The following is a 288,358-nucleotide window of genomic DNA, read 5'->3' on the forward strand; positions in this document are numbered from 1 at the left end:
GCACTCAGAGTTCATCAGTTCTATTCCTGCAGATGAATAGCATTTTCAATATGAGTCCCTCATAATGGTCTTGGATGATTGTATTGATCAGAGTAGCTAAGTCATTCAAAGTTGATCATCCTTACGATATTGCTGTTACTGTGTTCGATGTTCTACCAGCTCTTCTCACTTCATTTTGCATCAGTTCATATAAGTCTTGCTAGGTTTTTCTGAAACCATCCCCTTCATCATTTCTTATAACACAATAGTATTTCATCACAATCACACATCACAGCTGGCTCAGTCATTCCTAACTGATAGTTGGAAACTACTGAAAACAATTGAACAAGAATAAAAAGAAGGTGCTGGGGAGACCACAGGGGTGGGGGGAGCAAGGAAAGCCAAAGAGGAACCCACGTGCTCCATCCAATAGCTTACTATTTTATCTACTTATTCTTATACACACTAAGCTCAGTGGTTTCTAAGCTCCTAAAGAACTGTAATAGCAGTCAGTACCTTCTAAATTTTAGCACCCAGGAGCAAAGTCTCAATCACACTGCCCTGGTTACAGATTTATTCTTCCCTATCCTTGATTTACAATAAGTTGGACATGGGTAAAGTTGGGTTAAAAGAAACAAAGAGGAAGAAGAAGAACCTCATTGCTTCATTTTCATGCTCCTCACATTAACGAAAAATTAAGACTCACACTTGGTTAACTCTAATTTAAGAATTTTTAAAAGTCCACGCAAACTCCAGAAATGATTGTCATGCTTTAGCACTTAAGTATGTATTGTCTGTACATTATTAATTTGATTTTGTGCATGTATGCCTGGGTTCCATCACTCATTTATCCACAAAGCCACAGTCAGACTCCTTGAGGACAAGAGTTGAATTTTCCCTTCCCCTTAAAGTCCATGAAATACCTTAAAGTGTCTTAGGATTTAGAGCTAGAAGAGATCACAGAGACCTAGCCCATCCAACTCATTTTACAAGGAGGAAACTGAGACTCAGAAAAGGGAGTGATTTCTCGGCAATCACACATGTAGAAAGTGACAAAGCCAGGTTTTGAACCCAGCCCCATCCCCAACCCCCAATTCTGAGGTCCCTTCATGCTACGGATTTTTATTTCTATGATCCTGTAACCATATCTGGTACTCCATACCCAGAAGTTACAGACTGACAGTCTCACCGTCAGAGGAGCACCATATGTTTCTACCTAAGCCACGGAATTAAGTATTAGAGGGCAAAGAAAGGAAAATGTGATAAGAACATAAGACCCCAGATTCCACTTTAATTTCAAATTTCTTCTTTTTCATCGATTTGCGCCACAACCTAAATGCACATCTTTTGTAGTTATCAGAATGATGAATCAAAATGTCTCAAGGGGAAGGTATTTTTATGTATGAGATTTTATCAACCTGTTCTGGTCAATAATCTAAACACTGCCCAGTATAATGATACATGTCCCCAAAATGTAATGGAAAAAAACCTTCTACTCTTCATTCATGGGTTCAGATGGTTACAAGGCACCAACACAACTTAACATGATTCAACTGAACCAATGTTTTGTTGATGAACAGGGAAAGATATGGGATTACTCACCCATGGTTGATGGCTCGTTTGAAAGGGAGCACCACCCCATCATCATGTTAATTATCAGGGATGTGTCAATTATCAGAACCTGAACTAGATTGTGTTATAAAGAGAGAAGAGACTTATTAGGAGCCCTCTCCCTGAAGAAATCCATGAAAGCATCATTGTAGTGGTATTTGACCTCCCTTTCAAACATATATGGTAAAATTATAGATTGTCGGAGTTGAAAGGGACCTCAGACATGATCTGGTCCAACCCCTTTGGTTGACAGATTTGGGGAAAAATCATTCTGGAGAGAGGAAGTGATTTGCTTAGAGTCCAAGTCCACAGATGAAAATTCTTTCCACCTTCTGGCTCAATATAACAGCCTGGGCCTCTGTCCATCACCTGAGTCCTGATTATTAGATACAGAGCTGAGAGGCAGAGGGAACCAGCACTTAGCGATAGATTCAGAATCAGCAATCAGCCAAAATTAATTCCCAGAGAATAACAAGATGTCTCCTAAATAATGATTTCCACTTAACAAATGAACTTCAACTCTTTGAAGTGGATCTCAACACTCCCATCTGATGAATATCATGTCCATAAGCTCTATCTTATGGGTAAGAAAACTAAGGTACCACAGCAAAGAGGATCAAATGAGTACTGTTTGACAGTCTCAGGAGGAGTTAGGAAATAGAGCCCGTGGCATGTCATTCCCAGGGTGTGCAACTCTGTGGGATTAGCTCAGAGATGACTAAAGTCCAGGTTATGGATAACTTAGGAATTTTCAAATAAAAAAATCATCAATAAAATAAGAATATGTAATAACTAGTATTATCAATCAGAATTTCTTTAAATTAGGTACCTTTACTCAATCAATCTTGATATGTAATAAGCAGTAGCAACTTTGTGAAAGAAACTTTGTAGTACTGAAGATAATATAAATCTAGCAGAAGGCTGCTACAAGGTAAGCTAAAAAAAATAAGGTCTTAAAATTCACTATTTTAAAAATTCTCTTTTTTCTAATTGGGGAATTCTATCAAAACCTTATTAGGTTAACAGTTAAATACCCTCAACATACCATCAATTGTCAAATCCTGTTGAATTTACCTTTGCACTGTCCCCCTAGTGCAACCTTTACCACCTCTTGCCTTTACAGAAAAACCCTCCTCATTGGTCAACCTACCTCCAGGCCCTCTCCTCTTCACTGCATCCTCCACACAGCTGTCTAAGATACAAATATGACCGTTGTGCTCCATTTCTCAAAAATTGAGCTGGGAGTGGGAGGGGTGACAGGATTGGACCTTTGCTTTTAAAAAATCACTTTTGTTCCCAATTGCCTCTAGGATGAAAAATGAACGTCCCAATTTGGCATTGAAGGCTTCCCACAATCTGTCTCCAGCCCATTTTTCTACCTTGATTCACATTCTTCTCTTTCTTAACCTCAGTTAAGAAACTGGACCACCAGCTACTATGCTCAATATTCCATCTCCTGCCTCCACACATCTACAGAAGCTGTCTCCCCAACCCGTACTCCATGTCTAGAATGTATTCCTTGGTACAAATGGCCTCCGAGGTTTCTTACAGGTCTAAAACTGTCCAAGCAAATTATGATTTGTGATTCTGATTCCCTCCTCTCAGCCTTTCAGAATCCTTACTTTTCAGAGAAGTCTTCCTTTATCCCTCCTCTGGCTAATACTCTCTCCTTCCTCAAATTAACTTGTACTTTTTAACTTATACCTGTGAGCAGGCCATATCTCCTCCACAGAATATAATCTTCTTGAAAATACTGACTTTTCTTTGTCTTCGTATCTCCTAACCTGTGCCTAACACAGCATCTCCCCTCTCCAACCCAACCTCCATTTGGCCACCAAAGTGAGTTTCCAAAAGTCTGACCAAGTCTGACCATGCCATCCCCCTACTCAGGAAACTCCATTGGCTCCCTATCACCTCCAGGATCAAATACAAATCCTCCATTTACATTCAAAACCCTTCATAACCTGACCCCCTCCCACCTTTCCCATGTTCTTACACCTTAGTCTCTACCGCATTCCCCTTAATCCAGTGACATTGGCCTACTAGGTCACACTCTATCCCTTTGTTCTGGACGTTCTTTCTGACTGTCCCCCATCTCTAGAATTCTCTCCTTCTTCCTCTCCAACTACTGACCTCCATGGTTTCCTTTAAGTCCCAACTAAAATCCCACCTGTACTTCCAGTGATTGTACTTTGCCCACGTGATCTTCAAGAAGCGTGGCTCATCTGCATGGCCCAAGGAGGCATTGCATTAGAACTGGAGTAGAAGAGTGGTTTCCAAGGTAGCAGTCAATCCCCTTGGGTGGGGGGGGGGGGGGTTGGCATAGAGTCAGGACCTGGCCCCACCTCAAGGTATGTGTATGGTCAGCCAATCAGAAAGTGGCAAGATGGGGCCCAGCCAATCCTGATTGTGATAGCCAATCCTTGGTTTTGTATCCAACCACATTTCCCCACCTTATCACCCAAAACTATCTCTCCACTCGCTCTGCTGTGCAAAGTCCCAACATATGGCCAGTGGTTGGCCTCTCAGAGCAGTTGTAACCTAAACTAACCCTGTACCCACAACAACTGTGCAGGTTCAACCAGGAATATTCCAGACTCCCTGCCCCTAGGCCGCTTCATGGCTATTTTAGGTACACCTCAGAGGGAGGGCTCTGCTCTTGAGGACAGTGACTGGTGAATAAAAATCCCTGCCTCCCCCTTTTTTCATTTTGAGTTGAAACAATATCAATTACCCAGGACACAATAGACATGAATAAATTGTGATCTGAATCCAGGGATCCTTGCTGTATGACCCTGGGCAAGTCGCTTTAGGCAATCTTCTAAGATTATAAATGGAAGAGAAGGTGCTGACCTACATCAGAAGAGACAATGAATCTCTCTACAATAATGAAATCACAGGTCCAGTCTCTATCCCTAGTAGTGTGTATATGATTAATAAGCAAATATACATCTATGAGAGATGTATGCTCACAAATTTTTTTACTGATAAACCACATGATCAAAAAGGTTTAAAGACCACTGAGACTTAACATGATTGCCAAATAATTTATTACTTTAAACTTTGCAGTCAAGCCTGAAATACTCTGATAAGGATTTTGTCCATTCATAATCTTTCTTTTTCACTCTAAGAAATTTTTCCCCTATACCCTGGCCCCCTCATCTTCCTTGTCAACAGGGCGCAAGTTACTAAGCATTCCTTCCTCCTGAGGTTTTAGTAATAACCAATAAGAAAGCACTTTATAAATAGAAAGAAATATAAACAAGCTTCTTAATGCTAACAATCTACTACAAGGCATTTGAAATGCTACTGTGAATTGCAAATAAGATTTGGATTATCTCCAGTTAAATAACAAAATAAAAAATTGCAAAAACACACATGAGATAAAATTGCCCTTTAAACAACAAATTCCCTTGTCTTTTCCCTGGCATTCGAATGTTAGAAGACAGTTCCTGTATCTCCACATACTGTGCATCAACACTTAAAACTCGGAGGGGAGTGAAGGGAGAAACAGCAGACATTCAAGACACGAGGTTCTTCGGCTACGAAAACTGTGACATTCTTTTAGTTTAGAAAACCTACCTTCTAATTAACATAAGTTTGGGTAACATTTTTCAAGAGTTTTTTTTTATCGCTACCTATTTTTGAGGTCTCAAGGGTGATCACTAATCAGGAAAGCTGTCATTTAAAGGAAGAGAACGGACGGGGAACAATATAGCAGAGAATGGATGGGGCACAATATAGCAGGGCAGAATTTTCTTGAGTTAGAATTTCCTAAAATTTAAATTTGTTACTTCATTTCCCGACTTCTTACTTTGTAGAATCTATGACTCAACTCTGGGTCTTCTTTGTATAAATAATTGTTATCGGTTATTTTACCCACCAGTGGGTCATCAAGACTAGAAGTCACAAGAAAGTATTAAAAATTTGATCATAACCAAGGTCAAATATTACTTAGGTCAATATCTTTTAACCAAGGAAAAGAAAAAAGGAAATGAAAGGAAATGTATTGGGATGCTAAGGAAGCTAGTTAGCTGGGAGCAGTGTCAGCTTCTGAGGGTGCAGATTTGGCTCATATAGCTATTCAGAAGGGTTTGGAATGCATAGCCGAGCAACAGTATTCTGTGGCATGTGGATATAGTCTGACTGCATGAGGAAGTTGATCTGGAAAAGTCCCTGGGTATATGCTATGTGCAACATTTGTGGGGTAGAACATAGCTTTTCATTGTGCCACGTGCAGCTAGGTAATACAGAGGATGCCATGCCGAGTTTGGAGTCAGGAAGACCTGACTTCAAATCTGACCTCAAACACTTACTAGCTTGTGACCGTGGGCAATGGTTGTAACACAACCTCTGTCTGCCTCAGTTTCCTGATTTGTAAAATGGGGATAATAATAGTATATACATCCCAAGGTTGTTCTGAGGATAAAAATAAGATAATATTTGTACAGCACTTACCACAGTACCTTGCACATAATAGGCACTGTGTAAATGTTAACTATTATTGTTATTATAGGTAGGGAAACTGAGGTAAATGAAGGTTAAATGATTTGCCCAAGGTCACAGCTAGCTGTAAAGCACTTAGCACGGTGCCTGGCACATAGTAGGAACTATATAAATATGAGTTGTTATCAGCCGCTCCCTAAAAGAAACACAAACACAAAACACATCCCCTAGATTTCCAATCAAGCAGTCAGGACCCTTTAGAAACCAAAGAAACTCAGAGGAAAAAGGGAATCCAGGAATCTTTGTCATTACTGTTTATCATCTCAAAATGTACGCCCTTCAGCCCTAGGTCAAGCAGGGCCCAAAGCAGACCCCAAAGCTTCTGTTTGGTTGGCCAGAATCAGAAGTGGCAACTGTAAATGGGCTCCATGGAACAGCCCTCATTACAGTATACACTGATTGTCTTTTTTTTTTTTTTCAATTAACAAGCTTTTATTTTCTCTCTCCAACTCAACTAAATAATGCAAAAATAAAACGTTTGTAGCAAATATACTTAGTCAAACAAAGCAAATTCCTACATTTACAATGTCCAAAACTATATTCATTCTGAATCTTGATTTAATCGCCTCTCTGCCAAAAATAAAGTTTGAGTAATCCCACGGCTCAATCCTTTGCTCTTCCCAAGGGTTCTCAACATGGGGGTAGATTTCAGGCATCCCATGAATTTGGTAAAGAAAAAAAATTACATCTCTATTTTCATATAATTGGTTTTGTATTCCTAAGTATTTTAGTCTATATATTTAAAGCTATTATTCTAAGAAAGGGTCCATAGTTTTTACCAATCTGCCAAAAAATCAAGAACCAGTGTAATCTAGACCATCCTAACCATGCCTATGTAATGGGCTCTGACTGGCCTTTTAAAATGGTTCCAAAGTCCATTAAAGAAGCTCCTTCTTCAATGTAGGGTCAGCTGACTGGAACCAATTGCAAAATGTCTACACATGCTCCAGAGCCTCTCCCAACTTTTCCATATATATATATATATATATATATATATATATATATATATATATATCACAATTCTCCAACTACAAAGCCAAGCTCCCCAGCATCCTCCATATGGACAGAGTGCTTCAGCCAAGGAAGCTCATAGGTTCTGGGTATGTGCCAGAGCCCCATCACCCATGGATAAGCATAGGAAGCAATGGGAACATTTCTACCATGATCTGCCTGAACTTAACTTTAGAAGAATAAGATAAGTAAAAAGGAAATGAGAAATGTCCAAACAAAGGGATGTACAGGACTTAAGGAGATACTTTGGCAGCATAGCCTAGGAGAAGGAGCATGGCATGAAGGATAGGGCATTTGGCTTGGAGTGGAGAAGACCTGGGTTCCAATCCCACCTCTGAGAGTTATTCCCTCTATAATCTTGGACAAGTCATAACCTCCCCGGGCCTCAGTTTATCCATTTATAAAATGAGAAGGTTGATGACCTCTCAAGCTTAGATCAGGGTCTAGGATCCATGGTCCATTTCACCTGAGAAAAGTCAGGAAAACTTTCACAGGGAAGGAAGGAACAAGCATTCATTAAGCACCTACTGTGTGCCAGCCATCATACTAAGTAAGCACTTTACAAATGTCTGATTTGAACCTCACAGCAACAACTCTGGGAGGTAGGTGCTGTTATTAAATTCATTTTACAATTGAGGATACTCAGGCAGATGGAGATTTAAGTGACTTGCTCAGGGTCACACAGCTAGTAAGTATCTGACGCTGCATTCAAACTCTATCCCATGGCACTAAATGCTTCTTAGTTGGGTCTTGAAGAAAGGAACTTCAATCAATGGAAATGAAAGGTGAGAAGAAGAGGAAATAAGTCTTTCATTTAGCTCTCATAACAGCCTTGTAAATTAGATACCTACAACTGATCTATCAGGCAATTGTTACTGGACTAAGGCTCTGGGGAGAGGTTTGGGAAGAGGGGTCTGGATTTAAGTGTCATCTAGTAATTCAAGTCATGAGAGGATGAGTAAACCAAGAAGGAAGGGAAGAAAGGGGATAAGAAGGTACTAAGCACCTACTGTGTGCTAAGCACTTTACGAATACATCTCATTGGATCCTCACCACAACCCTGGGTAGTAGGTGCTGTTATAATCCCCATTGAGGAAATTTGAGCAGACAGAACTTGCCTAGGATCTAGAATGTGTCTGAGGCTGCATTTGCACTCAGGTATTCTTGACTCCTAAGGGCAGCTATGTGGCACAGTGGATGAAGTGTTCAGCCTGGAATCAGAAGATTCATTTTCATGAGTTTAAATCCAGTCTCAGACACTTACTAGCTGTGTGACCCTGGGCAAGTTGCTTAACCAACCCTTTTTGCCTCAGTTTCCTCATCTGTAAAATGAGCTGGAGAAGGAAATGGCAAACCATTCCAGTACCTTTGCCAAGAAAACCCCAAATGGGGTCACCAAGAGTTGGACAAGACTGAAATGAGTGAACCACAAAAAATAAAAAACTTCCTGAGCCCAGCTCCAGCACTTTTCCCACTGTACCACCTGGCTGCCAAGCTGTAGGCATCTCAAACTCAACACATCCAAAACAGAATTCATTATATTCCTCACCCCTTTCCTACCCCTCCTTTCTTCGTAACTTTTCTGTTACTGTCGAGGACACTGCCATCCTTCCAGTCACCCAGGCTCACAACCATTTAACGTGTTTAATATGTGTAATTTTATAAAATAGTAGGCAAAATTATAATGAATGCTCATGGAAGTAATATAGTTGAAACTCATCCAACCCGTTTTGAGTCTTCTGGTCCATGGTCTATCCAGACTACTCTACTGCTGAGGCTGATGACAGAAGCAAATTTTCCAGGTGCTGTGTTTGCAAAACTGGACTTGAGATAGATGGAGAATCCCTCGCATTTTCTTTTCACGTATCACTGTGTTTTCGTTTGCTAGTGCCATCCCAGATCTACAAGAAAAGCTCTCATAGAGATGCCTATTTAATAGGTTCGTGTGATTTAGAGTAAAAAGGGTTCTTTGAGATAACCTAACCCAACGTCTTCATCCTGTGTATGTAGTATGATCTGGAACATTCTCAGATCCCATCAGCTTGCTCAGCTGATACAACCTCCTCATGTGGAGGATGCTAGGGAGCTTGATTTCTGTAGAATCGTGACATATTATGGAAAATGCGTGGGAGAAACTGTAGAGGATGTGTAGACATCCTATGACCACATTGTGAATGGAAGGCTTTTTGATTGGCTGTGGAAGCATACAAAGTTCTTAATCAGCTTTCACCCTCACTTTTTACCTCTCTTCATTTCATTTGGTGTCTAGTGATAAACTATATTCTGATTGGAAAGGCCTTATGGCCGTCACTCTCTCTCAGGCCACATGGCCCCCCAAAATGGGCCTTGGTACTTGATCTTCTGATTTGGCATAGATATCCTAAAGTCAAACTCTAAGCTGGGTTTTGGGGCCAGTACAGTACTGATACTCTGAGAAGCAAGTAGTGATCTTCAGTAGCCCAGCCCACCTGGCAGGCATGTCATTTGGACATGAACTTGGTGGGGCCAATGCTGTGTGTGAACTGAGTTAAGTTCTGAGCCTGCTTCCCCAGAGGAATGGAGCAGTAGGGCGGCAAGTATGACCCTAGTGTTGGGGAAAATGTTTGTGCTTTATTCTGGCTATGCTTTAGAAGCAGATATCTCTTTGTAAAAGCTAGCTGGTATTAAAAGGCTATATGGAACCAAGGTGATGGTAATTGGACCCCAACAAGGGAATGAACACAGCTAGTCGGGGTTTGAACCAATCACAGTAGAGAAAAGACTCTGTGACCTCCCAGCATGACCCCTTGGGAACTCAGAGGGGTAGACACAGTAGCTTGATTGTGTTAGAATGAGCCAGAGTACCCACGCTACACAGATAACAGATTGAGGCTCAGAGAGATTAAATGAATTGACCCAGGATATAAATGTAGTAAAAGCAGGAAAGCTAGAATTCAGATCTACATTCTCTGACTCCACATCCAGTGCTCTTTCTCCCCCTTCCTCAGATCCATCCTTACTCTAATTTGATTAACATAGGAACAAACCTCAAGAAGACAAAAGGAATGTACCATGAACAGCGCCCACAAGGCAAAACCATGAAGGTGATTTGGAGAGAAAGGAAGTATCTTGCAGTAGTTGGACTCATTCACCCAAGAATATTCCTTATAGCCACATGCTATGTGGACAACACTGTGTGAGGATCTAGGATAGATACAAAGCATAACACACATCCCTGCCTTCGAGGAGTTTACAATCAGTTGGGAAGAAAATGTCTACAGAACTGCAAAGTAAATTAGCAGGAGAAAGCAACAGCACGAGGTGTCTCTGTAAGATCCCAAGAAGTGTTGTTTATGAAGCATCTTACATAAACATATCGCCCACCATTTTCTTCACTGAAAATAAATCCTTCCCCTTTAATTTCCTGGCATTTAGTAGTGCATTATGGTAGCCATAAATAGAGCAGAAGCAATAATACCTGCCAGAACAGATTGTGTATAATGTTCAGGAATACCTAATAGCTAAAAACACATCTGTAATGGAATCCCACCTGAGGTCTGCTTCACACCTTGATCAGGCAGAATGTCTGGGGTGGTTGTCTCTTGCTTGGCACTCAAAGGCCTCTTACATTTCTATAACTTGGGGGCTTATGCAGTTTTCAAGCATGTGAGTCTCCCCTCCCCAAAATACCAGAATCTAGACTTGGAAGAGCCGGGAGTTGGGAAACTAGGAAGGAGTCTGATGCCCTGAAAACTGGAGACTCAACTTTGTTCTCCATGACAGGTGTACGGGTTGGAGAAGGTGATTATTCCTCACTTCTCTGACTTGTGATTTAAACATTAATGCAGTAATTCTCACACGGAACTATTCTAATGCCATTTTAATCATGCACCAAGCAAATAACCAAACACAGAGAGATGAAATAGAATATTTGTGGCTGCAAAGACAGATATCATTATTCAAGGGTAGAAGGTTGGGAGAGGGGAAAGGGGTTTTAAAGGGATACTTCTTTGTTGTACTTAACACTGATAAATGACATACAAGTCTGTGTGACAGGATAACAGGGCAGAACTCCTGTCAGAGAGACAATGATAAATGTGGAGGCTGGGACAGAAAAGTCCACTAAAGAGAAATCTGTACATGACACCTTGCACATTGGATAGACTTGTCTGCCCAGCCTGACTAATCCACAAAGCAATCGTCTCCTCTCAAATTATGGTTCTGAGTCCATAATAGACGGGTGCTCAGGTTGGATTTGTTTTTCATGTTTACCCACTGCTTCAGGATGTGGGCAGAGAGGAAACTCTCTCATCGTCATCAACATCACGAGAAGCATCAAAGGGTAAAAAGCAATAAGACAACGGCTCAGTGCCAGAAGACAATGTCCTTGTTTTAAATGAGTTTGAGGCCACTTCAGCCACCCACTCCAAACAACAAGTTGTAGGGATCTCATTTCCTCCATTGTTAGAGCTTTCTCCCTCCTCCGTATTTAATTTATCTGAGTATATATTATATTCTCCCAATATAATGCAAGGGCAGGGATTGCTACCTTTTTGTCTTCATATTCCTGGCATCCAGCAGAGTGACTTGCACATTTTTTGGGACCAAACCCAAGATTTCAATTTGTGTTGGGAATTTCCCAGTATGGAAACTCCCTTCACCAATGAAGATCAGCAGCTCATTCGTAATTTGTAATCCCGGTACAATGAGAGATGAAATGACTTGCCTGTGATGGCACAGCTAGTATAGTTAGAAGCAGAACTTGATAAGTCCTCATGACTCCAAAGCTAGCCCTTCTAGCCATTAGGCCACACTCCTGTTGCCTTGTTTATAATAAATAATATAAATTGTTTTATATATGCTTATTCAAATTAATGCTTACTATATTCATACAAATCATCACATTCATTGTTGTTGTTCAGTCTTTTCAGTCATGTCCAACTCTGTGACCCATTTGGGGGTTTTCTTGGCAAAGGATACTGGAATGGTTTGCCATGTCCTTTTCCAACTCATTTTAAAGATGAAGAACTGAGGCAGCAGGGTTAGGTGACTTACCTAGGGTCACACAGCTAATAAGGGTCTGAGGCCAGATTTGAACTCAGGAAGATGATTCTTCCTGACTCCAGGTTTGGCATTCTATCCACTGCACCACCTTCATTCACCCATTACATTCATATAAAAGCTTATTCAAGTTGAATTTCTGCCGACTGAGGCCAAGACTTCATGGAGGCCAACAAGCAGACCTCCCACTGCCTGAATGACCAGTCTGGATCACAACCTAATTGACTTGGCAAATTTGGATGAATTGGATGGGTTTTTGAAGGACCACTACCCACCTCCTGAAAAATTTGACCAGTTATGGCTTCACATTCTCTGGTTATTTTCCAGGAACTGAAACTGACTGAGACCAATTAATGGTAATAAAACCTAACATTTATATAGGATTTTTAGGTTCACAAAGCACTCTCTCTCTCTCTCACTCTCTCTCTCTCTCTCTCTCTCTCTCTCTCTCTCTCTCTCTCTCCCCCCATATATGTATGTGTGTGTGTGTGCATGTACGTGTGTGTGTATAGAGAAAGAGAGAGATAAACAGAGAGAGACAGACACAGAGAAAGCGAAACAGAGAAAGAGAAAGAGAGACAGGGAGACAGAGAAAGAGAGACAGACAGAGGGAGATAGATATTATCTCATTCAAGTCTCATAACTCCATGTGGTAGAAGTTGTTTCCTTTTACAGATGAGAAAACTGTGGCACAGAGACCCTAGCTATGGGCAACTAGCCCAGCTAGTAAGTTGTCAGAGGTAGGATTCAAACCCAGACCCTCCTGACTTTAAGTTCAATGTGGGCTCTCCTTTACATGCTGCTGCCATATCTATTGGAAATTCCCAGAATGATCCCCACTAAAAAGAAAAATGGATGAACCCTAGCTCTGCTTTTGAAAAACTACATAACCTTACAAAAATTACTTAACTTTTCTGAGCCCCAAATTTCTCATCTGTATGATATAAAGGGTTGGACATGATGCTATGTCTAAGGTACCTTAAGCCTCTTAAATTCTATGGGTTTTTTTTAATGATTCATCCCTTGTAAACAAAACAGAGGTTCTGTGACTCTGATGCAGAAAAATAACCTCAATTCCATCTTACTCAAAATGTCACAAGCTTTTTATGTACCTTTGGTTCAAAGGAAAAAAGAAGAGGGACTGGAATCTCTCTCAAGAAAGGCATTCCCATCTTCAAGAAGCAATTCAGAGCCGTTCACAAAGGAAAATTCAAGAATCAAATCTGGAGAATACATTCATGCAATGCCCTGTGAACCTTCTCCTTCCCAGATGACTAATGTGGCTTCTTTCAGCAGGAAGACAAGCACAACAGAATAAATGGGCTCTCGGGTAAGACTGGAAATAAAGGTGAGGTCAGACAAGGTCAACAAGGTTAAGATGATCTAAGATGCTGGTGATTCCAGATGTGGTAGACGCAACTCTGAAGCAGAGCCCCCACTGAAAATAGATGTTCCAAGTCGGTACCCATTGATTGGCAAATGCTTGAACAATTGGAGGTTTATGAGTGTAATAGAATAGTATCTCCCTGTAAGAAACAATAACTATGAGGAATCCGGACAAACATGGGAAAACTCATATGAATGACTCAGAGTAAAGCAGAGACAGGAGGACAATAGAAACATTAATAATAATAATAACAGAAGCTAGCATTTATATGCTGTTTACTATGTGCCAGGCACTGTGCTAAGCCCTTTACTTTATCATTTTTGTCATTTGATCCTCACAACAATCCTGGGAGGTAGATGCTATCATTATCTCCCTTTTACAGATGAGGAAACTGAGGCAAAGAGGTTGTGTGACTTGCCCAGGGTCACACAGCTAGTCAATGTCTGAGGACAGATTTGAACTCAGATTTTCCTGACTCCAGGCCAGGCATTCCATCCACTGCACCATGTAGCTGCCCCATTGACTAAAATACTGTCAGTACAAACATAAAAAGACAGGCAAGCCCTGATTAACTGTAATGTCAATCTCAGAGAATCTGGAGAACAGGGGGAAGAATGCTAGATTTGGAGTCAAAAGACTTGGTTTCAAATTCTGGCTTTTCCATTTACTATTTATGGGACTTGGACAAGTGACTTAACCTTTATGACCATCAGTCTGAAATGAGACAGTTTGACCTAAACAGTCTCTAAGTTCCCTTCAGGTTCAAAATCTACAATATTACAAACTAATGATGAAATACACATCCATCCTCCCAGCAGAGATGCAGAGGACTCTGTAGGCATGTAGAATGACAGGGGCTTCTGAGTTTCAATGTTTTTCTTGGTTACAAGGGAGGATATGGGGTGAGGAGGAGGATAAGAGGAAAGGACAGTGTAAAAAGCACTATCATTTATACAGTGCTTTCAGATTTGCAGAGGGTTTTGCATATACTATCTACAGGCAAACAATTAAAAAGAAGTTATTTCAAAAAGGAAGTTCTTATTGTATTGTGATGTGTATACTAAGACATAACCATAGGGTTTGGTGGTACAGTGGATAGAGTGCTAGATTTGGAGGTGAGGAAGACCCGAGTTCAAATACCATCTCAGACATTTACTAGCTGTGTGACCCTAGACTAGTCATTCGACTTATCTCAGGTTCAGTTTCCTCGTCTGCAAAACGAAGATAATAATAATAGCACCCACCTCACAGGGTTGATGTGAGGACGAATGAGATAATAAATGTAAAGAGGTCTGCGTATCTTGTAGTTCTACATAAGTGTTAGCTATTATATGAGATAATGAAACTTTTCAAAAACAAACACAAGAGAATCTGCACCCCCAAGTGAGCAGAGGGAGACCCCTTGGGAGGCTAGACAATTAGTTCAATGATATGGTCATTGCTTAACATCTTTGGAATGGCCTTCAAGGCCCCATCATAAGCCACCCAAAAAATTCATTACTTAAAAGTCACTCCTCACTTGGTATAAAAATGTGATTATCCAACCTTATTTATCATTCACTTTATTCATCAAAGGTGGCTCCAGGTGATGTCTGACCATTTCCAAAAACCAAATGGACCTTCAGAGAAAGATCTAAGGATGTTAAAAAGAAAGTGCTATAGACTCTAAAGATTTCCCAAAAGGTTTTGAACTGTAACATCATTGGAATCAGTGTATGGTCTCCCATAGGGATTCTTGGAAGAGAACAGCATTGTCTTGGACAACAATGTTCTGGCGTCTTTTCCAAAACATAAGTCTCATTACCCTTTGGTCATACCTCATGTGTGTATGTGTGTGTGTGTGTGTGTGTGTGTGTGTATCTTACTGAGAATAATGTGGTTGAAATATGTTGCATGTGGTTTTTCACAAATAGACTCTGCACATGCTTAGTCCAGGACGTATTAATACGTAGGTATCTCAGGAGCTATCCCATAGGGCTTGTGGAGCCAGCAGAACAAATACAGCTAACAGAGCAGGAAGTCTATAAACAGCTATGGAAGAGATCAACAGTCAGCAGAGGAAGAACATGTACAGTCTAAATTATAGCACGCTTAGCTATGTAGCATGTAGAAACATCAGATGAGGTATTTCTCCAAGACATTCCTCCTTGTATCATTATAGAAGTAGGTTGACAGTCAGTCAACAAGCAATTATTAAGGATTTACTATGTCAGACACTAAGTAAGACCTGGAAATACAAAGGGAGGTAAAAACAGTCCCTGTCTTAAGGAGCTCATAATCTAAGGAGGGAGACAAAATGCAAATAATGGTATACATAGAAGATGACAGTGGTGGTGGTTGGTTGTTGTCCTTTATTCTGGAAGAAAACCAAAATGACATCATTATGTTAAGAGTCAAGTTTCAACGTGTCCAACTGTGGCTGATCAGACCAATACGAGCTCAGAATGCTCTATCACAGTCCGAGCACAAATAGTCTGTGTGAACATTGGGATGGATATTCTAGGTAGTGCAGTGGATAGAGTACTAGCCTTGGAGTCAGGAGGACCTGAGTTCAAATCCTGCCTCAGACCCTGGACAGGTCACTTAACCCAGATTGTCTCTCCTTCCCCAAAAAGAAGCTTTCTTAGGAGATAATGTATATATCACATAGAAGATATGCAATAGTCTCAGAGGGAAGGGACTAGGGGACTGGGAATTGAGGAAAGGATACTTGGCAAAGATGGGTTTTGAGCTGAGTCTGGAAGGAAGCCAGGAAAGTGAGGAGGAACATTCTAGACATGAGAGATGGCTGGTATGAATGCATAGAGTTAGCAGATGGATTGGAACATGTGAGGAACGGCAAGTCAGCCAATGTAGCTGAATCCTAAATGTGTGGAGGGCAGGAAAATATAAGACGACCAGAAAAGTAGGAAGGGGCCAGGTTGTAAAGGGCTTTGAGTTCCAAACAGAATATTTTTTATTTGATTCCAGAGATAAAGGAAGCCCAGTGCAGTTTACAGAGTAAGGGAGAGACGTGGTCAGAAAGGGATTTAATCAAATCACTTTGTTAGCTAAGAGGATGATGAAGAAGAGTAGGGAGAAGCTTAAGAAAAGGAGATCAATTAGAAGGTTCCTGTAATTGTCTAGGAAAGGAAAGGCAAGGGCTTGTTGAAGAGTGCTGCTTGTGTGAGTGGATAAAAGGGGACCTATATGTGAAAGATAGCATGAAGATAAAAACATAAGATTTGGTGATAGATTGAATACATGGAGGAAAAGCTGAAAATGACACCTAGGTTGTCAGCCTGGGTGTCTTCGAGGATGACCATGCCCTTGACCATAACAGAAAAGGAGAAAGGAGGGTTGGGGGGAATGGGGAAGATGATGAGATTGAGATGCCTACAGCTAGGCAGCCCAGTAGATAGAGTGCTAAGCCTGGAGTCAGAAAGATCAGAGTTCAAATCCAGCCTCAGACACTTACTAGCTATGTGATCCTGGGCAAGTCACTTAACCTTTGTTTGTTTCAGCTTCCTCAACTATAAAATTGGGATAATAATAGCACCTACTCTGCAAAGTTGTCATGGGAATCAAATGAGTTAATACTTACAAAAAGCACTTACTGCAGTGCCTGGCACTAAAAAAAAATGCTTGTTCCCTTCCCCCTTCCCTATAGGACATTTGGAGCTCAGGAGAGGGATAAGAGATGGAGATACATAGATATAGATATGTATACATGTGCATATGTGTATGCATATATATATAATCTATATATACATACATACACACATGTCTATGGAGAGAGACAGAGAGATGAATCATCTGAATTTTCACAATGTTATAACATTAAAATTTCTCAAATCAAAGATCTTTTGGGATCATCATGCCTCTTACTACACTCACATAAATTCATCATATCCCATTCATTGAAATGTATTGAAACTATTCAATCACATTTTACCTTTTTCCCCCTCAAACGAATAAGGCATTAGAATAGCCAGATGTCTGATCAGATTTGAACTAAGACATACATTTTTTGAGATGACAAATGTGGGAATTTATTTTGCTTGACTATACATATGTGTTATAAGGATTTGGTTTTGTTATCCAATGGGGAAGGGAGCTGGGAGGGAAAGAAAATAAGTGTTTATTAATTGAAAAAGAAAATGTTAAAGAATAGTCTGATATAAGAATGGCAGACCCCTTAGGAGTGCCCTTGCTATCAGTACTCATTCTTCATAGAGCACAAATTGAGAAACCAAAGGGCCCTTTGTGGTCATCTCATCCACCGAATGCCTTCATTTTATGGGTAAGAACTTCAAGGCCCAAAAGGTGAAGAGATTTGCCTGAGGTCATAGAGCTGGTAAGGGACAGAGCCAAGATGTGAACTCAGGGTCTTTTGATTCCAGATTCATTTACCACTACACCAAGTTACCTCCCAAGGTCACTGGTAAGGTTGCAAATTATCACATTGAGGAGAGTAAGGTGACTGTATTTTTTTTTAAGTTAGGGTTATTCCCACCCACTTGTTGGCTATCATCAGCTCCAGCAAGAAGACAGATTTCGGTTCAACTCGATAAAGTATCATTGAGGTATTAAGTACCTAGCATACAAAACACTAGACAAACTCCAGAGCAGATACAAAATTTAAATAAAGCTTCTCATGGAGTATGGTATCTGGATTTGACTATCATTATAATTGTGAACTTGGCCTTTAGTTTCTCTAAAAGACCTTAGCCTGTGTCTCAACTCCGTCTGGTAATGAAGACTCCTAAGACTAATTCAATTCCACAAATATCTATTGAACACCTACTTTGTGCCATGCATTGAAATAGATACAAAGTTGAAGACCACAGCATGAATTAAGCCAGGTCAGGAAGAGCTAGGTTCATTAAGACTACCATAACAATGGAATAAAGGGAGGAACAGATTGGAATCCCTCTCCAAGGAGCAACTTCTCAGGGAGCTAAGCATTTGCACTTTGACTCTATGGGGAGGGACTCCAATCCAACAATCCTCTCATATAAATGAAAACTCTAAAAAAGAGTTTAACACTGACAAGTTTTGATGACCCATTTTGGTCCCAGCAAACTGATCAAACACATTTCCCTTTTCTCATTAGAGAGGTGGGGGATCACCAGTGTGGAATGTGGTATATATTGTCAGAGATCATTGTTGAGTTAGTCTGGCCGATTTTGCCTAAGTGGTAGTGATGATGGTAGCGGTCTTGGTGGTGTTGGTGATGGTGGTGGTGGTATTATAAGGGAAGGTTCAACAAGGGGGTCATGGCATTGGTGGGGAATTAACTGGTATGCAAATCAAAGGAAGCACTAACACTTTTTAAAATGAGCTCCATTAAGGAGCCTACAATCTAGGAGGGGATCGATATGTCCACCCTTAAATAAGCTCAAGGTTATCTGTAAAATGGCTATGAGAATCTTTGGGAGATGACAGAAGAGTTACTTCATCTTCTAAAATTAGGTGCATCTCCCTAGGTCATACAATGCAAACATCTTAGTTGTTGTGAATGAATATTACTGCTCTAATGAAATTTTAGGCTACATACAGTTTTTCTACATACAGTATGTCCCTTTAACCCACTGTATCAATTCCTCTTGCACTCAAATAGGAAGCATTTCCCTGCTAATAGCTATGGAGAGAGAAAAAGGGAAAGAAAAGCAGCAAGTTATCACCCAGATGCCCCTCTCCAAACTAGTCTGTCACGGTTTGTCTAATGTGAGTAACATTAACACGTTGAAATAGAAACTGTTTCTGTATCATCAGAATCAAATATAGAAAGGAGACCAGATTCTCAGTTTGGGGAAATTTCTGAATTTGTCGGTAATAGTTTTCCTCATTAGTCACCCCAGATGGTATGTGACAAAGGAAAAACATACCTCATTTCCAGCGTTGCATTATTCAGTATTGATTGCCCCGAAGGTCACTCCAGTTCACTTTGATCATTTGTTTCAAGGGAGCCATGTGTATTTTTTTTAACTTTAGTTTCCAATATTTTCCACTTTATCTAATGTACTTCACAATTTACAAATGTCATTTAGAACCCAAGGAACAAGTGACAGGTATTAAAACCCATGTATGTACCTCCAACAATGCTATTAATTTTAATTGAATATTCAATCAGTCTGTGGGAATACTTTAGAGTTTAAATTCTGTTCTTTTTTGTGGCAGCTTTAATGCATTGATATTCATATCAAATTAGGAACTTTTAAGTTGTTAATCTGTATCACCTAAAACTGATAATAAAAATATATCTATATATTTCAGAGCAATTACAGTTTCAGTCAAGAGAATTCATTTTATGAAATACCTGCTTGCCAAAGACTACAATTTACTTTTTACAGTTCCATTTAATGATCTGACATTTGAGACATTTCCTAATTAATTCAAACTCTGTCTAAACCAGCTGTGATAAATATAACCTGTACAGAGAGGATTATAATGTCACTTCTGGCAAATCTGGAGAGTGGGCAAGGATGAGAGTTACACAGAAGGAAATTCATATCAGTCCAATGATTAGTATAGGGATAGGTCTTGCGATTCCGACCTGGTACACTGTATAAAGATTGTATAGCAAAATAAAATGCCAGAACTCCTCAGGCAGCCTCTTAATTTGAAATGAATTCTGTTGCACAGTGATAGATATGCCATGTATCAGAGACTGATAAAAGTTACTGTACCCAGCAAATCAAACTCTCTCTTTTATATTCTCCCAAGATGCTTGGTAGGTATATCTAAGCAGTCTTCAATGCAGAAAGATCTTAAAGGAACAGGCCTTTAAAAGAGTATCAGAAAAAGAGGGAGGACAGACTTCATTCTAGGATAAGCATATTTCACTCATTTGTTTGTTTGATTGTTTGTTTGTTCGTTTGTCATGTACTTCTATCCGGATGTTAGGAAAAGCCATCATCATTCTAGACTTTCTGATATCAAAGAGAGTCAAGATAATATAGATGTCAGGTTTGAAGAGGAGGTTGGCTGGGAGTGTGAATATTGTGAATTTTTTTTATTCTCCCCCTATGAATCATGTTTGGTTGAGGGTTTTCTTTTTGCTGTTGTTTTTTTATAACCACACAAAAGGCTAGGCATTTAAATTTAAAGAAGGCTTTTAGAGACAAGCCTTCAAAATGTGAAATCCCATTGTTGCCATCACACGCAGCACCTTCCAGTTTCAGACAATAAATCCTTGAAATATAAGATTGAAGTTAACAAAAGGGCCACATAAAACTAGGGTCTCCAATTGAAATGGATGCCATTTTCACAGGGGTGACTTTTTTTCCCTCTTTATTTGTAGGAAAGAGAGAGGCTCCTAGGATAGGCCCCAATGTTTAAAGAATTCATACATTGCAGGGTTCGGTTTTTTAGTCCTTTTGTGGGAATGGGGTAAAGGAGAGGCATTGTTATTACTGTCTCCTTTGCATTCTACCACATTTTTTAAAAAAAGTTCTATCCATACCTACAGATTTTTAGCTTTAATTCAGTAACAGTAAACATGGAGGTGACAGATATTTTTTTTGGTGCCACACACTCCAGTGCTACAGACATGTCAAAAGTGAAAGACTGAAACCTTGCTCCTCATGTCTTTTATAAGAAAACTAAAAATCCTTAGAAAGAAAATCAGCCTCATGAGCTGTCCACTTCAGCATTATTAACTAGTATATTAAAGAACTTCATTAAGAAATTATTAATGGCTAAAAGTCCAGATTAAGGAAACAGTCGTGTGTTTCCACCAATGATGCCAGTAAACAAGTTGAAGGCTGATTTTGAAATGCATGAACATGAAATTTCTTTCTGTCTTTCTCAAGCATCTAGAATAATCTGCCTTCCTAACTGCTTGGTGATAGGATTTAGACAGGCTTGACATTTTCTTCCTATTATTCCCTCTTATTTTGGAGGAAGGAGAAGAGGGAAAGGGTTATTGAATTATTTTAGCTGAAAAGCTCTGGAAATGATGGCCATGAATATTACTTTCCCCATTTCTCCAGGAAAACACAAATCATAATTTTTTAGGCAGGATTTAGCCAGATTACACGTGCATGGGATTCTCTGCATCTGAGTGAGTGGCAGAGGGGGGAAAATGAGGATTTTATGTTGTCCTAGAAGGTAGAACAATCTGGGGGGTTGTTTAAATGTTTTTTTTTATAATTTTAAATTTAAAAATCCATTTATTTACTTACAGATTCTAAGTGCAGCTCTTTATTACCTTGATCATTAATTGTATTTTTTGTAAATCCTTTGATGGGTTTTTCATTAGGTTATGGGGCTGGGAGGCAAATGCAAAACAAACCAAACTCCTCCTTCTGCTGGATCTCTCATTATTCCTGGTGAAAGAAATTCCTTTTCTTATTCTACCAAAGAGAAGATACCTACCAACTCCTCTCCCTCCAACTCATTTTGTTCCCAATTAAACTTAAACAGTCAAAGTAAAGCTGACTAATTTGCTCCATCTTTGTGTGTGTGTGTGTGTGTGTGTGTGTGATGTTTTCCAGTGGGTGTGGATAGCTTTTAGCACAGTCCTGTTTTCTTTTATGGAGGTGCCCTCCAGTGGTTTCAGAAAAAACTGCACAGTGAAAGTTCTAACATCACAACCTGTGGTACAGTAGGATTTGTACCCTGGAAACAGAATAATTTTTTAATTCCTGCTTTTAGTCACATTCTTTGATTAACATGAGAGCATTTGAACGTCTATGTGCGTGTGTGCGTGCACACACACACACACACACACACACACACACTTCTTTCAGGGTAGGAACTGTTTTACCTTTTCATTTGTATGTCCAGAATCCAGCATAGTACATAGCACACAGTAGGCACTTAAATGACTGTTGCTGGGGCAAAAACAATAGAACGCACAACACTGAAGGCTGTGAAATTATAATGACCAAGTTTGGGCCCATACAAGAGTTATGAGAAAGCCCTTCCTTCCCACTCTCACCTCATCTCTCCTCCTTTCCAGATATAGAACACTGTTGAGTATAGAATACTGCACACATAATGGGGATAAGCTAGAAGCATTTCCAGTAAGATCGGGAGTGAAACAAGGATGTCCATTATCACCATTGTTATTCAATATGGTATTAGAAACATTAGCTTTAGCAATAAGAGAAGAAAAAGAAATTGAAGGAATTAGAATAGGCAAAGAAGAAACAAAGCTATCACTCTTTGCAAATGATATGATGATATGCTTAGAGAATCCTAGAGAATCAAGTAAAAAAAACTACTTGAAATAACAAATAACTTTAGCAAAGTTGCGGAATATAAAATTAAACCCACATAAGTCGTCAGCATGTCTATATATTATTAACAAAGCCCAACAACAAGAGCTAGAAAGAGAAATTCCATTTAAAGTCACTGTAGACATTATAAAATATTTGGGAGTCTACCTGCCAAAATAAACCCAGGGCCTATATGAACACGATTACAAAGCACTTCTCACACAAATAAAGTCAGATCTAAATAAATGGAATAACACCAGTTGCTCATTGTTAGGCTGAGCTAATATAATAAAAATGACAATTCTACCTAAATCAACTTACTTATTCAGTTCCATACCAATCAAACTACCAAAAAATTACTTTATAGAGCTAGAAAAAAAAATAACAAAATTTATCTGGGAGAACGAAAGGGCAAGAATATCAAGGGAATTAATGAAAAGAAATGCCAGGGAAGGTGGCCTAGCCACACCAGATCTTAAATTGTATTACAAAGCAGCAATCATCAAAACTATTTGGTACTGGCTAAGAAATAGACTTCTGGATCAGTGGAGTAGGTTAGGTACACAAGACACAGTAGTTGATGATTATAGCAATTTACTGCTTGATAAACCCAAAGACTCCAGCTTCTGGGATAAGAACTCACTATTTGTGGAAAACTGCAGGGGAAACTGGAAATAGTATAGCAGAAATTAGGCATAGATCAACATCTTACACCATATACCAAAATAAAGTCAAAATGGGTACATGATTTAGATATAAAGGATGACACTATAAACAAACTGGGAGAGCAAGGAATAGTTTACCTCTCAGATTTATGGATAATGGAAGGATTTATGACCAAACAAAGGATAGAGAACATTATGAAATGCAAAATGGATAATTTTGATTACATTAAATTGAAAGGTTTTTTGCATAAACAAAGCCAATGCAACCAAGATTAAGAGGAAAGCAGAAAACTGGGAAAGAATTTTTACAACCAGTGTCTCTGATAAAGGCCTCATTTCCAAAATATGTAGAGAACTGAGTCAAATTTATAAGAATACAAGTCATTCTCCAATTGATAAATTGTCAAAGGATATGACAGGCAATTTTCAGAGGAAGAAATTAAAGCTATCTATAGTCATATAAAAAAATGCTCTAAATCACTGCTGATTAGAGAAATCCAAATCAAAACAGCTCTGAGGTACCATATCACACCTATCAGACTAGCTAACATGACAAAACAAGAAAATGATATATGTTGGAGAAGATGTGGGGAAATTGGAACACTAATGCATTATCAGTGGAGTTGTGAACTGATCCAGCCACTCTGGAGGACAAATTGGAACTATGCCCAAAGGGCTATAAAACTGTGCATACCCTTTGACCCAGAAATACTACTTCTAGGTCTATATCCCAATGAGATCATAAAAAAGGAAAAAGGACCCATATGTATAAAAATATTTATAGCAGTTCTTTTTGTGGTAGCAAAGAATTGGAAATTGAGGAGATATCCATCAATTAGGGAATGGCTGAACAAGTTGCAGTATATGAATGTAATGGAATACTATTGTGCTATAAGAAATGATGAGCAAGCAGACTTCAGAAAAATCTGGAAAGACTTATATGAACTGATGATGAAGTGAGCAGAACCAGGAGAACATTGTACACAGTAACAACCACACTGTGCAACGACTAACTTTGATAGACTTATTTCTTCTTAGCAATGCAAGGATCTGAGACAACTCCAAAGGACTCATGATGGAAAATGCTATCCACATCCAGAAAAAGAACTATGGAGTCTGAATGCAGATTGAAGCATATTATTTCTTCTCTCTCTCTTTTTTTGTTTATTTCTTCCTCCTCATGGTTTCTCCCATTGATTCTAATTCTTCTTTACAACATGACTAATGTGAAAATAGGTTTAATATGAATGTGTATGTAGAGCCTATATCAGATTGCAAGCCATCTTGGGGTGGGAGGGAGGGAGAGATGTGGAGAAATTTTAGAACTCAAAAATCTTATGGAAGTGAATGTTGAAAACTAGAAATAAATCAATAAAAAATTTTTAAAAAGAATACTGCATATAGTGTCAATCTTTTTTGATATGTTGCTTGGTTTTGTTGACTGGGTTTTTTCCCCTCCTCTTTATTCTTTGTTATAAGAGATTGGTCTCTAAGAAGGGAAGTGGGAGGGGGAGGGATACATTGGGAAGTGGAAGTGATAAACAAACAAAAGATATCAATAAAAAATATTTTTTAAAAGAGTATATTGGGGACTTTTTGTGAACTAACGAAAAATTAATTGTTGATTGTTTGATTCACTTGGACTTTTGTTTTAAGACTATTTTACAACTCTGACATTACAGGAATTCTCCATAAAACAGCTTTGGCCTTGTATTTTAAGTGGACAATTCATAGGGTCATAGATTTAGGGATAGATGGGAACTTCGAAGATATCTACTCAGTGGATAGAGCACCAAACCTGGAGTCAGGAAAACTCATCTTCGCTTGTTCAAATCCAGCCTCAGCCACTTATAGCTATGTGACCCTGGGCAAGTCACTTAACCTTGTTTGTCTCAGTTTCTTCATCTGTAAAATGAGCTAGAGACGGGAATGGCAAACTACTCCAGTATTTTTGTCAAGAAAACTTCAGGCAGGATTTAGCTAGATTCTATGTACATGGGGGCTCCCTGCACCTGAGGTGGTCAGGGGAAATGAAGATTCCATGTTATCCGAGAAGGTAGAACAAGTTAGGGAGTTGGTTTTGATGGCTGTAAATTTTTTTATTTTAAATAAAAATGCCCATGTATTTATTTACAGGTTCTGAGTATAGCTCTGTATTATCTTGATCATCAATTGTATTTTTGTAAATCCTTTGATGGGTCTTTTTCATTAGGCTATGGAATTGGGAGGTAAATGTGAAACAAACAAAACTTCTTTTGTTGGGTCTCTCACTATCCATGGTGAAAGAAATTTCTTTTCTTATTCTACCAAAGCTCCTCTTAGCCCTTCCTAAATCCTGCTCAACCAGACAGGACTGAAAAATGTCTGAACAGTGATAACATGGCCCAACTTGTGCCTCCCACACCCCTATTTTCAAATTGTGGGTACTGAAGCTTAAGAAGGTTGAGGGACTGACCCAAAGGCCCATGGGTTGTCAAAGGCAAAGCAAAGACTTGAGCCCAGGTTCTCTGACTCGAAATCCAGCACTCTTTACATAGTAAAGCATTACTTCCCCAGTCCTAAGAAAATGAATTTGACCTCTCCATGATCTCTCCATGAATTCCTAAGAGTAGCATGTGTTTCAAGGTAAGATAGGTTTGAGGGAACAGAGGGAGGAAGAATAAATTGTCTTGTGAACTGAGCACAGGAGAACAATTTGAAGAGTCTCCCCCAAGCCTACCCTTTCAACTTTCCATGTATCTGTCAGGTTAAGCAAAATCAATACCCTTGAAATCTCTTGTCTTCCAGTCTCCTTCTCTCACCCTCTCTACATCCTGCCGGGTCTTCCCAACTATCTGATGGGTTCGCCCATGCATTTCCCTGTCCCTATCCATTTAGAGTTCAATTACAGCTCTTAGTGAGGCTCAGGTCCCTCTTTGGGTTTTCAGTGTGCTTGGAGATGGGCTGAGTTTAGAGCTATTGTGTGTACAGAAGTATCAAAAACCTTCTGTCCAGCAAGCTCATTTATTTGCATTTTGGATTTTGCTTTCAAGTGGTTCCTAAAGCACAGTCTCATTCATAAATATTTTTTTCCATGAGGACTGAATCACAATAATAATAGCTCACACTCATACAGCACTTCACATGCATAGTTCTACGAAGGCAAGTGTTATTATCCAAACTACAGATGAGAAAAACCAAGGCTCGAAGGAGATCAGTTATCTAGCACATTGCATGAGTTACAGTCTGCTAACACTGCTAACAAGTCCCGGGGTCGGTATTTGAATACGGGGCTCTTGACTCCAGCTCCAGCACTTTCTCCTGTTACACTGTCTCTGGGTCATAAGCTATAATTCGAAGAATCCAGATTTTCTCCTCTCCTCATTTCTGATCCTGAGTCTCTGGGCATTTATCAAGCAGTCAGAGTACTATTCTGAGAAAGCCAAGGACACAGCCCCTTCTCACCCGAACCAATTAGTTCCTCTCTGATTCAAGTCGGCAGGACAATACCCTATTCCCAATCAAGTGTCTCAAAAACGTATTGGTCACAAGGATTGTGAGAGTATCATGGATTGACCAATGCAGCTCTATCGACACTACTGGGAAACGTAATTCGAAGTCCATGCTTTGTTGATGCTAGGTCAGTAGCCAGTAGCTCCCCGTTATTGACTAAATAAAGTCTCAAGTCCTTATCCTGGCATTGGAGACCCTCCACAGTCAGGTTGCGGTCTCTTTTCCTCCTCCTATCTCCCATTATTGTTTATACAACTGTCCGCTCTTGCCACAGTGAAAGAAATGCCCCCTATTTACAGCTATAGCATATCTTGGCTCCTGCAATACCTCCTGCCCATCTTTGAAAGGCCCAGCATGGAAGTTTCCATTGTCACTCGGTCAGGAGAGCTAGCTCCATTCCTCTTAACCCCCTCTTGCCTGAAGTGTCAAACACGTGGCCCACAAGTCACATGTAGCCCAAACCAGGTTAAAATGTAATTGGGAAATAGTTCAAAAAATAAAAATACAATAAAATCTTGATATGAATAATAATTTTAAATCAATGTGCAGTAGCAGGTATCCTTGGGTATGATTCTATGGACTTGTTACTACTTGAGTTTGATACCACTGATCCAGCCCAACTTATCCAACTTATAGATGATGAAACAAACACAGTGGATGGGAAAATGACCTGTCCATGGTCATACAGCTAGAAAATGGCAGAGTGGAGATTTGAACCCAGGTCTTCAGACTTCAAATCATCAATGATCTTTCTACTACAATACATTCATTCCCATAATTTATTATTTATTCCATTCATGTAGCAGTTATCACATATTGCTTTGGATTGATGCATATCTCTCATCTTTTCTACTAGACCATAAGCTCCCAGAAGGCCAAAGACTCTGTTTCTTATTCTTTTTTTTGTCTGCCATAATGCCTAGCACATAGTAGCTACTTATGAATATTTGTTGAATGAATGATGTTATCTTCAGGTGTGAAGTTCTATACTGGTCCAAATACACAGTGTCCCAAAAGTCTTAGCAATTAAAAGCTATTAAAGCTTAAAACTGTACTAAGATACCTTGAAGAGACCTTCCCTTTCCCCTTCCTCCCCAACCAAAAAAAAAAATCTAGCTTGTACAAAATCTGTCCTATGCTTGCCTTCTGACTGGCTTTTGTCAGATCCACCCCTAGCTAGCCTCCCCATAAGAGCATGTTGTAGGTCTTTTTTCCCTGCCACCCCTTTGTGTGTGTGCTTATTTAAGGATCTGCCCAACATGCCTACTTGGATGGCCTCTTCATGAAGGAGATTCACATTTACATGGTGCTTTAAGCTTCTCACCATTACATGTAGGTTCTAAGATGCCAGACAGTACAGCCTACCTCTCCTGTCCAATTGACCAACCATTATACCTAGCTTGTGTATTTTCTGAGTGCTGTAAGGTTTTTTTTCCAGTATATACCTATACTTTTTCTTCCTCTTAGAAAGATGTCATTTTAGGGGCACAGCCTATATTTCACAGGTCAACCTGCCAATATTCAAACCAATATGATATTCATACACAAGTTTGATTCCCAAAGGGCTAAACATGAGGTTCTTAAGACTGAGCCTACTCAAATGAGCATGGAACAGGGTATCTGATTCCCAGGGCCATTAATGACATGCAACTGGCAGAACCAGTACAATATAATCTCATTATTAAAAGGTACATTATTCTATAACTTTAGAGCCTCTCCTAAATGATATCTCCTGAAAACTGAAAACAGAACAGAATCCTAACAAAACACAGTTATCCTGTGAAGATGGTGCTCTACCTTTCTCTCAACAGAAGGAAAAAAGGAAGAAAGGAAGGAAGGAGGAAAGGAAGGAAGGAAGGAAGGAAGGAAGGGAAGGAAGGAAAGAGGGAAAGAAGGAGGTAAGAAGAGAGGGAAGGAAGGAAGGAGGGAGGGAGGGAGGAGGGAGAGAAGAAGGAAGAAGGAAGGGAAGGAAGAAGGAGGCAGGGAAGAAAGGAGGAAGGGAGGGAGGAAGGGAGGGAGGGAGGAAAGAAACACTGGGGATCCAAAAAGAGGCAAAAGACAGTCCCTGCCCTCAAGAAGCTTACAATCTAATGGAGTTAAGAACATTCAAACAAATACATACAAAGCAAGCAATATACAGGATAAAAAGGAATTAAAAGTGAAAGCACTGAAATTAAAAGGGGTTGGAGAAGGCTTCCTGGAGAAGATGGGGTTTTAGTTGTGACTTAAAGGAAACCAGGAAGGTCAGTAGTTGGAGAGGAGGAAGGAGAGCATTCCAGGCTAGGCAGCCAGAGAAAATGCCCAGAGTCAAGAGATGGAGTACTTTGTGTGTGAACAGCCAGGAGGCCATGCCAGTAGATGGAGGAGTACATGTCAAGGAGTAAGGTACAGGAAGACTGGAAAGGTAGGAGTGGGGTAGACTGTGAAGGGCTTTGAATGCCAAGCAGAGTATTTTGTAATTGCTCCTGGAAGGACTAGAGGTACGGGTAGAAACAGCAAGAATTAGCAACTGATTAGCTTTGTGGGGTGAGGGAGAGTGAGGAAGGAGGTAGTAAACATGGGAGACCAGAAGGATTGTGGCATCCTTGACAAAAATTTTGAAATGTCCAATAAGCAGTTGGTGATGCTGAACTGGATCTCAGGAGAGATGGACTGAACAGAGTAGCTAAATAAGTCAGAGAGATCAGAAGTCTGGGCCCTTTCTAACCCAACCAGTCTTCTTAGACACCATGGTGTTCCTCAGCATGTCTTACAGTTAAATGCATCTTTGATGGGCACATACAGCAGGAAAGCCTAAAACCTCAATTAAATGCAATGCTTAGGAAACTGGAATGGAATTTTCTGTTTAAGTCAAAATAACCAGAACCTCTCCCCATCCTCCTTTTTAAAGGCTGGTTGCAAATCCTTCCCAGTCAAGCTCCTTGAAGGCAGGGGCTATTTCTCTTGTGTTTATATGCCTCTTGATGATGACAATCCCTGCCACTTAGTAAGTTTCACGAAATCCTCATTCACTGGTGGATTGAATTTCCCTGAGCATAATGGAATATCTGGTGGTTTAAAAAAATCTTACCCCAGAGTCATTTCCATGATCTAGAACTGGGGTGTAGTTCCAGAGGGTGCAAAAGACTGGGCTGAACACTCATACTTAGTAATAAGAATACTTTATACTCGCTTTCCTCCAGGTTAGTTCAATGGGCTTTCTATTGTCTCTCACGATATGTAGGAGATGGGTAGGTATTGCTACCCTATTTGATACCTGGAGGAAAACTGAATTCAGCAAACATTTATTTAGCAACTACTGTGTGTACGGAACTGTGCTAGGGACACAAAGACCCAAAAGATGACATTGACTGTGCCCTCGAGGCAAAAATAAGAGAAGGTAGGGAGAGCTAGGGGCAAATGAGAAGCCCAGACAAAGAAAATGCTTGTGGAAAATATAAAATATTAGCTTAAATAAGGACCTGGGACCTGAGCTGAGCCTTAAAGGAAGATAAGGATTCTGAAAGGCCAAGATGAGGAGGGGGTATATTCTAGGAATGGGAGATGTTTAGTAAGAGTAAATGGAGGGAGAAGAAGGCCTGCTGTCTTCACAAAAGAGATAATAAATCAAATGGACCAAACATGAAGTATGTAAAAGAGTTCTGTAAAATAAGGCTGGAAAGGGAGAGTGGAGCCAGATTATGGGAGAACTTTAATGTCAAGGTCAGGAAATTTGCATTTTATCCTACAGGCAATAGGGAACTATAGAAGGCTTTTGAAGAGGAAGGTGACATGGCCCAACTCGTGCCTTAGAAAGATAATTTTGGCAGCTGTGAGAAAGTTCAATTGGAGAAGGGGGAGATAAAGAAAGGAAGCAAGTCAGGATGTCAAAATGAGAAATGATTTAGACCTGAAAGAGGGTGGTGGCCATGTCAGTGGAAAGAAAGTGATTGACACAAGAGTCTTGGGGAAGAAGAAGAATGCCAGGAACTTGACAAGGGATTCCTTTTGCAAGATGAGAAAGAGGAAAGAGGTAAAAATGCCTCAGAGGTTCTAAGCCCAGTGACCTGTTTCATGAGATGCCAGGGCCAAACAGTTTATCACCCAGTATCTCACGTTCTGGGGATGGTTCTTTCCCTATTTAGCAAGGCTGGGCTTCAGATAGTAAATCATCCTATGTCAACAACATCCTCAGAACTGTTCTAGGTTGGCAGAACTTGATGGTGCTTGAGCTCACCTGGCAAAGCCTTCAAGAATCCAGGCTCCCTTTCTCACCAGAACAAGACATCAGAGGTGAACGTAGGTGGAAGGACAATAGTCTCTCACATTTATACCATGCTTTAGGGTTCATGACATGAATCATGTGGATTTTCTCATTTGATGTTTACAACAATTCTGGGAGTTAGGTAGCATGCATATTATTTGAATGCATTCAATTATTGTTATACATAGAGACCCAAATAAGCGCCCAGGTGCTTTTATCTCCCTGATGCTACCCATGCTGGGCACACAGTAGGTGTTCAATAAAGATTTACTGAGACTTGATTTACAAGCCCAATTCAACCTAACCAGCATTTATTAAATGCCTACTATGCACTAGGTGTCCCATATACAAAAATAAAGCAAACAGTCCTTGCCCTCAAGGAGTTTAATTCTACTTAAAGAATATAACATGTCCTTGTATAGGTAATTTTAAGAGGAGGAAGAGCAGTAGCAGTCTTAGAAAGAGAACAGGAATCAGAGAAAGGCCCAGAAGTAGACATCTCTCTGAGCCTGGGCTTTGAAAGAAACTAAATGATCAAGCATTTTTGATGATCGTGACAATAATTTTCTATCTACTCAGGAAGAAAAATGAAGTGGGGTAGGTAGGTTCTGAAATAGAACAGTGGACCATATACATTAATGGTTAAGTTTTTGTTCAGTCATTTTTCAGTCATGTCTGACTCTTCATGACCCCATTTGGGACTTTCTTATCAGAGATACTGGAATAGTTTGCCATTTCCATCTCCAGCTCATTTTACAGATAAGAAAACTGAGCCAAACAGCATTAAGTGACTTGCCCAGGGTCACACAGCTAGTAAGTGTCTGAGCCCAGATTTTAACTCAAAGTAATATTGGGGAGTGGAGGGAGTCTAACAATTAGGGTTCAGGAAAGACCTCATGTAGGAGTTACTACTTTAATTAAACCTTAAAGAAAGCTACAAATTCCAAGAGCTATGAGGAGGGAGTGCATTGTAGGCAGAGGGAACAGCTTCTAGGAAGGCTCTTTGTCAAGCAGTCAGCAAATTTCTGGGCTACAGATCAAGACCTTGAAATTCCCATCCACCAATAACCTTAGGCAAGAAATAATCTTTCTAGGTCTCATTCTCTCCGATTCTAAAATTATCAGATCTAAAACAAAGTCACCATTGTTACCACATACACATCCACAAGGGATATGTACTTTCCTGGACCAAAGTGTCATTGAAAGCTTTTTTCTTAATGAAATACAACATACCACACCAATGGGCTTTCTTCCCCCCTGCTCTTCCCCCCACCAAAAAAAAAAAAAAAAGGAGAGAGAGGGAGAGAAAAGAGAAATCGTAAAGTGAGATGAAGATACACACATAGGGAAAATATTGATCCTTCTGGTTGAAGTAGGAAGTTAAGAAGGAGAAAGATTCAGTTCTCACTTCAACATCTTGATAATGAATATTTTCCTCCCAAATGCACATTGTCAATAAACATCAGCAAAAAGAAAATGTTAGAAGAATATAAAGAGAAAATACTATTTTATAACATTCTAATAAAATAGAGTTGTGAACATAGTATGCACTCAATAAATGCTCATTGACAGCTATGGGGTGAAAATGAGATCTAGAGTGGTGTCTAGGACAGTCCTCTCTCTAGTTATGCTAAAAAATCATAGGCATTTTCATATGTGGGATTCAAACATCTTTTCATTAGTATTTAACTCTTATTAATAATAAAATTAACTTGCCTGCCTTAATGTCATTTGCAAAAGTATGGTTCTGGTAGATTGATTTTTACAAATGGAAGCCTAAGATCTGAAGATTTGGTACACTGGCCTACGAGCTCAAATTTTCAGGGACTGGCATATTTCAAAATGTTTTGTCCCCATGTCCTAATAACTCCTTCAAGGACAGCTGATGAAATTATGGGCCCACTGAAGAAGAACCATGACTAGGAATTTTTGCACCAGGCCCAAAAGGCAAGAGACACAAATTCAGCCTCCACCCTGATCAAAGACAGGAGTGGAGCAGGGAAGAACTCACCTGCAGCCTGTCCTACAGGGGGAGACAACAATCAAGTTAACTGCCAACTTCCTATTTTAAATTATTCTTCCTGCTAACCAGTCAGCAAGCTCTGTTGTTTCTAGCTGTTGTTGGACTACAAGGACTTTCAGTGCTTTCTGTATTTAGTGGCCTGGGGAGTGTTCCAGTCACCCCACCCAACCCATAGTTATGTATTAATAACAGCTAACCTTTTTACAGCACTATGTGCCACACACTGTGCTAAATGCACATTATCTCATTTGATGATAAGGAAACATAAAGAAAGAGCATTTGTTCTTTTTCTCTGAAATTAGTCTATAAAATCGCTGAATCTTAGACTTGAATAAGATCTTTAGAGTCAATAAGCCAGCCTCCCACTAAGTAAAGAAATTAATAACAGCTAACCTTTTTACAGCACTATGTGCCACACACTGTGCTAAATGCACATATCTCATTTGATGATAAGGAAACATAAAGAAAGAGCATTTGTTCTTTTTCTCTGAAATTAGTCTATAAAATCGCTGAATCTTAGACTTGAATAAGATCTTTAGAGTCAATAAGCCAGCCTCCCACTAAGTAAAGAAATCCCTTCCTCAGTGATACTTGAACCCTGCCAGGGACAGGAAACTTTACCACTTTGATATGAACCCATTTAAATTGTCAGACAGTCCCAGTCATTAGAAAGGTCTTTTACATATTGGGCTATACCTGCCTCCCTGTAAGTTGTACTCCCTGGTCCAAGGTCTGCCCTGTGAAGAAATACATAATGAAGTCTATTCCCTTTCTATATGATAGCTAGCCCTTCAAATATTTTAAGATGGCAATCATGCCCACACTAAAGCTTCTCTTCTCCCAGTTAATCATCTCAGATTTCTTAATAGCTACAGTCAGTGCCGAAGAGTGGATAGAAAGCTGGTCTCAGAATCAGGAAGATGGTTCAAATCCAGCTGTTGGCCCATATTGACTGTGTGACCCTGAACAAGTCACTTGACCTCACAAGCCCAGACAATTCTCTGATTGGAAGTCACAGGGAAAGGCTGCCCCATATTGGAGGAGAGACTGTCCTCACTAAAAGTTCCCTAGACCAATGAAATCACAGAATGGGGAGAAGAGGAGGAGGAGGCAGGAACAGAGATCATTTCTTGATCACTAAAGTCTTCTGAAGGCACTCAAGTTTATCTATGACTTCTTTCCAGTGGGTCACCAACATAATATTCCCAATACTGTCAGACAATAAGGAATACAGTGGGACTAATTCTTACTCTGATCTAGATGTGTTAATTGTACAAATGGAACCTAAACAGCAACAGCTTTTTTGGCTTCTACATTTAAACCGATATGAGCCCTGCCTTTATCAATCTCTTCTATTGGTGGCCAGGGATGTCAGCATAGAAACAGAGCTCTATGAATTTATAACATTTGGAAAAACCAAAAGAATAGCCGGCAAGGGCAGACCAACCCTAAAATGAATTACTTTCCCTATGTGCCCTTCTTTAGAAGGGAGGGGGGAGGAGTGGGAGGGAATAAATCCAGCAGCTTTTCTTTCACCATCCCACCAGCCCCTCAGGTATTAATTCCCTGCTTCCCCACATATCAGTAGTTTCTTTCTTCAATATTTCAACAGAGTTGTGATCTCATTAATGAAATACAGTATTATTCATTTATTTATCAAATATTTATCGACACCTGCCTGCATAGGGCTGTGCTAGTCTCTGGGAGGAAGACGATAAAGAAGCAGAAGGTACAATCTCTGTCCTTAAATAGCTCAGGCTTTGATAAACCAGCCTTGGCTTTCACAGCCACCTCCATCCCACGCTCAAGCTCTTACTGCACAAATAGACACTCTTCCCACCCCTCTCTGGGGTCTTCCCCCACCAGAATATAAACTCCCTGAGGGCAGAGCCTGTGTTGCTTGCATTTGTATCACTAATGCTTAGTGCAGGGCCCAGCATATAGTAAGTGCTTAACAAATGCTATATCTATCTATTTCCACTTCTATATCTCTGCATCTCATTTGATCCTCAGGAAAATCCCTTGAGGTAGGTAGTACAAATATCACAAGCCTCATTTTACAGATTAGGAAACCGAGGTTTTATTACTCCCATTTTACAAAGGATGAAACAAAGAGATTAAGCAATTTATCCATAGTCACATAGCTTTTAAGTGGCCAAGCCAAGAATTCAACCCAAGTTCAGATATGGAGGGGTTTTTTTGGGGGGGGGGGAGGAGGGGTTGATTCTTTTTTTATTTCCACGACTGGTTTTCCCTCTTTACTTGAGAGTAACAATGCAAAGCAGCATCTGAGGGGTGCAGACAATAAGTTCTACAGGCTTTCAGAGGAAACTTGAGTGATCAGGGCAGAATTCACAAAAGGAGTGAGATGTGAATGGGAATTTAAAGGATGGTAGGTAAAGAGGAGGAGGAGGGCATTCCAGGTGGCGGGCACAGCTTGAGCAAAGATATTTTCTCCTACCCACTAACTGAGACAACTGAATGAATGTCGAAGGGGAAGTGAAGAGGACTGGAAAGCGAGATATTGGGCATTCTTTTTTTTTTTTTTGCATTTGACAAAGTGCTTTCCTGCATCTGTGCTTGGCCCCCTGTCTCATTTAGATGTTTCCTTTCAGCCTTTAGGGCAGGGATGGTGTCATTCTTTCAGCTGCTGAGAGTTCCCAGCTCACCATGGGTGTTCCCTAATTTGCTTTCTTAAATTGCAGCCTTTGTCTGAGGGTGGCCAGACGGTCCATTTTTGTGGGCTTAGCCTGCTTTTCAGTACAATAAAAACTCGATTAACCAGAGCCTAGTGAAACAGAACCCTCCAATGGTGGGAATGTTTTCAATGTTCACTTTTAGGAGAAAGAACTGAATCATAAGAAAGCAAGCAAATATCTCCATACCACATAGGCAGGCATCACTGCAAAGACAGCCCTGCTTCCCAGTCTTCTCAGCTCCATCACGACCCTTCCAGAAACCCTGGGAGCCCACTTTGGGCTCCCCTCCCTGTTTTCCCTCATGAGTTCAAGGATGGCAGGCAGACAGGCAGGCATCCATTTTGCAAAGGTTAATTGCTGATGGTTTTAACTGAGTAGTCCTCACATTACCCATGTCTAATTCGTTATAATATTATATGAACAACCTGATGAGCTGGCAACTGCATGAAGGTTTAATTAAGTTGAGAACAGGGCTAAGTTGAATACAATTTAAGATCTTGCTTCCCTGTGCCAATTGCAATCCTGAGGCAACATAATATGTAAGAACTATGGTGGCTGGCCAGTCTCACCATTTTTGGTCATTATTCAGAGGTTAAGATAGATTACAAGTGGAATGTGACCTCAAATGAACCAAAGAAACCTTTTCCTGAGACCAATATGGATGATCTTCAGAAACAGCAGCTTTATCCTTCAGACCACTGCTGAGACAGTGACCAGGAGTATGAGAGATTAATCCAAGACCTAGTATTTTATTGTCCATAATGAAATAACAGTGTCAGCACCATCAGACTTTGCTGGGGCCTTGCTGAGAATGAAAATATGTTAATAATAACTAACGTGTTTTGTCTGCTTGTTTTCCCTTATGTTTATGTAGTACCTGGGTGCCCCTAGAAAAGCTACCTTAGGTTCAGAATACTCGGCACATCAGCACCATAGCCCCCATCAATGGATTTATTCTTACCAACCAACCAGAAGACACTTGAGTTCAAAACAAAAAAGATTTAATCAAACAAATGCAGTAACAAGAAAAGAATCTCATTCATTCTAAAGTATATTCCCTCCTATCAAAGAAGAGAATACACATAAAGAACACATATTACCCAGGAGTGAACATGAGTCAAAGGGCAGGCACACACATAGACACATGTATAACCAGGGTATGTGCACAGCTGAAGCTGCTAACACTACAGAATTGCTGACATCACATTGCTGACATCCTAGTGATGTCGTTAGCCCACTCTTTGCTGTTCTCTGAGGAATGTTGCAGCCCTTCTGGGGACCCCTTGCCTATCACATCATCTCTACTGAGTATCTCTACTTTTGTCATGGTATCAAGCTGCTCATTACTTCATGCACTGACCATCCGCTGTTCTGCTCTTCCATCTACTGAAATGCAGTGGTTAAAAAGTCTGTCCTCCTCAGGGAGAGCTATGCACAATGAGTAAAGAGAATTAGCAACCAATGTTGCAGGTTAGAGAGGAAGGAAGAGAACCAAAGAGTAGTATCACAGAAGCCAAGAAAGAATATGAAGAAGGAAGGAAGTGGGATATGCCGGAGTGTCAAATGCTGCAAAAATGCTCAAAACTACAAAGTCCAGTTGAGAGGAGTTAAGCAGGCAAGTGAGGGTGAGGAAGTGAAGGCAGTAAGACTACTCTTTCTGGAAGTCGGAATAGAAGAGAAACAGGAAGATAGCTTGAGGGTGTGGCAAGATCAAGGAAAGGTTTCCAGGAAAGGGAAAAACCAAAGCAATTTTTAAGCTGAGGAGAAAGATCCAGTAAGTGGAAGATATTCAAGATGAATAAAGTGTGGATAAAAGATTGATGGACCTCCATTCCACAAGACAATGGAGTCAGGATCAAGGCACAAAGATGATCTTGGTAAAGAAGAGGGCTTCCTCATTCTCTGGAAACAAAGGAAAGGAGCAGAAGCTGATTGAAGACAGATTTCAATAAGGGATGTGAGGAAGTTCATATTATATGGCCTTGATCTTTGCAGTAATGTAAGCTATGAGATTCACTGTTAAGAATGACAAGGTAGGTAGGGGCAGCTAGGTGGCACAGTGAGTAGAGCACCAGCCCTGGACTCAGGAGGACCTGAGTTCAAATCTGACCTCAGACACTTAACATACTTACTAGCTGTGTGACTTCAGGCAAGTCACTTAACCCCGATTGCCCTGTCTTCTCACCTCCAAAAACAAAAAAACAACAAACCCAACAACAACAAAAAAAGAATGACCAGGTAGGATAGAGTTGGAAGCTTGAAGAGAAAGATTTGCAACACTTTAGGGGTGTGATACAGAGTCGGATGAAAGGGTTGCTGGACCCTTATAATCCTTCCACTGGACCATGTTGTTCTATCTAAGACCTTCCTGAATAAACTTTATTCAGATTTGAGGTGGATAAGAACATCTGAGTAGTACATTCTATCCCATTCCCTAGCCAGTGATATGGTATACAACCTGCCCATAGTGTCCCAGCCTAGAATCCAGTTTTCTACCCTTATATTGCTCTAAAAAAATCTATACTAGGAACCTGGTCCGTGGCCTTATAGAACATAGGATAGTAGTTATTCCAGGTTCATTTGGTGCCAAAAGCACTAGAATCTTAAATCTAAAGAGGAACTAAAAAACAACCGAGTCCAATACTCTCATTTTATAAATGAAGAAATTGAAATCCAGGAAGGTATAGTCCTCAAGGCCATATACATAGGTAGTTAGCAGTATAGTTGGAACTAATACAGAAGAAAATATGATTCTTTTTTTTCCCATTCTGCTTTCCAATGTGGTTTCAAACAATGCACTGAGGACAAAATGCACTGCTATGTAAGAGACATTTATTAAGTGCTTTAACGTTCCAAGCACTGTGCTGGGCACTGGGATCACAAAGATGAAAAACGACAAGGCCCCTACACTCAGAGAATTTACAACCTAATTGCCTATGACGTGTACATAGGTAGATATGATGTAAAGTAGAACGTGAGAGGAGCAAAGCCAACATACAGATAGAAAACCAGGAGAGATCAAGACCATGAAAACACCAGGAAGAGAGAGTGTCGAGGAAGATTAAGTGATGATGGTGACACAAAGACATGTCAAGAAGGATCAGCACCGAGAAAAGGCCCTGGATGTCACAATCACGAGACTTTGAAACTAATATCCTTGGCAAGAGATGATCCAGCCTTTACTTGAAGACCACCAGGTCTGGGGAGCCCATAACTTCCGACTACCTTGAAGATTCTCAAATTATGAGGACGTCTTCCTTCTACCAAACCTAGCAAGATCTTTTGAGACCCTGATTCTTGTCATTCCCCTAGATGGGAGTACAAAAAAAGAATTAATAAGATTATGTGTTATTCTCATTCTGAGTAAGGTATAGTCTCTGTCAGGCAACGTGCACCATAGTGGGAGAGAAAAGACCTAAGTATATAGAGGGAAAAGGAACAGGGAAATAAGAGGCAATATTGTCATGGCTTGATGGTGAGGAAAGGGATCAGAGCTCCTCTGCTTCATTTCATTCTCAGACAGGGAGATCATGAGAGCCTAGAGTTAGAGTCATCATCGCTCCAGTCTATCAGCTAATCTGAACCGAGTGGGGCGTAAGGGAAGAAGCTCAGTGAAACAGTGGCTGGAGAGCTAGGAGCGAGGCTCTGTGAGGGAGATAAAAAAGTGTAAGGTGGGTCCACTGGAGGATTTCGAAATGTCCAGGAGATTTCGACGGACAGTAGTGGGAGAGAGAAGACTCTCCAATACAGGAATTCCCTCCACCGAGTGATTATCACACAGTTGGTAAACGAATAGGTAATCTGAAAGACAGGCTTGGGGCAAAGAGAGGTTTAAATGACCGGCTCATGGTCACACAGCTAGTAAGGGTCAGAGGGAGATTGGAATCCACTTCTTCCTAACTCCAAAGCCCAGACTGTGTGTGATGTAAGATACAGAACACTGGCAACAGAAACTATGCATGGGATGAAAGGTAACTGGCATTACAATTCAGATAAAAAGGGATCACAGAGGATTGTGGGAAGGAAGATAAAGCAATAGAAGGCTTCAGAAAGGAGGTGGTACTTGGGTTGGGCCTTGAAGAATGGAGTTATTATGGATAGGTGAGGAAGGAAGACAGGAAAGTAGGAAGGCAGGAGAGGAGGAAGGAAAGGAGAAAAGAAGGAAGTGAGGGAGAGGGAGAGAAGGAGAGACACAACAACCTTGTGGTAGGCTCTACTCTAATCCTCATTTTACAGTTGAGAAAACTGAGGCAGACAGAAATTAAATGATATGCCCTGGGTCACAGCTAGTAAGTGTCTCAGACTGGATTTGAATTGGGCTCTTCCTGGCTCCAGGCCCAACACTTTATTACTGTACTACCTAGCTGCCTAAGGGGAGGGCTTTCCAGGCAGGGGACACAACTGAGCAAAGGCTCCTAGAGGGAGGAGAGTGAATGAGAATTCCAAAGCCTGTAAATCCCATCAGGTGACTCTGCATTTTGCCTCAGCATCTAAGCAGAGGGTGTCTGCAGAAAGGCCTTTGTATGGCTAGAATCTAGATTCAGGCAGCACTGAATCCAGGGAGAAGGCTTGCCAGAAAGACTGAGTGAACGCTCGAGTTCGTTCTTGGGTGAACGTCCTGCCTGTTACCATTGCGGATGGGGCATGGCGGGGAGGGGGTGTCTCTTCACACGTGCACAGCCCTGAGCTCCACACCTTCCCATTCAACATCCACCAAATGGCAGCTTCTCTCTCCCCCAAGGAGAAGGCAATAAACACTGGGTCGCACTAGTCAGTGCCTGAATGGTGATTCCAGCACAGCCCCGCCTGATAAGAGCTTGAAACATTTTCAGTAATCACCATTGTCATTTTTCCCTCTATTTCAATTACAGGCATCAAACTCCCAGTTCCTCACATCACATCTCACAGCTGCAGCACAATGGTGGGAAGGCTAACCTTTCCCTGGTGGGCTGGGTGCGAGCCAGGGTAGCCGGCTTCAATCCTGGGGGCTTTCAGAACCACGCGGAGCCGCCAGGACTAAAACGGACGTCATTGCCAGTCTGAAACGGGGATGCAGACCTTGTGGGGATTGCTTGTTATTGTAACGGTGCTATTATGTGGGGGACATGGGTCGAGGAGAAAATGAGAGCTTTGAGTCACGGGATCATAGACTTGAGCTGGAAGGCCTTCTAGAGGTCATTTTACAGATAGGGAAACTGAGGCTCAGCTCATACAGATGGTCAGGGGTAGAGCCAGGTGCTCTGATTTCAGACCGGGCACTGTTCCCACCACACCCTGCCCATTCTTAGCCCTTTCGATCATTGGTGTAATCAGGTCTGTGATCAGCTCATTCCTTTGGTTTCTGCCAACATATGGGGGTTGAACTAAACGATTGCGGTCAGTGTTTCCTCAAAGGGAGCAGGGAAGGTATTCACCTACCCCTTCACAGGAGACATCCATGCCATCCATCTACCTTCTGACAGAATTATCCATGTCAGGCCATGGACCAGACAGGCTGCTGGACCTTTGAGAAGAGGATTCATCTCAGGCTAGTCAAAAGGGACCACCCCACCCACTCCCTCAGTAACCTGACTCCATCTGCCCTGATCCTCTCTTTGACTAAAGGCTCCCACCTAACTCTGTTGATTCTTTACTTGGTTGCTTCACTGGCTCGTGAGATTTAGAGCTGGATAAGATTATAGAGTTCAGCTAGCCCAGCTCCCTCGTTTTACTAATGGAGGTATTTAAGACTAGACAGGTGTCAATGATTTGCACCGTCACAAAGCCAGTAACAGAAGCAGAAATCTCACCCATCTCCTCATTCCAAATCCGACTAAATTCCCCCCACAGCATCATCCAAGCTTGGTTTTAGTTTTGGTTTTTTTTTGTTGTTGTTGTTGTATTTTTTTTTTGCACACTTTGCTAAGCCAACCCACTCAAGCCCTTAGCTCTGTCTTAAGTTGACCTGCATCAGAGGGAGTGAGGTTTGCTTGGACAGTGTTTCTGGAGCCAGGGCACTCCTTGCTCAGCTGCAGGCCAACACCAGGCTGCTGCTGCCCTCTGCTGGCTTGCCTCAATCAGGCACCACCCCGGCTAACCCTGACTGTCCCCAAGCCCCACCTTGGCTTCCTGACTCCTTCAATATTTCAAGGATCCTGTCCCAGGTATTGGGGCACCTGCTGCTGACACAGATCCCTATTTTCATATACTTTAGCTTTCAAGCTTTGAGATCTACAATGCCCCACCCAAAAATATTCAACACCCCCCATCTTCCTTTGGGTAGCTAGCCTTCCCAAATTTAGCTATCCTGGTAGTTGGATGATGGGCACACACTCTATTGCCTGGCCCCTACTGAAAACCTTTCATCAAAGCCTTGGTAGCATGGAGCAGAGTATGCTTTCCAAAGGCATGGCCTCCATGCTCACCTCCGTGACCTGATGAAGAATTAGGAAAGGACTCCAGTGGAAGGGGTCCATGAAGGCTGAGGGTAAGCTCTCCTATTCCTGATTGTTCCAACTCAAATGATAATAATACATTTACTTAGCGCTTCATAGGCTTATAACACACTTTTCTCACAACAATGCTATGAGGAAAATAACATAAGTACTATCATTCCCATCTTATTGAAAAAGAATCCAAGGTTCAGAGAGGTCCTTTGCCATTTATTTATTACCCTAATAATAAGTATTAGCACCAGGATTCCAAGGTCAGCACTCCCCCCACCCCATTCCCCCCATGCCACCATACTTGATTTTTTTAGAAATCTTACTTCAAGCACTGAATACAGCATGGATATAAACCCCTAAATAGTCTTCTTTCAAAGATGAGATGAACCTAGACATCAGTGGGCCAAATTATAAATCAATAGTCCCTTTTTGACTATTTTTCTTCCCTGGAAAATAGAGAATAGCAGTAGCCTATGGCTCCAGTGCCCTAGCATTTTAAGAATTTGTCCAATGTACTCTGATCAAGGCTTCCTTCTCCATCTCAGGGCCCTTCACATGATATCCCAGTCCCTCAAATCCTCTTATAGTCTTCTGGAAGAAGAGAGACTCAAAAGACTTAGCCAAAACATTAAGTGAATCAGGTTATTTTCAAGACCAGAAGGCGGGGCTTCTCAAAAGAAACAGGTACATGACAGTCTACAGCAATGGTGTCAAATTCAAATAGAAACATAGGCCACTAAACTGTATATATAAGGATCCCTGCAGTCTGAATATATAATGACTTAGAAAACCAGATGTTTATGTATTTCTTTTTTACAACATCAATATATGAAAATCAGGTAGAACTATATATTATCATGGTCTGGGCCACAATCAGGAATGTCATGAGCAGCATGTTTGGCTTCTGGGTCTATAGGTTGTTAGATCAAAAGGCAAGTCATTCCAGCATATGTCCGTTCCAATATATAGACTATATGCAGACTATAAGCTCTTTGAGGGTAAGAACTATTTTTCATTTTGTCTTTGTATCAGTAGCACCTAACACAGTTCCTGGTACATGGTAGGTGCTTAATAAATGTTTGTTAAATTGAACTAACGCATTCATTTTGCAAGTATGTTTCCTGTTGTAGTTTAATCTATATCTACAAAACACATGCATGCTTTCTGAAATGGCAAAAAAACTGGAAATTAAAGGGGTACCCATCAATTAAGGAATGGGAAATGGCTGAATTAATTATGGTGTATGAATGTAAGGAATACTGTTGCTATTTAGTCATTTTCAGTTGTGTCCGACTCTTCTTCGTAAGCCTTTTGGGGTTTTCTTGGCAAAGGTACTAGAGTGGTTTGCCATTTCTTTCTGCAACTTATTTTACAGATGAGAAAGCTGAGGCAAACAGAGTTAAGTGACTTGCCCAGTATCACACAGCGAGCAAGTATCTGAGGTCATATTTGAACTCAGATCTTCCTAACTTCAGGCCCTGAATTCTATCCATTGAGCCACCTAGCTGCCCCTGAAAAGAGGGCATACATAAAGGAATTACTATGGTCCTGTAAGAAACAATGAAGGGCAGTTTCAAAGAAACTTGGGAAGTCTTATATGAACTGATAGATACTAAAGGCAGCAGAACCAGAAAAAATAAATTCTATTATCACAACTACCTCCCACAGGGCAAGTGAGCAAGCCTAGCTAGAGCAGCAAGGCACTGTAAGAGAGAGACAGGAGGCAGCATGTGTCAGATGGGTCAAACCACTGTCACCCCTTTGACCACCATCTCCCCTAAGACTCTGATGGAGAGAGGCCAGGACCCTGGTCCCAAGAGCCTTTCGGGGCAGAAGCGGGGTGGGGGGTGGTGGCAATGCTTCTAATCCAGTGCTTTCGTCCTGGGAAGCCACACCTATGCAGATACGGTCTGGCTACTTCTCCTACAGGTGCTACAACTACAGCTACCAAAGAAACATGAGAAGACTGAATTGATCCTGTACCATTTTCTTGTTGATCCGATTTACAATTTTGTCCTGTAACTGCTTAAGTCATAGCTTTTTGACTCTGAACTTGGCTCAGCAATTCAGCTGGTTTGTAATGGTTAATGTTTTAAAATCCAGCTCTCTTGCTAATCACTAATTTATTCTTGCCTCAAGGAATCAGCTGACCTTGGGAATGTGTGGGAACACGTGGGTGTGAGGTCTTTACATGAGGGTGTGAGCTATCCTTCAAAGGAGTCTGGTTTGCTATCCAAAAGTTTGGGCTGCTAGCTTGCACCTGGACTCAAACAATGACTACTTCTTAGTCTCAGGAGAAGAGGGGTCAGTGCTAGCCCCCATTACCAAACTTACAACCAATCATATTGTTCCCTGTCCCTCAGCTTTTTAACCAATCATGTTGCCCTCAACCCTATGATGTCACCTACCCTGTTCTGTACTCCCCAAAACCTTTAAAAGGGAATATGTCCATCTGCTCAGGGTCTTTGGCATAAATGAAGGCAAAACACTGACCCATTTATTTACAGGCAGCATGCTCCTAGTAATGTTATCTTGCTCAGAGAAACATGCCTCAGTTTACCTTTTTGTTAAATTTCACCTGTGACACACAGAAAGGAAAGTTCTTGCCACCAAAGTCCTTGCTACTGTCAAATTGTTCACCATCAGAAACTGATATGATTTTACCAGTGGAAATGATAGTAGAGATGAGACATTACTATCTGCTTTGCTCTCGTACCCTAAGGACCATGGAACTGTTCCATCTGACTTGCAGCTGAAACCTCCCATATGTATTGTTGCCTCCCTCACTGGAATGTGAGCTCCTTGAGATCAGGGAGGTCTTGCTTTTCTGTTTGTAGCACCATGCTTAGTACAATGCTTTGCACATAGTAAGCACTTAGCAGATGCTTTATTCATTCATTCAATATTATAAAAACAAACAACTTTGCAAACACTTAAGAACTCTGATCAACTCAATAATCAATCATGAGTCCAGAGGATGATGATGAGAAAAAATCCTCCCCACCACCTAACAAAGAGAATATGGACTTAAAAATGCACCATGAGATGTAACATTTATGCACATGGACAATGTGGGAATTAGTTTTGCTTGACTATGCATTTTTTTTCTTTTTTTTTCTTTTTTCCAGTTGTAGAGGGGATTATAATGAGAGAAAATCAATACTTACTAATTGAAAAAAAATTTTCAAAAGCACATGAGCATACACAGTGTGGTTGGGTAAAAACTCCATGAAATCAGATTTGGGTTATGTCTTTTTTTTTTCTTATCAAGGGAGGGAGTGATTAGTAAGAATGAATTGTGTAAGTGACCAGAAAGGTAATGGGACTAGAAACCACACAATGTGAGAATTAGTTGAAGGAATTGGGAATATTTAGCCTGAAAAAGAGATAACCATGTCAACATGATAAGTATCTTTAAATAGTTACAGGGTGGAAGAAGCATTTGACATGTTCTGCTTGACCCGGGAGAGTAGAACTAGAACCAGGGCATGGAAACTACAAACTTCCCATCATCTATAGGATAAAGTCCAAACCAAGGACCTTCACAATCAAGCTCCAAACTACCTGTCCAGCTTCATCTGCCTTTGCTCCTTTCACATGAACTACCAGCCACCCCCACCACATACTCCACAATCCTGTGACACTGGCCTCCTGGCTATTCTTCAAACAAGACACTCCATCATCCTATTCAGAGAATTTTCACTGGTGCCATCCTTCATGCCTGGTATAGTCTCCCTCCTCATCTCTACTTCCTGGCTTCTCTTCAATTTCAGCTAAAAGCCCACCTTCTACAGAAGATCCCTCTTTCCAGATCCCTCTTAATTCTAGTTTCTTCCTTCTGTTGATTATTTCCAATTTATTCTTTACATAGCTTATATGTCCATACTTGTTTGTGCACTGTCTCTCCCCATTAGATTATGAGCTCCTTGAGAACGGGGATTATCTTTTGCCTTTCTATGTATCCCTAACACTTAACACAGTGCCTGGCATATAGTAGATGCTTAAAAGATGTTTATTGACAGCCTTGGACAAAAGCATAGATGGCATGCTCATCAAATTCGCAGATGACACTAAGCTGGGAGGGATAATTAGCATCCTGAATGACAGAGTCATGATCCAAATTATATTGACAGGCTAGAGCATTGGGCGGAATTTAATAAACTGAAATTCAGTAGGGATAAATGTAAAGCCTTACATTTGGGTACAAAAATTAACCTTACAAGTACTAAATAAGGATACATGATTAGACAGTTTGTCTGAAAAAGATTTGGGGATTTTAGTGGATTGTAAGCTTAATATGAGTTATCAGCATGATGTAGCATCCCAAATTTTCAAGATGGTGGAATGAGTGGAAATAGAACAGTCCAACTCTCTCACAATAGCAAGGATTTGCAAGGGAAAAACTTTGTATGAAGAAATGATCAAGAAATCCAAGGAGAAACTATAGTTAAATGCATTTTTCCAGCCTAAGTTAGAAAAGAGAAGCCTTTGGACATTAGACAAAGGATCTAGACAAAAAAGCCCAAAGATGGTGGTTCACAGAAACCTTGCCAAACAGGGAGCATGGAAAAGCTAGAGATACCTAGAGCCTCAAGTTGCATACTAGGGGCAGACAGGAGCCCAGACAAATTTCTAGTCAAGGACACCTGGAGCCTGTAGGTGTGCACTCTGACCCTAACACAGGACTTGGAAGTTTTCAGGGCTCAGACTAGGAAGACAGTGATCTGGACAGAGTGGATCATACCATCCTGGCACAGACCACTCAGCATGAACTGCCTCAGCATGGCACAGTGAGCCACTTGTGGGGTTCTTAAAAAACATAGTACTCATCACACAGACCCTAGATAAGAGAAGTACTCAGAGGTACAAGTTCCCAATTAAGAATGTAAGGTTGGAAAATGAGTAAACAGAAGAAAACAACTATGAAGAAGAAATATTTTGGGATTTAGGAACACTCAGGACCCAACCACATAAGAAAAGAATTATTCCAAAACATCTATAAACAAAACATAAATCCATAATTGTAGCACGAACTCTACTGGAATTCTTGAATGAAATGTGATACGGGAGCCAAAAAAGATAATGTTATCTTGGGCTGAATTATGCAAGATACAGCTTCCAAGGATAAAGAGGTGATAGTCCCTTTATACTCTGTCCTTGATTAGGACTCATCTAAGGTACTATGTTCAGTTCTGGAATCCACAGTTTAAGAAGAAAGTTAATAAGCTGGAGAGAATCCAGAGGGCAGCAATCAGAATGATGAAGGGCTTCATATTTATGCCATATGAAAATCAAATGAAGCAACTAGATACATTTATCCTGAAGAAGAGAAGACTCAACTCAATGGGCACACAGTAACTATGTTCAAGTATTTGAAAAGGTGTCATGTGGAAGAAGGGTTAGATTAGTTCTGTTTAGCCCAAGAGGGCAAAACCAGATGCTCTGAGGCCCATAGTGCTTCGATTTGTGTGTATCATTTGGCCTAGCATAACAGTCACTAGAACTACTGAAGATCCAAAAAAGAAAGTTCTCACCAAAGTCATTGGCATGGTCAAATGGTTCAACAAAAGAAATTGATATAGTTTTATCAATGGAAATGACATTAGAGAAGATTTATTACCATTTGCTTTGCCACTGCAACCCTAAGGACCACAAGGCTTTGCATCAAACTTTCAGCTGAAAAATCCTTTATGTTTTGTCTCCCCCATTAGAATGAATTCCATGAGACCAGAGAATTTCTCTACTTTTTGTTTGTATCTTCAGTGATTTACATATAGCAACCATTTGATTAATGATTTTTCATTCATTCATTTATTCATTCATTCATCTAGTCAGCCTCTTCCATGCTTCCTATCCTTCCCCTGCCATCTTGCCATCCACCCTGCCTTCTATTCCAGCCTGTAGACCAATGCATCTCCAGAGACCTTGCTCTGGAAGACTTTATCCTGTCATTTCTAGAATTCTCACCCCGGGGACCACACCGTACTTAGTGGTGAATGTATCATTTGGCTCACTGTATCTAGCCAGCCTCTGCTGTGCTTCATATGCTACCCCAGCTAACTTCTTGCCATTCACCCTGCCTCCTCTCTCACTTTCAGTTTTCAAGCTCTGGACCAAATAAAATGAATCCTGCCGCTGCTACTGGCAATGATAACTTCATTATGGCTTCATTTAGCATGGTTATGACCTCCCAACGCAAAACCCCTCACACTGGCCACTACTCCCTTATATATGTTATTTTCCCCCATTGGAATATGGGGTCTTTGAAGGCAACGTGTATCTCACTTTTGTGTCTGTTTCCCTTTCACTTAGCACAGAGCTGGGCACATAGTAAGCACTTAACAATTTTTTCATTCGTTCAAATTGCATAAAAGAACATTTAGGCTTGAGTTAAGAAAAAACTTTCTAATAATTAGAGCTGTCAGAAATTGGAATAGGTTCTTTCAAGAGAGGAATAAGTTCCTTCTCCTTGGAGGTCTTCAAGCATAGGCTTAATGACCACTTCTTAGTTATGAGGTGCTAGGTAATCCTTGTGCCTAAGTTTTGATCTCAATGATTGCCAGGTCCTTCCAAATCTCAAAATGCTGTGATCTTGTGATTCTAATCCCTTGATCCTATGTGCTCTTTTGGTGGCCAAACAAGCCTATTCACTTTCCCAACTCTGTGTGGTACAATGGGGAAAGCACTGGTTCTAGAACCACAGGACCTTGGTTCAAACCCCGACCTGTGGCACACAGTACCTTGGGGAAATCCCTTCACCTCCCTCAGCCCCAATCTCCTCATTTATAAAATGAAGGTTTTATAAAAGATGGCCTCTCATGTCCCTTCCATTTCTAGATCTATGAACCTATTATTCTTCCCATCCACCCAGAATGGTACCCAAATCCAGGTTACTCTGAAAAACCAACTCAAATCCCATCTCTTTCATTTGTCCTCACTGACCGTTCTCTACCTAAAGCAAAAACCTCCCTTCTCTAAATGGTATTAGTGCCTACTGTCTAGGACTATAGCCATTTGCTATTAGTTGGGTATTGTCTCCTAACATTTCTCCCTCTGTTATCTTGAACATCTATTGAAACCTTGTATTCTTACCTTCTTAATCTGTATACCTTACCTCCCCAACTATATATATATATGTGTGTGTGTGTGTGTGTGTGTGTATGTATATATGTATATATATATTTTTTTAAGTAAACAAAGAAATTTATTAGTAAACCAATGGGAGGTTATAAATCCTAAATTCTTTCAGAAAGAAATGAAATATAAAGCTGAAAAAAGTCCCCCACTTAGCCCTCTCTTTAAAATGCAAAATAGTATTTCCAGTTCAATTTGACATCTGAAAACTTATGTATACAAATACATCTACATACAAACATACACAAGTAACCCCAACACAGCCACATCTTGCCAGTAGGTTTTAAGGATAACCAACACAACTAAAGATCTTTTCTATTAAAACAGTGCAGAAAATGCTAACTCTTGCATTCTCATACTGACTAGAGTTAAATACATTTTATTAAAACATCAATGCACCTAGAAGCGGGGAGGAAGGAGAGAAGTGAGATGAGCAAGTTGTCTTATTCATCCTAGACATTAATCTGGGGCCACAAAATTCTGAAACAATTTCACATCATACATCTCTCACAGCTTTTAGGCCAAAACATTTTATAACTATTGCTTAGTAACAATAGATTTAGCAAAGAGATATATCACACATTTGTCTAATAAGCCTTTTATCACACTGGGGCTCAAAAATCCCACATGTAGAGGCGTCATAGACATTCAAAGCTTGTTTTTACTATTTCCCAACTATATTTTTAATCTCCTTGAAGGTAATGACCTTGTCTTTTGTCTCTCCCAAAGCCAAGAACCATGGATATAATAAGAGCTGCATAAATGTTTGTTGATTTGATCTTATCTGATAATGGTGCCCAGGCAACTACATATTAAAGTAGCAAAAATACCTCTATCCTTCATCAGTTGGAAGGGAACTAAGAACAGGTGCATTGTCACTTAGGGAAACCTGTCCAAGGTGATTGTAGAGCTGAAAAGCTGACCTGCATTACACTGAAATTGATGCCTCTCTCCATCTCCCTCCACCAAACTCCTGACATAAGGATGATTGTGAGTGGTCCACCCATGCTTTGGTCTTTTGCCAACCTTTACTCCTATGCTCAGGTTCCCTCTCTGGTTTCTTCACAAAAGGCAGCTAGAAAGACTACATTTTACTAAACGTCAAACTTGACACCCTACTTTGCTTCACAATGTCTTCCATTTCCATCAGTCCAGAAGGTGTCTTTTCCATTTTGTGGCCCTAAGGGATAACGTGAGCACCTTGAGGGCAGGGACTGTCTTTTGCCTCTATTTGTACCCTCAGCACTTCTCCCAGTGCCTGGCACTTAATAAATGTTCATTGGTTGATTGATTGATAACTCACATTTCTATAGTGCCTTGAAGTTTACAAAGCTCTTCCCACAAAACCCTGTGAAGTAGGTGATAGAAGTGTTGATGGGAATTTGCAGTGGTTATAGTCTTATTTCTTAAGGGAATATTTAGTAATTTGCATGGCTTTACCCTCTGCTAAAGTACCCTCTACTTACTTAGGAAATTGAGTTAATCAGTTCTTCAACAAGGGTTTACTGGGCAACAACTATGTGCCCATTACTATTACTGTGTGAGACACTGTGGAAATGCAACAGAAGTCTGAGACCCAATACCTGCCCTCAGAGAGCTAACAATGTAGGTGCAGAAAAAATTAAACAATAGTATTGGAGTCAGAAGAGCTGAATTCAAATCTACATCTTTCCACTTAATACCTATGTGACCTTGGACAAGTCATTTCATTTTCATAGGTGTCGGTTTCCTAATTTGTAAAATAAAGTTGAACTGTCTTTGAAATCCCTCCAACTCTAAATCTATAAGCCTATCTATATTCAAGGGTGAAGTGATATGGACATTCAAAGATATTGGTTCTGATCTGAATCATCAGGAAAGTCAACAGAAAGCAGGTAAGACATGAGCTGGGCCATATTTGAACGGGCAGAGAGGAATGAGAAAGGCACTTCAAGGAGGGGAAATCAGCCCCTTTTATCATGGCCTATGAATCAGGGATTTTCCAAAGGGTCCCTTAATAAGTAACTCAAATTTTTTTGTAGCCCTTTATAGTTTGCAAAGCACCTTCACCACAGCAGCCCTGTGTGGTGGGTAGTGCAAACAGTATTATCTCCATCTTACAGAGGATCCCAAAAGATTAAATGATTCACCCAAAGTCATTGGGGGAATAATGGTTAGAGTCAAGATTCCAAGGAAGGTTTTTCGACTGCCAGACTACTAAGCTGCCTACCCAACCCTTCATCTCCTGTAGGTAACAGAGGCCTTATTTTCCCATTCAGGATTCAGGGTGTTTGGTTTGGGCTGCTCCTGCATTGATAGTCACACTTGTAGAGCCATTATAAAATTCTAAAAAGAGACTTCAAGTTCCCCATTGGGGAATCATCCCTTCAGGTCTGTCATAGAGGGAACACTGACCTAGTTGCCAGGAAATGTGGGTCTAGTCCAGGCTTTGCCAATAACTCCCTGTGAGATGAGTTTCAGTCCCTTCCCTTCTCTGGGCCTCAATCTCCTGATCTGTAAAATGAGGAGACAGGATCAAATTATGTCCCAGCTCTAAGATGCTATTATTCCATTATTCATGATGAGGGTGGAAGAACTTGAGTCACTGGGTACGCCTACGAATTCTTAAATTAAATGCCAAGTGTCTAGTGAAAAGTGAATTGACTCGATGTAACTCAACAAAGAGCATCTCCCTGCCTTATACACACCTTTTAGGCTAGAATGAAAAAAAAAAAGCCAAAGGGAGAAATATGAGCCTGAGGCCCCCACTCCCTGGATATCTCTCTCTCTCTCTCTCTCTCTCTCTCTCTCTCTCTCTCTCTCTCTCTATCTATCTTCAAGGTCTGCTAACTTCGCCTGCTGTAGATGACAGCCTTCCTGATGCTCTAAAGAAGTGGCTGGCAGACTAGAGCCCAAAGGCTGAATCTGGCTCACAGCCCACCAATATTAGTATCCTCGCTTGTGAGCTGTATAAAAATGGGCTGCAAGCCAGCTTTGGCCCTTGGGCAGTAATGTGCTGACCCCTAAGCAAATGGGACCTTCCCTCCAAATGCAGATGAATTCAAATGATCTTATTCATCACAAAAATATTCAACAAGCATTTCTTAACATGTATAAGCCACCAAGAGATGCAAAGGGGAATTACATTGTCCCTGCCCTTTGGGACAGGGATTTTTAAGCAAAGGGTTTGTACACTTGGATAAGAAGGGGGAAAAAAATCTTTATTTTCGCCAACCTCTAACTGAAATTTAGTACTTCCTTCCATTGTGAACATAGACAACAAATATGATTTTGAGACAAGGTCCACAGGCTTTACCCAACTACCAAAGGGGTTCACGAAACAAAAAGAGTTAACAACCCCTGCTTAGGAGTGCACAATCCCAGCAGGGGCAAACAACCCAGACTCCTCATCTTGGCATTGAAAGTCCTTCATTATCTACCCCGAGACTGCCTTTCCAGACATTTCACATGGTTTCCCTTCACTCCATCCATGTCACAGCACAACCAGCCTGCTTGTTATTCCCCAAACATGGTACTCCATATCCTGTCTACCTACTTTTTCTATGGCTATCCCCCATGCCTGACATGCCCTCATCTCTACCTCTTCACATCTCTAGTTTCCTTCAAGGCTCAAATCATGTTTTTTTGTTGTTTGGTCATTTTTCAGTTGTTTCCAACTCTTCATGACCTCATTTGGGGTTTTCTTGGAAAAGATACTGGCATGATTTGACATTTCCTTCTCCAGCTCAGTTTATAGGTGAGGAACTGAGGCAAACAAGGTTAAGTGACTTGTCCAAGGTCACACAGCTGGCTAGTATCTGAGACCATTTTTTTATGTTTTTCTGATTCAATTAATTTTTTTACATAATTTATTTTGAGGTCAGATCTGAAGATGAGTCTTCCTGACTTCACACTTGGCACTCTATCCACTGTACCACCTTGCTGCCCAGTATGGGCTGCTATAGCTTACAAGCCCCCATTGATATATTTGCTATTAGTAGTTAGCCAGAGGATAAAATTATCTCAAACAAAGACTTTTTCAGAAATGCAATGAGAAGAAGAGCAGCAGTACAAAACAACTCCCCCACATACATAGTGTTGATTGGAGGTGTATGGAGCAGACCACCAGAAGCCTGAGAGAAGCCAGGAACTGAGGAAGGAGTTGGCCTAATAAGTCTACTAATAACAACCCTCCCTATCCTGATCAGCAGCAGCAACAGGATCCAACTACAGAAGGAAGGGGACCAAACAAGACACATCCAACTCATCCAACAATGCTGGGGGGACCAACCTGAGCACCAAAAACCTGAATTCAAGAACTGAAGCTATCAATATGAGAAAACAGAAGAAAACATTGATTATGATGAAGGAACACTATGGATTGAGAGAAGCCTGAGAGGGAAGTCCAGGAGAGAATGGCCCCATCACAACCACAGGCTATCAGGAATAAAATTTTCTGGGCTCCAAAATAATGTGCATTTCTAAAACATTTAAAAGTTTTAAATTTTAAAGTTTTTTAAAAGTTTTCCTCTCCATGCCACCCTCTATGTTGTACTCTAGGCAGATGCCTACCTTATCTACCCCTAGTCACAGTCCTGTCCTAGGAGCACCAAGAATATTGGCTAAGGTAATAAGGAAAATTCACATAACCCTTACCAATAAATATTCTGGTTTTCTTAACAAAAATTCTTAAAAGTTCCTAACCTGGAGTCCTCAAATCTAGTTGGGTTTTTTTTAAATATTTTGATAACCATATTTCAATATGATTGGTCTCTTTGGTAATCCTATGCATTTTTTAAAGTATTTAAAAATGTTCTGAGAAGGGGCCCATAAGCTTCACGAGATTGCCAAAGTGGTCCATGATACAGAAAAGGTTAAGAACCCTATTTTTTAACTTAAAATGTTTATTATACTTAATATAATATTCTTATATTAATATAAATATATTTTCTTTTTCATTTCAAAATTTGTGTTTAAAATCTCAGTATCAGAGAATATGCTTGCTTTCATGAAAGGTTTCACTGATTGACTCATTTTGAAAATGTATCATCCATGCTTGAATGCACCCAGTTTATTCCCTGCATTGTGTAGACTTGGCCTCAGGGTCTCAGGAAGCCCTGAATCGATTAGCTGGTTTATCCCACGGGCATGACTAAGTGGGAACACTCTCCTCAGGTGTGACTTTTCTCTCTTTTGAGGCAGTTCTGAAAAAGCAGGCGCCAATCTTTGAGACCTGAGGCAGAGGGAGGCTTAGATTGAAGATTACTGCAGCTTTGTCACCGGGGAACCACAAGTCTGATTTTAGCTGTGGCAACCTGCAGCTGACTCACTGAACCATTAGAATGTGTAGACAGTGGATGCAATGCCTCAAGATAAAGCAGCAAAAGAATCCTCACTGGGCATCACAAATATCATCAGAGTATTTAAGATAGAATTGTTATTTGCAGAGCACCACTATAAAATATATATATATGTATATATATACATAAAGAATATATAACTATATTATATATACATATATAATGTGTATATATATGTACATATATAAAATATGCACACACACACACCCCTCTATATATCTACAGCTCTTAGATCATCCTGTTACTGAATTGGGATCGGGGCATAAAAATAACCCTATAGAATTAAGTTAAGTACCTCAGGCTGGCTCCCCTTTCTTCCTGAAATTTGTTCTGCACCTGCATTTTACAACTGGTTCTTGATTCTTAAAGAACCCAGATCCTTTGGGAGTGTTTTCCCACAGACTTTTTTTTTAAACATTCAACTAAACAACACTGGTTTTATTCAAACTCATGTAGCAGTTTTTTTAATAATATATCCATCAGTAGTAATAATATTCTCATTTCAATGATATGGAAATTGAGACTTAGAGAAATGAAGCACCTTGTCCAAGGTTACATAGCTGGTTTCCTAAATCAGATCTGAGCTGAAATCTTCCTAAATATGCAAGTCCAGCACTAGGCCCACTACGTAATACTGCCTCTCAAATCCTATTTCTGACACATTGTGGCTGTGTGTCCCTCAGGTAGATCAATTAGCTTTTTGGTATCCCCAGAAACCATTTAAGATTATAAATTACATACTCATTTCCAACTGGATACATAGAGGGAAATCCCCAAAGCATCTGGAAGTTCCCAATATCAATAAAATCACAGGTCTAGTCCAAAATAATAATAATCCATTACCAGTACGCTCAAATATTCAAATGGATTAATGTTCTATTCAATTTGGAAATTCTTCCAGTAATACAGATTGCAACCTGTTGTAGAGAAGGCTTACACTAGGCCAGTTCAACGATGCAGGCTGATGGAGCTGGGCAGTGGGAAGCTGGGAAGCGTTGCAATGCAACAAAGCATTTGAAGAACATAAATGCAGTTAAAGTAGTAATAGCAATAATAATTTTACTAATCATAAGAAATTAAGAGTACACCTGGGAGTTAGGAACTTGGCTCAGGACCTCCTTTGTGGCAGACAGCGGTAGCAACAACAACAAACCTTCTGACACAATCCCCAGCCTAACTACTCCAGGCAGTGAAGAAGCCAAAGAGCACTCCCATCCTCTTAAAGAACCAGCCCCAGCCTACCCAGAGCCACCCACTGCCCAATATGGGCACTGTGCCAGGTTGTCAAAAAGAAGAAAGAAAGGAAAGTGAGATGGTGATAGCGAAAGGCAAAGAACAGCCAGGCTCTGGCAGCAGCTGCAGAGGGGACCACCACTTGGCTGCCCCTATTGGAATGCAAGCTTCCTAAGGGCAGGAACTGTCTTGCTATCCCTAGGACTTAGCACAGTGCTTGGCACATAGTGCTTAATAAATGCTTTTTCATTCATTCATTCATTCAGAGTCAGTGGACTTTGTAATCAAGTCCCAGTTCTAACCCTGACTTATTGTGTGACCTTAGACAAGTCCTCTTTCCACTAAGGCTAACTCAATGAAAGCGTTTCCCAACCTGAAAAGAGGAGCAGTTTAGACTTGATGGCATCCAGGGGCCCTTAGAGCTTTCTACCTGATGATTAATCCTTCAGGGGGAAAGAGTTCTACTTCCACCCCACCTTGCTTCCTTGGAAGTGCTGCTGGAAGTCCTCCGGGGTAGTAGATAGAGCTCTCTCTAAGTCTGTTTACTTAATCTATCACCTTTAGCAATAGGATAAGAATGCAATTCTTCCCCAGCTGGATTTCATTTTATTATTTAAAGGTGGGAGGAAACAGTTATCTCATCCCTATGCCTCCTCTACTGGGGCTCAATCAATGTAATTTGGATTCTGTTGCTGTTTTCCTCCCACATCTCATTAACCCAATGGCTGCTGCTGCAGCATTTGCTGAGGAAGTGGGAACAATGCTAAGAGTTTCTTCCCTCCCAGTTAAGAAACTTGCTGAAATAGACTCACTAGACCTTGGGAACTCTTCTCTCCTCCCTAGGGTGTTATAATTCCTATAGGCGCTCATTGGAGTCCCACTTTCTACTGAGAAAGTCCTGTCATAATGTCTCTGCATGCTGAGAAGGCCAGAGGGGGATGATGTTAACTGTCAGGAAGGCCATCCTCAAAATACCTCGGATAAACAAACAAAAAAATTCTAATAAAAAAAGAGGGTTTTTTATAGCTTTGTCACAATAGGGACGTAACCAGAGAATGACATAGACTCCGAAAAGAGAGTTGGCTAAAGGATATCAGGCCTTACCTGTAAGTGGGATAGACTTACATGGTGTGATCTTTGGGTAGATCCAATGTACCCCTGTTCACCTTCCCCACTAATTCTTAAAGTTCTACCATTAAAGCTGGGGTAAGGGTCTATAATGTCCCTGAGAAAGAGATGAACATACCAAGCCATTATCAGTTATCAACATTGAGCTATAAACTACAACTACCATAGCTTTTAAAATTATTTTGATTTTAACTAATCAATTGATTTTTAAAGTTTTATTTATGCCTGCTGTTTTTATATTAGTTGTTTCCAAATATACCCTGAAATCCCTACCCTCAAGCCTTCCCTTACAAAAAAAAACAAAAACAAAAATTCAAAGTAAATAATTAAGTAAAACTAAACAACACATCAACTGTCTGATGGCATATATAGTAACCTATACCCATAAATCCCATATATCCCCACGTCTCCAACAGAAGGAAGTAAATTTCATGATTTTTTTCCCCTAGGATCAAAAATGGTCATTATAATTACAAGACTTCAACTTTGTTTTATTGTACTTTCATTTACATTCATGAAATCATTGTTTATATTGTTTTTCTGATTGTTTACTTCATTTGTTCCAATTCATGCAAAATTTTAATATCCACTTAGATGTTCCCTCAAGCTCCCAAACTTCAAAATTCCTCTGCCTTCTTTAAATCCCATAACATATTGTTTTACTCCGCCTTAGCCACATATGGAGAGGGTTACACACTAGATCTCACTATTACCCATAAATGTTTGACTTCTCTAATTTAGAAACAGTGACATTCCTTTATCTGACTGTAACCTCTTATCACAGGCAGCTTTGGGCTTAGAATCAGGAAGACTCATCTTCAAGAATTCAAATCTGGCCTCAGATGCTTATTAGCAATGTGACCCTGGGCAAGTCACTTAACCCTGTGTTTACCTCAGTTTTCTCATCTCTAAAATGAACTAGAGAAAGAAATGGCAAACCACTCCAGTCTCTTTGCCAAGGAAACCCCAAATGAGGTCATGGAGACTCAACAACCTCCTATCATTACCTTTTCCTATGCTTCAATGCTCCTAAATCTGTTCTTTGCCCATAACAAGAATTTCAGACCCTCTATGGTTGGTACTCTCTCAGGCCATTACTCTGCTTTGACTTTATTCTCTCTCCAACCATTTCACCTTTAACCTATCCTCTGCCTTTGAATCCCTTATGTCTTTATCCTATCACTGATATCTTGCCAAATTTCAGCTCTGGAATCTTCCCATGCTCTGCTTCCTCAACCCTTACTCACAAGCTGCTAAACACAGCTAGATGTCTTCCAACTGTGCTGACTGGATACATTACAAATTTGTTTTATCCAATCTCAACTAGGCCCTCTCTGCAGTAAGGCAATCCTTTCATTGTTCCTTAATTAATTCCCTTTGATATGAAGCCTTTCCTGATTCCCTTAACAGTGAGTTCTCTCCTCTCAAACAACCTTATGCAGAGTATTCCAGAAGTCTTAAGAGTTTAATAGCTTAAAAATTGCACTAAGGTTTGTAGGACACCCTATATTTAACTACTTTGTATATATTGATATTTGCTAACTTTATATTTATATTGTGTATATTTTCATATATACTTGTCTTCTCACTAGAATAGAAGCTCCTTGCAAGTAGGAATTGCTTCATTCTTTGTACTTTTGAACACAACACATGGCATAGTACATTGTAGACATTTAATAAATATTTGTTGGTTGATTGATTTTTCCATGAATTACTCATATTCATCATTTCTTACAACAAAATATTCCATTACATTCACATACCACAATTTGCTTAGTCTTGCCCCAGCTGATGGGCATCCACTTTGTTTCCAGTTCTTTGTTTCTACAGAAAGTAATGCTATGAATATTTTGTATATATGGGACCTTTTACTCTGTCTTTGATCTCCTTGGTTATATGCCCAGCCCAATTTGTTTCCAGATCTTTGTTACCACAAAAAGTGAAGCTATGAATATCTTGATACATATAGGACCTTTCTTTCTGTCTTTAATTTCCTTAAGGCAGATGGGATCTCAGGATCAAAGGGTATGCACAAGTTTAGTCTCATTTTTGGCATAATTAAAAATGGTTTTCTAGAATTGTTGAACTAATGCATAGTTCCACCAAAAGCATATTAATTTGCCTTTCTTCTTGCAGTTCTTCCAATATTGACTTTTTTATGTTTTGCCATCTTTGTTGTCGTTGTTTGGCCTTCGTTCTCAAAGAAGACCATGACATCAGGAAGATGATGCCATGACTTACAAATTAATTGGATTTAGGTGAGGAAGGGCTGTTCAAGGTTACCAGTCTCACTTTCTCCTCTGGAGCCATCTGGGTCCAGTGACAAGATGTAGATCAGGATGACTAGAGATGGCCCCCATTTGCCATCTTTACCCATTGACTGACTGTGACATGAAACCTCAGGGTTGTTTTGATTTTCATGTCTCTTATTACTAGTGAGTTAGAGCAATATTTCATGTGGTAGCTTGTTTGAGATTCTTCTTCTGAGAAATGAACCGTATCTCTTTTAACATTTAACCCAGTACTTAGTAGAAAGATTTATATGCAAAGGAACTTGCTAAAAAAAAAATTGTTTTAAATAAAACGTTTGTTGGAGTAAATGGAATGGAATGAGTTTATAAGATTCCATGACAAATAGTTGAGATGAGATTCAGGGAGCAGTAAATAAATAATCCCAGAGTAATGGGTCCCACTAAGGGAAAGCTCTGTCCTAAGGCCTCTTCTCTTTTCTCTCTCTTCTCTCCCAGTGATCTTATCAGCTTCCATCCATTTTGTTATCATCTCTCGGCAGATGACTCATAGATCTGAATGTCTGATCCTCATCTCTTCCCTGAGCTCTCATCCTGCTTCTGTTTGCTGGACATTCCATCTGGATGCCTCATAAGCATCCAATACTCAACATGCCCAAAATGGAATTCATTCCCTTTTGACCCTAAACTCTTCTCTCCTCCAAATTTTCCTTATTTATGTTGAGGTCACCAGTATCTTTCCAGTCTACCAAGTTCTCAACTTCAGAGCCTTCCTTGGCTTTTCCTTCTTCTACATCCCCTATATCCAACCATTTGCCAAGTGTTGTCCATTCTGCCTCTATACCCCATAATTCTTCACCTCTTCATTGAAAGGAAGAAGGTACGTTTCTTCACATCTGTCCACATCTTCCTTCTATTCACATGGCCACCACCCAGATCCAGTCCCTCATCAAATCTTGCCTGACCCATTGCAAAAATCCCTGACTTGGATTCCCAGCTTCCAATCTCTCTTCTCCTATCCATCCTTCACAAAACTGACAAAAGAATTTTCCCAAAGCATGTTTAGCCATGGCACTCTCTCCTGAGCTCCAGCACTGCATCACTAACTGCCTATTGGATATTTCTGGCTGGATGTCACAGAGACATCTCAAATTCAACATGTCCAAACCTGAATGCATTATCTCCACTTCCCCTTCCCCCATCATCTCACCTTGCAAACTTCTGTGCTTCTGTTAAGGGCACAACAATTTTTCTATTCTCTCAGGTTTGGATTCTCTCCATCACCCCCACCAACTCCTCACTCTCCTTCATTGGACATACCCAATCAGTCAACAATTTTCATCATTTCCACCTCCACAACATCTCTCATATCCTACCTTTTCTCTCTGCTGATACAGTCATACTCTCAGTTCAGGCTCACATCACCTCTCCCCTGGACTAATGAAGGGGCCTCTCCATTGCTTTTCCTATCTCAAGGCTTTCACCAATCCAACCCAACCTCTATAGGGTGGCCAAAGAGATTTTCCTTATACATACATTGGACTGTGTCTCTCTCCTCCTCAATAAACTCTACTGGCTCTCCTATTTCCTGCAAGACAAAATATAAACTCATCTCTTTAATTTTTAAAGCCTTTCATGACTTGGTTCCGATCTATCTTTCCAGCTTCATTACATTTCACTTCCCTTCCTATGGTCCAACCAAACTGAACATTTCTCCCTTCCTCACATATGGTATTCCATCTCTCATCCTCATGCCTTTCCACTAGCTTTGTCTCATGCTTAAAAAGCACTCTCTCCTTACCTAAGCCTCGTGGAATCCCTCACTTCTTTCAAAATGCAGCTCAAGGACCACCTTCTGCATGATGCTTTTCTTGATTACTCCCAATTACTAGAGGCCCTCCCTCAACAACTACCTTGTGTTTGACTTCTTTGCATTTATTTTTAATATATTCCATGTGTGCTCATATATGTACATGTTATCTACTCCCAATAAGGTTCTTGAAGATAGATTGTTTCTCTCTTTTCTTTCTTTCTTTCTTTTGCTGTTGTATTCCCAGCACCTAGCACAATGTCTAACACATAGTAGGTACTTTAAAATGCTTATCCATTAATTCATTCATTCCTACATGTAGGCACACCTTTGTTGAGAGTCTGCCTTGTATATTAGAGCAGAGTTTCCCAATCTAAAACTTCATTAACATCCAGCAGTATATCTAAAATCTCTACCATGGACAGCTCTGCTGTCTATAATCTCAGCCCCACTATTTAGACAAGGGTCAGCAAACAGGGCTCAGGAGCTAGAAGTTAGAGGGTCATAGTACAGGGACATGGAGAAAGATAGCAAGGATAATGAGGATAATTCTTTAAGTTCATAGTCTTTAAGAATAAGGAGTATTTCAGTCTAAAAAGTTTTGCAAAAAATATTAATTCTACACACATCTTGTTTGCATGTTATTTCACCCATTAGGCCGTGAGCTTCTTGAGAACAGGGACTATGTTTTTGCCTTCCTTTGTATCCCCAACACTCAGCATAGTGCCCAGCACATAGTAAGTGCTTAATAAATGCTAGATGACTATTGATGGTAAAGATAAAAAATTGACTCATTCCAGAGTGGGAAACACTTTATTAATGTGAACTACTACCATATTATACCAAGTATAAACCATCCAAAAATAAAGTCTGTACTCCTAAAATTGACTCCCTTCTTTGTTAAAGAAACAAAAAATGGGTACACACTGAAAAACAATAACTCCCATTTCTATCCACATTCCTTTACCATTTACAAAGCCTTTTCCTCCCTACAACTATGTGAGATTGGTAGTACAAATTTCACCCTCATTTTACAAAAGAGAAAACTGAGAATCAAAGAAGTTACTCACCCAAGGCCAGTTAAACAGTAAGTTGAATCACAACTGGAACCCAGGACTCTAGGATTTTCCAAGTATATCTCTGCAAAAAGAGTTTTACTACCTCATTGCCCATTCTGATTCCTTCAATTTTTTTCTTCTCTTATTGCTATTGATAGCATTTGTAATACAGTATTGAATAATATTGGTGATAATAGGCATCCTTGTGTCATTCCTGATCTTATTGGGAAAGTTTTTAGGTTTTCTTCATTACAAATAATGTTTGCTGATATTTTTAGGTAGATGCTTCTTATCATTTTAAGGAAAAATCTATTTATACCTATGCTTTCAAGTGTTTTAATAGGAATAAGTGTATTTTTTTTCCAAAGTATTTTCTGCATCTATTGATATATGATTTTTGTTACTTTTGTTATTGCTATAATGAGTTGTGTTAATAATTTCCTGTATATTAAACGATCCCTGCATTCCTGGTATGACTCCCATTTGGTCACCAAATATAATCTTTGTGATATATTGTTGTAGTCTCCTAACTAGTATTTTATTTTGGACTTTTGTATCTATATTCACTAATGAAATTGGTCTATAATTTTCTTTCTCTGTTTTTGCTCTTCCTGGTTTAGTTATCAGCACCACATTTGTTTCATAAAGAGAGTTTGGTAAAACTCCTTTTTGCCTATTATTCCAAAAACTTTATTTAATATTGGAATTAGTTGATCTTTAAATGTTTGGTAGAATTCACTTGTAAATTCATCTAGTCCTGATGTTTTTTCTTAGGAAGCTCACTTATGGTCTATTCAATTTCTTTTTCTAAAATATGTTTTTTAGATATTCCATTTCCTCTTCTGTTAATCTAGGCAGTTTATATTTTTGTAAGTATTTTTCCATTTCACTTAAATTGTTAAATTTATTGGCATATAATTGGGCAAAATAACTCCTAATAATTGCTTTGATTTCATCTTCATTAATGGTATGTTCACCTTTTTCATTTTTGATACTAGTGATTTGGTTTTCTTCTCTTTTAAAAAAAATCATATTAACCAATGATTTGCCTACTTTTTTCATAAAACCAACTCCTAACTTTATTTATTAACTCAATGACTTTCTGACCTTCATTTTGTTAATCTCCCCTTTAATTTTTAGGATTTCCAATTTGGTGTTTAATTGTGGATTTTTAATTTCTTTTTCTAGTTTTTTACTTGCATACCCAATCCATTAGTCTGCTCTTTCTCTATTTTATTGATATAAGCATTTAGAGATACAAATTCTCCTCTGATTACTGCTTTTTCTGCATCACTTAAGTTTTAGTATGTTATCACAGTACTGTCATTCTCTTTAATAAAATTATTATTTCCATGATTTGTTCTTTAACCCATCCATTCTTTAAGATTAGATTGCTTAGTCTCCAATTAATTTTTAATATGTTTCCATGGTCCCTTATTAAATATAAATTTTATTGCATTATGATCTTAAAAGGATGCATTCAATATTTCTGGTTTTCTACATTTAACTATGAAGTTTTTGTGCCCTATGTAACCAGAATGGCCTTTGTTCTCTTTGAATGATTCAGCTTACCTCATTGAGCTTCCCTGGACACTGGGGCTTGCTCTTCCGGGGCAGGAAGCCCAGCGACCATGCCAGGAATCAGAACTTCCTGTGTGATTAGTCATGGGGCTGGCTGAGGGGAGGTGTGTTAACCTGGTCTACGCTAGGGGGAGGGGCCAAGTCAAGAATCAATCGACCCTGGTCATCCCCTTTATAAGAGGGGAGAGGACAGCTTGAAGACCCTTTTTTTCCTTTTCCGGTTGGAGCCAGAGACGCCTACAGCCGAAGCTGAGCTGCCAGTAGCAGAGCTGACCCACGTGGAGCGAGGAGTGCTGAGCCAGGACTGGAGGCCAGTGGGTAATCTTCTTACTGTAGAGGGGAAGCATGTATACGATTTTGCCTTATACTATCTCGCTTCTCTGTGGCCTCCTGGTTACCCTTGTGAGGCGGACTTATTGGGCCTGGAAGCTTTTGATGAAAATATCAAAACGAGGACGCTGGTTTGTGGACTTGTTACTATGGAGTGTAAATACATGCTTTAGTTCTCCTGCCTTCTGCCTAGAAATTCCTTATATCCTGTGGTTCCAAACCTTTCAGGCACATATGAGATTCTCTTTGAAATCATAAATTCTGCCTTCCTAATATACCCTAATATATGGTCAATTTTTGTAAAGACATTGCTGAGAAAAAGATATATTCCTTTCTATTCCCATTCATTTCTCTCCAGATATCTATCATATCTAGCTTATCAAAGATTCTATTCATCTCCGTGACTTCTTTATTATTTTTTTTGTTAGATTTATCTAATTTTGAGAGGAGCAGGTTGAAGTTCTCCACTATTATAGTTTTGCTATCTATTTCCACCTGTAATTCATTTAGCTTTTCCTTTAAAAATTTGGATGCTATAGCATTTGACACATATAGGTTTGGTACTAATTGTCTATGGCACTTTTTATCATAACATAGTTTACCTGTTATTTCTTTTAATTAAATCTATTTTAGCTTTAACTTTGTCTGAGATCATGATTGCTACTCCTGCTTTTTTTCATATCAGCTAAAGCATAACATATTCTATTCCAGCCCTTTATTTTTACTCTTTATGTATCTCATTTTTAAATGTGTTTCTTATAAACATATTGTCAGATTCTGGTTTTTGATCCATTTTGCTATCCATTTCTATTTTATGAGTGAGTTCATCCCATTCACAAAGTTATAATTTCTAGCTGTCCATTTCCCTCTGTGATGAATGAAAAGCCCAAGAGGCAGAGTTTCTGGGTAACTAATAATCAATTTATTAACCAGGCTAGCACATAATCAATAAAGTGATGGTCAGTAATCTCTCTCAGTAACCAAAGACAAAGACCATGGAGACCATTGAATGCTTAAATATTGTTGGAAAAGTGGGTGCCCCTGATAGGTTGAGATCAACTCAGATTGGTAAACAATCAATGAGGGTGTTGGACATATTAATGAGGAGGTGGGTCAGAAGTCTTCAGCTCTTCCAGCTGCGAAATAATCCATCTCCACCCAGAGGACTCAAGTTGTATAATGGGGGTTTCAAGGGTGTAAACCTAATGCTTTGGGGCTGGAATTCACCTAGATTAGATTTTATTTACACTTTAATCAGAAGCAAACTCTCCTATGGGTGGGGTGCCCACCCAAGATTGAGGAGAGTGTTCTTGGAAAATTAAGCCAATCTCATCATCAGCCCTCTCCTTCAGAGACTACAAGGACTGGTCCCTGAATGAGGAAATAGAGAGAAAAAAACCCTAATTTAGTAATTATTTATTAATGGAAAATATTGATTTCTCTCATCTCTGTTAGAAATATGCTTGACACTGAGATTCAGGTATCAAGGGCAATTTATTATTATTGAGGAATTCAAAGGAGTTGGTAAATGTTCCTGGTCAGGAGCAGACTCCACCCTTGTTTAGGAAGAGGGAGTGGGGAGTACAGGAGTGAGACCAACTTTATTCTGTTAGACTGACATAGATTGATGCACCATCAGCTCAGTACCTCAGTACCTCCCTTCAGAGAATCTCCCTTCTAGATCACAATATTCCCTACATGCCCCCAACATGCAATTCCTTGGCATGTTCCCCGCTCCTCAACATACATCCCATGCTCAAAAATGGTGGAAAACTCCTCCCTGTGGGTGTGTGGGGTAATATTCAATTAGCCAATTAAGCATGCATGGTAGCCACTTGACCCAGTTTTCTCTTCAACCCTGACCATTATCTGGCCAGTTTAGACCAGTTTCACCTATTGAAACTGTGGTTTCTCCAAAACCACAAACTCTATTCCCATTGGCTGAGGACTCTCATCCTTGGTTAATCTTTACTCCTTCTTTGTTTCAGCTGACAATTAATTATTCTGTGGAACTCAAGTAACTCTTCTGTGGAAACCTAAGTTTTCCTAACTTTTACCCATCTCTCACATCTCCATCCTATTTTTCCTCACTGTTTATCCTTGTCTTCCTCTCTTTTTACCCTATCCTCCTCAAAAGTCTAATTGACTTTTAACTATTGCCTCCCTAATCCACACCCCTTCTAAGACTCCCTCCCATATCCTCTTCCCTCACCCTCCTATCTCTCCTTTCTACATGTCTAAATTATTCCCTCTTTAACCCAGTTCTCCTGAGAATAAGGTTCTAGCACTACCAGCCCTCCACCCCTACCTGCTTCCACTGTAACAGTTCTTCCATTTATGCCTCATTTGTATGACAGAATTGCTCCATTTTACTTCTCCCTTCCCAGTTTTATTTTTTAGCATCATCTCATCATAATCAACTCAACCCCAAGCCTTCTATCTATATATGTTCTTTCAAACTACTCAAGTAATGATAACATTCTTAAGAGCTACAGATAATGTAAACCCTTTTGATGAGGGCACAGTCTCTGGGAACCCCTTGAACCCCTTGCCCAGTCCTCTATTGTCCAGCTGTTTCCCACCCTTAATCTTGTCTTCCCAATGACCTCCCACCCTTAATCCTGTTTCCTATCCTTAAACCTGATCAAAATATCTATACCCTAGCTCTGCTACCCCAGCCCTTTATGGGTTGTCATTTCCATATAGCCTTCAGCTATTTCCCCCACCCTGGAGTCTGACCTCATCCCAGTCCCTTCAAGCTCCTCCTTAGACTCCTCCTTAAGTCCCTCCCTAGACCTCTCCTCTGGTCACCCCAGACCATCCCTCAATCCCTCCCACAACCTTTGTGTATATAATCTCCGTCTTGCCTCCATGAAGGCGGTCAGATCCAATCTAGCTCAGATTGGTCTGGCCCGCTTTCCTTACAGGTGTCGCAAGGGGTGGGATGTCTTGGGGCAGGCCTATTTGGCTAACTCTTAATAAACTTTATCTTTTCCCTTGACTGAGAAAGCTTGAGTCGAATTCTTTCGGCAGGACCCGGTGTGTCGGTACTTTGGGGTGTCAAGCACCTCTCACCCCAAACCCTCATCACTTTGACCTTATTAAATCTCTTATAATTGGTCTTCAATATTTACCTTCTTGTGTTTCTCCTGATTTTTGTAGGTCTAATTTTCCATTGTTCTGGGCTTTTCCTCACAAACACCTGAAAGTCCTTTAATTCATTAAATCTCCATTTTTTTTCCATGTGGGATTACATTCAGCTTTGCTGGGTAAGTTATTCTTGGTTGCAAACCCAGCTATTTTGCTCTTCAGAGTATAATGCTCCATGCCCTTCAATCTCTTAATTTGGAAGCTGCTAAATCTTGTGTTATCCTGACTGTAACTCCAAAGGATTTAAACTATTTTCTTCTAGTTGCTTATAGTGTTTTCTCCTTGAACTGAGAGCTTCAAATTTTAGCTATAATGTTCCTGTGAGTTTTGATCTTGGGACCTCTTTCAGGTGGTGTTTGGTAGGTTTTTTCAATTTCTATTTTACCCTCAAGTTCTAAGGTTCAGGTCAATTTCCTTAATAATTTCTTGATGTATAGTGTTGACTCTTTTTATCATAACTTTCAAGTAGTTCAATGATTCTTTTATTATATCTCCTCAATCTATTCTTATTTTTCTAATGAGATGCTTTATATTCTCTTCTATTTTCTCATTCTTTTGAATTTTTATTACTTATATTTTATATTATTACTTTTATATAACATAAAATATATATATATATATATATATATATATAATTTCTTGGTGTTTTATGAAGTCATCAGCTTCCCCTTGACCAATTCTAATTTTTAAGGAGTTATTTTCTTCTATAAGTTTTTAGATGTTTTTCCAATTGGTTGACTTTCTTTTCTTGCTTTCCTTGCATTACTCTTATTTTTTTTCTTAATTTTTCCTCAACCTCTCTTATTTGATTTTTTAAAGTCTTTGTTAAGCTCTTCCAAGACATCTTCTTGGGACTTGTGACCATTTCACTTTTTTCTTTGAAATAGAAGTAGCTGTTTTAACTTCACTATCTTCTGAGTCTGAACCCAGATCTTCTCTATCACCATAGTAGCTATTTATGGTCGGGTTCTTTCTCTTTTCCTTACTCATTTTTTAACTCTGCCCAGGAGCCACAACAAGTGGCCCCAGAAATGTTGTCACCACAAAGCCCTTGCTCCCTTCCTCAGCTGCAAGGTTCAGCTCACTCCTCTGCCCTGGAACCAAAACCAGAAACTCCACCAGTGCACAGAGCCAGCAGGGGTCATGCAACCTCTCCTTGACCACACTCACCAGTGTGCTAGCTCCTCTTCACCCACAGCCACAGCTGTCAGTGCACCTGGACCTCTGCATCTTCCACAAATGGAGCACCCTGTAAACTTCCCTATCAGCTCCCAAGCTGTCCTGGGGCAAAAATTTCTGAAGATGAGGTGTCCCCAGGGTATGTTGTTGGTTGATTGAGTGGTATCTGCCCTGAGGTGTGTGCACTTCAATGAGGCCAGAGGCTAGACTACCAGTCTTTCCTAAAGTCCTCCTCAATTGTTTAGGCAGACAACTGCTTTATCTAGACTTTTAATTATTTCTACTGGAGAATTTAGGAGTGCCAGGTAATTTCCTGCATTATTCAGCCATCTTCCCAGAACCTTTTCCTTTCCCACTCATCTTGAAGAACCCTCTGGCTCTGGACAGAGTCTGTAAATACCTTGGTAGTCTCCTTCACTCAGGTCAGAAACAGAACTCTGCCACCTGACTGCTCTTCTCTTCTTTTATAATTCAATTTAACAAAACTTTATTTTTTGTTATGAACCTACTAATCCCCTGTTTTAGGTATTGAGGAGCTAAGGATGAAAATAAAACAGACTCTGCCTTGGAGGAATGGAAATGGAAATGGAGAGGGGGGGGCAGGGAGGAGTAGGGAGGACCAAGGTGGAAAGATACAAAATATACACAAATAAATACCTCCAAACAGACCAATGGATCTGTGATTTTATCACTCTTCATCAGTAGGTATTCTCTTCAGTAATACAGATTACAACCTCTCCATACCTTTCTAGCATGAAAGACAATTCCTCCAAGACTCAAGAGCATGGGACAATATAACCCATATCTGCTCTGCAGCCAGATGGAAGTTTGGGGTCATTAAATAAACTCTGAAATTTCCTAAAGTCAGTCCAACCTGTCCTGTTCACACAAATAAGTACAGTAGAAAGCAAATTGAGGAAGGAGAAGACATGAACAACTGAGGTAATTGGAGGAAGCTTCATGGAACAGGTGATGCCTGAGATGAAGCTTGAAGGAAGACAAGGATCCTGAGAGCCTGAGGTGAGGAGGGAGGGACAGCTTGGGAACTCACTGATTCCGAAAACGGAGTGTTGGGTTTGAGGAATAGTTATACAGGTGAAGGGAAATAGTAAGAAGCAACTTCCCACCGTGACTTTCAAAAGCAGCCTAGCAATGAGGGGGCCCTAAGATATCACTGCTCAGAAAGAAGTAAGGATAAGCATATGAGTGGGGATCCTCTACATGTCTTGGGAGCATCTTGTAGGCCTATAACTAGGTATGTCTTAAGCTAACGTTTATATACAACTAGCTCCTGGTTAGGGTGAATATTGTATATTCCCAGAGAGTTGGGATCAATTATGGTATTTTACATAATTATAACTTCAAATAAGATAAATTTGAACACTGGTATTTTATATTTGCTGTCTGATATGATCTTTATAACAACCCTGTCAGGTAGATGCTATTATTATAATAACCATTTTATAGATGAGGAAACTGATGCTGGGGAGCTTCATTTGGGGTAGGTTGGGGAGATGGGAGAGGTTAAGTGCTTATTTCTCTAGAGTTATATAGCTAGTAAATATCAGGATTTGAATTCAGATCTTTCTGACTCTAGTTCAACGCTCTACCCACTACGCCATTTTGAAAATGAGAAAATACTTGTGAAAATGAATAATGATAGAGTATAGCTTTGGTTGGTTAGCTCAGTTGGTTGGGTGACCGGGATAAGGACACCAAATGTTGGTTCAAACCTTGTGTGGGTCAGCTACCTTTGCAAGGTTTCCTGACCGTATGCTGTGCCTCTGACCTGGGCTAGCCTGACTGTGAATGCATAAATTAAGAGAGACTATGTGAGAATGGGTGATTCCAGGTAAATCTATCGGAAAAACAACCCAAAGTAAATGACCCTTCTAATAATGATGGGCAAAAGCAATACCTCTGTATAAGAAAGACAGAACTTACCATAGCAAGCATTTAAATAAGCATAATGATAGCAACAATGATGGCTCATACACACACATATGTAAAGGTTTGCAATGACTTTTAAATTGATTATCTCATTTGAACCTCAAAATAACTCTGTGAGCTAGTTACTCTTATCCCCAGTTCATAGGTGAAAAGGTTAAACCACTTGCCCAAGCTTGTACAACTGGTTAGTAGTGGAGGCAAGATTTGAACCCAGGTTTTGGTGGCTCCAAGTCCAACACTTTACCCACTATATCCCCAGCTCTGTTCTTCATCGTGGGAGGGAAGAAGGTAATTGATGTGCATGGGAAGAGTTAACAAAAGCTGAGCAAATGAAAAAAGGACAGAAAACGAGAGGGGAAGAATGAACATATGTAGGTAATCTATTGCTTTTTCCCCCTTATCAAAGCATCCCAAGTACAATTCCCCACCACCACCCTTTTTTTTTCCTACATGGAGGGAGTTTTGAAAAATAGAACACATCTCATGCATATTTTCACGTGTATAGGGTCTCCTCTGGGCAAAATTTCACAACAGACCATTCTGGTCTTTGACACGTGCTCTATGACTGTCTCCTCCATCCCGGAGCCCCCTTTTTTCTTGGCCCCCCCAATCACCTCACTCCCTCTGAGCCACCCAAGTCTTCCCACTTTGCTGCCTTCCCAGGCCTGTACCCTAAGTTAGAAAATGACCCCCCTCTCCACTTTACTTTACCTACTCCCCTCCGTCACATGTGGATCCCCGCAGAGCATAAGTCTCCTTAATGGAGTTTCAGGCAATATGACAGTGCAGAGAAAAACAAGGAAAGGTCTGGAGCAGGAAGACTTTTCCTTCCTAGTAGCCCTCAAGTCTAGAAATGTAAAGTTTACAAAAATATTAAAAGCATGGGGAATGGGAGCTGGAAGGAGTTAGTTTGGAAGCTTTTCTTTTTAGAGGGAAGGAGAATGTGATAATCATAAACATATTTCATGTTTCTACAGTACTTTATGTTGTAAAAAGCGCTTTCCTCACAACAATGCTGAGGCAGGTGGTGGGAGAATTTTTACTCCCACTTCACAGAAGAGCAAACGGATGCTCAGAAAAATGAAGGGGGGGGGGCCACTCCCACCCCCACCCCACCTAAGGTCACATGATTAGCGTCAAAGTTGGGACTGAATCCCAGCTTGACTGTATATAGTATATACTCCAACCCATAGCCCATCAGGATACATAAATTCTTTGAGGTCAAAGACTGTTTTGTTTGTCTTTGTGTGCCTTGAACTTAATAGGTACTTAATTAATAAGGGTGTGTTTTGAACTGAATAGGAGGTGATTAATAAATCTTTGATAAATTGAATATAAGAGCTTGACACCCCTGACCAGACTAACTCAACTCCTCCAGGCCTGGGTCCCCACCCATACTTGGACCTTGTAGTCTTTCCCTTGGTGCTGACTCATATCAGGAGAAAATCCTTTTGTTTTCTCCACAACCACACCCTGCTTGAAACACCCACCAGGATTGTTCCACCCACACCTTCCTTCCCAGTACCTGGAGAAAATCAGGAAAAGCTTCCGGGAATGAACCCTCTTGTAACAAAGGAATTTAAGAGACTGAGAATAGTGGAAAAACCCAAGGAATTAAGAGGAAAATAACCTTGTTGACAGCACATTTTAAGGGGGTATGGGCATTACAAAAGCCTATTTCTAGAATGCTAAATATTCTCCTGGAGATGCAGCATGGTGATAAAGCATGAAACGTGACTGGCTTAGAAAAATTAGAATTCCAGGTGACACCAATGAAGGAGGATGAGAATGAAATGGAAAGAACACTGGCTTTGGAGCCAGAAAACCTGGGTTCAAATACCACCTATGACAATTACTATTTGTGTGATATTAGGCAAGTAATTCAGCCTTCCCAAGACTCGATCTCCTAAACTATATAATGAAAGGAGGCCTCTGAGATTCCTTCCAGCTCTAAATCCATGATCCATGGGTAATGGAAAGACACATTGTAGATGTGAGCATGCTATGACATATAATACTTTGTAAATATATACATATAATTATTTGCATGCGAATAATTATACAAAAGGCCCGATATTCATTTTTATGCTATTTTCTGTAATGACGTGTTTTAATTTTAAAAATAAGATCTCAAAAGGGCATGAAAGGAAGGTCAGTTTGGGTCACTCACCTAACCCCCAGGTATTCTTTGGGGCCACACTTTTAAAACTGTAACTCATGAGCCCCCATTGATATGTTTGCCTTCAATAGTCAGCCAGAGGATATAATTTTCTCAAAGCAAATGCATGGTAAAAAACAAACAAAAAACAGTAACAATATAAAACACTTCCCCTGCAGAGCATCACTGGAAGAGAGGGTACATACACTCTGTATTAATGAGGCACACTCTCAAGGAATACATGTGATAAAGGCAAATGATGCCTTTTGATGTTGCAGATACACTAGATGAACAACCCTGATATTATATTGGTATCCTCATAATATTAAAGTATTAGAAATGCGGTTTTGGGGATCACTGGACTTCCTAGGCAGGGCCAAAGTCCTGAGGAAGAACCCCATGATAATCCCTAAGGAAGGCTGTGCAGACCACAGGACTCCCAGGGGAAGGCCAAGTGGTAGCCCCCCCCCCTTAATCTGTGGGGATCACAGGGCTCCTAGGGGTCAGACCCTAAGGAGGACCCAAGTGATGGCCCCTTAGAATGGCGGTAAGATCACAAGGCTCCCGAGACAGGGCCGGAAGACCCAAGTGATGTCCCCTTAAGAAGTCTGTGCAGACCACAGGGTTTCCCAAGGGAATCCCAAGTGGTAGCTCTCTTAACACTGCAGTGGGGATCACAGGACTCCCCAAGGTAAGGTCTGGAAGTAAGCCTGAGGAAGTAAGCTTCTGCTGCTCATTGCTTTCCTTCCCTTAACCTTAGGAAGATCCATGTGATTTGCCCCTTCTCACCCAAAGAACTCAGGACCAGAATGGGCAGAAGAAGGTGTTTATTACACTTCTCGCAAGAGTAGGTATAGTGCTCACAGGAACACTCACACCAATATAGCTAGAGGAGGAGGGGGGTGGTTTAACCATTCCCTCCACTCCTGCTAGAGTTATGGTTAGTTCACATTCTTTATTTTTTACATAGTTTTCCTAGGTTATACAGTTTATATAGGTAGGATAATAAGGGTACAGAAGCAAAAGTGAAGTTAATTAGATTTTTCTTGTCTGAGTTTAGGATTAATCTACATTCCTTACTCCCCTAAGTTCCCTCTTTAACATATGCAAATTATGCAAAAAAGTAGGCCTGGACTCTTGACCAAGACCAGACCCTAGATGAGCTTGAACTGGTTCAACCTGGTTCCCCTGACTGCCTTCTCAAAAAGCATGCGTACAAGCCTCTGACCTTCACCTGACCAATCTTGAGGCCTGGTTTCTGCTAAAGCTGGGGTGGAGGAGGTGGGGGAAGTATACCTTCAGTTTTGTGGAAACAAAACTCCTCCTCCCATTTCTTACAAAAGGGAGCAGAGGAAGTCCTTCTAGTATGTCCGCTGAATCCTTTGCAGAGGATTTGCAAAAGGACATGGATGCTCAGGATGGGAAGGAAAGGAGTGGAAGACCTCCAGTCTTCATTGCTGGGGGCTCTACTCATTCCAGTGAGATGACAAATTGATGAAAGTATCTAAGTCCTCAAAGTCAGATTTCTTAGACCATAAAAGACACACCCTTCCCTATACCATTTTACCCTTACAAATGCTGTCTTCTGGACAACTTTCAGCTCAAAGATGTTTGGGATCTTTTCCTAAAGGCCCAGCAATGCCCTAAAGACATGATTTCAAATTTAGGTCCTCCCCTTCCCCCATCTACAAAATATATTTTACATAAACCAGCCCTCCCCATGTACCATTTCCTCTTGGTCATCCAATCTCACTGTTTTCTACACATCTGCTCTAGTTCCCTAGATCTACTAGGGAAGCTACTAGCTAGCACACCTTCTTCTCTCCATCTTTTCTTCTTCCTAGGGCTAATCACTGATTATACGGGAGTCCTGCTTGTGCACAACCCAGGATACAGCATATCTATTTTTGTTAATTCCACAACCCCTCTGCCCATTTTCAGAGAGAGTAATTTGTTAACGAATGTTCTCTCCCACTACCCATTCTCCAGCCTCCTTTCCACCACGTGAGGCAGAGTGGTAGAAGTGTTAAACTGGAAAACATTGAAATGGAGATAAGAAGTAGCCCAAAGGTTTAGTCTCAACTTCCCCACTTGCTATCTCTGTGACCATGATAAGTCATTTAGCATCTTGGAGACTCAGTTTCCCTGATCTATAAAATAGGGATAATAATCTCTTCCTATCTCACAGGTTTGTTTGGAGGATCAAATGAGATAACGTATGAGAAAGTACTTTGTAAATTCCTCTGCAAAAACAAAGCATTGTTGTCATTACAATGGGTGTGGGTAGGAGAATCAACCAAAGTGTTTGTGCATGCCCAGTTAGATCATGTTTTCTAAGTGCTGCCTACAATGCTGGGCACCCTGTGGGAGTTTTATAGATCCTTCTTGACTGACTGGCTGATTGTGGACTTATAGGGTGGGCCAACCAAACGATTTCCTTAGGTCATTATTGGGAAGGAGAGATGTTTGCTTACCTGGCTTCTTTCCAAACTCCTTACGTCACTTATCTATCACTCACCTTCCCACACACCCACTGTCTTCTACTTGGGCTCATTGCTGGTTGTTTGTTGTTGACTTGTTTCAGTCACGTCCAATTTCTTCATGATCCCATTTGGGGTTTGCCATTTCCTTCTCCAGCTCATTTTACAGATGAGGAAACTGAGGCAAACAGGGTTAAGTGACTTGCGCAGGATCACACAGCTAGTAAGTGTCTGAGGCCAGACTTGAACTCAACAAGATGAGTCTTCCTGATTCCAAACCCAGCACTCTATCCCCTGTGCCACCTAGCTGCCCTACTCGTCATTGGCCACTCGTGTTACTACCACCACCTTGAGGTCCTTCGGGTGGAAATAGAGCTCATTGTTCTTCTTCAGTGAATTACCCACATCAAATTCTTAGGCTGCCCTTTACAGCATATGAACTTGACTTTCATGGGAAGAAATTCAAAATGTTCATTAAATACAGGTGGCTAAATGATAGACACATAGCAATTATAGACTGGAGCTTTGTTCAGTTCTAAGGGAGACAACAGCAGTTTGGCATAATAGAGAGAGAAGTGGCTCTGTACTAAGAGAACCTGAATTCAAATCCTGCCTCTGACTCTACTTCCTCTGCGACATCGGGCAAGCTACTTAATATCCCTGAGACTCAGTTTCCTCATCTGTAAATTGAGGAAGGTTGGACTATATGATCTCTAAGGTCACTTCTACCGCTAAATTTCTGCTTCTGCATTATAATAATTTAGAGCTGGAAGAAGGGACCTTAGAAATCATCTGGTACAATTTCTTCATATTTATATTGTTGTTCAATTGTTTCTATTTCTTCAGAACCCCATTTGGGGTTTTCTTGGCAGCGATACTGGAGACGTTTGCCATTCATTTTCCTGTTCATTTTTACAGATGAGGAAATGGAGACAAACAGGGGTAAGTGGTTTACCCAGGATCCCACAGCGAGCAAGTGTCTGAGGCTGGATTTGAACCCGGGAAGAGGAGTCTTCCTGACTTCAGGCCCAGCGCTTTATCCACTGTGCCACCTAGCTGCCTTCCATCCTTATATTACAGAGAGGGAAATAGAGGCTCAAGATGACATAGAGAATTAATGGCGTGTGTTCTAATTCCACTCTTCTTCAGTCCTAGACTGGCCAGGTTCTCTCATTCACTCTCAGGTGCAATCGAGAAACATTTACTCATTTGCTCTGATAGACATAAAGACTCTTCTTATGCTACATTATCAGTATGAGATGATGTGCCTGTCCATTTTAAGATACCTCCAAAGAAGTCAGAATATAACTGTAGCTGGGCTAGGACAGCTATGACAGGGACAATGGTTATTGTTGAACCATATAAATGAGTTCTATCCACTAAGAGAGATTAGGGGCTTGGAGAAGGCAGTAGCAATGAAAGAACTGATAAAGGCTTAATCAGGGGTGGAGCATCTGTGGCCCCAAGGCCACACCTGGAAATGATGGCATAAAGGATAGCTCAGCAGAGAATCTTATAGCTCTGGCTTTGCAGACCCACTTGACATGATGCAACTAACTTATGGGACAAGATGAAAAGACAAGCTTGGGAGTAACAAACCATTGGAACAGCCAGAGTGTCTCAAGTTCATACAACTGGGGATCAGTGATTTTGGTTCCCTTTCTATTCCCCTTGGCCTGGGCTTCTAACACTGTGTCCTTGATAATCCACCTTAGCATTGACAGTGAGACTGGGACATTCTTAGAGGATTCTGAGTGAATCAAGTGAAACCTGAAATTGGACAAGGAGAGAGGAGCCAGAGACCTGTTTCCTAGAGGATGGACCTACTGGGCTTGCCAAGGCAAATACTTCTTCCTATTCCAGGGCTTCAATCAGCTGACCCATGAGTGCTAGCAACAATCCAACAGGGGAGAAGGCCCACCAGTTTCTGGGAAGAAAAGCATCCTGAAATGAAGAGCCCAGGATTGGTGATGACAAAAAATAAAAACATTTCATTGACCTAAAAAGCTATATCATCACTCAGCAAGAGAGTGTCAGGGTTACAGTGGCTCAGGGAACAGAATTCCATCCATGAATGGAATTCAGGTCAATGTATGTTCCCTCATCCTAGTTTGGGCAGCTAGGTGGAATATTAGAGTGCCAGGGCTAGAGTCAGAAAGACTCATCTTCCTGGCTTCAAACTTTGCCTCAGACATTGACTAGCTGTATGACCCTGAGCAAGTTACTTTGCCCCGTCGGCCTCAGTTTCCTCATCTGTAAAATGAGCTGGAGAACGAAATAGCAAAATGATGCTTTGTCATAGCTTCATTTACCCAGGTTACTACCCAAGATTATTAGCCCCTGGAAGGTTGACAGAGATTGGGGACATCAAATGAAGAGTGGTGCAAATGTGAGAAAGTGATAAAGAGTTAAGAGAGGGACTCTTTGGTACCCAGCAGTGCACCTGTCCTCATGCCACTTTGGGTGTTAGATTTATAACAGGCTCTGCCCATGGGCACAGGCTTTGGAGCTTTCTAGCAGCACCACATTTTAGTGATGAGTTTGTAAGGACAAACTAAAGCACAGTGAAAATTTCAGATGCTGGGGAACAGAACTGCTGAGCCCTCAGAGCCATTCTGTTATCCTATGTATAGACTATCCTGGACATCTCCAATAAGGAGAGAAATCTGGGTTTCTATGCCACTTCTTTCATTGGGAGCCAGGATATTTGTAACCAGATACTGATTTTTATTTACTTGGGACCCAGACCCAGAACTTGATGCTACAAGTCAGAGTTGGGGCCTGGGAGAAATGGACAGAAAGTAGACAGGGCTTCTTCAGTCTGGGGAGTAGAACTAAAATTAAACTGAAGTCACACTTTGTGATAAAAGCAGCCATTGCTTTGACATTAACTTACATGTTTCTTTTTACCACTTTGATTAAATGCTTTTCTGAATCAATGTCCTCAGTAAAGGTGATTCAATGGCACAAAGGGATAGAATGGGAAAGACAAACAGGTGGGAAGTCAAGCTGAGTGATTTGATTTGCACACTCATCTACATACAGATACACCTGCTAGACAGAGTCCTCATCATCCACTGTGACCCACGCTAGAGCTGAAGTTAAGGGCTGATTAGCAGTAACTGCTTAGAGATTTTGACAGGGAGGAACAAGCACCTTAGCTAACACTCAGAGAACATGCTGGTGTTGAGTGATAGGCATAAAATTTGCAAGGGAGTGAGAAAGCTCCTGGTGACAGAACTTTCTATTCAAGTTCCTGCCCCAAATGGGGAAGAGACAAGAAGAGGAGAAAGTGCTGAGGCTAGCAATCTACCCCTCCTGACAGAACCCTTGAAAGTACAAAAGAAGCAAAGGGAATAGTTAGAATGTCCATTAGTACTGTCCTGTTCCATCCAGAGGAGGCTCCCCACATGCTGGTGATCAGGTGAAAACAGCTATAGAAGGAAATCCTGTCATAAGGAGAGAAGGGCAGGCTCTGAATTGGGATCTGTGGAAGCAAAAACCAAAAAGCCAGACCAGTTTGGTACCATGACTTCTTTTGAGGGAAGAAGGGGAGAAGGACTGAAGTCCAAAGTGCAGAGACAAGCTGGAAAACTGTTTGCTGAAACAGGTATTCAAGCGAGTCAGTCCTGGATCAGGAAGAGACAAAGTGTGTCAGAGGAGTCGGCTGTTTTTCTGACTCAACCCATCTCCGCAGGGCCCCCCTCCTGCCCTGCATTAATGGGCCAAAATGGTCCCAGACCGTTGGACTGTCTCCTTTACCCCCTCCTAATTCACTCATGCTGTTTAGAGAATGGGTTTGAAGATTAAACAAGAGGATGTCAAGGAGTAAGATCTATGGGAAGAAAAGGTGAGAGCACTAAGAAGGAGGTTGATGGCGTTTAGCCCTTTCTAAAATGAGTCAGGGAAGGAAATAAATATTTAGGGGCAGCTAGGTGGCGCAGTGAGTAGAGCATGAGCCCTAGAGTCAGGTGGACCTGAGTTCAAATGCGGCCTCAGACACTTGACACTCATACTAGCTGTGTGACCTTGGGCAAGTCACTTAGCCCCAATTGCCCTGCCAAAAAAAAAAAAAAGGGAATAAGTATTTACATACAGCCTAGTATGTGCCTTGACTAAAGCATAGTGATGTTATTTTGGTCCTCTTCAAGAATGAAGGACAACAACCAACCAACCAACCAACTATGTGCCAGGCACTGTGTTAAACACTGTATAAATATTATCTCATTTGATTAGGACAAATCACATACCTCCTCCCAGGTAATGGGGGTGAGAGGTGGTGGGATTTTTTAAAAGAAGGTATATCATTAGCACTGGAAGTAGAGAAGCCACAGACACTCAAGCATCAAAGGCACCCTGAGCAATCTCACTCTTCTTCTAGAAGTCTGCAAGGGTAAAGGTCAGTCAGTAGCTGGGATATTTAAGGAAGAAAAATGATAGTTACTGGCTGTAGATAATCAGGCACAGAATTGTAGACAACTTGATGCCTTTAATCAATTTGGGTTGATCATATGACATACTTGGTATTGTTTAGTCATTTCAGTCATGTCCAACTTTTTGTGACCTCATTTGGGGTTTTCTTGGCAAAGATATTATAGTGGTTTGCCATTTCCTTCTCCAGCTCATTTGACAGATGAGGAAAGTGAGGCAAACAGGGTTAAGTGACTTGCCCAGGGTCACACGAACCCAACTCTTGGGAATTCAGAAAGTGTTTGGTTGCATTGTCTAGGTCCATAGGAAGTGACTTTGATGCAATGTTTTCTCTAGTATGATCATCAGAGAATAGTTGGGAGAACAACATATATGTCTTTGTTTTCCTGGGTATTTTATATCCTGTGGCAAAGTTTATACCCAGTAGCAGAAGATTGGATTTCTAGCAAGGGATGAGTCTTTGATGATAAGTGCTTTCTGAAATAACCCAGGCTACATCTCCTTAGGCTGCAAACCTTAAAGCTTTATATAAATGTTAGCTATTATTATCATCAGCGATGCAATCTGAGTTGTTTCAGAAAGGCCTTATCATCAAAGACACAGCCCTAGCCAGAATACTTATAACGAAGTTTCCTTGGTTATCTCTTTTTATTTTTTGAATGTTTGCTTTGTAAGATAGCATGATGGTTAACTCCTGCTTTTTTGGTTTCATTTGGAAATTTTTCCCCCTTCTTTCAGTTTTATTTTGTATATGTCTTGGTTTTTTAAATGTATTTTCAATAAGAAACAGATAAAGGGTTTTGTTTTCTTATCAAATCTGTCACTGTCTATAGCTTTGATTATTTGATCCATTCACATCTGAAGTTATAAAAATTAGGTTTATATTTTCCTCCATTCGTCTCTAATATTGGATTTTTTCAAATTATTATTATTTTTTCCTTCTCTAAATACTATATTTCTTCCTTTATTTTAGCTTAATTTTTTTTAAGGTGGCCCTGTTCCCACTGGCTCTCTTCCTCTCACCCTAACTTCTTCCTTCCCTTCATTATCCCTCTCACTTTGGAGTTTTACTTATTGGTTCCTTTTTCTTTCCTGCTTTTATCTGGTTACTTAATTTGTGCCCCACTTTTTCCCTCCATTTATCAAGTACATTCCCCTTTCTTCTCTTCCTCTTCAACTACTTCTCATTAGGTTTTTAAATTTCATCTTTTCCACCCCTTTCAGGAAAAGACTTCTCTCCCTCTCTTCACTATTCATCTGCTCTTTCTGTCTATTCTAAACCCTCATTTTCTGGTTCATGATCCCTCCTGCATTTCTATTGTCTGGGAGGTTCAAGAAGCAAATAATCTCTTCAGGTCTGGTTTTCGTTCTAAGGATTATTGAACATCCATCTTTTCATTTATAGCTAAGCTCAGATTTGCAGAGTTGACTACCCTGAGCTGAATGCTGAGCTCCATTGTTCTTCAAAACATAGTGTTCCATTCCCTCTTGCATTTTCTAGTGGGTGCAGAATAATCTTGTTATCAAAATTTCCTTTCCTTTGTATTTGAAGGTCTTTCTCTTGATCCCTTGTAGAACCAATTTCTGCATTGAATTGTTAAATTTAACCACTATGTGTCTTAGAGTTTGCAGCCTTAGGTTTTTTTTTGTTTGTTTTGCTTTTATTCTTTACACCTATAAATTCTTTCCATTGGTGTTTCATTTTCTGTGTTCAGAAATTCTGGGCAGTTCTCTTACATTATTTCTTACATTATGATGTTCAGGTTTTTTTGTCTTATCATGTTCTTCTGGGAGACTATGAACCCTAGTTGTCTCTAAGACCAGCATGTTTTACTTGGAAAATGGGAATATTTTCTTTTAATATTATTGTTTTTTGCTTCTCTTCTTCTAAATTGCCCTTCACTTCTATGTTTGCATTACCAATCAGTTATTCTCTCTTTTGTTTCCTTGGTGAGACTTGCCATCACAGATTCAAGTTTTTCTCTTCTGCCCTTTTTTTTTTTTTTGGATGCACTGGCCATAATTCTACTCTAATTTCAGTCTTTTTCCCCTCTTATTTTCTCCTGTTGCTCACTTTTTTACTCCCTCCCCTCCGATGGAAGTTTTCTTGGGGACTGGTTCTCAAATCACCTGTCTTACTCCACACTGGGCAATTCACAGTTCACTAGCTCTCTTCCCCAAATGATTTTTGAGGGATAGAACTGAACCTAGACAGATGCTAGGTTCTTTGCCTCAGGCTTAGTGGAGTGGGTCTTGTTCCAGTGTCCTGTCTTGCTCCCTCTGTCCCTCCATCTTTCGTCCAATACTAGCATTTCAAAGAGATTCCATACTGGTGCTAGAATGAAGGTATACTAGAGTATGGGGCTGAGTTTTGTTGCAAGCCTATGGGCCACGTCTTTGGTTTGGCTATTCTAGTCCCATTGCTGGCAGGTAACATGGTGGACACTTAAGGGAGAGGGTGCTAAGTGAGCTCAAGGTAAGCATCAGTTCAGTTCATAGTGCTATTTTTTTAAACCCACTTCCTGGTTCCAGGTGTCCTAGACCATGGAGATAGCTGAAGTTGCTTTATCTTTGGTGCATAATTTAAATTTTGGAGAGATTTGAGAGCTCATGGGGATGAGAGTAAATATTTAATCCTACATTTTGTTGATCATACAACCTGGAAATCCTTGGTAGAATATTTAGACCATATCATATTATTTATGGAAAAGGCTTCTAAAAACAAAAAGATAATAATGTCCAGAAAAGCCATCAAATACAGATTCAGTTAACAAATATTTGTTGAGAACTTACTAAGTGTCCAGTACTTTTCCAGATTCATTAAAAAAAAAGACCTAACAATACCAGCATATAAAGTAATCAGTGTGTAACAGATCAAGATGAACATATGTGTTTGTAGAAAGAGTGCAAGGCAGCCTCAGAATTCAGGGGCACCCAAGTTCACAGCTTTGCCGGAAGAGCTGGTCAGAAGCAGACACATCTGTCACTCATGACCATCCACTCACATCAGTCCATGGCTGTCTAGGCTTCCTCTTTTTCAGTCCAAGGCCCAGCTCATTCTCCATCTGCAGCACCTGATGGACTAATTCAATGGGTTACTCAACCAACTGCATGTAACAACCTGCTATAAAGCCAGATCTCCTAACTCATCCTCTGTTTTACTCTTCTTTTTAACCTCAAGGCAGAACTTTGCATTCTTCCCTATTACATTCTGTTTTTTTAAATTTCTAGTCAACATTTTTTCCTGTTGACATCACATTGAACCTTGATTCTGTCATTCTTCTCATTTTGTGTTGCCAACACATCCAATAAGCATGCCTTTATGTCTTCACCCAAAGCAGCTGTGAAGAAAGGGGCCAAGTAAAGAGCTCTCTGGCCCTCCTGGAGACATGATACAATAGGAAAGACACTGTCTCTGCAATCAGAGAACCTGAGTTCAAATTTCTCCTCTGCCAATTACCACCAACTAGGTAGAACAGTAAATAGAATACCAGGCCTGGAGTCAGGAAGACCTGAGTTCAAATCCTGTCTCAGATACTTACCGTATTTCCCCACGTATAAGATGCACCTTAATTTTGGGGCCCGAAATTTGAAAAAAAAGTATTACATAAAGTTATTGAACTCAAATTTTATTCCTCATAAAATTCATGCAACTCCTCATCACTGTCAAAACTCCCATCCATTAGCTTGTCCTCATCTGTGTTTGATGACTGAATCACTGTCTTCATATATTGCCTCGTCCTCAGTTTCGTCCATAGCATTTGAAATGCCACACTTATTAAATGACTTGACAACGATCTCAATCTTGATATTATCCCAGGATCTTTTCACCCAGGTACAAACTCCTCCTATGGTTGGTTTCTTCACTCTTGCCTGTCATGGCCTTCTTCTGCTGTGGAGTTTTCAGTAGGGTTTCTTCTTCTCATAGCCAGTCTCGGACTGTTTTCTCAGTTGGAGGACAACCAAACTTACGTTCAGCAGCACGATTTCCATTCGCTTTTGCAAACTGAATCACTTTTAACTTGAATTCAGCACTGTACGAAAATCTTTTCTGAGCCATTTCTGGGCAGTACTTGGCAAAACGTAACCTAATAGACCAGTAACAAATTCGAAACAATGAACGCAAAGACAAGTGTGAAAAAGCGGGAAATGTAAGTTAAAAAATCTACAACGAGTGCAAAAATAAGAGCGAAAAAGTGGAAAATGCAAGTAAAAAAATCTACAACTGCTATATAAGACACACCCAGTTTTTAGACCCCAAATTTTTCAAAAATGTTTACGTCTTATGCATGGGGAAATATGGTACTAGCAGTCATCCTGGGCAAGTCTCTTAACCTCTGTTTGCCTCAAGTGCTAGACCTGTAAAATGAGTATAATAACAGGACCTACCTCATTTGGTTATTGTGGGGATCAAGTGAGAATAATTGTGAAGCGCTCAGCCCAGGGCCCAGAACATAGTAAGCACTATAGAAATGTTAGTTATTTCTATTACTACCTACCCCACCTTGGGCAACCTCCCAGAACCTAACCTTCCTTCTCTATTTTAAGGGAGAACCTGAAATAGAGGACTCCAAGGTCTCTTCCAGTTCTAAATCTATTGTTCTACAGTGCTGTAACCTTCCTCCAAATTCCCATCAGTCCATTAACTCACATTCTTATGGAAGGATCTCAGTCTTTGGTCAGTCTGTCTGTGGATGATACAATGGAGTTCCTAGGACAGAGCCTACTTACTGCCAGGCACCAACCCTGGAAATCTCCATGGTGACTATAGAAAACCCTCAGTGCGTGGCTCAGAGGGCGACTTCCAAGGTAAAGATTGTCGGCTGGTGACCTTGCACATCCCTCCTTCACTCAAATCGAAGTCAACTGCAAGTCATGTCATCATTTCCCTGATGCCATGGTCCTCTTCAAAAATGAAGGACAAACACCTGTGAACAGACCAAGTTGCCTGAATGAGGGACCCATCTAGTTGGGTAACTCAGCTCATCTTCTCCCTCTCCTTCTCTCCTGGTGGTGGGAAGTAACCTGCAGTTCCTTATACGGTCCCAATTAACCCCGGGTCAGGTAGCCTTCCTAAACCTCAGAAAGGAGAACCTAGCCATTTCCCCTTTTCTATTAAGGTTGCAGACAAATGTTAAATTGCCTTCTTTTCATTCATTTAATAAGCATGTATTAAACTCCTACTATGTGCCAGGAACTATATTAGACACTGGGAATTCAAAGACAAAAATGAAACCAAAAACTCAACAAGTTTACATTCTATTTGGGTGGGGGAGGGGGGGCATGATTCTTGCTTCTTCCGCTACCTTGTTTGGGGGCACTTCTTTAAGAAAGGCTAACATTCAGGGGACCAAGAAGAGCAAGAGTCATCAGGTATAGTGGAAAATCAATAGAGTAAGAGTACATAGATTCAGATCCTATTTATGATTATGCCTGTGTAGCTGCAGGCAAGCTCTCTGGATCCCAACTTCCTCATCTATAAAAATGTGTGGGTTGTACTCAGGGGTGTGCTAAGAACCAACTTGAATTCACTTGTACAGGCATATGGTTAAATTTTTAATGTGAGAATTTATACCTCTGAAATTGGCAAATGCTACAAATCAGGGCTTGATTTGTGAATGTGATTGTTTAGCCTTAAGAAAGTGATGGAGATTTTTCACTTCTTTTTTTTTTTATTATTGAAGTTTTCTTCAATAATAAAGACTAAAAATGGAAATATGTTTTACGTGATTGCACATGTATAACCTATATCAAATTGCTTAGGGAGGGAGATTGTCTCAGGGAGGCGGAGAATTTGGAACTCAGAATTTTTTTTAAACTAAATGTTAAAAATTGTTTTTACATGTAATTGGAGAAAAAAATAAAATATTAAAAATGAAAGTAATGGAAAATTTTAATAATGCAGATTAGACTTAAAAGTACATATATTTTATTTTGAAAACTGATTGTGAAACTTTTATCAATATACCCTTGGTTGTGCTGGGTGATTTCTTAAGTCTTTTCCAGCTCTTAAAACCAATGTGTACATTTTGCTATTGGTTTTATTGCAAATTTACCTTGCTATCCAGGGGCTCCAAAACCACATCCAGCTGAAGAGTGCATTTAAAAAGAGATAGCCAGAATTTCCCTCTAGTCCCATCTTGCCACCACACACATGCACATAGGCCTGCAACCTCAGAAGACCCTAAGATAAGCCCTGCCAAGACTCAGGGATGGAAACCCAATTCCTGGTGGCTGGCTGCAGCAACCCAAGATGAATGCTGTCTTATTCATGAACTCCCAAATGCCAATGAACCCAACAAAGAGGGAAATGAATTAAGACAGGCAGAGGAAACCCAGTCTATCTCTGGACCCACAGGAGTAATACAGTATTAGTTCTTGTAGTCTCTGGTGAAACAAACTACAGAGTGATAAGGTCTGCACCAGAAAACTACTTATCTTAGTCAGAGATCCCTTTTTAATTTTTTTTGAAATTTATTTTAAACTTAAATACAAAATAAGAAAAGAAAAAGAAAAAACATCGCCATGTACAAAGCAAAATACAAGAAATGATTCAATATAAAGCAATAAATTTCCATTTCAAGAAAACCTATATAATAAATACCATACATTGTTTTCAAAGCTGTCCAGCTTTTCTTTGCTTCCTTGCAGGTTCTTTTAACTTTTCAAAGTCAGATTCATTCACAACTAGCTCTCCTGACTGCCTAGGAGCTGCAGAAACCAAAAGAAAGGGGCTGAATATTGGGCAGAACTGAACAGCCTCAGAAAGTGTTACCTCCTCATTTCTATGATATTTTTGGTTTGATTTCAGAGGGATAAAATCTAATTTTAGAAGAAAAAAAATTATCTGCCAACACAATCTGGCCCTGTAATCTGGAGAAATTAACAGAACCAAATGTCTCAAACCTTCCTTTATTCCATGCCTAACAACCACCACCACCAGGCAAAAACTTCAGAAAGATTTCCCCTGTCTTTTGTTCTTCGCAAAAGAAATAAAGCTCACCCTAACTTCAAAGAACTGTTGGTGAAGCGTGTCTCCTTCCTCTTGGTGGCAAGGTGGTGGACTACAGACATGGAAGAAGACATATGCCATCAGACCTGCTCTGTGACTCGCTACTTTCCTGCTCTTGGGCAATGCCTGTGAGTCTCAGTTTCCCCACATGAACCGCTAAGGTCCCTTATAGCTGTACATCTATAGATGTAGCCATTGCATTGATCAAATGAGATGACACCTATAAAATGCTTGGCACAGTTCCTACCTCATTTTGCTGATCAGTCATTTCAGTCATGTCTGACTCTTTGTTACTCCGTTTGGGGTTTTCTTGGACAAAGATACTGGAGTAATTTGCCATTTCCTTCTCCCATTCATTTTACGGATCAGGAAACTGAGGCAAACAAGGTTAGGTGACTTGCCCAGGATCACATAGCTAATAAGTATCTGAGGCTGAATTTGAACTCAGGTCTTCCTGGCTCCAGGCTTGGCAATTTATCTACTGCACCACTTTGCTGCCTGCCTGGCACATAGTAGGTGCTTAATAAATGCTTGTTCTCTTCCCCTTGCCTTGTTTTGCTTTGCCATGCTTCTTGGGGTTGGGATTAATGGGATATTGGTTAGGGACAGCAAAATCAAAAGAGGAGAACATCAATAAAACATTTATGTCAAAATTTTAAAATAAAGATGCCCCTTTTTAGGGAAAAAGTACCCCCTCCCTGCCAGGGACCTCTTGCCATGAATGTATTCACCTTTGTGTATGGAGGGTCCCAATCATACAGCTTATGGAGTCAGCTGCTTACTGCTTTGGCCTCAGCTAAAGAAAAATTCTAGGATTTCGGGGGAAGAACTAATGGGATCTTGTATCCTAGGTCCACTTCATGTCCAATTTCCCCTACTCACCTCACTGCCCACTTTAAGTCCAAGTCTCATGGAGAGAAAGAGAGAGAGAGGTACTCGGTACCAGCTCCCCAAGGAAACCTCCAAGGAAAAAGCCATTATTTGGGTGAAGTGGGCTAGCTCACTCTCAGGCTCAGGAGGCTATTGATTGCCGCTCCCATAAATCAAATTTATTTTCTCAATGATTGGAAGATTCATTGTCTCCTGACAACCAGTGTCAATGGGTAACAGCCAGCCAGTCAGGGAAACAATAATTTTTATGCCATAAAAACCGAATTCCGTTTATTCACTGAGGAGAATGAATGCTGCTTATCAAGCGAAAACCTATAAAATTCCAAGTGACAAAAGGCAAGGAATTAAGTCATGATATATGGTGGACCAGCAGACCTTTCATTATCCATGTCTATTACCCAACAGCCTCCCTCTCCCTCATCTGGGGGAATTTACAACTTGGCCACTCAACTGTCCTAACTAACCCATAGATTGTGGCTGGAGCCAAGGCTAACTAAGAATCATGGAATCTCGAAGTTGAAAGGCACCCTAAAAACTCATTTAGTCCAACCTCCTATCTGTACATCTCTAGGAACATGAAGCCCACACACAATTTAGGATACGTCAGCAGCTCATCTAGCACAAATTCGACTGGATTGCCCATCCCATCCATAATGTAAGACATGTGGTCTCATCACAGCAGAACTAAGGATACCTCCACCTGAAAAGAGATTGCAAGAAGTTCCAGACCAAGGAACCACACTGGAGCCTCGCTATACTGCTATCTCTAGGATTCCATATGGGTTATAGGCTATTTATAGATATAACTGTCCTATAACAGAGTACAGTTAGTCCTGCTATATCTCAACACATTCATTCCTAAAAATCACTGAGCTATGTAAAACTTCACAATAAAAACCACAGGGCTTATGGGAAAAACAGGGTTGGAACATAATGCTTAAAAACTTCATTTGTAACAAATTCTTCAAAATATAGGAATTTAATAAAAATGGTAGCATAGTTTTATTCATGTCAAATGGCTAAGAAATGCATGAATTAAATTTTGTTTTAAATTAAAAAAATTTTTACAAAGAAATACATAAATACTATGCATTATTCATGGTGGCATCCTCAGCTTCAGGCTGATTAAGGAGACTAGGGAGATAAAGTAGTATATGGGATGGACCATCCCTCCTCAGTCCACAGTTCCTACTGTACCAGAAGATATACAATAAACATGCCACTTTACTTTGAAAAAGATCTGGTTTGCTTGGGGAAGAGGGCTTCTAAACAACCAAAATTCAGCCTGTCCAGCACAAGTACAACTGGATGGCCCATCCCATCCAGAACATGAGGCATGTGACCTCACCACGGGAGAACTAACGCCCTCTGTGCTTAACCATCTCTTAGACATTCTACTGAGAAGGCAGCTCAGGGATAGCAGGGGTCAAAGAGGCTAGCTCATCAGTTGGTTCTTGGTTGGGAGGTAGAGGAAATGTTGTTCCCACCAGCTCTCTCTGACTCTATTCTCTCCAGCTCTCCATGCCCAGACCTCTCAGCTCCACACTGGGAGACAGAAGTTGGAGCCTGGCCATACACCGGCCAGTCCCTTCCTACCACAAGACCCTTGAGGTCACTCTCCTGATGGAATGCCAATGTTGCAATTTTCTGTGTTCTCCCTGATTCTAAAGGACAAATCCCACATTTAGCAAACACAGAATTCAAGTTATGCTCAAACCGTTCCCTAATATTTCAACTTTGTTGGAACAAATTCATGTTTTCAACACAAGAGTTATAGCAGAACTGACTGTACCTCAGTAAATTTTATTGTATCCCTTACACGGTTTTATTAAAGGGGCATAAGCTTTGCTCCAAAGTTTGTACCAAATTGTCCTGTAACAGAGTAATTTGGTAAACAATATTATTGCGAGATTCCAAGGAAGAAGCTTTGCCATTTAAAAAATACCCTCCTATACTCCCAAAATCTTTGCATGCAACCTCCAATACATGTCAGACCTCAAAGTCATTGTCAGGGTGCTGGCTAGTTTACTTAACTGTTTTATTTTTTTAAATATTATTTAATTAAATATTATTAAATAAGCATCTATCTCTCCCTCTCACTGGTCTCTCCACTGAACAATTTAAAAAAATATATATATAAAAAGCAAAACTCTCATAATAAACATGCATAGTCCAGAAAAACAAGTTCCCACAGTGTCCATGTCCTAAACAGCATGCAACATTCTGCATTTTCAGGCCATTTTCTCTCTGGCAGGAGGTGAGTGGGGTTGAACTGACCTTTTTCCTCCTTTCTTCTCTAGTTTTAGTTATAAGAGATGGCCCACTGGGGAGGAAAGGAGGGAAGGCTGTATTTGAAAATAAATGTGATACACAATGAGGAAGCTAGGTGGCGCAGTGGGTAAGAGCACTGGGCCTGGAGTCAGAAAGAGCACAAAGACTAGAGCTCAAATTTGACCTCTGACCCTTACTAGCTATGTGACCTTGGGTGAGTCACTTAGCCCCTGCCTGCATAAAACTGGAGAAGGAAATGGCAAACCACTCCAACAGCTAGGTAGTATAGGAGATAGAGCACCAGGCATAGACTCAGGAGGCCTTGAGCTCAAATCCAGCCTCAGGCACTTACTAGCTGTGTGACCCTGGGTAAGTCATTTCACCGTTTGCCTCAGTTTCCTCATCTGTAAAATGAGCTGGTGAAGGAAATGGAAAACCATTACAGTTTCTTTGCCAAGAAAACCCCAAACAGGGTCGCAAAGAGCCAGACACAACTGAAAGGTGACTAAACCACAAACAACATGATGCAACAGGGCAAAATGAGGGAATTTTTTTAAAAGAAAAAAAATGAATTCCAAAGTTACAAGTAATTGCCACAAATCTATCAAATTGAAAATAATTCCCCAAAAGATAAGTGGACAAAGGATATCTGTGTAAGGCATCCCCAATGGACAGCGAGCTGGGCCCAGAATTTAACTGTATGAGCAGGAGAGTGAATTGGATTTTCTTTGTGAAATTCCTCTTTCAGCAATCTCAAGCTTCACCTAAAATGAAGGCCCATTTTGCTGATGTCGACATTCTTCCAGCGATGACGAACAATAAGCCTTTTATCTGACACATTAAGAGCGGTTACAGTTAGTTAGTGGTTAGACACTCAGGGTTTCATAGTGGATACAGAGCCAGCCCCCAAACCAGGAAGACCTGGCTTCATATTCTCTGTGTGATGCTGGACAAGTCTCTTCATCTCTCAGCGCTCCCAGGAGACAACAATACGACCACTACAATAATAATTCCGATTTACATTTATATAGTGCTCTAAGGTCTGCAAAGTGCTTTACATACATTCTCTCCTTTGGTCCTATGAGCAGCAATTTATCCATATTGGTAGAGGAAGAGCCTTATTAGGAATTCTCCATCCCAAGGAAAGCATAAATCTAGTCCAAAAAAAAGGGTGGGGAGAGGGAGGAAGGCCATGAGCCTTAATTGCAGACACCCAAGGGAGTACAGAGGAGGAAGGAGAAGTGGCATGGGGAGTTGAGGCATCAGCTAACACTTCCAAAAATAGGGCAGTCCACCTCCAAAGCAGGCTAGGAAAGGGCAGGGAACAGATAAAGCCAGCAATGGTTGCCAAGGGCCTCAGGAACAACAGCCTTCAGGCCCAGGCATGGGGATGGAGTACACAGTACCTCAGGAGATGCTGCTACCAAGGCTTGCTACATGTTACACCCCTCTCTTGATGGTCCTCCTCTCATCACCATGTGTATCAGGGATGCTGAAGGGAGCCAGGTGTTTTATAGGGAGCAGTAGGGTCTTGTTCAGGCCCCTCTGCTTGGCTTCCCACCTCGGGTGTCACAGACAGGAAAGTCTGCCAATTCCCAAAATTTCATGGAAGTTGGAAGCATCTAGCATGGAAGATCCCAGCAAGATTCTAGAGGAACTACCAAGTAGAAGAAGGTATATATGATTAGGACAGCTACAACATGTCAGAGACAGACTAGACCAAGGGTGGGGAACCTTTAGCCTCAAGGCCACATGCAGCCCTCTAGCACCTCAAGTGCAGCCCTTTGACTAAATCCAAACTTCACACAACAAATCCCCTTAATAAAAGGATTTGTTCTATAAAACTTGGACTCAGTCAAAAGGCCACACCCAAGAACCTAGAAGGCTACATGTGGCCTCGAGGCCACAGGTTCCCCAGCCGTGGACCAGACCCACAGCACCAGGACCTCTGATTACTAGTCCAATATTTTCCCCCATACTACAATGCAGGGAATTTTGAGCAGCCATAAGGGAAGCAATCAGTAAACATTTATTAAGTACCTACTATATACCAGCCACTGAGCTAAGCCCAGGACAGCACTGGCAGCACACGGACCCTATGAGTAGAGGGAGGGCAGAGTGGACTAGACAGAAACAACATGGAGGGAGTTAAGAGGAGTCTCTGCCAAAAAGAGGTGCTTACATTGCAACATTCCTTGGGGTTGGGCTGGCCCTGGCAGAAGGATAGCAAAATGCAAGACCTTGCTGATCCTTAGTTGATAAACCCCAGGGGGAAGGGGACCTCTTTCCCAATGTCTGACTACCTAATTAACCCTAGTGCTGTGAACTTCCCATAAGCCCCTTCTGATTCCAGACTTTGGGCCCAGGATGGCTATGCAATGAGGTAGACCGGCCCAAGAATGTGTAAGCTGTCCAAGAAAAATCAATGCTGCCTGACCGATGGGGCCCAACCCAATGTAGGTGTATGAAAGAGTCACAACTCGAGAAAGCTAAGCCAGCATTTATTCTGTCCTACCTGACATTCTCGGCACAGCTTCTGACTGACACACAGCATTAGGAGCTAACGCCCAAACCACTCACCTCCTGTTCTGTCTTATTCCAGGGCCCCAGGCAATATGACGAGACTTTTGAACCCCAGCTGTTCATTTGGGCTTTAAGAAAAGAAACACACAGAGAAGTCTATAGAAATGAAATGGGACATTGGGGGGCTGTGGGGAGGGGAGCAGGGAGGAAAGCTGGCTTTTAAATGAGATGTTAACATTGGTCTGTGGTTAGACTTTAATCAGAATCATAGTATATTAGATCTTGGAAGGAGCTTAGACAAATCTAATCCAACCCCTCAGTTTTACAGATGGAGAAATTGACAAACCCCTTTACCCACCCACCCACCTCCACCCCCCAGACCTCCTACCCCTGCTAGTCCCCACCCTCTCTGGTAGTGTTATAAGTTCACGCTGGGATGAAGGGCAGGCTACTCTCAAGAAAGGGAGGTAAAATGAACATGGGATAGACTCTCTGGTCCCTTCTAGCCCCCAAATCTTAAGATCCCACTCTCGCCTCCTGGGAAATGAGGTAGAGGGGCCTGAACCAGGGGACAGCTCAATTTGATTTCAATTCCACAAGCAGGGACTAAACTGCTGTTAGTTGCTAGGGATACAAAGACAAAAACAAAGCAGTCCCTGCCCATAAGAAATGAAACATGTACACAGAGGAAGAGGTGGAAAGAATGTATTCTAGCCTTGGGGGACAGCAAGTACCTAGGTTTGGAGATGGGAGACAGAATACTGCATTTGGGTAACAGAAAGAGGACCCATTTGGCTGTAACACAGAGCATGAAGAAGTATAGCAGTAAGTCTAAAAAATTAGGCTGAAGCCAGGCTGAGAAGAGTTTTAAATGCCAGACAATTTAGATTCTAGAGGCAATGGGGAGACATTCTTGAGCAGGGATGTGACTCAGCGTTTTAGGAATATTGATTTATCAACTAGGTGGAGGATGGATTGGAGAGGAGGCAGGGAGACTAATTAGAAGGCTAATGTAATGATTCAGTTGAAAGGGCCATGGGTGGAAAGAAAAGGATAGAGATGAGAGATATGGAAGTAGAATTAGCAACAGTTGGCAACTCATGGGTTCCAGATATTTTCTCTGATTGACCCCTATGTCTGGAATGCTTTCTCTCCTTCACTCTGCCTATTGGACTCCCTGGTTTCCTTAAGTCCCAACCAAAATCCCATCTTTTTCACTAGAAATCTTCCTCAACCACTCTTAACTCTAGTGCCTTTCCTCTATCAATTATTTCTTATCTATCCTGTGTATAGTTTGCTTTGTATAGATTTGTTTGTATGTAAGCTCCTGGAGGGCAGGGATTGCCTTTTGCCTCTTTTTGTAACCCCAGCGCTTAGCACAGTGCCTAGCGCATAGTAGGTACTTAATAAAAGTTTATTGATTGTAATTATATATGGAAGTGAGGAAGGGGAAGGAACCGATGATGGCTTTGGAGTTGAAAACCTGGGCGAGTAGAAGGATGAAAGGACTGTCAACAGAAATATGGAAGTCAGGAATAGGGGTAACTTTGGGAGGAATAGGGGTAACTTTGGGAGGAAAGGAGTTCTGTTCTAGATGTGTGAGGTGAAGATGGTGGGGTATGTATTATTTCACCCTTTGAGAGTTGAGGAAACTGAGGCCAAGCTTAAGTGATTTGCTCAAGGTCCTAGAGCTAATCTGTACAGAGGCAGGAATAGTATCCATGTCTCTTCCCTCTGAGCTCCCCACATCTGAAATTCCCAGCTGCTGTTTTCTCAACTTCTGTCAAAGTGTCACAGATCTGGGCAGATGGTAACCTGTGGACCTGTCCCAAAAGGTAAACCTTGTCCTACATAAGCCCAGGCCCTAGAAGTTCAGACCTGCCCTCCCATGACCCCAGGGCTCCTTGCCAGAGGCAGCGCAGCTCATTCCATTTTCAGGACTATACAAAGTATTGGTTGAGTGATCTGAACAAGGTCAAGGCTATCTTCACTGTTAAAAAGCCTTCACAAATACTTCTCCTGACCTTCAGTAAGAAGAAAAAAGAAACTAGTTTGCACCACTAGTTCCACATCCTCCACTGAATCTGTTTCTACCATCCTCTACCACCCCCTACTTCATAGGTTACAAACTTGCTTTTATCTTAAATGTTTTCCTTTCCCATTCCATGTTCTGACTTTTATTGATGCCTGACTCCTTCCTGTGAGACTCCTTCCTGACCACTCTCTCCAACTCTGGTTTTATTCATTTCCTGCCCCACTTCCATCAATGGTCAAGGGGTGGTGGAGTTGGAATATTCCTTGTCCCCAATTGACACTTCCAACCTCTCCCTCCACCATCATCTATTAGTGATCTCTTCTCCTTTAAGGTTCATTCAATCCACATCTATCACCCCATCAAAACTCTGATAGCTACTGTCAACCAATCTTCTCTTCTTTCCTCAATGAATTCCAAGTCTGGCTTCCAAACTTTCTCTCCTCCTCAACTCCCGCCCTTATACAAGGAGACTTTGACATATATATGGATTCTCCTTCGAACATGCTAACCGCCCAGTTCCTCAACCTATTACCCCTCCACCTCACCTCAGATACACACAAAAACGTTTGCTATCATTACATCCTTGACCTTTGCCATCGCACACAAGTGTTCCATGTCCATCTTCATGAACCCTAAAATTCCTTTATCTAATCACAATGTTGTCCCTCCCTCTGCCTTGCAAGTACAAACTCTGTCCTTCGTCCCTACCAGGACTTCCAATTATCTTGATATCTCAGTTCTTTCCCAGGCCCTCATCTTTGCATGGGCTACACTCCACTTCTTTCCCTATCTTGACCCCTTGGTGAACTAGTTCAACACTGTCCTATCTTCCTCTCTCAAATGCTTGCCCCCTTGTCCTGTTGCTAATCTTCCCTTGCCAAGCCTCAGCCTTGGATAATTCTCCCCCCCGCCCCCCACCCCTTGCCTTTGTTCCTACTCATATTCTGCTGAATGAAGCTGGAGAAAATTACAAAACTTTGCTTATGCTACATAATCTCAACTGGCTCATCACTGTGGCAAGGTGATTCTTTTATACCTCCCTAATTGAGTCATTATTCCACTCACCACAGTGGCATTTCCAAATCTTTTCATACCTCCTCAAGCTTCCCATACCTCCCCTTCCCCCTACCCTCTCAGCTGAGAACCTTACTTCATATTTCATAGGAAAAAATTGAGGCCATTTGTCTTTTTTATCCCCATTCCAATCTCCTCATCTCATGTCACAAGAAGGGGTGGCCCATCTCCTTGCCCAGGTGAAACCCTCTACATGCCAAGGGATCCCACTCCATTCTATCGTCTCCAGTAGATTGTCCTTCTGTCATTTCCCATCTCTTATTTTCCAGCTCTCTCTGACTCCTGGCTACTTCCCAACTGCCCATAGATATATCCTTGTCTTCCCCATTCTCAAAAATACTCACTTGATCCATGCTTACCACTCACTTGCTACCACCCCATATTTCTCCTTCCTTTTGTGGGAGAAGTCCATCTACAATTGGTGCCTTCACTTCCTTTCCTCTCACTTCTTCACAGTCCTCTACAGTCTGGCTTCAGACCACATCATTCAACCATAACTTCTCTCTCCAAAGTTACAAATGATCTCTTAACTGCCCAATCTAACGGCCTTTTATCAATCCTTGCCTTTCTGGACTTCTTTTCAGCCTTTGACACTATCACTCTTCTCCTTGACACGCTCTTCTTACTAGGTTTCCATGATGCTACTATAACCTGGTTTTCTTCCAACTTAACCAACTGTTCCTTCTCAGTCTCCTTTGGTGGATCTTCATTGGGGTCACTTCTACTAGTGGGAGGTGTCCCCCAGGGCTGTGTCGTAGGCCTTCTTCTCCCTCTATACAATTTCACTTGGTGATCTGATCGGCTCCCATGGATTCAATGATCAGATGGTTCTCAGATTTGTCTGGCTCTGACCTCTCTCTTGACTTTCAGTCTCACATTTCCAACAGCCTATTAAACATCTGGAACTGGACACCTTAAACTCAAAACGTCCAGAACTGATCTTATCTTTCTCCAAAAATCTACCCTCTTTCTCATTTTCCTATTACTGTTGAGGGCACTATTATCCTTTCAGTCATGCAACCTAGGTTGTCACCCTTGACTCCTCACCCCACCCTCCCACCCCAAATCCAGTCTGTTGCCAAGGCCTATCCATTTTATATTCATAACATCTCCCTTCTATACTACCCTTCTCTCCTCTATAACCCTATCAGCCCCAAGTGTAGGCCTTCATCACAATAGCTATTTGGTTGGTCTGCCTGCCACAAGCATCTCCCAAATCTAGAACGTCCTCCACTTACCTGCCAAAAGAATCTTCTTAAATCACAAATCTGGCCATGTCACCACCCCTCCCACTCCTTCATTCAATAAACTTCAGTGACATTGAAGTAACAGACAGTGAAGGGCATTAAAGCCCTTCATAACCAGACTCTCTGACCTCTCCAGTCTTCTTAACTTTGCTCTTCCTTCACATATTCTATGATACAATGACAATGGATTCCTGGGGTTCTCCTTACACATGATGCTCCATATACTGGCTTTGGACATTTTCTCTGGCTGTCCCCTTGGCCTAGAATTCTCTCTTTCCTGATCTCTGTCTCCTTCCTGGCTTCCCTAGCTTCCTTCAAGTCCTGGAACAACCTCATCTTCTACAAGAAGCCTTTCCCAGTCCCCCTTGAGGCTCATGCCTTCCCTCCACTGACTTCCCTCCACTGTCTCCAATTTATCTGTATACATCTTCTTTGTTGATAGTTGTTTACATCTTATGAGTTCCCTGAGGTCACGGATTATCTTTTGCCTTTCTTTGTATCTGCAATGTTTAAGCACAATGCCTGGTACATAGTAGGCACTTAATAAATGTTTATTGGCTGGTAGTTCAAATTGAAGGATTCAGGAATGGGAGTAATATACAATGAAGCTGGAAAGATGATTTGGAGCTTGCTAATGGACTTCCCAATGAAAGGAAACACAATTGTAGTATACAGGCAATGGAGGCGGGAGACCCGAATGAGTCCTACCACCTATGCTGTGGCTGTGTCACTTCTGGTAATCTATTAACCTCCTGGAGCCTCAGTTTACATATTTGTAAGAACACAGAACACTACTTACATTACTTCCTTCACAGGGTTTTGAGGAAAGGGCTTTTCAGTAAGAACTGTCCCACCATCATTTGCCTTTTTTCCTTTTGACCCAAGGTTATGGTGACTCTTTCTGCACATCGACAATACTGAAGCTCCCTGGGAACAGGGACTGTCTCTTTGCTAAATTTAGTATATCTCAGAGCTAAACATAGCAGGTGCTTTATGGATGTTCATTGCGTGCATCAACGGTTTCCTTAGACTCTGAAGTATTTCCAGAAATTTTACTCCCATCTGCGGAATGAGTACATCCTTTACTAAGGGTAGAAAATAATACCATCAGAGGAGCCCCAAGATATAGGTGCTCTGGTTTACTAAAGTATCACTATGGAAGCTTAATCTGCCAGATAGTCCCTTAATCATTTAACAATCTCTTTTCCTACCTGATTAGGGGACATGACCATGCCTCCTGAACCTCTCAACAGGTGCTAAGGGAAACAAAAGGAGGAGAGTAAAATTTCCATGGTCTAGAAAAGAGAGCTTGGGAGTAGTTTCCCTTGACAGAGTTTGAGTGAAAGGAAGAAAAAGGGGGCAGTGCCAAAGGCCAGTCTAATCAATGGCTAGAACTCCCTCGAACTGTGATTAAGGATCTCAGATCAAGGATCTCTGCAAAGCACCCATTTCTGCACTTCTGATGGCATTGACTGTTTTCTTTCCTCTTTAGCCTCAATTTTTAAAAAAGTTCCAAAATTTACAAAAACAACTACAATGTAGTAAGGGGAACTAGCTTTGAAATACTTCAGACCTCTGATCATTTCAGTGACCCATCAGGATTCCAGAAAAATGATGTGAAACATACTTCCCACCAATTGGCAGAGAGGCTAGAGGTGCAGAGTGAGACATACATTTTCTGACCAGTGTATGGATCTGTTTTGCTTGACTGTACTTGTTACAATGCAGGATGTTGGGGTTTTTTTTTTTATTATTTTAGTGAGAGTCATGGGGAGGGAGGGAAGTAAATAGGAGTGTCAAAAAATTGGAAGAGAATATTAATGGAACATTAATAAAATATACAGATGAGAGCAAAAAGAAGTTCAGAAAGAGACAAATAGGATAGTGTTGGAATTACCATGTTAAATTTATTATATACTTCTCAAGGGCTATACATAATAGAGATACATAGCTTCCTATGCAATTCTCTTTCTGTTGTTTGAAAAGGGAAATGAATTATGCTTGCTGACTTCTGTCTAGGTCATTTTAAGAGAGAAAAGCCTCCTCTTCCAACTTCGCCTTAATGGAAATGGAAAAGAAAAGAGATTTTCCCATACTTTCATCAGCAGAGTTAATGATATCAGTATAGACACTGGAGGAGGGGATAGAAGTGAGATCAGACTTGCTCCAGAATCCAGACAGGGAGAACACCCCCAGAAGGCCCAGAAGATCTTTGTCCCCTCCAATATCTACCCTCAGCTATATCCTTCCCAGCATACTCAGCAGGAAAAGCTCCTCTGTTTGATGACAGAGAACCATAGAGGGAAGAGAGTTAAGCCAGAGCTCTAAGGGACCCATTTCAGATTGCTTCACAAACACATTGACTTCAACCCATCCATTAGGAGCCTCTTAAAGGCAGGGACAATTTTCTATTTCTCATTATATTCCCAGTGCCTGTAACACAGTAAGGTTTTAATAATAAATGTTTGCTGAGTTAAATTGAAATTCCTGTTTCCCTGACCTCAGTTTTTTTGGCCACCTCCCACTCCCCATCCCTCTCCATCACTGTCCCCACATCAGCTGGAAAAAACCTATCCTTAGCTGCCTCATTCATTATTATTTTGCTCTAACATTCTTCTACAGCTGCTCCCTTCCCTGATTTGATCCTCTCTGGTTTTCCAGTCCTACCATCTGCTTAGCCATATAATCACTGGTCCGGCACAGCTCCAATTGGGCCCCTAGCCTTTGATACCAGTTGCTAGTCTATCCTCTGATCTCCTGTTGTTTCCTCTGTCTGCAAGCTGCATCTTTCATCTCCTCCCTTCACACCCACCCACACACTCCCAGCTAGTCTCCTCTGTCTTCTCCCTAGTCTTAGCTGCTCTGCTTGGGTCTAGTCCCTGTTAGCACAGTTTTATTATCTATTCTCCCCATCACCCACCAAAAACAAAATTAACAGAGGAAGAAATGTGTACTGATGTGGTTTCATCTTTAATGGACAAACACCAGGAAACTGGAATAGACCACAGCACCGGGGATGAACTTTTAGCTCTATTTGCTAAGTTTCAATTCTTTAGATCAGAGGTTCATAACCTGTTGTTTATTACAGATCCCTTTGGCAGTCTAGTAGACCCCTTCGCAGAAGGATGCTTTTAAATATAGGAAAAAAAATTAAACACATTATATTGAAATAGTTTAAATACTTTTAAAAATACTAACCCTGTGAAATCTATCCCTGTAAATCCCGGGTTAAGAGCCCCTGCTTTAGAGAATGTCGACATGCTTAAAACTACTATTTCTCAGCAGAATGCCTGAGATGGGTATGCAAGGTGTTTGTTCTGGCTCTCAATAGCCCTTATTTAGGGTTAGGGTCATACATACCTGTGATTTCAGCCATTAGGGGATTCCACTCATTCCTTATTTATTAGCATCTTTTATGAACAAGGTGCTATTAGCACCTTTTGTGAGCTAGGTTCTAGGTTTACAAAGAAAAAGCCAAAATCATCATTGTTATCAAAGAATTTCCATTTTACTGGGGGAACAAAATATGAAAAAAGAATATAAATTAGTTCAAGATAAGGGGAAAGAGCTCTAATATTAAGAGATCAAAAAAGGATTCCTATAATAGGTGTCATGAGCTGATCCTCAAAAGAAGAGGGTTTTAAGAGTTGGCTATGAAAAGGAAGTGGATTCCAGGCGTTTAGCACAGTGGCTATAAATGGAATTCCAAGTTCATGCAATAGGCCAGAGGTCAGTTTGGCTAGAACGATGAGTACGCAAAGGGGAGCAATGTGAAATAAGTTTAGATAGGCTAGAGGCAGGCTGTGGAGGGCTTTAAATGCCAAGCTAAGGAGGGGCAATAGGGAGCCAGCCCCTGAGGATTTTTGAGGAGTGCAGTCACATTCCTAATACTCAACATTGCCTTTTCATCTCTAAATTAAAAAAAAAAAAATTCTCTTCCTCTGATGGTGACTCAGAACATATAAATAGATGAGTTAACGTATAGGAGTGCTATAGCTTTATTCAGCTGCAGAACTTCTTCCCCCATAAGGTATATTGAATTGGCTATAGATCAAACAATCAGTCTCATCCAAATTTTGGTAATTGAGCTTCTAAGATGAGCAACTGATTAAATCTCTATAGTGAAAAACCTCCAAGTTCATAATGAGATGAGACACACAAGTGCCATCTTCACTGGTTTTGCCACTTAAGGAAATATTGTGCCACGCTTAGTCCCCACTCAACAATCTCTACCTAAAGGTCCAGAAAGTTTGAAAAACTCTTCCATCATTCTCTTGGTTTATCTTCTTCCCTAAAACCACCCTTCCTTACAACTCACCTCTTTTTGTTTTTGTCCTTCCAATTGGGCTGAAGTAGAAAGAACGCTACATTTGGAGCCGGAAGACAGGGATTCTGGTTCTGCTGCTGACTACCCATGTGACCTCAAGCAAGTCAATGAAGAAGTTGGGTTCTGAGGCTCTTCCTAGCCCTACGTCTATGATTCCAAAATCACCCAGGCTTGCAGTCTCAAAGTCATTCTCAACTCTTTCCTCTCTCCCCCAACCCACACCCAATCAGTTGTCAGATTTTGCCAATTCAGCATCCATGGTATATTTCACTGGTATCTGCTTCTCTCTGTTCATGGTCTCACCCAGGCCACCACAACAGTGGATTGTCCCTTAATTGGACCTTCTCCTTTTTCCATACCCTTTTCTACATAGCAGCCAAAATGATCTGCTAAAAAACACAGTGTGACCATTTCACTCCTCTGTTCACAAACCTTTTGGAGGACCCTATTGCCTCTAGGACAAGATATAAACTCCCAGCTCAGTGTTTAAAGCTTCAAGCCAAACTTTTTCCAGGTTCACTACGTATTTCATTCCTTTACTGCTTTGCCCTAAACTCTGCATGCCACTTCCTACCTCCATGGCTTTGCATAGAATGTATACCTGGACTGCATTCCCTCTTTCTGCTTTTTGGAATCCTTAGCTTCCTTCCTTCAAAGTTTGGAACATATTCCTTTTCCTACAGGGAACAGCTGTTATTGCTCTCCTCTGCTCCCTCCCCCCAACTCTCCTCAATGCTTATTGGATTGTAGTAGATAACTTCTCTGTAAAAACTTAGCATTAGTTATGACTAGGAGTGTCAGCACATGGGGCAAATTCTGTTGAGCAGACGTGTATGAGGAGGCATAACCTTCACAGGATGGACTGGAGACAGAGGTCCTGGAGTGGAGGAGGTGGAGAAACTGAGAAGTCAGGGGGTTTGAGGGGGCAGGGTTTGGTGTGCTAAAGACTGTGATTTAGGCATTGAGCTTATTGGGGAATAGGAAGAGTGACTTAGAAATCCACAAATGACATCAATGAGAGTCTGGATAGGATGGAGTTGATTTTCAAGGATGACAATTCCTCTTGTGGCTGTGAGTATGAGAGGATGTCCAGACTTGGGAAGGTGTCGAGAGATTTGATGTCTTCAGGATAAAGCTGAGTTTTAATGACCCAGAAGATGGAGGAAACATGGAGAGATGTAGGATGAAGGGGAGTGAGTTAAAGAGCATATTGGGGTTCCAGGGGGCATACTAGAAAGGTAAGGCAGAGAGTTATAGGGACTAGAGATGAGCAAGGTTGATATGAATACAGAGGAGAGCATGGGAAAGAGGTTTTTGAAGGCAGATGGACCTAGGAAAGAGTGGATACCATAATGGAGAAGGAATGGCCTATCTGCTCCCACTGATACAGGGTCTGCTCCTCCAGCCTCCAAACTTCCCCTATGCCCCTCCTACCCCAACCCCTTGAGGCAGAGGCACAGACCAACAAAAGAGCTCAAGAGGTGAGGCATGGGGATGAGCCATAATGGGGAGAAAGGAGCAACCCCACCTACCCATCAAGATGTCAGCAATGAGGACAAAGCCCCAGCTGTCCTACCCTAGTTACAGTTTGGGTTGGCATACTTGTCCAATGGGCTCTGTCAGAATCATTTATACTCAACATTTCCTGTGTGAAATGGGAGGAAGATGTCAACTTTGTTTCCTTTCTCCTAATATGCATCCCACACTGGCCTTATTCCACACCTACCTCACCCCCACCCCCCAAATAAAGTATCCCTATGTTTTCATAGTAACAGTTGAAAATTATGCCAAATCCGTTTAGAACACCCATTCCTCCGTCCCCTCACCCCACCCCATCCCCCAAAAAAGACAGAACGATGAAGAGAATTGCTTTTATTTTTAAATATTAGTAACACAGCACAAACAATTTAGTGGTACTTATCAAGTGACCGACAGAAGGGCTATGCTAAATCTTAATGTTTCACATATGTAGTACCTAAAATATCCTGCATATGAAGAATCTTAATGTTTATTAAGGTTACAGTTTTCATGATAAGCATAAATACTAAGTCACCCCAGGGTTCTAAATTAATCTACCCTCTTTCCCTCCCCCTCCCCCCACCTCTGATAAAAGGCCCTTAAAACACGATTTTAACAATCATTTCATACAAGCAGCGGCTACATTTGTATTCTGGCTTCCAAAGCTCAGTATGTTGTTACAGCATACTGACACGCTGCATTTTACCAAGGAGAGCTCAGCCTTCAACAGTGCTAGGTAGAAGCTGCCGGCTTTTTATTTTCCCCAGTCACATCAAAGATTTCACAATGACTACATCTTGAAGACACAAAAGAACAAACCAGTGTGACCCAGAGGCCCTGGTGTTAAGAGGGAGAGAGGAATTCACTGCCAAGGAACATGCAAGGAATCAAGTTAAGGCAATACAAAGATTCTAGTCAGCGCTCAAAGAAAAAAAAAAGGTTAAGGAGCGATAAGGTCATGCAAATGAAGTAATTATAGGGGGCTCTGCCAGATTCAAAAGAAATGATCTTTTTTTTTTAATGAAGAGAATGTTTACAAACTGAAAGTCAGCTCAGTCCATTCACTCAGGATAGCAGATGTCGCTTTAATCTAGCTTATTCCTTCCCCTCATCATGACCCTACATGAGAAGAGTCAATATCACTGTGGAACAAGAATTATTGGGGCAGAATCCTGTATATCCACTGAAAAAGAATCTCATAAATAAAATAAAGAGGAGATTCTGCATCACAACCCCCGCCCCTCCCAAAAAAAACCCTCAGAATTTTAAAGCAGAATTTGGACAGTCTGGAGAGTTTGGGGACTAAGGTCATAATGAATGTAAGGAATGAATGATTTCACCTTTGGAGTGATTCACTGGTCACCTGGCAGTACCTATGATGAGACAAAGCCAGAGGCCTAGAAACATTCAGGCCCTGGCCTGGTTATCTTCTACCTAAGAGAAAGTACCTTCTTCATGGTTCAATATCTAACTCACAGTATTACAGTTTTCTTAAATTATGCCATCTTTAATTATCTTGCTTGCTAAGTAGTACACGTTCTACCTCCATTAGGGAAAAAGGGTCACTTGGCAGATCCTTCAAGAGCTCATCCCTGCCCCCAGTTAGGTTCGTTAGGGCTCGGGCTTGCAGGGTTCTGTTGTAGCAGTCTGTATGAGGGTTGTATGGATGAAAAGAGTGAGACGGAGGTTTAACAGAAGGACCCAGAGGAAAACCCTCGCTAGAGTGGCACTTAGCCCCCGTGGGGAAAGGACACAAGGTAAAAACATCTACGATCTTCCAAATCGCCAACACAACACACATCACCAAACCACCAATCCCTAGCCTGGCAGTCTTCTCACCTGCCTAACCTGACAACCCGTTATTAAAATGTCCGAAGTCTCACGAGAAACTGTGATAGTGCAATTTTAGTACAATATTAAAACACGAGCTGTCTTCTGCCTAACAATGTGTACAACCAAAACAATACACACACGCACAGAGATGTGTTCAAATGGTATAGGATCATATGGTGAAAAGGTACTGGTGCGTCTGACAAGTCCGTTTTAATGGTTCCCTTTGGTCGACTTCTTCTTCTTCTGCTCTTCTCTCTGTTTCTGTTTCTTCCTCTTGCCACCTTCTTTGTGTCCTGAGGAAATATGGCTTGTAAAACACTGTTCAGATATTAACTGCATTTCCTCTTTAAGAGGCAAATAGTTCTATATATCCCACTTAAAACAAACATACAAGCTAGTATCTTCACTTGCAAAATTGCCACCTTTAACACCTATGTACACAGGGCTGATCAGGGCAATCCCCTGTTGGGGGATGCGGGGAGGGAAGTCCCCTGGAGCTGGGCAAGGACCCTTTTGCTCTGTGGGAAAAGATACACGCACCGGCCCCTTACTAGAACTCATATACAACCAGAAGCTCTTGGTTAGGGCTCCTGGTTGGGTCCTTATGTCTGCATAACAAAGGGATGTGCATGAGTCCCTCCCTATGGGGTCACAGCCCATGCATAGCACAGATCAGGAGGTTCCTTTGATCAATCCAACTGCATCTCAAGCAAACCTAAATTCAGATTTTTTTTTAAGTTACAGGTTGAAAACCTTTTAATATTAGGAAGACACCATTCAAAAATCTTCAAAGCCCTTCATGTTTGACATAGAGGCTACCCATCAAGCCATCTCTGTCTGTAATCCTCCTAAGCCTTTCCACCCCTTCTTTCAATTCAGGGGAACCTCAACCACCTCCCTGGTAACCTGACATATTAACAGTGCTATTTCTCCTGGTGATGAGACTGGAGAGCATTTGATTGTGTTGGAGCTTTCCAACAGGCCCAGCCTGAACTGCAGGGCAAGGAGGTTACTTTCTCTGATATTCCCTCTTTGGGGAAAAGGTTTGCTGAACACTGGGTTCATTTTCTGGCATGGTAGGATGTTCTCCATTAGAGTAAGTACCCAATGTTCATACTTGAACAAGAATCCTGCACCTTCCCAGTCTACCACCATGCTCCGAGTTAAGATTTTGCTTGCCAGAGCTGCCTGCCTGAAAACAAAAGTCTGGCTCTGGACAGTGATGGCAGAGCATGGCTGCATGCACTTATCCTCTGAAGCTCTAGCCAAAGGGGTCAAGGCACACTGGCCCTCATCCTGTAGTCACTCTGGTAGAAGGAGCTCCCAGCTGCGAAATGTGGAGGGGCTGCAAAATTGGCTTGTCAGATGGAGAGACCTGATGCTTAATTTAGGCAATAAAAGCACAAGAGTTCAATCCAGATGTCTCAGTTGGGAATCTAACAAGTGAAACCAGTAATAAGGCAGAGCTACCACCAGCCTGCACTTTACAAAGCACAGGTCCCTTGATCCACTGATATACATCACAAAAACATAAGGGACTCCTGCTAAATGTAATAAATATTGGCCTAAAGATGGCTGAAGTAGGTGGACTCTCAGTAGACAATCGATTTTCACAAACAGCCTCTGGAAGAATGACATAGAATGCTTCCATGCCTGAGAATGATGCCCACTCCGACACTAGTCAAGTCATCAAACATTCACCTTAAGGAAAGCCTCCCCTTTTCTTTGTTTTAGTTCAGGGGGATTGGGCTGCAGAGGCCTCGTCTGTCTCAGAACCTGGCTTGAGGCCTGGGACACATGCCCCCACAGAGAGTGGCATCTTTCTCGTTCATGGCTAAAGACCGACACATTTCACCAAAGGCGTAATTATTTCCATATCAGAGCTTGCTGAGCTTGGCGCATCCATTTTAAATTCGAGCATCTACCTCTACAGCCTACAGCCTAGGTTAAGGCATGAAGTTTTTACTTAAAACTAACTACTAGCCTCCTAAACAGGAAGCTTAACCAAAGCAGGACATATGGATTTACTGATTATTCTTCCTTCACTCCACGTTGGGGTCAAGCTTCAGGCATGATACCTCCAGATATAAAACAACAATCCTTAAGACAGCCTCTAATCCCCATCCAGTTTTATGCTGTTATAGTACCTTTCTACTAACAGTCCACTTATTTTACTGGGACCATGTTGGCACGCGGAACTCTGAAAATTCAAAGTTCTCTTAACATGGTCTTTTCTACAACACATTGAAAAGATAGATGCCCTTACTCTTGAAAAATGTTCTGACCATTCAATATGCCAAGCGGTTTGAAGGCCCTCATGGGTTTGAAAATGAAGAGAATTTTCAACTTCCCTGCCAAGATCCCAACATGGCCCAAAAATGTTGCTAGGTTGGCCAGCAGCAGATGTAGACTAAAAGCCAAAGCTTTGCCAGCAGGAGGCGCAATCCGAGACTGAGAGCAGATCTGGCGTGATCTCCCACAAATAAGGATGAATGACAGGACTAGCTGAGGCGAGAGAACTTGCTTGGGAAAGAAAGTGTTGGTCCCTTAGCTGGTCCCATGTGGTATGTGGAAATGGAGTAGAGATGGAGGATTCCAGTCCTCTTAATTCACCATCTCAAAGTCATTCCAGAAGCACGTTATGAAGCAGACATCACAGCACGAAGCAGGTCTTGCCTACCTCACTTACTGCCACGGTGGAGAACAAATCTCTCATGGTGGAAAAAAAGTATTGCTTCAGTTTAGCTCCCCTCTCAATCAAAGATGTCTTTCCTCTGTAGCAACATGTCCCACACCCCCCAAAGGGGTTTATATCTGAAAGCCTCAGAATTCTTCTCTGGACTCCAAAACCATTCTAGGTACCCCAACCCCTTTTCAGTCTTGTCTTCTCCCATTAGAACATAAGCTTCCTGAGGGCAGGGACTCTCTGTATTTGTATTCCCAAATGCCTGACACTGAATAGGCGCTGAATATATGCTTGTTTCCTTCCTTCCTGGTCTGGCTCAATCTAATTCAGGAACCCAAGGTCCAAACTCCAGTTCTGACACTTTCTACTTATGTGACCATGGTCAAGTCACAATCTCTTTGAGCCTTAGTTATATCTAAAAGATGGATTTGTTAATAATTTTACAAATTATTCTCCACATGATTGTTTTGAAGAACATGCTCTATCAACCTTACAAGTGTCACAGGGAGTTATTATCCACGGTGTGGATTGTGAACCCCAAGAGACACAGCAAAGATTTCTGGGTCTTGTTATCTCAAACCTACCCCCATCTGGGATACGGGGGAATCCAGATCAGTTGGGGAAAGAGAAAAGATGGAAGAAAAGAGCAAGAAATGATACAATTCAAGTAGCACAAATCAGTTGAGTGCATATATGCCAAATATATGCAAATTCATCTTGGACCCTTCTATTTCCCCCACTTGGGTTTCTAGGGCGAAAAAATTCTTACTAGACACTAGGCTCTGGATTCTTACCAGGGGGAAAAATAACAATTAACTAAAGGCCCCCAAGGGTGCAGAGTTATGTACCCCTAAATGGATATATAAAATGGCTATTTAATATGTTGAATCCCCGTGGAGGGGAGCCGAGTCAAGGGAAGCACATTTCAGGCTACTAGTTTGGAGTCCTAACCTATTTGTCACTTTGTTTTGAGTCATGAAACATGAAGAAGTGAAGTTCATAAATAATGGCAAGCTAAGGACACTGATGATTCCATTACTGCTAATAGCAGATTAAATTTAAAAATCCCAAACGTAGTTAACTGGGAGCCCAATGAATTAAAATGGCTGATATCAAGAAGCAGAGAAAAGAAATGGAGATTTGGAAAGGCAGTGACGTCCCTTGGCTTTCTGACTCATTTTAGCTCCAATTTAAAGGGGGAAAAACAGGGATATGAGGATGGCCTTCTTCACTCCAGAAGATCCAATTACATTTACATACAATGGCAAAAAAAAAAAGTACCACATTTTAATCTACCACTAATTGACTGATCCCCAAGGAACTTCATTTATTTCTCTCTGAGGCTGTGGCATTTGGAGCATCAGCAAGAAAATTAAAACTTAACAAAGGCAATAGGAATTTCTAACCCAAGCACAGCAAATAAAGATCATCAAGTCCAACTTTGTAAAAAGTCATGAAGGGAATGAATTGGACTTTTAGGCCCTGTCCACCATGTTAGCACCTCAGTATCTGCCTCCTACACCCCCTTCTTTCAGGTGCCCAGTGTTCTCATACTGTCGCCACCACTCCAGTTCCAGAAGAGAGAGGTCTGATGGATGGAGAAACCACTAAACCAATGTTTCAAGCATATACCCTTTGCTAGGGACATGCTTAAACATTAGGTTGACTCAAAGAAACATCTGTTGTTGTCCAGTCTTTTCAGTAATTTCCAAGTTTTCGTGACTCCATTTGGGGTTTTCTTGGCAGAGATACTAAAGTGGTTTGCCATTTCCTTTTCCAGCTAATTTTACAGTTGAGAAAATTGAGGCAAACAAGGTTAACTGACTTGCCCAGGGTCACAGTTAGTGTCTGAAGCCAGGTTTGCACTCAGGTCTTCCTGACTCCAAGCCTGTTACTCTATCCACTGTACCCCCTAGCAGCCCAGAGACTAGGACATAGGGAACTTCAAAGTATCACAGATTTAGGGCTAGAAGAAATCTGCAGCCATCTAATCAAATCCCTTCATTTTATAGACCAGGGAACTGAGGCCCAAAGAGTTGAATTGACTTGCCCACAGTCATATGGGAAGTAGGCATCAGAAGTGGGATTTGAACCTAAGTCTCCCAGACTCTCTTCACTGTACCAGTCCTTCGGGCTCATGAGCCACATACCACGGCACCATTAGCTTCTTTCTCTTGAGCCCTCCCTTCAAAGATGATGCCATTCATGGGCACAGAGTCTACACATGGCCAACAAAAAGCATGAGAAATGTCTGCTGTGCCCCTACTGGGGCATTTTCCCCTACCCCCCTCTTCTTGTTCACATCCTGCTCAGTCTAAGTTTTCTCTTCTCCTTCATTTGATTAAAAGAATAAAACAGTGTACTTATTAAAACAACTCTTGTAATCTGAGCTTATTACAACAACAATTTAAAAAAAAAACCGCCATAAGTTCCACCATGAAGTTGCTCTTTTTGCATTCCTCCCCTTTCCCATTCTCCACCCCCAGGTTTTCCTAAAAGAACCTTCAGGGCCACAAGTGTGACAAAGCAATGCCTTCATATTCACTGGGTGCTGTGGGGCAGAGAGGGAAGCAGGTGATAGAGAAAGAAGAGGAGGAAAAGGCAATGTCCTTGGGAGGTGGGGGAGGGGAATAAGATAAGCGGGCACTGCACGGCTCTGAAGGCTGCTTCTGTCACTCAGTCAATAAACACTTATTGAGCACCTACTATGTGCTGAGACATGGTGCCAAGCTGGGGAGGAAGAGTAATCAACTCCATTCATACCAATGAAGACCAAATGAACTGACATTGTCTCGGAGATAGAGTCTTTCTAAATCCAAGCCATTTCCCCATTGGAAATGTCGGTGGCTGACCTTAGCTTGGTGACTGGAAGCCTAGAAGCAGAGGAAACAGGAAAAACCCAGGCCAAATCACACCAAAACAATGCTTTCTAGTCTTCTGTTCCTGAACTGGAGCTCCTTCACCTTTCCATGGGCCACTGACAGAGAGGAAACAGGACAGTATGCCAGGTGGGCCACCTGCCCTGATGCAAAGAGAAAGTTAAGAGCCTTGCTTTTTTGGTTCTTGGCAGAATGTTTGGAGAAATGCCTATCAAAGTGGTCCTCCAAAACCACCATCTGGGTTTTGAACCAGATCAGCAAAGAAAGCATGGTTGAGAAAAGCCTGACAAGAGAAACTAGGCTCATTGTGATTAGGTTCTAAACAGTCATTCCAGCATAAAGATTGAGGTCTAAGCTAAATCCCCCCCATGGTCACCAAAGTCTGTCATTATGTCCTGTCCATGGTATACACCGATCTGTGTATATGCCTTTCCCGTATTCAAAAGACCATCAAGTCTCCCTGTAGCCCTGCAGCCCTGCTTGGTAATTTGCTAACATCATTCTATGGACAGCTTTCGATTGTCCACCATGTGACTAACAGCACCACACTTCTTTACTTGGTTTCCTAGACCCTTTATCCTCAAGAGTTCTTCATCTTTTCATGTGCCACGGGCCCCTTTGGCAGTCTAGGAAAACCTATTCTCAAAATAACATTTTTAAATAATTGAAGGATATACTAAATTTCAGCTGGAGGTTAGCGAAAATAAAGATGCTTCCTGAAATCTATCCACTTGGGTCCATGGACTCCATATTAAGAACCCCTGCTTTACCTGGACATCTGCCAAGGTCAACGTATTTAGAGCAAGAAAGGCCTTTAGAGATGACCTAGTTCAATGCTCTCATTTTACAGCAGAGTAAACTGAGGGGCTATGTGAGGTGACTTGCCCAGAAACACACACAGAGGAAGGAGGCTACAAGCCCAGGTCTCCTGCCTCCAATTCCAGGGCTCTTTCCCAGCAAAGCCAATCTCCTGTTAAAATGTTTCCCAAATGAAACACACACTATAACTAAGAGGTAACTGACTATACAGTGTCTTCCCTACAACTTTATCAAGATTTAGCTTGGCACACTTTCTCTACTTTACCTTGTGGGAGGTCAAGAGGTAGGAAGGAGGAACAGGGGGAGAGTTTAAGTTGCAAATTGTCTACCTATTACTCCAATTCGAATGATTAACGAACTAGTAAAAGATACAGCATTCATATGACAGTTTTCTTTATAATTTTTTTTTAAGGCTGTAATTCTTAGCTGAAAAACAGAGGAAACCAAATACACAGATGTTAAGCTAGTTGTATTAAAAGGAATGGTTTTGAGGATGACAAGCTGAAAGTGAAGTTAACCATGAATGATTAGTTTGACAAGCTCCATGCTGAATGCAATGTAGGTAATCACAATAACAGAAAACACTCGGCAGCATTCGTGGGCAAGTTAAGTGGTTTCTTTTAAAAAAAAAAAAAAGGAAAAAAAGGATGCACACAACACTTTTTTTTTAACATGAAAACTTCTCAACCACATTCATTGTCCAAAGGACTCAAGAGCCTTCCTTTACAAGGTTCTCTTTTCCTCCAAAGACCTATAGCATGTTTGCGATTTGTCAGAATCAGATGAAGCCAAAGTTCATCCTTTTCCATGACATGTGTTCTGTGAAATGAATTCCCTTTCCAAGATAAGCTACTAAGTTTTAAGTAACACAATCACTTAGGCCATTTGGAACAATGCAGCTGAATTTTAAAGTTTTAAATGGAGATTAAACGTAAAACAATACAGTCAGCAACAAAGCAAAGGACCAATGGGTCAAACCTGCATGGGGCTTTATCATCCCATCGTTTTTACAACACAGTCCATGCTATTTGCACAATAAAATTATCCCGTTAGCCAGAAACCAAATTGAGAGTTGCTGCTGGCTCCCAAAAGAAAATTTGTTCTTTCTAAGAGTCTCCTTTGATTTTCATCCTCAAGGAAATTTAATCGGGACTAGCTAGACTGTGGTTACTCATGAGAACACATCAATATTTAAAACATAAAACAAACAATGGATCATAAGTGAAAGATACTTTTAGCATATTGATATCATTCATTAGAAACAATGGGTACATCCTATACATACACAGACACAGACACAGACACACACACACACATGTGCTTTGGCTGAAAAATTAAATGATTTCACAGACTTCTGGGTATCCTACTAGGCTGTGAGGCATGAGCTCTGATAGCAAGGTTCTCTGCTTAGCAACTGGTCATCAGATTGCTGAAACATGAACACATCTGCCCTATTCCCTTAAGGAGCATCACTTTTCAGGGCCTAACGTCTAGGTTGTAACAAATTTCAGTACTGTATTTACGGAAAGCTCCCTTCGATGGCATACTCTTTCCCCAAGGAGATTTCCACAATAGAAGAAATACTTCCCAAGAAATTATGCTTAAGCAAGTGAGAACAAGCTAACATGGACTTGGAGAAACCTCAGGCTTTGAAGGCCACACCAGCTGAGTCCAAGCTGTAGGTCCAGGCAGGCTAAGTGCGGACATAGCCACAACGATCATCGCTCCAAGGCTGGCCAATAGGGGAATTGGGGGTCGGGGGGCGGGAAGGGTACTGCCACTCATGAAAACCATCAATTAAGGTGGAGTGGGGTTGCCATCTTAATTGGTGGAAGAAATAGCCACATCATTTACATCATGAATCTTTAGTATGAGTACCCCCTAGATGGAAGGCACTTTGCCAAGAGTTGGAAATCCAAGTACTGCCATCTCACTAAGCAAGGAAAAGAATGACTGGTCAGGAGAGGTTTAAGATGATGATAAAACTAACACACTGGAGGGAGGGGACTAAAGTTATGTGTGTACCATATTCCTGTAATGCCGAATGGTGGAATTTTGGAATTGTAGTGAAATCAAGGCCTGGCATTTGCAAAGCATCTATATGGCTTTACACGAAGGCAAGAAGAAAATGGTTCTTGGGCCATATCTCTACATATGGCTATTTAACCCTCTCCTGCTCTGTTGGTGACTGAGGGCTGAGAGAGCTAGCTGATGGCACAGTGAATACAGCAGGAAGACCCTGAGTTCAAATTCCACCTATATGAACCTGGGCAAGTCACTTAATCCCAGCCTCAGTTTCCTCAACCATAAAATGGAGAGAGTAAAAGAACCTACCTTGCAGGGGTGTTGTGAGTATCAGATGAGATAATATTTGTAAAAGCGCTTAACACAGTGCCTGGCACACAGTAGGTACTGCCAACGCTTCTTCCTTTCCCCAGTAACGTAGCAGACACTTGTATTAAAGATGAACTCCTTTCTTACCATAGATGCTTGCCTAAGTGGGGCCCAACACACATTGCTAGGGTCCTTTAAATTACTGCAGAGTACTTTGACGTGTACCAAATTCTCCAAACTCAAAGCAACCTAGCATTCTAGGATCTGGCTCATCAGGTGACAATGCTACCCCTTCAGCCCCGCCTCCAAAAACACCTCCCTCTTCTCCCCCAGAACCCCCAAACCAGTCAGTGTCCAGAGTATACTGCAACTGGGGAAAGTTTCTAAACCCATTCAATTCAGACCTGAATTCATTCTGTATTCACACATCCTCCCCAATTGCCTCTATTTTTCATTCAATTACACAGGAAAAGGGCTGATGCCTCTAAATCACCCATCTGCTTCTACTGGCAACTCTCCATCTAGATTCCTAGTTTGGTTTGTGTGTCACAGTTGGTTGCTATGCTCATCCTGATGAAGCTTCAGAAGAGAACTCTTGACTGCAGGTAGAGAAAATGGGTCACAGTACCATGGGGTTTAGGGCTAGAAGGGACCACCCAGTCCCATTTTATAGATGAGGAAACTGACAGTGACTTGGCCAAGGTCACATGTGCACAGTAGGGATTCCACGTCCATTGTTCTCAGCACTACATACAGATACTGTGCTTTTTACCAGGCCAGAGCATTCTTAGAACCACTAACTCTACCTTCTCTTTTGCACTAGAGATACTAAAATCATAGATTTGAAGCTAGAAAGGACCTTGGCAGTTAACTAAGCCCTATCCAATCCCCTTATTTTCACAGGTGAGAAAATTGAGGTTTAAAAAAGTTAAGTGACTCGTCCAAGCTTGGCCCTGTCATTGCTGGCTGAGGCAGTGTTTGAATTCAGGATTCTTCTCCCATTTGTCCATCATGCTGTTTTCCCATTTCATAAACACTGAAGTATGGTACCCTGCTGTATTACAGAGGCATGAAAACCTCAAGGGGCTGCTGTTTCTTTATGAAATTCAGCCCTCCAAGTAGTAAGGAAAGGACCTTATCCCTTTGCTTCCCAGATCAAATTCAGACCATGTTGCCTTTTGAGAGACAGAAGATTTTTCCCCTCAAGTTCTTACTATTGAGCATTGGAAGAAAAAAAAATAAATTTGGAAGATTCTCCTACAAGACATCTTATGCTTCTTTTTCCATGGGAATAGCTTGAGGGGCCCCAATTAAGCAAGCTGTCCAGAGGGTATTTTATTAGCATACCTCCAAAATAGACCCATTTGGGCATCTGATCTTATGATTGCCAACTGTCTCACTTACCTAAATTAACGGACCTATATTAACAAAGGGAAGAAGAGGCATGGACAATGCAAAATGATCATTTATGCTTGGCTCTGAAATAGTCAGAGATTCACAGTTGATCAGTGACACACACATATACACATAAGCACTCGAGCGCGCGCGCACACACACACACGCGCACACAAACACACACATACACACCATGCCTATGTCTGTATCTAGACCTGATCCCCTAATGGTTAGCACTAACAGAACCCAATGGAAGGATAAAGGTAGAGGCAACTGTAGTTAATGATGACTATAATTGGGTAAGATGGAAGAAATGCACCCACTCTATAAATAGCTTTGAAATTCCACTTCTGTTTAGAAGTCTTAGATCACAGCTTCCTTCTACAGCAGCCTTTTAAAATTCTTCCATATCTGACGATTAGGAGATCACAGGACTAGATCTGGAAGAAGCCCTTAGAGGTCAGCTTGTCCAACTGCTTCATTTTACATATGAGTAAACTGGGGCCAGGGGAGGTAGAGTGACCTGCCCCAGGTCACACGAGTTATAAGGAACAAAGTTCAAACAAGGATCCAAGTCTCCTGCCTTCAAATCTAGCACCCTTCCAACTAGGCCATTTTGGTGACATTCTGCCATCTGGCCAACCTTTCTGGCTCCCAAAGTGCAGGTGTCGGGGGACTGTGCCTCTGTGGGGGCCATCCCATGGCTGAAGGGGCAGCAGGTTGACAAGTGAGTTCAGTAGCACCTGCAGCCCTAGATGGAAAGATTGGGGGTGGGTAGACACACACACACACATACACACACGCAATCTCAGGCTTCGCATTCATTCACAAAAGGTCACTCAGTTTAGTGCAATCCTTCTTACTGCAGGGGTCTTGTTTGGGAGGGTGTGTGGGGAAGATGGGAGAGGAGAGGACAGGGTGACTTCTATAGCGGCCGTGGAGAGGAAATAGATGCAACACGTCTTTGGCACTTAAGAGACGTCCCACTTTACTAGGGCACGAGGGTATCCTGTAGCTTATTACTGACACCAGGAAAAGGCATGAGAGTATTTTTCTGTAGTTACAGAGTTCTCTACCTGTTCTACCTGTATGGAGCCCACCAGACCTTAACGCTGAACGTGCCTGAAACACAAGAATCCTCTTCCATTTGCATAAGTTCTGGGTTATGGGCCCGGCATGTGCATCAAGGATGAATTAGAACCAGAGAACTAAAACATTAGCTGCTGTAGGGTGGGGCTTGACGGTGTTTAAAAGGAAGCAGCCCTTTGCAGTTATATCTAGCACCTTTTGTCCTGAAATAACAATACACTTCACACACACAAAAAGAACCATACAGCACCCCCCTGGTTTTAGAAGTGGGGGAAACTTGGAGGTTTGGAGAGATTAAGAATTACTTGAAAGGATGTCTGTCTCCTGAGTTAGGGAAGAGAACTGTGCATGGAACCCTAAAGCCTGCCACCTAGCACTCGGCTGCTCCGCCCATTTGGGCGTCTCCCCTAACATCTCCCCAAGCCCCAGACATGCTGTGCCCACATCAGGTCAGAATACAACAGCATTGGGTGTCATCTTTCTCTTTGTTCTGGTCTGGATGAAGGTGTCCCTCATTTGGGGGGCTCTCTACGGCAGCCTTTTTCTGCTCATCTGCACAGCTAAGGGAATCTGGGAGGACGGCATTATTCTGCTCCTCCTGCATTTTAGAACATTCACTTTTCGGGGAAGTAGGAGGGGGACTTGGGGCCCATTTCTCAGCAACCTCTTTTGGCACACCTGCAAAGAATATGGGGGACTCCCAGCTGCTGCTGCTGACTCGAGGTTTATCTTGCTCCTCCTCCTCAGAAATATTTTGAGGCACAGGTTTGGGGGGAGCAGGTCGGTTTATCTTCTGAGAACGGGCGCTGGACTGGAAAGGCAGGGCGTTCTGTCCTCTGCGGCTGCACTCCTCTGCAAAGGCATTGGCGTCTTCTACACCTGAAAGAGCACACACACAAATGCAAGAGGGACATAAGAAGGGCATTCTGGGAAATGGCTGCCATCGCACCAAGAGTGTGCTAGGAGATGGCTCACCCTTTGTCTCCTAGCAGGAACAAGATACCCAATGTTTGCTTTGAACAATCTGAAGCAAAAAGTTTGGCCTTGGCCCCTTTCAAAGGTAATGATTCCTGAAATAGAAGAGGGGGCACCAATTTTAAGTCCTCCTCACAAGCTACCATATCTTTCACCATTCACATGGCATATACTTCCTGTTTCAGCTCAGCTTAGCACAGGTAGGTAGGAAGAGAGAAAGAGGAAGCATAATGCGCCATGAAAACCGAATCCTGGACAACGTTTTACCTAGTGCGCATTTTTGACAGTTCAAGAGATAAATCATTGCCTAGAGAGATCTTGTTCCAGACTTTTTAAAGATGTTCCTCAGGTGCATTGCCCTAGACAAATTCATGTAGGGTGAAAAAGGCAAGTAATTGAGTTAATAATTTCATTTCCAGGAAGCTTTTACTCTAGAATCAGTGCAAGAGGCTCCTGAGTACTGAAGGCATTTGCTAATCATTCATCTATCATGAAAGGAAGTATACTGTGATAGAGGTGGTATCCTAATAGAACTCAAAATGACAGGACAAGGCACCCCACCAAATTCCACCATCTATTTCCAGAATGACTCCAGTGTTCTTTCAGAGATCCCAGCCTCATTCGCACTGAACATCTGAGTCTCTCTGTCACCTCCTCCCTTGGAATTTTAAGATTTACCATTCAGGGAGTAGACATTTCTGACTTATTTTGCCAAGTTGTGTCTTTTGGTTTTTTAAAGCTTTTCAAAAATGGGGGTTGGGAATAGCTTTGAATGCTGGGTGGTGAGTAAAAACAAAATGTGAGACTGGCTGAGAATAGTTGCAGAATGACTCCAATTTGAATTCTCGGGAACTGCTTAGAATGGACTTTAGATTGAGTAGTCAGATGACACAGGCATAAATGAGAAGGGCTTGAAGCAATGGGAGAAATTCATTGTCATTTAAAAATCCAATGATTCACCTGATGTGCTTAGCATCAAGAAGTGGTATGATTCCCCTTGCCCCTTCACCAGTGATGCTCCATTTCCCAACTGTCCTCCATGCTTGGAATACTCTCCTTCCTCACCTCCTGGCTTCCTCCAAGTCCCAGCTAAAAATCCCACCTTTTGCAAGAATCCTTTCCAGTCCTCCTTAATCTTAGCACCTTCCCTCTGAGATTGCCCCTCCATTTACCCTGTCTATATCTTCTTTGTAAAAAGTTGTTTGCAAGCTGTCACCTCTCCCCCTCCTCACCCCCCATTAAGATGTGACCTCCTTGAAAGCAGGGACTTTCAAACAGGAACAAAAAGACTGGTTTTTGCCATTCTTGTATCCCCAACTCCTAGCACAGTGCCTGGCACATAAAAGGCGCTTAATAAATGTTAGCTAATTGGCTATACTCTAAAGTGAGGATACTTAGGAGCACAAAGCCAAACCAAGTATATTACTGTCACCCTGAAGCTTTGTGCCTTCACTCCAACACATCTCAGTCATAACCAAATCACAAAAGAACCACTGATGGACCATGGGACTATGATTTTAGGAGGTTACAAAACTTGTGCTTATAAGAAGCATTCCTGATTATGTTCCCCTGCAAGGTCAGCTGCCCCCTCACCATCCTGTGCATCCATCCCTAGTCCTAGAAGTCCTTTTTATTAAAAAGAAGATGCTTTGACTTTCCATGATGGGACTCACACATGGATATCTCAAGTTTCTATGTGTCACCATTGGATCTAGGCAATAAAGACTCGAATTTAAATGTACAGGCTCTAAATTTACAGGCCTCTGGAAAAGGCCATCTCCCCCTTTCATCAAATTTCCAGAGTTGGATGGGACCTCAGAGGGCAGCAAGTTCTCTGCCACAAGCCTGACAAATAACTGGTTAAACTTATGCCAAGTTGGTTCTTACCAACAAGAATTTTGATGTACTACCTGCCGTAAATATAATAAATGAAACCTGATAACAACAAAATGTTTTCTAGAGAAACTGGACTTTCTCATTTCCCATCATGGTAGCATAGCTGAAGTCTCCTCCCTCCGATAACAGAGATCAATGAGTATAGGCTGTAATGAATCTTCTGTGGTAAGACAATCTCATCAATAAACTTAAGTTCAAACTACCAAGCCCTCTTTCCAGCTGAGATATGAGGATGGGCTTGCATTCTTTTCTCACTGAAGGGAACTCCGGTCCAGTCAACATTCACCAGGTTACTCCCCTCCATCCATCACCAATACAATTTCCCTTAAATATAGAAAATAACCCAGCCCAATAATAGCTGTTTGTGTTTATTCAGCACTTCCCGAGATGATGATTTCACAAGGGCGGAGTTCTTTAGACTTCTTCTACGCGTCTCATGAATACAGCCTTCTCACACCCCCACCCCGCCCCACCTGCCCTGAAGCTCTCCTCCTCTCCCCAAAGACATAGAACAGTTATTCTTGTAGGCATGAATACAGGAGTCTTTCAGCTCTGCAACTTCCATAGACCATAGACCAAGAGGCCAAAAGGGAGCGGTTAGTAACCAATTCTCCCATTCATTCATAGTGCGGGATTACAACCAAAGTGAAACATGGAAACTTTGGTTTTTCATTTCCCACCCACTAGCCACAGAACTCCTCTCATAAGCCTCCGGAGGATTCCAATAAACAAGATTATTGGATCCCAAGATTCTAAGTTGGAAGGGACCTTAAAAATCATAGGATCATAAATACAAAGCTCGAAGGGACCTCAGAAGTCATCTAATCAAACTCATTTTACAGATAAGGAAACTATAAAGTCCAGGGAAGTTATGATTCGCCCACAGTAACACAGGTGGGATTTGAACCCAGGTCCTTTGACTCTTAAGACTCTTAACGTTCTTTCCACTGTGAACATTACAGGATCTAGGGCTGGAAGAGCCCTTAGAGATTTAAGGTTCCAATTAACCCTGAGTAGTCCAATGTTTCATACACTGTAGACAGGAAGACACCAAGTCTCAGAGAGGAGAAACGACTTCTCTAACAGTGATACTAATGGTGACAGAAAAGCTACTGGGACCCAGGTCCTAACTCCTAGTCCAATGTGCATCTATTAACCATGCGGCCTGCAAGTCACCAGTAAAAGAAAACTTTTGATTTTTACTTTAAGAAGCTAGTAACTGACTGTTTTCTAATAAAAGTGGATTCTACCTAACTCTGGTCCTCAGTTTCCTCATTTCTAAAACAAGGGGGCTGGACTAGGTTGTCTCATCAAGCTCTCAAATTCTGAGATTCTACATAGGGCTTAGTTTAAGAAAACAAAATGAAGCAAAATCCATGGACACCTAGGCAACGGCTTCAAAGGAACGGCAGAAACTTGAGTCATCAACCAGGCTCTACAGACATAACCTAACTGGGCTAATGGAAAAACTGGCCAGAACTCAGAATCTCCAGATGATTCAGCCACAAAAGGAGTTTCTCCATTAAAGCTGAGGTGGCAACTGGAAACTGATTTTGCCCCATCTGGGGTTTCTGTGGTATGATGCAGCAAGCTGTGAAACTCCAAAATGTTCTGCCTGCAGGGTGAGGTAAAGCCTAGCACTGAACACAGACAACAAAGCGCAAACCTGGATCCCAACTAGCTGTCAGTCTACTTCCCTGTGAAAGGGAGTGGGGAAAAGCTATAGAAAATTATGGTACTACATACATCCTGATGGTAAGGGCAGAGTGTTTGGGACACATTTCAAAAACCCTGATTGTGAAACTGAACAGGAGGGTAGGTAGGAAGGGGATTTTGGTGACCAAGTTTCCGTAAGCTCACCTGGCTGCTTCCTTTAATCTATGTGGTTTCCCTGGCAATGAGTCAGTTGCCAGTCAACACAGCACAGTACAGTTGCTAATCACAGTCACCCTAGGACAAACTCCTTTGGCTTCAAACAGTAACCCCTGGCCAACCACTCAGTTTCTTTCTTCCTTAGTAAGGAATAGGCTCTTGGACCAATCCCACTTCAATAAAAAGCAGCAAATGCAGACCACAGATTGGGGTATGGGTCCCAGGGTGGAAATGTTTCAAAGTTAACTAGTCCATCCTCCTGCCTTCAGGCAGAACCACACCTAAATCATGCCAGACATGAGGAATTCATGAACTCATGTAATTACACAAAATTTAATACATACTTTATTAACGTGGAAGACTTAACAGTTTTTAAAGCTCTAGTCATGTGACACTTTGCCTTTTGAGCCTAATACAGAGAAAATATTTCAAGATACCTTTGGGTACTAGGAAACAGAGAAGCAATGCTCTCCATTAGTCTAGCTGCAGAGGTATTGGGTTGACATAGCCAGAAAATTGGTGAAATACACAGCCAGATCTCCAAGATGGCACCATATCCGGGGCGGGGCGGGGGGAGGGGTTTCCATTCACTGTGCCATGTAGAGGAGAATGAATGCTGGATTTGGAATCAGAGGGCTTGGAGTCAATCTTGGTTCTGCCCTTGCTAAATGTATGACCCTGGTCAAGTCACTTTATTTTTCTAAGACTCGGTTTCCTCATTTTTAAAATAAAAAAGTTGGATTAAATCACCTCTAAGGTCCCTTCTAGCTCCAGAACTATGATCCTAAGAGGGGAAACCCATAGTCAATGTTAAGAGACAGCATTTTTGAATGTGGCTTTGAATACATATGTCACATACCAGATGTTTTCATTTCTTTTCTAAGCTACCACTCCTACATAAAATCTTTTTTTTCCCTTTTCCCTTTGCTTTTATTTTTTAATTTGTTAACATTCAGCTTTTTAAAAATTACGAGTTCCAAATTCTCTCCTTCCTGCAGCCCCTCACCCACAAACTGAGAAGGCAAATGATATAGCATCAATTATATACCCACATAAAATCTTAAAGAGCTAAAAAATAATCTCAGAGGTAACCCCTATACAAATCATGAAGAGCCTTGTACAACAACCTCAAAAAATTGGTAACTCAATTTTTGATCTAACCCTTAAAGTGACCTGGAGATCACTACATCCAAAAGGCACACCATTCCACTGCCGGATTTTTTTAACTATCAGGAAGTTTTTCTTTATGTTGAGCCAAAAAAACCTACTCCCTGTAATTTCCAATTCCTAGTCCTGTTCTTTGTAGTTAAATAGAATTAGCAAATCCAATCCCCCCAAACCCCATTAAAACCCTTCAAATACCTGGAGACTGATTATTTGGTCCCCTCTAAACCTTCTCTTCTCCAGGCTAAATATTTCCAGTTCCTTCAAATGACTTCCTTATGGCATGGTTGCTAGCTGCCATCTTGGTCACTCCTTTTCTCCATGTTCTCCAACTTATCCCTAACCCTGTTAAATGTGATACCCAGATCTGGACACAATATACTGCTATATATGGTCTGGACAGGAAGAGCTCAACAGGGCTGTCATGCCTCCCTAGGCCTAGATATTACACATCTATTAAAACAGCCCAAGAATACACTGGCTTTTTGGGTTGCCTACAACTGACTATGTAGCCATCACACTATGGACAGACCTGATCTAGCAGTCCACTAGAAACCCCTGTCTTTTTCACATGGATTGCTTCCTGATCTCCCTTTCCCCTACACTCCCACCCATGTGCTACATACACCCTCTTTTAAATTTTTATTGTCAGTTTCTGCCCAGCATAAGAAGGCGAAGGTTCTGGATCCTAATTCTATCGTCTATCATACTAGTCACTGAAGTATGGCATGCATTAGAGATCTCTTTCCATCAGTCACTTTATAGAATTTGGTTTCTGCGAGGATCTTTCCTGCTATTTGTTTCAGCAGATACCTCACACAGCTTGGTGAACTTATTAACAGACTTAATACTCAACCAAGCAAAACTACATTCCACGTGAACACATTCTACCTTTTGGGTACATTCCTATGGGGCCTTATTATCTATACTGCATTAATTTTTTCACTTTATTATGTGTGTTGGGCTCTGCTTCACACATGTAAGTAAATCTTGTCGCCACAATGAGTTTATAACTTCCTTGAGTAAATCAAGGGCAAACCACCAATTGCACCTCATTGCCCATTCAACATTCCCCTGTGTTTACTGAGCTGGCAGGATGGACAATCCTGGGAAAAGAAATAGAAGGCAACTGAAAAATGAGAACCAAGAATCCAGTAATGCCTTCCACCCCTATCCAAAACTGCCCTTGGCTACTCTGCTCTGATCCAGCTACAAGTAAAATTAGGGCCTGATGAAACAAAGTTCCAATCAAGAAAGAATCATCTTTTTTTTTTTTAAATGAGAACATATACCCCATCACCCGAGATCATGATTACAATACTACAATACCTATGTTCACAGATGGACAGTGAGACACAACAGAAATAGCTCAGAACGTGGAGACCGAGAAGCCAGATCTGAATACTGTTTCTACCACTTACTAGATACCTCATTTGAGCTTCCGTCTCCTGATGCGGTGATAACATTTGTAATGGCTAGCTTACAGAGCTATTGTGAGCATCAAGTAAGATAATTATGGGGAGAGCTTTGTAAAATTAAAGCACAATCTAAATACAAGCTATTATCATTCATTCCAACAGAGTAGGTAGCAGTCAGTAAGCATCACAAGGAATGTAGTCAGTAAGTACTTAATAAATACTTGTTCCATCTAGCTCAAACTTTTATTAACACAGTCCCCTCCTAGTTTTTAGTGTTCTCTTCTTCCGGAGATTACCTTATCTTTAATTGTCTATTTGCAGGGTGATATCCTCAGTAGAGTGTAAGCACCTAAAGGGCTGACACTATTTCAAATATGTCTTTATATTCCCAATGTCTAGGGTAGTGCTTTGGACACAGTAGGTGCAAAATAAAGACAGCACAGTGGGAAGAACACTGAACTTGAGGTCAGGAAGACCTGAATTCCAAACCTGTCACTGACACTTTCTAGCTATGGAACCCTAGGCAAGTCACTTAACCACTCACAACCTCAGTTTTCTCATCTGTAAAACGCAGATAACAATAGCACTGTGGCTGGGAAGATCAAAGCCCTTCACAAACCTTAAGTCCTATGTAGTGCTAGATATAAAGTGCTAGCTAACAGTCCTGTTGTTCATTTTAAACGTGTGTTAAATTGAATCACTAGACACTGGAGAACAAAGTTAAACACGAAAACAGTTTCTGCCTTAAAAGACGTGACGTTCTCAACATACAACATAGACGCTCGTAGGCAGGACAATATAAAGGAGAGCACGCTAATCAACCAATCAGCAAGCAGTGCCAATAACTACCCTAGGCATCACCTTCAAGGGGCTCACATTCTACCAACAACATATCAAGTCAGGTTTCCACCTGGACTAACCCTTGGATTAGGATTCTGGGAGGTAAATTCAAGGAAAACGTTCATTGCAGGCGTGGGGGCCAGCCTTGTGCAAAGGCAGGCAGATGGAGGGTGGAATGCCAGTTTAGGCACTAAAATGTACAGCTAGAGCCGCAGGAGGGCAGGATGTGGTCACTAACCCTCTCACATCCCCACCCAGGAGTTTACCGCCAGTGGTAAGACCTCTGACGTGATGACCTTTTTGCCAATAGATGGATGGGGGGCTGGGGCAGAGGGAGGGAACTTACTTACAAGGATGTCTAAGAACATGAATACTGTAAATTTGTTTTAAATAGGTACAAACATTAAGATCTATTCTGATTACTACTACCAACCAGCAGGAATCGACCCACTAATTGTTCCCCACCTGCTGCCGCCCACTCTCAAGGAAGCTTTTAGTTCTGACCATGGTACTTTCGGACACTGTGAAAGCATCTGTGTTTGAGTCACAGAGCCACAGGCCCTGGCTGTTTGCCATGCCACAGGCTCAGAAAAGCCTGGCTGCTTCCTGATTCCCCATGACTGCGGATTACTTCCAATGCCTCCTGGAAACTTAAAGGAGAAGAAAAGGATCTGGAACGAGGGGATGAGGTACAAGGGGATGGCTAGGAGAGCCAGCTGCTTATAGGCAGTATGGCAGGAGCACTTCGTTACTCGCTGGGGGATATCTCTGGCCCTCTGTTTCTTCATTTATAAAATGGGGGGTACAGGGGAGTTTGGACTAGAATCTCTAAGGCTCCTTCCAGTTTAAAGTCTCTGAGCCCACAATCCTAGAAAGAAGAGGCAACATCTAAGATTGCCTCAGGACGACAAGCACCAAAATTTCCCAAATCACCAATACCTTTTGAAAGGTTGTATATTTGGGATGGGGGAGAGGGAGGGGAAGGACACCCAACAAAACTTGTCATTTAACTGGTGCAAGTTATTCCTAGTAAGCACAGGCCCTTAACCAGTGAAGACCCCGCCTTCTCTACAAATGACGGTCTTAAAGGAACCTGCCCAGGGTCACACAGTGTCAGAGGCACAGCTTAAACCCAGATGTCACCAACTGAGGCAATCCACTAACTAAACCATGCCGTCTTTCACCTAGGCTGCTGTTGGGCATTATCAGGCACAGAATGGACAGTTATTTACTGAAATGAGTAATGGAAATAAGGAGAAAATTTTTTTCCCTCATTTTTCAAATCTGGTTTTCTCTCATCTTGGGTAACAACAGTTAACATTTATATAGCGCATTTATATACCCTTTGAGGTATATACTATTACTATAGGTGAGGAGAAGGAGCCTGGGAGAGGGTCACACAGCCAGTAAAAAGAACCTCTTCATGACATGGAAAGATGAGCTTAGATTTTTAAGGGTAGCCTTGGATATCACCATATCTCGAAGTCCAGCTAGCTGGCCAGGCCCTGGCCTGGGCAGAAATTACTTTCTCCCACTTATGTAAGCATTCACTTCAAAGTCTAACAAAGTCTTTAGGTAAGGCCTGTGTATTCCTGCCATTTGTGTAGCTGGGGAAACAGAGGTTCTGAGGAGAGTGGCAGAGGAATCCAGGCAAACCAACCCAGTGCTCTCCCATGATGTCAAGCTGCTCTCTTCAAGAAAAGAAAAGTTATCGGCCACAGAAGGTTGGATTTTGGGTAGTGACCCTGAAATGACTCAGCAAACTCCACAGTGACTTGGCGCCACTGACTGCCAAGGTTAAGAGCCATATTTTTTTTTTCCCCTGGCATTACCTTTCTTCCCAAACCTGTTCTTCTGCTCTGAAGAGGTAAAGGAAAGAGCTGGAGGTGGGGAGGAGGAGGGTAGGAAGGACTTGGAAGAAAGTTAAGGGAGGCTATTCTCTTTGACTAATAGCAGCATACAACTAAACACTTCTCATCTTTCTTTCTCCAGCTTGTGACAGGCTTAGAAAAATCAATGCGGATGGGGACGTAGGGGATTAGATCTGGAAGGGGCCTCAGAAGTTATGAGGTGCAACTCTTTCATTTTATAAATGAAGAAACTGAGGCCCCAGGCATAAGGTAACTGTGGTTGGTGCAAGGAAAAGAAACTATGTCTTTCAAGTCAGAAAACCAGATCTATACCATGTCCCATGAGCCCATTTTTTCTGCACTCCTGTCCATTGGCTCGAGATTTGTAACAGCAAGCCCGCACGATGCCAAGGCTGGGAACCGGTACCCAGCCTGCCCTGTATAGCTGCCATCTGATACATGAAGACCACCTACAGTTACAGAATCACAAAAGCATTGGCCTATTGGCTGGGCAGACTGGCTCCTGAATCCTTAGGGTCTGGTCAGCCCTTCCTCTCCTCACAGAACCACAGACTCAGCCTCCATTTGGGAAAAGCAGTCATGGACTCGAAACCATTTTTAACACACAGGCAACTGTTACATTTGACATTTAATTGAATATCAGCTTTTTAGTCTTATAACCTAGGGACTCTGAATAAAGTTGGAGCTGATCTTTTTCTGCCCAGATCCATACAGCCTGAACCTATCAAAAGCAACCAGAAAGATACCCTGGGGTATGGAGTTCCCAAAAAGGGTCTCCCAAGAACGGCTATCCAGGTGGATAAAGTTGAAGTATGGTATCAACCAAGGACAAAGCATGTGTCCCCCTTTTGTTACTTCCACACCTAACAAAATAATAAATAACAAAAGTAATATTCAAACTGAAACCCAGCTATGTGTATATCCATAAAGCTCTCATGGTGGATAATAGGCCAAATTCCCAACGGAGAAGGGAGTTTCATGCCAGGGGTAGCCCCTCTACATTAATTTTTGCTTAAGCCCAGGGGCTTCACTTTCCCATCTCACCCACTTCTAGGCTTTGGGGGAAACGAAAATTAGTTTTTCCCCATCAAAAGGAAAGGGAGAAGGGCAGGAAGTAGACTACTGCCCTAGAGTAGAAATATTAAACAGGAGGGCGATGGTACACAACACTCCAAAGGGAAATATTTAATAAAATAAATAAAAATGCAATAAAACAATGTTAATTTGTGGTTCTGGAAGTCAATATACAACTACAGTAAGTCTATGTATGGTGTAGTGTTCCCATTTTTATCTGAGTTTAACACCACTACCCTGGAGTGTATATGGCACCAAGAATTCACTCTTTGAAAAGCTTTGGAGATACTATCTTGGTTGGGGGAAGGGTGGCACAGAGGAGGAAGAAAAGGAGTGGTTTTCTTCTCCAGTGGGTGTATATTAGAAAGTAGGCCAAACAGCTCATCAAAAAGGAGAACAGGAAGAAAAAACCATCCTGTACACAATTTTTCTGAGTTATTTACCAGCAGAGGGCAATATTGTACATGAAGAGCTCAAAGCAAGCAAAACATAGCTTCCAGTGTTGCTTAGGAGTATTCTTTCCAAGAGGATGGATAATGCGTTTGTTTGTTTGCTGCTAGAGACTTCACCTGTTTGCAGTGGCTTAGACAAAATGCTTAATGACAAAAATACAAGCCCAGGAATCTGATGGAGAAGAACTTCCAGCAAAACTACATCTATACGGGGGCAACGATAGCTACTTTTTGCCAACCGTTGCAGGGGTGACTAAATGCAATCTGGTTTTCTTCTGACCACATGAAAAACTGTTTTAAAACCCAGAATGCCACAGATTGGAAAGACATTTGCTCCTATGTGTCCATCTTTATTGTTCTCCCTGTTAGAATGTAAACTCTATGGAAATAGGGGAATATTTCTTTCTTTGTATCCCAAGTGTCTAGTGTACAGCTTGGCACATATAGTAAGCCCTTAATAAATGCTTGTTGACTGACTGTACATAATGCTCCTTGACCTTTCACTAGGGGACTGCTAGGCAGCTCTTTTCAAGGCCCAACAACAGACCAGAGAGGTTTTGTTGAGCACTCAATCCCCTCTTCCTGCAGCCTTCAGGGCAAAGTTGTGGCTTCCATAGAGGTAGCAAAGAGTCTGTATATGTTCTCTTCCCACAGAACCTCATTCAACTGCCAAATATGACTGCATTATTTACTTTCCTCTGTATTAAAGGCACCCAGCAGGTTTATGCCATTTTAGGCCTATTAAATTTATCACCCTCCTGTGTTAAAAACCAATTTTTAAAAAGGCAAAGTTTAATGGTAGGGGAGGGAGCAGACTAGTTGCAAATGAGTGTTTGAAATTTCCAGAAAACACTTAGCAAAAAGGTAAAATGCAAAAGTAATATTCAAATGGGAACCCAGCTCTATATTTATATTTGTAAAGTTCTCATGCAATCTAATGGGTCTTCCTATCCTACAACAATAGTTACTAAAAGAGTCAAATGTAATAGCATGTGTATAGTGATTTGCAAACCTAAAATATATATTTGTTATATATAAATGTGAGCTATTATTATATGAATATCATTAGCCCATGTACCATGAGGGCTTAATAGATTCAAGTTGTTTTTCAAGTAAGGGCCTATATCTAGCCACATGCTTCACCAACTGTCCTTGGGATCAGACGTATACATTTATTGGGCAGCTAATATGTGATCTGAAGTACAGATGGTAACACAGAGAAAGGCTACCTGGTCTAAATGAAGGGGAGGGAAGAGAACCCATGAGAAGCCTCAGTGACTCCATGCCTTCACCAACAAAGTTAATAATTAACCATTCCATCTTATATATAGCATATTAAAGATTAAATTTTCAATTAGAAAAATATACATGGTTCATCTGCATAGCTGGAATTGCAAAGTGCGTGGCAAAAGAACAGGTGAAAGGAAAGATTTATATTTTCAGAACAGAAGGGTTATATTTATCTGGAGACGCAGCAAGAATGGTTGATATAATGCTGTACTTAAAATTTAAGATCTAGATTCAAATCCCATCTCTGATATTAACTGTATGGCTATGGATAAATCATGTAATTTCTCTGGGTATCAGTTTCAAGCTCTCCATAAAAAAGTCAGTTACTATTATTATTAGCCAATAAGGCAATTCTAATTCCTTTTTGGTCTCACACTAAACAAATTTACAAAAACGGCAACCAAGGTTGGGATTAATTTCTTTGAGTCATATAAGGCACAGAAACATATAATCCCTCTGGGTACTGGAAAAAAGTCAGTAACAAATGTTCTGTATTCAGGAGGGAACTTCTTGTCGTTTACAGTATGTGTTGTTGGGGCAAATGACTTTAATTAAAAAGACAGAAACTCACAATAACATAATTGTCATTAAAGATGTGGATATAATAGTTCAAATTACTCTCCCTAAAACATAACTCTGAAGTAGCAACAAATGTTGAGGCTTGACAGTTTTAAGACTGTACCCCTACCATTAGCATTATAAAGGAAGGTCCCCCAAATAGTTTCTCTTCTCTGTCCACAATGCAAAGTGACTTCAATATTGCAGACCTTTAATCCTAGAAGGTTTGAGCTCTTGACAGCTGTTTTCGGCCTTGTGATAATTCACAATCTTCTTTCAAGAACTTAACTCCAAAGTTGACATTCAGGTTGTAAGTTCAACTTCTCTGGAGCAGAGGTTCTATTTTTATACTCAGTAATAATGAGATATGCCATTAGATCAACCATAGAAATTAGCACAGACCTGAAAAAAATTATGTTGGACAGTGGGGGAAAAGTGAGAGAAAAAAATGAATGCTGATAAAAATTGACAACCCAAACCAACGTAGGCTAATTCTCAATATCCTCGGAGGGAAGAGGACAAAATTCAAAATTTTAAATTAACTTTGAATTCTGGTTGTTATTCTATGTGGTTATGTTGAGGGGGCCTGATATAACAAACACTACGAACATATATGTTAAAAGTTTAGCAAGGTCAAAGAACAATTTGATAGGATTATCAATCAGTCTTAGGGGATAGGGAAGTAGCTATTTCCAAATGAGTGGCAGTGTCTTTTAAATAGGTAAATGACCTCTACAAAGAGCCATCTAGAGTAAGTAGGGTTGGTCAAGATTAGGAGTGGTCAGCGGCTTAACGGACCCTTGTATAAGATGCTAGGTTTACCAGCTAAAGTTAACTTTTTCCCCCAAACTATGGAAGAAGGTCCAACATACCAAAATACTCATGGCATACTACTTTTGGTGATAGCAAAGAACTGAAAACAAAATCAGTGCCAAATAACTGGAGAAAGACTGAATAAGCTGGGGCATAGGAAATGCAATGGAATATTTTTGTAAAACAGGATACAAATGAGGTAGCTGGGTGGCACAATGGATAGAGCTCTGGACTTGGGAGGCTGTAAGAATTGAGTTTGAATCCCACCTCAGATACTGTGTGACCCAGGCAAGTCACAACCTGCCTCAGTCTGCCCATCTGTAAAATGGGGATTATAGTAGCACCCACCTCACAATTTTGTTGTGAGAATCAAATTATTTAACCTGTGTAAAGCGCTTTGCAAATCTTATAAAAATATATAAGCCTATATAATAAACATAATATATAAAACAAATATAAATATATAAACACATGAATGCTAGCTATTATTATTATTAGCTATTATTCAGAGAAACATGATATTAGTATGAACTAAGGCAGAGTGTAATCAATGAACAAGCATTTACTAAGTGCTTCGTACGTGCCAGGCAATCTGGTAGGTACTGGGGATGCAAAAAGGCAAAAACAACAAACAGAATCAGCACCACATCCACACAGAAAGGAAGCTCAACGTTGAGTAAGCGAAAAACCAATAATGGTCCAGGGGAAGAGATGAAGTCATCTCTGCCCTTCCGCAGAGATGAGGGGACAACTAGAACACAACGTTGTACACTCTGGCAGGTTGCATTCATCTGTCAGGTTTTTTTTTTTCCTTTAATCACTTTTCTTCATTATGAGAGGGTTCACTTTTGGGGTGAGAGAGTATATATCCAGAAATCATTGATATAAAAACAAAAGACACCAACAAAAAAAAAAAGTATGGAAAAGCAATTAGTTTGTCACTTGCTAAGAATTAGGTTTTACAGATTTATTTTGGAATTCATGACCATATTAAGCTTTTAAGCATCAGAATATTATCTATTAAGCCTTTGAGGGATGTGCTAATCCCATGATGACTAATGTTCTGGCTTTTTCCAACAGTTCCTTAACTATTAGTCACCTTCATGCATGGATGCAGAGAAAAGTTAATTTCAAATCTCTTCTAACAGTGTATTTAACACATGTAACTTTTCAAAGGCCAGTAAAATTTCTGGGAGGTAGGAGAGCCATGCTCGCTATTAATAGACGCTCAAAACTTGTGTTTCAAATACCAGAAGGTTGGCAAAGACACTTTATCAAAGAGGAAGATTTCCTTGGTTTAACTTAAGGATGGTAACAAGAGCTAAGATGTATCTAATGCTTTAAGGCTTGCAAAATGTTATAGGTGGACAGGCAGATATAGATATATACACATGTACGTATATAATTTCATCAAAAAAATCACACTAATAATTATCACAGCCTTGTGATATGCCACCAACCACCATTATCTCCATTTTACAGAATAATAAACTGAGTCACAAAGCGATTGCGTGACTTGTTTAGTCATATTACTAATAAGTGGCAGAGTTAAAGACTCAAACCCAGACCTGACTCCAAATACAATACTCAGAATTCAAACATGCACAGGATCATCAGTTCATAAAATCAGAGATTTGGACAATTGGGTGAGACCTCAGAAAGCTAATCCAACTCTTTCATTTCACAGATGAGGAAATCAGACCAGAGAGGTTAAGTGACTTCTCCCCCAAGTCATAGGTATTAAGTGGCAGAGCTGGGATTTGAACCTAGGTTCTCTGAATGCAGAATTTGGGCTCTATCTACTTTATTGCTTTTGCCCCATTGTTTAAACTAGGTAATGCCAGATAACTATTTGAATAGATCTTGGCTTCCTTTGGGTCTAGTGGAATGAAAACAAGTTAGAACCACTTTCTCACCACCCTAATAAGTACACAAAGGCAGTTTCACCAAATTAGGATAAGCTTCACTAAGCCCCCAGTAGTCTTACTTATGAACCAAAAAGCAGATGATGATCCTTAAGTCCTGCACATCTCCATGTAAGCAATTCCAAACATTTCAAAAATGTTTCAGTGTTCAAATACTGCATTTCTGTTGAGGACTTTCACTACCAACTGAATCCGCTAACACCGCAAAACTCCACAGAGAATCAAATTATGAAGCCTCACAAATCCAGGCTGCCCGCATTTTCTTGTGCTCAAAAAGAGCTTCAAATTTTCCTGAATTTTATTCAAGCTGCCAACATTGCTAACTTGGGTGACAATTGGTCAAGCACCTTTCCAGATTGCTAACCCTAAAGAAGCAAAACCAGAATGAAAGGCCAAATAATTCTTAAAAACAAAACAAGACAAAAATCTGTCAGCATCCCCTTGGGCTAAAAAAGGCTGAAATCATTCAGAAGCTATCCTTGGAATGTAATGGCAGCTGTTACACTTGCACCATCATCTCACATGCCTCTGGTTCTTTCCCAAACTGGAGAAGTCCTCAGTCCATGAAGGAGTTCAGTTGATAAAATGCGAATGAAAACATGAACCCAACTGCTCTTTTCCTTAAATACAAACTGAGGAGCTTTGACCAAATATGAACTGCTTCCCAAGGAATGCAGAGACCATGCTCTCTTGATTGCACACTAGTTCCAGCAATACATGCCACCTGAACAGCATTTTTCCACACTCACTCCATTCAAGCCAAGGTATATGCCAACATGTATTTCACTAGATTGGTAGGGGGCATTGACTCATCCTCAGCAATTAGCCCAGGCACAACTCAGATTGTGGTGCTAAGCATTCTCATTCTAAGGGCTTCGGATCTCATCTAACACAATCCCTCCTTTTCACAGATGAGCAGGCTGAGGCTCCAGTAGTTTATGCAGTACCTTGGAGAGGCAGTATAGTACCAGAACAGATCACTTTTTCTAAGAGTGAAAAGACCTAATTATATGTTTAAATGGGCAAATCATCTCAGTGCCCCGAGCTCAGCTTCTTGTCTGTAAACTACGTCTCCCTACGCCTCATGGGGTTGTTGGTTAGAAAGCAATATTGTAAACTACAAAATGCCAAAAGAATTTGAGCTGTTGATAATGATTACTGAAGTTACAGAGTTCATGCCAGAGCTGGGATTAGAACCCAGACCTCTGGACTCCCACACATGCTAGTTCTTCTTTATATGGCTCTTTCCAAAGCTAAGGTCCAATGGAAAACCAAGGCTTCAACTCAAGCCATACATCAGGGGTTACCAGGAAGCAGTGTCCTGAGATGGCCAAGAGTACTACCAAGTTTTTTCTTTGGTTGCCACACTATCCTCACAGTACCAGAAACCATAAGAACTAAATACTCAGAGGCAATCTAGGACAAGTTTGGGGGTAGGTCCCATTGGAAAGGCCTTTTGTCAAGCACTTAGGGTCAAAGGATCAAATATTTAGAGCTAGAAGGGACTCAAGAGGCCATCTATTCCAACCCCTTAACTTTGCTGTGTTTGAAGTTTACCAGTGCCAATGTTCTTCTGCTCAGTGTCTGGCTACACATCTCTTAGAGGGGTTGAGAGCAAGTGTCTCAGGCCAAGGCATCAGTGGAGAGGAACAAAGTGGGACAGAATTCCACAAAACATACAAAGTAGACAAACAGTAAACTGAGCTGAGTGACCCTGGGCAAGTCACTTATCTAGACCTGCTTGAAATGTCTTTTTCTCTTTTCTCTCAAATTAGGACAGTGGCCTAAATGACCCTTCTCTCAAGGGCTTTAGGAGCCACAGACTCCGAACAAGGGGGAAAAAAGTGACAGGACAAAGAACAAAGGACAAAAGCTGGTTTGAAGAACTGAATCCAATTGTTCTCTCACTCAGACCCTGGGGAAATATGCCTTTAGGGAGTTTATAGCTTTCATCTGGCTTACTACCCCCTCAACATATTACAACACAGCCACTCGACAGCACTGCCAGTTCACCCTGTTCCTCCCCTTCTTACAAGTTAATTTTGTCTGGTGATGCAGTTGCCACCCATTAGGACTCAAACAGTTCAGGGTGGAAAACAGAGGCTGGAAGGGAAGAAATGCCAACATCAGCAATAACCCCGCCCCTTCTACCTACCCTCTCTCACAGCCTCCCTAAAGGACTGCTTCATGGGATAGGGTCTGTGTGTACAGACTGGCTGGGGTAGGGGGAGAAGACGAAAACAATTTGGCTATTTTAACTTCCAGTTCTTCAAATGCAGACCCAGAGGAATGATTCATGCCAAAACAAATCTTTGCAAATGAAAGCCCATATTGACAATGACTAAAAATAGATATGTAAACCTATTCACCCCAAATTAGCTCAGAGGGCTGCCTTCTCCACCAGTCCTCTTTTATCATGTTGGAAACCATACTGGTGCTCTGGGTGATTTAACCATGATATGCTGTAATGCTGTCCACAAGAGTGGCTTTTATAATTTTTAAAGAAAAAGGAACAACTATAAAATTGTGAAACAGATGAAATAAATCTCTAAATGATACTTCACAGGATACTAACAAAACACTCCAAGCAGTGACATTTTAAAGAATCTAATTTCTCCAAGCGTTAGCTGCTCTGTCAGCATAGATATTTCCCACGGAGACACTAGTCCTTTTTTTGGTTATGAGACCGACCCTTTCATTCAAGATCTTTCCCTCTACAGGAAACTTTGGACAAAATAACGCAAAGCCTGGTAAACAAAATGCCAATTGGGAGAAAACACAGGTATATATGCCTTAATGAGCACAATAAGGGCTATCTTGAAAGCAAAACATTGCACAATAAATGCTTTATTCCTGATTCGTTTCTGTAAGGGTAGAGATGTTGTTGCAGGGCAGGCCACACCTACTGCACTGGGCCATTTTAAGGGTACTCCTCCTGGAAACTGGGGATTATCTATCTGCTGAGGGGGTTCCCTTGGATTAGCAGGAGGTAGGCAATTATCTTTAGAAAGGACCCAATGGAAAAACGCTGCAGCACAGAGTTCTCTCCAGAGGCTTGTCACCATGGAAAAAGTTGGGGGGGGGAGACTGGGGAGCTACCCCCTCCCTGATTTTCATTAAGAAGCATATAGTCCCAAGATAGCTAAAGCAATTTCAAGATCCCATCCTGATGTGGCTTCTAAAGATCATTACTTGGGACACTGCTGCTGCTCCATGGATGTATCATTCACTTGAATGAGATCTGAGTTGTTTTTTTAATGGTCCCTTGACTATGGCTTGAAACTCAAAACTAATCCAGAAAATGGTATAATCTTGTAAAGGTTTTCATGTGATGTTACAATGACTTCAAAGAGACTAACTAGGAAACTACAGGAATAAAAGGAAATACACCTATCCAACAACATAGAGCATCGATATTAAAAACTGCCCACAATACAAGTAACTACAAATGAATCCTATTTTACAATGGTACCAGAAGGAGGGGAAGCTGTTGCTAGGCTGGCCATCTCACCCTCAGTTAACAAACTATGTGCTGTCACTGACTTGTCTAGGTAGGATACTAAATGGAGTGTCCTTTCTGTGGTTCTTCCTCTTAGAGAGTTTCAGTTCGTAGTTAGAGGATAGGTCACACGAAAACTTTTTTTGGGTGGGAAGTTTAGAGAGAACTGTTTCAGGATATTTCTATCCACTTGATTCTCCCATGATAAAAGTTAATTTAGCACTAGTTACCTGTCTCCAACACAACCAGAAGCAACTTAAGTTCCATTTGTTTGGCACTTATTAAGCATCTCCCCACTAAGATTCCTGTGATGCTTCTTGGTGAGGTGGGGAAGATGCAGGCAGCGTATTAGTGCCGGCAGGTCCTCTACAAGCTGGAAAGGCTTCCAGTCCTAACTGGTGATGCTACTTTCATTAGAGAACCATTCTAAATTCACCAAGGCTCATCTCCAGGTTGCTTGTGAGAAGGTGACTTTTTCAACCACAGCAATTCTCAAAGATCATCTATTAAGTTAGATAGAAAGGCTACACTCTGCATTTGTGGAAGGAATGCCCACACTTATACACTGCAGATCCCTGAAGTACTAAAGTCTAAATAAAGCACACAGAGTCTGTTAGGCCATGTGCCTAGGGACTGTCATTGCTCAACTCTTACACCGCTCCTTGTATTCATGCCTGGAAATACAATAACTGACGTGTTATTAAAAAAATGTTCTAAAGTTTGACTAGTGCTTTAGACATCTCATTTGAGTCTTTCACAGTCTTGTGAATTAAATACAATGGGCATATTTTCCCTCATTTTGCAGATGTAGAAACTGAAACACAGTTATGATTACGATTTGCCCATGGTCACAGCTAGTAAGGGTCAGGGGAAGGATATGAACACAGGTCTTCCTGTCCAGTTCAGCACTCCACCCAATGTTGACACAATGCACAGGCTGGCCTAACTCTTAGCATATTAGAAAGTAAGAGCTGAATACCCATTCCTATTAAAAACACTAGAAAGCATAGGAATAATGGAGCTTTTCTTAAAATAAGTGTCTATCTAAAACCAAAAGCAAGCATCATCTGTAATGTGAATAAGCTAGAACTCTTTCCAATAAGATAACAGGTAAAACAAGGATGTCCATTATCATCATTATTATTCAATATTGTACTAAACATCCACATTTTAGCAAAAAGAAAAAGAAATTGAAGGAATAAACACAATGAGGAAACAAAGCTATCACTCTTTGTAGATGCTATGACAAACCCCAGTGAACCAAAAAAAAAAAAAAAATCACAACAATTCAGCAAAGTTGCAGGATATAAAATAAACTAACATAAAACATCAACATTTCTCTCTATATCTACATATACATATATATACATAGATATACATAGATATAATATACATATATATATATATCTCTAACGAAATGCAACAGTAAGATATAGAAAGAGAAATTCCACTCAAAATAACTACAAAGAGTTATAAAGTACTTGAGAATGCTCTTGCCAAGACACACAGGGACTCAATGAACACAATTAGAAAATATTCTTCACACAAAGGAAAATCTAAATTATTAGAGAAATACCAAGTGCTCACAGGTACACAGAGCCAATATAATAAAAATAACAATACTACCTAAATAATTTATTCAGTATCATATCAATCAAACTACCAAGGAATTACTTTACAGAGCTAGAAAAAATAACACCAAAATTCATCTGGAGTAACAATATCAAGAAGTTCAAGGGAATCCATTTTTTAAAAATCCGAAGGCAGACAATCAGCTCCAGCTCTCAAACCACACCACAAAGCGGTAAGCATTAAAATAATTTCATATTAGATAAGAGTAGTTCATCAGTGGAACAGATTAAGTACACATCATGCAGAAGTAAATGATCACAGTAACCCAGTGTTTGATAAACCCAAAGATCCCAGCTATTGGACAAACACTGCTCGGAAAACTCAAGAATATGGCAGAAACTAGGCAAAGATCAACATCTCACACCATATACCAAGATAGGCTCAAAAGAACTTAGACAAAAAGGGTGTCAAAAGCAAATTAGGGGAGCATGGAAAAAATTACCTGTAAGATCTAAGGATAGGAAAAGATTTCATGATCAAGTAAGAGATATAGAAGTTCACAAGAGGTAAAATGGAAATTTTTGATAAAATGAAATTTAAAAGTTTTCTCAAAAATAAAATCAATGGGGCCAAAATTAGAAGAAAAGCAGGAAATGGAGAGGGAGATAATTTTCGTAGCAAATCTCTGATAAAGGTCTTATTTCTCTAACATATAGGAGAACTGAGCCAAGAGCCATCCCCCAACTGCTAAATGGTCAAGGGATATGAACAGTTTTCAGAGGAAGAAATCAAAGAGATCAATAGTCATATGGAAAAATGCTCGGAATCAGAGAAATTAGAGAAATGCAAATTAAACCAACTCTGAGGTACTACCTCACACCCATCAGATTGGCGAAAATGATAGAAAAAGAAAACTAAAAAATGCTGGAGGGGATGTAGGGCAAATAGGTACACAAACATACCCTGGTTGGAGCTGTGGACTAGTCCAACTATTCTGGAGAACAGTTTGGAAATGTCCCACTACAAGGCCTATATCTCAAAGAAATTAAAGGAAAAGGAAGCAAATGTACAAAAGTATTTATAGCACTTGAGTAGCAAAGAATTGGAAACAAAGGGGATGCTCATCAACTGGAGAACGGCTGAACAAATAATATAATAAAAAGGTGATGGAATACTATTGTGCTGTAAGAAATTTTTTTTTTTTCAGAAAAAATTGGGAAGACCTGTATGAACTGATTCAAAGTGAGCAGAACCAGAACGATTTATACAGTAAAAATACTGCAGATTAACAACTGTGAAAAACTTAGCAGTTCTGATCATTACAATGATCCACTTCAATTCAAAAGGACTCACAACTGAAAATGCCATCCACCTCCAGAAATAGAACTGATGGACTTGGAATACAGATCGAAGCAATTTTTTTACATGTTCTTGTTCTTATTTTTCCAGAACATGACTAATGCAGAAATGTTTTAATGACTTCACATGTATAAAGGGTATTGTAATTCTTACCTTCTTAATGAGTGGGGGTGGGGGTAGAGGGAGAGAATTTGGAACTAAAAATAAAAATAAAAATTGAATTTTCTAAAAAGAGTTATAGGGGTAGCTAGGTGGCACACTGGATAGAACACTGGCCCAGGAATCAGGAGGAGCTAAGTTTAAGTCCAGCCTTAAACACTTACTAGCTGTGTGATCCTGGGCAAGCCACTTAATCCCAATTGCCTCCAAAAAAAAAAAAAAGAGCTGTAAAAACACAAAAAGTTTTTTTTTTTTAAAAGAATGATTTGGAACAACAAAAGTAAATATAAATATGATTTTATCATATTCCAGGCTCCAAATAAGATTATTAGTGTCCCTTAGCTAAGTGGCCCAGAGGACAGAATCTGGAGCCTGGGGTCAAGAAGGCCTGAGTCCTAGTCACCATATTTGTTGTGTGACTCTGGGGCAAGCCACTTAACCATCCCCTGGCTCAGTTCCCTTAACTGTTAATTGGAGATCCTAGTATCACCCACCTCACTGAGTTGTTGCAAAGATCAAATAAGATGTCCATAAAACAGCCTTATAGTTGTTTCAATGCTTGTTCATTTCCCCCTCCCATCTTTACCCACTAGCTGTCAGTCAGTTAGCCTCTCAACACTAAATTTCTCCATGTGTCAGTGGGTATGAGGTAAAGTATGAAGAAACTCCTTCTCACAATGCAGGCCTACATTTTCACTAACACTTAAGAGTCTCAGAAACTTGCCTGAAGTCATACAGCTAGGTATGCATCAGCAGGGAGATGTCAGTTCAGGTCTTCCTGATTGCAAAGCTGGGTTCTAACCACCCCACCACACACTGCCTCTCTAAAATGAAGATACTAACACGAATTGTTATATAAGTAATAAAATGAAGGTACTACTTACCTCACAGGGTTTATGTTAAAGATATATAAAATGCTCATTTATTTGATTTTTTAGAACTGGAATGGGCTATAAGTTGTTATCCCTAAAGCTACTGGTAACTTCTAAGAAATAATCAAAGCACTAGGCAGAGAAAAAATGGGTGCGGATGACTATATAGTTACGAGACGTTGCCCTTGCCTGGCAAGAAGTCCTTGGGTCCTCTACACCAGAAGTGTCAAACACAATCTCAATGCTGTTGGCAATGCTCCCGAGTGTTTCCAAACCAGATTAAAATGTAATTGGGAAATATTTAGCAAAATAAATAAAAACACAATAGACTATGTTTTAACATGAGGCTTTCATCATGCAGCCAGGCCAGCATGATCCTGGTTGAGTGCTACCTCTCCCTTCTATTGGATTTGACACCATTGCTCTAAACTTCCAAAGAAAGAACCTCATCCCTTCCAGTACATACATTTTATACTTTTCAAAAACACTTTCACACATTATCTCAGCCAACTTTCACAATGATCCTAGTGAAGGGGGACCAGGTGTTACCTGTGTTTTAAAGAAGAAGTGGACACTTAGGACAACTTGCTCCGAGTCAGTAGAGTACTGGGGTGGGGGTGGGGGGGGGCGGAGCACACACTAAAGGAAACATGTCTCCTGGCCCAAGTCTTGGGCTTTTTCCATGACCCTCATCATTTTAACATCTTAAGCACAGCAACCTCTGAACTCTCTCATACCATCATCATATCTAATGCTAACATTTAAATAGAGCTTTAAGATTTGCAAAGCACTTTACAAATATTTCATCTTACCCTCAAACCTACCCTATCCTCACATACATGCCATTATTACAGATTAATCAAATTGACCAGGGCCACATGGCTAGTGTCTGAGGCAGGATTTGAACTCAGGTCCTCCTGACTTTGGGCCCAGTATCCAATCCCCTGTGACCCCTAGCTACATCAGCTACTTCGGTTTAGGGATGAGCTTTGCTATGCTAAACTCAAAAGATTATTCCCTACATTACAGGGCAAAATGATTTAGCCACCTTCCAACGGAAGAAATGGCATCTACCCTCAGAGCATACAGGAGAATGTAAAAAGGGAAAACAGAGTTTGAATAGTCAGTCAAACTTAGCACCCCACCCCATCCCTCAAAACACACTGCAGGCTCTCCTATCCCCATGTTTTACCTCACACCATTCTCTCCAGCCAGAATAGTCCTCCACCAAAATTATCCTAAGGCCCAGCTCAACGCTTGCCTTTCCCTCCTCAAACCTGCCCTAATCACTCCCAACGTGGGGCAGTTCCGCCACCTTAGAAGTCAGCAATCATCATCTCTACAGCTCATACAGGACTTCACGTGTATAGCTACTTTCCTAATTATTTTTGTAGATGGCATCTCACCAGTTAGACTGAAATCTTCCAGAGGGTGGAGACTTTCAAACATGGTAATACCTAGAAGGCTTAGGCCCCAAGGCCCTGCCCAATAGAATCATTCAAAAAATGGAAAGACTCGGCTAAGTACCAGACACAGGAAGAAATATCAGGCAGCCTTGCTGAAATAATCACCACAAAGATCTCCTCTATAAAAAGAACCTGCTAAATTCCAGTATGAGCGTCCCCAATAGAATGCTTGCAAGAGGTTGCTGAAAATAGGAAAATATTGTTGATGGTTTTATTGGAATTTCCTAATGATGATGGACACCATGCTACCTGCTGGCAAGGGGGAATAGGGCAAATGAGGGCAAGTGGTAAAGGAAAGAGTGTGTAGTTTGATAGCAGGAGACCTGGGTTCAAATTCTGCCCCAAAACATTTTATCTAGCTGCATGACTATAGAAAAGTTAGAACTGCTCAAAATCCTCTCTCCTTGTCTACAAAATGGAGATGATCCTTGCACTACCAATGAAAGAAAACTTGAATTACCTGGATCACATGATTATAGTGAGGAAAATGTCACATAACTCTAATAGCAGAATATAAATTTGAATAAATCATCTAAATGAGGGGTAGGAAAAGGCAGGTAGAATTTTTTTCAAACATCTTGAGACTCAGAAAAAACTGTCTTCTTTGTATGTGACAAATTTTATTTCAAAAGGTTGAGTCTTGGGGGACTTAGGGGAAGATTATAATGGACATGAAGGGCAAGGATCAACAGAAACACTTTAAATGTCTACTTACAAAGTGAAGGGCCTGAAATGTTTGTAGAAGGTTGTCCAGAAAATGTGAAATGGATATTGAAAATACCAGAATTTATCATCAAGAAAACAGTGGATTATGGTTAATTGAAAAAAATGCCCTCATTAATCATTCTCCTAAAGCCAAGGCACTCTTCTGGCTAATAAGGGCCAATCAGAAACCTCCTTTATTGACAACTGGTTTTCATGTCATTTGCTTCTTCCTTTTCCCTCTGATTTAAGTGAGACTTTTTATTTTTACTTCCATATACAGCAGATGGATCTTTTTTTCCTGCTGACTTTTTATAGTTTCAGATGTAAGGGGGAAAATGCCTTTAGCAAATGTTACAAACAAGCTCTATCACCCTGGGCAGGTTACAGTGCCTCTTTAACTTCAGGTGTTTTCATCTGTAAAATGAGAGGGCTGAATTAGATAATCAGGCTGGTCAGTTTTGTTAAGTGACTAACTCTTCTACCTTATGGTCTTAATCATTCCAGACAATTGCCCCAAGAAAAGTTATTATGGTCTTTGGGCATGAATTAAAAGCATACATGCTCATTAAAAACACGCACACCAGACTACAGTCCATCCACAGTTAATTGCTGTTGCAATGGGAGTTCTCACTGACTCCATGGCATCAGATTCATAAGCAGCCACTCAGGTTACTTTTTCTCTATGGCCAGGGGAAAGTATGACTAAGCAAGGTTACTCATCTATCAAAAGCTCACTGCAGAGTGCCAGAGGAGTAGCTGTCTCTTCTTGGACTTAGAATCCAGCACAGCAGACTCAATGTCTTTGAACAATTTGCTTGACATCATTCAGAGCCCCTTTCCTTTTAGCTAAGTAAGGAACCTGACCAAGAGAACATCCAGCATCTTCTCCAGCTGTAAAATCCAAACAGTGTAAGGATCTCATTAGCAAACACTAACTTAGACACTATGAGTCTTTTGAAGTTTGTTTTGGTTCTGGGCCAAGGAAGGCAGACTCATGAAGGTCTAGCTAATCTCAAGTCTTGGGGTGGAGAAGCAGGCAAAGGAACTGCTTATAACAAATGAGTGTGTCACTGCTATAATTAAACCTTCTGTGGAGCTGACTCTAGCTCATCAGTTTTGGTCAACATTAATGAGGGAAGGCAGCAATACAGAAAATACTAAATAATTTACATGTAATTCTTCCCATCCAACTTACCTCCTTAATGATGTTTCTTTTAATTGGGCCATAAGCATTTCACAACACAGAACTCAACTTATTCCCAAAATCCATCTATCTTCTAAACTTCCTAATTCTTACAGTATACCAACATCCTTCCAGTCTCCCAAGTCCAAAGCCTCTCTTGTCCTCCTGGACTCCTCAACTATGACTCACCTCATATATTCAATCAATTGCTAGATCTTGTTTCTCTCTCCACCTTATCTCCCTTTCTCTCCACTGCTGCTTCTGTAGTTCACAACCTCATCACCTCTTACCTAGTCTACAAAATATTACAAGAGCTTCCTAATTGTTTTCCTTGTGCCAATCTTCACACAGTGCTGATGATTTTCCTTGAGGACAGAATTAATTATGACATTTTCATATTCAGGGAATTTTTTGGCTCTGTGGTCTCTAAAATAAAACATAAATTCCCGTCATTTAAAACCTTTACAACCTGGGCCCAATGTACCACTGCAGTCTCATTGCCGCCATCTTGCACATGCAAGTCCAGTAAACCTGGCCTTTTTGCTGCTCTGCTTGTGCGCTGGCCATCCTGATGGCCCTCTCCCCATACCTGGAAAGTACAGCCCTCCTAACCTCTGCCTCATGAACACGAAATCTTTCCAGGTCCTTCCTACCCATAAGTGCTACTGCTCCTCACCCTAAAACCTACAACCTAAGGTACTTACACTCCAACATGTTTTCTCCCAATGTAATGGAAGCTCCTTAGGACAGGGGACTTGTCTTTGTATCCCAGGTATGTAGCATAATGACTGACACTGGTAGGTGTTTATGTTTGTTGTTGACTGGCATAATCAGCACTGGCCTTATCTGGGTCTAGCTTTTCTACTGATTAATTTCAATGACCTTAAGCCAATAACTTCATCCCACTGAGCATCAATTCCCCACACCTGTGAATAAACAGTATTAAATAGCTCTCTAAAGGTGCCTTCCACCTCAAAAATTCTACAATCCGACAATATGCTGTTTGGAATGCTACTTAGCTGTGTGGTGCCAAGCAAGTCACTTAATCTCTCAGCTCACCAGGCAACTCTCTGAAAGTTTACCTGTCAGTAGTTTCTTGATCTTACACCAATGAAATCAAACATATGGAATTCTTTTTTTTCAAAATCAAGAGGGTCATGGCTCAGCAACAAGCTGTAAGACACAGCCAACTTGAAATCTAAAACCTGCTACAGATACTCCATGCATGAATAAGCGGAAATTGATGCTATGAGTTTATAAATCATGTTGTTATAAGCTGCTGATCATTTACCTCAATTTTAATTTCCTGGGGGGGAAAACCCCCCTCCTCAAACATCTCCAATGTTATGTACAAATAGCAACTCATTTCTTACTGTGTCAAGGAACTTGCTGTATAAGACTTTTAATTTTTGAAATATTGTTTTACAAAGAATTTCAAAATTTCTACACTATAGAACTATTTGTCTTTCTTGCACTCTCTGTTGTATGGATTTAGTATTCCAAAGAAATTGTCACTAGTCCCAGAAATACAGACTTGGTATCCTTGGAAACCTTAAAAGAAAGGAAGAACTTCTCAAGTAATAAGGTACATTGCTAATTCGAAAAATATTTCATTATTACTAGGGTTCAAGCCTAAGGAGGCAATAGGGAAGAACGGAGACACAGAATGAGAAATAAGGCTGTTTTAACTTTCTCACTAAAATTTTTGTCTCCCAAAATATTTTACAGGAAAGCACAAAGCAAGTCAATAAATATGATGCATACTGCCACTTACTTCTCACACTGAAAAGTGGTGTGGTAAGTTCAGTAAACTCAAATAGCCTGTGGAACTGAGTAACATTTGAACTGTAATCCACTAATAAGCAAATGCTTGCTCTAGGGAGAATTTTTGGACACATTTACTAGCTGTGTGACCTTGGGCAAGTCGCTTAATCCCAAATTGCCCTGCCTTCCCCCCTCCAAAAAAAAAGAAATAGTGAGACATTTAAAAACATACCCTTAACAAACATACTAATGGGTACAAAGGTGTCTACAATGACTCCCACCTACCTTTCCACTCCTATCTAATATTACTCCCCATTCACTCTCCATTCCAGGCAAATGGACTAGCTGTTCCTTAAAATATGGCATAGATACACGTTGTTCAAGAAGTCTGTCTTGATACTATGCCTACCCTTCCCAATTCTTAATTCTCTTTCAAAATTATTTCTTGTATTACACTTATCTGTGGTCCTAATGCAAAGTGCTTAATAAATGTTTTGTGGAAGTTGTTAACTACTGAAATTGTTAACCAAGGTGCCCCTTCAAAGGTGTGACCCTAGGGGGATATATGTTTTACTACAACAATGTGGCCACTGCTCAATATACATCCAGATCTTTGGAATCAGCTTCACAAACCATCTATCATCTTCATTAAAAAAAGAAAAAAGAAAAACTCCTGATTGCTTCAGGCACATTCTAGCTTTTGACTAGCAAGTCTTAATCATCAACAACCTACCTTATTCACCAGGTTGGCTCCAGGTACATTCTGCTGTTTCTCTCCCCACCCCCACCCCCAATTAAAACACCCTCAATGAAAAATGAAGTGCCACTACTGAAGACAGTAAAAGGAATGATCTGGAGGATCTAAAAGCATTTCCACAGAAGTTCCAAAAATACACTGGGTGTTGTTGGGTAAGCAGTAATTTTGAATTCTATAACAATTCCTTCAGAGGAAATACTTAAATGAATAATTTTAATTTTTTCTTAAGTCATTACTTTATAATCATATTACATTTTTCTGATAACAAAGATTAATCTATCATCTACACATAAGTAGTATCCTTCCTCTTCCTGGATCTTTTTCCCCTTCCCCATAGGGAAAAAAATTTTATTTACCAGATAAAATGTTATGCAAAGGCCAAGCAAGACGAAAAATAGGTCTATGCTTCTCCCTTCTTATTAAGTACTATGCAGGGGATAAAAAAGTGAAAAGATACAGGCAATGAAATTAGATGAGGAAGGGACAGTAAAGAGGAAACCAACAATACAGCAGGACAGAAATAGTTATGAAATGACAAAATAATCAAAGATGTGCATCACCCTCTTGAGCCAGCTCCTGAATCAGATTGTTTCGTGAAATTTCTCCTAGGGATATATTCTACCTTCTAGGCAAAAAGATAACACCAGTTACCAAAAAGCTCAAACCAATGATCTATTTGTCCCAATCTCTAAAACATGGTAAAAAAAAAATCACATACTTAAAGCAATTTGTTTCTACTTTAAAAGAAATTTAGAAAGTTCCATTTATCTTCTTTCGAAGATTGAAAAAAGAAATAAAATTTTTTAAAATGTCCCTAATCTACATCTTCTTTAATTATGTCAAGGGTACTGCCATTTTTCCAGTCACCCAGGTTTGCAATGTTGGGAGTAGTCTTCCAACTTTTCCCATTCTTTCACCCCACATGTCATCAGTTCAGTAGCTTTCTTGTCAATTCTATATTCAAATCATCTCCCATATCTGTACCCTTCTCTCCAATCACAGGACCACCAACCAAGTTCAAGATCTCATTACCTCTTGCCTGGACTCTTGTAAAAATAGCCTAAGCAGTCTCTAAACTTCAATTAAGTCTGTCCTCTCTCCAATACTCCTCTACTCTTACTTCCTACTACTTTTAGGATCAATTAAAATTCATTTGAAATTTAAGGAACTTGACAATATGGTTCCAAATCTACTTTTCCAGTCTTACACTTCACTCCTCCTTCATGCACTTGAGTCCAGCCAAACTGGCCTTCTTGAAGTTCTTCACACACAACATAATCGCACACCTCTCATCCCTGTCTTTGAATGGAGTATTTTCCTTGTCTGGCACGTACACCCTCCTCAATTCTGCCTCCTAAGCACCCCTACTTTCCTTGAAAACTCAAGATTTTGTTCCCCTCCTATATATTTTCCTGATCATCACCAGTTGCTGCTTATTCAAAAAATAAAATTACCTTGGATTTACTTCGTATACATTCCACACACGGATAAAGAACATAACTTCTTATTCCCAATGCCTACTACATAAGTAGTTGTTTCATAGTAGTAGTTTGATAAACTTAAATGATCCACACATAGAATCCTTGATACCTGGCAGCTCCAATTTATAACACTGAACTGGCTCATATTATCAACTTGGGCACTTAGAACAAATAATCAGCCTTGTCAGCCTGTTTCCAGATACTCTGATAAACTTGTAGTCTCATCAATATTATTGTTCATAACCATACCATCTCATCTTATGCAACTCTTGTTCATGTTCCAAATTCTGGACAATTCTCCATGGGGTGTTCCCTCAAGATACTTGAGTTTTAAAATATAACCGAATTTCACGCAGTCACTGTATCGTTTAATCCCCACTTGACACTTGAAGGAACAAAATATTTATTAAGCACTTAGTATCTAGAAAGCACTATGCTAAGCATCTAGGATAGAAACAGAAAACAGTCCCTGCTCTCAAGCTCATGCTAATGGAGGAAGTAACACATAAAGAAGATTGTAGCTACAAATCAGACGGAATGATCTCATGGTTCTCAAGGTGCAGCAACAAAGCAGAAACAAAAATGGTATCAGTTATGATGCTGAAACATCGGACAGCACCAAGGGCTTTGGTGGCAACTTTCTTGGTGGGGGGTGGAGGGGGTAGATCTTCAAAACTGTGGTTGCAGCACATTTAGGAAGTTTCCAGGCTGGATCTCCACAGGGGTAGATTCCCAGGATTATGGCAGAGGACCCCAAAGCTCTTGAGTTCAGAGTCCTGGGGATATCTCCAACAGGTATTAAATGAAATGATGGTCAGGGTGGTTGTGGTGGTGATTCAACTGGCCATGATCAGCCTAAGTCCTTTTCTAAACACTTTCCTCTTAATAAAGAGTTTATTCAGCTTCTTCTGGGTATTTTTATGGGTGTTATACTGTAGCATACTTCCTTCTATGATATGCCTCATTTTTCAGTGACTGTGTTATTCCTCTTTCACTACCATATAACATCAGTAGAGAAATATAGGATTTTTATAGCCATGTTTCACACCAAAGTCAGTAGTCCCTAAACACCCCACACAACTTCCTAAAGCCCACAATCCTATTCAATTCTAAGACTAGTTTACTGACCATTTGCAATGTCTGTCCAAGAAACATATATTACCATAGGAGCAGTTCTATGGGCTCTTCATTTCAATGCCTATCAGTGTAGAAAGTAGGCATTTTCCATCCTGTTTGTCTACCTCTTCAGTGGTTAAGAAAAACCCATAGAGTCATAATGAATTGGGGGGGGGGGAGCATATGAAGGGGAAACAGGAGGCTGTACAAATAACACAACATCATCCATAAACAGAATCATCTGGAGAATTTCATCAACCATGTCTCAATCATTTGGACTCTGCACTGGATATTCTGCATGATAGTGGTAAATGTCCTATTCCTGGCTTGACAACAGCACTGGGGGGTTGCCAAACAAAATCCTATGTTGATGCATCTTTCAAAGAATTTATTTTTTCAGTCACTGGAGAGGTCTTGCTGGAATAGCTTTAAAAGTTTCACTTGTCTCACGAATGTTTTTTCCTCTAGTCAAAAGAACTTATATTCTCTGCATCTTTCATTCTATTGACTGTAAAGATGAGGTCAACTATAGAATATTGTTTGCAAAAGCTGTCTGTTCTACCTTCATCAAACATGTCTGGACACACACACACACACACACACACACACATACTCTGATTTTATGGAAATGAGAAAGTAGGCAAACAGATTTTCTTGATTGCTCTTATTTTTGCTGTAATGCTATTGTGCTTTCTTCAGAACAGGCCTATTTTGTATATGATCCTCTTCCTATTTTGTTTTCTTCAGTGCCAGTTTTAAATTCTTATGTGGCACACTGCAAATAGCAACATTCATGTATCATAATATATTTTAAGGTCTTCTTTTATCTCTCCCTAACCTATACAATTTCTCCAGTTGCCTGGCTCTTCTATAACACTAGTCACATGCCAAATTTTTCAAATGTACTGATAAATTTTGCAGAACTGATTTCTTCTTCCTCTTTTAGTTTAAAATAAATTCTTTTTTATAAGGGATAACCGTATGGACAGGCAAGAGAGGGATACAAGGAGAAATCTAGGTAATGTCAAAACAATACCAATTAAAGTCTATTTTTTTAAAAGCTCTAATTCACATTTTTGAAAATGGATAAACATTGACAGAAAGTTATATTATTAAATCATAGGTGTATTTTAGAAACACAGGTACCAAATTCTTTTTTCCTGAGTAACAGTGGGAAATGAATTCTAACTTCTGAGGCAGCCTGTAAGATTTGTAAGTTTTACAACCTATTGAGAGAAGCAATATAAATATCACTACCACTCCCCCCACTTCCAGTCTCCATTAGATCTAAATGATATACCATGAGTCACAAAGCCAACAGGTGCCAAGACTATAACTGAAATCAAGGACTTTCCCGGTTAACCATGAAAGCTATTTTCACTCTCTTATTCCTTGGTTTTGCCTTCATTTGTTATTCAAGGATGATACATGGATATAAGACCTGACTTCAAATCCTGCTCCAGACACTTACTAGTTATGTGATCATGAGCAAGACACCTAACTTTTCAGCCTCAGTTTCTTCACCTGTAAAACAGGGATAATAGTATTTACCTCACAAAGTATGCAATGCACTTTGCAGAGCTTAACTTGGCTACTGCCACTAAAGAACCACACTTTGCTGTCTTTTAATGACAGCTGTAAATGAGATCACCTGTTTTGTGTTTTATCTATGGGCCAGGGGAAATTAAAGCTAGGCTTGAGTTTTCTCCCCCCTCCTCCAAAACCCTTAGACTATGTGGGAAAATAAGTTAAGACATAAAAAACCACTAAACCTAAAAGATGGCAAACACTATCCACTAACCCTACACACGTTTTAACCTAAGAGAAATAATAATTATTGTATAGTGCTTTAAGGTTTGCAAAGCATTTGTTTAGCATGTTACCTTATTTGACAATAACTCTGACCTGTTATTATCCCAGTTGCATACATGAAGATACTGAAGCCAAGAGCTTATTGATTTGACCATGGCCTCAAATGTGTTAAGTGTTTCAGAAAGCATTTGAACTCAGGCCTTGCTGACTCTACGTCCAACATTACTCACTCCACAACCTAACTACTGTTTACACTACTCCCATGAAGGACCCCAATCGATCCATCCCTGACTATTGTGTGATATACTCTTATCCATGCCCACCTGTAAATACAATGTGTAAGTCCACTCAACATTCAGGTAAGTATTTTCTCTCACTCTCTCCGTTGCCTCATTGCCTGCTGAAGGAAACAGCGGTTTATTGGTTACCTATTATTTGTTTATACACAGGGCCATGGGATTATATATAGATCATAGATTTGGAAAGGATCTTACAGCTTATCTAGTCTGATCTTATTTTGCAGATGAGAAACCTCGACGTCCAGGGGAAATGATTCATCCGCAATAAGCAAAGTTACTAGGCTTTTTTTTTTTTTTTTGGATGGAGGAGAGAGTGGCAAAGGTCTACTTCCACAGAAATGGACCAGTAACTTCGTTGGTGTAGAATAAAGAAACTCCAACTATCTCTACAGACAGGCTCTCCAGTTTACAGGCTATACAGTTAAAAGTTGCAGGGGACATCCTCTAAATCACACAAGTCAGTTTCAGAGGCAGGAATCAAGCCCAAGTTTCCCTAACATCAGTTTTATACATTACCCCATGCTGCCACACCTCAGGAGCTCAATTTGGCATCCACATGACTAAACCATCTTTTCCCTTCCAGGCACGCATTTCTGGTGATATGCTTTACACATTGTTTCTCCTGAAAAACTTATCATTTATGTGTTGCAACCTGTTCATACCTTTGAGTGACGTTCAACTTCAATTATTCAAAAACTATAGTATTCTTACAGTCACATATCACAAGAAGGGTAATGGTGTTAAAAGGAATAACTGAAATAGCTGCACCTTTCCTAAAGTATTCTGGCCTTTCTTGTTCATTTCTGGGTCCATTTCAATGTCCACTAGCACCATCTATCCAAGTTATATGGATTGACTGATAGTCCAGGCAACAGGTATGCTTCATCCACTCAGTTTTTCCTATGTGGATATTATACATCTCATTAAAGTGGCTCCATGATGTTCTGGGAGTTGATACAAATAGACAAGACATCTGGAAGTACGTTCTCCGTCTAGAGGGAAAACTTCTTATATTTAGACTCAACAATATTGGATGTCCTCCATTACACCTTTAATAATAATAAACCTATTTTGTGCTTTACTTAATATAAGTAAGAAGGCTTAACAAAACTATCACAATTGTTACTTATTTTAAATGAGATGACCTGTTCTACCAAATCAAATGCTTTTTTTAGTCATACAGTAATTAAGCAGTGAGATTTTGTATTCCCTATATACCGTTCAGACAACTGTGTATAACTACAAAGAAATGGTATACAGTAAATACTCTGTATTTGTAATTAAGGATGCCCTGATACAGATTCTCATAAAATTCTGTAGAGATGAAAGAGTAGATAAATAGGTCAGTCAGTAGTCAAATTGTCTTGCAACATCACTTAATAAGTTCCAAAATTTCTCCTGTAACTTTAGCGTATTTCTATACTTCAGGTAACATGACAGTCAATGCTGCAAACCCTTCAAAAATGTCACCTTCTGGCCATACTTGTATATATATTTAGTCTAGTCCAACAACATCTACAATGGTTGCTTTTCTTCACTAACATTTAGTTTCCAAATAGAAGCACATCCAGGATGCAAACATGGTAGGTCCACCAACCTCTATGATCAAAAGTTTGCAATAAAAATCTTGGCGATAATCTCAGGTATTTTTTTCTGTCATCTATTTATTTTCATCTTTAAAAAGCCCAAGGGATTTAAATTGTCAATTTAGTCTCCTGCCTCTCTAAACTTGTTACCGCCATTGGTTCAACCATATGTGTTTTATGAAATGCTACTACCCATAACCTTCCATGTCTTTTAGAAGTTTATATACTGAACTAGCATAACACTTGGCTGCCACATCTTTCTGTTTGACAAGGAGATCAACTGTTTACTCACAGAGTGTTACGCTCTCCTCTATGGCAACTGATTGATGCCAATAAAACTTCTTTAGAAAAATGGCAATATCTTATTTTAACATACCTTCTTCCATTCATTTTCCACTTTTCAGTATCGAAAGCTTAAGTCAGGTTAAAGAAAGGTTTTTCTTTTATTTTGCAATAATTTGCTTTTAACAAGTTAATGGATCTAACGTTCAAAGAGTTGACTACGGAACATCTCCCACATTAGCTATGAGTCATTTCATGTCTCTTAAAACACGATTGAAATCATTTCTCTCATTTGGTCTTACCCATGTCTAATGCCTCCCACTTCTTTTCTCAAAATAATTTTTCATAATAAAATGGTGTGAGGCTTCTATGTAGTCTGTCTTTGGCCTTTCTGACTTTTTGATCCTCAAATGTATTTTTCAAGTTGGGGGAGGGATTCTTTCCTATGCATTCATGAAACATCGAAGTGATATGTTGATTTAACTTGGGAGAATGTATACCTCTTTTTCCTTTGTGAATATACATGGCAATTTTCCTTCATAGCAAGACTTTTGCAAAAATGTTTCATTAATTCTAGAACAAGATGACCAAATATCCCATTAATTGAGCTTCCTTATTGGCTTTTGGACATGAGTAAAACCAATTCTGCCAAATGCTTTCTTTGCCCTTCCAAGAACCTATAAAACATCCTTCTACTTAGCTACAAACTCTTTCTTTCTTCTTAAGTTTGATTCATAGCTCAAAAGTCAAAATCAATAAGATTAAATCTTAGTAGAATGTCTACTCATAGGTCATTAGATAAGGATCTCATATTTAGAACACCAAGAGCAAAGCAGATATTTACAGACTGCCTAAACTATGATTCTTAGTACATTCTGCTCTGTTACAATTACTCTGGAACCATTATTGCAGGAAAAAAAGTCATGTGGGATTGAAGGTCATTTTTTACTTTTCTCATTATTATTCTTCCAGGACCAATTATATAATTTTTTTCTCTAAACAAGTTACAGTTGTGATTTTATGCAAACACCTTTGTTACCACTTATCTGTAATGAATCACTTTATCTCCAATAAAATATATTTAACTTTATTATTTTTTGTTATTTGGGGCACACAATGTCCAATACCTCCCGATTCTCCTCTCCAAGTGTTCATGACCTATAGGCATGAAGTACCTGAATAGTCTATACAACATTGATCTTTTATTTCTTAATCCTGAACCATATTGATAGTTTCGCTAATACTGAACCAGACTTGCATTCCTGGAATAAATCCTACCTGGTCATAGTTGTATTTGTGATAAGTTGCTGCAATCTTTTTGCTAATATTTTATTTAAAACTTTTGCATCAACATTCCTTAGGGAAATTGGTCTATAATTTTTTTTCTCCATTTTGACTCTTCCTGGTTTTAAGTATTAGTACCATATTTGTGTCATAAAAAGAATTTCATAGGATTCCTTCTCCTATTTTCCCAAAGAGTCTATAAAGTATGAGAATTAATTGTTCTTTAAATGTCTGATAATATAATTGATATCAACAACAAAACTAGCAAAAAACCATATGATTATCTCAATAGATGCAGAAAAAGCTTGACAAAATACAACACCCATTCCTATTAAAAACACTAGAAATATAGGAATAAATGGAGTCTTCCTTAAAATTTTAAGTAGCATCTACCTAAAACCATCAGTAAGCATTATATGTAATGGGTATAAACTAGATGCATTCCCAATAAGATCAGAGGTGAAAAAAGGATGTCCATTATCATCCCTATTATTCAATTTGGTACTAGAAATGTTAGCTTTAGCAATAACAGAAGAAAAAGAAATTGAAGGAATTAGAATAGGCAAAGAAAAAACTAAGTCATCACTCTATGATGATTTACTTAGAGAATCAAGTAAAAAACTACTTGAAATAATAAAAAACTTTAGCAAAGTTGCAGGATATAAAATAAACCCACATAAATCCTCAGCATTCTTATATATTATAAACAGAGCCCAAAAGCAAAGGACAGAAAGAGAAACTCCATTTAAAGTTACTGTAGACACTATAAAATACTTGGGAGTCTACCTACCAAAACAAACCCAGGACCTATGGGAATACAATCACAAAACACTTTTCACACAAATAAAGTCAGATCTAAATAAATGGAATAACATCAAGTTGCTCGTGGTTAGGCCAAGCTAGTATAATAAAAATGACAATTCTGCCTAAATTATTTTACTTATTCAGTGCCATACCAATTAAACTGCCAAAAAAATTATTTTACAGAGCTGGATAAAATAACAAAATTCATCTGGAAAAACAACAGGTCCAGAATATCTAGGGAATTAATGAAAAGAAATGCTAGGGAAGGTGGCCTAGCCATACCAGATATTAAACTGTATTATAAAGCAGCAGTCATCAAAACTATTTGGTACTGGCTAAGAAACAGAGTAGTGGATCAGGAGAACAGGTCAGATACACAAGATGCAGTAATCAACGACTATAGCAATCTATTCTTTGATGAACCCAAAGAATCCAGATTCTAGGTTAAGAATTCACTATTTCACAAAAACTGCTGGGAAAATTGGAAAACAGTATGGCAGAAACTGGGCAGAGACCAATATCTTACACCATATACCAAAAAGTCAAAATGGGTTCATGATTTAGGAATAAAGGCTGATACTATAAGCAATTTAGGAGAGCAAGGAATAGTTTACCTGTCAGACTTACGGAAAAGGAAAGAATTCATGACCCAACAAGAGATAGAGAGCATTACAAAATGCAAAATGGATAATTTTGATTATGTTAAATTGAAAAGTTTTTGTACAAACAAAGCCAATGCAACTAAGATTAGGCAGGAAGCAGAAAACTGGGAAAGACTCTTTACAACCAGTGTCTCTCATGTCTAAAATATACAGGGAACGGAGCCAAATTTATAGGAATACAAGTCATTCCCAAGTTGAGAAAGGGTCAAAGGATATAAACAGGTAGTTTTCAGAGAAAGAAATTAAAGATATCTATAGTTATATAAAAAATGCTCTCAATCATTATTGATTAGAGAAATGCAAATCAAAACAGCTCTTAGGTACCACATCTCTCCTGTCAGATTAGCTAACATGACAAAACAGGAAAATAATAAATGCTAGAGAGAATGTGGGAAAATTGTTGCATTGTTGGTGGAGTTGAGAACTGATCCAGCCATTCTGGAGAGCAATTTGGAACAATGCCCAAAGGGCTATAAAAATGTTCATACCCTTTGACCCAGCAATCCCACTTCTAAGGCTGTATCCCAAAGAGAACACACAAGTGGGAAATGGACCAATAAGCACAAAAATATTTGTAGCAGCTCTCTTTGTGGTGGCAATGAGTTGGAAATCAAGGGGATGCCCATCAATTGGGGAATGGCGAAACAAATTGTGGTATATGAATGGAATGGAATACCATTGTGCTATAAGAAATGAGGAGCAGACAGGCTTCATTACAACCTATAAAGACTTATATGAACTGATGCTGAGTGAGGGAAGCAGAACCAGGAGATCATCATACACAATTACAGACATGCGGTATCTATAAGGACTAACTTTAATAGACTTGGCTACTCCCATCAGTGCAAGGTTCAAAGACAGCTCCAAAAGACTCATGGTGGAAAAAGCCATGCACATCCAAAGTAAGAATTATGGAGTCTGAAAGCATATTGGGGCAAACTATTTGCGCTCTATTTTCCTTCTTTTTTGGTTTCATTTCTCCTTTCTCATGATTCATTCCATTGGTTTTAATTCTTCTTTACAACTAGACTATTATGTAAATAAGTTCAATGTGAAGGTATATGTAGAATCTACATTGGATTACATGCTGTCTTGGAAGGAAGGAGGGAGGGAGGAGAAAATCTGGAACCCAAAAACTTTTTAAAAAATCCTGAACCATGTTTTCCAGCATATTCTTTGCCATCTTCCCATCTTTACAAAAACCATACCAAGCATCAAAATACATGCTAGTTTATCTTGAATGGTTTTGTCAAGCTCCCCTTAGGTTTTCTTTATCTAATCATCCTTTACAACTAATGTCGATCCACAAACTATAATTGTTTTAACAATAGTCATTTGTAACACGTGCTCCAATAAATGACGGATAAAATGTTTCTTGTTCCCTTTGATCTATGATACAATCAACTCCAATTCCTTTATTACTCCAACGAGAACCTATTAGTCATTTAGCTGCAACTTCCCTTTGTCTTCTGGCTTAATTTATATCAGGAAGACTGATGCATTACAGTCAAACCAAAAGTATGTCCACTTCTTGGTCACTGGAGAAGGACCTCTTATTTGGACTGCTATTAGTCAAGTTAATGTTAATAGAGGGTCTTAAAAACCATGCACTTTTTAGTACCTTCTGTCCCCTTTCCTGCCTCCCTATAAAATGGGTGTGGTGGGGGGGTGAGGGGTGGGGAGGAGAAGAGTAGGATTGGAGGCTATTTTCATGAGCCTCTTCATATTTACAACACATTTATCCTTGGAAAGCACATATCATCTTTTTGACTAGGACCATTATTTCAAGCCCATCTAGCATGACAAAACTTGGCAGAGCTTGTGTCCTGCCAGCATATGCAACTTTTTGAGAACCCAGGGACAACTCCCACAATAAGGCAATGTAGGACAATTGGGGGAGGATATGTGGAAAAATAATGCAAGGAAAGAGGCAACAGAAAGGGTTCTTAGTGATGAGCTCCTCAGAAGACTGGGGGGAGGGAGAAAGTGTTTATGGCCTTAAGTCTTTATAAAATAATGAAAATTGTTGGTGCTTTGAATAAATTCTTTCAGCTGAGAAATCAAAAGAATTTAAAAAAAAACAAGCACTGTTAAATAAAACAAAGGCATAAAATGTAAATTTTTTCAAATAGATCTTAGTTACTGACTTTTAAACTATGTCCACCCAACTTGAATATGCAAAAAATAAATTTAATCAGAAAACCCTAATTTGGTATTTTTCATGTTTGTAACTCTAAAGGAAAAGTGACATACTTAGACTCATTTTCGTTACAACATTTTATTTTACAGCTCTTTTTAGGGTAAACTTGCAAGATAACTCATATCCATGAAAATTTTTTTCTCAATAGAAAATTCACATTTAGTCCTGTTAGAAGTCAAATCAGGGACCACCTTTTAAAACATTTACACATCATTCATCAGAATTTTCAAAAGCCTCTTTCTTCTCTAATAAAGTTAGAAGAATCTTCTGAAGTTTCTTATCAGAGACCTTCTTAAATCATGTTTCTTTCCAGTAGCATAGGACAAACAGAAAACTCAGACAATACCCACACAATCAATTATCTACCATGTCAGATGGCTGTTGTTCCTATGAACTTTCATGAATATATCTTTTCTTCTGCCACCCATGGAAATTCAGGTTTCTCCAGAAAATCTGTCATGCCTCTCATTCTTTTCCTTAGTGCTAGAAGTCTGCATCATCAAGCTTCTCATTACCATTGAGATCCTCCCTCTGCCAAAGTACTCCTTTGAAGTGCAGATCCATTTAATACCCAGTCTAAGCAGGCAACGCTGTTGTCATCTACCCAAAATAACCATACTTCCTCAGAGTTCAATACCAGATGCAGTCCTCTTTTCTAACTATTCTTTGTGTTCCTTCCTCGAACATCTTGGCCTTCCTGTTTATAAATTTGATGATACATGATCATCTCCATTCCAACCACTTCTGTGACCAACGAGGGTAACAAAAACAAACATCAGCAAAATGGTTCTAATTTCATAACTTGTCAATTTCCCCATCTGATCATAATCTGTCATTCCATCTTTCCCACTGACTGACTTCTCAAATGAAATGCCGCTGCTCATTAGGTTATATTGGCAGTGCAATGGGGACATCTTTCCCATCCAGCAATAACAGGCCTATGTCACCTGCTTTGAGCCAGAGTCACATGAAGCCTGTGGTGGGGGGCGTTTGCCCGTAAGCTGGAGTAGGCAGAGCAGGCAGGGCTGAGTGAGAGAGGGAGCAATTTTGCATAAGGAAGCTTGTGTATAGGGAGGCCTGGCAGAGGGAAAGCTTGGAAATGGCGGTGCCCCCTCCATAGGTAACATGTATGAACTTCTTTATTACTATGAGAGATTTGGCTTTCTGGTGTTTGAATAAATGTTTTGGTTTCATCTCCCCTGAAGGGTCTGTTACATCTTGGATTCAAACCTGGGAGTATGCCTGCATATTCATGGCAGCCACTGTGGGCAGATATATAGGTGTATTCAAATTTGTGAAAAACAAACAGTTATTAGAGATTCAATCGCTACCTAGCAGAAATGGCCATAGGAACGTGGCTCTTCTAGCTACCAGATCAGTCTTCTCAAAATTACCTGGACTTTCTAATTCTTAAACCTCCTTAACGACTGTGACTTAGATTCTTCCTCAATCTCAGCTAACCAAAAGGAGAATTACCTCATCATCACTCAAAATTATGGCACCTACATGGTCATGATCTATGAAATGCACCTTTCTGATCATAACCAATCATCTTCCATCTCCCCCTCACACCCCTCCTCTAATCTTCTCCAATGCTCTTTGCCTAACAGCTCAGCCTCATGTTCAAGGTACCACTTACGTCTTTATCCTCTTAAAGTAAAACCTGTTCATATTTTACAAAGAACCAAGTTGAAATTACCCCCACTATCTACTTTTTTGGCCTTCTACAGACTCACCTCCCAGTTTCAATTTGGCTCTGATTTTGTAACTGACTTGTCCTTGAACGCACCCACTATTGATTTCAGATCTTTTCTTCTCTCCATAGGCTCCAAAACTCTCAGCAGAACATGTTATGTACTTAAACATGAAAACAGACGTCACCCATCTCCAGTTCCTTTTTCTCCCTACTCCTCATCTCTACATCATTTTTCATTTCGTCTTTTCTCTAGTATCAAAGACAAAATTTTGCAAAAGAGAACTCTTTTGATTTGCACCCTCCCATCTTTCAGGAGCTTGTACCCTCAATCATTCCAATTCTATTGTGCTCAATCTCCAGATGTAATGACTTCTTCCTTGAAGTTGGCAAACCCAGACCTCCCACGTCCCTAAAGACCTCTACTTGACCTTGTTATCACCTCTTTAGCTATCTTTGTTGTTTTTCTCACTGTTCAATGCCTTACCATTTAAAATCTCCTAATTACTAAATCCAATTTTATCTGTTTTGCAGTTTTAGGTTCTAGGTCACTGCTCTGCTCCCTATTCTGTCCGACTCCACAGGCTCCATCTCTTTTTGCTGGATGATCCACCTACTAAGCAGGGGTAGATATTTCAAGAAACTGATGCTAGGCCATGTCTTCTTTCCTCTCTATACTCTGGGACCTCCTCAGCTTTCATGGGCCTCATTTACAGCTCTACTCGGGTTAATTCCCAAATCGGGAAACCAGTCCCATTTACATCTACCCACTAGGCAACACCATCAGAATTTTCAAATAAGGTACTTCATATTCTCTCTCTTATACTCCAAACTAGCCTATGCTGCTACTAAGTCCACTAAAATTCTCCTAGTCATCCAGGTTTGCAACTATGGAATCTTGACTTTCCCTTCTTCCTCATACTTCTATATTCAATCAACTGAAAAAATCTAACAGCTTGTCTTTTTCAACATCTCGTCTAAAAGCCACACCCCTAGTTCAGGTGCTCAAAAGAATTACCAGCTGAGCAATAGCAGGAGCTTCCTAACTTGTCCTCCTACTTCTGGCTGGTACTCTGGACTTAGCCAGAGGAGCTCTAGTAGAGGAGAAAGAGAGAGGAGGAGAAAATAGGCAATATTTCCTATAGCCCCATTTGACTTTGGTGCATCTCTATTTGTGAGGGAGCTCTTCCTTCTATCAGTCCTCAATTTACTACTTTTCAACTACCACCAATTACATCTAGGTCTGCCCTCTAGGGCCAAACATAAGAAGCCCAATGCCTCTCACAATTGACAGCTTTCAGATACATGAAGACAACTATCATGTCTCCCCTGATTCTTCTCTCCTGAAGGCTAAGCATACACAATTCCTTCATCTAATCACCTACTTTAAGAATTCCAGTCATTTCAACATTCTCATTGGAATCCTAGCACACCTTAGCCTTCCTCAGCTGTAGTACTCAAAATGAGAATACAAAATTCCAAATCTTAGCTGAGTATATATATATGTACATTGGGAACTATCACTTCCTACCTAGAAGCTATATAACCTCTCAATGCTCACAAAAAAATTTTTACCTGTAATATTAAACACATTCTTGACTTATATTCACAGTTTACTAACACAGCCAAATCTTTTAAACTGTTTTCTAACCATGCCTCCCTCATTTCATATTTCTGAAACTGATGTTTTGGAGCCAACTGTAAGATGGCAATTTATCCCAACTCATAATGATGATGATGGCGAAAATAATAGCTAACAATTTATATAGTGCACTCTACATGCTAGGCCCTATGCTCAGCACTTTACAAATAGATCTTCACAGCCCTGTGAGGGAGGTGCTAGTATTGTCCCCCTTTTATAGTTGGGGAACCTGAGGCAAACTGAGGTTAAATGACGGCCAGTTACATAGCTAGTAAGTTATCGGAGGCCAAATTTAAACATTGATCCTTCCCTCCCGACTCCAAGGCAAATAAATGTTCTACCCACTGCGCTACCTAGATATTACATTTCATCCTCTTAGACTCAGCTCAATATTTAGGCATGTCAAAGTCTTTATGGTTGCTGAGTCCGTTCTTGAGTCTATTATGCTGTCTCTCTCAGCTGTGGTCATCTGAAAATTAGATAAACACTGCTGTCTTTGCCATGATCTAAGGCACAGACAAAAAAGTTCAACAAAATAAAAATCACAAGCTCTCAGATAAAAAATCCATTTCTCAGTCAAAAGATGTGAAGCCCTCAACAATCTCATTCCCACCTATTTTCTTAGATTTAATAGTACTCACTTTCATTCTGTTACTGGCCTACTATTACCCAAAATCAGTATCTTATGCCCTATTCTGGAATGCTCTCCACATCTGCCTCCCCCACGCACCTCAGCCACTTAAAATCCCTTAGAATCCTGGCTTCAAGGATTAACCCAAGAGCCAGTTTCTATGGGAAACCTCTCCTGAGTTCCATGGGTGTTAGTACTCTCTTATTCTTGATACTACTTAATATTTACTTATATATGTTTTATGTTATAAACAAAACATAAGCTCAAGGACTATTGTATTTTTACTTTGCATACATTTCCACAGTCCAAACCCCTATCCTGTTCCCCAAGTGCTTAAGAAATGCTTTTTGAATTGAGCTGTTCCCATCTAAGTTCTGTAAATATAATAACTTGTTATTAATATTATATTAACCACAATATTAACCATTCTACTGACATCATATTGTGTGTAAAATCTTCTTATCCTGAAGCTAAATAGGAGTTCAAGATTAGGTCAGGCTCCTAAATCTAAATATTTAACTGCCTCCTTCGAATCAATGAAAAATTACACAAACTTAAAGTAGAAACTTCAGTTTAGTCAAGTATTTGAAAGAGATACTATCTGTCACTAAATCAGTCAACATTTTAGCTCTTAGTGAACTGGGTCTTCACAGCTTAATATTATTATTTTGCTGGAAAGATTCTCAAATCTGCCATATCCACATTCAAAATAAACACACAATGCATTTATCTAATCAATTGCAGCTTTTGGCACTATACTATTCTACCTCCATTGAGTACAGTAAAAATTTGGTAACTTAATTGGTTACATATTAAGCTTATAATTAAAACTCACCTTAAGTAATCTCTTTCATTTAAGAAAAATGGTAGGAGACAAGAAAGGAAAAGAGATTTGACACTTTTATATTAAGCTTTATCTCTAAAGACACTTGGAAAGATATCTAAATACTTGTTAGAACCATGATCGCTATCAAATTTCATTAAAGCCTTTCATTTTTACTCACACAAAAGGGAGAAATGGAAGTCATGAAACGTAAAATCCTGCTATTTCAATAAACCTGAATGATACACATTACATCCAAGTTCATAAAGTCGAAAGGTAATTCACAAAACTTAGGGTCATAGAGATCTTGTAAAATTAAAACCTGACAACACAAGATTTTCCATTGAAACTTTTATCACATAACTGGATCTCATGTCTATGTTAAGAGAATTTTTAAAAATATCATGAAAACTGTACATACTTTTTCAAATGTTTGATGGTTGAAAATTTTTCTCATATGGTATGTGTTTTTGATAAAGAGCTGTTACACATGGAAAGACCTGGAGAAAGAGCATGAGGAAAACATGTTTCCTATTCCTGCCTATAATAAGCTTTGTAAATGTAGTTTTATCTAATAAAGATTATTTCCAAGTTCTCTTTCTGCTTCAAAATTAGACTTGGGTAATGGATTTATTTTTCCTGTTGTAATTATGCTACACAGAGAACCAAGAACAAAATTAAGGCAATAAAAGAAAGTCTTCCTACGTTACAAGGCTAAGTCAATCTTGAATTGCTTCTACTAAGCAAATGATTCTACATTTAAAAATTTAAATGAATCTTCTTCCTATGATCAGCATTTACCAGGGCTATCATATCATATAATGTCATAACTATTCAAAATTACCTAAGAATTAAAGCAAGCTCAGGCAAGCAAATTAATGAAATTTAACAGCCTTGCTTGACTGATAAACTTTTAATGACAACTACAACTGTCAAGTTTTCCTCTGAAAATGCAGTCATTTGGAAAGCAGTACAAGGGGAATGAGAAATAGGTTGATAAAAGTTTTACTTTAACACAATCCATGAATCAAAAAGAATGTAGCTGTCAAATTTCTGATGTGACAACCAAGAAAATAAGCAATCAATCATATAATTAGAAAGGCAAAGAAAAAGTGAAATTACTCAAATATACATAAGAAACACAAAATTGTGCTGTTTCATCACAAAACTTTCAATTTGACAATTTTAACCTAGTATTTAACCTGAGCAAGTAAATTGTTATGAAATAAATTACATTTAAAAGAAATCAAGATTCAGTCATCAATATGTGGTTCAAAAAATGTTGAAAACAAGTATTCTAATGATCAATTTTTTTCAGTGTTTTTAATTATGGGACCAAGCCACTGTTTGCTCTTTAAAATACACTGTAATTAAGAAAATACCTCACTAGAGAATGTCAGCTGAAACCTAGTATCTTAAATTTCCTGACTTCCTCACCAACACAGATTCATTTCACCAGTACATGTACAAAACTTTGGGTTCCAAGTACAAAAACAAATTTAAGGCATTCAAATTAAATTAAATTATCAATTAAAATCCGAAGCATCTAAGTTGATGTCATTAACAAGACTGTTATTCTCATTCTGGCTGTAAAAATGACAAGATTTACAATTCCTGACTAAAGTTCAAATATAGTTGCTTTCCCACCATTGACAGAAAAATACTCACCTACTTTTTGACGGTAGAGGACACTGAAATGCTGTTCTTACAAAAACATAGGTATAGATATCATTTAACAAATGTATAAAACATTGTTTTAGTTTAACCATTTTCAAGAACTCAAGATCGCTTGCAACACCTAATACTAAACTGAAACAAATTTACACAAATGCCTTGTGTCTGTCATGGTAAGTCAATCGTTTTAGCTATATCATGTTTCTGAAATCTAAATTAAGCAAAGAATAGCTGTAAAATACAGTATCTATTTTTGAGCATTTAAAAATCTTACTCTCAATATGCCTTTAAAAGATACCAGGCTAAAATAATTTAAATCACAGCAACTTTCAGCTTTTTTCCAATTATAAACAGTGTCTTGGGTTTTTTTTTCCATCATGAATAAAGATTAGTCTACCTTGGGGAAGTTTCACTTATTTGTACATATCCTACCAATTCACAAAATAATTTAAGGTAGATTATGGTAGTTTCGGTGCAATAAAAATTTTGGTAGCTTTGTATTTTTGCTTTGTGTAAAATTTTTGGCAATATAACTTTATAAACCACTTCATCTATGTTCAAATCATCCCAAAGGATTTAACCATGCAAAATGTTTTTAATTGTGTGCTTTCATAATAATTTTTTTATTCCATAAAGCACACATACATGCAGGCACACTCGCACACACACATATATACACACAAACACTCTCTGCTATAAAACCAATCTCCCCCTTTAAAAAAAAAAAACTCAAATGTTTACTCAAGTGCTAAGAGTTACCCTACAGAGGTATGGGAAACTATATATATTTTGCAATGGAAAAAAAACCAAACATCTGCATAGAAGATAGGCCCATATCCACCAGCAAAAATAAAATGAAATACTAATAAAGCAAAACTGGCTCCCCATGTACCCGAATCACACACAGACACAAGAAGGCTACAAATCCCATTCATGAAAGAATGCACCACAAACATTAGCATTTATTCATTTTCTTTTTTTTTTTTTTTTTTTTTTTTTTTTTAGCAAATGACAAAGACCCAGTTTACCAGATTCACTTTTTTTTTTTGCCTAGGCTTAACATTACATATTTAAACAATTGTCAAAACTTACTAAGTTTTGCAGCATTCATGCACAACTAGAAAACATCCTTAATTTATTTCAAACCAGAAATGTATTACCATTAATGTATTAATACCTTTTACTACTAAATACTTTAAAAAATTGAAATTAAAAAAAAAAAAAGATTCATCCTGGAAATGTTAACTTCACAGCAGACTTAAACTACTACTTGGCTCACATTTCAAACAAAATGGAAAAGCAAGATTCATGCTGGTGTTAGTGTACATTTTGCCCTAGCACTACTAAAGGATCACTGTTCACCTTGGATTAATTTTAATAAAAAGCAAAGTGCATACAGAAATTTACAACAATTTTAAAGACAAAAAAAAATGGTCCTATTAGTGTGGTCCCAACAATAAACTCAAAAGTCTATGACAAATAGGTGCTTCGATGAGCCGTTTATAAATACTTTAGATTAGGTACAATTATACTGAAAGAGTTCTTTTGAAATCTTCAAAAAAATGTTCCTGTTAATCCTCAAATGGTGCTTGTAATAGCTTAATATTTCTGTTAAATGCGTGCGTTGAATTACTTGTTATCCAAGCGTAGCAGCTGCTCCTTACCATTTATTGTTAAGGACTTTAACTGGCCATCTTCTTCAACTTCTACTCTTTCTTGACCATTCTCAACAGTTCTGTAGGACAAAATTAATTTAAAAACCTTTTTGGAATATGTTTATTAAAGGATGTAACTACAACACAGAAATACATGAAAAAACTAATCCCCATCCTAACATGAATGCATACAATAAGATGATGCAACAACTACAGTTAGCCAAGCTTTCTGCAATGAAGTTTACTAGCTATTTTTTCTACCTAAAAAGATTCTTTTCAAAGTATGAATAAACTTTGGCTCAACTAAACCACCTAAAGAGATAAACTCATCAAAAGGAATTAGTAGTTTAAAAAAAAGAAAAAACAAAACCAAACCCCAGATTTTATTATTTATTATAATATTTCCAATAGCGTAGGAAAAGTTTGATCATTCCACATCAAAATGACTACTTGGGATTCAGATTATAGCAATCACATCAAGCAGAAATTTAAAAAGGAAAAGGTTTTAAATAATCATGGACTTCCCCCCCCAACGAAAACATACAGGAACTCACTGCCAACCAATTTTTATGATTTCAGACTTAATCTAAAACCTACATTTTTCATTCTGAGAATGAGCATCTGAACAAGAACTTGGTAAGACTGACAATATGTCAACAAATCATTAGTCACTTAATCCATAAGAGTGTTTAAAATACCACTGTACCTCTTTGTAGTGATTTTTCTGCCATTTACTATTTTAGTCGTAGTTGATATGGATTTGAAGTTACCCATCCCACTACCACCAAAAGACGTAGAAGAGAACGAAGTAAGGCCTCCATGCCCCACTGAACCAAATGATGTAAATCCTGTATAAACAGAAAAGATAATTACAAATTTAAAACACCATTTCTATTAAATGTTATTATAAGAACTCAGAGCCAAAATGGCTATTACTTAGAAAATTCAATGCTATTCGAGGTAACATGGCTGAAATAAAAGTCATTTAGCAATACACCTGCCTTTAGATTATCACAAAACAAAGGATCATACAGAAACAAAGTCCTCCAAACCAGAAATTGCGTGTGCAAATGAATCAATTGTGCTAATTATAATCATATGTCAATAGGATGTAGAGCTGAAAGGAATCTCCAAATATTTTCTTTTACTTGAAACAAGAAACATGTATTTCCTAGACTTGGAAAACAAAAGAGTCATGCCCTTTTCACCAAAGGTCATGCCTTCAGTTATACAAAATGGAAACTTTGACACTTCAATGTGAACATGGCTTGCCCAACTCACAAGTTCAGGGAGCACACTGTTTCCTACTCTGGACTATGAACAATCACCATGAACATCTCTCCTAAAAAGTATCATCTTCCTATTTCTCCCTCCATTTTAACTATAAAAGCACCCTGAGTAAGTTTGTCCAAGTATTTCATATACCTATATGACAATTAGCTATGTTTTTTATACCTCATATGATCATCCTAGCTCCAGCTATAAATTAAGGTCGCAGGATTGTTTCTTCTAGTCTTTCTCTGCCCATAACACAATAAACAAATCACTAATCTTTGTTTTTAGAATCTTTCATAATTTCTGTCCTTGTACACTTATATAATTCAAACTGCTAAAATGAAAACCCATCAACACTATTTTTCTCCATGAGTTTTCTTTACAATCCTCTACAATTCACTTTATAGGAGAAAATGCACCAAATTTTCTTTGTTGTACAACAACATAACCTAGATCAGGATATGTCACAAAAAAGGAAAAAATTCTCTGGCCTAATTCGACTATTAATATTGAGCACCAACTGCATAAGATATACTATACATCAAACACTGACAACATTCTTATCATCTCAGGGTCTCAGGCAACAACCAAGGACAGAACAGGAAAAAAAACTCAACAAGATACAAAAATGTTTTTAAACAAAAGAAAATTTTGTATTCCTAAATCTTGGAGCATCTTAAAAATCTGTAGCATTCCATCACACTGTTGCCTCTAAGTACCTTAAAAGGGTCAAAGAATAGGCAGCAATAATATACCATAAAACCCAAATTACTAACAGTCCAAAGCAAATCAGATAGATGGATCAAGGTAATCACAGTTTAGGTTGAGAGACCTGAGATTAATCAGGCAACTGAGTAAATCTGGAGGCAAAGTGAAAAATAAGAGATCTTGATTTTTTTTCCTTTCACAGAATTGTAACAAACAAAAAAATGAGTTTCCTTTTGTTTGGTGTGGGTCATATACAATTTTATTCCTCAAGAAAACTGAGCAACAAAATTCTAATATCCCAGAGAATACAATGATCAAAAGTTGATCTACTAAAAATAAAAATGATAAAAATAAAAATTACACATAAAGTACACTTGTAAATCTTTTTTAAGAGTATTAGTTCTTTGAGGAAGCTAGGTGAGTAGAGCACCGGCCCCGGAGTCAGGAGGACCTGAATTCAAATCCAGCCTCAGACACTTGATACACTTACTAGATGTGTGACCTCAGGCAAGTCACTTACAATCTTAGAAACTAATACTTTTTTTTTGAGGGGGGAAGGCAGGGCAATTGGAATTAAAATACCTGTATCAAATGAAGAAAGTCCACTTCCAAAACCTGGAAATCCACTAAATGCAGAGAAAAAGGGTCCTGCACCTCTGCTTCTGTTTCCACGAGTCCCTCTTCGATTTCCAAAAAAGTCCTCAAATGGATCTTCTAGGAACAAATACATACTGTTATTTAAAATCCCATTTAAATTACCTCAGTTATTACAGATGGATGAGATCAGCTAAATAAGAAATATGAGGCACTTTAAATTTCAATACAGTATTCTTTAAAAAAGAAGGTAAGATTACAATGAAAGGAAAAAACTTACCAATTAGCTAAAATAACTATACTTTTAACTGAACCTCTAGAAAGTCATTAGAATACTCTTATCAAATAGCTCCTTTCTCTTACTGAGGGTGAAAAATTGCTAAGTTAAAGCTAGAAACCCATCATGAATGAAAAATTCAAGTTTTCCATGGTAATGGAAAATGCTTTTCTAATGCTTCTCCCCTTGGAAGGGAACCTTCATGGTTAGGCATTATACTACATCTGATACTTTCAAAACTAAACAGTAGCTGAAAATTTGATGTGATTAACATTTATATGAAATAGATAACGGAATCCACGGTATAGACATTCAAAAGAATGATACCAAACCACCAAAAGACAATGCACCTCTTTAACGAGAGCTATAATCACTCAGAATCTACAGAGCAAAATCCAAACGGATGAAGAACACCTGTTGTTCAATTCTGGGCATGCAGTTGAATGGACAACCCATTGGAATTAGTACATTAGTAAATATACTTTTCAGCTACTGCAGAGGACAAAATGAGATTGGTTCCAGAAAAACTAGAAGGAAGAAAACACCCCATACTCCATTTGAAAAACTACAGTCCTTTAAGAATCCCAAATGGCACACTTCTTTGTGCAAAAGATAAACCACCAAAGAACAATTTTCAACATGAATATTCTTCTGTTGATATTCTATCACTGTGAATCTTAACACCAAAGTTTTTAAAGGCCAAAACCACAGGCAAGCTGGCCAAACAGGTTATGGCAGAAGTGAGGAACCTGCAGCCTTGAGGCCTCCTAGACAAATGTTCTATAAAATTTGGATTCAGTCAAAAGGTCGCACTTCTAGAAGGCCACATGTGGCCTCAAAGCTGCAGGTTCCCCACCCCAGATTATGATCTACCGTCACAATGAGTGCCACAGAACAAGGTAGCATAAAATATATAATTCAAAAAAGTAGCATGACAATAAAAGGTGATGGGTTGGTCAATTACTGAAAGGGCTAAGAGACAAATAGCCGTTCTCAGTACTGCTGATACAAATAGCAGTATCAGAACATAGAGAATGTAAAAGACCTAGAGGCCTTTATTGCACTTAATAGAGAATTTATATAAGGACATGAATGAGAACATCTTGGGCTGAGAAAGCCTTGCCCTTTTTTAGAGAATACACACATCCATTTTATATAAATGTATATATGATACACATAAAAAATATGTATATAACTTTACATAAAATTATTCAAATAAGACATTCTAACAACTTTTTAACTTTTTTAGTTAGGTGAATGTCACTAAAACATCCAAAAAATAAAACTATTATCAAGATTTACATTATCTATAGTGCTATAAGAAAAGACAAACAGGATGGCTTCAGAAAAACCTAGAAAAGACTTATATGAACTTGAAAGTAAAGCAAAGTGACCAGAACCAGAACATTCTACACAGTAACAGAAATACTGTACAATGATCAACTGTGAATGCCTTGGCTAGTCTATTATTAGCTATAAGCGACTAACTAGCAATACAATAATCCAAGACACTCCCAAAGAAAAAATATAGCTTAGAAACACAGGGCAACAGTTTCTGAATTAGCATAGAACCTCAAGTAAAGTGCATACCCATCATTTGGGGAATGGTTGAACCAACTATAAAATATTAATGTAATGTAAGATTACTGGGCCATAAGAAATTATATGAAGAATTCAGACAAAGTTATGGAGATTTGTGTAAACTGCTATGAAATAAGCAGAACCAAGGGAACAATTTACACAATTACCACAAGGAAACATTAATGAAAGGCTTCCTAACGCTGATCCAATCAATTCCCATTTGTAACTTGAAAAGATTTAATAGTGAAGCATGCCTCCCACTTACTACCAAAGAGGTGGTGGACAGTAAGAACGGAAATAAACATTTTAAGATATGGACAATGTGCTCGATTTCTTTGCTTGACTATTTGTTGCGTGAGATTCTGGTTAGAAGGTGTGGGGAGGCAAATCACTAGAAAAATGAATGGTGAGACAGAGACAGACAGAAAGAAAGCAATGAAACATTTGAAATACAAAAAAAAAAAAATAGGCTGGAATTTTCAATCTAGGAGGTGTGAATGTAAACTAATAGTAGATTTCCTTAAGAGTAGAAAAGTTCACAGTGAGCTGATTAAAATGCGGAGGGGTACAAGGATTAAGCCAGGAATAACATTTTAAAGGGGACAGAAAAGAGTTAACGAATAAAATAGGGCCATAAGAAGGCCAAAAGAAGGAAGTCAATGGCAGGAATGATACAGAGGAATCTAAGAAAAAGATTATTAAATTTTGGCTTTTAGGAACTCACTAATGACCTCTGAAGCTACATAGTTCAATAAAGTTGTAGTAATGGAAGATTATAAGGAGTTAAGGAACAGATGGTGGATAAGTGGAGTGAATGAAAATACAGACTACTTAATCACCATGCTGGGCTGCCGGTAGACTGGAGAAGGCTTAACCAGAGTTCAGCTAGGTGCCAAAAGAAATATGATGGGGAAAGGGTTTAATAGCAAAGTAAAGTACATAATTGAATTGGTAACTATAGGGTTGAATATATAAGGAAAATAAAGCCAGAAAAGGCTGAAGGCCTGAGAGAATAAGGGAGAGTAGTACAACTAAATAACAGAGTAAGGAGAAAATATAAGTTTGAGGAGGCAGATAAAATGATGGAAGGTAGATTAGAATCAGAGATAAGAATTTCAGAGATCAGGACTAGAGTTTTGTAAAACATAGATGATGGTGAGATCAAGGGTGACTATCCTTATGAATGGCTCAGCCCACCTATAAAACACTGGCTGAAATGAAAATGCAGGCTGATGGGAATTAAGGCTAATGAACTAGGATGTTAGGGTGTCAAAGGAAGCCCCACTGAGGTATATATAAAAGCAGGGGTTGGAGGTGGGAGGAGAACAGCTGTCAGGTACTGAACTCCTTGAGGAAAGAAGCGGAATGACTTAGACACTAATAAATGACAATAATAACAATCTTCCCTAGGTGATATAGATGGATGCTGAGAAACGGTGCGAAGGCCAAGTCTAGGTGGCATAAGGAACAATAAATATGTCAGTATCTATTTATGGCCCAGTGTCTCAAGAAACATTTCCAGTGTTTCCATCAATACCAAGCAGTGGAAAGGATTGTCAGTTTCCAGAGTTAGATTTCTATTACCACTTAGCACTAGAAGGTGAGGTGTTAAAGACATCTAAGGGGAAAAGAAACTTTTTGGGTTTTTGGAATTCTTTTTACAATGTGGTGGGGATTTGGGGGTATGATGAAAGAGGAAGGCAGAAAAGAATGTGAAATGGAAAGGTAGGTCCAGAGTGGGGACAAACCACAGGGGACAAACAAGCAGAAAGTCCCACAGGCAGGGGGGGAGGGGGGAGATTCTATAATAAGTAAACAAAGTTAATAACGTGGGGTGGTGGCTTAAGTTTCTATAGCTGATCCATTCGAACCCGGGGTAGTTTTTGTTTTTTTTTTGTTTTTTCATTTTGGGGGGGGGGGGGCAGGGGAGAATGCTGGAAACAGGGGACAGGGAGCTCTTTCCAAGCCTCTAGGGCAGATTCCCAGTTTGGGCTGACCTCATGCTCAGTGCTATCCCACAGAAACAGAGGATAAGGCATACCCAAAATGTGGAACAAGCACTCACTTGTAACTCTCATAAATGACTTTTACAATTATCCATTACTTTTATAACATGTATTACTAACTCACAGAAATAACCATAATTCAATTATGCCTACTACTTATTAATTCAAAAAAGAAACTTCATTTTTGATTGCCACTTAATATCTGAAAAAAAAATTGGAAATAAAACTCTTCAGCCAAAACAAAACCAAAAAAATACATTTTTTTAAAAAACCTGTCAAATCCTAATAACTGAAGTTAAAAATTCAAGTGGCAATTTCTGCTTGCTACACTACAAAAAGCCTTTGGAATGTATCATTAAAAAAAAAACGATTCCAGCTTTAACATAAATCAATCTACACTTCAATATTATGTTCATTGTCACGTGAAGCATTACATTAAACAGTTCTGTAAGCTTACAAAGACTCGTAACAGAGCCACAAATGTCTTGTACATACGTGTTGCACAGTCTATATGCTTAATATTTATAGTTCACCTTTTAAAAACTACTTAAAAGTTCTTTTATTCAAATCTCATTTGTTAAAATCATCAGTACAGTGAGTAAAGAGCTGAATTTGGAATCAGAACCTATTCAAATCTTTTTACTGGTACATATTACCTTGGTGCCCTTGGGCAATTTAAACTGAGTTGGTTTCTTTGTCTGTAAAAACGAGCTGAACTAAATAACCTCCAACATAACTTCTAGCTCTAACCATACCATGAGCCTATGTTTCATACAACTCAATGGTCTCTATAATGAAAATGAGGCTAAATTTGCATAAGGTTTTAAAATCTAAAGGGGGGAAATTCAAGTTTCTAAGCTTTTACCTGATCAAATAAATATATTAAGTCACTTTTAATATAGTTGATAATTTACTTTAACTATATGATTCAATACAGATCAAGAATTTGGTTTTACCCCTCATTTACTATTAAATCCCTCATTTCTATCAAATTCTTTAAAAATAATTCACTTCAATAAACGCAGTAGAGGAAAGAAAACATTTGTTTTAGGGTTTAAAATTAAACTGCTTTAGTAGAAATTTTTAATTGGTCTAAAAAAGGGCCACTCTAAAGGTAATGTGGACGTAACAAAAGCTACTTCAAAAGACAGGAATATTTTCTTTGTTTTGTATTTGTATCCCCGGTGCCTATTGTAAGACCATGTACATATTAAGCATTTAATCAACACTTACTGAATGGATTCATATTGTGAATCAACTAAATTTTACAATGTTAACAAAAAGATAATTGTAATTCTATATGATGAACCCATAGTCCAATATAGCAACTCTATCTTCCAGAAATACTAAAATCTCTTCACAAGACAAACTATTGTTAGTAATGTTTGACAAGAATCCGCAAAAACCTGTCTTTCTAAAACATCACATTCTGGTCTTGTGAAATCAAAATTATTTAACATGTTAAGACAACAGATCTATGCTAATTCTATTACAACATCCAATGTTTAATTTAATGTTACGCCCCAGGGCAGCCCTTTTCACATTAAGCAATTATATCTATATGACTGTAGTCCCACACCTCAATAAGGTTTTCAGAGTCTTCTAATAAAGTAGTAATTAAGAGAGTGAAATTTAGGGAATAGATTCAATCTGACAACAATGGAAAAGTACAATTTGCAATGATTGAGAGTGATTCAACTCACTTCCTAAGACAACTAAAAATAACCCTAACTCCCCTACATAATAAATGTAACTCTTCAACACCTGGCAAAACTGAGTGGTGGAAGAGCCCTAAGAATTGTGGACAAGAAGGGCTCTACCCTGCAAGAAGGAAGACAAAAGCTGCCGAGTTTTTGATAATTTTTCTAGTATTTTCTTCTATTAAGAATCACCTTTCATATTTTTTGATTCTCTCATACAATGACAAAGCAATGATGAAGAAAAGTTCTTGACAATTATCATTTAAATTTGTCTTTTTTAGCTCAAGTCATTTAAAAGTTTGCACCTTCTGTATTTTTCTTGACTAAGAAATGATTCCTAGGATATAACCCATTAACACTTTTAACATCAAACAGAAATCAATTCACACTATGAAAATGTACCACAATATCAAATAAAAATACTATTCAAGGAAAGAAAAAAACCACAGTTGAAAGATAAGTTAAAAATAAATCCAATTAAGAGACAACTTTGACCTTGGTATTGAATACATAACAAATAAATATGAATGTGTTTTAATTAGTTATGGATAGTTTAACGTAAATTTTTATATGTAAGGATATTAGGACAAAAGCATTTCTTAATAAACTTATATCCACTCCTGCAACATGATTCTCTTTAAAAAAATAAGGAAAACACTCTAAGCATATAACAGAAAAATTGATTTTTTAAAGTTACAAATATACACAACTTTGCATGATCCTATCAAATCTGGGCTATTTTAAGATTTAACTAACAAGAATACTTAAGTCTTTCAATGAAGACCCTCAACAAAAGGTTAATACCTCTGGACTTCCCCAAGGTGGTGGATGAGAAATGAGGAAATGATACAGTTTCAGATAGGACCAATATGACCTATGTTAAAGAGCCCCCTTATAATAATGATATAAGTATTGTCTTTAGTGCTAAGCTCTGTGCTTGCACTTGTGAAACAACAGAAATATGAGACAGTCTCTTGCCCTCAAAGGGTTGACACTCTACTAGGGAGATACATGTTTATAAAAAAGAAAATAGAGATATGCAAGACATAAGCAAAATAAGTAACTATGGAATCAATAAATAATCTTGAGCTGAGCCGTGAAGGGAGGTAGGGATTCCAAAGGTGAAAGTGAGCACAGAAAATATTCCAGCCTATTGAAACCAATTTGGAGTAGAATTAAGGGTGTTTATCTGGGCTGAATGTTATGAGCTTAGAGCCAGACTGTAAGGGTTTTGAATGTCAAAAAGTTGTTATTTTACCCTGAAGGCTATGAGAAAACCTGGTTTCCCAAACAAGGGGGTAATACAATAAGAATTATCAATTTGGCAACTCAGCAGAAGAAAAAAAGGAAGGAAAGAGTAGATGCCTGGAGAGCAATTAGAAGACTACTGTAACAGTCTAGGTCAGAGCTGTCCAACCTTAGATTTTTATTGAAACAACAGACAATCTATTTTGATTTGCCATTTTAGTGAGAGCTCTGAGGTAGCTCAGCTTCATTTACTAAAGCATTTGTGTAAATTTCTATGGTTGTAGGTGTGCCCCATTTTGGACAGCCCTAGTATAGGTAATGAAGGCCTGGAATACAATGGTTGTGATCCAAATATAAAAAGGGAAAGTAGGAGAGGCATACAGGGAGGGGAAGGAAAGAGAAGAGAGATGATTGTGAAAGGTTAATATTAAATGAGTTAAGATTTAAAAGCATTAAATATTTTTTTTAAAGAGAATGAATATCACTTAGCACTATAAACAACCTTTGAGGTCACCTAGTCTAACTCTTATTTCACAAAGGAATAATATATAACACAAAGATAATCAGCTAAAATCCAGAGTAACCCACTTTTTAAGCCTCCTAGCAGCCAGGTCAATTTTCTTCCCACTATGTTTCACTGCCTCCAACCAAAACATTTAGGGGGTTGGGAAAGAGTTATGCTGGGATAGAGTACTGCCAGTATCACTAAGACCAAATCAATAAGCAACTACTTATTCATAACGCCAGTCCCAGCCCTTTTAAATCATCTGACCATTAATCTCTCAATAATTAATTGCGGTATTGATCCCAAATCTCTACTTCTTGTTCATTCTATTTCCTTTGTCTTAAAACCTCCCAAATGGTATCACAGAAGCATGTAAAACTTGGCGTTTTGACTTTAAGACTTACTCCACAATTCAAGTGGCTAAAATAAACCTGATTCTGACTTCCAGATTAAAGTTCACAAAAATATTTGCACAAATAAAATCATAGATTTTAAAGGAAAATGTAGATATAAAGAAATCTTCTAAGATTAATACAAGGTTTATAGGAAAAAGACCCTAATCAAAATAACAGAAGTCACTAAAAATACCTGAAAAAGAAACTATAATTTTTAAATTATCCTGCAAACAAAACAAGTGAAGATAAGGCAGTTTTTAATCTCTGTATCATACCTACATTTAACATTCTACTTTTTATGTTAAACCAGCCAAGTGTAAGGTGGAAGATCAAAACTCAATAAATTACCTTTAAATGATTTCTAGAATGTGCTAATTACCAAAATTTCTGGGTGAATTTATGTTATTTACCAAAAGTACTATTATTCCTCAAAAATTCTGGAAAAATAGGTAATACATAAGATCCAAACCTACCACACTTTGCTAAAAAGCATGGTGGGAATGGAGTGTTATGGGGAATAAGAATTTAGATAAAGCTAAAATATTCAAAGTACGAACCATATAATAATCCCCAGATGAGTGGCAATAGCTTAAACTCAAAGGTCAAAAGTAATGCAAAGATTAAATAATTCCACATACTCTATTTCATCAATTAAATTTTACTAGAAACCATGTAGAAATTATACTTGATACTCAAAAATGATTTTTTATAACTTCAAGTTTTGGGTGTTTCTTAATGGTTACAGAAGAAGTAAAAACAGAAAACTTTTAGAAATGGGAAGGTTTAACCATTTCATTACTGAGTGAAAATACAAATCTTAATCTCTAGTCTAAAAAGATCAGGTGAATACACATTAAGGGAAAAGGTAGAAAACTAGAACAGACTGCTAATAACAATTTCATTTTAAATAATACCTTCAGGAAATAGCCCACCAAAATTTTCTAACAGAAATTTATTCTGCAATAAAAGGCCAACACATGGTCTCCAAATCCTTAGGAAAACCTAAAATTTCAGAATATAGTAACCTAAATTTTAAATTTAAATATTTGTGCAGCCATACAGTAAATAATTTTTCACTCTCATTAGTAAGAATTACTTTTTTTCATAGGAGAAACCTACTTCTTGAAGGAATCACAATTTATCTGAAAGGTAAATTGTAGTTCAGATAAATCCAGGTGTTTGTTACCTTGGTTCCTTCTAGCTTCTTAATTCAATTTTCTTACTTCTTTCATTCCCTCAAATCACTATGTATTTCTTTGTAAATCATCCTTAGGTGTTGTAAATAGTAGTATACTAATGAACAGGCACATTTAACAAAATCCTACACAATTTGTAATAACTACCAGGACTAAAATCATTTCCTATAATTGCTTCAACTTATCAAAGAACAATACAAAATTTAAACCCTTAATTGAGCCCAAGGTTTAAGTGACTGGTACTTACAGCGAATTCTTTACAAAGTGAAGACCTAGAATTCTATGATGTTTCATATAATCTTAGAATTTATAGACACTAGTAGGCTCTTGGCAAGGTTTTTACTGGTAACTGATCTTAAGCCATTCAAGTTGTGCGTAGAGTCAAAGCCAAAGTACCCACAGAAAAATATGCAGGTACAGTGCAGAGACATCAATAGTACTCTCTTTGAAGTAAATTTTAGACTATTCTATTGAACTTTTATTAAATAAATTGCTCACTAACATACATGCACTGCCATCACCTCAGAGCAGGTTTACAGTTTCTTCCTGTTCCTGGGATGAACTCTTAATTCTTCATGAAGATAGTTACAGGTTAATCAAAAAAAAAAAAGGAGATGAACATAATAAGTTTTATGAAAATTAGCAATTCTTAGCTGTCACATCTGAGATTTTAAACATTTCTCAACTCTGGTGCTAAGACATAACTTTGAAGTTCTCAAAATTGTTTTTATTTGTGTGTAGAGTTTATTAATGTAGTCATATTAAAAAGGAGGAAAAAACTGTTTAAAAAAAAAAGCTGCAAAACTATAATAGAGAACAGCCCAACCACATCTTCAATTCTAAATGCTCCCAAATTTCTCACTAACAACCAACAATACCAAAGAGAGGTTCAGACGGCTCTTAGATGCATGTAGTAAAAACTAATCTTGTTGCTGGATTTAAAAATAAGATACATGTTATCACTGGGTGGGAAGGTGGGGGGAACAACTTATGGACTACTATTTTTTTTCTCATGTGGTGTATTTCCATGATTTCTTGAGATAAAAACAAATGTTGGAAAAATAAAATAAAATAAATCACCTCCCCCACCAATAGAATTAGATCATATTCAGGCCAGGATTTAGGAAATGATCTCTGAGAGCTAATCCAACTATCTCATTTTACAGAATTGGAAACTGAGGACAGAAACATTAAAGGGCTTCCCACTGCCTGTTTTTTCCCCCAGCATCACTGGTGAATGAGCTATTTCATATAACTTGGGTTTATCATGGTTTTATTTTAACCATTCATGATGGATATCATAGGTAGGTATGTAAGGAGGGAGAGAAAGAGGGAGAAAGGGAAAAAGAAGTAGGGAAAGGGAGGGGGAAAGGGAAAAAGAGAGAAAAGAGAAGCATTTCTTAAAAGGAAACTAAATAATCAATAAAGATTAAATAATCACCTTATTAAAAGCACCAGTTACAATATTACACTAATACAACAAAGCCCTCTGAGGCTTTTACTAAGCAGTAAAGATGGCTCATAACTAATTCTCTTTGAATTCGTGTAGCTGCCTTTAAAAAGACATAAACAAAGCAAAACCAAAAAAAAAAAAACTTTCTTTTTTTTCTTCCCAGACATCACCTTTTATTACAGACATGAGCCAAGCCTCCTTCCCAACCCCAATTTCTAGTCTGTGTGTTAAGGAACAACAAACTAACAACCCTATGAATAAAACAAAATGTCTTAAAAAGTGAAGGGCAAAGGGGTTCTCCTAATAAATAGTAAAATTCTGGAGCCTTAAATGCTTGGATTATGTGGCCTCTACTCTGGGTCCTCAAAGGTTTTTGTTTTGGGTTTTGGGGTTTTTTTTTGCATACTTCTTGGTGTTCTTCTGTGTTCAGGATAGCTGAGGTTTCCTGTTTAAATAAATGTGTTACAGAATTCTGGTAACAAGTATCTTATAAAACAAGAATGAGTCACATCACCCACATTTTCTTTTAATGTTTATTGTTAAACCAGTAGTGCCTCACGTTCCGCCTCACTATGTTCTTCCTCGCTGAGCAGTTCTTCATATTCTTCGCTGAGCTCTTCCATATCCCCATAATAAGGAAGCCTTTCACTTGCTTCTTCTTCACTAGATATAACTTCCAATTCCTCACTAAGCACTTCCCCTGGGCCCCGACTGTTCACCTCACTTGGTTCCTCTTCACTAGAGATAATATCCAGTTCTTCACTGGTAAAATCTTCAAAACACTGATGTTGTCCTGAAATACAGAGCTCATCCTCACTGGACACCACATCCAAAACCTCACTGCTATCTTCACTGGGAACTTCGTTAAACCCATCACTTTTATCATCAAAACCAGGCTGATCTAATTCCTCATTAGCTTCCAATTCTTCACTGGTCAGCTCTTCGAATCCTGGTAGGGTAAAACGACTCACCATATTAATGTTTATTAAATCAAGGCTCACAAAATATAACATTAAACTATGTTAAGACTCAGACTGTGCTCTCACATGGCCTCAACTCTCTCCTGTTTCTCTTCTTTTTCTTCCTATTACCTTTCTCCAATTCTCCATTATCTTAGTTATTCTCAAACCTAAAAAATTAAGGTTATGGGGAAATGTTTAAGTAAAAAGCCAGTGTGAACACTTTTGACCCCACACAAATATTTTTAGATCATGATACCTATGCTTATCCATTTAATGTCTAAAAATAGGTGATAATTACAATATAAAAAATTACATTCATCCCACTCCCAAATTAGCTGTCATTTTATGGGATAAGCATTTGTGAGTTCACAGGGAGGAAGAAAGGTAATTTTTTTAATAGTATCATCAGGGACATTATTATTAAAGTATTTAATCAGCTAAATCATTCAAAACCAAGTTGTATAGTCCTTTATTACTAAAAATTTCTAACATAATGGTAAATGCATAGACACAATGCCTAAGTTTTATTAACTATCTAGAGGGGATTTAAGAGAAGTCATCTAGTCTACCAACCTACCATAAAGGTAGGTATTTACAGCCACACCTTCTCATTGAATAATTTTCAGAGTTGATCTTACAGCTAGAAAATGAATCTTTAAGCTCCACTGGGAACCTAATCCCTTATCAATTTTTGAGTCAGAAAGTTCATCCTAATGTCTAACCCAGTTTTTTACTGCCATAATTTAACCCTTTTTTATATTGTGCTGTCCTCAATCAAAAGGATTACTGCCTACAACCACGTGTATCGTGTCCTTAAACATTAGCTATATCCCCTCCAGTCTTCTCCTGGTCTTTCTACCTAAGTTCTATTCTAAAATTTTCAACCAAAAAAGGGGACTGCTTTTCTTCCTAATCTTGTTAATTTTCCACATTACTTATGATGCAGGGCACCTAAACAGGACATTGTACTCTAGGTGCTGATAATCTAATAAAAAAATAATTCAGAAGCGTGCCTGGTATTATCAGTTTCAAAAGAAACAACACATATGTACACACACACCAGAGCACTAGGAAGACATCAAAAAGGCTTCAAAAATTTGTGGAATGAATTAAGATTAAAATTAATCTACCTCAAAGGAAAAAAAAAGCAAATGTATTAAAAGCACAGCTTTACGGATAACAAAAATCTCCTGCATCATGGAAGTAACAAAAAAGCCCCATTTCAAAATAAAGCTAAGAATCCCTGAATTCACCCAAATCTACACTAAACATACCACCAGCAGGACGGACAGTTACTTCATACACGTGCAAGCCATCAAGCATCCTCTTTTCCCTTGCGTAAATCCTTAGTGACTGAAAATGGAAGCCACCTAGAAGACCTATAAGAATGGATTGAAGAAGTGTCACTGCCAAACTAATATAAGTCATAAATATAAAAAAGGGGCAGGCAGTGGTAGGGTAACAAAGGGATTTTAAAAACAAGATATATTAGGAAACAAATACCCAAAAAGGTATTTAAGAAAAAGAGGGCCTGAATATACTATTACAATTTAATTGTAATTGACTACTTCTCTGAAGGTCTTTGTTTACATGTAATTTCTCTTTACTACCAACTAGTTTTTTCTTGTAACTACAGCTTCATTCACTTTGATAACTGTATCGATACATATAAACACTAAGCTTCCCCGGCAATAACACAAATTTTTAGTTTAAAAAATCCATCTTAAATATATCATGAAATAATCTAAATTTTTTTATCCCCAACAAAAGAAAATTAATTACTCAAGAAAAGTAAGTCAGAAAGAGGTCATTTTGACTATGCTAACCCAGTAATATAACCTCTTTTTTTCCTCCTAAATGGAAATCAAAAGACAGGGTTTAAAGGAAACCAGTCATTAAATCAGTCATTATTAAATGACACTTCCCACTCTTTTCACACTATTAAATATAAACCAAATTCAACACACCTAGTGACAGAGCAGAATTAAACAGGAACTCAGTCAAATTACCCTACCTCCAAGGGAAAAACAGAATTAAATTACCCCTGGAGAGGAAAATTCAAAGTATAATGTGGGTTTTCATAAAAATTTGGCCCCTGGTTACATGAGATAATCCATCCAAAAAGTTTTATCAAACCTCTCTGCCCTCACCCTCATTTTCCCCCAAGAAAAATGAGCAGCTTAAGTACTCTATATTATAGCTAAAAAGACAGCAAGAAACATAAAAACTAAAACTGAATTAGCAACTACTAATTTTAGTACACTACCTGTATTTCTACCATCTATTTTAATAATTTCCTTGAACAAAGTTCTCTCTTCATGAATTACAATGTGAAGATTCAAATATATGTTTAAAGTTTCACATATTGGACATTTGGATATACTCAATCTTAGTCAATATCCACATAAATTTATACTTGTAATCAAAACTAAGACATGACCATCCTTCAAAATAAAAGGCCTAACAAGTTCCCTATCTACTCACTGTGCTTCCTTGCTATAAACATTAGCCCCTTTATTATGTACTTGGATCTTTAGCTGTTACTTGTGTAAATGAAAATAGCAAACAACTACTACTATCTTTCCCATCAGGTTGTTCAAAAGAGTAAAAGTGTGAGATCATGAGAGTAAATGATGGAATTTCTTTCCATCTCCACACTATGATATGTTGCAGTTGCACCATAAATAAAACCTATTACCTACCCGAAGTGCTGGCGATTTAATTCCTCTTCTGTGCCTAGGATGGGCAGGGGCCTCCACTTGTTTTCCCCTGTATTCTTTGTAGATAGAATTGCTCTTCTTGCTTCCCTCCTGGGGGGAGGGGAGGCTCCAGATGATGATCACTCTCTCCAATCAGTCTCCAGGGAAATGAGGGGTAAACACAGGGTGTGTTTCCCCTTCAATGAGCCAGAAGACAAAGTGGCTGTAGCAGCACAAATTTCAACCCTGACCTCCAACATAGGCAGTGGATGCACTGAACACCCTGACAGTTTCAAACAGCCAACTGGAAAAACGGGAAGAAGCACTAACAGCAAAATGCTGACTGACATCAGGTACCTGACAAGACTTGAGGGATAGCCAAAGCACAGTTCTTTGCAGAAGAGGAGCTTAGTAGATGTTTCTTTAATAATCCAGACATATGTTAGAAAGACGAACAAGAGACCTACTTAATCATGAAGTCCATAATCCTACCAAGGAAGAAGCAACCTAGTCAAGCACTACCTCTCATTATAAAACTAGTTTCTCACTTCAAAGGACATCTCCAGGATCTGGATCTAGTGATATCATTCCCACCCTCTTTTTCACAAAACTGGACCCAAAGATCATAGTACACCACATTTAGAAAAAAGAAGATTATTGTTAAGTCAGACTAGCATTTCTTCTGCTTCTCAATATCTAAACTATCACCATGGCAAACACACACACACTTAATCTAAGAACCAGTTTTCCAAATGAGAATCAACTTATGTACATAACACCTGAAACCTTAAAAGTTTTCCCACTCATAAGCTGGCAAAAGAAATTTAAATTTGTACTTCAACTCTCTTAAACCATGACGACTGTTTCAAAAAGTCAGAAGCCTCTATAACAGGCAAAAAGTAAAATGATAGTAGAAATTTCCCATATATTTTAAATAGAAAGGCTTAAAACACTGGCATAATTCTAATTAATAGAAAGAAGCTGATTAAGTAAATCTTATTGAACATTGTTAAATTTTGTATAGTGCCATCATACCAGGGATACAGTACCACAACCAATAGCTTACCAAAGAAGTCAAATGAAAACGGGTCCCTTCCACCAAAAAATTCCCTGAAGACATCATCTGGGTTCCGGAATGTGAATCCATATTCAAATGGGTTATCAAAATGACTTCCACCTACAGAAATGGTTTAAGAAAATTATGTTTACAATTATCAGTATATTGTATCTAATTGGTATCATTTGCTTCAGGAAGAAGACATGGCACAGTTAAAGCCCTCCATGGAAGAGAGTAACACTTAGTAAACTCATAAATGCCCAAAAAGTTCATTATGTTTTAAGATGCCCTGCCTTGATTTGTACAACAGCAGAATTTATATTTCACAGTAGAGATGGAAAACTAACTACCACATTCAATCTTGTTAGCATCTGTAATCCACACAATTCTCAACATACTTTGTAATATATACTCCAGGGGAGACTCATGAATTTCATGGTCAACTACTAAGCAAACTTAAGGGACAAGACTTTCTGTTCTATTCTTAGAATGTAACCAAAACTCCATTGTATTTTTGGTTTCCCTCCAAAATGGCATAGATTTTACACCAGCCTCATCTATACTGGTTTATGCCCTATTAATTAATTGGGTACTTTAAAAAGCTAATAATATAAAAAGACAAAATAATTTGTCTTCAGAAAGCACTTACTAAAATTCACATGTGGGAAACCAAGTAACCAAAGAATTCCAGTAAATTTCTACAATTTTCAAGACAATTTTATTCAATTAGTTAATTGTTACCTATAAAGGCCAGGAAAGTCTGTCTACATGGCCTTCAGGAAATGAGGTACTAAACAGGAGGACAATAACAGTGAGTACTAGGAGTAGAATACAAAGGAAGAACTCTAAAGTACTAGCTCTACTTCCCTTAGTGAATCTGTTCAATTTCACACTGATACAGTATGTCAACAATTATTGACTTGATTTTGGCTAGACGAATCACGTTCAAAGAATTATCTTGGTCTAGTGGTATGGGCTAGGAGTCATCAAGTTTACAAGTTAAATTAAGAATGTGTGGCATACATACTTTCTACCCTTCAAAAGTAATTTTCTAATTCTAAAGTAACTGGCCAAAATTGTAAAAGAAATTATTTCTCCCAAAGAAGCAACTTTAAAACTCTATGTAAACAACACACACACACCACACACACGCAGCCCCCAAGAAGTGAATTCAGAGGATACCACTCCATGCCTTTGTAAAATGGAACAACTTTGGGTTTGTGAGCAATTGCGGTTTTTGGTTTTGCTAAGCTTTCTTTCCCCCTTTCTCTTTTCAATGTTTTGTTACAAGTGATGGCTCTCTGGAGGAGAAGGATATAGTTGGAAATGAAATTCATTTAAAAATAGAACATCGATAACAAAGTATTAAAGGAAAAAAACTGGCCACATAGATCAACATTTCCAATACCTACATATTTATAACCATGGCACATAAGTGTTCACAAAACCCAAAGCTGCTCAATTTTACAAAGGCCTGGAGTGGCATCCTCTCAATTCTTATCTGGGTCCAAGCTTGGTCATTCATTACACAGATGGAGTGTTCAGTTTTTGATTTGTTTTTCTTTTTAAGACATTCTAGCTTTAAAAGAACATTAACAATAATATATAGTAAATTCTAGGATCTAGCTAATAGTTTTATCTTCAATTTAAAAGCCAAAATTCAAGTTGGAAAAAAAAAGACTATTTTTGGTGTGAAATGTCTACATACCTCCTCCAACTCCACCATTTAGTCCTTCTTTTCCATGTTTGTCATAGATGTCCCGTTTTTTGGCTAAATAATGAAAAAAATAAGGCTGAGATATATATATATATATATATACACACATATATATACACCTTTTTCTTCTATACATATAATAGAAAAGCTATCTTCCCAATTGTATACCCATAAACATATATTTAAGTTTTTCATAGCACCAAATTTCTTAGTAATTGATGGAAAAGTCAGGAAGAAACAAGTAGTCAAAGGAGAGGTACCATTTCAAAAGAAACAAAAAAAAAAATCAAATATTTATCTTAGAAATATTCAAATTCACCAAATGATGAAAATAAAACAATACTAAGAAAATTTCAAGATATTTTACATAATTATCTCATTTAAGTCTCACAATAACCCTAAAAGATAGGTAATACAGGTGATTTTTATTCTCATTTCAAAGCTCAATCAACATTTAATCACCTATGATATACCAGGAATCATATTTGCCCTCAAGTAGCTTCTATTGCATCAAAGAAAGCAGAAATATACACGGATAGGAACAATATATACAACTTAAATACAAAGTAACAGGGGAGAAAATGGCACTAAGATTAACAAAGTTTCAGAGAAGTTAAAGAGTTTGCCCTTGGTTAGTTACACAGCTAATAAGTCGGGTATTCCAAATTCCAGTTCTTCCATTTTACTAACAACCCTGTTTCTCAAGATAATGAAGTTAGGATACAGGGGGCAAGACTTCATTGTTGGAAGAGCTGTGGGAAGACAGGAATGCCAAATGCTGAAAAACCTGTTTAGTGGCTCAATCACTCTAAAAAAGCACTAGGGATTATCCAAGAAAAGATCACATTCTTATGACTATACCCCAAGGTAAATAATATAAAGTCTGCTCCCCATATGTACAAGAACATTCATATCAACCTTACTTAGGTTAATAAAACACATAAAATAAATGGGGAATGTTCCACCAACTACTTTCTCCTATTAATATAATAAAACATGATAGCATTATATAAGGAAAGATGACTATAAAGCCTTCAGAGGATGGGGGGGTGAGGAGGAGGAGGAGGGAGCATATAACAATGAAATGAGGAAGAGTGAAAAAAGCAACATTATAAACATGATACAAAATGACAACGACACTCAGAATCACTATACAGCTTACACTTGCAACATGCTCTACAGTCACCAATTCTACCGAGTGCGGCTTGAGTGCAAAAAAAAAAAAAAAAACTATTTATTAAGAGCTTACTTTGTGCCAACCCAGTATTAAAACTGGGGTTACAAATACAAAGGCAAAGAGACCCCCAGCTGCCCTCAAGGAATTTATATTCTAATGAAGGAGACAAAACATAATAAGTAAGTGTGTAGCAGGTGTAAGTGGTGGCCAGGGAGGGTCATTTTGGCCCTGGAGGTAAACTTTACCTTGTTGTTAAAGTCTCAGTTTTTGCAATGCTGGTAACTGGTAACAACTGAGAATCTAGTTCAACATAATTACCATTTATTCAATACCTAAGGAAAACACTGTACAAGGTACCATAGGTGACAAAGAAAAAAATTAAAAGTAGCCTAAGAGATCTACCTCAATGAGGGGACATGATAGAAGACAAGAGCGCATACTGATTGAGTGTTGCAGTCATTTTGTATCATGTTTACAATGTTGCTTTTTTCACTTGTCAACATCTCATACAGAAGACATCTAGTCTAGTGATTACTATGTACCAGACACTGTGTGATACACTTATTATCTATTACTATGTGTCAGGCACTATGGGGATACAAAGAAAGGTAAAAATGGTCCATGAACTTACATTCTAATGGTGAAAACAAGTGTATAAATAGGCACATAGGAGATATAGAGCAGATAAAAGATAATGTTAGAGGGGAAGGGACTAGCAACTGAGGAGACTGGGAAAAGCTTCCTTCAGAAAGAGGTATTTTGGCTAATCTTGAAGGAAATCTGGGATTTTAAAAAGCAGAGGTAAGCAGAAAGAGCATTACAGGTATAGAGGACAGCCAGTATAAAGGCATAGAAACCAAACATGGAGCAACATAGGTGAGGAACAGAAATGTTTATCTTGGGAAACATTAACAGCATATGAAGCTTACAATAAAGGATACAAATATTCTAGATATAAATTTACACACACACACACACACACACACCCCTACACCTTAACATTTCAAACATGAAAATTAAGGATTTTCAAAATACTTCATTTGTATTTCCAACCCTTTTTTCATATTAAGAAAACAAATTCAAGGAGGTTTCATTGGGGGATGGAGGAGGGAAGAGTAGGAAGCAGTACAAAAGCTGTGATTTCATTTCTCATCCAAGTGGCAATTTATAGTCTCAAAAGATTTCCCTGGGGGCATTAAGAGATTAAGTAGTCCCAGAGCTAATGTACCAGTCAAGGACAGAATCCAGCTCTTCTTCTCTATTCCACTTTACCATAAATACCCACTGCTACTTCTTTCAGAACACATGAAAACTAAAGTCCTCTACAAATAGAATGAGAATGCTAAAATATCCTATGCCATGCTAAATCAAATCTGTGACTTGTAATCTGACTGTATACAAAGGAAAGTTTGTTAACTGTCCACTGTGAATGAAAACTAGCCACCCAGTTACTGACTGTTTCACACCAAGTAGATCACCAAGTGAGAATGGATAGGGAAAAGAGAAGAGGGTCTAGGACAGAGCTTGGGGGGACACCCACTGTCAGCCCATAGTTTTCCATTTAGAAGCTCAGCTTGAAGACTTGTAATAGCACTTGCTTTGTATCCCAAGACACATCACACCTACTCTTTTAGTAAAAAAAAACCATTGGTTATGTGCTCAACAATCACCCATTCATTCACAAAGATCAAGGTCAGTGGATTTAATTTTCCATGATAACAATCTCAATACCTAAGAACTAGTTGTGATTGTAAACTAGTTTAAAAACAAAACTTAATCTTGTAAATTGGAAGATCTGGAGTAATACTTTATTACTTCCTGAATTTGCAACTTTTCAAACATTTCATACATTTGTGTCATCTAATAGTAATATTATTAGAAAGCACTCAAGTAAAAAAAAATTTATAATTACAGGTTTCAGCTCTAATCCACCAATGAGGATTTCTGACTACAAACTTAGTTTATGTACAGGAAGGTAGAACATAATCTGTCAGAGTATGGAAAAATCGCAGCTACACAACTACTAATTTGGGGAAATAGGTGGTCACTTTGAATTTTCCAAAATCAATGCTTCCACAGCAAAACCAACAGCAAAAAGAGGTATTAGAAAACCCCTTTTAAAAATTCTCTTTAAGATGTCTTCACTTTGTAAAACTGAAAAAAATTTCAAAAGGATTCTCATCGGTTCATTATTGCTAAATATCAAAATAAAATATAAAAGGCTTAAAAAATTTTTGGCTAGTTCTAGCTCCAAATAGAATTTACAATTCTACTCAGCTTTTCTTTGTAATAATCAAATCAGGTGGTTATTAAATAAACTCTGAGCAGATTTACTGATTAGATATAGTAAAGGTTGCAACATAAACAAAAGTTAGGCTCCAATGTTATTCTTTTACATAGTAAAAAAGCCATAAATAGGGCTTCTTGAGTGGAAAAAAATCATACATACTCTACAATTCAGGAGTGGGGAACCTGTCCCTACCTCTGCACAGCAGAAATCAGATTTACAAGCATGTATTATGCAACAATTACACAAATCACACAAGCTATCTGTTGGAAGTAATAAAACAGTCCATAATCGTGGCAGCTAGGGGCCACAGCACTGGGCCTGGAGTCAGGAGCACTCCAGTTCAAATCATTTGGCCTCCCACAAACTAGCTGTGTAGCCCTGGGTAAGTCCTTTACCTCTGTCTGCCTTGCTTCCTCAACTGTAAAATGGGGGTAAAATAACAACACCTACATTGCAGGATTGTTGCAAGGATTCAGTGAGATAATGTTTGTAAAGTGCAGTGCCTGGTACGTAGCAGGTGCTATATAAATGGTGTTATATAAATAAGTTTCCTCCTTCCCCATCCATAACTATCCACGTTAATACTTTACAGCTATTTCCCAGTTGGTTACAATGGTTCCTTCAAAACTACCCCAGTGTTTTATATATTGATGAAACATACTTGGAAATGTCTGAGTAGCATGGCACATTCCTAGTCATTAATTCAGGAAGTATATCATAAGAACTGAAGCAACATTTTATTTACCTATTAGCTCTATTTTACAAGAGTTTTAAGCATAGTAAGTGAATGCTTAATAATGCATTTTGGTTAACTGACAAGAAATGAAAAAATATAAATCATCTACAAATGTACTAGAAGAACAAATCATCTAATAAAGAAATAACCAACATGAACTTCTGGTTGAAAAAACCCACAATCAACAAAAGTTTATTAAGTATTTAATATGGTTCAGGCACTGTGCTAAATGATGGGAATACAAAGGAAACGTTTCTGTCTTCAAGAAGCTTACATTCCAATGGAGGAAACAATATGGGGACACACACACACACACACACACACACACACACACACACACACAGAGTATGTGCAATACAATATCTATAAAGTAGCTTTAAGGTAACTTAGAGAGGAAAGCATTACAGGTGGGAGGAGGGGCGTAGAGGGAATGAGATGACTATCAGGAAAGATTTTTTTTTTCCGCTTTAGACAGTATCTGATCTGAATCCTGAAGGAAGCTAAGAATTATAAGACATAGAGGTGTAGGAGAGGGATCATTCCAGTAATGGAATATAGCCAATAAAAAAGGAGAGAGAAAAGGGAGAGAGTATATGATGTGTGAAGAATACCAAGTAGGTTAATGTGCCTAGATAGTCAACTACTTAGAGGGCAGTAATGTGTAAGAAGACTAGAAGGACAAGGTTGTAATTACCTTTAAATGGAAGAATTTATATTTGATCCTAGAATAGAAAACCATTAGTTCATTGAGTGAGGAAGAGGGGATGACACGGACAGAGCTATACTTTAGGAAAATTGGTGGCCATGTGGAGAATAGAGTGGAGTGGGGGGAGATTGCGGCAGGAAGACCAGTTGGGAAGCTACTGCAATGGTCTGGGTGAGAGGTGATTATGGCCTGAACTAGAATGACAGTTGTGTAACTTTTTATAAGAGAGATGTTGTGGGATAGAAATGGTATTTGGTACCAAAACTGGACATAAGGAATAAGCATCACAGTGAAGAGTGGAGAACGACACCAAGGTTGCAAAACCTGGGTGGGCTACTGGAAGGACAGTGCTGCTTCATTAATAGTAGGGAAGTTCAGAAAATGGATGGAGTGGGGTTGAGAAGAAAGATAAAGATGAGATGCCTATGGGATATTCCATTTGAATGACACAGGATTAGGGAGCTCATAAGAGAGATTATGACTAGATATGTGGATGTGGGAGTCATCTGCATAGAAATGCCAACTGAACCCTTGTGAGCTGATGAGATGACCAAGCGAGAATGGAGAGGGAAAAGAGAAGAGGGTCCAGGACAGAGCTTGGGGGGACACCCATTGTTGCTGGGTATGGCATGGATGAAGAGCCATAACAAGAAAGAGGACAAAAGATTAGATAGGTAGGAGAGGAAGTGAGAGAGATCAGTGTCACAAAAACCTAAGGAGAGAGCATCTAGAATCAATCAATAGTGCCAAACTCACAGAAAGGTCAAGGAGGAGGAGGATTGAGAAGAGGTTGTAGAAAGGTCAAGGAGGATGAAGTCTGAGAAGAGGCCATTAGATCTGACAACTAGAAGATCACCGATAACTTTGGAAAGAGCCCTTTGAGATGAATGATAAGATCGGGAGCCAGATTGGGGGGGGGGGGGGGGGAGAAGAGGGAGGAGAGCCGGGAGGGGAGATTAGATAACACTGAAAAGTAGAAACAGAGAGTGTAAACAGCTTTTTCAACAAAAGCACAGTTATACGGCAATCTATCCATAACAGTAGAATCTAGTTAAGATTTTTGAAAGATAAGGAAGACTTCAGAGTGTCTGTAGGCATAGGAAGGAATAGTTAAGTTGAGACAGACAGAAGATGAGGGAATGGAGAAAGGTGGGAATGGAGGAGAGATATGGAAGCAATGTGCTGGGGAGGGGGCTATTGGGGAAATAGGATCAAGGGTACATGGAGAGTTAGTCTAGTCAAGGATAAGAGTAAAGGAGATGGTGGGGGATCATGTCAGAGGGATATGAGATAAAGAGAAAATCAGGAGAATATTTGCCAAATAAATTCAATCTTTCTAGTAAAGTAAGCTCCTCATGAGAGGAAGGGATTGAAGACAGATTTAGGACAGTTAAAGAGAGAAGAGGTTTAAAACCATCCCTGTGGTGAATGAGAAAAGAGTTATTTAGAAAGGAGTAAAAGAATTGCTTTGCTGCTTTGCAAGGGCCCAGGTGAGATTGTAACATTAATTTGTAAAATCATTACTAATGGAATATAGCAGGGCAGCTAGGTAGCACAGTGTGTAGAGCACCGGCCCTGGAGTCAGGAGGACCTGAGTTCAAATCCAGCCTCAGACACTTGACACATGTACTAGCTGTGTGACCTTGGGCAAGTCACTTAACCCCAATTGCCTTGCCAAAAAACAAAAACAAAAAAAAAAAAAAAACTAATGGAATATAGCACCATTATTATTTAGCACCAAAATCCAAGAATCATATATATTATCAAAGTCATGTAGTAACCTTAGAGGAACTGTCAAAACTGAAATTTCCATCCTAATCCAGCACAAAGGCTGAATATCTGGGATTATTTTTCCCGCAATAAACTACCTGTCTATTGCTTTTAAATTTCACAGCAATTTTTGATTCTCCATCAATATCTGTAGAATTTTTTAAAAGATAAAATTTATAGGAAATTGTCTATACCACATGGAAGACAGTGAAGTACCATCAACAGGGCCTAATTATTGAAAATTACACTGCAGTGATTCTTTTCAGAATGTAGCATCAGCAACTCCTTATGAGCACTTCTGTCTTACCAACAGGAGTCAACAAATTATTTAACTTCATGCTACCAGGGATGAATAAGCAATACTTGTGAATACCACTGATAGGTCTAGGGAATAAACAGAGACTTTAAAAAATAAAAGAGAGGAAAAGATAGGTGGTAGAAAAGGAGAGGAGAAAAAAATGGCGAATTATTATCTGCCCAAGGATCACTGAACAAATCCCCGAGTGAAGATGACCAATATCAAACAAGAAATTCTTTTAGAGATCCTATAATGTAATATTCAAACTCACATAAAAGGCTGACAGAAGTCAAAAGGAGGTAAAAACCAGATATGCTATCTTTAGACCTAACATATGTGTAATACACCAAGGATGTTTCCTAACACTAGCAGACTGCACAGAAGTAAAATATCCTGAAGAGCCAGCTAATCCCCACCTGTAAATTGCTGGATATATTCTCTAATACACTTAAAGTGGATGAAAATATACCAAACTATAATTTTCTGTTGCCTAAAAATATATAGCAACAGTTCTCAAATTGTTGTTTTTCAAGTCTCTTATGCAAAAGTAACAAATAATTGCTAGAAGTCCACGGACCATACTGGGGTGTAAGAAGATATATGGTTGCTCAATCTGAGCAAAAACTAAACTCTGTAAAAAGTCTACAAAAAAACAATATATATGAAACTCTGTGATCTGGAGCTTTTTAGCTTGTCTTCAGCTATTCTAATAGGAAGGATGTGTTCAAGAGCCTCTAATGGGAACACTGAGGTAAGCTTACTAGGTAAATAACAGTAGAATCTACTACAGTAAATACTTTAATAAGTGAAAACACTTCTCCAAAAATACTAGTACTTAAAACAACCTTTGTTGAAAATTGGTTGCTATAGGGCAGGAGTCAGAAAACCAAAAGCCAAAATTAAAATAAAACTATTTTTAAATGAAAAAACCATTTGAAGATTTCAGGAGAAACGGGCAGTGGATCAAATCCACAGGCTGAAGTTTGACAACCTCTGCTACAGAGCAACAGCTCCAAAATGTTATAATTCTGCTACTGTTTCCAAAAGTCAAGCAAAATTCTAAAGGATGAAATCTCAATTTATAGTTATGAGATTTGGGTGGGTAGAGGTTTCTAAAAAAACACAGTGCCTTTTAAGTATATACATATTACCTTTTACAGATGAGACAATAGAGGCTCAGAAGACAAGTAATTTGTCCATGAGACTTGAACTCAGATGTCCTGATGCAAAAACTAAATTTCTCTCCACACTAAATAAGTATACATACATACCACCATCATCACCACTACTACCACCACAAAACAGAGTAGTGAAAAAAATATGCAGCTATAATTTATTTAATCCTATTCAATCTAAATAAACTATAAATAATCCACCTCTCAACAAGTGAGACATTTAAGACTAGATACCCAAACTCCTTTTGAATAAAAAGTTTTACTCTAAGATCTGCCACCACCACAATATCAGTATGATACTACAAAGCCTAGGAAGGCCTAAGAAAAATCTTGCAGATTTACCTTATTTCAAGGCTGTTTCATTGTTGATTTAGCTTCTGTACTAAATAAAAAGAGCCTTCTTAGATAAAAATTTAAAGTATCAAAAGCATCTATCATGAAATGATCAGGATCATCATGGTACAGAGGTAGGAAACAGAAATCTAAATAGAATTAACTGGCTTTGATAACTATCTGAGAAAAGTAAACCCTGAAGACGTTATCACAGACACCACCTACTCCACCAGTCTAAGCAATAGATTTATAAGTGATTGAAGTTTCAAACTAAATGATATTAATATTAAATTGTAAGTCAGTTCTGTCACAAATAGTGCCCAAATAAAACGTTCTTTCAAAAACCCAGACCAAAAAAAAATGATAATTCCAATGGTACATACCATTTTTTTTTGCCTTCGTTCCTTGAATAGCAGAGATGGTGGGCATTGTTTTTAAACTGTCTACTATCATCATTCAATCTATGAAGAAAAACCAGCTGACACACCATTCATAGCTATTAACTGTCAAATCATATTTTCCAGAATATTGCCAAAACTAGATCTTCATTTCTTGTCTGCTTGAAATCAGAAAATTTTGAATGTCAGTAGCGCTTTCCTCTGATAACGCCAAAATCGACTTAAAGAGGCAAATTATTGTACATACTTTGCTTGCACTCAGAATATCATTATCTTCACTATCCAGCCAATGTACACTACAGCTCTGTAGTACTTACCATCTGATAACACCTCATATGCCTCAGCTACTTGTTTGAATCTCCTTTCTGCTTCTTCTTTATTTTCAGGATTTTTATCCGGGTGCCACTTTAGTGCCAATTTACGATACCTAGAGTAAAGAAAAGTACAGAGAAAGGTATGTATTACATATGAATGTATAAAATCAATGTGCCTTCAATGGCAGTTTAATATGGTTTCAGGGGGAAAAAAAGCAGTTCAAAGATGATCATTTGCTAGATAGTTGCTACAACTTTTAAATCAAATGCTCATCTTCTCTCCAACACTAAGATAAATGGATTATAAACTAAAAATGCAAGAGAACCTGACATAGTGGGGAAGGGGGCAGGCTGACATTGGATACAAAAAGATCTGGGTTCACATAATAGATCTGTGAACATGGGGCAAGTCACAAATAAAGAGTTGCCATGGGGCATGAGTGAAGGAAGTTTCTATACCAGGAGGTCCCATCTCCTTAAAATATTAGAAATCCAAAAAAGAAAGGGTAGAAGTACCAACTAAATGTATCAAAACTGTGAGGCTCACTAGTACCTGATGAAATCTGGTCTATCAAAATATTTTACAAAAAAAGCAACTGTAAATAGGTTTGAGGTATTAAATGTATAAAAAACAGTGCCACAGACAGCAAAAATTCACGTAGGGTATGGAGAAAGAAGGTCTAGAAACTACCCAATGTGATTCTCGTTCCATTAAGTCCTAGAGGATAACACCCTACTTTACCTAGTCTAACACAAATAAACTTTTCTGAAGGAAATATATAGTTGACTATATAACTAGCAAACAGCAAAGTATCTTTTAGATACTATTGCTCTAAGAAACCTTTTGCTTTTAATATTCAAAAATACAACTAGTCTTTACACCGCATTTCCATTTATAAGGCAAATAGATTATTCTTATTTGATATTTATAACAAACCTGTAAGGTAGGCACAGCAAGTATTATTTCCCTTTTATGGATGAGGAAACTGCAACTAAGAGAATTCAAGTGACTTGCCCACAGATCACAGAGGTAAGCAATCATCAGTGGTAGAAGTCAAACCCAGGGCTCCCCTGAATTAAATCCAATGCTTTCTCAAACATTGCTATTAATACCCATCATCCTCTTGTGCCAGAATCCTATGGCTATGATTCTTGGCTTTTTCAAAGATATACTCAGCAGCAGCAAAATGATTAACATTGAGGAAAAATGTGTAACTTACCTAAAACTGAGTTAAGTTATAACTCTAGAACAAAGATACTTCAGTCTACACAACCTATTCAAAACTTACCTTTTTATTAAAACACACACAAAAGCCTATTTCTAGGCACAATTTAATTTGCTCTAATTTGCCCTTTCAGTTCACAATAAATTCAACTAGCAATAATTCAGTGGTAAGTAGCATCCTTTTAAAAGTTAAAATGTAAAAGACTAAAGCAACTACATGCTTAGGTAAGAAAAGCTAATGCGCTAAAGAAGAAATAAATCCTAGTAAGTTCTAAGAAACCTCAACAATTGAGAATATAACCAACTATGGAGATGGAACATTTAATTTTGCTCAAGAACCAATTATTTATAGCTAATATGAAATGACTTTCAATTGAAATTTTTTAATGCTGACCAGAAGTAGAAATTTCAAACCTCTGACCTCAAGCACCAAACTGTATTAGAATAGTTGATGATTCAATTGATGAAAACATGATACTCTGTATGCAACAACGTTCCTGTGGTTTGTGTTGCTGCTTCTACTGCAGAACATCTGCAACACTGCTTTTATAGTTAAGTCAATGGTCACTTATTTAATAGCTGAACTACTGCTGATTCCCTGAAACTAATCAATCACTGGAGTTCATAGTGCTCCATGTCTTTTTATTGGCCCATTCTCATATCACAGAGTTATTTAAGCTCCCTGTAGAATATTTTCTCACAATATATTCTCTTTCATCCACTTTCCAGCTGTGTCCAGTTTGGCATAACTGTGTCAGAGCAAGGATTATTTCATCATCCCTTTGGATGCAAATTAGTCCTATAACTGCTGTTCCATATAATTTCGTGTCTATTGTTACACCATTGTGCCCACCAGTCTCTTTTGATTCAATTCGATACTTCCCTGTGAAACAGCATTAGGCAAACCACACTAGGACAAAAACTTAACCTAATTCCTTTTTTATATTCTAAATGTCCAATGAAAATCTCTTTATTTCCAGGTAGTTTCCCTCATGTATGCAGAAATATAGACTCCACTTTTTCAGGTTCATCATCTATCTTGCTGTTGTGAAGGTCCATAATCAACTATAAGGGTATCCTTTCAGCTTACAAGAAACTAGTTTAAAAAAAAAAAACACTACTAAAGAATAAAGTAGATTTACTCATTCTAGGTAACTGTAGCCTTGTCTTCTTCCAATATCCAGCCAGATTCCAAGTCAAAAAGGTTAAAAGTAGGCATATGTAATCGATATATTACAAAAACAAACAAATACATATCAATATATTTTCTAAACCTACTCACTTAAAAAGTTTACTTCAACCATAGGAGGCAATGGGCTGTGTCTCTCTCTGCAAAGCCAGATAACTCAAAAGAATTGTAAAACAAGATTAAATGTCTACCTAAAACAACATTCTAATGAAACCTTATTTTAAAGTAATAAAAAGAATACTTACGCCTTTTTAATATCCTCGGGTGAGGCATGTCTCTGCACACCTAGAACTTCATAGTAATCCACCATGTTTTAATAGTTTGTTGGAACAAGTCCTGAAATTAAAAATCTTCTGTAAATGATAGGATTGTAATAATTTCTGAATTGGTGGGTTAAAAAGTCACTTCACCACAATGTCCTATGTTATTTAATAACCTATACTGCTATCTATTAACCTTAGGCCTTATGGTAGAGCTAAAGTCACAATGTCAAAGGAAGCAAATTTCAAAGATTCATATTCTCTCTTTGTTTGCTACAATGTTTCAGACCCTGAACTAAGCTAATAATAATTTAGGAAGGGAAACTCTCACATCCCCAAACATAATCACAAACTGACATATAGCCTAAATCAAGTGTTCACTGAGTCCTCCCAGTTACAGAATCCTGCAGATATAGGCAGGATTCAGGCATCAATCAATAAGCATTTATTAAGCACTTAGCCAGGCACTGTGCTGAGTGGTAGGAATATGAAAAACGGGCAAAAACATGTTCCCTGCTCTACAGGAACTCATACTAGAGCGGGAGACACAACATACAAAGAACTATGTACACATAAAATATATATGCAATAGGAGTGGAAGAAAACTGGGGAGCGAGGGTTAGGGAGAGTTAAGAAAAAGGTCTCCTGAAGATCTGAGCTGAGTTTTTGAGGAGGGTCAGGGAAGGAGGTGGGAGGTGAAGAACATCCCAAGCATGGAGGTGAGCCAGTGCAACAGCAGGGTCAAGACATGGAATGTGTGAGGAATAGCAAGTAGGCCCGCATGGCTGAATCCTAGGTATTGTAGAAGAGAAGCAATCATAAGACTGGAAAGTTAGGAAGGGGGTAGATCCTTTAAAATAACCCAACAAGAAGATTTTATCTTTTATCCCAGATATAACTGGAAACCATTGTTGGAGTTGACTAAAGAGATGACATGGTCATATCTACACTTTAGCAACTAAGTGGAAGAATGCCAGGCACTAAGCTAAGCACTGGGGATAGAAAGACAAGAGACAAAAACAGTCTCTGCCCTCCAGGAGCTTTCATTATAATGAGGGAGGCAGCATTTATATAATTATGCACTCGAAATACAAAAAATGGGAGAAGGCACATTAACAAATTTTGGGGAGTGAGGAAAGGTGACAGAAATTCAGAGAGGCCTTCATATAGAAGGTGCTATTTGAAGAAAACAACTAGAAATTCTAAGAGGAAGCAGGAAAGATGAAATGTATTTCAACAATGGAGATCAGCCAATGCAAAGGCCAGAGAAAGAGGAAATGGTATGAGAGATAAATGACTTTCATTAAGAGCTGTCACTTCTTACCCCAAATATACTGCCCCCCCACTTCCAACTCTAAATCTATCATCCTATAAACAAAAAATGGTACATCAATGTCATTCAAGGTCTGAAAAGTTGTGTTTTGAGAGAAAGACAATGGAGAGCAGTAAAGGCCTTCTAACGGAAGTGGAAGGGAAAAAAATTGGCCCTAAGGTTTTAGATTTTCTTGGTTTCTAGTATTCTTGGGTTTCTCAATACAGACCGATACCCAAAGCTGATTTTCTTTTCAAAAATACCCACAACCAAGCACGTATGCTAAGCATATTACTTCTGCTGTGGTTATTCAGAGGCAGCACCAAACAAAAAACTAACTGCTGCTTCCTCTTGTCACAAGCAGAAATTAAGAACAGTCTACACTGCTACCAATTAACTGATTCATTAAGGTGCTCAAGGGAAAGTGAGGCAGCAAAAAAAAGTTAAAAGTTGACAGTGGTAGCTACAAATTAATCACAAGAGCCATTGCTTATCATGTTTTTTAAAAATTTTTCCATGAGAATTTTCCTATTGCCTAAGATTACTTGCAGCTAATTTGTCACTTCTGTGGATTTATACTTTAACTCCATCCAACTTAGCTGAATCTCCAATGAAGTAAAATCCAAGAAACTTCCAAAACCGATTCTTTCTATTGCTCAAAACGGCTCTTTCATCTATTAAGTTAAATTCTCCCAGGCTCATTTCCAAATCAAGTACTAAGTCTTGATCTATCATCTAAGCATTTTTACATAAAGGCATCAGTTTTACCCTTTCTTGGCGATGTTTAAATAAAGACTTAGGACCTCAAAAGTACATGTGAAATCATACCCACTCTTGAATCCAAAACTCCATGCTATACTAATCTCAGCTAAAATGAATGCCAGAATTATTAGTCACCTTTTCTTTTTCATGTCTATTATTTTGCTTATGTTTTTCCTCTGCACTGAAACTTTGAATACGAAAAAATACAGCTAGTTATCTCATGAAAACAATGTCAAATTGATCTCAAAAAAAGTGTTCAGTTAAGGTAGTACCAGTTTATCACAAACACAAAAGAATTTTTTTTATTGGCTTATATTAGAATCAGGTGTTAACATCAGGCAGTCCAATAGAATTAAATTAAAATGTAATTGGGAAATTATTTAACAAAATAAATAAAAATACAACAAACATAAATAATGTTAGTATGTAGTTTCTTACGTAAGACTTAGTGGTCCTAACTTCTATTTGAGTTTGACACCGCTCTATGAGATTAACTTATGAAGCACACATGGTAAATATTATTAAGAAGAACAAGAGGTACTATTTGCATCTTCCTTGCTAAGACTAATATTTTTTCTGACCCCCTTCAGTCAATGACCATTCTATACATACCTCTCGGACCTTGTTGTAGAAATCGTCTCCCCCTCCCCCATGCTTCTTCAACCTCTCCCTCTATACTCTTTACCTACAAGGATACTTAGGATCCCCAAATTTGGAGATGGGGGGAGGAAGGGAGAGAAAGAAATGAGAGGGGGCATACATGGTGGCACACTTTGACACCAGGGTCTGTTTCCCCTTTGTCTTCATATCTCCATGCTCTAGGAGAGTGATAAAATGCATGCTAATTAATCAGACTTTTATCCACTCTACTGAAAACAATCTCTTAGGTGATCATGGCTTAATCACCAAGTCCAATGACCCTAATCCAGGAGCTGTATTAATAAGATGCCTCTTAAGTTAGAGAATCTGGGCTCAAACCCCATCCCAGGTGCCTTTGGGAAGTCCCTGGGCCTGCTTCTTTATCTGTAAAATGAAGGCATTGGACTACACAGTGTCTTCTAGCCCAGAGGACACTTTTTCCTTGACTTCTCTAAATGAAGAATGACACATCTAATGACATCATTTTTCTAGACCCTCCCTCTCTCTCCTTAACTCCTAAGGGTACCACACACTTCCTGCTCTCCTGGGACCACTCCACCTGGGTGCTCTCCAAGGTTCTAAGGTCTCCTTCACAACCGCCTTTTGCTCTTGGTCTCAAAAAAAAAAAAAAAGGCACTTGGCACAATAGACACTTAATAAATGCTTATAGACTGATTATTTCCCTTGGCAATTTCTTTCATGTTCTTGGCTTCAACCAACACCTGCAGAATTGACTTCCAAATCTCCAGTCCAGACCTCTCTTCAAGTTCCACACTTACACCTGCCTCCATCTCTACCTGAATGCCTTGCCAGAATCTCAAACTTCGTGCATGTCCAAATTCTAATGTATTGCCCTTCTTCCAAAACATGCTCTTCTTTATGAATTTTCTATTCCTATCAGCAGTACCACCTTTCAGTCTCCCAGAAGATTCAGACTTACCTTTCATTCTTCACTCATATTGTAAATGAAGAATGAAGTCCTATTGATTCTGTTGGAATAATCAATCTCTCTCCATCTTCTTCGGTTCTACTTCCACTCCCACTATTATAGTATAAGCAAGCCCTCAAAAACACCACAACCAATGGGACTTATCAGAAAAGACCTCCTAACAGATCCTCCTTTGACTTTGCAAGACATCTTAATGCCTAATCCCTTGTTCAAAATTCTTTTGTATTACCAACACTGGAAAGTTTAAAGTACTTTGCTTAGTCTCAAAAAAGGCTTCCCACAATCGAGTACAACCTTATCCTGATCTTGTACTAGTATTCCCATTCAGATATTCTACTCTATCCCTGAAAACCAGCAGCACTCTTCCACCTCAACAGCTTTTCTCATACTATTAATACTATACCACGAATGCCATCTTCCACCTGTTGAATACTCTACATATCTTTTGAAGTCAAATTGAATTTCCACTTGTTCCAAAATACCTCAGCTCACCCTCAATTGGTAAGGATTTTTCTGCTCTGACCTGACAAAGGTTTTTGTTCATTTTTTGCACCTCTTATAGTCTATCTTTACAAAGGTTATCAAGCACTTCATGTGATCCTCATAATAGACCTGTGTAGTACAACCTCATTCTAAAGAGGAAATGAAGGATTCAAGAAGTTAAATGACTTGCCTTACATTCCTAAAGCAAGTTAAGGAACCTGCAACCTAAGCTCAGGTCCTCTGAATCCAAATCATGTTTATTCCATTGTACTGTCTCTCTTACACACTAATAAAAAACTTGTCTATCTCCCGTTAAGACTTTATTGCTCCATGTATGCAGAGACAATACTATATCATTTAACATAAATTCCACCCAAAACCTACGATTGTAGAAAACATCTCGGAACACAGACACTTAAAATAAATGTTTGGTGAATTCAATTGTTGATAAAGATAATCATAGCATTTTAGAGCTAGAATAGAATTTCGGTTAAATTCAATTTAACAAACACCTGGCCAGCTGCCCTGCACTTTGCAGATGAGGAAATTAAGTAGAAATAGAGAATAGAGGAAGTATCTTTCATTCTCATTAATAACTTTGGAATCAAATACAAATACATTTTTTGTGGTATTTAAAGCCCTTCACAACATGACTTCAACCTACCTTTACAGCCTTAATATTGCTCCCCTGAACCACCTTCAGTGATCTCTGAAAAAATCAAACAGAAGAGGTATGCCTCAGGAGTGGAGATGGGCAAACACAATCCCAATTTCTGGAAGGGGAAAAGGCAAGTTCTTTAAATTATGGGCCAAAGACATTGACAGTCTTGGCAAAAATTCTTTAACTATTTTTCAAAAGTTTACAAGAACTTAGAAGGGAAGTAAGCAATAAGAGCCAGAAAATGTTCATCAAAAATAGATCATTTCCTTTGTTGACAAGGGTTTATTAGACGGGATCACTAGAGAAATGTCTTGAAGCATGTTTCAACTCTGACATTGTTAAAGGTGTCCCTTTTGCTTGGACAGTGATTTGTGTGACTACTATGAAACATTTCACGATTTTATGTCTCGTTAATTTCTGCCTGTAAAAAAAAAAAAGGTAGGCAGAATGTTAGTGTGCCCCTTGACTGGGATTAGATACATTTACAACATATGGTATACTAAATCGGAGATTCTCTTCCTAAACTGGAAGGGAACTTTTTTTTTCTATGAAGTAGATCATAACCCTCCGGATAATAAAGCAGAAGAGGATCTTGTTAGTCATTTAGTCTAGCCTCATCATTTTACATATGAAGAACTGAGGCACATAGAGTTAAGTGACTTGCCCATGGTCCAACATCTAAGTAGTAGATCACAATTTGAAGTGCCCAAGTCCTCAGACATAAAATGCAGTGTTCATCCTATTGTTTCACATTACCTCTTAGCTGCCCGTAACCTCTTAGTTGGCCTACTAAATGCTTAACAATGCTTTTTCCCCTTTGTAACTTTTGCAAAGCCTTACTAGTGTTTTACCAAAGCCTACCCCACCCCACCCCCACTCTTAAGAGTAATTACTTACAAGGTTGTTTTTAGAACAATTTATTAACATGCATCTAAGCAGGCTGCCTACCCTGAGACAAACTGTCACCTAAAATTAATGCATTTGTTATCCTTAGGATTATGAGAAATTATCCAATACAAGATTCCTATCCAAGTAACAGCCACCTATGTCTCTAAGGCTACTGAGGATACAGAATGTGTGCCAAGGCAACAATGCTCTCACCAAAGGGCCAATCTTGTAGTCAAAAAAAAAAAAAAAAAAAAAAAAAGACTGTCAGCAAGCTTAGCCAGCCTATTCTCTCAAAACCTTTAACAATTTGCATCAAAGTAAGTCTTTCTGTACATAAGCAAGAATTGCTTAGTCTCAAATCTCATGCTCTACAATGTGCATCATTTCCTATCTTCCACAATTCTGACAAGATGACTTATAATGTACCCAAGAGGAACACTGCTAACAGTGTACTAATACCCTCCCTCATGCATACAGGTCTGGCCATATTATGTTCTAATAAATCCAACTTATATATGAAATTTGCAAGTTGGTCTTTCTCACTTGTTAGTAGCATAGTGATTTAACATCCTAAAACCTACCACATAAAAACTTGACCACTAAATGCTGGGGAATGATAAAGGAAGACCTCACTAGCCTCTGAAATTTATCCTCCCAAACCCACAAGATATTTTGCTAAAATGTTGATATGTTTAGATAACTCTCCCAATAGTCTTGTGGGCAAGTTGGAATGATGAAAAAGGCAGTGTAAAAGCAGCTAAGTAGATGAATAATTCAACACAAAGAATAGTGATTAAAGGATCATCAACAAACAGCATAGTTATCTGGGGAGGGAGGGGGGGGTAATCTATCATTGGTCCTGTTCTGGCTCAACAGTTATCAATGATTTGTATGTAAGCATAAAAAACATGATTACAAATTTTCTGATACCAGGGAGAATAACAAGTTTGAAGACAGAAAAATACCAAAATATTTTATAGGCTAAAATCATGAGCCAAATCTACTAAGATTTTTAGGTAAGGACACACAACTCTTTGAGATTAAAAAGAAATTTAATTCCAGCAATATAAGAGGAAATGATTAGATAACAATTTCTATGGAGAAAAAAATACCTATACAACAAGAAGATTTCAGTTCAGGTAAAAGTGGGACCAAATAACCTCTGAAGCCCCTTATAACTCTGTAAACCTAAGATGCTGGTAGTCAGAAGCCAGTGTTCTACCACTGACTAGCTGTGTGACCTTAGTAAATTACTTATCCTTTCTGAACATCAATTTCTTGATGTGTAAAATGAGGGGACTGGAATGTTGTAGACTAGATAGTGGACTCAGTTCTCTAACACTAAAATTCTGTGATTCCACCTAGTTACCAAAATTAAGTTACTTATGGTTAGTGGTTAAGTTACTTAATTAATTCATAAACATGGCCAGCTCTAAGAAATCAGATCTTAAGAAAAATAGAATTCAAAACCTGTTTTTAAAAAAAAAACTCCAAAGATTTGCAATTTAGTCTACTTGTTCACAGCAGAATATTAAAAATATGACGGTTACTACTACTGCAATATTGTCAAATTTCAATGACATGTGTCCTTTATATTATCAAAACCTGTTCGTTTTTCAGGAAACGTACTTTTTAAAGGAGTTTTTTTTTTTATTTTCAGTTGGCCATTAAAACTGGCATTGAGAGATCTTTTAATTATGCAGAAGCTTTCCTGCTTCCTAGATGCAGTTAGGTGGCACAGGATTCAGGAAGATCTGAGTCCAAATACTGCCCCATATACTTACTAGCTATGTGACCTGAGCAAATGACTTTACCTTTCTTGAACTCAGTTTCCTCATCTGAAAAATAGGGGTAATAAGACATTAGCTTCACAGGATTGTTGTGAAGATCAAATGAAGTAACACATCACGCACTTTGTAAATGTTAAAACCTATAAAAAGTTAGCTACTTAACAATATTTTATCTTACTAACACCCCAACCTAAGTCAAAAATTGATTCAGCTCAGCTGATTCCAGTCACAGAACTAATCTTACAGTGTTGGACAAACAGCAGGCATTCAAAAAATACTTACTGATTCTCTTAAATAGCCTAATGTGATCAACCTCTGCAAACAATAACAATAAAAACAAACACCCTATTATTTGCTCAAACAGCTCAAGTTTTAATTTAGTCTTATTATCTTCTACCCAGACATTAAAAATTGTTTTTTTATGCTGCCTCTGTCGCTGTCAGGAAGAAAGCTGGATCTGTCACTTCAACAGAAGTGCAACTTAACCACTTTGGTTTTCAGTTTCCCATCTGTAAAATAAGGGGACTGGAATTAGATGACCCCTATAGCCCCCCTTCCAGCTCTTAATCTATAATCATAATGATCTGTCCTACAAAATACTTCATTTGTACAGAGCTGGGATTTATAAGTAAATCAAGCAAGTACCTTTTTTCACACTCCAAATAGAAGCTATCCCCACTTTAACAAATATTATGCACCAATACAGTTATCTAGCCATTTGGGGAAGTAAAGAGAAGAATTTCTCACAAAATACTTGTGTCAACAATTTCAATAGTTCTTTCATTTGGCTTAAATAAAACTGCTTAGAAAAAAAATGTAATCAAGACTGTTGTCATTTTGTTACCCCCTCAAAAAAGTCAGCATTCTTTATATAAATTATAAAACCCTTTCAGTTTTTCCAAATTAGGAATGTTTATATACATATATATGTACATTTTGAAAAATCAGTACCAGTATCTCAGTGTGGTAATTCTCCAGGAAAAATATCTTTCTAACTCTACAGTATAGTAGTTTAAACGCGACAATGTAACTAGGGTATGGAGTAGTACATCAATCTGGGAATGGCTTTATAATAAGGGCTGGTAGATGTAAAAATTCAAAAGCCATTCTCTACTACAGTTTAGAGAAGGCAAAGGTTGCCATTTTCAAAACTTGGCTGACATAAAAATTCCTAATCAGCCTCTGCTTAAATACTTGAGAGCAAGACAACTCCTACAAGAAATATCAAGTGTCCTAGCAGGCACTTTTTAAATAATGCAACAATGAAGTTCTTTAAAAGTATAAAAGGCTTTCTTGAAAAAATTACAAAAGGCTGTAACAATTAAAATGATTTATGACAGTAATGAGTGCTATACTAATGGAATAGAATACTAAATGTTATCTTAGTGGATATACTTGAACCGTGAAGAATGATTTAAGTCAAAGGCAGTGATAAAGTGGAATGAAGGGAAGTACTTCTTGACTATATTGATTCTACTTTCTCTAAACCCTTGACAGTACTTAATTTGTAATATAATAAAAACATTCTTATTATATATTTAAGAACCATCAACAGACATGAATGGTCAAGGAAATAGGCCCAAATTTTTAAATGACTGCTCATGAAACCGTAAACTTCAATTATACCTTTATTAATTTTTCTAAATGTTGTGCTCATGTCCCCTTAATTTTGTGTAGTTTTTTCATAGCTGTTGTTTAAAATGTATATTGCTCTTTCAGTTCTTTGTTCATTTTTTAGCATCACTTTATATAACTCTCCCCACATTTCTTTTATTTGTCATTTCTTATGGTACAAGGTTGCATTACATTCGTGTACGATTTCCTAATTGTTGCATGCATTTGATCATTTCCTGTTTCTTGCCACTGTTATCAATAATTTTGATGCAAATATTTTTGTATAGATAGATCTTTTTTCCCTGTAATACTAAGTAGTCCCACCACTAGGTAAGAAGAGTTTTGTAGAGCCTATCTTCTATTTCTACACTGATTCCAAATAAACCAACATATACCTCTATTATATTGTTTATCACAGGTTAGTAATCAATTCTACAGTCTAGTATTTATATTTTATTGTCTTATTTGGATCACTATCATATCCCCAATTAGATTTTAAGTTCCTTAAGGGAAGAGAACCGGATCTTACATCTTGTATCAGGGTTGTCCAAAATACAGCCCGCCTACAAGCACAGAAATTTACACAAATGCTTTAGTAAACTGAACTACTGCAGAGCTCTAACTAGAACAGCAAATCACAACATATTGTCTATTGTTTCAATAGAAACCTAAGGTTGGACAGTCCTGTCTTATATCACTTTCAAAGAAAGTACCAGAGACCTAGGCACAAACTAGGTCAGATATGCTACAGTGGGTATTCCTTTCATATACAGAGCTGGACTAGAATTCAAGGGTTCTTAATCTGAGATTTGTGAGCTCTTTTTTAAGACTATTTTGATAGCTGTAAAACTGTTTTCCTTTGTAATTCCTATAATGTTTTACGCATTTAAAAACATTATTCCAAGAAGCAATTCAAAGGTTTCACCAAATACCGCCAAAGAGGTCCGTGACACACAAAATAGGTTAAAAACTCCTAAACTGAGGTCCCTTCTAACTCTGTTAAAGACTTCTTGTGATTTAAAAAAAAGCTCCATTTATGGAGGGCACCCAGGCATTTCCCAGAAGGCTGCGCTCCACTGGCATTCTTCATCATGGCCCAGAAACATCTTTGTCCTGAAGATCACTCTAGTCCTGTAACTTATATCTCAGATACCCTCTGCCCCTGACGCTCAGCCCTTCCCAGAACCTCCATTTAAGGAGAGGGCCCAGGGCAGTCATCTCTTCATTTCAAGTTGCACTCTCCTCTAGACTTCATCATGCCCTTTCACAGAATACTTTCTCTCCCTTCAGCTGCCTTTTTAATGTGTCACCTTTCCTATTAGAATGTCTGCTACTTGAAGTCAGGAACTGTCTTTCTTTTTGCTTGTACTTGTATTCTCATGCTTAGCAACAGTGCCTAACCTATAGAAAGCACTTAATAAATGTGTGTTGACCAACAATACAACCAAAGAGAATGGCCATACAGAACTGGAAAGAAGAATACCAACACCAACAACACAATAGCAGCAGCTACTACAACAAGCATTTGATGAGCTCTACAGGTCAACTCATTTGAACCTAGAACAAAAGCATTTTTATTTGCTATGTTACTTCATCTGGTTCTATATTGTTAAACACTATGGGTTACTTCCTTATTTTCTATGTTCACTGAAACAATGAGCCCTCATGTTGGGCTTTGAGCTAGAAGGGTCTGGCTTCAAATCCCATTCATGACTACTTAATAGTTCTGTTACAATCCTATCAACTTTGGTAGAGGGAATTCCCATAAAACTTGGACCTCTCTGTGAGTCAATGAAATCAAAGTCTTTGATTATTTAGGTTTGAAAGTTTATTTGCTTTTGTTAAATCACTATTAAAATTTAAAAACATTTGTTAAAAATATCTTAGCATTTTGGGATCCTGATTTTATTCAACATAAAAGAGTCTTCTCAGCTTATCATGTATAACTCTAGCAAGTTCCTCTATACTGGATGTGAGAAACGTGGTTTTGGGGATCACTGGATTTCCCCAAATTGTGAGAACACACGGTTTTGGCAGAGCCAAAGTCCTGAGGAAGAACCCTGTGATAATCCCTAAGGAAGGCTGTGCAGACCACCCGACTCCCAGAGGAAGGCCAAGTGGTAGCCCCCTTAATTGGTGGGGATCACAGGGCTCCTAGGGGTCAGACCCTAAGGAGGACCCAAGTGATGGCCCCTTACAACGGTTGTGGGGAATCACAGCACCTCCTAGGGTTGGACCCCAGGAAAGAGCCATGTGACGACCCTTTAAGGAAGGCTATGCAGACCACAGGACTCCCAGAGGAAGACCCAGTGGTAGCCCCCCTTAATCTGTGAGGATCACAGGGCCTCCTAGGGGTCAAACCCTAAGGAGGACCCAAGTGATGGCCCCTTAAGAGGGCTGTGCAGACCACAGGGTTCCCTGAGGGAATCCTGAGTGGTAGCCCTCTTAACACCGCAGTGGGGATCACAGGACTCCCTAAGGCAGGGTCAGGAAGTCAGCCCAAGATGCTGCTCATTGCTTTCCTGGTTGCATGACCTTGGGAAGATCCATGTGATTTGACCATTCTCACCCAAAGAACTCAGGACCAGAGTAGGCAGAGGAAGGTATTTATTACGATCCTCGTGAGAGAGCAGGTGTAGTGTTCACTGGGAACTCACACTGACACAGCTGCAGGAGCAGGGGTAACCATTCCCTCCACTCCTGCTAGATTATGGTGAGTTTACAGTCTCTACTTTTTACAATTTTCCTAGGTTATACAGTTTATATAGGTAGGATAGTAAGGATACAGAAACAAAAGTGAAGTTAATTAGATTTTCCTTGTCTTAGTTTAGGATTAATCTACATTCTTTTACTTCCCCTACCTTCCCTCTTTAACATATGCAAACTATGCAAATCAGTAGGCCTGGACTCTGGACCAAGACCAGACCCTAGATAAGCTTAAACTGGTTCAAGAGGTTTGGCCTCTCTAGTTCCCCTGACTGCCTTCTCAAAAAGCATGTGCATGCATACAAGCCTCTGACCTCTCACCTGACCGACCTTCAGGCCTGGTTTCTGCTAAAGCTGGGGTGGGGGGGGGGGGGAGTACATCTTTAGTTCTGTGGAAACAAAACTCCTCCTCCCATTTCTTACAACTGAGATCTTCAAGCAAAGGCAGGATGAACACTTGTGGAACCTATAAGAGAAGGGTTTTTTTTCAGGTGTGGGCTCAACTAGACAGACTCTGAGAATCCTTCCAACTCTGAAATTCTGTGATAAACCCTCATCTATATCTTCAGTCACTGATGTGAACAAAAAGGACCAAGGCAAGACAAGCCACTAGAGTCCTCTTATCTGACTAATCTATCCATTAATCAATATTCTAGATCAAATTAATTCAACTAATCCTAAATTCCCTTAAATTATCCTGTCCATCTCTCCATTTTAGTCACATGGCTTATAACAAATGATTTACTTATAGTGCACCTCAAGTTTGCCCCATACTTTGTAATGATGAAAGTGTTATTATCTTCATTTTACAGATGAGAAGACTGAGACTTGACACTTGCCTCTGTAATATTAAGCAGGGTGGACTTTTTTTTTTTTTACTGTTTTCTCTTTTGGGATGCTAAGGTAATTAAGTGCCTTTAATGAGTCTTGCCTTTGTTTGAATTGGGGCAGGTAAAGAGGGACCTTTTGTCCTGTTTTGGAGTGCTTCTCAGTGCTGAGGTTACCAGGTACCTTTGATGAGTCTTGCCTTTCAAATGTAATGGCAAGCAAAGTGGGACTTTTTCCTGCTTTTTCTCTGAGTGCTTCTCAGCAGTAAGGCTCTCATTCACTGGAAGAGTGTCCGGTGATCTGAACAGATGGGACTCTGGGTAGAGACTCTGGGTAGCCTTAACAGAGCCCCTTGGCTTTGAAAAACCCAGATGTTGTTGTTTCTGTTTCTGGTAACTATGTATGTGATGTCTTGATCAGACAAAAGCCTGTCTGTTGATCTGTCTGTAATTTCTGTTTGACTTCTCTCTGAAGTTCAGGGTGCTGGCTTTTCCCCCTGAACTAAGTGGATAATATGTACATCTGATTAAAGTGAGATTGTTAAACCCTTAAAAGTTGCTTTCCTTAGAAAAGCAGATCAAAGAACCTGTGCTAGCTGCCCTCTTGTGTGCTAGTGTTGTTGGCCTTACACAGCCATGGTACCTGCAAGTCCCATTGTTGTTACAGTCACACAGCTAAAAGATCTGTCAAGAGTTGAGATTTGATCTTCCTGCCCCAATTCTAGCACTTACCAAAACTACCACACTGCCTCTCACGAGATTTTTGTCAAGTGTGTTGTTGCAAGGAAAAAAGTTTCTAAATTAGTATCATGGTGTTTCTCTTACTTTTAATCTAGCAATCCAGCCATGAAATGAAGTAATATTAGTCTGACAGGACTTTTTCTTTACTGAAACCATGTTAATAATAGTCCAATCACCCCTTCTCTTTCCCAACAAATATGTTTTGCCTTTGCTCACATCTTGCTGCTTAGGAAAATCACTGGGTCTAAAATAAATGTTACATAATCTCAACAGGGCCTTCAAAATGGCCAAGGCAATTTTTTCACACCTCCTTAATTTGCCTCTCCCATTCACCACAGTCCATTCCAAACTATTTCGTCCTTCCTCAGTCCTACCACAGTACCCCCAACCCACTCTTCTCAGCTGAGTAAAAATCCTTGGAAAAAAAATCAGACAGCCAGGATATCTCCCTCTTCCCTCCATATCTCACATCACTCAGAAGTCTTTCTCCAGTATCTCCTCCTGAAACCTCATCTCTAATAAGGAGGAAGAACCCTTTCTTCTAGCTAAGGCAAACTCCTCTACACACATAATCTTAATGCAATCCCTTTGTCTTCTCCAGGAGACTGCCACCTCTAACATCCTATCCTATACTAACTGATGCCTACAAACATACCCACATTTCCTCTAACCTTACAAAACTCTGACTTGGTCCTACCAACCCTGTTAGCCAATATCCTATAAACTCTCCTCCCCTTCTGGACTATACTCCTTGAGAAAGTTATCTATGATAAGCACCGCCACACTTCCTCTCTTCACTGTCTCCTAACATTCCAACCTCAATCAACCAAAACTGCTCTCAGCAAAGTCACCGACAGTCTCTTAACTCCCTTGTCTCAATTCCCTCACCTGTAATACAAGAGTCCCTTCCAGCTCTAAAATCTATGCTCAAGCAAGCACTTGAGTGCACACTATGTGCCAGGTATTGTGAGCGGCACCTAGGATATATGGAATACAAATATAAAAGTGAGACATTCTCTCTTCCTCAAGAAGATTATTATACTTTATGAGGAACCTATGCACATCTGAGTTAAAAATACAAGATTAAAAGTACTCCTCCTCTGAGTGACAGCAGAATATAAGTCAGAGGTGACTGGTTCCAATCAGAGCTGTGATCTAGCAGGCTTCTCATCAGGTGAAAGGTTGGCTTCATGAGCTGTTTGTGGGAGGTATGACATGGGCAGTTCAGGGTGTTGCATCTGGTCAAGGGAGAGCAAGGTGGGAGACTGGAATTGTGAGCAGCATAAAAAGCTGGCATTTTGTCTGAACAAGCTGTACTGTCCGTCCGGAGGTACCCATTCCCTGGGAATGTAGAATAATTTGGCTGAGTGCCTATACTCTATTAAGGGGACTACCCATTTATTCAGGAAGAATAAATGTAAAATATAATGAAAACCTTCTTGGCTTTCCAACAACTATTGTTTATACCTAGACTAAGCATGTTTCTCACACAAAGATAACTCAAGGCCCTTCCTAGCTGTTATTGCTTTACTGAGCTCCAGACCAACAGCTCAACTACTTCTGGGTGTCTTCACTTTGTATATCCCACAGGGAATATCAAACTCAGCATGTTTAAAACAGAACATTATTTTTTTTTCTCTTTTAACTTCCCTATTCCTGTCAAGGGTACCAGAATTCTTCTACTTTCCCAGATTCAAAACCCAGCAGTCATCTTCTACTCTTCACCTTTGTTCTCACTGCTACCACCACTCCACTTTACAATCAGATACCAACTTCTTCCAATTCTATTTCAAACCATCCCCTTCTCAAACCGGGAAAACCGTAAATGAACTAACGCAAAGAACATTATACTTGGTAACAGCAATACTGTATGATGATCGACTATGAGTAACTTAGCTATTCTCAGCAATACAATGATCCAAGACAATTCTAAAGGACTTACGATGAAAGGTGCTGTCCATCTTCAATTATCTACGCAGTTATTGTTGCCTTACTGATACAGACCCTCACACTATATAATTCTATATTTTCCTTCTTTTCACAACCACGTGCCTAGAAAAACCTATTTACATTGATTCACTCTACTTCCCCTTAAACTCTGAGTAATCTAGCAACCAAAACCCATTGGACCAAAGTTACGAATTGTCAAATCTCACTCTAGACTTGCAGCTCTGCTGGGATTCGACTCCAAGAGACAAGATGCCCTTCCCAAGATAAACAGACCACTTCTTATCTCATCACCATGTTGTAACTAAAGCCTCAGATACCACCTCCCCTCAGCCTCTCCTCCTTCCTTCCCTCTTAATGGAGAGTGGAACACAAAATTCCTCCAAGTTTTCCTTAGCAGAGGGCAGGAATTACCCTTCCAGCTCACTCCACTCACCATCTGCAGCTCTTCCTGCTTTCAAATGCATTGTACAAGTCCCCACACCAGATACCTCCAGGTTCCTTTTGTGTGTGTGTGTGTGTGTGTAGGTCATCCCCAGTTAGACAGTAAGCTCCTTTAGGGAAAGACCTATTTTTCTTTTTTTAAATATGTATCCCCAACACAGAACAGTGCCTTGCATATAGTGTTGAATAAATATTTACTGAACTAAAATGGAGTGACAATCTTTTTTCAATACTTAGCATTTATGACCTCTTTGTAAGATTTCACACAGTTGACCACCCTTCTCCTATATACTTTCTTTTCTCTGAGGGTTCAGGACACTACCTCTTCTTAGTTCTTCTACATATCTCAAAATCCTCTGCTATGTCACCATCAATATCCAGGGGCTTCATTGTGGGTATACACCACGGCTGTTTCTGGATCCTGTTCTCTTCTCCCCATATAATGTTCTCACTTACTGACCTCATTAGTTCTTACAGGTTTAATCGTCTCCATTCAAAATTAGTTATGTCCACAACACAGCTCCTTGTCTTTTCCCCACAAAAATCTTACTCCTACACTGAACAAGTTCTATGGAGTACCACGAATATTCCACTCATCTAGAGTTATCCTTGATTTCTCACCCTCCTTCACCCCACATAGCCATACTGTTGCCATTACCAAGTCCTGTTGACTCTACATCCATAACAACTCCTGAATACATGGGCTTCTATCCGATCAGAGGGCAACCAACCTAGTTCAGGGGCTTCCTACCTCTTGTGTGAACTACTGCAATAATCTCCTAAAAAATGCCCCAGCCTCAAATCTCTTCCTGAACCAGTTCCCCACAAAAGCTACCAAAAAGACATGCCCAAAGCACAAACAGTTATGGTAATTAGGGTGGGACTTTTTGTTGTTGTTCTCTTTTGGAATGCTAAGGCCTTCAAGTGCCTTTAATGAGTCTTGCCTTAGTTTGAATGGGACAGGTAAAGTGGTATCTTTTGTTGTCTTTGTTTTGGAGTGCTTCTCAGCACTAAGGAATCTTTGACTGAATCAGGAGTCTTAGATGACCTGTTTACCTCAAAGCCTAGTTCATGCGCGTTTGAATTGCATGTTTGTGACACCCTTTGACCCTGAAGAAGTGTATATATACTCTGAGGTTAGCCTTTTGCCTTTGGGGGCACAATCTTTGGAAGAGTGTTGGTGACGAGATACTGGATAGCCAAAGCAGTCAGCCACCCTCCCCTCCCCTTTAAGAACCCAGATGTTGGTGCTTCTCTCTGATAACTATGTATATAATGCCTTGATCATTCAAAAGCCTGATGATCCATTTTAATTTCTGTTTGTATTTGCTCTGAAGTTCAGGGTGCTGGCTTTTCCCCCTGAACCAAGTGAATGAAATATGTATGTTTAATTAAAGTGAGATTGTAAACCCCTTAAAGTTGTTTTCCTTAGAAAAGCATCAAAGAATCCGCACTAGAAGCCTTCCTGTGTGCTCTTGTTGGTCTTTCACCTCCACAGCAGCTGCTAGCAACACTGTTGATACAATAGTCTCCCTATTACCTCTGAAATCAAATACAAACTCATCTTCTTGAAATTCTAAACCCTTCCCAACCTGGATCCACACGACATTTCTGGGTTTACTTCCACACATCACTCCCCTTGAGTGGGATGCTTGAGTCCAGTCAAAATGACCTTCATGATATTCCTAACACTCAGCATTCCTTCTCTCATCCCTCCATTCCTCCTCTCAGAACAAGTCATCTCCTACATGGAGTCTTCCCTGATCCAACCCCCAGTCACTATTGTTGTCAACTCCATATATCTACTCTATATATATGCTGACATGTTTATGTGTACCAACTGTCTCTCTCCACCATATAACAGCACATGATCCTTGAGAGCAGGAAGCATGCCCCTTTGTTCTTTGTATCTCCAGCATGTAGTATAGTTGTGCCATATAGTAGGCACTTCATAAATATCTATGACATCTTAAAACAAAATTAACCAAAAATTTTTAATTATTTACTGTATATGGGGCACCATGTGCTAGGGAACTTAAGATATTCAAAGATATTCCCCTTCCTCATAAACTAGTAAAAGAGGCAAAACACAGAAACAATCATTACATAATGGAGATATGTTACATAAAATCAAAACAAAGCACTCTGATATCATAACAGAAACACATTAAGGTTCCTTGGAAGAAGTGGCAGTCATTTGGGTTTTTAAAAGTAGGTGGATAAAAAGGGAAAGGGTGGACATTCTGGGCACAGAGAACAATGTAAAAGACAGAAGTGTGGAAATGTAGTATACTCCCCAATGAGATAAAGCTGGAAAGGAAGTTAGGATAGCACCAGATAGTCAAGGACTCTGAATACCAGGCAAAGGAGTTTGGACTTTAAGTTAATAGGGAGCTACAAAGGATTTTTTTAAAGCACTGAAACAACATTTCAAGCTCTACAACATACAAAGACTTTGACAGTTATATACAGGGTGAACTGGAAAGGGAGGGCTGAGTGCCTTTATCAAGCTGTTGGCAGCAGTAAGTAGGCAAAATACCACAGAGAACTTGATAAGGGGTTATACATGAAAAGGAAGAGAAAGTTAAAAAAAAAAAAAACTTTGTAGGGTAGGAACAATACCTTAAGCCCCTGTTCCATGCAAATTTGGCTTCTTTTTCTTTAAAAGGTATGTGAAACCATCCTCAAAAATGGACTGCATCAGGGAACTAAAGGTTCGGATCATTAACATCATTTTCTAGTCATCTGAGGATAAAACAACCATGATGAGGAACTCCAAGCACCCTCTCTGAGGCTCAGGACCACAATGGCAATTCAGGTAAAGGAGATTCAGTCAGCTGCATCAACTGGAAGTGTCCTCCATATACAGGGTGTCCCTGTGTATGTATTTGTTGAATAACCTTCTCCTGCTATGGCTAAGTATATCTCCCTTTGTTAACTGCTGATAGACCCAACTACTAGCGGACTGGCTCAAGGAAAACCCAGCCCAGAAATTTTTGTAATTCCCAAGTTTAGAAAAATGAGAAACCAAGTGAATTAATAACGAAAATAAGAATTGGGAAATAAAAGTGCTATTGTAATATTACCTGGTCAGATTGCATTTGGAAGATTATGTTCAATTCTAGGCAACACATTTTAGGAAGGACATTACAGTAAATAGACCAAAAATGACTCAATGAATTCGAATTCAAGTTCAAATTTAATATGCAGATGAGATGATGTTATATCAAATTTTAATGACTATGAATTCATAAATGATATATAGTTGTAAAGTGTTACTTAAAGCAGACTGTTATTTTAAAAAATATATTTTTAATTCAGAGGAATGCCTAAAGTTCTCTATAGAGAATTTACAAGAAAACAAGAGTAAGAAGAAAATCACAGAAAGTGAGAAAGGGGAGATAGGTTACTATCTGCACCAGAAGGTAATACCCACACCAGTGAAACAAATTTATTGAAATATTAAGTATATAATATGGCAATATGTTTTGCATGATTGAGTATGTATAACCTATATCAAATTGCTTACTGTCTCAGGGAAGAGGGAGTTGAGGGCGAGAGAGAGAAAATTTGGAACTCAGTATTTTTTTTAATGAATGTTAAAAACTGTCTTTACATCTAACTAGGGAAAAAATAAAATATTATTTTAAAAAAGAAATATTAAGTGTAAGTCTTCAAACTTGTAACAAGTGCAATCTTAAAATGAAGAGTTCTACCTATAGGTTAAGAAACAAGTTTCAGATGGTAAACTTGAAGTACTCCATCCATACAATTAAGTATTAGGTCATAGCTCAATTTTATCCTAAGGCTATCACTATTCAACATAGAAAGCTAATTTTGCTTCCTCTCTTCTTATAGCTGTCACACTCTTAGATACAGAAGTAAAACAGTCTCCTCCAAATATTTAACCATAGAGAAACAGAACTATGAAAGGCTTTCATAGTTTGGATATTTCATACAGAACAGGTGTTAAAATATTTTTGGTAATATACAAAGCACTCAAGATACAAAGATGAAATACTATAACATTATCTCTGCCTTCAGTTCACAATCTAGCAGAAAGTTAGGATGTATACAAACTATAATATGTGTTATATGATGATTTAGTGAACAGGTAACCTGAGAGATTCAAGGAGGGAAGAATTTACTCCATACTATAGTCTCAGACATGGTTTTTTGCTTATGCAAAAGCACAGAAACAGAAGAGGAGAAAATGAAATCAAGGAACTGCTAGTGGCCCAATTTGGTTACAGAGTACATGGAGGTTCAGAGACTCAAATAAGGCTGGAAATAATGCTAAGTTGGAGCTAAACAATAGAAAGTTTTGAATGATGGCCAAAAGTAGTTCAAACGATAGGCAAGAGAGAGCTACTGAATTAGAAGTATGGGTATACCCTAGCCTGATCATTCCAATTATTTTTAATTACTTTGGTACTGTCAGTCTAGGAATAAGATTACTGGGATCTTATGATATTAGGAGATATGCTGGAGGTAGAGTTAATTAGGCTTTGGCAAACGATTAGAGATCGAAGTGTGTAAGAAGAAGAGTAAAAAATAATTTCAAAGTCTCATGCCTGATGACTGACAAAATGACGGTATCATTAACAAGCATTTCAAATTAGCTAAACAGGCTATATTTTTTGGAAGGAAAATATACCCCACTCCTTCATAAGTGATTTTCCTTAAGTATACCACTGCCTCTACTAATAAACTTTAAAAATATTTTACTCAAAAAAAAAAATTTTAAATTTCCCCCACTTAAGGAGATGGGACAGGACAGACATCTCAGGTAATTCCTTATTCCCTACACAGCAGTACTCATTTTGGACCTACCTGACTTCTCCACCACACCCCAAGCTAAACTCGTCATTGAGACATCTCATCATCTTGCAAGATCCACCTAATTACTCACAGCTAATCAGTACCCTGTGACTGGAGGGTGAAGCCATAAACTCCATTTTAGTATAGGGGAAAGAAGAGACATTTCCTCATTTCTCACCCAGTAGCACTCTTCTGGACCTCTTTGACTTCTCTGGCAGCCTTTATTTTGGATTTGACTTCTCCACCATGACCCCTGTGTCCCACCCCCTTTTAGCTTTGTGTGTTGTCTTCCCCATTAAGGTCTTTGAAGTAGAGGGCTCTTTCATTTTTTTATTTGTATCCCCAGGTCATTGCACAGCACCTAGCACACACCCAGGACGCATAGTAGGCATTTAATGTTTACTTACTATTAAATTAAGGGCTTGTTATAAAGTTTCAAATAGAGATGAAGATTCTACAAGCTGTGGATTGAGATGAGGTGTTAAGATTTTCCTATTCCATCCCTTACTAGTTATCATTTCCATATTTAATGAAGCCAGCAAGAATTGGATTCTCTGCTCAATGAATTAGTCACTTACTTCTTGAGTAATCCAAAGCAAACCTTATGAAGGTACATATATGGAGCCCAGTGTTTCCCATCACTATGGGGATATACCCACGTATTTTAAGTAGCAAGCTGAGATTTTCCTACAACAATTGCACTTTCCCAATTGCACTATCCTGCAAGCACAGAGCAATTTTCTCCTATAATATTCCTTTCATTTCTAGGATTTGAATCCTAATTGAGATAGGATCCCAGAGATCTTCAGTCCCACCATTAGCTCCTACTCCTCTTTCTCTTTTCATTTCTATTGTCAGAATATTCTTTTTCCAAACACTATGACTGAGGTCAACAATTATGGGTCAAAGCTGCTTCTATGATAGTCAAATGAATTCAAGGCGCCTAAATCCATTCAAAAGAAATTACACCTAAAAGTTTCCAATAAGCTCTGCTGAATAGCAATAACCTCAGCTTTTTGGGATTCAACAATTAACTTCAATAAAACAACACTGCCATTAAGAAAACTTAGGAAACATTAAATACATACCACACTGTGTACTCAAATATCAGGAATAATCATAATAAAGTTACTTCTAGACAGCCAGTTAGTGTCCCTAATGTTGTTTTCTTTAAATGGCACCTTTGTTGTTGAGTCCTTTCTGTCATGTCTGACTCTTCCTGACACCATTTGGGGTTCTCTTGGTAAGGATAAGGAGTGGTTTGCCATTTCCTTCTCCAGAGCATTTTACAGTTGAGGAAATTCAGGTAAACAGGGTTAAATGACTTGCCCACAGTCACACAGCTATTGTCTAAGGGCAGGTTTGAACTTAAGAAGTCTTCCTGACCCCAGGCCCAGCACTCTATCCACTGTGCAACCTAGCTGCCTTATCTATCTGAAGTAAAGATACCCCTGTTCAATCACAATTTCAATTAAAAATAATAACTGCTGACAGTGATGCAGTAATCTATGATTTTGCAAAGCACTTTACAAATATCATTTGATTTTCATAGCCACCCTGTGTGGTAAATTTACTAATTATTAACCCTATTTACAAGAGTCTTCCGATGAAGCAGGTTCAAAGAGAGGTTAAGTGACTTGCCCATGGTCACACCATTAGCTAAGAGCCAAATCTAGGCATTTAGGAGTTTGCTTTTTTGTAAGAGAAGATTACTCTATGGGAGGGGGAAAGGAAGGAGAAGTTTATGTACTGGAAAATATAAGTGATATAAGAACAAAAGACATTTTTTTAAATTTTAACATCTCAATAAAAGTCAAAGAAAAAGGTTTACTCCATTTTTCCTAGTCACAATTTTTTTTTTATTACTAAATCTTTTCAGGGTCCAACACAGCAAAATTTTGACATCGTACAATTTGTTTGCTCCATGTCCTTCTCTGATAATGCTATATATTTTCATCCTAAGCACAAATGTCAGTTTTATTAAAGTCTATGCCATTCCAATATTATTTGTGACACTTACCAACAAATTATTGATTTCAAAACACAAATTCAATCTTTAGAATCTGCCTTTAAGGGGACAACATTAAAAATATCTTGAAGTTCTATAAATACAGATCCAAACAGGATTCTAAAGCCCTTAAGAACTCTGAAAGCAGACTATTAGAGCAGCTCAGTATTTATACAGTGTTTGACTTGGGCTTCTAGGTACTCCAGAAGTAAAGTAAAAAAAAGTTGGAAAAAACTAGTATTAATATTCCTTTCTACAAGTCAATTCAAATCTCAACACAATAAACAATAGGGTAGTGGCCAGAATACCTGAATTTCATAACCACAAAACCCATTTGTTACATTGTTACATTCTAATGATGGTCTTTAATTTTAAATACCTTTGGCAATTTTAAAAAATTTTAAAAAAATTTTTTTAATTCATTTGCAACAGTGATTTCCCTAGAGAAAAAATGAACACCTGAACATCTTTCTAAATGCCATGTGTTTAATTTATTTAAAAAAAAAATCCATGGTAAGGCAGTCTGATGTGTAAAGCAGAGCTGGCCGCAAAATCACAAAGACCCGGGTTTAAGTCCCGTCCCACCTTTGACCCATATGGGCTGTAACCCTGAACAAAACATTTAACCTCTCAGTGTCCAAGGAAACTGAGACTGTAGATTACAGAACTTCTGCTGATCTGCATTGGTGCTGGGCAGACTTCGACACTAAAAAATCACAGGTCTGTAAAAAAATTTTGTTTTATACTTTGACAGAAACATTTACCTACCTTAAAAGTACACTTAATTAGCAAGTCACAAAACGTTTAATTATTTCTATGCAACAAATATTTACTAAGCACTCATTTGTAAAACATCTAGGAAGGTACCAGGTAAAAACACAACCCTCTCTGCCCAAAGTTTTATAGTCTAAGAGAATGAAACACCTAATAGTATAAATATCAAGAGGCAGGTTTTAGTGCTATCAGCAATAAAAATCAGAATAAAAGGGGTACCTTCTTATCATCCTGCCTAGAAACCTCACCCAGAAATTAGTGCACCTGAAGTTGTGTTATCACAGGATTTCAGATTTCTAGATGAAAGGGGCCTGCCTTAGAGTTTGGAAGATCATAAATTTAGATTGGGAAGCAATCTCAGAAGTCATCTTGTCCAACCCCAAGCCCCTCCCCCCCACTCCCCCCCCCCCCCCGTTTTAAAGTTCAGGAAATTAAGGGACAGGGAGCAAAAGTGATTTGCCCAAGATAACACAAGCAGTAAATGGAAGATTTGTGATCGGAGTTTGTCCTGACTCCACTCCAGATCCAGCAGTTTCTACTTCATGATAAAATAACCCACAAACCACATGAAGAATATTCAGAAATTAAAATGAAAGATTGTCAAAAGAAGTTTTAATCACTCCCAAGAAGTCTCCCTCTGTGAAGCTCCTCTAAAAAGTTCTTTGAAATTTTTTAAAATAAGATTTTTAAGGGCTATGCCCCCCAAAATCACTAAACTCTGAATATCCTTTAACCTAGAAATATCACTAGGAGACCTATACTACAGAAGAGATCAAAGAATGAGGAAAAGGACCCACAAGTACAAAAATATTTATAATCTTCTTGTTGTAAAAACTGAAAACTAAATGAGTGTCCCCATCTACTGGGTAATGGCTAGACAAATTATAATAAATGAATACAAGGAATACAACTATGAGATTATAACAAAACGGAAAGTTTCAGAGACACCTGGAAAGACCGTACAAACTGATGCAGGACAAGAAGAATTTATAAAAGAGCAACTTGTTTAAGTATACTTATTACAAGTCCTTTCTTTTATTTTTCTTCAATGCAGATGGGTGGAATGATGGGGGAGAGAAAAGGGGAAACAGAGTAATAGAAATTGGATAGCAAAAAACAAAACCTAAAGAAGCACGTCAATGAGGCATTGTTTCTAAAAGCACAGAAGAAAAAAAAAGGCTTGAAAAAGCAAAGATAATCAGGGTGGTGTGAAAACTACAGGTTAAATTTACTATATACCTAAAGAGAAAAGCAAGCCGCACATGTATAATCTTTTTCTGTTCTAATGTGTATAAGGAAATGACTTTTATTTTTGGTGTTTAAGTTCCTCCACTCCTGACTCCAGACTTTTTTCTCCACCACGACCCCTGCAAGATGCTTTCCCTCTCCTCCCCAACTTTTCAGCTTCCTTTTAGGGATTTGTCTTCCTCATAAGAATATAAGCTCCTGGACAAATATGTATAGTAAGGTCTTACATAGATGCATATGAATGTAGAAGTCTATATACGAGCATGATTATAGATATCAAACTATATGTATCTATAAGCAAATATATGTTTTACAGGTATATGTATGTGTATATACACACGCACACAGCTTTGTGTGTCCATGTATGTATGTGTGTGTGTGTGTGTGTGTGTGTATCCGAACTTAACTGTACCCTGGGGGAGGGGGGAAGAAGGGAGAGAACAAAAGAAAATTTACAAGGAAGCAAAACAAAAAAAACCTCAACACAATGAGTAGTATTATATAGGCTTTCTTGAAATGGAAATTTATTACTGTATATGTTGAATCATCTCTTACATCCTGCTGTACACACAGCAATGCTTTTTTCCCCCTTTTCTTATTGTGTATTTAAGTTTTAGTGTTTTAGTGTCTAAAATAAATTTTTTTTTAAAAAATCATCAATACATAACAGGAAAAAAGAATACAACTTTCTTAAGAACAGGAACTGTCAAAAAAAAAAAACAGGAACTGTCTTTTTCTTTTTGTTTCTATTTCTCTTCTCTCTCTTCAGCACAAGTGATGAGCACAACGTGGTTAATAAATGTTTGTTGTTCACTTCACTTCTGTATTTCTTGTAATCAACATCTCATCCAAATCTCATTACAGATTTTAACTTATAAACTTTGGGGAAGCAAAGATTTCCTCCTATACTTGGAAAAGAGAATAAAAACCTTTGTAAAAAGACAACTGGCCAAAGAAACCCAGCCATTTGCTGCAAAATTAAATATACTACAGTCTAATTAAGTCCAGAATTATAAAGACATTTGCTGGCCAATGCACTAAGGTAGCGTGGGATAAAAATCATCCAAATGAAATGAACCATAGCTTTCAATAAATTCAATGTACTTCTTTCAGGATTGTGAAGTTCTTAAGGAGAAAGATACAGGTTTCAATATTTATTGACCTTGTCACACAATCAAGCAACAAATTAAAGCTTCTTAACTTAGATATTATTAAACACCACCTACAGTGCAGCATCTAGGTGGCACACTGGACAGAGCACTGGCCCTAGAGTCAGGAGGACCTGAGTTCAACTCCAGCCTCAGATGCTTACTTAGCTGTGTGACCCTCGGGCAAGTAACCCCATTGTCTCCCAAAAAAAATTTTTTTTTTTTTTTTAAAACAATACCTATACTCTCCTCAGAGATCTCCAGTCACTCTGGACTAAGGGGTCTTCAGCCAATCAGGTAGGTGGAGCCTCACCCAAGAGAAATCTAAATGGACTGATATCCTACCCCACAGATCGTAATTTCCCTGTAAGCAAGCGGGCTGGAATATATTACTTCCTCTATTTAAGTCCAGACACATACACACAGGAGCTTCCCTAATGAGCCTCACAAACTTGTAACCTAAAGATTTGAGATTAAAAAGTAGCTTCTCTTCAATAAAAAAGTTAGGGGCCCCATCTCATAGTGATTTTACGAGGCATTTTTATTTTTTTTAATTTTAAGTTTTCAACATTCATTTCCACAAGATTTTGAATTATAAATTTTCTCCCCATCTCTACCCTCCCCCCACCCCAAGATGGCATGTAATCTGATTGCTCCTTTACCCAGTCTGCTTTCCCTTCTATCATCCCACCCCCACCCCCCACCTTTTTCCCTTTCCCCTTACTTTCCTGTAGGGCAAGATAGATTTCTATACCCCATTGCCTGTATGTCTTATTTCCCAGTTGCATGTAAAAACAATTTTTTAAACATACTTTTTAGAACGTTGAGTTCCAAATTCTCTCTCTTCTTCTCTCCCCACCCACCCTCCTTGAGAAGGCAAGCAATTCAACATAGGACACACATGTATCATTATGCAAAACACTTCCATATTAGTCATGTTGTAAAAGACTAACTATATTTCCCTCCATCCTATCCTGCCCCCCTTTATTCAATTTTCTCCTTTGACCCTGTCCCTTTGCAAAAGTGATTTGTTTTTGACTACCTCGTCCCCCAATCTGCCCTCCCTTCTATCATTCCCCCTCCCCCATCCCCCTTCTCCCTACTTTCCTGTAGGGTAAGATACCCAGTTGAATGTGTATGTTATTCCCTCCTTAAACCAAATCTGAACTGAAGACAGCAACATTCACTCATTCCCTTTCACCTACCTCCTCTTCCCTTCCATTATAACAGCTTTTTCTTGCCACTTTTATGTGAGATAATTTACCCTATTCTATCTCCCTTTCTCCTCCCAATATATTCTTCTCACCCCTTAATTTTATTTTTTTAGATATCATCCCTTCATATTTAACTCACCCTGTGCCCTCGGTCTATATATGTGTGTGTGTATATATGCATATGTGTGTGTGTGTGTGTGTGTGTGTATGTACTGTATTTCTCCATGTATAAGATGTTCCCATGTATAAGACCCACCTTAATTTTGGTGCCCGAAATTTGAAAAAAATGTATTACATAAAGTTATCGAACTCAAGTTTTATTCAACTGCTCATAGCTTTCAGGCATCTTTTGGGCAAGTCTGGTACGTGTACGCATGCTTAGTCCATTCTGTTTCATGAACCTGAAGCACCAATTGTGTCCTTCTTTGAAATCAGTAACTTGTTTTTCATCAGCAATTCTTCTTGCCTCATGCTGAATCACCTTTGGGGACACAGGAATTCCAATTACCCTTTGCTCTTCAATCCCTATCTTCAATTCCCTCTCTAAATCAGGCCATTTTGCTGACTTGCCTCTCATGGCCGCCTTCTGCAGTGGCATTTTCAGCAGGGTTTCTTCTTCCCGTAGCTAGTCTCAGATTGTTTTCTCAGTTGGAGGAGGACCAAACTTATGTTCAGCAGCACAATTTCCATTCACTTTTGCAAATTGGATCATTTTTAACTTGAATTCAGCACCGTATAAAAATCTTTTCTGAGCCATTTCTGGGCAGAACGTGGCAAAACATAACCTAATATACCAGTAACAAACGCGAAACAATGAGCACAAAAACAACATGCACGAAAAAGCAGGAAATGCAAGTAAAAAAATCTACAACCCCTGTATAAGACGCACCCAGTTTTAGACCATAAATTTTTTGCAAAAAGGTGCATCTTATACATGGGGAAATACGGTACATTCCCTTCAAATACCCTAATACTGAGAAAGGTCTCGAGTTACAAACAGCATCTTTCCATGTAGGAATGAAACAGTTCAACTTTAGTAAGCCCCTTACGATTTCTTTCCTGTTTACCTTTTCATGCTTCTCCGGATTCTTGTATTTGAAAGTCAAATTTTCTATTCTGCTTTGGTCTTTTCATCAAGAATGCTTGAAAGTCCTCTATTTCATTTAAAATCTATATTTTACCTTTTAGTATTATACTCAGTTTGGCTGAGTAGGTGATTCTTGGTTTTAATCCTAGCTCCATTGACCGTCATATTCCAAGCCCTTCAATCCCTTAAGGTGCTAGATCTTGTATTATCCTGATTGTGTTTCCACAATACTCACATTGTTTCTTTCTGGCCGCTTACGATATTTTCTCCTTGACCTGGAACTTGGCTATATCCCTAGTTCTCTTTTTGGGATCTTTTTCAAGAGGCCATCAGTGCATTCTTTCCATTTCTATTTTACCTTCTGGTTCTAGAATATCAGGGCAGTTTTCCTTGATAATTTCTTGAAAGATGATGTCTAGGCTCTTTTTTTGATCATGGCTTTCAGATAATCCAATAATTTTTAAATTATCTCTCCTGGATCTATTCTCTGGGTGAGTGGTTTTTCCAGTGAGATATTTCACACTGTCTTCCATTTTTTCATTCTTTTGGTTCTGTTTTACAATTTCTTGATTTCTCATAAAGTCACTAGCTTACACTTGCTCCATTCTAATTTTTAAGACAGTATTTTCTTCCGTGGTCTTTTGGACCTCCTTCTCCATTTGGCTAATTCTGCCTTTTAAGGCATTCTTCTCCTCATTGGCTTTTTGGACCTCTTTTGTCATTTGAGTTATTCTATTTTTTAAAGTGTTATTTTCTTTAGTATTTTCCAGCAAGCTATTGACTCATTTTTAATGATTTTCTTGCATCACTCTCATTTCTCTTCCCAATTTTTCATCTACTTCTCTTACTTGATTTTCCAAATCCTTTTTGAGCTCTTCCATGTCCTGAAACAAATTCACATTTTTCTTGGAGGCTTTTGATGTAGGCTCTTTGACTTTGCTGACTTCTTCTGGCTATACGTTTTGGTCGTCTTCATCACCAAAGTAAGATTCTATAGTCTGAGTCCTTTTACACTGCCTGTTCATTTTCCCAGACAATTAAATTGACTTTTGAGCTCTTTGTCAGGGTATGAAGGCTTTCAGAGTGGAGAGTGCTTCAGGGGTTTTGTGCTGCTGTTTTCAGAGCTATTTCTATTCTGAGGTGGTTTGATACTCCTCTCCTAGTCTGTGCTCTTATCTGTGAGTGCAAGTACTCCTTTCTGCCCTGTTAACTACCAGGAGGAGCACTCCCTTTCTACAGCCACCACAAGCTCTTCCACACCGAGCACTCCTCCCCCAAGGACTACCAACCAGACCCAAGCAGGGCAAAGTGAGAGAACACTGCCTCAGCACCAGCAAAGAGATCCCTGTACTCTCACTCTGCTCAGCGGTTTGATTCCCCCCACTGTCTGTGGGCCTGGAGTTCTGGAAGCAGCCCCCACTGCTGGGGCCCCACTGTGCCCTTCTCTCACCCACATCCAACAGTTTTCCCACTGACCTGCTCAATTGTCTTTGGTGTTTGTGGGTTGAGAAGTCTGGAAACTGCCACAGCTGCCAGTGATTCAGTGCCCTGAGGCCTGCTCTGCCCATCCTGGTCTGTCCTGGCACAGCCCACACTGGGCTGCACTCTGTTCCCAGTAGGGTGCAATAGACCCTCCCCAGCTACCATCCAGGCCATCTTGGGCTGGAGACTTGTTTCACTCTGTCATTTCATGGGTTCTGTAGCTCTAGAATTTGTTTAGAGTCATTTTTCACAAGTACTTGGAGGGATTTGGGGGAGAGCCCAAGCGAGTCCCTGTTTTCACCCTGCCATCTTGGCTCTGCCCCCAGGCTTTTTTTTTAATGACTGAAATCACACCTAAATTCCATCCCATAAAAAAGTGATACTATTCAGTTCTAGCACCCAGTAGCACATTACTTATGGGAACTAAAGATCCTGAAGACTGCAAAAACGGCAAACACTATTTTTTAAACCAAAAATAATGACACAAATGACACAATTTAAAAGGAAAATATTCTTCAGGTCTGTAGAGCTCCAATATTGTCAAATCACTATTTCTAACTTAATAAAAGGTAAACAAAGTAAAAGGTAAACAAACCAATAGTTTTGTTTAATTTATAAAAAATTTTTAAAAACTGATAGGCAAACAACACTTAAGGAAGAATAGTTACAACATTTAAGGGGAAAATCTGTGAATTATCTAAAATAAGTTATTAAGATATCACTTCAAAGTTCCAGTTTCCCATTTTGCAAGAAGCAAACTGCATCATCCCAATCCTCTCCTAAATCAATGGTCAGGGGAGACAGAATATCACAAGGCTTAACATACTTAACTTATAAATGAGAGGGACTGACAACAAACATGATGGGAGGGGAGGACTGGTGGGGGACAGGAATTGATATCATTCTGAACCAGAATGCAAAAGCACAAATGGCTTTCTTTCAATGCACCTCAAACATTCTCCTTCAACTTTGACCACAATCTGCTCATAGATCGACCTGTTTACCTCAAATATTGTTCAAAAGCTTTTACTTCAAAGCTCTTGACTGACTAAAACATCAGCTGTCCAAAACCCTAAATAGTTCTTCCTAAAAGCTTTTTTCAAAGGATCTGAGATTTTACTCCTAGAAGGAGCAACGTTTTAACCATTTTATATTTTTTTTCTAAAATGCATTAATAGTTCATTTATATAAAACTTTAAAATTTATAAATCATCTTCCTCACTACTACCCAGTAGGGGTTTTTTTGGTTCAAGCCTGTGATCTCATCAGTGTAGGGAATTCCCAGTATAAAAACTCTCTCAATTAATGAAAATTCACAAATTGTAATTTGTTAGAAAGTTACTTGGGTCACTGAGAGATTAAATGACTTGCCCATGGTTACACAGAAGCAGAACTCAAACCCAGGTCCTTCCACAATCCAAGGACAGCCCTCTAGCCAATATAACGTGCAGCCCTTGTGAGGTAAATAGTATATATTATCCCAATTTGACAGACAGAAAGTCTGGGTCAAAAAGGACAAATAATTTTCCCATGGTCACATAACCAGTAAAAATTTGAACGCAAACTATTCCCAAATTTAATGTTCCTCACTCTAAACCATGCTATTTTTCTCTGTGTTAGAGTATACTAAACAATTTGACCTTTTTCCACAACTCAGGATCACTGTCCATTGCTCTGGTCCAGTGTGAGGTATCCAAGTTTGTTCCCATACTAATTGGCAGAGATCTTTTGTGCTTTTAAAATTTTTATGTCAGCTTTTGGGGTTTTTCTTACTCCCTCAGATGTTTTTTCTTGCATTTTTGGTATGCCCTCCTCTATAAATTGCTGCACATGCGAAAACCTGATAAACAAGCTTATTTAAACTCAGCTTAAAGTCTGAGTCAATAAATTCAACATAGGAAGCTGGAAGGTTTGTCCCATGAGTCAAGTATACAAATGTAAAGCATCCCATTCAACTTACTCTCTGGATTTCCCCACATCATTTCTAGCATGACAACTTTGCCCCAGTGAGCTCTGGACTGGCCCCTTCTTGTGTTGGTTGTTTTCCCGTTAAAAAGTAAGCCCCCTGAGAGTAGGAACAGTCTCTTTTACTTGTATTTGTGACCCAGAATGTTGCACAGTTCCTGGCACTTAAACAAGTATTTAATAAACAATTTAACTCTACATTTCATGACAACATTTATTTTAATCGATGGAATGAAAATTTGCTTACTTTCTGGTTCCTGGCTAAGTTCTACATAGGTGAGCAATTATTATTACACATAAAGAAGCTCTCACTAATGGCCTCTATTTTTTAAACAATTTCTATATGGATCTTTCAAATAGTTATGTCTGGGTGCCAACCTTGAGTTTCATACCTCAAAGCAAATTGTCACATTTATATATTTTAAACAAGTCATCTTAACACCTAAATTACATTAATAGTTTATAAACTGGTCTATCTAGGCATTTCTTTTTACAAAACTAATAGAATACTCCTTAAATGCGATTTTCATAACCTCCGCTCCCAGGCCAAAGAATTAATAATGGTTCCATACCATTTACATATCAAAAATAAAATCCTTAACTTACTAACTCAGGGCTTGAGTTAACAACTTATATACATCTCTAGATAGAAACCTGCCTCCCCCCCTCCAGTCTCTCAATCTAACCAAACTAATTTGCTTGCTAACCCAGCAAAGACTGATTCCTTCTTCTAGGCCTTTCTTTGTATGCCATTTCCAAATGAGGTGCCCTTTTCCACTCTTTTCCAATCCTCTGAGTTCAGTATCTCCAACAAGTTTTCCATGATGTTACACATTTATCCTTCTTTTACTGTCTGACATAATCATTATGAATTTACTTGTTTTCAAATAATTGAGACACTTATTAAACAAAGCTGAAACTCCAGAAGCCTATCCAACTCAAATCATCATAGATGATTGTAGTACTGCAACAAATTCAAGAGAACAAGTTCAGGTCTATCTCAATCTTACCCAAGGGTAGAGCCCAAAGGTTCAGAAGATAATATAAACCATAATTTCTCCAGAAATTCAGAAAAGGAACCAAAACAAGTGTTTTGTTTTACCCAGGAGAAATGGATTAGTCTAAATATTCTTTTTCAGGGAGCAGGAAGCTAGCAAAAGGTCCAAGGAGGGTAGGATAGATTAGCTAGAAAAGCTTCCAGTTTTCTCCAAGTCAAATTTTGACAGTATGTATTTGTGGTCTGGTTTCAAGCATTCTGAATTCACAGGTCAGACAATTTCACATTCGATTAAGTAGGAAAATGTTCTAAAGTCAAACTTACCATTAAATTACCATAAATCATATTATTTTGCACTTCACTAAGCTTGCTTGCTAGTGCTCTTAAGCACATGAAAGGGACTTACCTACTCAAATGAAAAGTTTAAGGTCAGGGACTGAAGCCTTTTTTTTTTTAAACTCTACCTCTACTACAATGCCTAGTACACATAGGAAACTCAATAACAGCTGAGTGAGGGCCAGAGTCAGGCCCTCTGATACTTACCAGACGAGTGCCTCTGCACAAGTTGCTTAATCTATAAATTCAAGTCTAAACATTTATTTATGTACCAGACACTGTGCTAAGCAGTGAGGATACAAAGAAAAGCAAGACATTCCTGCTCTCAAAGAGCTCAAAGTCTAGACACCATATAAACTACATCCAAAGTTGAGTACAAAATAAATAGAAAATAACCAAGAGAGAAGGTACTCTAAGGAGCATTAGTAACAGCCTTCTGTAGAAGGTGGGATTTTAAATGGAACTTAAAAGAAAGCCAGAGAAGTCAGAAGACAGAGACTGAGCATTACAGGCATGAGGGTCAGTGAAAATTCCCAGTGCTAGGAGATGGGAGTGTTTTGTTCCAGAAATAGCAAGGAGGCTAGTGTTACTGGTGTTTGGTAAAAGGAGTTTTCTCATCAGGAATTCCCAATACCAATAAACTTGAAAGTAAAAGAAGGTTAAAATAAAACACTAAGTAATTTCCTGTCTTATAGTTTAAAAAAAAAATCACTTCTACAACATGGAGGAGTCACAGAATTATACAATGTTTGGTAGTTTCCTCCTTGACTGAATTCCCTAAACCAAACTGAACATCTTTGATAGATGAATGTGTTATTTTTCTGGGTTTTAATCATCTCAGTAGTACTACTGGACTAGCATCCATCTTTCTCTTTGGATTATTCTGACCTCCAAAGCAAAAAAAAACAGCTTGCAAGCCCACTACTCTGCGATGTAAAACTATGATGATAACCGTTAGGAGGAGGTAGGGGTGGGCCAACTCAAAATCTCAATTAATCCAGAGCAGAACCAGAACATTGCACACAGCTACAGCCACATTGCACAGATGACTAACTTTGACAGACTTAGCTCTTCTCAGCAATGCAAGGTTCTAAGGCAACTCCCAAAGACTCATGATGGAAAATGCTATCCGCATCCAGAGAAAGAATCAGAGTCTGAACGCAGATTGAAACATGCTATTTGCTCTCTTTTTTTGTTTTGTTTTGTTTCTTCTTTCTCATGGTTCATTCCATTGGCTGTAATTCTTTACAACATGACTAACGTGAAAATGTTTAATGTGAAAGTATATGTAGAGTCTATATCAGCATGCCATCTTGGGGAAGGGGAAGGAGAGAAAATGTAAAACTCAAAAGCTTGTGGAACTTAATGTTGAAAATTAAAAATAAATTTTAAAAAATTATTTTAAAAAATCTCAATTAATCCTCTACTTTTACAGAGGAGGCTGAAATCCAGACAAGTCAAATGACCTGACCAAGGTCATTCAGCTAGTAAACCACAGGACTGGAACTTGAACCTCAAAAATCTGTATTGAATAAATGGAAGCTTCTATATAATAAATATAGATAAATATTAAAAAAACACCTTAATTTCTAGACTAAACTTTACAAATAAATTATGTTGATATAAGCCAATATGTAAAAGAATAAATGAGATGGCCGGATAGAAATGTTGGGTATATTAGTTAAAAAAAAAAAAAAAAAGAAACTGGGAGTTCTTCCAAACCAAGACTACTCAACCTTACAGTTCCAGCCTTGTAGTCCCAGCCTTATGTCCCAGAAAAGATATAAAGCAATTACTTTCAAATTCAAATTACAGTTGAATCACCTACCATTTCAAAGTTCTCCCCATTTTAATGCTCATATACCAGTTTAAAAAAGAAACAAAACACCACTATAAACACCTAAGGAAATTATAAACCAAGATAATGATACCTTTACAGGAGGGCTCCAGATAGTCAAACAAATACTTTGCCCTAGCCAGTGTTGTTAAATAAAAGATTAGCAGATCAAGCAAAAACTCTTTTACAAAGAAGTTCTAAAAGCTTGCTACAGCTTCATATAAAGTAAGATAATTTCAAAAACAACCCATAATATTGTCTTGTGGCTGCCAGTATAGTAGTTTCGATTTTAGAGCAGCACTCATGACTTATAAGCACAGTATTACTGCTCCATTAAAAAACAAAACTTTTCTCTGTAATCTTCATGTCAACCCTGAAAGGAAAATGCTTCCCGCTTATAAAAAAGTTACAGGTGAAGTGTACCGAATATCTGTTATTCAATCTATAAGGACATAAACCTAGCAAGTCCCTAAGGATTTATCAGAAGTCTAGTCTTCAATTTGAGCTGACTTTCAGTTTTCTATACCTCACATTTCTTCATTTTCATCACTGTCTCTGTACCTACTTATTTTTCTTTTTTCACTACACTCAGTTTCTTCAAACTCAAAAAAACGATCTTTATTTCCACTCCCAGTCTTAAGTACTGTACATTTTGCATATCCATTAGCTATAACCGATCTGACCCCATGTTTGGAAAACTAACCAAATCCTTGCCATGTTTCTCCACTAGGTGGTGCTTCTATTTGAATTTAAAAGAACCCCAGAATGTTAGGGGAGTAAATCATCTTTTTTATGTGAACGCATCTTCGATTTTATGATGAAAATTAACAATGTTATTTGAGTTGCTGATTCAGAAGTACACTAAATTATTCTTAAAAGCTGTTTAAATCTATTTTTCAAAATCTCCTACACTTACATTTGAAGGAATCCCATGGTAAATCTTTTTAAGAGGCAATTAATTGCCTCTTCCCACCAAAAGGCCTCTTTCCACGTTACTGCCTAAATGTAAACTTCTCCACCAGAGAGCAAAATTTCTGTTCCTCCTGGAAAAGTTTCTGGTCCAGACCTGGTGAAGGACTGCCACCCAAAGACTAGTTTAGATACACACAGAGAATTCACAGAAGGTGACTTTTTTGCAGGTACATCAATTCTTTAAATCAGAAATTCGTAACTTCGTTGGGAAGGTGTCAAACTATTTTGTTTTGGGTTTCTTTTGTCTGATAGTTTTTGTTTTGCATTTTGGTAACTTATTTTGATATAATTTATGCACTTAAAAACATCCTGGTAAGAGGTCCTCAATAGTTTCACCAGATAGCCAGAAAGGTCCATGTCACAAGAGATTAAGAATCCCTACATTAAACTGTCCACTAAAGCAATGGGGAGATTGTAATCGGTGTATGTGTAAAGTATATCTACACCTATGAAACAGAGTCTTTTGAGGCATTTAAAAAGAATAAGATCTGTTTGATGTTTCATAAAATGTATTCAGTAAAAATTTCTAGTGAGTTTTAGAGCCAAGACCTAGTTTAGAGCTGAGACCTCAATTCTTTCATATTACAGATAAAGAAACAGAAGCATATATAAGCTATTTATCAAGGTCACAAAGCTAGCTAGTAGCTAAACAGGACTAGATACATTACAACTATCAGTCTAATGCATTCTATAGTACACTGTCTCCTGCTGCTTAAAAAGGTATACATATGTAATTCACCCTAGAGCCAACTTTTTCTAAATCACGGGGGGGGGGGGGGGGGGGGGAGTGTGTATATTATGAGAGTCAGTGTCAAAAAGTCAACAGAAAATTGGTTTTGTAATCAGCAAGACCTGGATTTAAACCCTAACTGGCATACTCATGGCTATGCGACTCTAGGCAAATTATTTCACCTCATGTCCCAAGCATTACATAAGTAACAACTTCTATCAAACGGTACTGATAAGCACTGGCAGCATTTCCTCCTTGACTGAATTCCCTAAGCCCAATCAAACACCTTTGATATATGAATGTGTTATTTTTTCCAGGTTTTAATCATTTCAGTAGTACTACTGGAATGGCATCCATCTTTCTTCTTGGATCATTCTGACCTCCAGAGCAAAAACACCTTGCAAGCCCACTACTTTCAGATGTAAAATTATGATGATAACCATTTGAAGGAGGTGGGGGTGGGCCAACTCAAAATCTCAAACACTTTAGCCCTTACAAGTCACCTTTTGTTCAATCTTGTCACCCTCCCACACTACTTTTTTGCTCTTATTTAAGAAAAATTCTACCTTAAGTATCTATACTTATAGTCAGCAGCCAAGCTGCATTTTCTCCCCAACTTCAAATTCTACAATAAAACAGTAGACAGAACATACTGTATACTAAAAAATATGGAGTGTGAACATCCATTTGTGTTTTCCAAACTAAAACAAATATGGCATATTACCTTCTAGAGAAGCTAACACATCCAAAAGTATGTCTTATATTCCACTAAGAAATTCTGCATGGGAGGGAAGAAGTTTATTATTTTGTGCCTGACCCCGTACTAAGTGCTTTACAAATATCTCATTTGTTCCTAACAACTTTAAGAAGCAGGTGAAATTATCCCCATGTTACAGATGAGGCAACCTGAAGCAAATAGAGATTAAGTGAGCTTGCTGCCCAGGGTTCCACAACTGGACAAGCATCTAAAGCCAGATTGGAATTAATGGATATACGTTATATATTACTCATTTTCCAAATTTTGTTTGCTGTTTCTATCCAATGTCAATTCCTTTTGGAGAATCATTCATTTGACCTGTTGATTACATAAAAGGTAAGCAACTAGAAACGGTACTTTCATAAACGTACACTGGAGTGAACAAATTTTATAGTGGTCTACATTTTTTTTCTCTTAAACTTCCTTAGAAATTGATTAACATCATTTTACCAGGAATTGTATGACCTGGCTGCACTGACAAACCGGTTGATTGTTTAATATAAAACGGAACTACAGGTTACCTTTATACTAATAAGGAGATGTTTACTTTTCAAGTTTTATAATTCACTGGATCTGAAGTCAGGCCTATCTGCCTGAGTTTCCTCATCAGTAAAAATGGATAGAATAGCACCTATCCCCCAAGGTTGTGTCAAGGATAAAATGAGCTAATACTAGTAAAGTGCTGGTAAAATGTTAAGTACTAAATAAATTCTACTAGTTGCTATTATTTCCTCCCCCTCTCTTAACCATTATCCTCATAGTTTATGCTAAAAAAATTTTTACTTCCTACATCTCTTATCTTTATTCTAATAAAAAGTTTAACAAAAAAAAAAAGCTTTGAAAAAAGGGCAGAACTGGGTAACTTAAAAACACAGTCTCCCATCTACCTACCCCTAAGTCTGAAGGGTCTCTTACCCTACTGTATCTCCCCCAAATTTGCCGGACACTTTAGTCCTGCATCCAGTCCCACTTGGGCGATATCGGCAACATCCGCATGGCCTTTCACACGGAACGTTCAAATTCAGTATTCCAGGAGCTGGGCAGCTTCGAGTTAAAACCATCTGACCAGCCCACAAAACAAAACACCTCCACCTTTCCGGAAACCCTGTCTCTACCTCGTTAATACGGGTTTCTTGAGCTTCTCGAGGGCAGGGGCTTGACTTCTGCCTTCCTCGGTAAGCCCAGCGCTTGGCACGGGGCACACAGTAGGCCATTAATAAATGCTGACTGAATGAGAAGGATCCACGGAAAGGGCACAAACGTCTTTCCCGTCTCGGCCAGGTATTCACAGTCTGATCTAACCAACTGCATTTTGTGGGAGAAGAGGCCTAATTTTGGTCACGCGATAACAGGGAAATAGAGGCATTGCACTAGCCGGTGACACTAGACAAATCAATCCGCCTTCTCCCGCAGGCCCGCGGACCGCCAAAGTACCCCCGACCATACCGAGGCTTTCGACGCGTTCCCGGCCCGGCCCGAGGTTCGGGCTTTCGGACCCCGGGATGACGGGGGACGGGCCGAGAAGCCTCCAAAAGGACACCAGGGCTGAGGCGACCGAGAGCCAGGCGGGGGTGAGGCCCCGAGCGTCCCGACGCGTCCTCCGCCCCCTCCCCCAACGACCCGGGCCGCAGGAGCCGGATGCCCAGCGGCAACGGGCAAGGACACCGTAGCGGGCGCCCGGGCTTGGAAGCGGAGACAGAGGGCACCCGCCCCGCCCCACATGCAGGCCGCGAGGCCCTGGGAGCCGGCACGCCGGGCGGGTCATCAACACTGCCGTTGCTAAGGCGCCGGGAACAAATCTGCCAGTGGCCAGGCCCCCGCCGCCGCTCGGCCCGTACCCCTCCTCCCCGAGTCCCGGGCCCTGGCAGGAGCCTCCCTTACCCGAAGGGGGTTGGCAGCTGGCGGCGGGGAGGAGGAGGGGCTGGGCGGCAAGGCCCGTGGTCTCCTCTCGGCTCCGACGCTGCTGGTGGTGGTGGTGGTGGCGGCGGCGGCGATACCTCGCGCTTTCCTTTCTCTCCGTTTCTCCAACAACAAACAGGAAGTGCGTCAGACGTCGGAGCGACGCGGCGACGCTTCACTTCCCTTCCACCATTAAACCCACTGAGCCGGAGGCGGTGGCTGCGGCGGTGGAGGCTGCTGCGTCTGTCCTAGGTCTGCCCCTCCTACGCCCCGCCCCCACGCCACCTTCCCGAAAATTCTCCTCTTGTCTTGGCGGACGCGCCGGCCGCCTGTGGCCGTTGGCGCCATCTGCGGGCCGCTAAGTTAGTAGCGGTAGGGGAAACTCAGTCGCGACCCCCTTGGGCCCACCCGCGAAGTGGGGCCACCCGGGACTCCCCGCTATCCCCCCCCCCCAGTCATCTGCTCTTGAATACACACACACACAAACACACACACAGTCAAAGACCTCCCTCCTTCACTGCCCTTCCCCCCAGCGACCGTTAGGGCCGATGGGGGAGGAGGGGAGGGGAGAGCCGTAGAGGCACCTCGCGGACTCCGGGAGGGCCGGGGTCCGACCTGCGGGGAAAAACGCTGAGACTAAACCATTTATTAGCCGCCTGTGGCGTCTTTACGCCGGGCGCTGAGTGAATGAAGGTTCTATTCCACCTCATCTGTGCCAGGGTTACGGATATGCAAAGGGGCACCGACTACTGCTGCCCTCATGGAGTTTACCATCCAGGGAAAAGGACAGAACTCTTCCCAAAAGTCTGCGCATTCTGTCTGTAGGTCTGCCTCTCCCCTCGCCGCCCTGCCCCCATACTAATAAAGCTGGTGGCCTTTTCTCGATCTTCATCCTTGAAATCTAAGCGACATTTGCCGTCGGAGATGCCCTTTTGGCGCTCTCCTAACTGCTCATCAGTGCCCTTTGCAGGCTGAGCATCCATATCCCGCCGCCTTAGGTCTTCCCCAAGACTCCCTGGTAGCCCCTTCCCTCTTTTCTCTCCACGTTGTCCTCCCTCACTTGGTGTCCTCAGCTGTAGACTGTGGTAGAAGGAGCTCAGAGCCAGGAGTCAAACCCGAGCTCAGATGTGACCCCGGGACAATTACTTCGCTATGTGACTCTGGACAAGTCACTTAAATTCTGTTTGCCTAAGTTTCCACATCTGTAAAATGAAGATAATGATGGCACCAAGCTCCCAGGGTTGTCGTGAGGATTAAATAAGATGATAATTGTAAAGCACTCAGCACTGTGCCTGGCACGTCTACACCACCGATTGTCTCGTGGTCATTTCCAAGAGAAGATAACCCATAGGCACTCCAAATTCAACACATACAAAATGGATTTTATTATCTTTTTATTAATAGTTTATTATTATTATATTTCAGATAACAAGTATTTTTTTCTTTAATCTGTTCTTCCCCTCCTCTCCCATTGATCATTTTTTTGTAAGCTGAAAAATAAACCCCTCACTACATAGCTATGGAGTTCAACGAAATGTGTTCCCACATTAGCTAAGTCTTGTTCCTGCATATTAAATTATCACCTCTTTGTCAGGAATTGACCGACCTGCTTTTTCTTTTTTTGGACTTGAGGTTTATCATTGCACAGATCAGAATTTTAGTCAACTAAACAGTCTATAATGTTGTTAATATGGTATAAATTGTTCCTCTATTTCTGCTCACTTTGCATCAGTTTGCCAAGACCTTCTCAATTACCTCTGAAATTATACATCATTTAACGTTGGTAAAATGGTCTTCCACTACATTCACATACCACAATTTGTATAGCCATTCCCCAGTAGGAAGATACTTCCTTTGCAATTTTGAACTTAAACCAAAAGAGTTACTATAAATATTTTTGCCCATATTGATCCTTTTTTTTCTTTCTTTGATTTCTTTGAGAGTACAGGCCCAGTAGTAACGTAGCTAGGTCAAAGGGTATACAGAGCTTGGTAACTTTCTGGACACTGTTCAAAATTGTTTCTAGAATGGCTGGACCAATTCATAGGTTCACCATCAGTGAATATGTTTTCCCAGGGGCTGACATTTGTCATTTTCTGATTTTTTTCTCATCCTTGCCATTGTGAAAAGTGTGAGCAGAATCTCAAAGTTGCTTTAATTTGTGTTCTCTAATAGTGATTTAGAGCATTTTTTTCCATGTGATTGTTGATAACTTGGAAGTCTTCTTTTAAAAACTGCCTATTCATATGCTTTGCCCATTTATCCATTGAGGAATGATTTTTTTTTTTAGATTTTTTTTCCTCTTTTTTTTTGAAGACTGATTCTCTCTATGTTGTCCGTGCTAAAAGTACAGTGGCTACTCGCGGGCTGATTCCACTGCTGATAGACACAGACAGAAGCTTTGGACTGTGCCATTTTGAACCTGAACTGGTTCATTCCTCCTTGAGCAACCTGGTAGCCCCCTGCCTATAGATGAAACCATATTAATGCCAAACTTACTTCTGATCCTCTATTAGCTTAGCTCATGCCAACTTAGAACTCCCAAGATCAAGAGATCTTGTACCCAATATTAAGCCATTTACACTTCCCTCTCAATGACCGGTAAGGAGACTGCCTTATTACCTCAAAGCAATGAACACTTCATCACTGAGTCAAATATATTTCCTTAACCAGATGGAGAATCTCTGTTCATGCTCTGTATAAGCATCCCTATACGTATATACATGATGTCTTTATACAAAGCTGAATTGTATTAATAAATAAGACCTTGTTAAGACCTTTGTGTAGTAGAAATTCATTCCCTCTACCCTATGGAATCTGGGTTAGCATTTCACATGCAGAATCCCAAGGCCATTGCCTTCTTACTTGAAAGAAGAACCCAAGGCCATCTTTCTAGTATTTGCCAGATAATTTGAGAAAAAATTCCTGGGGAAGGTTCATATCCACATCACTTGGCATGTATCTTATAAAAGTTCATTGTCCATCCCCATTTGCTAAAACCAGACAAAGTCTCCCCCACTTTCCCCAATAATAACTTCATAGATAGGTTTCTCTCTGGATTTAGATGTGTGAGGTAAATAAAATGTGAAGACTTCACAGAGAAGATGTGTACAAATATATATATATATATATATATATGTATGTATATATATGTGTGTATGTATATTATATATATGTATATGTATACTAAGAAATGTTTAAAAATCAAGAAATAGGGAAGTAAAAAAAAAAAATTCTGAGGCCATGAGAGTCTGATGGCTCAGCCTCTGGGAGAGTTTACCCTGAAACTTTTTGTTCTTTCTTCCGGTTCTGGTTTAAAGATTTGCTCAGTAAAAATAGGGTCACTGTGACCTGCTTTCCTTTACTGTAAAAGTACTGTAGAAGAATGGAGAGGTTCTCCCCCTCCCCATATCCTATTCTCCTTCTTTAGATTTATAGATGTCACCTCCGTTGTAATCATTAACTAAGGAAATGGGAATTGGAGTTTCTGTGCCTCAATTTCCCAGTTCTTTGTCTAGCTTTCGTGCTCAGATTGTAAGCCCACCTCCCAGCCAATGGTGAGAAGGGTCAGAGGTAGGCGGGAATTCTCTTGTGTTAGGTATAATTATTGGTGCTTTGCATTTTGTAAAAGCGCCTCCCTTGCTAGATCTGTTCTAGGAGAGGATGCCCTATTCACAAGAATTGAATAAAATTTATTTCTGTTCCCACCCTGAGATGGCTCCTTATTATAAATTTAATTGGTGAGGATCTTTCATCCCATACAGATGACCTTATAGCATAGATAAGACCCTGAACATGCCCTTTGTTAGCAAACCTTGAGTTTATCAGGGAAACATTCCAGTTGCATACTCTCATCCCCCTCAATCATTTTCTGTGCTCAAAGATCCCAAGGCATAGCTTTGGATATGGAGATAGCAAATATCTTGCTACCCACCAGTAACCACCTTCAAAACTCCTCTACAGGAGGAACAGCTATAACGCACATCAGAAACATGTGGAAGTCCAGGAAGACATCTTCGGAACTCTTACACCACCCCAGTTCAGATATTATTCTGAGGACCACAGCATCCCAATTCCATCTCCAGCTCTCCCAAGGCCTCAGGGGACTATACAGATATCCTTTCATAGTTTTTAGACACATCTTTTCCTTTAGACCTTTTCCCTTCCTCTGCTAATGTAGATGGAAATGCCTTTGACAGCAAAATGTAGGATCTAACCAAAGTTAGAGCCTTCAAAGACAGTGAGTGGCCCTAATTTACTAAGGCCATGTGGAACTGGGCTTATGACATCCAACTTGCAACTATGGTTGAAAGACAATTTCATTAGTAATATCAAGTTTTTAGATTGAATTGTAGAACTCCATACTGTAGAATTCCATAGGAATTCCTGGAAAAACAGTATGATGGTGACAGCAATGATGGCCTGTTTGATTTCCTTTAGGTCTTATGCCCAATACCACAGGACATTAAAACAATAAAAAAAAAATTAAATACTTAGATTAGAAAGAGTGGCTTCCCACAGAAGCGCCATAGCTTCAACTGCTGATTCAAGAAAAGAAGAACTGGCAGTACCCCAAGTCAATTCACTAATGTTGAGATGGAATTGATAGCGCTAAAACACAAATCAGACAATGTCATTCCTCAGCTCTAGTAAAGCCGTTCCAAATCTAGCTCTAGTCTACCTGTCCAGGCTGGTTGCCCATACTTTTCATTCTAGCTAAACTGGCCTGTTTACTGCGGTCTACACAGGCCATTCCCTTTCCAACTCCATGCCTTTGCACAAAATGCCCTTCAGGCCTGGAATGCACTCCTCACCTCCAGTTCTTCAGAATCCCTACTTCAAGATTCAGTCCAAGACCTTTCCAGATTTCCCCTGGCATTAGTTCCCTCCCCCACCATTGCTTATGTTTTCTTTGTAGATGTTACTTCTAGGTTACTTTGTGAGTAGTCAAGTTGGCAGACTAGAACTCCTTTCTCCTCCTCCTCCTTCCTTTCTTAGGGAAAAGCTTCATTAGAGAAACCTCTCAGACCACACCTATCTCCTCCCATTGAGATAGCTAGAAACAGGACTTTCCCTTCTTTGTGTCCTCTTCTGGTAAAGGGCAGAAACTTTTAGCCTAAAGCAAAAAAGGAATTCTTTATCTTTTTTTTTTTTGGCTTGGGCTTCTTTGGCACCAAGGTGAAGCCTATGAACCCCCACTTCACTCCTCAGAATGTTTTTTTTTGGTCTAAATTCACAATCGAAGGGAATGCTAAATTTCAGCTGGGGATAATGAAATTATAGTTGTGATTTTTTTTCCTATCCAACTTCACAGACCTCCCCCTAAAATCTATGCTTGTGGTCTCTGTACCTCCAGTTAAAAACCTCTGTCTTAAAGGGCTCTAGACCAAGCTCCCTTGCCCACCCCCACCCTATTCTCAGGATTGGAGACTTTTTTGGACACACAAATTTGAATAGGATTAATAGCTTAGAGGCAGAACCCCAGATTCACTTTGAATTCTGCATGTGGAAATTTACAGAACTGCTAATAAAACAAAATAAGAGCTCATCATGCCCCAAGGTAGCCCTTAACAGTGAAAATGGAATGTAATTTCAAATAAGCAAAGGCTTAGCCATTTGTACCTGCTGAATATGACCAACATGTCAGGAAAAACACATTTCTGAGTGTACCATGAATTCATATGAAGAAAGAACAATGTCAGCACAAAGAAACCACTAAAAACATAAAGAAACAAATTATAAAAACCTGCCTAATAACAAACACATGTGCAGGGGAAAAAACATTGGAAAGATAGGCCCTTTGTGGAGCTTCCTCATACTTCTCATAGAGGGGCAGGCACTTCTCAGTGTAAAATTGAAAACTGATTTTAATTCCGTTTTTAAGACTTGGCCAAGCTGGCATAGGTTTTAATACTATCCCACTATCCAAACTCCTTACCTATGTAATTTGACCCTTCACCTACCTTCCAGGAGAAACTTGCCTAAAGGTTAAGCTTTTGTCTTCTAATTACCTCCACCAGCACTCACCAAGTTCAATTCACAACAATTCTATTGTGAATTGAAACTCCACTCTAGTTATCACCTACCTCAGTAACCTCATTGACTACTCACCTCAAATTCAAGTAGATTCAATCAAAGCAGTGGCAGACTACCATCAGGTGCACAACTGGTCCTTTCACTTGAGGATTTCTCTACCAATTTCCTCATTAAAATGGATACCAACTGGGATTGTCTTACCTTTGCTGGGGGAGGTCAAAATGAGTTACTGTCAAATCAATCATAAGGAAGACACACCCTGTCAAGACCTTGTCAACCCTCTCTCTGGGTCTTTGGTCTTTAAGGAAGACCACAGACCTAATTTGTTGCTTACTGGATAGCCAAACTTTCTCAGTTTACCTCAATTTTCAAATGTAACAGCAGTAAAAAAAATCAGGTTTCCTTGTCGTAAAGCCAAAGATTAGGGCAGGTGGCTGCCAGAGTTTACTCTTAGGGCAAAATCCTAACAGTCATCGCAGTCTTGTGGTTTCCCTGCCACCACTAAGACTCTCAGCCCATCTTCCTTCATTCTATGTCTCTTCCCCAAAGCTCCAGCTGCTTTTGAAATTTCCTGCTGTTGGGTTCAGCTTTTGCAACCTTCCAAACTTCCTTGACTGTAGTAACTTCACCCTGCTAAGCTAGGCCATGTTTCCTTTGTTTTCTGCCCAGAGGTTGTCCAGGGGTCCATAAAGCTAGTCCTTACGGATTTATTCTGCTATCAAATCTGTCTCCAAAAGGTACCACATAGACATATACATTTGCATATGTATGAACATATGCACATATACATACATACATATTTTGTATTTACTTATCTGTATACATACATACATCTGGAATCCTCTTGCTTTCCTGATCTTCAACACTCTGCTCAAATATCACCTTCAGGGAACCTCCCACTCACTGCTTAGAGTCTTCCTTATTAGTTTATCTCTTTTACATTGTACATATTTTAAATGTACAGTTACTAGCCTGTTGTCTTCCCCCATTACAATATGAGATCCTTGAAGGAAAGGACCATATTTTTGCATTTCTTTATATCCCCAGAGCTTAGCAAAATGCCTAGCATTTAGTCAGCACTGACTGAATACAGGCATTTTGATGATTGCTCCCCAATTGAATGGAAGTTCCTTGAGGGGAAGAACTATTTTTGTTTTTATTCAGGCACATAATGGGACCTTGAATGAATGAAAGGAAGGTGAAATGACCTGCTGCAGCTGGTTGAATTTGTCAGTCCTATTGATACTTTTCCTTTGGCTTCCTCTCTAATGCATAGGAAAAAAAATGTCTATTACCTCAATTTCTCTAAATATAGCCATTTCAGGTTTCCCATTGTGAGAAATGTGGTTTTGTGAGAAAACGCAGCTTGGGGGATCACTGGACTTCCTAGGCAGGGCCAAAATCCTGAGGAAGAACCCTGTGATAATCCCTAGGGAAGGCTGTACAGACCACAGGACTCCCAGAGGAAGACCAAGTGGTAGCCGCCCCTTAATCAGTGGGGATCACAGGGCCTCCTAGGGGTCAGACCCTAAGGAGGACCCAAGTGATGGCCCCTTTAGAAGGGCAGTAAGATCACAAGGCTCCCAAGGGCCCGGAAGACCCAAGTGATGTCCCCTTAAGAAGGCTGTGCAGACCACAGGGTTCCCCAAGGGAACCAGGAGTGGTAGCCCTCTTCACGCCAAAGTGGGAATCAAAGGACACCCCAAGGCAAGATCCAGGAGTAAGCCCAGGACAAGCTTGCCCTGCCTGTTGCTTCCCTTCACTTAAAGTTAGGAAGATCCATGTGATTTACCCATTCTCACCCAAAGAACTCAAGACCAGAGTACGCAAAAGGAAGGCATTTTATCACGCTCCTCAAGAGAGCAGGTGTAATGCTCACTGGAACACTTACCCTGACATAGCTGCAGGAGCAGGGGTAACCATTCCCTCCACTCCTGCTAGAGTTACGGTTAGTATATAATCTTTTTTTTTTTACATAGTTTTCCTAGGTTATACAGTTTATACAGGTAGGATAATAAGGATACAGAAGCAAAAGTGAAGTTAATTAGACTTTCCTTGTCTTAGTTTAGGATTAAACTATATTCTTTTACTTCCCCTACTTTCCCTCTTTAACATATGCAAATTATGCAAATCAGTAGGCCTGGATTCTGACCAAAACCAGACCCTAGATAAGCTTGAACTGGTTCAATCAGTTTGGCCTCTCTAATTCCCCTGACTGCCTTCTCAAAAAGCATGCCCACGCCTACAAGCCTCTGACCTCTCACATGACCGACCTTGAGGCCTGGTTTCTGCTAAAGTTGGGGTAGGGGAGGGGAGGGAAGTACACCTTTAGTTCTGTGGAAACAAAACTCCTCCTCCCATTTCTTACACCACGAAAAGTTTTAAAATATAGTTTGAAATTCCTTGAAAATGTAAAATGCTGTAGAAATGCTATTGTTGAGCCACAGTGAAAGTTATAACCACATTCCAAACTAGTTCAACACTTATTGAATTCCCTCTCATGTAAGCCCTTGAGATCCTTGAGTAAAAGGCACTTTATTAACAACATTTTATTTATTTATTTTAAAAGATTGCTTTTTATTCTGCATTAGTTTCATTTTCATTAAAACATTATTATGGCTCCCAATAGAATAATATCCATGGCATGTACCCAGAACAATAAAGCAGTTGTTAGAACTTTATGTTCACTCCAGTGGTTTTTATAAGTGTCCAGTGCAAATGGGGACATTAACGCATTTCACCTGAAATGTTTATTTCTAGTTATAATTGGTTTAGTAGTCAAGAGATGTATAAATAGCTAGATTCCTGTCGCCTCAAAACTGAGGTAAGCTTCACAGTCAGAGTAAATTTCATTCAGAAATATGCAAAGATCTTGGCACTGTCGCATGTAAGCCATATCTACAACAGCAGATTGTTGGGTTTTTATTTCTCTTCAAGTGTCAACAACACTATCTTCCATCAAGTTTCTGCATTTTATGTTTAAATAATTACCAACAGTAAATGTGAGCTAATCTAGATACGGGAGCAACACACAGAAACATGTCAGTATAAAACAAAGAATAACAAAGATATTTTCAGGTCAATAAAATCTATTAAATAAGTAGACGAAAAAGCATTTATTAAATATTTTACTATTTTTCCAGGTACTGTATTAAGTACTGGAGACACAAATAGAAAAACAAAATAGTCTCTGCTTTCAAGGAGGTCAAGTTCTAATTGGAGGAGAAAACATGTATAAGAAGATTTGGCCGCCAGGAGAATAGAAAGTCCTAAGGGTTCAGTGGAAAGGTGAGCAATAAGCCTCAAGGGTCCTTAGGATGCATTGGCATATCAAACAGCAATATCTTCAGATCTCAAGGAATAGCAGGAGAGTAAATGGTAAGACTTATTAGACCTTAGGCTGTAGTGGCAGGACAGATAAGGTCTGGCAACTCTCCAGCTTGTGTAAAGGGTTATAGTTGGTGACTTCTGCCATGGAAGTATAGGAGATGTTGCTGAAAGAGCCCAACCCATCACCACAGCAAAGAGAACAATGCTTTGGAGGGTTGCAGTAGAGTGGAGATGCTGATGGTCAATGTCTAGCCAGGCTGGAGAGGTGAAAGAGAGCACTGGCAGGAAGGATTCTGGGAAAGATTTTCCTATAGTGCATGTTCCTGCCAGATGGAATTGTTCAGGCCCTTTGATGCCAAGCTAAGTTTGGATGTTGTCTAATAGGCAACATAGTGTTTTCAAAATACTAATCTGGTAGTGATGAGTAAGTGTGATTAGATGATCTAGAAAATATATTGTGACAGTAGAGACTATAGGCATAGAGAGTGGTCAATCAGCTTTTTTCAGTATTCCAGACATGACATGATTGAAAACTTGAGAACTAACTTTCAAAGGAAAAAATGGCTTGCACTATTGGATTAGAAGTGGAAAGTCAGAAAGGGAGGAGCCAAAAAGGATCTGAGGTTTTTAGCCTAACTAGACTAATGATGATAATTGATTATCATTGAAACAGTGGGTCATAAAAGTTGAAGGACTAGGAGGAAGGAAGTTTGATTTGGTTGGAAGGATGAGGTCTGATTTTAGACATTTTAAATTTTAAGTGAGAGGATATCCAAAGAGAAATGTCCAGCAAACAGTTGGAAATATAGGGCTAGAGATTATGAAAACTTTTTTTAAAATCACAGAAATTAGAGCTGGAAAGGTCCTCAGAGATGACCTGAGCTAACAACCTTTAGAAAGAAAAGTGACTTGTTCTAGTTTATACAGAAAATAAGTAAAAGTTAGGTTTCAAACCAAGGTTCTCTAAATCCAAATGCCATGCTTTTTCATCAATATGTAATTTCCATATGATTTCCATTAAGGGGTGTCCAGTAGATCTCCAAAGTAGAGCATAGAGCTGAATATAAGACCTGGAAAATGCCTAATTAGGAAACAGAGAAGAGGAAGCAGAGTTAGAGAATGAGAGAATTCAGGAGGAAAAACTAGTTGTAACTAGAATGGGATTGCTGGGACTTTTACTGAGGTGCTACTGTACGATATCAAGCTTCCTCCCATTGAGAGTCAGGAATCTACAAACTGCCTTGTGGTTTGCCAAAATATACCCACTCACCACCTCCCTAATCCCCTTCCCATCCTCACAAGGATTGGTGGGATAGGGAATTGGCCCAGAGGAGGATTCCAGGGTGTGGATTAGCAGAGAAATGTGGCTGGACAGGAGAGGTGGCTGGAGGTGGAACAATCCTGTACCTCCCAGCTGTCCTTGCCCTGGTTGAAAAAATTCCTTGTCAGGCCTTTGGAGAGAAGTAGAAGGTGAATAAGGATTAAGAAAGAAGTTGTAAGAAGGAAGGGGGAGGGGAAAGGAGGGGTCAAGATGGTAGAGTAAAGGCAGGAACTCACCTGAATGCTCTTGAATTCCCCTGCAAACAACTTTTAAATAATGCCTCAAAATGAATTCTGTGTAGGCTGAACCAACAAAAGACCAGAGTAAAACAACTTAGAAAGTCAACAGGAAAGGTCTGCCTCACTGGAGTAAGAGTGTAGTCTAGCACAGGCCACACCCTGGCAAGCAAGCAACAGGCTTTGGAGGCTGCAGCAACAGCAGCAGCTTCTGGAGTTCTCAGCCCACAGATGATAAGGGGGTCAAACAACTGATCAGAAGATTACAGGGACCCTTTGCTGGCACTTAGAGCAGGACTCTGTTGCATTGCCCATATATGCTTCCAGGTTATAGTCCCAGGGCAAAGAAGAGCACTAGCACTAGCACATCTGGCTTTCAGCCAGAGGGAAAGCAGGGACCCTGGTCACAGTTCTAGGGCAGAAAAGAGTCCCTGTGGTCACTCACAGACCAGAGCACAAGCTAGAAAAGCAGTAGCCACACAAGAACTGAAAACTTACAAACTCCAAGAACTAGCTCTGAAAACAGCAGTACAAAAAACCCTGAAGCTTGGGACAACGCCCCCTCCATCCTGGGAGAAGAGCCCAACTTTAACATAAAGTTGAAAGTCAAGAAATAGACTGGAAAAAACCAGCAAATAATAACAATAATTAAAGAACCTGATCATAGAAAATTATTCTACTGACAGGGAAGAGCAAACACAAATTTGGAAGAAGGCAACAAAGTCAAAACATAAGCCTTTGTCAACCTCCAAAATTTGATCTAAGAAAGACAAATTAGGTTTTCCAAGTCCATGTTTTTATTTCTCTCAAGATGATGACATGCATGCAGAGCTGCAGTCAAAGACTGAGCCCATTTTAGGGTTGGGTTGGCCAGTTTATATACCTTTTCAATGGGGGCTGATATCACCCCCATCATCATTTTACCTCTGGACAGAGAAAATACCTATTCTACCAGACCATCCCCTCCCTCCCACCCATACCAGATCATTCCCAGCTTTTGGCTATATAAACAGAAGAATCTGTCTCCATCCAAGCCTGAGCAGAACACAATGGAGATTCCATACAGTACCTTTGATTAAATCAATAGAGTTTGGGTTGGGGTTTGGCCAGGATAAGGAGACTCAATGTAATCTCATTGTCAGAAGTGTCCTTCTGAAGAAAAACTGAACTTAAAGTCACAACTTTGAAAGAAGGGGCTTGAGGGAAGCTCTAAGTCTCCAAGATAATTGATTACTAAGAAAAATCATTTTTCACAGTCTCAAAGAAAAATGTGAATTGGTCTCATCCCCAAAAAGAATTTATGGAGGAGCTCAAATAGGATTTTAAAAATCAAATAAGAGAGGTAAAGGAAAAAATGGGAAAAGAAATTAGAAGAATGTAAGAAAATAATGAAAAAAGAGTCAACAGCAAAGGAGGCACAAAAAATATTGAAGAAAATAATACCTTAAAAACAGAATAGGCCAAATGATAAAAAAGGCACAAAAATCCATGGAAGAGAACTCCTTGAAAAGCAGATCTGACCAAACAGAAAAAGAGGTACAAAAATTAACCGAAGAAAAGAACTCCTCAAAAAAAGTAGAATTGGTCAAATGGAAAGGGAAGTACAAAAGCTCTTTGAAGAAAATAATTCCTTAACAATTAGAATTAAATAAGTAGAAGCTAATGATTTCATGAGACATCAAGAAACAATCAAACAAAAGCAAAAGAATGAAAAAAATAGAAAAAATGTGAAATATCTCATTGGAAAAGCAACTGAACTGGAAAAATGGGCCAAGGAGAGACCATCTTAAGAACTATTGGACTACATGAAAGCCATGATCAAAAATGAGCCTAGACATCATAATTCAAGAATTAATGAAGAAAAACTCCCCTGATATCCTAGAACCAGAGGGTAAAATAGAAATTGAAAGAATCTATTGATCACCTCCTGAAAGAGATCCCAAAATGAAAACTCCCAAAAATATTATAGCTAAATTTCTGAGCTCCCAGGTCAAGGAAAAAATATTATAAGCAGTCAGAAAGAAACAATTCAAATATTATGGAACTACAGTCAGGATAACACAAGATTTAGCAGCTTCCATGTTAAAGCAACAGAGGGCTTAGAACATGATATACCAGAAGACAAAGGAGCTAGGATTACAACCAAAAATCACCTACCCAAGAAAACTGGGTATAATCATTCAGGGGGAAAAATGACTATTTAATGAAAAAGAGGACTTTCAAGCATTCCTCATGAAAAAACCAGAGCTGAAAAGAAAATTTCACTTTCAAATATGTTCGACAATCTGGCTAGCAGCTGCTGTGGGGGTGAAAAACCAACAACACAAGCCCAACAACAAGAATGTTGCCAGCATAGGTTCTTTTGATCTGCTTTACTAAGGAAAGCAACATTAAGAGGTTAACAATTTTACTTTAATCCAGCATACAGACATCATTCACTTAGTTCAGGGCGAAAAGCCAGCATCCTGAACTTCAGAGCAAATACAAACAAATTACAAACATTAACAGATAGACCTTGTCTGTTTCAAATCCCAATACATAGTTACCAGAGTTTAACAAAGTCCCAGCATCCAGGTTTAAAAGCTGGAGGGCACTTAGCTACAGCTGCCCAGAGTCTCCACATCAGCATGCCACCAAGAGTGAGAGCAAACGGTTCTGTCTTCCCTTTTTTGTACAGTTTCAGACAGTATCAAATGTCATCTGAGCGACCAGAACTTAGGCTCCTATGATTGACTCTGGAGTTAGCACCTCCCCTTAGGACTCTGGGAGCTTCACACCCACATAGGCTTAGCACCTAGTAATTAGGGGTTTGGGGCAAACTTAGGAGCAAAGATCTAATCAGGCCTCCCTTAGTTAGCCCTACCTGGGGCCCCACCTTAGTTACCAATTCATACCCACATAGGTTTAGCACCTAATAGGGGTTTAGGCCTGGGGCTTAGCACCTAGTAAGCAAAGACACTTAATTAACCATTTTAAAACAGTAAGAAAGTCCCAACTTAATTGATATTACAAAATACAAGACACAAAAGAAGCATAAAAAGGTAAACAAGAAAGAGAAATCCTAAGGGATTCAATAAGGTTAAACTGTTTACATTCCTACATGGGAAGGTGATACTCGTAACTCCTATGAATTTTATCATTATTAGAGAGGTTATAAGGAGTATACATAGATAGAGGGCACAAGTGTGAGTTGACTATGATGGCGTGATTTAAAAAAATAAAATTAGGAGGTGAGAAAGAAGGATGCACTGGAAGAAAGGGGAAGAGAGAGGGGTAAATTATCTCATAAAAGAAGCACAAAAGGAAGAGTTTTTACAATGGAGAGGAATACTGGGGGGTGAGTAGCAGGCAATGCTTGAACTTCACACTCCTCAGAATTGGCTCAGACAGAGAATAACATATGTGCTCAGTTGGGTATAGAAATCTATCCTAACCTACAAGGAAGAAGGAAAGGAGGGAGACAAGAGGAGGAGTAGGGAACTGATAGAAGGAAAAGTGGATTGGGGGAGGCAGTGGTAAAAAAAAAAATTGAGGAGGGACAGTGTGAAAGGAGAGAGAAGAATAGATGGAGGGAAATAGAATGGAGGGAAATACACCATTAATAATCATAACTATGAGTGTCAATGGAATGAACTCATCCATAAAACCAAAACAGATAGCAGAATAAGTTAAAAACCAGACTCCTATAATATGTTGCATACAGGAAACACACCTGAAGCAGAGAGACACACTCAGAGTAAAGGTAAGGGGCTGGAGCAGAATCTATTATGTTTCTGCTGAAGTGGAAAAAAAAAAAACAGGTGTAGTAATCATGATCTCAGACAAAGCAAAAGCAAAAAGAGATCTAATTAAAAGAGATAAGCAGGGAAACCACATTTTGCTAAAAGGTACCATAGTCAATGAAATAATATCAATATTAAGCAGACATGCACCAAATGGTATAGCATCTAAATTCTTAAAGGAAAAATTAAATGAGTTACAGTAGGAAATGCACAATAAAACTCAATTTTCCCCTCCCAGAAATAGATAAATCTAACCAAAAAATAAACAAGAAAGAAGTTGAGGACCTGAATAAAATTTTAGAAAAGTTAGATATTATGGACCTCTGAAGAAAATTTCATGGGAATAAAAAGGAATATACGTTTTCTCAGTGGTACATGGCACCAATACAAAAATTGCTCCTGTATTAGGGCATAAAAACCTCACAACCAAATATAGGAAAACAGAAATAACAAATGCATCATTTTTAGATCATAAAGAAACAAAAAGTATTCCAATAAAGGGTCAGGGAAACATAGATTAAAAATTAATTGGAAACTAAATAATTTAATCCTAAAGAATTAGTGGGCCAAAACACAACTCATAGAAACAATCAATAACATCATTAAAGAAAATGACAACAATGAGACAACATACCAAAATTTATGGGTTGCCACCAATGCAGTACTTACGGGAAAATTTATATCTCTAAATGCTTATATTAATAAAATAGAGAAGCAGCAGATTAATGAATTGGATATATAACTTTTTTAAAAACCTAGAAAAAGAACAAATTAAAAATTCTAATTAGACACCAAATTGGGAATCCTGAAAATCAAAGGAGATATTAGTAAAATCAAAAGTAAGAAAACCATTGAACTAATATGTAAAACTAGGAACTGGCTTATGGTAGAAAAACAATAAAACAGATAAACCATTGGTTAATTTGATTTAAAAAAAAGTCAAATTACTAGTATCAAAAATGAAAAGGGTGAACTCACTTCCAATGAAAAGGAAATTAAAACAATTATTAGGAGCTATTTTGACCAATCAATAAATATAGCAATTTAAGGGAAATGAATATTTACAAAAAATATAAATTGCCCAAGTTAACAGAAGAGGAAATAGAATACTTAATAAATGTTTTTTAGAAAAAGAAATTGAACAAGCTATAAATTAACTTCCTAAGAAAAAAAATCCCTAGGACCAGATGGATACCCATTTAAAGAACTATTACTTCTAATACTATAAAAACTATTTAGAAAAATAGGCAAAGAAGGGGTCCTACCAAATCCCTTTTATGATACAAATACCTAATACCTAAACTGATACCTAATACCTAAGCTGATATCTAAACCAAGAAGAACAAAAACAAAGAAAGAAAATTGTAGGTCAATTTTCCTAATGAATACTGATGCAAAAACTTTAAATAAAATACTAGCAAGGAGATTATAGCAATATATGAAAAGATCATTTGTTATGAAGAGATAGAATTTGTTCCAAGAATGCAGGGCTGTTTCAATACTAGGAAGACTATAAGCATAATTGACCATGTCAATAATAAAAAAAACAAAAACCTCAAACTTATCTAAATAGATGCAGAAAAAGCTTCTGACAAAATATAGCACATTACTAGTAAAAACATTGGAAAGCATAAGAATAAATGGAGATTCCTTAAAATTATAAGTAGTATCTATCAAAAAACATCAGCAAACATTGTCTATAATAGAAATAAACTTGAAGCTTTCTAAAAAGATCAGGGGTGAAGCAAGGATGCCCATTATCACCACTATTATTCAATATCATATTAGAAATGCTAGCTAAAGTAATAAGAGAAGAAAAGGGAATTGAAGGAATTAGACTAGGTGATCAGGAAATGAGACTTTACAGATAATATGATAGTATACTTGAAGAATCTGTGAGAATCAACTGAAAAAACTAGTTAGCAACTTCTGCAGGTTATAAAATAAATGTACATAAATCATCAGCATTTCTATATGTTACCAACAAAGTCCAACAGGAAGGTCTAGAGAGAAATTCCATTTAAAATAACTTTAGATAATATAAACTACTTGGCAATCTACCTACCAAGACAAACCCAGAAACTATATGAACACAATTACAAAACACTTTCCGAACAAATAAAGTCAGATCTAAATAATTGAAAAAAATTAAGTGCTCATGGATAGGCCAAACCAATATAATGAAAATGACAATTCTACCTAAATTAATTTACTTATTCAGTGGCATACCAATCATACAAATGAAAAATTATTTTATGGAGCTCGAAAAAATAATAACAAAATTCATTTGAAAGAATAAAAGATCAAGAATATGAAGAGAATCAATGAAAAAAAATGTGGAGGAAGGTAGGCTAGCAGTATCAGATCTAAAACTGTATTACAAAATATTAACCATCAAAACAATCTGGTACTGGCTAAGAAATAGTGGTGGATCAGTAGAATAGATTAGGAAGACAATATGCAATAGAAAACAACCATAGTAATCTAGTGCTTGATAACAAAGATTCAAGCTTTTAGGACAAAAATTCACTATTTGACAAAATTGCTGAGAAAACTGGAAAGCAGTTTGGCAGAAATTATGTATAGGCCAATATCTCCTATCATATACCAAGATAAGTTCAAAATGAGCACATGCTTTAGACATAAAGAGTGACACCATAAGCAAAATAGGGGTTTACATGTCAGATCTATGGATAAGGGAAGAATTTGTGATGAAACAAGAGATAGAGAGCATTCCAGGATATAAAATAGATAATTTTGATTGCATTAAATTAAAAAGGTTCTGTACAAACAAAACCAATGCAGCCAAGATTAGAAGGAAAGCAGAAATCTGGGGGGAAAATTACACAGCAAATTTCTCTGATAAAAGATTCATTTCTCAAATATATAGAGAACTGAGTCAAATTTATAAGTAATTGAGTCATTTTCCAATTGATGAGTGGTCAGAGGATATGAATAGGCAGCTTTCAGATGAAGTAGTCAAGGCTATCTATAGTTATATGAAAAAGTGCTCCAAGTCACTATTGACTAGAGAAAGCAAATTAAAACAACTCTAAGGTACCATCTCACACCTATCATATTGGTTAATATGACAGAAAAAGAAAATGGCAAATGTGGGAGGGGATGTGGAAAATTAGGACACTAATGCATTGTTGGTAGAGTTGTGAACTGATCCAACCATTCTGGAAAGCAATTTGGAACTATGACCAAAGGGCAATCAGACTGTGCATACCCTTTAATCCAGTGATACCACTACTAGTTCTGCATCCCAAAGAGAGAAAAGAAAAAGTATATATACATATATATATATATATATATATGTAACTATTTATAGCATCTCTTTTTATGGTGGCAAAGAATTGGAAATTGAGGGGATGCTCATCAACTGGGGATTGGCTGAACAAGTTGTGTTATATAATTGTGATGGAATACTATTGTGCTATAAGAAATGAGGAGCAGGATGCTTTCAGAAAAACCTGGAAAGGCTTACATGAACTGATGCAAAGTAAAGTAAGCAGAACCAGGAGAACATGTACACAGTAATAGTAATATTTGGTAGGATGATCAACTGTGAATGATTTAGCTATCCTCAGCATACAATGATCCAAGACAATTCCAAAGAACTTATGATTAAAAAAAATGTTATCCACTTCCGGAAAAAGAACTAGTGAAATCTGAATGCAGCTCAAAGTATACTTTTTGAACTTTGTTATTCTTGGGGGAGGGGGTTTGGTCTATGTTTTCTTTTACAACATAGCTAATATGGCAATATGTTTTGCCTGACTGCACATGTATAATCTATAACAAGTTACTTGCCTTCTCAAGGAGGGAAGAGGGGGGAAAGGGAAAGAAAAAAACTAGATTTCAAAAAATTTTTAAAAGAGTGTTAAATTAGCAATTAAAAGAATGTAAAAAGAAAAGAAAAATAAGAAAGGCATAGTCTTTCATACCCATCAGACAGGCAAATATGATAAGACAAAAAAGGAAAGTGACAAATGGGAAAACAGAGTCACTAATGTATCATTGGTGGAGCTATCGATTTGTCTAATCATTATGGAAAGCAATCTGAAACTATGCCCAAAATATTTCTAAACTGCATATACTTCGATGCAACTATAATACTATTAGGAGTATACCCAAAAGAGATCAAAGGAAAAAGGACTCAAATGAAAATATATATATATATATATATATATATATATATATATATATATATATATATTTGTAGCAGCTCTTTTTGTGGTGGCAAAGAACTAGAAACTAAGCAGATACCCATCATGATTGGGGAATGGCTGAACAACTTATGGCATATAATAGGATATGTAATATTCTATGTAAGATGTCATAGAATACTATGGTATTGTAAGAAATGATGAAAGGGCCAGTTTCAGAGAAATCTAGGAAGACTTGTACCAACTAATGAAGAATGAAATCAGTAGAACCAGCAGAACAATTTATTCAATAGCATTAACATCAAAAAGAAAAACAACTTTGAAATGTTTAAGAATTCTGATCAACACAGTGATCAACCATACCTTCAGAGAAATTATGAGGAAGCATACTACCCACCTCTTGATAGGGAAATGATTGAATCAATGCAGAGTAAGGCAAATATTTTTTGGACAGGCTAATGTATGAATTGTTTTTTCCTGACATGCATATTTGTAATAAGGATTTTGTTTTTGCTTTTCGTTATTAAGATAAAGAAGATTTGTACATACTTGTAAATAGAAGGAAAACAATCAATGGAAAAGGAGAGATTAACGATGTTAAAAAAAAAAAAGGACAATTGGTGGAAACCAATGATGCCTTAAAGAAAATGGATTTGAGACACAGGTAAAGGGTTTATCCTTGGAAAGTAGAAATGAAAGTAGAAATGGAACTTCTTCCTTTGTCATAGGAGGGAAGTAAAAAGGAACGCAAGTAAAAATTATTTAGAAGTAATCAGGAAGTTCAGGCTGGGTAGTCTTATTCTTAGTGAAGAAAAAGGTTTAGTGACTCTAGTGAGAATTTACTAGCTTCTAAATTTGGAAAAAAAAATTGAAGATTGAAGAACAGTTCTGCATTTTATTGGCTAAATAGGTAGAAGTAGAAACTTAATATTGACAATACTAAAAGTAGAGACCAATGAGTCAAAAATTATATTTCTTTGGAATTGCCATTAATTTGAAATACAAATCTAGTGCTACTAGTCTTATGGGATCCCCACAAAAGCTTTTTGTTAATGATGATGTTACTTTAACCAAGCCACCTACCCTCAGTTTCCTGGTCTATAAATTGGGAATAATGACAGCTAATGTACCTTACATGGGCGTTGGAAGTAATTAGTGCTTTAAGATCCCCAGATAAAAGGTACTATAAAAGCACAGAGTATTATTATGTGATAAATAACATATTTTACATCCACAATGAACATAGGTTTCTCTTAATGAAAGCACCATCTTCAAAACTACAAAGGAAACCAAGCAGATAAATATCAGTGAGTATCCAAAATTCCAACACACTCTAGAGAATGCTGTACTATTAGAAAACCTACGCTTCACTTTCCAGTTATCAGAAAAGCTTGCCCACAGTCTGCACTGAAATTATCATTAAACTTAGAAAAAAGTTTCAGAGCAACTCTCACCATATTGGAGGAACATTCAGTTCTACCTACAGATATGTTCTTAGAGGAGATTTTTCTCTTATGAATGCACTGTTTCTAGACATCATATGAATATGTTTATTCTACTTTAGGAGTTAAAGGTGTGGGTCAGGGAAGTAAGTATCCATGACATTTAACCAACAGTAAACTATAATTTATTGTGAGAACTCATATATAAGTTTTTGTTTTTCTGTCTAGATATTTACTTAAATCTATACCTGAAAGACATTCTGCATACTCTCAGGGAAATAAATAGTTAAATACAAAATGATAAATAATACCAGAGCCAAACTATGATCTCCAAGTCTAATTCCATGGCCACTCATTATCCTGACTACCAGCTGGAAAAGGAAACCCTATTTATAGGTATAGTCTGTAAAGTGAATGGCACTACTTTGTGAATTACAATATCCAATATTTAAGTTAAACTAATTTACAAAAGTAATTCATGTTGCTAAGTAATTTTTCTTTAGCTTGGAAACCTAGAAAAAGCATCCACCAATCCTGCTACTTTTGCCTAATTCCAGACTAAGGGAACACCTAGACCTATTTGTACAACTCTGAGATTCAATGTTATGACAGTAGAAAAGACAAAAAAGGATCAGGTTTTCCACTGAAAACATGACATTCCACTCTCCTCATTTTCAAATCAGTTTAAACTAAGACCTATAGAGAAGGAAGAAGAAATGATTCCTTTATCTTTTCTCATTTGACCACCTACCCTCTAACTCCTTCTATTAGATAGGTAGAAATGTGGTGTCACTTTACTCTAATTTCTTACATCTATTTTCTCTTCCAGGTTCAAGTATTTTCATTTTTGAGTGTAATGTGGGCCATCCCATGGAGCATGCTCACAGTTGTATTTTCTGTTTCCAGTCAACTACAATGGAGTTTTGGATCCTACTTCCAGCCATGTGTGACCCAGGACTAATGAGCTTGCCCTTTAAGATGATCGAGAGTCCTCTTACTGATGGTGAAACTGGAAGAGCTTATGACTCACTGGATGTTTAAAAGGGAGCGACCCTAGCCTTGGTCCTCTTGTTCTTTGTGGCTACAAATCATGCAAAATTATTTTGAACCAATTCCCAAGAGTAGGGTGGAGAAGAAATAGCTTTCCCTATACCCTTCCCTGACTTAAATTTTGCTGTGAGCACATTGTATCTAAATCATGTATCCAACTTCAGGAAGGCTGAACCTGATTTAGAGTACATCTTTCATGTAACATTTTTTGAGTAGGTAGCCTAACATCAGTCATGAGGTAGACAAGTTCAGGATTGGAGATGACTTTATGAGTTTAAAAGATACAGAAGTCTGAGATCCTGGGTCTATAGAGTGAAGCTAACTGGGGAAAGGAGAGATTCATCAGAAATGATGACCACAAAGCAGAGAATTAGCCCAAGCCTAGAGTGTTTCACTAGCAGACACATACCAAGAATTTTTTGGACAATCAATGCAAAAGCAAAGTAAAATATAAAATGCCTAATTAGAAATGTTACAAACTGCATTATATTTACATGGCTTAAGTATTAACTCCTTAGATAGATATAATAGTAGTTAGATACTACTAAGTCTTACTGTCAAGGTATACTGGTGAAAATTTTTTGTGTTGTAGCATTTCTTTTGTGTGTAGGAAATAAATACCTGAGCTGTACCTGATGCATTTTGTATATTGAGTACCTTTCTGATGACTTTTTGGGGAAATGATAGACAGGAACCTAGACCTGTGTTTTGTGTGAGTTATGTTATCCACATAAGATATGTATTTCCATATGAGATATCTAAACATAGGAAGTGTGATTCTTACCTTGAAGGGGACAAGAGAAGGGACCATGAGACCATTTACTCTGTTGTCTTCTGATGAAAAAGGTACCAGATGAGAATCATATCTTATTTGCCCTACTTCAGTTTTGCTGACCTAGTGGCAGAATTGTTAGGTTCAAAAGCCAAAAAAGCAACCAGCTTCCCTGGTTGTTATCCCTTAAAGGGGGAAAATGACCCCTGCAGATTATATCCACAGACTGGACTTCTCACCAAATGCTCATAACAGACCATCACAAATAGTGTCTAATACTATACATATATAATAATACAAATAATGAGTAAACCTATTTATCTACATAAAGAGCAAAAAGAAATCAGAGATCTACAGGTTAGAATATACCAGAAAATACATGAGTGAATAAGCTCTTCAGATGAGAAAGAGATGAGATCTCACTCAAGAGAGACATCCCAATATCATCTAAGGGGAAATGCCTTAAAGTTTCTCAGGAAGCAAGCTGGAAATCAGGGATGAATTGAGGATCTTGTTTCCCCTATGTATCTGCCACTTCCAAAGTTGTTTCTCTCCCTCCACGGTTCCCTCCCTGAAGAAAGTCTGGAACCACAGTGTCTCTCTGGAAAAGGGAATTAAGATTCTCTCTCCTCTCCAAAGTTATTTCACCAATTCATTCATTCATTGATACAGTCATGCCATCATTCTATTCACTCATCCATAATCACACATAGCATGGGGCAATTCCTCCGCCACCTAATTTGATTGGGAGTTAGGTTATGTCTAGATAATTTGTCCTGGGAATACCAGGGTGAGGGGTTAATGAGATAAAAAGTATGAGAAAATGGAACCTAGCCCCTTTCTTATTAGAGGCCAGGCTTCCCTAGGAGTGAATGCAGTCTGAAATACATGCTTGGGGCCAGACCAGAAGGACTCCTTAGGGAGAGGGTGCAGGCCCAGGGTTTCAATCCTGTAGGCCCCACATAGGATGCTTATTATTAGGGTTTTTTTTATTATAATTTGGTTTTAATTTGCAATGAATCAAAGGAATCCAAAATTTAGGAAATGCTTCATCTCATATCTCTTCTACTTAACCCTTTTAGCTGTTAAGTATGTGCAAAGTTTTTCTTTCTTTTTTACCAAGATTAACAAACTATCACTCCTGGTAATGAATGAAAAACAATTCATAACAACTTCTGACATTTTTAAGACCAAGTGTTTTAGGAAACTAAATACAGAATCTAGAAACAAAGTGAATGATCCAGGGCTTAAAGTTTTATCCATATTTTTTCTGCTTACACTTCATAGGGTTAGACTGATTCTTTATGGCCAATCAGGTGCACCATGGCAGATTATTCACCAAAAAATGCCTATGTTTTATTGTCTCTCCACTAGATTTTGAGAGTAGAGTTTGTTTCACGTATTGGATTCATATCATTGGTGTCTAGCACAGGCCCAGCACATGGTAGACATAATAGATGTTTATTAGTGGGACTCTCTATGTAGTCAATCCAATTCAGCCATTAAGATGTTTTAGTTATTTAGGTCATCTTATTCAACAATCAATATACACATTATAGACCCAGCTATAGTGATACTAATTTATCCTAAAGCCCTGGAATTACATGGGTCCAGGGAACTCCTTATGAAGCTACTATTGAAACTATTCATTTATCCAGTCATTTGAATTCTGTTGCGCCTCAAGATGGGATGATGTAAAATGTTGCTTTGTTGAAATAGTAAATGTAGGACTAGTAATTGATTATACTGATTGCTTATACCATGAATATATGTGTTTGGAATAAGTGAGTCAATGGGCTTAAGTCTCCAAAATGTACTTCTCACCCCTCAAGCCAGTAGAAGTGAGGCTAAGAGGAAGAAGGGAATATTAAATTAATTTAGAAGAGCAGAAACCCTGGATCAACCATCGAACTACGTAGCCCTTAGAGTCAACTAAGATAAGAGTTATTCAGTACCCGTTAGGAATGAAGGAATTTCTTCTACCTCACCCCACCCCCGATTTAATGAAGCATGACATTCAATTTTATCAACAAACTTACCACCAAAAAGTCATTCTTAGTTTCAGCCACAATGTTTTCTTAATGCAGTATATCTACCTGTAAATAGTTAAAATTTGACAGAAAAGTGTACTTACTACATGGTAAATACATGTGACAATATATTGTATCATTTTGCTTCTTTTTCTAAAGCAGTTAGTTACTGTACATGGATAACACACAAATTTGATCATCCTTGTGTTAGTATTGTTAACTCCTTGCAATTTGCAATTTTGTTATGTCATTGAAAAGAAAATGCTGTATACTATAAAATCACATCGTTGTATGCTAACCTCTTCTTCTTTCCATTGGGAACTAAATTCTGACAATGTTTCCTTATCTGCAATCCTGTTACTAACTACAAGTGAGTCTGCATCAGCAGTAAAACAGCTGCTGAAACAAAATCGATAATTCTGGGTAAAACTGTAGAAATCACAGTTTCAGATAATTGTTGTTCTCTACCCCCATTTTCCTCCTCATGTAGGTACCTACCCCCTTTTTTGAAGTAAAATGTAAATTCAACCTGTCAAAAAGAAAAAGAGTGAATGAGTTTAAATTCACTTCTCCAACTTTGAAAGGATGCTTACAAAAATCTGAAATAGAACACAATGATCAAAAAAACCCAAGGGGTGTAGGGGGTGGGCAGCAGTCTCAATGAAACCCACTGTTGTATTTACCAACTCATGTGACTGTCTCCCACCACCAGAAAGTTATGTCAGGTGAGATCCAAGGCTCTAAAATATGTCTGCATAGTAACCCCAAATCAAGCGCCCAAACCTCAATGAATGGAAGTTTTTGCCTTATTTATTTTTTATAAAGGCAGACTTCTCAACTGATTTTCAATATTCACATTAGAGGCTTCATTTCATTTCTATTCATTGTTTTTCTACCTGGAGGGTACTTCCCTGACCAGAGGATCTTCACTTACATTAATTGTTATTGTCTTGATAGCTGCTGAATGGGACACATCCCAAAATAACCCTGTATTATTTGCTTCCATTTTGATGCTGTCAGGATGCAGTGACAGTAAATCTTGACACCTTAGCAACATGAAATAAACATAAAAACAAAACCCGAGCGTTTTACTGATGAGTTTTGGAACCTTTGACCTAATAGTGTTAGAAAACCCTTTACCTCTCAAACACTGGCACTTAAAATATGATGTACTTCATTTGAAAAGTCAAGCAGGAAGTGCCCTCCTTCCAAGAGCCTCTGCGTGTATGTGGGAAACGTCTATGCAGTAAGAGTGGTTTTTCCCCTAGTTTCTTGTTTGTCGATTATAATGAGTCTTAGCAATAAACATAATAACTACTTCCTGAAACCAGTAGTGACTCCAGTGAATTAACAAAGCTTGCAATCAAACCTTTTGAATAAGAAAAATAATCCCTGAAGTATTTATAGCCTGTTAAATAGTTTGGCCAATATTCCTTGGCAAGTATAAGTATGGTTGCAGCATGAGCCAGGAATTTAAGTTCAGAAGAAGCAAATTCCTTGGAGGAAGTGACTATACTGTTTTTTAATACCCCCAGAATGTAAGACAATATAATGCACTTTGTAGGTATTTAATAAATGTTTGTTAAGTTGAATTTGCCCCTTGAGCCAAAGTTTAAACCAAACGAAAATCCTCACCGAGGCTATAACAGACACCACTATTTAAAATTTACCTTCCTCTTTGGGGCTTTTACCTCCAATTAAAAAATTCTGAAATGTGCATGGTATCTTAATCATTGTACTTAACTTGTTGGGTACCTCTACATAAGTTTAATATTTAATGATCTTAAATAAAACAAAAACCCTTCTCCTTAGCTTTTGTACCTTGTAATCATCCCATTAAACTGAAAATATTAATAACAATAGCGTATTTTTATATGGTGCTTTAAGATTTACAAAGCATTTATATACATTATCTTAATGAATCCCTACAACAACCTGGACTGAAAGGTAGATAGTGCAAGTGTAGTTGTCTACACATTATAGGTGAAAAGACAAGTTAAATGATTTATAAATAATATATTAAATGATTTGAGTAAAATCACAAAGTGTAAGTGATAAAGCTGGAATCTGAAGATGAGACTTATAACTCCAAGCTGAGTGTTCTTTTCAGTAACCCATTAAACAACTAATATGTGCAAACAACCAGGCTGAACACTCTGTAGGATACAAAAACTAGGAAAACTATCCTCTGGGGACCTTGTAACTAAGTAAGGGGAGAGGATTAGTCAAGTGTACCAAGTACACAAAATTATAATACAAAATAGTCACAGGCAAAATAAAAGAATGCATTGTCCATCACTAAATGAATTGATAGTGGAGTTGTGAACTGATCTAACCATTCTGGAGAGCAATTTAGAACTATGCCCAAAAGGCTATAAAACTGTGCATATCCTTTGGCCCAGCAATACCGCTATTAGGTCTGTATCCTAAAGAGATAAAAAATAAAAAAAGAAAAGGAGCTATTTGTACAAAAATACTTATGGCAACTCTTTTTATGGGGGCTAAGAATTGGAAATCAAGGAAATGCCCAATCAATTGGGAAATGGCTGAACAAATTATGGTAAATGATTGCAATGGAATATTATTATGCTATAAGAAATGACAAGCAGAATGATTTCAGAAAAACCTGGAAAGACTTACACGAAAGGACACAAAATAAAGTGAGCAGAACCAGGAGGACATTGTACACGGGAATAGCAGTATTATACCATGAACAACTGTGAATGACTTAGCTATTCTCAACAGTACAATGATCCAAGACAATCCTAAAGGACTCATAATGAAAAATGCTATCTGCCTCCAGAGAAAGAATTTATGTCATCTGAATACAGTCCAAAGCATACTATTTTTCACTTTCTTTTTTGTGTTTGTTTGAGTTCTCTTCCACAAAATGCTAATATGGAAATGTTTACATGATTGTACATGTATAACCTATATCAGATTGCTTACTGTCTCAGGGAAAGGGTTGGGCAGGGAGAGAGGGATAGACTTTGGAATTGAAAACTTTTTTTTAAAATGGTAAAAATTATTTTACATGTAATTAGAGAAAAACTAAATATTATTTTAAAAAGAATACATTGGCCATGCATGAAAATGTATGCCTCATTGCACACCTATAGTCTACCACCTCTCTACCAAAATGTAAGGAACATGCTACACAGTCAGTCCTCTGAAGTCAAAATCACTTCCTATTCTATTGGGTTTGTTTTCTTTGTTACTGGAGATGATTCAATGGGTGTGTGTGTGTGTGTGTGTGTGTGTGTGTGTGTGTGTTCAGGGACAGTGGTGGGATAAGGGGATAAAGATGAAATGACTTATAAAAATAGAAAGCACAAATAAAACAATGCTGAAAAAGCAAAACAAAACAAAATAAAATGAGAAAGGCGTGTGTTCTCTAATGTCCCTTCCAACTCTAAAATCCTAGGATCCTTTGATAAATACCATAAAAAGGATGCAAAAGAAAAAGTGCCATGAGCATTCAGAGAAGGAAGAGGGCAATCAATTGTGGGGAAAACCAGGATAGGCTTAAGAAAGTATTTAGCTAGGTCTTGAATTATAAATAAGACTTTGACAAGCAGAGATAGGCCTGGGAGGTCATCCCAGAAAGAAGGAATTGCATAATCAAAGATTTGGGTGTAAAAAAGCACAAGACAATCACGTATGTTCTGGGAACAATGAGTCATCTAATTTGGCTGGTTCAGCATGAAGGCAGGGTGGACGATGAGCCTGGAAATTTAGATTGGGATCATGTTGTGGAGTGCCTTGAATACTATGTTGAAGAGCCTGGAATTTATTAATAAGGAGGCAATAGGGAGCCATCCTTCTCTAGCTTTAAAACATGGCTCAAACTTAAAGGTTTTTACATGAAGCCTTTCCCAATTGCTAGTTCCTCTCTCTCTCTCTCTCTCTCTCTCTCTCTCTCTGCCAGAATGTAAGCTTCTTGAACTCAAGGATTGTTTGTTTCATTCTTTGAATGTGACCCCAGCACCTACAAAAATGCCTAGCACCCAGTAGGCAACTAATAAATACTTGTTGGTTGATGATCTATTGATTGGAAATGCCTCTATTTTAGGAATATTCATCTTACAGCAAGATAGAATAGAGGGGAGAAAGATTGGGTATAGGAAGGCCATTTCAATTAAATTCAACAAACATTTCTTAAGCGTCTGCTATATTGCACAACTGGGAGGCCACTGTATGTAATAGTCCAGGTAACATAAGGAAAACCTCAACTGCAGTGGCAACATTGGGAATGGAAAGGAAGGGACAAATTCAGGAAATTTCAGCAAACATTCTTTAAAAGACACAGGAGGGAGAGGAGTCTTTTTGGTTGGTTTGTTTGTTTTGTTAAAGTCCTAACAAAATCTGACTTCATATTCACAGGTTTGATTTTAGAACAAAACAAGGCACTCATAAATCTTAAACAGTTAACAAAAAGAGGTTTATTGAGCTCTAATGCACACGGATTATGAGGATACAGTGGTATTTAGCTCAGACAGGCCTCTCTTATCTCCACATAGAAATATTCTGGTATGCTGACATAAGAGGTCTCCCAGCACTCAACAAATTGAAGGGTAATGACTCCATGTGAGTGGGAAAACAAATCTCTGTTGTGGGGAAAGGGAGTAGAGGGTGGAGGAATCAGAGAATCCTAGTCCTACCACAACTTGGGAAATCAAAATCACATGATCATAGTTGAACGGTACCTCCACATTTACCCAACTATATTAAAATCTAGTTTGCATAGATCATTGATTTATAACTAAAATGCACCCTAGTCCAACCTTCTCATTTCATAGATGAGGAAACTGAGGTCCAGAGAGTTGACTTGTCCATGGTAACACAACCAATACGTGACAGAGCTAAAATTTAAACTGATTCCAAACCTAGCATGCTTTGCACTGTTGCTTCTGATGTCTCCATTTTGTCCACAAGAATAGCACGACAGAGTTTGTCAAACATTTTGATAAAATCTAAGCAAGCTATATTTATGGTACTTCCTGGATCTACTAGTCTAGTAACTGTTAAAAAAAAAAAGGAAAACGTTCATTTGGAAGGACTAGTTCTTTTTTTTTTTATTATTTAATATATTTAGTTTTCAGCATTGATTTTCACAAGAGTTTGAATTACAAATTTTCTCCCCATTTCTACCCTCCGCCCCACTCCAAGATGGCATATATTCTGGTTACCCTGTTCCCCAGTCAGCCCTCCCTTCTGTCACCCCACTCCCCTCCTATCCCCTTTTCCCTTCCTTTCTTGTAGGGCAAGATAAATTTCTACGCCCCATTGCCTGTGTATCTTATTTTCTAGTTGCATGCAAAAACTTTTTTTTTGTTGTTTTTGAACATCTGTTTTTAAAACTTTGAGTTCCAAATTCTCTCCCCTCTTCCCTTCCCACCCACCCTCCCTAAGAAGTTAAGCAATTCAACATAGGGGAAGGACTAGTTCTTAAGGACTACTCGTTCACCAACGTAGCTTATACAACTCCTCCAAACCTTGGACTTCTTGCGAAGTTCTTCAGGAAAAAAAAATTCCCTTGTAGCCAGTGATAAGCAAGAGAGCGACATGGGAGAAATGAGAATTAGATCAATAACTCACACTTTATGTCAAGATAAGCTCCAAACAGATGTGACCTAAACATAAAAGATTACATCATAAACAAATTAGAGAAACAAGAAAGAAAATTGCCTTTCAGATCTCAGGAAGGAGGAAGTGCTCATGGGGCAGAGAGGATAGCAAAAGATCAAATAGCCCACTGTCACCAATATTATTCAATACTGTATTGTAAATCCTACCAATAGCAGAAAGAGAAGAAGAAGAAGCAGGATGAATTAGAATAGGAAATGAGGTAATAAAACTATCTCTTTTTGCAGACAATATGATAATGTACTTGGAAAATCCCAAAGACTCAACTAAAGTTAGTTGAAACATTTAATAATTTTAGCAAAATAGCAGGATATAAAGTAAATTCATGTAAATCATCAGCATTCCTATATATCACAAATGAAGCTCTGCAAAAAGAGATATTAGGAGATATCCTATTTAAAATAACTCTAGACAGTATAAAATACTGTGGAGTACACCTGCCAAAAGAAACCCAGGAATTATATGAACAAAATTATAAAAAAATTTATACAAATAAAATCAGATTTAAACAATTGGAGAAATATTCATTTTCATGTGTAAGCAGGGGCAATGTAATAAAAACAACAATTTTACCTAAACTAATTCGTATATCCAATGCCATCCCAATTAAATCACTAAAATGATATTTTGCTGAGTTAGAAAGAACAATAAAAAATTCATATGGAAGAACAAAAAATCAAGAATATCAAAGATTTTAATGAAAAAAATATAAAGGAAGTTTAGAAATACCAGATCTTAAAGTATATTATAAGGCTGTAATTACCAAAAATATCTGCTATTGGCTAAGAAAAAGAAAGGTAGATCAGTGAAACAGAGTAGACATACAATTTACAGCAACAAATAAATAGAGCAACTTTGTATTTGACAAGTGTAAAGATAAGTTTTGGGGACTAGAATTCATTATTTGGTAAAAATTGTTGGGAAAACTGGAAAGCAGTCTGGCGTAAATCGGGTCTAGACCAATATCATATACCATTTACCAAGATAAGATCAAAATGGATCCATGACCTAGGTATAGAAATATTACAAGAAAATTTGAAGAACTGTCAGACTTATGTGGATAAGCTAACAATTTATGAGAAAGAGAGTAGTGTGAGGTATAAAATGGATAATTTAGATTACATTAAACTAATAAGGTTTTATACAATAAAACAAATGTACCAAGGTCAGAAGGAAAACAGAAAATTGGAAAAAAAAATTATAGACTGATTCTCAGATAAAGGTCTCATATCTCAAATATACAAAGAACTTTGTCAAATCTATAAGAACATAAGTCATTCCCCAATTGATAAATGGTTAAATGGTATGAACAGGCAGTTTTCCAATGAAGAAATCAAAGCAATTTATAATCATATGAAAAATGATATTGATCTAAATCATTATTGATTAGAGAAATGCAAATTAAAACAACCTTGAGATATCATTTTACACCTACCAGATTGGCTAAAATGACTGAAGGGAAAAGTGACAAATGTTGGAGGGGATGTTGGGGCACTAATTGACTGTTGGTGGAATGGTGAACTGATCCAACCATTTTGGAAAGCAATTTGGAATTATGCTCCAAGAGTTATAAAACTGTGTATATCCTTTGACCCAGCAATACTATGATAAGGTCTATTTCCCAACCTGATCAGAAAAAAAGAAAAAAACTATATGTTCTAAAATATTTATAGCAGCTCTCTTTATGGTGGCAAAAAACTGGAAATCATGGGGATGCCTGTCAATTGGAGAATGGATGAACAAGTTGTCATATGTGATTGTGATAGAATACTACCGTGCTATGAAAAATTATGAGCTTGATGATCTTAGAAAAACACAAATAAACTTGCACAAAATAATGAAGAGTGGAACAAGCAGAACCAGGAGAACATCATACATAGCAACAGCAATATTGTTTTAAGAACAGCTCTGAGTGAATAAGTAATTTTGACAATTATAAATACCCAAATTAACTATAGAGGACATATGAAGGAAGATGCTATCTTCACCCAGAGAAAGAACTGATAAATAGAAGTATATATATATATATATGGTTTTACACATATGTACATATATATGTACGCATATATGTGTATATATATGTATATATATATACACACATATTTGTGTCTGATGGTAGCCATCTCTGGGGTGAGGGTAAAAAAATTACAGGATAACTTCATCATATATTTAAAAGGAATAGCAAGTGGTATATAATAGATTGGCCATTTCATATACAATCATTTTTTTCTATTCTACTATATTATGAAAATGCTTGCTTTATTTTTAAGTTCAGAATAAAATAAATACAATTTTTAAAAAAGAGCAAATGGAAAAATTTGATTATATAAAATTAAAAAGGCTTTGCATAAATAAATCCAATAGAACTAAGATTAAAAGGAATAATTATGGAAAAAGATTGTAGCAAGCTTTTCCGATGAAGGCCTCATTTCCAAGATATATAAAGAACTGACTCAGATTCATAAGAATAAGAGCCATTCCCCAACTGATAAGGATATGAACAGGTAGTTGTCAAAGGTGGCAACCCAAACTATCTATAGCCATATAAAAAAGTTACAAATCCCTACTGATTAGAGACATGCAAATTAAAGCAGTTCTGAGGTTCTATTTCATACCTTTTAGATTGGCAAAGAGGACAAAAATAGAAAATGACAAATGTTGGAGGTGTTGTGGGAAAAGAAACACAGTGATGCACTTTACTGTTGGTAGAATGATGAATGAGAAAGTAATTTGGAAATATGCAAAAAAAATTACTACACAGTGCATGCCATTTGACCTAGCCACACCATTACTACTATGCCACAACCCAAAAAGATCAAAGAAAGAGGAAAAAGTCTTATGTGTACAAAACATTTATAGCAACTCTTTTGGTGATAGCAAAATCCTGGAAATTAAGGGGACAGCCATAAATTAAAGAATAGTTGAACAGCTCTGGTATATGAATAAAAAAAATTGTTTTTTAAAAAAGTTAAGCTGGATAGTATCCCACGGAAGGCAACCAGGATGGCAAAGAGCCTTAGCTTTATGCCATAGGAGGATTGGTTGAAGGAACTGAGGATATTTATGCTAGAAGAGAGAATATTTTAGGGATCTTCAAGTATTTGAAAGGATATTAGGGAAATAGAATTGCCTTGTTCTGCATGGTCTCAGAGGGCAGTAACTGGGTAGAAGTCACAAAGAAGAACTGATTTCAACACAATATAAGGAAAAACTTAACATAAGATAATGTCAGTGACCTACTTTGTAAACCTGGCACCACATACATACATCAGCTAGTGTTATATTGTTATTGTTATTAAATAGAGCTATTCTAAAGTAAAATGTATATCCTTGGGAGCTAATGACCTCTTTGTCACCAGACATTGGCCACAAGTGGCCAATGAATGATCTTCGTCAGAGATGTTGTAAATGGGAATTACATGTGGAATGAACTAGATGATCTCTAAGGTTTATTGCAATTCAGAGACTATGATTCTTTGATTTTGCAATTCATAGCAAGCTTTTACTTCACTAATACCCCAGGGTCTTTTTCACATGAATAGTCATCTGGTCACATCATTCCTATCTGATATTTATCTACTTGATTCTTTTTAACCAAGTATAGAACTTCATATTCACATCTATTCACCTTACCATATTTGACCCGTTGTTCTTAGCATACTGAAATCTCCTTGCTTCCTGACTTTATAACATCTTAGCCATTATCTCCCTCAGATTTGTTTCTGAGATTTGAGCCAAAGACAAATCTCTGGGTCATTCTACTAGAAATTTTCCTCTAGGTTAACATCAGTTCATTAATCACCATTAGTCATTAATGTTTTTGTCTGTTTATTTGTTTTCATATTTGAGAACAAAATGGTAGGTGGGTTTTATGGAACATGTACATAGGTGTTTCTTCCTAATGCTTCAATATGTCAAGGACCTATGATTTCCTTTGTGTAGTTACTCCCTTCAAAGTTTCAGATTACAACCACTCCACAGTAGAGAATTTAATGAATTGCTGTGCTTTAAAATCATTATTTTGTGTCCAACCTTCTAGTAACGAACATTTCTGAACTTATCTTGAATTTATCTGTCTTCAGATAACAGGCTTACAGTATGGCACCAAGTTTCTATTCACAGGCTTTCCATCTTAGGAGGATTTACCAGAGGCTGGTTTGTGTTGGGCTAGCCTTTGAGATCCCTGGGTCAGCTCTATACCATGATAGGCCATGTGTGTATGACCAGAGGGGAAATTCTTCATTAAGAAATTACATATATCCCTAATAATATTAAGATTAATGAATTTCTCTCTCCAACTACAGAGTTCCTTAAACCCAGTTAACTTTACAAAGTTCACTCAGCTAAGAAAAGTGAAACTGACAGTGACTGGTTTCAGAAAATAGTTATGGTACTCTGGACATCAGGCATTGCCAAGCATAGTCAAGGCAGGAGGCAAACACCAGAACACAATGAGTCATCTCTGTGTGTTTGTTGATCTTAAAAGCTTTTTCAGCTCTTGACCCTTCAAACAAAATTCCCCTCCAATACTAGCTATATGTCTCTTCTATAAAAAGGAAAAAAAAAAAAGAAAGGAACGAAGGACGGACAAGATCCCAATTCACTTGGGATGGTATTAATTGCTAGGAACTTTTTAATATGATAACTATCCAAGAAAGGCAGCCTGGTGTAGTTATCTGATAGCTGGCCCTGAAGCTGAGAAGACCTGGGTTCTAGGCCTACCTCTGACACAGAATGACTCTGTGGTCCTGGGCATGTCATCTAATCTCTCAGTGCTCTGGGCAGCTCTCTAAGACAGTGGCAGAGAAGGTGCCAACCTGTGTTGGGAGGCAGAGTTTCCTCACCTGGAAGTTTCCTATACCAATGAAATCATAGGTTAAGTCTCTTTTCCATAGCTAGTTCCAAACTCTTTTGTAACTTTCCATTTTTTCTAGCTCTTGCCTCTCAGGTCAATTTTTTAAAGTCCAACCCAACTAAAGCTTTCTGGCTAGATTTTTTTTTCTACTTGATTCTTATGAAAACCACAGCCTGCCATCTTGTAATTAGGTTCAACCAAACAATTGTAGATTGTACCATAGAGAAAGGCATTGCTTCAGTGTACAAATGCACTGGCTAATAATAGGTCTCAGCCTAAGCCTCATTTGCTCATTGTTTGGGTTTTGATGGCTCAGAGTGAGTATGAGTAGCAATTGTTTCTCTTCTGGCCAGAAACTTTGAGGGCCTTCCCCTCCCAAACTAATCCTTTTGTGAAGGCAAACTAGTCCATCTTTTGTCTCAATTCTTACCAGACTTAAATCACTGAATGGGTGTTGCTTCAGACAAACCAAGATGTGGGAAAGACCATAGCTTAAAAAGGCCAAGGTCTCCCACTGCATCGTGGGCCATCACCAGTCATCTTGACTTACGTCTTGTCACTGGACTCAGATGACTCTGGAGGAGAGAGTGAGGCTGATGACTTTGCACAGTCCTGCCTCACTTAAATCCAATTCTCTTGCAAGTCAAGACTTTACCCTCCTGATGTCATTGATCCTCCTCCAGAACAAAGAACAAACAACAGCAAGCAACAATGCTACCTCCAGCTACCGGGAGCTGGGTAGGTGAAATCAGAAGCTGGATCAAGCCTGCACAGCTTAGAGTACTGCAGATTGTTTTGGATCCTGTGGAACTCCAATACTCCTCGCTTCTCCTGGTATCTGAAATTTCCAGCTGGTCCTAGACCACATCTCTTTACCTGCCCCTCAAACTCTGGAACCTCTTAGATGTAGCTGGTTGCCCAAGGGATCCAGCACTGGGCCTAGAATCAGGAAGAGCCAAGTTCAAATCTGACCTCCGACACTTATTAGCTGTGTGATCCTGGGCAAGTCACTTAACCTCTGTTTGCTTCAGTCTCTTCATTTGTAAAATGGAGATAATAATAACACTGCTCAGGGTTGTTGTGAGAATAAAAAAAATCATATTTTTAAAAGTACAACACCTGGCATACAGTAGGTACTATATAAATGTTTATTCCCTTCCTCTCACTTAATGCCAAAGCATACTTCCCATTTGGATTCCACCTCCTATCTCTGCCCAGCCAGGTTTCCTGCCTTAGTAACAAGTATCTATGTTACTGTATCCCCCTGGCTCTACATAATCAACCCAGTGTTTCTGGTCTCCTTTCTCAGTGAGGGCTATCTGGCTACAGTTTTTCCTGCTTAGTTCAGAAGTCTCATCTGGTACTATGGGAGTCCCCTTGGGGCTGGGCAGCTCTGATCCATGGTAGATCCCATCCTAGGGCCCACCCAGACAACAGACCATTTGGACCACTGTTCTGTCCAGTTGCTAACAACTTATACACAACTTACCAGGGAGGCAGAGGCTGTTGTCCTTCTCCCCAGAGATGCTCTGAGTTGAGAGAGCTAAGCAGGTATATTGATATACTCTTTCAAGATATTTCTGATAAATCTGCAAACTTTTTTGAGGCTCAGATTTAAACATCCCCAAACACATGGCTCAGATAATGAGACTCTTACAAGGTAGATCTAGAGTAAATACTGTGAATTGGGATTCAGGAGGTTTTAGTAAGTCAGCAGGCACACCAGGAAAATGAAAGACCATAAAATTAATGTACCTGAATCCAAATTGAATGAAACGAAATTGTGGGTTCAGTCAACTGATCCTTGATCCCTAGTGGGCAGAAACATGGCTGCTAAAAATGAGCCCCCTGAACCTTTACCATTGGGGTGAGTTCCTTCAGCATTTCAGTGGTTGCAAAGGTCGAGCCCACTGCTGAATCAGGTGGTATAAAACTAATTAGCACACAGGTCCACATAAATGACAGCAGGGTGGGGACAGGACTTTGTTCCTTATATACAGAACAGAGTCTCACTTCCACAAGTAGATTATGTGGGTTGTTAGAAGTTCCACTTTCTACCTGTCTAACTTTCAAGAACTATATACTCCATATGGAGAATATGGTATCAGAAGCCAAACTTCGAATTTCATTTTACAGTAGTTCTTGGGCCTTGACACTAGGATTCTCATCTGCCCACAAACCCATGAGGAGAGGGGAGATTTTTTTCATGCATGCTTTATGTATGGGTTTATAGCATTTGTTAACAATGTCAAGGAGAGGAGTGGTATGCAGATAGCAAATAGGCCCTAGAAATTCCACATCAAAGGTAAAAAAGAATTCAGCGTGGCATTTTAAAAAACAAAATAAGAATATAAAGACAGATATTGTATGTGCATCCACACACACAAATGCATGCATATATATGCATGCATATGTGTTGCTATTCCAATTAAAATTTTCTGAGTAAAATAACATAAATGACACATGAATAATAAAATAATATAGATAAAATATATATACACACATACACACAAAGAAATTGTCATACTAGTCATCAGGGAACCTATCATTCTACTCAGTAAACACTAATGAAACATGTCTCCAAGCAATAGGAGCTTGTAGCTTTGTTTTCCTCTCCCAGTAGATTAGGTTAGTTCAACAGAAAAACAAAGAAATATCTTTTTTAACAACAACAACAAAAACAATTACAGGAACTTTTAGATCCTTTCTGGAGGTGGATGGAGAGCAGCACAGGTTCATTCATGTATTGTACAACAGGACTGAGAGAAGAAAGAAGAGAAGGCCAGTGTCACTGGATGGCAGAGTGTGTGTCTGGGAGTAAGATGTGAGAAGCCTGAAAAGCAGGAGGAAGCTAGGTTATGGAGGACTTTGAAGGCCAAACAAAGCATTTTGTATTTGCTCCTGGAGGCCCCTAGAGAATACTGAGTAGGGGAGTGATGTGGTCAGACTTGTTTTAAGATCACATTAGTGACTGAATGGAAGAAGGCTAAAAGTGGGAGAGACTTGAGGCAGGCAGACCCACCAACAGATTATTGCAGTAATCAAGGGGCAAGGTAGTGAGGGCCTGAACTAGGGTGGTGGTAGTATCAGAGGAGAGAAGGAGGCATATGTGAGAGATGTTGCAGATTGACAGGTCTTGGTAACAGCTTGGATAGTGAGTCCAGAATGATTCCTCTGTTGCAAGCCTGAGGGACTGGGACCATGGTGTTGTCCTCTTCAATCATAAGGAAGGTAGGATGAGGGGAGGTTTGGGGAGAAAGATAATGAGTTATGTTTTGGATAAATTGAGTTTAAGATATCTACCGGACATCCAGTTTAAGATGTCTGAAAGGCAGTTAGAGATGCAAGATTGAAGATCAGCAGAGAAACTGGGACAGCATAGGCTTAAGAATCATCAGCATAGATGAAGCTAGGTGGTGCAGTGAGTAGGGCACTGGCCCTGGAGTCAGGAGGACCTGAGTTCAAATCCCACTTCAGACACTTGACACACTTACTAGCTGTGTGACCTTGGGCAAGTCACTTAACCCCAATTGCCTTGCTGTCCTCCCTCCAAAAAAAGTCATCAGCATAGGGATGGTAATTAAATCCATGGAGCTGATGAGATCAAGAGGGAGAAAAGAGGAGGGCCAGGACAGAGCCCTGAGGGACAATTAAATCCATGGAGCTGATGAGATCAAGTGAAGTATTACAGAGGGAGAAAAGAGGAGGGCCAGGACAGAGCCCTGAGGAACACTTACAGTTCCAGGGCTGTGATATGGAGTGGGATCCTGCAAAAGAGACAAAGAGACAGAGAAGAAGCGGTCAGATACTTATCTGGAGAACCAGGAGGAGAACCACGGTAGACTGATGTCAAAAAAAACCTTGAGAGAAGAGAAGATCAAGGAAGAGAGAGTAATCAACAATGTCAAAGGGGATTTAGTAACTGAGAGATCATTAGTAACTTTGGAGAGAGTAGTGTCAGTGGAATGATAAGGTTGGAAGTCAGATTGTAAGGGATTAATAAGAGAGTAAGAGGAGAGAAGGTGGAGACACCAATTGTAGATGGCCTTTTCAAGGTGTTTAACTACAAAGGGCAAAAGGGATATAGGATGATAGTTTAACTACAAAGGGCAAAAGGGATATAGGATGATATTTAGAAGGGATGGAAGGATCAGGTGAGGGTTTTTTCTGGATAGCAGAGACATGGGCTTGTCTGTAGGCAGTAGGAAAGGCGCCAGTGGAGAGGGAGAGATTGAAAATAAGTGAAAGAGTGGGGATGACAGAGAGGTAATCTGTTGGAGGAGACAGGATAGAATGGGATCTCTTGTGCAGGGAGGGAGGTCAGTCTTGGTAAGGAGTAAGGCCACTTCATCATATGAGATGGAGTGAAAGAGGACATGGCGGCAGAGGGCATCTGAGTGATAGGAGATGAAGAAGAGAGGAGAAGAGGGAGTTTGCTGAAGATGGCCTCAATTTTTTCTGTAAAATATGAGGCAAGGTTCTCAGCTGAGAGAGTGGGAGGGAAGGAAATCCATGGGAGGCCTGAGAAGGGATGGAAAAGTTTGAAGAGTTGTAGTGAGGGCCCACTGAAGGCTGTATAACATAAATGTGTAGTGATCCCAGTCAGAACGATTGAATGATTTTCTTCACCATCATTCAGCAGCATGTATTTATGAGTAAAGGCAACAGATGGTGGGGGTGAGGCTTAGCTGGAAGTAATTGGTGATATGATAAGGGGAATACGTATTCAAGAAAGGAGGACAGTGTAGAGTTCTCCCAGATGCGGAGAAGAAGAGAAAGTGACTAGTGCAGGGGAGACAGCCTCTGGGAGGTACAAAAAGTTCAAGAGACAATTTCTAGATAATGAATCATTCTATTAATCATGCTAGCCATAATAAATAAAAGGGGTCAGTGATACTCTTGAATGCCAAAAACCCCTCATAGAACCCACTCAATGCTTATATGCCCTTGGAAGAGTGGGTGTTCCTGAGAGTGGCAATTGACTATGATTGGTTAACAAGTAATGAGAGAGAATGAATATTATAATGAGAGGTGGACCTATTCTAATGAGGGGCTGAGGGTGTGTGTGTGTGTGTGTGTGTGTGTGTGTGTGTGTGTGTAACTTTGATCATGTTATTTACTTCCAAATGACCCATCCCCTTGGGCAATTTAATCAAAGAATTTATTCCCACCCAAACCTGAGTAGAGCACAATGGGCAGGAATTAACCTAGATAAGATGGTCTAGGTGGGGTAAATTTTTGGCAGAGGTCAGTAATGTCCTTTAAAGGCTGGGCTTCAAACAAGGAAATAGAACAGGGGAAAAGCCTGGATCTTCCCCATAATTGGTTATTTATAATAATTTCTCTCATCTGGGAAGGAATATAAGTAGATACATGTATATACATTTTTGTGCCCATATATAGATAACATATATACATTATACATGTATATATGGGTATACATACATATATACATAGATCTACATCTATATATAAAATTTAGGACTATATTTATGATTTCATTGATAGAGAGAACTCCCAGTAAGGAGAGTCCCTACACACTTACAAATCTGCAACTTTTCTACAAATTGCATGAGAGTAAGAGAGCATGGAAAGTCACATAAATATACACATGCATATACATAAACATATATGAACATATACACACATGTGCATATATCTATGTGTGTATATGTATATGTGTGCTATCTATATATGCATATGTAACATCATTATTGATTTGTAAAAGTTAGTAATCAAATGCATCAAACAAATATCCCTGTTTGGTTCTTATTGAGCAAATATGTCCCTTAGCATTTTTAAAAAGAAATATATTCATTACTATACCCAAAGAGCTATAACACTGTGCATACCCATTGATTCAATAACACCACTACTAGGTCTGTATCCCCAAAGAGATCATAAAAATGGGAAAAGGACCTACATGTACAAAAATATTTTTTTTGCAGCTCTTTTTGTGATGGCAAAGAATTGGAAATTGAGAAGGTGCCCATTAATTGGGGAATGGCTGAACAAGTTGTGGTATATGAATGTAATGGAATACTATTGTTCCATAAGAAATGATGAGCAGGCAGACTTCAGAAAAACCTGGGAAAACCTACACATACTGATGCTGAGTGAATTGAGCAGAACCAGGAGAACATTGTACACAGAGCAATGCAACGATCTAAGATATTTCCAAAAGATTTATAATGGAAAATGCTATCTACATCCAGAAAAAGAATTTTGGAGTCTGGATGCAGATCAAAGCATACTATTTTCTCTCTCTTTCTTTCCTTTCTCATGGTTTTTCCCTTTTGTTCTGATTCTTCTTTTATAACATGACTAATGTGGAAATTAAAAAAAAATTATTCATTGATATATCTTATTTTTATTTCACATACATTCCCCAATGTTTTCATCCCCCTTTCTTTGTCCCTGAAACCAGTTTTTTATAACAAAGAATAAATGAGAGAGTAAAAAAGTCAGCAAAAACAGCTAATGTATCAAGAAAGCATAATACATGCAATGAGTGTTCCACACTCATAGTGCTCTTGCATGGTGCCTTCTTCTCTGCAAGGAAGCAGAAGTGCCTTCTTGCTTCTCTTCTTTGAGGTCAAACTTGGGCATTATCATTTCCCAGCATTCAGTATTGATTGTTTTTGTTGTGGTCCAATTTTGGTTGTTTTGTTGTTCTTTCTATTTACATTATTGTAGTTATTCTGTATATTGTTTTCTAATGCTTAGCACAGTGCCTGATATATAGTAAGTACTTAATAAATCCTTTTGACTTGATGTCCTGGTTCTGCTTATTTCCTTTAGGCATCAATTCATGTAAATCTTTTTATGTTTCTCTGTATTTATCATTTTCATCATTTACTGTGGTATCATAATATTCTATTACTTTCATATACCAAATAGGCTAGCCAATAGGCATCTACTTTCCCCGATAGATCTTTTTCATCAGAAAAAGAGCTGCTCTAAATATTTGGGTGTATATGGGGTCTTTTGTTTTATCATTGACCTCCTCGTGATGTATGCCCAGCAGTGGGATCTCTGGACCAAATTCATGTAGAAATTTTTGTCACCTTGAGAGAATTCCAAATTACTTTCCAGAATAGTTAGGCTAATTCACAGCTCCACCACACAAAGTTAAATGGTAGGAGAAGGACTAGAACTCCACACCCTCTCCAACATTGATTCTTTTCATCTTTTGTCATCTTTGCCAAATTTAATAAAAGTCAGTTAAATAAGTTAGTTAATAAAAGGCAATATATTTAGCCATAACACGAAGGCTATTCACGAGGCACAGGTATTGAGAATACTTCCAATCGATTCAGTTGAATGAAGCTCCCTTTTCTGAGTTGTCCATGATGATCCACTAGCCAAGTATCAGAGATTGTACCTGGGGCTCCTGGAGTTGTTTTGTATTCAGGAATCCAGGAAGTAAGTATTAACAGTCTTAGTCTTTAGTCTCCTGAGTCAACCACAGACCTAGGATGGTCTCAATGCTTTTTACGGAAAAACTAGCCTAAATTTCATGGGGGAAGGGGTTAGAATATTTCTTCCTCCACAGTTCCTTAGGCAATAAAATTACAGAAGGGTTTGTTTTAGTGTTTAATACGTTGCCTCTATTCCTTCTTTGGTTAAGAGTTCACTCCCATAGCTGTTAAAAGTATACAATCTGCTTCTCTTGTAACTTTTTTATGGCATAACTGTTAAAAATCACACCACGTATCCATTTTTACTACATTGTGGCAAAGCATCTAAGACGTTGAACTTCTAGACTTTCAAACGTAGCAAGCTATCCCTCTTAACTCTGAGATAGGTCAGCAGACAAGCAAAGAAGACTAAAGAAAGGCCATGGGTACACATTTCAATCATTCAAAATATTTATGCATCGTATATGTGTAAAGAGATTGCAATCCCTTCTGGTATATCTTATCTTTGTAAGTTGCCATAACCAGAAAAATGTCATCAGTGATGGTCAATCTTGAGGTAATTAACTTTGATCACTTAGTTCCTGGTGAGAAGCCTCTCCAAACTTTGCTAGGCTGATCCTTTGTGGGGCCTAGAACCAAAACCTTTCCACCTTTGCAGTACCTCGCTGACCTTGTGCTCTACTCTTTGCCTTTCAAGAGTTCAGGGTCACCCCACAACAGAATGAAGCAACAGCATAGGAGTCTCCTAGAGGAGTGATGTAGAGAAATATGCTGCATGACTGAGGCATTACCTATTCCTGCCAAGACACACCCTATTTTGCATAGTTTACTTATTTAACATATGCATATTTGGCATTTACACATAGGCTAGTTATTTCTGAAATTAGCAAAGGGGTTGAGCCTCAGTCATCAAAGCTTTGTACAGTCATTCTGGAAAGTACCTTTTAATTAAATTTAGGCTTTATAATGAACTTTGTTGATAGCTTATCAGAATCAATTAGATAAGAAAAACTGGAAAGACAACTCACATAGGATTTTCAACTTAGAACCACAAGACTTTAAATAGAATTGGAAACGAAATAAAACCCAGCTTTTACTGATGAGTATCATGAGTCTTGAATCTCTAATTTTTCTTTTAAATCAGGTACTTTCCTGACTATCTAGAGTAGCAGTCATTGTGATACTTCCAGTTTGTGGCAATTAATGCCATCTATTTATTAGAAATGAGATTGTGTTGTACATACCATTACTTCAGTAGAAGCCTGCATTTTTATATTCTTCTCCATAAATTTACAAAAATTACACCCTATGCTACTTGGCCTCTGGGCATAATCATATATCCAGCTTCTCCTATCTCTCAGATCAATCTCACAATCACTAACCTCTCAGGCAAGAAACTTAGAATAATTTTTGATTCATCATCTTTTGTTCTCTGATGCCAATCTCATTTTGTCCTAACAGCTCCCTATCCCAGCTTTTCATTTCTCTGATTAGTTCAAATTCTGGTCATCTCTCACCTGTCCAATAGCCACCTGTCCAATAACTCTTCTTCCTTATTGGACTCCCCCGTTTCCAGGATTGACCTCTTTAAATCAGTCTTCACTTTTTGTTGAAGCTGACTTCTATTATGTCAACAAACCACCTGCATACACAATTCTCTGGCATATTGTATCCTGTAACTGAGGTCAAAGAAACCTTATTTGTCAAAGTCACCCATCAAGCCATTCCAGAATGCCTTACTTCCTTTGTTATTATTGTAGCAATAAGATAAGATGATTATAATAACAATATTATTATAAGTAAGAATTCACACTCAGATAGCACTTCATTTTAAAATAGCAATCTCCTCACGACAAATCTGTGAGCTAGATAGTTCAAGTATTATGACCATTTTACAGATGAGGAAACAGAAGCTAAGAAGTTGAGTCACTCACTAATGGGCACATAGCTAGTAAGTGTCAGAGCCATGGTTTCTGCCTGGGTCTCCTGACTCCAGCTAAGTCCCATACTCTTTCCAATGTAAGTTTCATTTTCCTGTTCCTACATTCCCATCACCTTGTTCAGGTCAAACAGAAAAGAGAAGACTCAGCAGGCATGAGAGCCTTCTTCAAGTATTTGAGAGACTGTTGTGTGGGAGAAGGATTACCTTTGTTCCACTTGGCTCTAGTGGACAAGTTAGGAGCTGTGGTTAGAAGACTGAAACAAGTCGATTGAGGAGTGATGTAAGGAAGATTGTCGTTAGAATTAGAGCTATCTCAGTGTGAAATTACTGCCATAGGAGGCAGTAGATTTCCTCATTCCAGTATCTTTATGCAAAGGCTAAATGACCAATACCAGAAATTCTACAGAAAGGATTCATTTTGGGGTATGAGTCAGACTAGCTGTCTATGTGTTTCTTTCTAATTCTGAAATTATGTGATTCTATGAAATTCACTCAGTGTTCCTGTTGTCCAATTACCTCACTCTTACCTCCAAAGCCATCTCCTATACTGTGTTTAATAACACTTGGATTTTCCTACATTCTAATCCTTGTTACTTAATTGTTTCAGTTGTATCCAAGTCTTCATCACCCCATTTGGGGTTTTCTTGGCAAAGATACTACAGGAGTTCATCATTTCCTTCTCCAGCTCATTTTACAGGTGAGAAAACTGAGGCAAATGGAGTTGAGTGACTTGCCCAGGGTCACACAGCTAGTAAGTATCTGAGGTTGGATTTGAACTCAAATCTTCCTAACTCAAGGCCCAGTACTCTATTTACTCTGCCACCTAGCTGTTCCTCTGGTGTGAGGGCTTGCTAAGCCCTTTTCAGGGCTGCTATCCACCTTTGGGGTCCACCTCTCACCCAACTCTCACCTGTGGCTCCAAAAAGCTGTAGCATGCACAGTGGCCACACCCCAGTAGAACTGTCTTGGCAGATGGGCTAAACCAGGTTAAGGGTAACCAACAGGCCTCAAACCTGTCATTGAGTTAGATGGATGTCTGCTCTAAGCATGTGAAGACTTTTCCAGGTAGAATGGGTGGATGAGAACAATTTGTTCCGACTGTCATGAAGGTCGCTGAAGCAGATGCTTGGAGTGCTATCTTTACCTCCCAAATGTCTTCCAGGTCTGCCTCCAGGCTAGGGAGCAATATAGGGAATGTTTTGTAAAAGCAAGAACAGCACTGGTTTGAAAGCTTGTTGGGGAACAAAATGCACGTCTGTGAAGTGATGTGACTTCCATTCCTTGTTACAGAATTCCACACAACTGCTAGCTAGGTTCAGATGAGTTTCCTACAAGCCTAAGGTAGCAGCTATAGTAAATCACTCATCTTCTTTTACTAAATCAAGACAGCAAGCTTCCAGACTGCTTGGCTAGGCTCTATGAAATACCCTCATATTTTTAGCCTTTTTTTAAAGGCCTATTTTTTCAACAATTAAAATGGGATAATCATGAGCCATTTAGGAGTAACACGAACGAGTTACTAAGTGGAGATTATAAAGTGTACCCCCTATTTCAGAATTCGAAACCTTTTTTGTGTCACAGATCCTTTTGGCAATCTGGTGAAGCCTATGGAATCCTTCTTAGTGAAATATTTTGAAATCCATAAAATACAATGCATAGAATTACAAAGGAAACCAATTATATTAAAATAAAAATATATTTTTTTCAGCTACCAGTTCCCAGACCCCTTGAAATCTATTCACGGAACCCTGAACATTAAGTTAAGAACCAATGCTCTATTTCCACAGCTAGGACAAAGCCAAAAGTGCAACATTGGGGAGTGGAAAATTTGTGGGGGCAGCACTGCTCTGCCCGGCAACAACATAACTTTTTCTCTGTCATGCATAGTTCCAGGAACCATCTTGAGTAAACAAAATTTATCTGCATTATTTGTCTGCATGTTAAGAAAAAGCATATAGTGGCATGACTAAGTGTTACTCATGCACATTTTTGAAAAGCTCTTCACCAAAGGCCTGGCTTTCTAAGTAATCACAATCTAGTCACAGAGAAGATAGCCCTGCCCCCAAATCTCTCTCAGAAAGATACAGGATCTGAGGATCAAAGTTCTTAATATATTTGCCCTTATATTAAGGACTCAGATCAATATGCTTGCCACTGTTCCAAACAATAGTAAAATGATAACCTCATTCCACTTTGGTCAAGAGATTCGACTTGTTGGTTATCATAAGTATTCCTAGTCAAAGTATTCCTCAATAAACCCTCAAGTGATTGAGGTAGGTTAGCTAGAATTCTCATCCACACCACTCATTTGAGACAAAGCCACCTAGTCTACTTGATAATCATGTTTAGATAACTGAATAATGTAAGCACTGTTTGACGGTCAACACATTCACCAACAAGTGCCTCTTGAAAGCCATAGCTACATTGGTGGAGGATAGAGCCAATAGTATTTGCCAAGTCAAGCCAGACCAAGACAAGCCCTCTTCTGCCATTGATTATATCATCCTTGGTAGATTTCCCAATGAAGCTCTACTCAAAGTATCTCTCATGTTCCATACCTTTTTTTCTAAATCAGCTATATAAACACTGCAACCCTATGCCTACCCTGTGACCTGGTCAGTCATTATGTTGGTGAACAATCCCTTAACAGTTTTCCCACAATAAGAAGAACCTCCAGTTGAAAAGATGAATTCAGCAGAAGTTCTGATATATAAAGACATTGAGTGAGTCACACCAGTAGACCAGGACAGTGGAGTTTTTGTCTTCAAAGTAGCAATTAAATGTGACTCTGAAAGTACGCCACAGACCAGATCAGCATTCTTTGACTGTATATACAATGGATATTGGCCTTTCCTGGGGTTATATTTGAGATCCTACAATGCCCACCAGACATATCCTCGTGGGTCATGGTGTCCAATAAAAATGATGTTTTTCTTCACATTCCACTGGAATAATGTAAAAGAAACCACATGATAAAAAATGTCATTCATAGCCATACACGCTCCAAGTTCCATGTCACTGTGTGAGCCCTCTTGCCACCATACCCCAAAGAGACTACAAGAGTTCAGAAATGCAGGATTCAGAGAAGCAGGGCAAGATCAAATACGATTAACATCCTTTTATTTTGTTCTCTTTTACTGGTATAAATTGGGCAGCCAGAAAACCCCAAATGGGGTCATGAAGAGTCAGACACAACTGAAACAACTGAACACTGAGTGGCATGTATTACTATATGGAGGACATTAGGAGGCATATTCTCACAACATTCCCTTAGATCATGATTCAATATACAGCTGAGGATAGCCAGTTCCACACTTGCGTGAGTGTTTTATAACTCTCAGTCTTTCTTTATCTCTTCCTGGTACTCTCCCTATACAGGCAGCAATTTGGCAGAATGGATTGAGAGGCCCAGGCCTCTGTAGTCAGGAAGACCTAAGTTCAAATCTGGTCTCAGACACTTACTAGTTATATGACCCTGTGCAAGTCACTTAGCCGCTGAGTGCCTCAGTTTCCTCAATTGTAAAATGGGGATAATAATGGTATCTACCTCTCCGTGCTATTGTTAGGATCGAATACAATAATATTTGTAAAGTGCCTGGCACGTAATAAATGCTTCATAATCTTCTCAATCACTCTCTTCTTACCCTTTCCAAATGTCTACAATCAAACCTCTCTACCATATAACCCTTGATCAAACCAGCACCAATGTTTCCTTTTCCACACCTAGGCTAATTTTTACCCCACAAGCAGCAGTAACTGTGAGGTTACTTCTTAAAGCCTACAAATAGTCCCCCAAAGTCATAGGAAGTTACATATCCCTCCAGTCTTGGATGCACATAAAGATTCCTCCTTTCCTGAATGGTCCCCTAGTATCAACACACCAGATTTCTATTCAGAAGACTTGGACAGATTTCAATTCTGCCACTTCCTACTTGAGCAATCTTGAACAAATTACTTCTCTGATCTGTAGTTTCTTCCTCTGTAAATTCAGGATAATGATATCTGCATTACCTGACACATGGTTGTTATAAAGATCGAATGAGATAAGATTCTTCCAGCTATAAAGCTATGATCCCGTTCGAAGCTGTCCTATAAACTGATGTCAGAAATGTGAAAATTGAATGAACTGAGGCTTTCAAGGAAAACTAAGGGTCCAAGAGGTTTCTCAGTGGTTGTTATTTTGGCTATAATTGAGACAAAGAGGAGGATCAAAGAGAACGATAGGGTGGATGGGATGATGGTAACCAATAGGGGAGAGAAGGCAGAGGTTGCCAGATCTTACTTTGCCAAGGAAAGTGACCTCTGACCTGAAAAGGACAGAATAAAAAGTGACTCAGAGAGAAATGATACATAAAGTAAGGAAGGGTATAGTTCAAAAATATCTACATCCCTTTGATGAATTCCCATCATCCGGCCCAGATGAACTTTATCCCAGAGTACTGTGAACTCTGCCTTATGTGATTGCTGATCCACTGTCCATGATCTTTGAAAGACTATAGAGAAGAGCAGAAGTTCCAAAGACAAAGTTAGGTTTGAAGAAATGGAAAACTTCCCAAGAATTAGACTTCTCCAAAAGTGGAATGAACACCCTTTTTCAGGAGATTGTGGGCTGCCCCTCACTAGAGGTCTTCAAGTAAAGACTGGATCACCACTTGCCAGCTATGTTGTAGAGGGTGTTATTGTTGAGTTTAGACTTTGGACCCCTTAGCACCCAGCGTTATTCGATCTGTTATTTGTCTGTGTCAACTGCAGTATTTCGATTTCTGCACTATTATCTCTTTTTTTTTTTGAGGGGACAAAGCAGGGCAATTGAGGTTGTGACTTGCCCAAGGTCACACAGCTAGTAAGTGTGTCAAGTGTCTGAGGCCAGATTTGAACTCAGGTCCTCCTCCTGATTCCAGGGCCCATGCTTTACTCACTGCAACACCTAGCTACCCCAACACTATTATTATCTTAAGGGCACCTACTGCCACAATGGGCTTCATTTTTGTTATTCAGTCATTTCAGTCATGTCCAACTCTTCATGATCCCATTTGGGATTTTCTTGGCAAAGATGCTGGAATGGTTTGCCATTTTCTTCTCCAGTTCATTTTACAGAGGAGGAAGCAGAGGCAAATGGGGTTAAGTGACTTGCCCAGGGTCAGACAGCTAGCAAGTGTCTGACTTTGAACTTGGGAAGATGAATCTTCCTGACTCCAGGTCCAATGCTCCGTGCACCACCTAGCTGCCCTGAACTACATACAGAAGACATCTATTAAATCCCCAGGTTTCTAATCTCTTTTCTTTGTTTTTTAAAACAAAATATCAAAGGTCCTTTAGCAACTGTGACTCAGTCTTCAAAGGCTTCACAAGCTTGTCCTATGGGGAAGGAGGAAGTAATCTCAGAAGGTATTCATCAGAAAACCAGCTTCTGTTGACCCTGTAGCATCAACTCCATGCAAATTCATTCCCTAATGATGCCATATAAGCCCAGCTGGATTCATGAGACACAGACTTCCCCACAATCTGCTCTTCTCTTTTCTCAGGGATCCCTCACAGGGCAAAGAAAACATCTTAACAGACAAAGAGATAGACAACTACTGACTCAGAACACACAAAACCCAGCAGCATTTGGCTCTTCCCCTCTTTCTCCAAGCACTGAACGGGGGTGGGGAAGAAGAGGGTTGGTGTATACTGCTAAATGTTTAACAACTGGCTCGCTGGGGGAAAATGTATTCGACATACTTTTGAGTTCAAATGGCGTTACCGACATCTTCCCAATCGCTTTCTTAACTCTAGACAATGAACAAAACAATAAATCAAGTCTTGATTTGTAGTGTTTGCTGAGTTCCAAGGTGTAAATTCTCACAATGAAAATTTAATAGTTAATTCTCCAGAGCCCAGTTCAAGCTGGCTCCATCATACCCCTGACTGTATGGCTCTGCAAATGTAGTGTTCCAAACACCCAAGGAGGAAACCCTGTTTTTCCCTTCTAAAATGTGTTGCCTCTAGGCTGAAATGGTGGACCTTTGCACTCGTCCTTCCTCAGTGGCCCAGCTGCATTGCCTTTCCTGCTGTGCTAATGTAATCTCAAAGTCTCCTAACATTAAGACTGCCACTGACATGGTTAAATCTTTGTTAAAAAATTCCCTGCTGAATTATTGCACATGTTTAACCTATGTCAAATTACTTACCGTCTCAGGGAAGGAGGAGGGGAGGGAGAGAATTTGGAGCTCAAATGTTTATAAAATGTTAAAAATTGTTTTTACATTCAATTGGAAAAAAATAAATTATTATTTAAAAATTCCCTGCTGAAATGAGAAGAACTGGGAGATCATTGTGCACAATAACAGCAATGTTGTAATGATGATCAATATGAAACACTTGGCTACTCTGATCGATATAATGATTCAAGACAATTCCAAAGGACTCATAATGGAAAAATTTTATCCACCTCCAGAGAGAGAACTGATGAACTCTGAGTGCAAATTGAAGGATAATCTTCTCACTTTCTTTATTTTTCTTGCTTTTTTTCTGTGATGTGGCTGATATGGAAATATGTTTTGCATGATTTCACATGTATAAATAATATCATATTGCTTGCCTTCTCAGTGGGCATGGGAGGGGGTTGAAAGGAGGGAGAGAATTTGGAACTCAAAATGTGAAAAGAAAAAATTTTAAGAGTAAATAAATAATAAATTGAAATGTCAAAAAAATTCCCTTCTGCCTCAAATTAAGAGTTCTCTCCGAGACATCAAGAGAACTTGATTTCTCTGGTACTATAATTCCCAGAATTCACAGTTTGGTTTCAGAACTTCATCCAGGGACATTCCTGCTCAGAGCTAACTCTTGGAGCCCACTCTTCTGCCGCTGGAGTTCTCGGAAGGAAGCAGCCGACTCTATTGTCAAAGGATCATGGCTTCTAAAGACATCATTGAAGGTGGCCAGAATGTGTTCACCTGCAGCATTTGTTGGAACCAGCTCACAGACCCTGTGGTTGCCAATTGTGGACACAGTGTTTGCCAATCTTGTCTCAGTGAAGCTCCCATGCTCCTCTCCTGCCACAGGTGCATGGAAATCTCCCAGTCAACTTTTCATGCCATTTTAAGGAGAAGGGGAAAACTCCCGAAGAAAAGGAAACCTTCTGTTACCCCCCAACAATCTCAACAGAGGCCTGAAGGACCGGGCAAGTGTGACAAACACCAGGAGGATAAGAAGTTGTTCTGTATGTATGATCAAAGCCTATTCTGTACATCCTGTTTACAATCCCAGAAACATGAGGCTCACACCATCCAACCCATAGAAGAGGCTGCTAAGGTCTATAGGAAAAAGCTACAGGAGAATCTGAAAATTGTGAATGGAAATTTAAAAGATGTTCAGAAGCTAATGCTTGAGGAGAAGAAGATACCTCGGACATGGGCTGTTGTGTGGACAGAACAAGTAGAAATGTCGAGAGAAATGTTTGAGGAAAAATTTCAAGAAATAAGTGACTTCCTGAGTGACGAAGAAGAGGAGGTCCACAGTGTTGTGGAACTGGATGAGAAAGAGAATGAAATGTTCGAGTGGCTGAAGGAACGGGAGGCCAAGCAGGAAATCCGCAACAGAGAGAAAAAGAGGATGAGCCACCTCCAGCTGTCCTGGCACAGGAACGACCTGAGGGAAATGGCCACAACATTGGAAGAGAAGTCTCAGATGCCAGACACAGCCCTTCTGCAGGAGTGAGTCACTGCTACTTCAAAGGCCAAAACCTTTCACACCAAAACCGAGCAGTTCTTATTGCATGGATTTAAGAGAATTTCTGAGGAAATTTCAAGAATCTCGACGTTGCAATGTTGCTATCCATACGAATTACCTGATGATGACAGAAAGAGGACTTTTACGTTGGCAGATATTTCCTCAGGTCGGATGTATGCTATTTATACCTCTGAAAGTCTCCACTACATGAATGGGAGAGACATGTCTATTACACGATTGAACATGGATGGTTATCCTAAAGAGAAGCAAGACTATCCCATCTCTACCTGTTACTGTTTGCTGATTGAAAGGGAATACTCACCTAGTGACTTCCCTCCTTCCCCCTCAATGGAATGGCATTAGGTCAGAGGCCTGGGCAAACCAAGTAAAGATATTTCAGGGTGATCCTGGAACTGTATTCCATTTTTTATAGTCTTATATGTAATATACAAAAGGGAGGGGGCCTAGTTGGGGAGAGAATTGAAAGCTGAGTACTACTTTAGCAGGGCAAATGTCAATTTTGTTTTTGTTAATTAAGAAACTAAATACTGGGCAGCTGGGTGGCACAGTCAATACAGCACTGGCCCTGGAGTCAGGAGGACCTCAGACATGTGACACATTTACTAGCTGTGTGACCTTGGGCAAGTCATTTAACCCCAATTGCCTTGCCTTCTCTCAAATAAAAACAACAAAAAGAAACAAAAAAGAAACTAAATACTGTGGGATCTTGGATTTGTTTACTCCTTAAGTCAGCTGTTCTCTGACAAATGTTATCTACTATAATATATATAATATAATCTATAATAATCTATATCTGTATGGATAAATTGATAAATGTCTGTAAACACTTGCCCATTTCCCCCTTTACATTTCCATATCCTAGAATATGAGATATTTCCATGGAAAATGGGTGTTGGACTTGGAATGAAGGAAAGCCTTGTTGGAATCCCATCCCTCTAGTAGCTGCTAACTGGCCATAGACTGTTGTGCCACAGGTTTATCTTAGAGTGTCACAATACATATTAATAAATATTTGTGTTTTTTTTTTCACAAAAAAAAGAACTTCATCCAGTATCTTCTAGGGGAGTGGGGATAAAACAATTTATCCTTTTAAGACACAGTTCATCTTTTGTTCATGAAGCAAACCAAGAGTACTTGAACTGACCTACATGCTTCCTCCTTACTGTGTACCTTGGCAGGGGATTGATAACCATGAGCAGAGAATGCACCCATAGGAAGCATGTGGGGGCTAGGAAGGCAACAAGACTGAAACCACAACTTCTTCTCTGAACTGAGGCTGCTGTTGGCTGTGGCCTCACCCCACCCCCGCTGCCAGCAAAGCTGCTGATATCATCTAGTTGGTCAGGTAATAGCATGAAGCTGCAGGATGCTGAGCTGTCTGGAGGAGCTTCTGGTCCTCCAGACCAGGTTGCTTTCTGCAGCCACTCATCCACAGGTCCTTTGGGCCTGGGGCTGTTCTCTACTGCCACCTGTTGGCAACCTGCTGACTTGTTCCTACCATCATGGGTCCTCTTGAAGGACAAACAAGGGTTGTTTGGGGTGTTCAGGAGAACTAGCGTGTCTGGTGAGAGGGCTTGCTAAGCCCTTCTTGGGGCTGTTAATCCACCTTTGGTGTCCATCTGATTCACCCAACTCTTACCTGTGCTTCCAAGAAGCTGTAGCATGCCCAGGGGCCACACCTAGGTAAACTGTCTTGGCAGACAGGTTCCACCAAGTTGAGGGTAACCAACAGGCCTCAAATTCATTGGT

General features: G+C 39.1%; 1 protein-coding gene and 1 pseudogene across 5 annotated transcripts; one reads left to right on the forward strand and one right to left on the reverse strand.

Annotated features, from left to right (window-relative positions):
* Nucleotides 1-102,734: 102,734 nt before the first annotated feature.
* DNAJB6 (DnaJ heat shock protein family (Hsp40) member B6) lies at nucleotides 102,735-235,063 on the reverse strand. Of its 5 annotated transcripts, XM_036758974.1 has the most exons (11): nucleotides 234,823-235,013; nucleotides 200,612-200,656; nucleotides 195,788-195,878; nucleotides 193,132-193,241; nucleotides 183,923-183,985; nucleotides 182,224-182,334; nucleotides 167,124-167,255; nucleotides 165,265-165,406; nucleotides 164,568-164,638; nucleotides 116,109-116,309; nucleotides 102,735-104,521 (listed from the first exon to the last, which is right to left on the reverse strand). In XM_036758974.1, exons 3-11 carry the CDS (start codon nucleotides 195,850-195,852, stop codon nucleotides 104,439-104,441), a joined length of 978 nt encoding a protein of 325 aa, XP_036614869.1. In that variant the 5' UTR covers nucleotides 195,853-195,878; nucleotides 200,612-200,656; nucleotides 234,823-235,013; the 3' UTR covers nucleotides 102,735-104,438. The 5 variants fall into 5 exon arrangements, with proteins under 5 accessions (XP_036614869.1, XP_036614868.1, XP_036614870.1 ...); XM_036758973.1 differs by lacking the exon at nucleotides 200,612-200,656 and having other exon boundaries at nucleotides 234,823-235,038; XM_036758975.1 differs by lacking the exon at nucleotides 200,612-200,656 and having other exon boundaries at nucleotides 167,124-167,252.
* Nucleotides 235,064-285,769: 50,706 nt separating this feature from the next.
* LOC118850233 lies at nucleotides 285,770-286,951 on the forward strand (annotated as a pseudogene).
* Nucleotides 286,952-288,358: the final 1,407 nt, after the last annotated feature.

Source organism: Trichosurus vulpecula, chromosome 5 (genome assembly GCF_011100635.1).
Source record: "Trichosurus vulpecula isolate mTriVul1 chromosome 5, mTriVul1.pri, whole genome shotgun sequence".
NCBI lineage: Eukaryota > Metazoa > Chordata > Mammalia > Diprotodontia > Phalangeridae > Trichosurus > Trichosurus vulpecula.

Bases quoted from the DNA above. Each gene is read 5' to 3' on its own strand.
- DNAJB6 (XM_036758973.1), bottom strand. From the start codon at position 195,852: ATGGTGGATTACTATGAAGTTCTAGGTGTGCAGAGACATGCCTCACCC. The intron at 165,407-167,123 runs GTATTTTAATTC...CTGTTTATACAG, and splicing joins ACTTTCTTCATTTGATACAG to GATTTACATCATTTGGTTCA. The intron at 164,639-165,264 runs GTACAGTGGTAT...TTTGTCCTACAG, and splicing joins AGAAAAATCACTACAAAGAG to AACTGTTGAGAATGGTCAAG.